This window comes from Indicator indicator, chromosome 3 (genome assembly GCF_027791375.1).
Source record: "Indicator indicator isolate 239-I01 chromosome 3, UM_Iind_1.1, whole genome shotgun sequence".
Classification (NCBI taxonomy): Eukaryota; Metazoa; Chordata; class Aves; order Piciformes; family Indicatoridae; genus Indicator; species Indicator indicator.
Genome location: NC_072012.1, coordinates 475 through 243,875, shown reverse-complemented (window position 1 = coordinate 243,875; position 243,401 = coordinate 475). Strand labels below are relative to the sequence as shown.

Below are 243,401 nucleotides of genomic sequence, written 5' to 3'. Positions count from 1 at the left end.
GGATGATGGAGACACAACAGGGTGGGCAGCAGGGTGAGAGAGGTTGTGCTGCCTGGGCGCACAGATGAAATTAGCAGGGCAGGGTCCCTCCTTCCCACCACAGCTGTGCCAAGGGTGCTGCCTGCTCTCTGGATGAGCCCTGCAGCCCCTCTTGGCTGCCCGGTCCTTGCCCATCCTCATCCCACCCATGGCTGGCCAGGGCAGACTGTGTGCCCCAGCAAGTGTCCAGGGCACTGTCTGTGTGTCCAGCTCTGCTGCCGGTGCTGGGTTCTCATCCCCACACAGGGGCTTCCTCCCGGCCATGGAACTCCCACAGGAAGGGAGAATCCCGGCTCTGACAAGGTGTTTCCTGCCTCCTAGATAGGATGTGGAGGCACATCCTGAGCCCAGCTCCCTGAGCTGTGCGTGCCACCACCCCTGTGATGCTCAGCACCCCACAGCCCCCCAAGGCCATGCTCATGCCACAGAACTCATGATGTTCAGCACCCTGCAGTCTCCCAGATCCATGCACATGCCACAGACCTCTGTGTTGCTTGGCACTCTGTGGCCCTCCAAAGGCATCCTCATGTCATACCCCCCTGTGATGCTCAGCACCCCACCGACCCCAAGGCCATGCGTGTGCAGCCCGTGTGTAACCGTGGGGCCTGGTGGCCAGGGTCTGACCCGGGACGTCCGCATGTCCCGGGCTGACGACAGCAGGACGCGGGGTGTGGAGCTCGACGAAGGCCAGGGGTGTCCCCTTCCTGACAGGAAAGGGGCTGAGCTGGCGGCCCGGGGCTTCCTGCAGGCGCCAGCTCCGCGGACATCGGCAGCGGGAGCAGCCTGAGGAACACACGGGACCGGGACAGGTAACGGCACCAGGCCGGATGGGGGGCTGCACGGCTGACCTCAGCACCCTGGGGCCGGGACTCCCCTGCACTCGGGGGGGCCGTGCCAGCCCCGGCAACGGCACCCCTGTGCCGGCAGTGGGGCCATGTAAGCCATGGGAAGGGTACCTCAGTGCCCACGACGGTGCCGTGCCAGCCTTGGGAAGGGAACCCCGGTGCCCGGCAGAGCTGGCCGGGCTGGGGCAGTTCTGGTTCCTCGCCCTTGGGGTTCGGGGCCGGGCTGGCCCCGGTGCCTGGCGGTGGGCGAAGTGGTGTTTCGTTGGCACCCCGGCCCTGCTGTGGGGGCATCCCGCGGACCTGGCCCGGCCCCGGGACGCGGTGCGGGGCCGTGGGGTGCCTCCCGCGGGAGTACGCCGGGGCTCAGATCTGCCCCCGCCCGCCGCTTCCTCCCGGGGTTGCCGGCAAAGGGGCCGAGCCGCGGCCGGGCGCGTCCCGCGGACCGGGGCGGAGGGAGCCCGGCGGGGTGGAAGCGGCGGGGAGCCGGTGGCGGCTGCGGGGCAGCAGCAACCGCCTCTGAAGTTTGCCTCCGCCCGCCCCTCGCCGCGCTCCCGGTTCCCCGTTGCCATGACAACTCCTTAAACTAACACCCGCTGCCGGCGGCGGGGGACGAGTTCGCGGAGGCTTCGCCGTGCGCGCCGCTCCCCGCCCCGGCCCCGCCGCCCCCGCCCCGCTCCGCTCCCCGCTCCCCGCTCCGCTCCCTGTTCCCCGCTCTGCTCTGCGCCCTCCCGCCGCCGGCGGCCGCCGCTGCCCCGGGCCGCGCCGCGGCTATGGTGGCTCGGGCCCCGCCGCCCGCCGTCCCGCAGGTAACGAGCGGAGCCGGGGCGGGGAGCGGGGCGCCGAGCGGAGCCGGCGCTCAGCGCTGCCTGGGGGTCGCGCTCCGGGTCCGGCGGCTCGGAGGGGCACCAACGGGAGGGCTCCGCTGGAGCCCGTGCCCGGGAGGGTGGGAGGCAGAGGCGGCGGCAGGCGGAGCCGGGCGGGGGGCGTGCAGGGTGGGGGGAGGTTGCATCGGTGTGCTACGGGGGGGCCGCGGTGTGAGTGGGCACAGGGCCGGGGCGTGTCCCGGGGGGTGGTCCCTGTGTGTTTGTGCTGGGGAATTTGGGCCGTGGTTCGCGGCTGGGTGCCCGTCCTGGCGTCTGTGCTTGTGGGGTGGCCTCAGTTACAGCGGGCAGTGGGGTGTCTGGGGAGAGCAGAGACCGTGGGGTGCAGTGGGGTCTCGGTGCATCAGAACAGAAGTCGTTGTTGGAACTGGGTTCCTGTGCTGGGTAGGGGCTGTGAGGTACCTTGGGGTGTGTGGACAGCAGGTAGGGGCTGCAGCTGCCATGGGGTATCTGTTTTGGGGAACGAGGGCTGAGATTTGCAGCGAGCTGAATGTGCCTGGGGGCAGCTGCCATGGTCTGAAGGGACACGTAGGTATTGGGACCGTGGTTGGTGCTGGGGGCTTGTGCTAGGGAGCAGGAGCCCCGATTTTTTGGTAGCTGTGCCAGAGGATGGGGACCACAACACCTGCAGTGTGGTCCAGCGGCGTTTAGGCAGCAGACGGACTTCTGGTGGAGGCATGGCAGTGCTTTGTGACTTCTCTGTTGGTGGTCCTGGTATACCTGAGCAGAACTGGGAGTGTCTGCCCTCGGGGCTGGGCACGTGGTGCCGCAGGAACCGTTTCCCTGTGCTCTGTGCTCTCTGCTAAGTGCAATTTGTGTGGTAAGTCATCTCCAGCCTGTGCTGTCGCAGCTGACAAGCTGCTCCCTGGGCTCAGGGAGTGCTGGACAGGCCTGTTGGGGCTTTGTGTGGTCGTGTTCTCCTGCCTCAGCTTGCTGTTTTGCTTGGCCCTGCTGTCTCAGGGAACTGCTGGAAAAGTGTCTGCCACTTTCCTGCTCTTCCACAACTGGGATAAAGGAGCAGGAAAGTCCAGAGCTGGGTTGGCCAGCACAGGCACCCAGTACCCAGGGGTGCCTGGGATGCTCCTGTGGGTTGAGATGCAGGAAGGAAGCCTCCATGCCCATGGGCAGGGATCCTCAAAGCCTTCAGTGATGGAAGGATTACCTCTGCCAGGCATCTCCGAGATGTGAGGCTGGCTTTGCAAGGGTGCCTGTAGCAAGGCATGGTGGGAAAGTGTCTTACAATGCCTTCTTCTTGCTGTTGTATGCATGTGCCATCTTGGGTTGTAAGGAGAGGAGCTGAGGACTGGGGGCACTGACCTCCACAGAGCTCAGCCTTCTCTCAGTCTTGGGCCCCCAGAGGATGCCTTGGCCCAGGACCGGCCATGGCTCTTGGCTGGTGTCTTCTGGGCTGGGCTGACTAAGTGATGCTTGCTGTGACCCTCCCAGGTGTGGGACAAGATGCAGAAGACCTCAGGCTCTGAGAGCAGGAGCGGAGTTGGGGACTTCAAGGCTGTACCTGAGTACAGTGTGTGGTGTGGGCACTGCCTACATGCATGGCATGAGGCTCACAGATGGGGCTTGGGGCCTGGGGACAGTGTGGAGCAAGGCAAGGTAGGGTCTTTATAAACTTAACTAAAAAGTTCTCTAGTCCCTCTGCCTTGGTGGTGTCATGGGGCAATGGAGGTGAGACCTAATGAGTGTCCATCATCTCCTTATCCACTAAATGTAACTGCATGTCAAAGTCCTCATGCGTTTTGCCCCTGCACAGGAGTCCTCTGGGGAGGTTTTGCTGCCTAAGCTGAACCTGCAAGGGGCAAAAGGGGCTGAGGGCAAAGAGGGGCATGAAGGAGAATGTTTCAGGGTCCTTTTGCAGACAATAGCCAAATCCTTTCCTTGCTGTGCAGCATGCAACACCCAAATAACCACACACCGCCCGGTGCTGTTGGTGTGGTGATCTGAACATGTTGTGTGGTCTGTAGTACCCTGTCCGTGGCACCACTGCCGTGCTCGTGGGGTGCCCACTCCAGCAGACACACGAGCAGAGCTGACAGAATATTCTGCTGAGATTCCCACCAGCTAAAAATTCCTGGCTGCGGCCTCCGCAGAGGCGTGCATGAGTGCCTATGCAAATGGTGAGGCACGTGTGTGCCAGCAGTGTACGGGGCTGGGGGGGCAGCTGGGGAGGGGGCACGGTGGGCAGCCTGGGCTCCCCTGCCCCTCTGAGGCTGGGGCATCCCGTGGGGGGATGGAGCCTGGCATGATGGGGAAGCTGATCCTGCCCTGGAGCAGAGCTCATGGCTGCCGTGGGACTCGGCAGAGGGCTGGTGATGGCATTTGGGGTAGAGCCAGGGCAGAGGCATGGGGATGCGTGTGGTGAGACATGGGAGTGGAGCTGCTGCTGGCAGTGCCCTTGGGCAGAGGAGTCTTCCAGGGTGGGTTGCAGCTGGGGGTCAGTTGGGAAGGCTCCTGGCTCCTGCCCTGCTCTACCTTTGGCCAGGAGGGGCTGGGAAGTGAGCTGGGACACACAGAGGAAATAGAGCTGTGCTGCTGGGGTCCTCACCCAGGCAGCAAGGGGGTCTGTCCTTGCCCTATCATGCTCCTGCCAGCCTGCTGACCCCACTAGCCTGGGAGCTGCTGGCTCTTGGCACTGGGGACAAGAGAGTGGGATCTGCGGGGTGCAGCGGGGACTCAGCAGCCCCGTGGGGCTGGCAGGGCTGTGGGGTGGGAATCCCCCTGCCGAGGCAGGCCTGGAGCAGGGGGGGAGCCATGCAGCTAAAAAGAGCACAAAGAGTAAATTGCCATCCCACTCCCGAAGGCAGCTGAGCTGCTGTCACTGTGACAACGGGCACAGGCTTGGGCTCCTGTGTGCCTGGGCTCTGGCTGCCAGCGTGGGCAGGGGAGGCAAGCTGGCTCTGGGGAAGTCTCTTAAGGGTCAGCCCAAACTTTCAGGGGTGGGGTGTCTGGGCCAGGAGCTGCAGTCAGCCTGCCCACCCCAGTGTGGGGAGCAGAAGCCACCGGGACTTTGGTAACCCGAGAAGCAGGTCAAGCAGGAGGCTCTTGTGGCATGAAATATTGAAAGACCTCTCTGGCAGCAGTGTTGTGCTCTTGCTGGCAGCAGCTCTGGGAGCTGGTGGCTCTGGATGCTGCCTGGACTCAGCTGCAGCTGCACGGGTGACTGGTGGGGACAGGGCCTGGCATGGTGCAGGAGGACCATCAGTGCAAGACCCTCCCTGGGCAGAGCCAGGACCTGTATGGGGTGTGCTCCCCACAAACAGCCTCCCACAGCCTCAGCTTGCCCCGAGCCCTCCCTGGTGGGTCTGGGTAGTGGTGTCCAGCCCAGCCCCTGCCTTTGAGGGGCTGCTTGTTTGGAAGGAGCTGGTTCTCTGGGTTGCTCTTTCATGCCAAGGTGGGTGACTTAGCAGGGAAGCAGAGAGGCCTCGGTGGGCAGAGGTGGGTCTGGTGGTTGGCTGGGTCTTGTTGGCACGGAGAGACTGGAGGGTGCCATGTGGTTCAGGGCTGCACTTCTCCCCAGGACAGGAACCAACGGCTCCTGGGATGTGTCCCCCCTCCCTCTCACTGTGGGGGTCTGCAGGGCTCCCTGCCCCAGGAAAGCCTGGCATTCCAGGATTATTTAAGGAGTGGTTTACACTTCCAGGTCTGGATTCTTCTGCTTTTTATAGACATCCTCAGGAGTGTGCAAAGAATGGCAGGAAGCGTGGTGGCCCCGCAAGCACTCAGCCCTGGATGCTATTGTTCAGCGCAAGCGGAAGCTGGCTGTGGGCTGGGCTGCCTGAGGACCTTTCCCTGCCTGAAGGAGGAACGGTGGAACGTTCCTGGCCTTGGCAGGGAGGGGCTACAGCTCCTGGTGTGCTGCGCATATGGGACATAGCCTGCTGGGGGCTGCAGGCTGAGCCCCTTCCTCAATGGCTCCTGCTCCTCTATAGGGTCACAGGTCCCCAGAGCTATGGCTGGAGCCTGCTGGGTCATGTTGGCCATACCCTAGCTCACCTTTACTGCTCCCCTCCAGCCTCCCTGTGGGGCCAGGTGGGGCAGCAGTGCCTGTCCAAGGCTGTGCCAGGCAGCGCCATGCCATGGTGGCACTTTGGCTGTGGTGTGGCTGGAGCAGTGACTGCACAGAGATGTGCAGCCCTTGGAACCACAGCCCTTGGCCCGGGCTGAGGCAGACTTTGTCTGTGTTTCTTGTCTGGAGCAGCTGGAATGGATTCTTTGATGGTGCTCATGAGAGGGACCGAGCTGCATTGTCCCTTTGTGGGGCCAGAGCTCCACAGGAGGCAGAAAGGGGCAGTGTCCCTTTTGTGTGAACCTTGAGCATGGGCATCTGCCTGCATCCCATCTGCCACATCACAGCCCCGTGGAGGTCTCTCTGTGCAGAGAGACATTTGCACAACCCTCCTGAGATAGAGAGGAGTCTCCAGATGCTTCCCAGCTCCCAGTTCTGTCTTGGGGACAATTTTACTTCCACTAACGTGTCATTTTTGATCATGTCTTGCTTATCAGATTGCTGGGGACCAGCTGCTGCCTGGCTTGGGCAGCAAGTCTGTGGGCCTTGCTCTTATCCCAGAAAGGGAAGCAGCTGAATGGGGAGCAGGGGGGATCTGTACCTTCCCAGTGGAAGAGTCAGCCTCAGACAAATGAGAGGCTGGATTGCCACTCGCAGCAAGAGGAAGAAACAACCCCCCTGGAGCTCCCCTTGCTCGTCTGAACAAGGCCCCTCTGGCTTCACAGACAGCAGGATCCTGGGGGACCATCAGGGCTCAGATCCCAGCAGCATGCGAGCTGCAGTCTAAATACATTGCAGAGCATCTGCATAATTTATTCCTCTGTGAAGAGTTTAATTTATCAGCTCCAATAATAAACTCATAAATCTCCTCGTCCTCTTATCAGGATTGGGAGAAGATGCTCATCTTCTAAGCAGTTAATTTCCCCCCACAGGCTGCTTCCCCTGCAGATCAGGGCCTTTGACATTACTGGATGTACATCTCCTTGGTCAAGGTTCCCCCAGCTCCTCCTCACCTGAGGACAGAAAAGGTGGTGCTCAAGAGACTGAGCTCAGCAGGAACCCAGGAGGTTGTTGTGCTGGCCCAGGAGGTTAGGATGGGATGGAGATGGTGGAAGGAGGCTTTTCTCCTCTTCCTCTTCTTCAGGGTCAGGTTGGGTAGGGCCTTGAGCAGCCTGGTCTAGGGGGAGGTGTCCTTGCCTGTGGCAGGGAGGTGGGAGCCAGATGATCTTGAATGTCCCTTCCAGCCCAAACCATTCTATGGATCTATGAATCCATGAAGGCCAGGAGGAAGAGCCATCCTGCTGGGAGCTGAGCCATCCTGCTGGGAGATGAACCACTCTACAGCTCACAGCCACCCTTTGGGACCATTTGGCTGCCCTGACCCTGCTCTGGCACTGCCACGGGGAGCTGGGCACTGGCTGAGGGGTGATCTGCTGTAGGGGCTGCTCAGCACCACCCCAGATCAGTGCTGCTAGGTAGTGTCCTCAGCCATGGAACCCTCCAGAACTTGCACCATGCTGGGCTGGAGGGATTTGCTGTGGCAGAGAGCTGCCTGTCCCTGTGGCAGGCGATGGGAAGTGTTTCCTTGCTGCAAGAGCCGCAGCACTTCCCACTGCCCTAGTGCTGGGAGATGAAAGGAGCAGAAGTGTCTGCTGCGTTCTGCAGATTGCTCAGGAGGTGACAGCTTTTATCTGTGTCCCTTCTCATTTGCCTCCTTCGAAGCAGCAATCTCTGCCCCTTCCTCTCTCTTATGACAGCTTTTTTATTTTTTCCCCTTTGGTCCTTCTTGCCTCTTGTTTCTCAGTCTTCCTGGGTTTGCTTTCGCCCTGATGCCCAGTCCTGCACGTGCTGGACATGTGGGGCTGTGCCCAGGGGGATGGCTCTGCTGGCACCTCTCCTCCATGTGCTCTGTTGTCACATCTGCTGCCCCAACCCTCCTATGCCCAGGGGATGTCAGTAAAACGCAGCTGGTGCTTGGCTGGCTCAGGACAAGATGTCACCAGGGGCTCACAGCTTGGCTTCCCAGGATAGTGCCATGGCTGTGCCAGCAGCTGGCACAACCTGGGGCCTTGGTGTGTGCCTAGGGAAGGCTCTTGTGCTGCAGATTACTGACTGATGCCATGCAGTGGCCCACAGCATGTGTAGGACAAGAGGAAATGGCCACAGGTTGCCCCAGGGGAGGTTGAGGTTAGCTGTGAGGAACAATTTCTGCCCCTTGAGGGTTGTCTAGGCCTGGCCCAGGCTGCCCAGGGCAGTGTTGAAGTCCCCATCCCTGGAAGAATTTCCAGTCCATGGAGCTGTGGTGCTGAGGGCCATGGTTTAGTGGATCCCTGGCAATGCTGGGTTAAGGGTTGGACTCCATGATCTGAAAGGTCTCTTCCAATCAAAATGATTCCATGATTCTACAGCACAGGGCCAGCAGGCATGGTGGTGTGTGTGGGTTGGTACTGCCAGTGCTAAGGGGGCAGAGTCTCAGTGCACTGTGGTCCCTGCATGCCCCAGCAGGGCACACACAGACACACAGACAGACACACACATGTGCCCTGTGCCAGTTTGCATTGGTCCTTGTTGTGGTTTAACCCCAGCTGGCCACTGAGCCCCATGCAGCCTCTCACCCGTTCCTTCCCACAGTGGGATGGGGAGGAGGAGCAGGATAAAAGGTAAAACTCCTGGGTTGAGATGAGGAAGAGTTTTAACAACTAAAATAAACCAGGATAATAATGACAGCAGTGAAATAAATACAGGGAAAGGAGAGAGAAATAAACCCCAAGGTGAGGGGTGTACCATGAAGGTGCCCACCCTCCACCAACCTGTGCCCAAGCATCTGCCCCTCTGGGCCAGCTGCCTGAGTTTATGTACTGGGCATGGCCTTCTGTGGCCTGGGACGTCCCCTGTGGCTGGTTGGGCTCAGCTCCCATGGCCATGCTCCCTCCCAGCTCCTTGTGTTCCTGCTTGGAGGAATCCTTAACTTGGGATGAGTGCTACTTAGCAACGACTCCAGCATCAGCTGTTTCCAGGTTATCCTCACACCAGAGCCAGCTGTGGAGGGGAATTAACCCCATCCCAGCCAGAACCAGGGCAGCCCACGGGAGCAGCTCTGGTGGCTTTGCTCTCTTCTCATGGGGTCCTGTGAGCTCTTCTCCAGAGAGGAGCAGTTGGGGCCGTGGCAGCCATGCCCGGGGCACTTCGCTAGGGCACTGCTGCGACCTGAGCAGCCTCCTTTGACAGCGGGGGGCACCCAATAGCTGTGAAGTGTCCCAGGCACACGACAAGGGCTGCTACCCCTCTGCCAGTGGAGGCTGGGCCGTGCGTCCTATGGAAGGTTCTCAGAGCCTGGTGGCACCCTCTGCCCACGCAGCACACGGCGAGCTCCTGGCACCAACGGAAGGTGTGCGCTGCCCCCTTCCTCCCCCCTCTCTTCCTCAGCACCCTGCTCTGCTGGCACCAGCTGCAGCACAACAGGCATGCTCCGAGAAACCCCAAGTCATGCATTTTTAATTCCCTACAACACAGCAGCCATCTCAGCTGCTCACCCAGAAAGGAGCCTTAATGAGGAGCAAGCAGAAGGAGCAGAGCGAGCACGTTCCCAGCACACAGGGGAGCAGAGGCATCTGCATGCACTTCTCTCTCCTTCTGAGGCTGGGGCACTTGTCCTGTGTCTTCTGGAGGTCTGGGCCCCTCTTGCTTGTCCCCAACAAGAAGGTTGACCCTGTGGAGGAACTGGCACTTAGCATTGCTGGCACTGCAGCTCCAGTGGTCTCAGGCTGTGACCTGCCTGGGACTCTGCCCAAGAGTAAACAAACTGGGGTGGGAGAGTGCTTGAGAACCTGACCCATGGTGGGAGAGGTGCCTGAGGACCTGATCCAGGGTGGGAGAAGTGCCTGAAGACCTGATCCAGTGTGGGAGAGATGCTCAAGGACCTCTGCCAGTCCTCCAGGTCACCTGGATGATGGGCAGAGCTCCCATGGCTCTCGCTGCGGCAGCATCTGTATGTCCATGGGGCTCAGGTGGGCTCAGATGGGCAGGAGGCTGGGGGTGCAGGGGTGCTGGGCACTCTGCTGTGGTGGGCAGCAGCTGTGGGTGCAAGCTCTGGGTGACTTTGCATCTCTTCCTGGTGTCCCATGGGATGTTTGCTCAAGGGGTGCCCTTGGTCCCAGCCCTGCAGGTTCCACACCTCCCTGCTCTCCTGAGGCTGCCTCTGTGTGGCTAAAGTGTCCCCAGGGACACCGCACTGATGCTGTCCTTGCTCTGCTGTCTGCAGGTTGATGAGGAGAGAGTGCTGTGACCCCGTGCCTGTGACAGTCCTTCCAGGTAAGCACTGTCCTGTCCTTCACTTTGCCTTTGGAATTGCTCTGGGTCTCCTGAGGGGAGAGGGCTCAGGCTGGTGGGGACCCTGCAGCCTTGTCCTGAGTGGGGTTGGCATGTCTGGAGCAGTGGGGATGGGCGCCTGGCTGTGGTGCTCAGGGTTAGCTGTGTAGGGGGCAAAGGACAGATACAGGACTGGTGGTTGGGGGTTGGCAAAGGGTGACAGAACTCCAGCTGGGTGGGACAGGACACGTTCAGGTGGGCTGCAAGTGAGGCAGGAGCAGTTTTGAGTCCAGGAGGAGCAGTTTTGGTAGGTCATTACTCCATGATGTGCTCTGAGGAGGCATCTAGAGGAAAGACCCTGGGGGGCGTACTGGTTGCCCAGCTCTGCCTGGGCCCATCCAGCTGGGATCCAAAGTCTCTGCTGGGACAGGCACCACTGCTGTGGGTGCTTCTTCCAGCCCTGGCTGCTTGGGTGCTGCCCCATGCTCTGGGGGCTTTTGCCTGCCCTGCCTGAAGGCACCTGTGGTGTGTCTCTCCAGGTGTGTTCCCACCTGCACCAGGGCTGGGGTCTGTAAGGGGCTCCAGCTTCTGCCCCTTCCCCCAGGCTGTGACCTGCCAGCCCCATTCACCACAGACATTTGCCATGCCCCTCCCCACTGCAGAGAGGAGCTGAGGAGCGAGGAACCCCTGTGCCAACATCATGGGCACCTGCTGTGGCCACCCCTTCTCCCTGGGCATCAGGCAAGGCTGGGCTGTGGCACACAGCAAGCTGGGGGTGCCAAGCTGCAGGGTGAAGGCTTGGGAGCCAGAGGAGAAACAAAGGACACATCAAAGGCCAAGGCACCAGCAGAGTGGGTGCCACTTCTGGCCTCAGCAGGCTCCTTCCAGGGCCAGCAGCTCCACTCCAGGCCCCCTGGAAGGCCCTGGGTTCACCTTGTAAGCCCTCCTGGCAGCTGGTGGTGCCCAGCGTGTGCCGAGCCGTGTGGGCTGTGCCACGTTTCCGTGCGGGGGCTGGCAGTGTGGCGTGGGCTGGGCTGTGGGGGCTGCCCTGTGTGTTTGTGTCGTGCTGTGCCATGCTGTGTGCTGCCAGGGGTGCTTCCCCACAGGGCTGTGCCAGTTGTCTAGGTGCCGGCTGCCAATGCAGGGCAGGTCCAGCCCAGGAATGTGCTGGGGGGGTGGGGATGCATTGTGGCTGCACTGAGCCACATGGGCATTCTGCCAAGCTTTTCTTCTCCTGCCTCCTGTGCTGGGTGAAGGCAGCCCTGCCTGGGCCCACGGCACAGCCAGGGCCTGCAGGGCACAAATCTGGTGCTGTGGCAGCACTGTCTCGGAGCACACAGGGCAGATCACTCCACGGGAGACCACGCTCCGACCTGGGACTCCTGGCTCTGCAGCACAGCAGCAGATCCCAGTGGGAGGGGGGCCCCTGGAGCTGGGGGCTTTGTTCCCAGCCCTGAAGGGGAAGGAGCACCCCTGGAACATGGAGGTGCTTCTCAGGATCTGTGAGGGTGGATGGGTCAGGAGCCTGGCACAGCCCTGCCCCCATTCGGTGCCCACCATGGCTGCCCACCATGGCAGCTCTGCCCAGGGCTGGCCCCACAGGGCGAGTGGGGGTGCAGGGAGAGCAGGGATGCCAGGATTAGTGTCCTGCCTCAGACAGGCAGATGGAGGCAGGTTATCCTATTAGTCAGGGCTCAGCAGCTGAGCACTCCTCCAGGCTGCCCCAGTAGCGGGTGCTTGGGGCCCCTGCCCTGGCAGGATGTTGTTGTGGGGTGGCAGCCATCCCCGGACTGGCTCTGGATAGCGTCTGCACCTGGGCAGCACCTGGCAGCAGGTCAGACATGTGCCCCTGGCCATGGGCTCAGCACCAGCAGCCCTGGACCCTGCGCTCTGCTGTGGGGGCCTGGAGCTTTGGCAGGGGGGCACCGACAGGGTGGGGGACTGGAGCAGGGCTTGGGGCCACGGGGGGCAAGGGTGACTGGGGGGGTGGCGATGGGGCCTTGCTGGGGATGATGATGAGGTAATGGTGGATCCTGAGAGCAGCAGGGCTACCCAGGCTGCTTTGTCCTAGAAGCACTCAGTTCTAGCTTCTCCTTGTGTCTGCCCCTCCTAAGCTGGCACTGGCAGTGGGCACAGGGCAGCTCTGGAGCTTCTGCAGCTCTTGAGCTGTGCAGGGCACTGAGCTGGGTCAGCCTCGACCCATGTGTCGAGCGAGGGGCTGGGTGCTTAGCTGGTGCCCACTGTGCAGGGACAGGGTGGGGGCTGCTGAGGTGGGGGTGGGAGGTGTGGGAACTTTGCATTTGTTTGTCCTTGGGCTGGTGCCACCTGGCTGGCTGCACCTGCCTGTGGTGTGCCCAGAGACAGAGGGAGCAGATGGGAATTCTGCCAGTCTGGCCATGGTGGGGCAGGCTCCAGGGTCTTGATCCTCCTGGCTGTGTGCCTGTCAGGTGTGCCTGGCCCAGGCATGGTCTTCTCCTGTGCTGATGGGCTCTGTGTGTGTGTGTGTGTGGGGGTGGTTCTGATGCTCTGGCTCCACATGAGGGGAGTTCAGGGACTGGTGGGACAACAGGAGATGCCAGTCCCTGGAGTGCACACCTCCAGGCAGAGGCACCTGTGGTGCACAAGACTCTGGAAGGCTCTGATCCTGGTGGTGGTTTCCAGCTGCTCTGATGGTGCAGTGAGGAGGGGTCTGCCCCTGTGCCCACTGCTCCTGCTGACTGGGGTGGCAGTAGGAAGGAAGGAGGGTGCGAGGCTGGGGACCCCGACCGGGGCGCACAGGGCCTCACACGTGCTCTGGGAGCGTGAAGCTGTGGTTTCCAAGGTGACTGTTAAGTGATGTTCCTATGGCTACACACCACTCCTGCTCTCAGCTGCTGCAGGGGGAGCCCCCCAGCCCCCCCACTGAGCTCTCCTCACTGCAGCCATCCCCTGCCTCCTGCTCTGGGAACACCTTCCCAGGCTGGCAGAAGCTGTGTGGGCAGCTCTTGGTGCTGGGCTGACCCAGGGGCTCTGCTGGGCTCTGCTGGGATGCTCCAGGGGCTCTGCTAGGATGCTCCAGGGGCTCTGCTGGGATGCTCCAGGGGCTCTGCTAGGATGCTCCAGGGGCTCTGCTGGGATGCTCCAGGGGCTCTGCTGGGCTCTGCTGGGCTCTGCTGGGCTCTGCTGGGATGCTCCAGGGGCTCTGCTGGGCTCTGCAGCCCCTGAGGCCTGGATCTCCATGCTGGGACAGACTTGGAGGGTGATGAGGGTCTGAGGATGTCTCCAGAGCTCTGTGTTGGTGGTGCCAGCTCCAGTGAGCTCCCTCCTGGCACACTGGATGCCAGTTGCATGGCAGGGGCAGGGGTCCTGCAAGTTTCTGCACTTCAGTCATCTGAGCCTGTCCCCAGGCTCTGCTCCTCCTCCAAGCAGGGGCACCCTGAGCTGGGGTCCTGTAGGGACAGACTGGGCTGCTGGGTGGCCTATGGGGCTGACGCTGAGAGTGTGCTGCACTGGGAGGGTTGAGGGCAGCGGGAGGAAGGACCATGGGCACCGAGGCTTCACTGGGAGCTGGGGCAGGTGTGGGGGGCTCTGCAGGGCAGGGAGCAGCTCTCATGGAGAGGAGCCTGGGGAGAGCTAAGACATGGGTCAGTTGGAGGGGGAAAGGTGCTGCCTGAAAAGGAGCTCTCCACTCTGGGTTTGTGCTGGAGTGAGCCCAGGCTGGGAGGCTCAAGGGACTGTCCTCACATGGGCAGTGTCCTGGTAGTGCTGACCATGGCTCCAGGAGCATGGAGCCTCCAAAAGGGATGTTCTCCCTGAGGGCAGCCAAGGATGCATACAGCCCAGGGAACGAGGCTGGGATGCTACAGAAACAAACAGCCTCGGATGTGGGTGTTCCCATGTCGGAGCAGAAGCTGGCTGGCTCAGAGGACACTCAAGGGACGCTCAGAGCCATGGTGTTCCCAGGCCAATGTGAGCAGAGGATGCTGCTCCTTACCCCACTGCCTCTCTGTGGGGCTGGCACTGCTCTGCCATCACCTTGGGGAAGCTGACGGCTGGCAGCAGGTTTGCTCCCAGGAGTGGCAAGGTGCAGGACTTGCCCTTTAATCATCTGCTCATGCCCAGTGACCCAGTAACCCTGGGAAACAGGGAGAGGGAGATCGATGGGCAGGAGAATTACCCAGCGGGCGCTGCAGGATGCTGATCAATGGGCACTGCTCCCTCGATGGGCACCCCCACACTCAAGCTGGGGCCACAGCACCCACAGCCCTGCTCTGCCCACCTGGGGCAGCGCTGGAGGCCACAGGTGGTGGTGGCAAAGGCCAAGGCTGAGCTGGCACAGGCCGCTCTGCTCTCCCCATCATGTGTGGCTGGGACAGGGCCACGGCAAACAGCGGGGCCATCTGACCTGCTTGTGCCCAGATAAGAGACGAGGCTCTGGGCAGGGCCCTGCCTGCCAGCCCTGGGGTGGTGGGAAAGTGGCCGGTGGGAGCCTCCCCACACCCTGCGAGGGGCACCAAGCCCAGGGCAGCAGTGTCCCTCCTGCTGCCCGCCCCCCCCGCCCTGCCTGCCACAGAGCCTGCGACCATCGACCGTGCGCCAGCCGCAGCCGCGGCCAGGCCTGGTCAATCAGTGACAGCCAGCCCAGGCCAGAGGACAGCTCTGCTCCCCCATGGGCATCGCCAGCCATGCCAAGGTGGATGTGCCCCAAGGCTCTGAGGTGAGGGCTGCACTCCCTGAAGGGCTGCAGAGGGCTGGGGGGCCGGGCAGGGCTGCTCAGCATCACCCAGGGCTCCCCAGTCCTGGAAGCAGGCTGAGGGCTCCAGGCAGGGCTGCTCAGCATCACCCAGGGCTCCCCAGTCCTAGAGGGACTCAGGAGTGGTGAGGGTCTTGCACAGGAGCTGCAGGTAGGGCCAGGACCAGGATGTGGCCACTGCAGGAACAGAGCTGGAGTGGAAGCTGCTGGAGCACATGTCGGGTCCCATCTCTGAGCAGCAGGCCCTCTGAGGCAGGGCTCTGGGGCTGTGCTAGAAGGGTCCATGCTGGTGCAGGTGGGTGGATGTGTCACCCTGTCCCAGGGCAGCTGCCTCAGCACTGGTGGGGTCAGGGGAGGTCTGGGGCTGTCAGCTTGGTTCTGTCACGGCAGCAGCCTCAGTGGTCAGGGCCCATTTGCAGTGATCCCAGCAGTAACAGCCCCATGTGCTGCTCACTGCACCCACCCCAGCTTGGGTTGTCCCCTTTTACCCTCCCATAACCCCGGGGTGTCAGGGGAGCCCTGGAGTGCAGGGACCTGGCACAGCTCCTGCCCTGCCTGCATGTGGCCATGGGGCAGAGCTGGGGTGGTTTTGCTTCTCCACACATCAGCACGACCCCAGGACCTGTTCCCCACCGAGTGGATGCTGTCACTCCCTGTCACCCCCCCAGGAAAGCTGCGCTTGGGCCAGAGAGCAGCTGCCTGCAGCCCCCTGTGCCATGCCTGAAGCACCAGCTGGGGATGTGGTGAGCCAGATGCTCCCACTCTTCCCAATCTCAGGAGACCCTGTTCCCCAGAGGGCCAGGCCTTTGGGAGTCACAAGTCACTGGTGCCCTGCTTTGGCTGGGCTGGAATCCTGCCAGCAGTTTGGAGGCAGCCTGGGTTGAAGCTGGCAGGGGCAGAAGCTGGAGCAGCTGCCCCGAGCTGGCTGCAGGTCCATCCCATCCCAGCAGCATCTCTGCACATAAAGGGGGAAGGTTACTGGGGCTGGGGCTGCTCCCAAGCCTCTTCCTCCTGCTTCTTCTGCTCTCTTGCTCACTGTTCTGCTCCTGAGGATGCTTTCCTGCTTGCTGTGAGTGCTGTGCAGTTCCTGGGCTGGGCATAGCTCTGTGTGCTTTGTGTTGGCATTAATATTGGTTTGCCTGTTCCATGATATCTGTTCCTAGCTCAGCCCACAGGGCTCCTCTCTGTTCCTGATCTGCTGGGGAGGGGTCCTGGGGTGGCAGAACAAAGTGCTGTGGTTTAGGGCCAAATGTAGGCAGCCAGGCACCAGAGTGGAGGGGCAAAGCTGGGGCAGTGCACCCATGGAGAGGTGAGGAGAGGCTCAGCCAAGGAGAGGTGCCAGCCCTAGGCAGGCTGCCTGCTTGCTGGAGAGACCTGTTTGGAGGTTTCTGTGATTAGGTGTGGGCTTTCCCACCCTGGTGCCCGTGGCTGTGATGCCCTGGGCAGCCAGCAGCCCCCGCAGGGGAAGCTGCAGAAGGTGTGAGGCTCTGCTTTGCCCCCATGCTGAGACTGGTGAGCTCCTCCTTGCTCCGGGGAAAGGCTGTCTTGCTGCCCGGGTGCCAGCTGCTGTTATCCCTGTTTGATTTCCAGTGCTCCCTCGCAGGCTGTTCGCATCCCTGGGGCTGCTGCTGAGACCTCCCTGCCGTGCGTGAAGCCCTGAGAGGGACGAGAGCCCTCCTGAAGGCTGTGGGGCTGTCAGAGCATGCCCCCGGGGGAGGCAGGGGGTGTGCCAGGCAAGGGGAGCCCGGGTGGGGGGCAGGTGAGCAGGCTGCGGGTGGCCGCGCTGCCTACCGCGGGTGAGTAAATCCTTACATAAAGCGAGAGCAGCGCTGCACAGGCTGCAGGCAGCGCTGACGCAGGAGGGTAAACTGGCTCGAAATTAGGCCACTTCTGAAGAACCCACAGCACAGAAGAGGGGCTGAGGAGGTTTCCAGGAAGAGGAGAGAGCTTCAGAGGAGACCTGAGGGAAAGGAGTTTGGTGAAAGGGTTTGCAGAGGTGGCACCTGGGGTGCCAGCAGCCCTGTCCCCACCCTCAGTGTGGAAAGAGCAACCTGCCAGCTCTGGCTCCATGCGGAGCTGAGTTCCTGTGCCAGGCTGCAGGACCTGGTGCCCGTGCTGCCAGCAGCCGTCTCTGGGCTCCCTTTGTCTGCCCCAGCCCATTCCTCACCCTGCCACAGGACTGAGTGGTAGCACCAGGGAAGTGCCAGCCTCCATGCCAGAGGAGGAGTGCCAGCTGGTACCCCTGCGGCCTGGGTTTCTTCTTCCTGCCCCGGGTCTCCTTGTATTCTTCAGATCTTGCCTGTTGCCCCTTGCCAGGTCTCACCACCACAGTGCCAGCAGCACACATATCCCAAGATTCTCTCTGCCATCCCCTCCCTCCAGAGGAAAATTTGGGAGTACAGGCAGTGGTGGCCATGGTTCTGCATTGCCTCTAACCCAGGGGAGGGATCTGGAGCCCCATGGAGAACTCTGTGGGTGCCAGAGCAGTGTAAAGGTGTGGAATAGTCCCCATGGCATGGCTGCTCTTGGCACAGGGATTTGTGAGAGGTGGCAGGGAAGGTGGCTGGGACTCTGTAACAACAGGAATGGTGGAGATCAGGGCAGGGAGTGCTGCTTCTCACAGCATGAGAACTGAAAGTGGCAGAGTTTGCAAACCCTTGTGAGGGCTCCTGCAAAGAGGCCTTGGAACTCCACATGTGCTGCTGCTGTGCTCTGAGTTTCACTGGTGGGTGCTGCTGGTGGCATGTGCAGCATGGTGAGGTGTGCCTTGCTTTGGTGGCAGCTTCTCTGATATGTCCCCGTCCCTGGAAAAGCTCCTTGAAAGGTTTGGCATCTCATATCCATCAGTTTTCATCGTTTTTCCTGGTGTTAGAGTAAGACTCATAGAAAATAGTTTCGGTTGGAAGGGACCTCCCCAAAGCTCATCCAGTCCAACCCCTCCTGCAGTCAGCAGGAACATCCTCCACTAGAGCAGGTTGCTCAGAGCCTTGCCCAGCCTCACCTTGAACATCTCCAGGGAAGGAGCCTCAACCACCTCCTTGGGCAACCTGTTGCAGTGTTCCAGCACTCTCATGCTAAAGAACTTGTTCCTCACATCCAATCTCAGTCTGCTCTGCTCTCATTTCAAACCATTGTCCCTTGTCCTGTCCCTGCAGGCCTTTGCCAACAGTCCCTCTGCAGCCTGCTTGGAGCCCCTTCAACTACTGGCAGGCTGCTCTCAGATCTCCTCAGAGCCTTCTCTTCTCCAGTCTGAACACCCCCAGCTCCCTCAGCCTGTCCTCATGGCAGAGCCGCTCCAGGTCCCTGATCATCTTCCTGTCCCTCCTCTGGCCCTGCTCCATCAGGTCCATGTCCTTGCTGTGCTGAGGGCTCCAGAGCTGGATGTAGCACTGCAGGTGAGGTCTCCCCAGAGCAGAGCAGAGGGGCAGGATCCCCTCTCTCCATCTCTGGCCACACTGCTTTGCATGCAGCCCAGGCTGTCCTTGGCCTTCTGTGCTGCAAGCTCACACTGCTGGCTCCTGTCCAGCTTCTCCCCCACCAGCACCCCCAAGTCCTTTTCTGCAGGGCTGCTCTCAATCTCCTCACCCCCAGCCAGCCTTGATATCTAGGATTGTCCCAACCTAGGTACAGGAACTTGCACTTTGCCTTATTGAACCTCCTGAGCTTCTCCTCAGCCACCTCTGCAGCCTGCCCAGGTCCCTCTGGATCATCCCATCCTTCAGACTCATTAATCACAGCACGCAGCTTGGTGCCATCTGCAGACCTGCTGAGGGTGCCTCAACCTCCCTGTTGATGTATTGGGCTGGGGGTGCCCAGTGCATTGCTCTCACCATTCACCAGTTGTGAATCTTGCACATTATTGGGAATTAATGAGGTACTAGAAGATTGGGAGGGGGGAACAGGAATAATCCTGGCAGTTACCATCTGGAGCATTTAATTGGTCCCTGTAGTGAAGTAAGACAGGGGGAAAAAAATAAAGAAATAAAGTAAATGAAGGGTGGTAGAAGAACAGAACTAGAGGCAGCAGGCACAGGCTCTGATGGGTGCCACTGCCAAGCTGGGCATGGGGATGTTTGCTACTGAGAGGCTATGAGCTGTGACCATCAGGTTAAAACTGCTGCCTGATGCCCAGCTGGCAGCAGCTGTCTGGCACTGGTGGCAGCTTGTTTTGTGCCCAGCCTTCAGCTACTTCCAGGACTGAGCATGGGGCAAGCAGTGCCAGTCTCCTGGTGAGGCTCTGCCCATCCCATGGCAGCTGCTAGCCTCAGGGAGCAAGCCCAGGCCAGGTGCTGGCAGGACCCTTTGGTGGCCTATGTCCCAGCCTTGGCACAGGCACAGCATCTTCCCAGCTTCCTTCAGCCATGCTTTGGCATCAGCTGTTGAGGTGTGGGACCATCATCTCTCAGGGCTGTGTGTGGGTCCTGCCAAGGGTCTGCATGGTCCCTGCCTTGCCCACGCTCCCCGTCCTACCCTACCCTAACCAGCTTCTCTGGACACTGTGCCACTGGACCCTGTCACACTGCTGGTGGCAGGCCCGTGGAGCTCGTGTGGCTGCAGGTTTCTCCTCTTGGCCTTGAGCTGCTTGGTGTGACTCTGCCATGTGCTGGCCATGGCTGCTGGCTCCACATTCTGACTTCACACGCTTCTCTCTGGCCTTTGGCCCAGAGATGTTTCTGCCATCTCCCTTCCTGGCCACTCTTACTCCTTTGTCTTCTGTGCTCCGAGATCTCAGCCACCACCTCCTCCCTGGCTCTTTGTGACTCATGATCATCACAGTCACTTCTTCCCCTTGCCAGCCCCACCTTCTCCCTGGTGTCTCTGACTCAAAGCTGCAGGGCCAGGTGGCCTTGGATCCGTGCCTGGGATCCCTGCATCCCTTACCTGAGATCCGCTTGGCCCCAGCCTGTGCTCCAGAGCTGGAGTTCTGAGGGGCTTGGGGTCTATGTGGGGCCTGGAAGGGCACAGGATTGGGCACTGTGTGCCCAGTGGAGCAGGAGCCTTTCTGGTGCCACCAGACCTGTCTTTCCTTGCCCCAGACATGGCTTTGGCTTCCCTTGCTGCCACACGGAAATGTTTTTCTTATCCAGCTGCCAGGGCACTGTGTCCTCCTGTCCAGGCACAAAGACTTGACCCATGCCAAGGAAAGGAGGAGCTCAGAGCTGGCTGCTCCTGGGCTGATCTCATTGGCATGACCAAGCAATGACTTGCCTTCTGGGGTCAGTCATGGAGCTGCCATACTCCAGGACCTGCTAGAACCCCTCCCCCCTCCCCATGACCCCAGACTTGCCAGTCTGTGGCTGCAGCTGCCTTTGCCTGCTCTGCCACCGCAAGGAGCGGGCAGCAGATGCTGCTCCAGCTGGGAGAGGTGCATGAGGCTGGCCACCTTGGCAGCCTCACCGATGCTCGCCTGGCACGGTCCCGGGCCTGCAGGAAGAGCCATTAGTCATTTCCTGGACAGATCCAGGCCATACTGGGAACCTCTCCAGCTCTGGGGGGTGTAGGGGCTATTTCTGGGTGAGGATTGTGATGAAAGCCTTGGGTCCCAGCCAGGCACAGAGCGGACACAAGCCCAGGCAGAGTCCTGCAGGGACCCCGTGTCCCATCTGCTCTTGGCAAGGTGGTTGCCATCCTGGCCAGTCCTGGAGCATGGGTCTGACCTGCTGGGCAGGGGATGGTCCTCCTGGTTTTAACTGGCCCCGGCAGCAGGGGGCTGGCAGAAATAGCAGCTGTGGCGGTGGCTCTCGTGGCTCCGTGCTGGAGCTCGCTGTAGCTGCTCCTGCCACCACTTCATGTGGGGCTTCTCTGACCCAGAGAGGTCTCAGGGGTGCGAGCACAGGTCACCCATCACCCTGCTCCCAGGGCTTTGGCACAGGGACACTGTTGCATCCTGTTGTCCAGATACCAGCCTGCTAGGAAAGCCCCTGGCAGGCAGCCCCAGCTCCTTGCCCAGCAAGGCTGCTGGAGGTGCTGCTGAGGTCTCTAGCCCTGGGGCCAGTCCAGCTGTTTGCAGGTGTGCAGATGGGTGGTGCCCACCTCTGAGTGGACCTCACAGTGGGCAGCGCTCCAGCACTGGGGGTGTTCAATCTGGGAAAGAGGGGAGACCTTCTGGCTCTACAGCTCCCTGACTGAAGCTAGAGCCAGGTGGGGGTTGGTCTCTTCTCCCAAGGAACAAGGGACAGGACAAGAGGAAATGGCCTCATGTTGCCCCAGGAGAGGTTGAGGTTGGCCATGAGGAACAACTTCTGCCCCTTGAGGGTTGCCCAGGCCTGGCCCTGGCTGCCCAGCGCAGTGTTGGAGTCCCCATCCCTGGAGGGGTTTCAGAGCTGTGGTGCTGAGGGCTATGGTTTGGTGGTGTCCTGCAGTGATGGGGTAAGGATTGGACTCTATGATCTGAAAGGTCTTTCCCAGGCACAATTCTGATTCTAGCTGCAGCATGAACACTCTGCAGGACCAGAACCAAGACCTTTCCCTGTAAATCCCAGAGCCAGGCAGGGTGCTGAGCCCCCTCCAAGTCACATCTGCTGATGTCCAGCCTTCCCCACATGTTCCCCCTGGCAGATGGGGAAGGTGGCAGGCAGGCCCTCCAGATGGAGGGTCATGGTTGCAGATGAGGGAGAGGGCAGCTGGGATGAACTTCAGGCATTGCTGTGGAGAGAAGAGAGGTGACCAAAGGAGCAGAGCAGGTCTGGAGCTGGGACCACCCATCTTCTGCACGTTGGCAGTGTCCAGTCCCTCTGTGGTGGCTCTGGTGGGAGTGCTGTGCCCTGAGTCCTACCTGGGTCACCAGAGGCTCTGGGGTCCCTTCTGGTGGGGGTCACTGCAGTGGGGCCATGCCCTCTGTGGGGGCAGGGAGGGCATGCAGTGGCAGTTGGCCCTTTTAGGGGACACTTGTGTGGATCTCTGCATGGTGTGGGGCTTCTTGGTGTGGTCCCTGACATGGGGCAATCCTCTGCAAGGCCCTCAGCAGGAGGGTTCCTGTGGTTTGGATTCCATGTGGTTTGGAACCCACTAGGGATCCCTCTGTGAGATTCATGCAGGGTTGGTTGGGGGTTCCTGGGTGAAGGCCAAGAGATGGATACCTCTGTGTGGGGCAGTCAGGGGTCCTGTATGAAGGTCCTGGTGGGGTGGCCTGGGTGGAGTGTAGGGGTCCTCCACTGGGTCCCTGCCAGGGTCCCCCACTGGGTCACCAAGTGGACGTTAGGTATCCTCTTCAGGGGTCCCTCTACGGGGTTCCAGCTGGGGTCCTCATCTGCTTCGGGGTTTTGGGGGGAGTCCCACAGGGATGCCCTTATGCAGTGTCGTGGCCCCTTGCCTGCTGGAGGGGGTGTGTGTGAGTTGGGGACCCCGTGGGGTCCCTGTGAGGACGTCCGCGTGCAGTGGGGGGAGGGGAGTGTCCCCTGCCTGCTGGGGCAAGGGTCCCGCAGAGGAGCCCCTATGAAGCGCGGGGGTCCCTTGCCATCTGGGACGGGGGCATTCCCGAAGGGATGCCCGTGTGCAGTGGCGGAGGGTCCTCTGCCGGGGGACCTTCCGAAGCAGGGTTCCCCCGCGGGGTCCGAGCCCGGGTACCCCGCTCACGCCTCTCGTTCCCCCGCAGGGCCCCCGGGCGGGCGGTGAGCGCGGCCCGCCGTGCCGGTGCCGGTGGCGGTGCCGGCCGCCCCGCCGCGCTGCACGGAGCATGCCTCTGAGCCCTGCCGGCAGCAAGCATGAGAGCCCGGAGTCGCCGCCGCCAAAGCCGCCGCCGGAGCGACAGTCCCGCGCCGCCGCCACCGGGGAGCCGGGCGCCGGCCTGCGGGAGGAGACGCGGCTCGACCCGGCCCGGGGCGTCCCCGGGCCCCGCTCCCCCAAGCTGGCGGCCCCGGTGCGCATGGAGGAGCCCGCGCCCGGCGCCATCGTCGTCCGCATCGGCATCCCCGACCTGCAGCAGACGGTGAGTGCCCGACCGGCCGCGCTCCCGGCCCCGATCCCATTCCCGGCGGCAGCGACCCTGGCGCCACCCGGCAAACTTCGCCCCGCCCGGGGGTGCCCATCGCCCCACTGCCCGGCTCCCCGGCGCGCCGCTCCCCGGCACCTTTGGTTCCCCCGACCGCCCCTCTGCCCGGTCCCCCCTGCTCCCCTTCTCCCCGTAGAGCTCGGCGGGGCCGCGGGCCGGGCAGCCCCGGCTGCAGCGCTGCCTTTCCCCGGCTCCGCACCGGCCCGGGACCTGCCTGAGCTCCGAGCCGGCAGCGGCGGGGCTGGCGTGGGGGCGGGCACAGTGCGGGGGGCTCCGGTACCGCTATATTACCGGTTCCAGTATCGCTCCAGCAGCAGCTCCGGCCGCTGCGGGGGCTGTGTGGGCGGCAGGAGCTGATGGCTGCCGCTGGCCGGTGTGCGGGCAGCGGGCAGGGTGTGCGGGCAGCAGGGCTGTGCCCAGCCGGCTCTCGGGGACGTGAGCGCAGCGGGTGCCAGGGGCCAGGCCTGGGCGCAGCGAGGCTGGGCGCAGTGGGGAGCACTGTGCCGGGTGACCGTGTCACAGGTGGGACGTGCAGCAGTCCCTGCTGGGAGACAAGGTGTGACAGATGAGGAGGAGGACGTGGCGGGGACTGAGGGCAGTGAGAGGGGGAAGGAGGTCTCCTGGGAGCCTGCCGTGATGGTTCGTTCGCTGACGGAGGGGTGCCAGCGGCCGAGGCTGGTGGCACCGGGTCAGAGGGCCATGATGCTGGCACGCCGGCAGGCACAGCCCCGCAGCTCGGCTGCCAGGCTGCTGCTCTGCTGTCGAAGAACTGGGCAGGCTCTGAGCAAGCAGTGGCCCTGCGCCGCGGGAGGGCTTTGTGACCTGCTGGGACTGCGACCGAGGGTCTGGGGGACACGGGGGCTGCTTGGTCCCCTCATCTTAGCTCCTCCTTACCCATCCCAGAGCTGATTCACAGCCCCAGGGCTCATCCTGCTTCAGCCCTCACCGTGGATCCTGCTCGGTGATGCAGGGCCCAAGGGCTGTTGGTGGGGCCCTTGATCTGCACAGCACGTGCTGGTGTCCACCTCGCTGTCCCCTGGGCACTGCCCAGCACCTCCCTTCCCTGCCTAGGTTTGGCTTGGGAGGTACATAGGCACTGGAGTTGGTGTGGTGGGATGTTGAAATCCCCATCCCTTCATCCTCCACTGCTGCCAGGGGATGGTCCCAAGCTGGAGTGAAGCATCTCAGCTTTGCCAGAGTGAATGCCCCCAGGCAGGGAGGGAATGGGGCACTCCAGGCAATGCTGAGCACCTTTGCATGCACAAGGCAGGAATTTCCCTCCCACAGCTCCCCTCCCCCAGGGGCAGATGCAGTTGAAGAGTGGAAGTGTTTCTGGTGCCACCTCATTGGCTGGGGGTGGGAGTGAGCCAGCAGAGTAGGAACACTGGGGAGACCCTCAGGCTGCCTGGGACTGGGGTCTTTGCTACCTGGGACAGCCAAGCCAGGAGGGCAGACAGTGCTCGGGTGCTGGCAGGGTGCCATGGGGAGCACTGGGGTGTGGAGAAGCCCTTTGGGTGCTGGAAAGGTGCCATGGGGAGCACTGGGATGTCAGGCAGTCCTTTGGGTACTGGCAGGGTGCCACAGGGAGCACTGGGATGTCAGGCAGTCCTTTGGGTGCTGGCAGGGTGCCACAGGGAGCACTGGGATGTCAGGCAGTCCTTTGGGTGCTGGCAGGGTGCCACAGGGAGCACTGGGATGTCAGGCAGTCCTTTGGGTGCTGGTAGGGTGCCATGGGGAGCACTGGGATGTCAGGCAGTCTTTTGGGTACTGGCAGGGTGCCATGGGGAGCACTGGGATGTCAGGCAGTCCTTTGGGTGCTGCTAGGGTGCCATGGGGGCACTGGGATGTCAGGCAGTTCTTTGGGTGCTGGTAGGGTGCCACAGGGAGCACTGGGATGTCAGGCAGTCCTTTGGGTACTGGCAGGGTGCCATGGGGTGCACTGGGATGTCAGGCAGTCCTTTGGGTGCTGGTAGGGTGCCATGGGGAGCACTGGGATGTCAGGCAGTCCTTTGGGTGCTGGTAGGGTGCCATGGGGAGCACTGGGATGTCAGGCAGTCCTTTGGGTGCTGCTAGGGTGCCATGGGGAGCACTGGGATGTGGAGCAGCCCTTTGGGTGCAGGTAAGAGCACCCCAGCACTGGCAGCCTGCCCATCCCTTTGTGCCTTGCCAGTCTGTTTGGTGAGCACAGGAGCTGGCACTGGTCATGACTGCAGGCCTGGCTGTGTAGGGAGCAGCAGCAGGTCATGGGCCTGGCATGGTCCTACCTGACTAGCCCTGTCCCGACCCAGTGGGCAACATTCCCTGGGCTTCACGGGCTGCAGGTGGAAGCTGGAGGCTGTGCTGTGTGGCACCTGCTCCTCTGGGCAGGGTGACAGCAGCTGTGAGTTCAGTTCCCTGCCCAGCACAGCAGCTCTGGGCAGCAGGACAGGGTGACTGTGGTCTGGATGAGAGGACAAGACACCCTTGCCGTCCCCAGCACACTGCCAGGCTGGTGCCAGGACATTCCTTTCTCCAGTCCAGGCAGTGCTGGCAGAGGGCTGTGACTTTCATGGTGCCAGGTGGGGGCTGACTTACCAAGTAGGAGCTGCCTGGTTTGCAAGCTCCTCTGCTCCAGCTGAGCTTCCTCCCACCCAAGGGAGGCCAGGAGAAATCCAGCTGCTTGACAGCAGCATCCCTGGGAGCTGTGTGGTGTCCTGGACCTTCCCCAGGCCCCTGGGCATCAGCTCCCTGGTCTGGGCAGCGTTTGTTGTTCACACCTTGAGCAAACACCTGTGTGAAAGGTGACATCCAAGCAGATGGGGGCTTGACCAGTGTGAAAGGGGACAAGGGGGAAAGAAGCAATTGGGCAGCTTGCTGCCATGCTCCCAACTCATCTATGAGAGGCTCTGGCAGGTGTTGGAGGGGGTTTGCTGCTTTGGAGAAGTTCACAGGACAGGTGCTCTCGGGCTGAGCATCCTTCTCCTCCCTTCCTTGGGGACATGAGGTCCTTGGTCTCACCCTGCTGAAGAGCAGGGAGGATCCTAGACCTCTGCCCTACTCCAGCTCCTGGCCTGTGTGGGTCCTGCTGCTCCCTTGTCTACACTTTTGGCACTTGTCTACAGAGCCTGGCTCTCCATCCCAGGGCTGCTGTGGCTTGGCAGGGCTGTGACATGCTGTCTGTCAGGGTGGGGACACTTTTCCTGGCATGGTCCCTTGCTGCTCAGGCCTTTTTCTCTGGGCTGGGGTAGGCCCAGGAACTTCAGAAGAGCTGCTGTGGAGCTATTCCCCTGAGCCTGTGTCTGCAGAGGCACCCCTCACAGATGACCCTGCCCCACTTTGGCCTTGCTGGGGGGATGCCCAGCAAGGTGGTGCCCAGGGGCCCACACTGATGGACAGCCAGCATGGTGGATTCTGACTCTGGGTCTGTGTGAGGCTCTTGCTCTAGGCCAGGGTTAGTGTCTGCACCCTGGGAGGGGTCTCATGGGTGGACTGAGGAAGGGGAAGGACAGGGATAGGGCACAGGACCCTGGTGGCACCTTCAGGAGAGGCAGTCGGATGCCTGCCCTGTGATGGGAATGCTCCTCTCCTCCTCTCCTCCCTGGACCTGACCAGGGTTGGGTTACTCTGAGTGATGGGGCACCAGGGGCAATCCAAGAGAGGAGAGGCTTTTTCCCCTGCCTGCTCTAGGGAGAGCACAGCCACGAGGAGAAGGGAGGGGACCCCAGCAGGGCTCGAGGACTCGATGTGCCAGAGGGGGTTTGCTCAGTGAGCTCCAGCCCTTGCTGCCTCTGAAGCTGACCCCAACCCCTCCTGCCATGGGTGCCTCTGGGTCCTGGAAGCTGCAGCACAGGGCTGCTGTTTGCTATGGCAAACTCTGCTCGGGGTGGGGATTGTCCCTTCCGGCACCTTAACCCACGGTGGGGACAAGTGGCCTTTGAGTAACCAGTTAGACTCTATCAGCTGCCAGTGCTTCAGAGCTCAGGACTTCAGCTGGGCAGGGCCCCTTCGTCGGTGTCTCCTGCCAGGGCTGGAGCCTCGGGGGGGTTTTGGGCTGTGAAGCTGCTGGCTCTTCAAGTGGAGTTCCCCAGCTCTCTCGAAGTTGCCTCCAAGCCTCTTTTAGGTTCCTTTGCCACTTTTCATCACAGGGTTTTATTCACCTGAAAGCCTTTGAATTCACTCTTAGTGGTTTCCATTGTTAGGAGCAAGTCTCCACCCCAGGCTGTGACCTTGTCTCTGAAGAGGGGAGCCCTGCAGACACATCAGTGCTGCCCCAGGGCGGGGCCAGGCTTTCAGCTTCAAGGGTCTGAGCAACCTGCAGTGCTCTCAGCTCAGGGCAGTACACCAGTACAAACAGCTTGGGAAGGGAGCCTGGAGCACAGGAGGAGCAGGAGCCATGTCCTGCTCACAGATGCAGAGGTGTGGCAGAAGGATGGGGCTGTGCTTGGGTGGGAAGGGAGCACATCTTGCTTACCAAAAGGACACTCTCTTCTGACAGTGCAGAAGCAGCTGGTGGCACTCCCTGCAGTGCAGATGGAGAGCTGGGGACATGGACAGGCTTCCAGCCTTCCCTCAGAGGACTCCCCCACAGCATGGCAGTGACCCCCTGCTCCCTGACAGCCCCAGGGAGCTATAGGCTTCCCAAAGCCCCATGGAGCAGCCTTGCAGGCCATGGGCTGCCCTGAGCAGGGGCTCTCCAGGGGCTGTCACACTGCTCCTCTGCTGGGGACTGCCTGGGACCCTGGTCAGGAGCCACACCATGGCCTCTGTGCTGCATGGCCCCTTGCAGGTGGCTCCACTGCTGTCCCCTCTTCCGCTCTGCGAGCTCTGTGAGGCAGCTGGGCACCCAAGTGAGATGTCCGGGGAAAGGAAGGTGCCCCAAGATGGGTGCCTCTGGTTGCTTCAGTTGTGGGTCCTTGCCTCTCTCCTCCTCTCTCTTCCTCTCTCCTTCTCTCTCCTCCCGCTCCCTCTTCTCTCTCTCCTTCTCCCTCTCCTCCTCTCTCTCTCCTCCTTTCTTCTCTCTGAGGTGGAGGAAAGCTGTGGCAGGTTATGGTGGTGGCCTGGCAGGATGAGGAAGGACAATTTGTGCTGTTGTGGAGGGAAGGAGTGATCCTGAGAGCAGAGAGAGCCTTTGAGGGGCAGATGCTAGGGTGGGAGGAGAAGACAGCTGTTTGTGTTGGAGGGCACGGAGCTGTGGGAGGGTTGCTTGTGCTGGTGCCCTTCAGGAGCATGTGGGCTGGGGCTGGGCTGCCCAGGGAAGCCAGGAGCATGGGGAACCATCCCTGGCAGGAATATGAGCATGGCTGTGGTGGTGCCAGGAGCATGGGCTCTGCTCCTCCTGGCAGTGCTGAGAGGTTGCTGCTGTCTCTCCTGGCTGTTTGGGGGCAGCCCTGTGGTGACAGCCATGGTGGTCTCAGGCCAGATGTGTCAAGATCAGTTGGTAAGGTGGGCCTGCAGCCCTGGGCAGGATTGGGTCTGCTCTGCAAAGGGGACTGTGCTGAAGCATGTGCCACAGCCAGGGAAGCCTGGGTGATGCTGAAGGACCCACATCCTGCAGAAGGATGTCCTCTGGGATGCAGGCAGTGGGGTCTGGCAGCTTTCTTCTGCTGGCACTGTCCCCTGGGAGAGTTCCTCTTCCATGAAAACCTGTTGGGGACTGGTGAGGAAATGTCCCAGGACCTTGAAAGTGGTAGGACCATCCAACAGCATTTCTGAGGGGCTGTTTGGGGCCAGAAACTCCCTTTGCTGGAGTGGGTGGCGGTGCTCAATTCACCTCTGGCTGCAGAAAGGCTCTGCCCTCATCCCTCTTCTCAGGCACCTGAGACTTCAGGTTAATATTCTGGCTTATCTCCTTCATGCAAATGAAAGAGGAGCCTGAAAACCAGTGCCCAGAGCATTGATTCTGCTGTCAAGCCAAGAGAGGAGATAAATTCTCCTCTTAGAGAAGAAAGAGAGAGAAAGGCAAAGTTCTCCTCAACTTCTGCTTAGCCAGGACTGGTGGTGGGGAGGCTGCCAAATGAGTTGCTGGTGGGTTGGGATTTGATTTGCATTCCCTGTGCAACAAGCTCCTGACCGTAGCTGCAGTCCCCCCCTGCAAGGAGCAGCACTGCTGCATCTCTGCAGCCTGCTGAGGCAGGGATGTGGTGGCTACAAGCCATGGTGGGCCAGCTGCCCACCACAGCTGGCTGCCCACCAGAGCTTTGCCCATGGCCAGAGGGGGTGTGTGATGGGGTCACAGCACAAGGGGGTGAGGAGGGGGCTGCAGCCTGGCTCTGGGGGCTGCGGAGCTGCTGTGTGACAAAAGGACACTGGCTCTGACCAGGGCTTGCAGAGGAGAGATGCTGTGGCTGTTATGTGGCACTGCTGTCCCCTCTGCCAGCAGGGATGGGGATGTGGGAATGCCACAGCCACATCTCCTCTGAGCCAGGGAGTGCCAGAGCCCCTGGCTCCCTCACAATGTGCCCTGTCCTCTGCTGGCTGCCCATGGCACAGGATGGACTTCACAAGGTGCAGTTGGTGTCCTGCACTGGCTGGGTGGCTGCAGATGCTCACCAGCTTGTGTGAGGCAGCTGAGAAGGACCCTGCAGCGTGGTGCTGGTGGGCATGGTGCTGGTGGGCACGATGGCAGAGCTGCCCACAGCCCACTCTGATCTCCTGGGCATGATGCTGTCCCCACACTGTCTGTGTTCTGGAGTTGGGTTCTCCCTGCAGATGCCAGGTGCTGAGTGCCATGGTGCTGGCAGTGGACACCTGGGCAGTGCCCAAGGCAGCAGTGGGTAGGAGAGGGATGAGTGGAGCTTTTGTGGGGAGTTAAAATGCCAGTGAGAAGCTGCTGGCAGCTGTGGTGTCTGAGCTGCTGTCCCCATCCCTGCTGCTGTGGGATGGCCTCAGATGCTGGCAGAACAGGAACAGGTTCCTGGGCTGTGGTGGCAGAGCCCCGAAGCAGCACCATGCTCTGGAGTGCCCTGGCACTCCACAGGACCCCTGACACCGGGGCTGATGTGGGTAACTGTGGGCAGCTCTGCCCTCTGCATGCTGAGTTGTTGTGTTGCAGCACAGGGCCAGGTGTTCCAGACCCCTCCTCACCATCAGCTGCTGCTGCACAGAGCCATGAGAAGCTGCTGTGCTATCCAAGGAGCAGCCAAGATGGGGTCTGGTCAGCAGGGTGGTCTGTGAGCTGTGGTGGGTGATGGGGCAGAGATGCACAGGTGCTGAGCTCAGGCAGGGCAGGGCCAGAGCACCCTGTGCCCAGCCTGGCAGGAAGAGCTGTTCCTCTCCGGGATCTCCTGCTGCAGGACCCAGCACTGCCTGCTGACCCCTGGGTGCTCCTGGCTGTGACCCCTGGGTGCTCCTGCCTGCCCTGCTTGCTTTGCTGTGGTTCCATGGTTCTGTACAGGTCTGGTGAGGAGCAGCTGAGGGAGCTGGGGTTGTTGAGCCTGGAGAAGAGAAGGCTGAGGGGAGACCTTCTGAATCTCAACAGCTCCCTGAAAGGAGACTGGAGACAGGTGGGGTTGGTCTCTTCTGCTAAGAAACAGCAAGAGGACAAGAGGAAATGGCCTCAGGTTGCCGCAGGGGAGGTTGAGGTTGGCCATAAGGAATAATTTGTGCCCCTTGAGGGTTGTCCAGGCCTGGCCCAGGCTGCCCAGGGCAGTGGTGCAGTCCCCATCCCTGGAGGGTTTCAGAGCTGTGGAGCTGTGGTGCTGAGGGCCACTGTTGTGGTGCTGGTGGGGCAGCAGTGGTGCTGGAGCTGGGCTCAGTGTTGGTGGCAGTGAGGTCCAGTGCAGAGCTCCATGTGCCCAATACCAGCCTTGTGCTGACCTTCAGTGCCATGGACCTCCTCCATAGCTCGGAGCTGTTGTGTGCCATGGCTGTGGGGCAGGGGTTGGGTCTGCTTTGACAGCCTGGGCCCTGCAGTGACTCCCAGGAGATCCACTGGAGTCTGAGAACCTGGGACCTCTCCTCCCTCAGCTCTGCTCTGCCTGAGCTGCTGGTGGACACTGGTGCTGGCCCTGGGCAAAGGAAAGTGTGGGGTGATGCACAGCACCCTGAGCCTCTCCTGATGCTGGTGGAACTTCTCCATCTCTCCTCCTGCTCCTGCCTTTGGCCCACAGCTGCTTCTCCTCCAGGAACAGCCATTTCAGCTCGGCTTTGGATGTGCTGCTCTGTGGGAGGGTGCTGGAGACCTGGGATAAAATTATCCCAAACACCCACCAGGTTGATGGGATGGTGATGAGACCATCAGGCAGGCCCAGGCCCCAGCTCAGCTTTGTTTCTGATGCTGATTTGTGGGTCTGTAACATCACAACAAGGTTTGAAAGACAATTCCCAAAGCCTGGGAGCACTTTGGAAGGTCAGCCTCATCCTGGGGAGGGGCAGTGGTGGGAAAAGGTGGGAATGCAGGGATAGAGTCACAGAATGAGTGGGGTTGGAAGGCACCCTCCAAGGTCACCTTGTCCAATGCCCCTGCAGCCACCAGGGACCCCTCCAACCAGATCAGGTTGCTCAGGGCTCCATTAAGGCTGATCTTGAATGTCTCCGGGGCTGGACCCTCGACCATCTCCCTGGGCAGCCTTTCCCAGTGTCTCACCACCCTCATGGTGCAGAACTTCCTCCTGATGTCCAACCTAAATCTGCCCTGCTCCAGTTTCCACTGCCTCTTGTCTTGTCACCACAGGCCCTTCTGAACAGCCCCTCCCCAGCCTTCCTCTATCCCCCTTCAGATATTGGAAGGCCACCAGAAGGTCTCCCCAGTGCCTTCTCTTCTCCAGGCTGAACACCCCCAGCTCCCTCAGCCTGTCCTCATGGCAGAGCTGCTCCAGGTCCCTGATCATCTTCCTGTCCCTCCTCTGGCCCTGCTCCATCAGGTCCACGTCCTTCCTGTGCTGAGGGCTCCAGAGCTGGATGCAGCACTGCAGGTGAGGTCTCCCCAGAGCAGAGCAGAGCAGAGCAGAGCAGAGCAGAGCAGAGCAGAGCAGAGCAGAGGGGCAGGATCCCCTCTCTCCATCTCTGGCCACCCTGCTTTGGATGCAGCCCAGGCTGCCCTTGGCCTAGGAGAGCACAGAAGTCCCCCAACAGCCGTTGGTGTCCTCTGCTGGTATGTGCTGAAGCCCTGTGAGGGTGGGGAGACACTGGGACAGGTTGCCCAGGGAGGTGGTGCAGACCCCATCCCTGGAGACACTGAAGGTCAAACTTGATGTGACTGAGCAACCTGCTCTAGTTGGAGGTGCCCCTGCTGAATGCAGGGGATTTGGACAAGGTGACTTTAGAGGGTCCCTCCCAACCTGATGCAAACTGTGAGTCCATGAGGTGCCTGCCCAAGCCTGGCAGCATCTCACGGGCAGCCTGCCACGGTGGTGGGCAGCGCTGGCTGCCCTCCACATGGCTGGGTGCCACCCTGGGCTGTGATTAGGGAGCAACCAGGCACAAAGGTTTCCATTTGCTTTTCAGTGGGAGCAGGGAAAACTCATTCCAAGGAAGCAAGGCTCATGAAAAATGCATGGGCAAGAGATAAGAGCCTCTTGCAGCTGAGTGGTGCTCAGGAAGCTGCTAACTACCAGAGCTGGAGCTTGTTGAAATGGCTTGGAAAGATCTAGAGGAGCCTGCAAAGTGCAGCTGCTGAGACTTCCTCCCAGAGGTGGCCAAGAGCTTTTGTTCTCCATTGTGAGCTGGAAACCCTTTTGAAGCAGGTTAAAGGCAGCCCCAGAAGCTGCTGTTAGGTTACAATCAGTCCTGCACCATTGGCTTTCACCTCCAGAGCTCCCAACACTGCTGTTTGCCCAGGAGGACATGGGTTCTGTTGGCCTCATGTGTGCATGGGCTTCCTCTGTCATGGGGCATGGAAGCTTTTCTCCTCATCCTCTTCAGGTCAGGTCGAGTGGGGCCTTAAGCAAGCTGGAGGTGTCCCTGCCCATGGCAGGGGGTTGGGACTAGATGATCTTAAAGGTCCCTTCCAACCCAACCCATTCTAGGAATCGTCCATCTGGGGCTGGTGTGGAGTGGTGTGCACAGAGGTGACCACTGGTGGAAATGGTGACTGCCCTTCCTGGCCCCACACAGAGCCAGTGCCCTGGGATGCAGGATGGATCCAAGGATGCTGACAGAGATGGTGCCCAGCTGTGCTCCAGCTGGCACCAGGGATATGTTGTGAAGCCCTGGCAGTGTGGATGGTGCCCACTCGATGCACCCAACCAGGCTGTGTTCTGCTCAGGTCCTCTCTGCTACCACAGAGCAGGGATGGAAGCTCAGAGCTGTGCTCTTGCATTTGCTATTCTCCAGGGGGATTTGTGACTTGAGGAATGGAGAAGGCACCACAAAAAACTATCCCTGAGGGCCCAGGGGGCTGTGGTCCTGTGTTCCTGTGCAATGCTGCTGGTGTGGCTTCCTTCAGGAGCAAGTCTGGAGCACAGGTCTGGGGAAGAGCAGCTGAGGGAGCTGGGGTTGTTGAGCCTAGAGAAAAGGAGGCTGAGGGGAGACCTTCTGGCTCTCTACAGCTCCCTGAAAGGAGGCTGCAGCCAGGTGGGGTTGGTCCCTTCTCCCAAGGAACAAGTGACAAGACAAGAGGACAAGCCCTCAGGTTCTCCCAGAGGAGGTTGAGGTTGGCCATGAGGAACAATTTCTGCCCCTTGAGGGTCATCCAGGCCTGACCCAGGCTGCCCAGGGCAGTGTTAGAGTCCCTGGCGGGTTTCAAAGCTGTGGAGCTGTGGTGCTGAGGGCTATGGTTTGGTGGTGTCCTGGCAGTGCTGAGTTAAGGTTTGGACTTGGTGGTCTTCAAGGTCTCTTGCAACCAAAATGATTCTGTGTTTCTATGGCAGAAAAACAAAAAAAAGAGAAAGTCAGGAGAAGTTTATTGCTGCAAAGGGAAGATCTGGAGGTCAGGAACTCATGGCCAAAAAGCTCTGCTGAGATCTTTGAGCCTTGGCCCAAGCCTCTGCTTTCTGCTGCTGTGAAAATCTGTAGCCCTTAAGCTCTGTATTGGATTTTTTGCCTTGTTTTAGGGGAGGATCCAAACCACTTCTGCAGAAGCTCTGGGCTGGGTTGGGTTCCAAGCTGCACGTTGCTTTTCCAGGGGCACCTGGCCCTGTTCAGCTCTCATGGGTGGTGCTGGGTGAATTAAGCAGCTGCTGGCTCTGCTTCTCGTTCCCATTCTCCATGCAGGAATGTGGCACCCAGCCTGGCACATTCTGAAGTCCCTTTCATAGCTTTCTTTTAGTGTCTGTTTTCAACCTTCTGCTGCCATGGTTTGGATCTGTAGAAGAGGAGGCTGAGACCCTCAGTGTAACAAACTATTTTTTCTTCTCCAGTTACACCAGTCTGAGTACTGGTGCAGAGCTGGTGTGAGCTGAGGAGCTCCTGGACAGCATGTCCACAGCAGCAGGTGGGGTTGGTTCTTGGATGAAGGGACAGACAGATGGTGGCCAATGTCTGCACACCAGTCCTGAGCGTGGCTGCTAGAACACTGCAACAGGTTGCCCAGGGAGGTCGTTGAGGCTCCATCCCTGGAGATATTCCAGGTCAGGCTGCGCAAGGCTCTGAGCCACCTGCTCAAGTGGAGGATGTCCCTGCTGACTGCAGAGGGGGTTGGACTGGATGACCTTTGGAGGTCCCTTCCCATCCAGACCATTCTGTGATTCTGATGCTGTGGTGCTCCTCAGGCACCATGGGGCAGGCTGCAGCTTAGCAATGCCCACAAGAGCAACCTTGAGGAGAAGGACTTGGGGGTGCTTTGGGGTGAAGAGCTGGACATAAGCCAGCACTGTGTCCTCCCAGCCCTAGCTGTGTCCTGGGCTGGTCCCCAGTGTGTGGGCAGCAGGGGCAGGGAGGGGATTCTGCCTCTCTGTTCTGCTGGACACCCCCCTGCAGTGCTGGGGCAGCTCTGGAGTCCTCAGCACAGACAGGGACCTGTTGGAGCAGGGCCAGAGGAGGCCACAGTGATGCTGGAAGGCCTCTGCTGTGAGGCCAGGTGGGACAGTTGGGGTTGTTCATCCTGGAGAAGAGAAGGCTCCAGGGAGACCTTCTGGTGGCCTTTCAGGGCTTAAGGAAAGCTGGGGACAGAGTTTTGAGCAGGGCCTGTTGTGGCAGGAGCAGGGGTGATGGTTTGGGACTCAGAGGGAGCTTCAGAGTGGAGAGAAAGGAGAAATGTTTGCCCCTGAGGGTGGTGAGAGCCTGTGCCAGGCTGCCCAGAGAGGTGGGAGCTGCCCCAAGGATGGCACCACCCCAGGTGAGGTTGTTTGAGGCTCTGACAACCTTAGGTTCTAGTTGCAGATGTTCCTGATGTCTGCAGGCTTGTTGTGGATGAGCTTTGAAGGTACCTTCAACCCACCCATTCTATGGTTCTATGATTCTTTGACTCCAGCCAGAGGGTCCCAATTGGGCACAGCCAGCAGGAGGGGACTCATGGAGCAGCCTCATGGTGCTGGCTCAAGGTGTGTGCCCCTGGAGTGGTCAGTCAAGGCCAATCAACTGAGTGACCTCAAAGACCGCCTTGGGAAGGGTGTTCAAGCTGGGTGAGATGCTAACCCAGCTTCCAGCCATAAATCAGCACAGTGGTTTCCTTCCCTTCAGCTGCTTCTTCTCCTGGGTGAGCAGGTCCAGCAATGAGGAATCATAGAATGGTTTGGGTTGCAGGGGACCTCAAAGATCATCTGGTTCCAACCTCAGCCATGGGCAGGGAGCTGGGTGTAAGCTGCAGAGAGCTCACTTGCCTTTCCCATTCTACCGTGAAGTCTGATTTAGAGAATCTGAAACCGACCACCTCCAAGATCTTGGTGACCATGAAGTCAAGCAACTTGACCAGAGTTCCTTGTTGTGTCACACAGATCCCAGGTGTTAGGGGTTTGGAAGGGATCTCCAGAGATCATGGAGTCCAACCCTCTGCCAGAGCAGGACAAGAGAATCCAGCACAGGTCACAACAGGAATGCATCCAGGTGGTGCTGGAAAGGCTCCAGAGAAGGAGACTCCACAACCTCTCTGGGCAGCCTGTTCCAGTGCTCTGGGACTCTCCCAGTGAAAAAGTTCCTCCTCATGTTGAGGTGGAACCTCCTGTGCTGCAGTTTCCATCCATTGCCCCTTGTCTGTTGCTTGTAGGTGCAAGAAGAGATATTTTCATACAATCCTGGAATGGTCTGGGTTGGAAGAGAGCTCAGAGATCACCTCCTCATCTCCTTCCACCTCCCCACATGGGTCTCAACCAGACTCAGCTGCTCAAGGCCTCATCCAGCCTGGCCTTCAACACCCCCAGGGAGAAGGCAGCCACAGCCTCCCTGGGCAGCCTGTTCCTGAGTCCTGTGCATCTCCCATGAATCCAGGTTGGATTCTGTGTGCCAAAGAAATCCTTTAATGTGCTAAACTCAACCAATTTTAATGCCAGTTTCCATCCTTGTCTCCTCCTCTGCCTTAACTCCAAGTCAGGAGCTGCTCATCCTCTGCTCAGCAAGAAACAGGCAGCTTGCTCCTGTCCAACTATTGGGGGGGAGGGTGCGGGGGGGGGGTGCTGGAGGGGGAGAAATAGGATTTCTGCTTTCCATTACAATTGGGTAAGCAGATGCACACCCTCACCGTGATAGCTGCTTAGGAGGAAGTGCTTTTGGGTGGAAAGTTTGCATGGAAGGGCAAATTAATCCCACAGAAGAGGGAATTGATCCGACTGGGCTGCTCCTCAGGACCACAGCGAAGGGCTCCTGGCACAGAACAGCACCAGGCTTGGCTGGCTGCCCTGGGGGTCTCCTGCCAGCTGATTTGTCATGGCTGGAGCTGGTCATCAGAAGGCCAAGGGCAGCCTGGGCTGCATGCAAAGCAGTGTGGCCAGAGATGGAGAGAGGGGATCCTGCCCCTCTGCTCTGCTCTGGGGAGACCTCACCTGCAGTGCTGCATCCAGCTCTGGAGCCCTCAGCACAGGAAGGACGTGGACCTGATGGAGCAGGGCCAGAGGAGGGACAGGAAAATGATCAGGAGGTTGGAGCAGCTCTACTAGGAGGACAGGCTGAGGGAGCTGGGGGTGTTCAGCCTGGAGAAGAGAAGGCTCTGGGGAGACATAATAGCAGCCTGCCAGTAGCTGAAGGGGCTCCAAGCAGGCTGCAGAGGGACTGTTTGCAAAGGCCTGCAGGGACAGGATGAGGGACAATGGTTTGAAATGAGAGCAGAGCAGATTGAGATTGGATGTGAGGAACAAGTTCTTTCCTATGAGGTTGCTGAAACACTGCAACAGGTTGCCCAGGGAGGTAGTTGAGGCTTCATCCCTGGAGATCTTCAAGGTGAGGCCTCTAGTGGAGGATGTCCCTGCTGACTGCAGGGGGGTTGGACTGGATGACCTTTGGAGGTCCCTTCCAACCCAACCCATTCTCTGATCACTTTGACTCCAATCAATCATTTTGCTTTCTGAGGTGCAGGGAGGTTCCTTCCCAGGATGGGGCAGCTGCAGGTCCCTGAACTCAGCTGCAGAGGAGGGGGCAGCTGGGCTGCCCAGGGGCTGTGCAGTGTCCTCAGGGACCTTGTGTAGGAGGTAATTAATGATCTGCTGTGGGTAGGTGGGGTTTGTTGGTGTGCAGCTGCTCAGGCTTGGTTTAGAGAAAGGCATGGACACGTGGGGACAAGGCTGGCAGCTCAGAGGAGGAAGCCCTGCCATGTGAGGATGGGCTGAGGGAGCTGGGGTTGTTCAGCCTGGAGAACAGAAGGCTCTGGGGAGACTTTATCACCAGGGACCAGGACCTAAAGGGTGGGTACCAGGAGGATGGAAACTGCCTTTTGACAAGGAGTCCCATGGCAAAGACAAGGAGTGATGGGGACAAGTTACTGCTGGGGAGATTCCTGGTGCAATCCTGCAGAAGGGAAGCAGTGGAGTTCCGGACACCAGACAGTTTGAAGACTCAGCCTGGCAGGGTGCAGGGCCAGCTCATTTCAACTCCATTGTCACCTAGAAAGGTTGGGCCAGGGGATCATAGAATCATAGAATGGTCCAGGCTGGAAGGGACCTCCAAAGGTCATCCAGTCCAACCTCCCTGCACTCAGCAGGGACATCAGGCTGCCCAGGGCCTCCTCCAGCATCACCTTGAAGATCTCCAGGAAAGGAGCCTCAACCACCTCCCTGGGAAACCTGTGCCAGTGTTTCACCACCCTCATAGGAAAGAACTTGTTCCTCACATCCAATCTCAATCTGCTCTGCTCTTGTTTGAAGCCATTGTCCCTCATCCTGTCCCTGCAGCCCTTTGCAAACAGTCTCTCTGCAGCCTTCCTGTAGCCCCCTTCAGGTCCTGGCAGGCTGCTCTTAGGTCTGCCTGCAGCCTTCTCTTCTCCAGGCTGAACACCCCCAGCTCCCTCAGCCTGTCCTCATGGCAGAGCCGCTCCAGGTCCCTGATCATCTTCCTGTCCCTCCTCTGGACCCTCTCCATCAGCTCCATGTCGTTCCTGTGTTGAGGGCTCCAGAGCTGCACAGAGTACTCCAGGTGAGGTCTCAGCAAAGCAGAGCAAAGTGGCAGAATCACCTCTCTGGCTCTGCTGGCAATGCTGCTTTGGATGCAGCCCAGGCTGTGATTTGCCTTCTGTGCTGCAAGCTCACCCTGCCTGCTCCTGTCCAGCTTCTCCCCCACCAGCACCCCCAAGTCCTTTTCCTCAGGGCTGCTTTCTATCCCCTCCTCCCCCAGGCTGTATTGACAGTGAGGATTGTTCAGCCCAGGTGCAGAACCCTGCACTTGCTCCTGTTGAGCCTCATGAGGTTCACCTGGGACACCTCTCCAACTTGTTCTGGTCCCTCTGGATCCTTGGGGTCTCTTCCAACCTGGCATTCTGTGACTCTCTGATTTCACAGCCTGGGTGGGCACTGCTCTGCCACAACAAGCAGGGAATTTTGGGCACCAAGGGTGAGCAGCTGCTGGCCTCAAACTCATGCCAAGGCTGGTGGCTGTGGTGCAGACTCCTAGAGCCAGGTCTTCTCCAAGAGGAGGGCAGAAGGACCTCAGCTGTGGCATGGCCCTAAGTGTCCTGCATTTTGTCCCTGGCAGTGGGGTGGCTGCTGAGACTGTTCCTATATGGTAGGGCCTGGCTGGGCTCAGACCCTGGAGCTGGGGATGCAGCTGTGGGTGCTCAAACCTTTCCCTGGGTTAGGGGCTGAGAGAGGACAGGCTGCATCTGGCAGTGGAGGCCAGCGAGTTCTGGGGCACTGCGAGCTGAAGACCAGACACCTGAGCTTGAGGTGTCCAGGACTGCTCAGGAGGAATCTGTGTGGCACAGAATTTCAGCATGGTGAAGTGGGAAGGGACCTCTGGAGCTCATCCAGTCCAACTCCCCTGCTCCAGCAGGGACACCCACAGCAGCTTGCCCAGGGGCACAATGGCCAGGGGGGGTTGGAAGCTCTCCACAGAAGGAGACTCCACAACCTCTCTGGGCAGCCTGCTCCAGGCCTCCAGCACCCTCACACCAAACAAGTTGCTCCTGATTGAACCTCCTGGGTTCCAGGTAGTGCCCCTTGTCCTGTTGCTGGGCACCGGCTTAGGTGATCCCTGGCCCTGTCCTGCCATGCAGGTGGGCACTGCTGTGAGCCCATCTTGCTCTCTGGTTGACTACTTGTTTATAGGATTGCTCTGAGGAGATTGAAGGTGACCCTGACTGATGAGACACACAGACCTTTGTTCTGAGTTTGCAGCCTTCCCTCTGCATGGAGCAGGGCTCCTGGGCCAGGAATCATAGAATCCTGGAATGTCTCATCTTGGAGGGGATCTCAGAGATCATCTGCTCCAACCTCTCAACCAGACTCAGCTGCTCAAGGCCTCATCCAACCTGGTCTTAAACATCTCTAGGGAGGAGGCAGCCACAGCCTCCCTGGGCAGCCTGTTCCAGAGTCTCACCAACCTCATACTCAAGAACTTCTTCCTCAGCTCCAGTCTAACCCTGCTCTGCCTCAGCTTCAAACCATTCCCCCTTGGCCTGTCTCTAGACACCCTTATGAAAAGCTTCTTTCCAGCCTTCCTGCAGGATCTCTTCAGGTACTGGCAGGCAGCTCTAAGGTCCCCCCAGTGTCTTCTCTTCTCCAGGCTGAACACCCCCAGCTCCCTCAGCCTATCCTCACAGCAGAGCTGCTCCAGCCCTTGGATCATCTTTGTGGCCTCCTCTGGACTCTCTCCAACAGCTCTGTGTCCTTCTGATGCTGAGAACAACAGAACTGGAGGAAGGATTGGAGGTGGGGGCTCAGCAGAGCAGAGCCAAGGGACACAATCCCCTCTCCTGCCCTGCTGCCCACACTCCTCTGGCTGCAGCCTAGGATACAATTTGTGGATGAGATCAAAATGCTGCAAACCAGAGGGTCCCTGGCACTGCTGGCACAAGTGCACTAGGCTCCTGCATGGGTAGCCCTGCTGCCAGTGTGCAGGGCAAAGGTGGGAGAGGGAGAAGGTGGGCAGCTGGGGCTGCCCCATAGCTGTGCTCTCCATCAGTGCTAAGCATCACAGGTCACTGTGACGCCCTGCTTGGGGCGTGGTGCTGGCAGAGGGGTGCAGGAGCAGGGCTGAGGTGGAGCTTTCCTAGAGCTCATTTCTGATATCAGGGATGCTCTTCAGCTTCCCCAGAGCTGCTCTCTGCAAGTGGGTCAGTGGCAGCTGCCTCATCCTCACGGTCAGGAGGTGGCCATCACTTAAAGGCAAGTGCCAAAAGCAGCGTGGTGGAGAGCACTGAGGTGAAGGGTCGTGGCTCCTCCTTGGGGGCTGAGACAGCGCTGGCAGAAGGTTTTAAGTGATGGTGAGAGAAGTGAGAGGGAAGAGGTTTCACCCATGGTGATCACATATCTGAGCTGTGCTTTTGCTTCCCTGGCTTCCAGCTGGTCATGCTCAGAAGTGCAGGAAACACGCAGGACCCACATTGTGTCCCTGACCATCACAGAATTGTCAGGGTTGGAAGGGACCTCCAGGATCATCCATCTCCAACCCTCTTGCCATGGGCAGGGACACCTCACACTAGAGCAGGTTGCTCACAGCCACATCCAGCCTGGCTGCAAAAACCTCCAGGGAGGAGGCTTCTACCACCTCCCTGGGCAACCTGTGCCAGTGTCTCACCACCCTCATGGGGAAGAATTTCTTTCTAACATCCAATCTGAATCTTCCCACTTCTTTTTTTTTTCCATTCCCCCCACTCCTATCACTCCCTGCCACCTTAAAAAGTCCCTCCTCAGCTTTCTTGTAGCACCCTTCAGACCCTGGAAGGCCACAGGAAGGTCTCCTGGGAGCCTTCTCTTCTCCAGACTGCACAACTCCAACTCTCTCAGTCTGTCTCCAGAGCAGAGCAGCTCCAGCCCTCTGCTCATCCTCGTGGCCCGTCTCTGGACACCTTCCAGCACCTCCAGATCCTTCCTGGAACAGAGGCTCCAGAACTGGACCCAGAGCTCCAGGTGGGGTCTGAGCAGAGTGGAGCAGAGGGGGAGAATCACCTCCCTCACCTGCTGGCTGTGCTTCACTCTGGGGCCTCCAGCATCCCAGGGGAACTTGCTGATGCTTCTGTCCACCCCTGCCCGATGGTCTTTGTGGCAGGACGTGGTGGACATGGCCTGCATGAGCCTCGGGTCCCTGCAGGGCTGTCTTCTCCTTCACTTCAGCAGTTCTGTGTCCTCTCCTCTGGGTTACTTTGGGTTACTGTGTGTTTTGAGCTTTGTGAGGTGGCTGTAGGACAGGTGGTGGTTCCTGTGGCTTCTCCTTTGCTGGCTGTTCAAGCTTGCTGGAAGAAGGGAAGGTGCCTCATGGAGGGCATGAGGGACTCTGCGGGGGCTTGAGCTGTGTCCTGCTCACAACCTGACTGTGCTCACCAAAGTGGATTTTTTTCCTTGCTGTTGCTTTTTTTCTGCTTAAAAAGAGAAAACCTCTTCTCTTGTGAAGTTTCCACCATCAACCTGTCTGACACTTGCTGGCTCCTATCCCACAGAATCCCATCATGGTGCGGTGGATAAGGGTCCTCTGGAGCTCAGCCAGTCCAAGGTGACCCATCCAGGATGAGTCACAGCAGCTTGCCCAGGATGGTGTCCAGGTGGGTTTGGAATCCCTCCAGAGGAGCTGGCATTCTGGGCAAGAAGGTGGTGGAGGCAGGAAATGCCACCACAGTCCCTGTGGGATGGACCTGGCAGTGCTACTGGTGGTGGGGCTGGGGGCCAGGAGACCCAGCAGCAATGTGGAGCATGGGGAGTGAGATGGATGGAGGAGCACCTCGAGTGAGCAAGGCATGAAGGACATGCTGGACATGTTTTCCTTGGGCTAAGCTGTCAGACAGCTGTCAGAGCTGTCAGAGCTGTCTCTGGTCATTCAGCCCTGTCCCCTCAGTGGTTGCACACCTGTGGTTGCCAGAGCTTTGGTAGCCCCAAGAGTTGACTGTTGGCCCACTGACAACTGGGAGCTGGAGGGTTGGCTTCTGGCCAACACAGGCAACACCAGGTGGGTTTGGCAGATCAGAGAATGGGTTGGGTTGGAAGGGACCTCCAAAGGTCATCCAGTCCAACTTCCCTGTAGTGAGCAGGGGCATCCTCCATTGAGGCAGGTTGCTCAGGGCCTCATGGAGCCTTGAATATCTCTGCTCTGCCCTGGGAAGACCTCACCTGGAATATTGCATCCAGTTCTGGGGAGGGTCAGGGATCTGCTGGAGAGAGTCCAAGGGAGGGCTATGAGGATGCTGAAGGGACTGGAGCACTGCCCTATGAGGAGAGGCTGAGAGCCCTGGGGCTGTTTAGTCTGGAGAGGAGAAGACTGAGAGGGGATTTAATCAATGTCTATCAATATCTGAGGGCTGGGGGTCAAGAGGGAGGGGACAGGCTCTGCTCACTTGTGCCCTGGGAAAGGCCAAGGGGCAATGGATAGAAACTGCAGCACAGGAGGTTCCATCTCAACATGAGGAGGAACTTCTTCACTGGGAGGGTCCCAGAGCCCTGGAGCAGGCTGCCCAGAGAGGTTGTGGAGTCTCCTTCTCTGGAGCCTCTCAAGCCCCATCTGGATGTGTTCCTGTGTGACCTGTGCTGGATTCTCTGGTTCTGCTCTGGCAGGGAGTTGGACTCCATGATCTCTGGAGGTCCCTTCCAACCCCTAACATCTGGGATCTGTGATCCTGTGATCCTATGATCTCCAGGTCAGGAGCATCCTCCTGCCAACCTCACAACTTTACAGAATCCCAGTATCCCAGCATGGTGAGGGTTGGAAGGGACCTCTATGGATCATCCAGTCCAAGCCCCCTGCTAAAGCAGGGCACCCACAGCAGCTTGCCAGGAGCACAATGGCCAGGGGGAGGTGGGGGGTGGAAGCTCTCCGGAGAAGGAGACTCCACAACCTCTCTGGGCAGCCTGCTCCTTGGAGATGTGAGGGTAAGGAGCTGAGGAGCAGCACAGGCTGATGGTGGCACTTGGTTCATTTTTGGATGGAAGAGATGAGGGCCAACCCTTCCTCCCCGTGCTGGGAGGGCAAGGTGGAGAGAAATGGAACCAGAGCTGCTGGTTCTGAGAGCAGAGTGTGGTGCTGCAGAGTGCAGCTTCCCTCCCCAGGGGAGGTGGTTGGTTGTTAAAATCTGGGTTGGTGGAAAGTTCTCTGCTTCAGCCTCATTTTTAAATGCCTGCTTCTCTGTGGATCAGCTCCTGCCCCCCCCCCCCCCAAAAAAAAAAACAAACCCAGAGGCTGCCTGCTGCTGCCTGCAAGCTGCCAAGCTGCTGCTGCTCCTGTGCCCAGCAGTGATGTGCCATGGCTCCTGATGTTGATGGAGGTGCCCAGATGGAAGCAAATGTCCAGAGTTATTCAGCAGCACTTGCCCAGAATGCTGAAACGTGGTGAGAATGTGGTGAGAACAGCACTGGAATTACTGGGAATGTGCTGGTGGCTCACTTATTCACCCAGCCTCTGTGTGCAGGAGGCTGTGTGGTGCCAGCTCCAGAGGTGCCAGCTCCAGAAGTGCCAGCAGAAGATGGAGCAGCTCTACCCATGAGGCTAGAGCCATGGGGTCTCTGGGCTTCCTTACTGCTGGACCAGTTTCCTGATCCCACTCATGGTCTGCATGGGTGGCATCAGGAGAGGGGGGAAAAAGCTGTGCTCACCCCCAGCACAGCCTGGAGAGCCCCTGAGCCCTCACCCCATCCCCAGCAGGGTGGCTGAGCTGTGGTGGCCAGTGAGGGAGTGACAGTGTTGAGGGGGTGACAATGTAATTCCAGGTCTGAAGGTGTTCTCACTTGGGAGTCACCACATGTCCCACAGAAACTGGTTCTGTGGGGACTCTGCTTTGCCCATCTCTCATGATGGCCTTGGGAGGTCCCTTCCAACCCAGACCAACCTATGTCTTGTCCCAGACAGTTTCATGGCAACACGGACTTCTTTTTTTTCTTAGACCTTTGGGCTAAAAGGAGAGGGTTGTGGAGCAGCACTACCCTTCCTTAGATCATGGAATGGTTTGGGTTGGAAGGGACCTCCAAAGGTCATCCTGTCCAACCCTCCTGCAGTCAGCAGGGACATCCTACCTGGAGCCTTCTCTTCTCCAGGCTGAACACCCCCAGCTCCCTCAGCCTGTCCTCATGGCAGAGCTGCTCCAACCCCCTGATCATCTTCATGTCCCTCCTCTGGCCCTGCTCCATCGAGGGCTCCAGAGCTGGATGCAGCACTGCAGGTGAGGTCTCCCCAGAGCAGAGTGGCACAATCACTCCAGTGTCACCAGCACAGGTTTTGGGTGATGAAAACCATGCCAAGCAGGTGCCAAGCAGCAGTACTGAGCCATGGCATCTGCTCTGCTCCCCTGGCCCAGTTGTCCTCAACAGAAGGACAACTTCTGCCAGCCTGCTGATGTTCTGCTACTCCTGCAGTTGCCAGCTGCCGTGGAACAGCCCAGAAGAGCTTTGGGCTTGGGGCTCAGATGTGTTGCTGTCCTGTGCCCTGACATTCACAGGTCAGTGGCATTGTTAAAGGTTGATTAATTAAACAGGCATCCAGCTAATGACCTCCTCCTCCTCCTTGCTTCTGATTGGCTCTTCGCTCTTAGGGGTAAATCGATGGGAATTCAGGGTTGGCGTTTTTTTACCCAGCACTTCACAAAACTGATGCCATCGATTGGAGGAGGCCTGGAGCATGGCGCCAGGGTGTGCTGGGCACCAGGGTGTGCTGGGCATCAGTGTGTGCTGGGTGTAGGCATCAGGGAGTGCTGGGCATTAGGGAGGGCTGGGCATCAGGCTGTGCTGGGGATGGGCATTAGAATGTGCTGGGTGTCAGGATGTGCTGGGGATGGGCATCAGAGTGTGCTGTCATCAGAGTGTGTTAGGGATGGACTTCAGCATGTGCTGGTGGAGCTTGGTGGGGTCTGGATGCTGTGCTGGTGGAGCTTGGTGGGGGTCTGGATGCTGTGCTGGTGGAGCACCTCCTTCTGTGGGATTGCCAGCAAATTGTCATCTTCTGGGCTCTCCCACCTGCTGGTGCCACCAAAGGTAGGAGGATGAAGGCAGATGCAGGAAGATGGACCTGTCCTTGCACCTTATGGGTGTCTGTAGCCATGTGAAGTGATTTGTAAGATGTTTGATCTGGAATCACAGAATGGTTTGGGTTGGGAGGGATCTTTAAGGACCATCTCCTTCCTGCTGCCCTGCCATGGCAGGGACACCTTCAGCTAGACCAAGCTCACCTTGAGTTGGACAGCAACCCCTCCTAGGCATCAAGGCTTTGGTATTGTCTTTCTCTGTCTCTGTCCATGTCCACACTTCTCCTCTTGAAATCCTCCTGGTTCTTCTTGGTGGTGCTGCTGAAAGCTCTGCACCTTCTCCCAAAAGCCTAAGCAGCCTCCTTGAGTTGATGGCCTGGATTTAGCTGGTATGAGACCAACATGAACCTATGGCTAAGGGTTTCCATGGCCTGTGACTGATTTCTCTTGCTGAGGAACCTTTCTCCACCCCAAGAACCACTTGATGGACCATTTTGCAGCCCAGCTTCTTCCTGCAGTCATCTTCAGTTCTTGGCTTTTTCTCCTGTCTGGGTGGCTTAGAATCATAGAATTACAGAATTGTCAGGGTTGGAAGGGACCTCCAGGATCATCCAGTTCCAACCCCCCTGCCATGGGCAGGGACACCTCACACTACAGCAGGTTGCTCACAGCCACATCCAGCCTGGCCTTCAAAACCTCCAGGGATGAGGCTTCCACCACCTCCCTGGGCAACCTCTGCCAGTGTCTCACCACCCTCATGGGGAAGAACTTCTTCCTAACATCCAATCTGAATCTCCCCATTTCTAGTTTTTCTCCATCCCCCCACTCCTATCACTCCCTGGCACCCTAAGAAGTCCCTCCCCAGCTCTCTTGTAGCCCCTTTCAGATCTTGGAAGGCCACAAGAAGGTCTCCTGGGAGCCTTCTCCTCTCCAGACTGCACAACCCCAATTCTCTCAGTCTGTCTCCAGAGCAGAGCAGCTCCAGCCCTCTGCTCATCCTCATGGCCCTTCTCTGGACACCTTCCAGCACCTCCAGATCCTTCCTGGAACAGAGGCTCCAGAACTGGACCCAGAGCTCCAGGTGTGGTCTGAGCAGAGTGGAGCAGAGGGGGAGAATCCCCTCCCTGGCCCTGCTGGCCACACTTCTCTTGCTGCAGCCCAGGCTCTGCTTGGCTCTCTGGGCTGCAAGTGCTCACTGCTGGCTCCTGTTGAGCTTCTCCTCCCCCAGCACCCCCAAGGCCTTTTCTTCAGGGCTGCTCTCCAGCCAGTCCCTGCCCAGCCTATATCAGTGCTTGGGATTGCCCTGACCCAGCTGCAGGACCTTGCACTTGGTCTTGTTGAACCTCCTGAGGTTGCCATGGGCTCAGCTCTGCAGCCTGCCCAGGTGCCTCTGGATGGATCCCTTCCCTCCAGCTGTCAGCTGCGCCACACAGCTTGGTGCTGAGGGTGCACTCAATGCTTCTGTCCCTGTGGCCAACAAAGATGTTGAACAAGCCTGGTCCCAGTGCTGATCCCTGAGGGACTCCACTTGGCCGTGGACCCATTGGCAGCCACCCTTTGGGTGCAGCCCTCAGCCAGTTCTGTATCCACTGAAGACTTCAGAGCTTCCCTCTACGCTTTGTGCTGCTCTAATTGCATCCTGCCTCAGGTCCTTTTGTCTTCTGCAGGAAGCGTGGTGCCCATTTCCATAGAGCCCAGAGGAACCTTGTGGTGTCTGCAGGCAAGGAGCCTGCAGCTGCAAGAGAAGGAAAAATGCAAATTGGGTAAAATCTGGGGGTGAGGTGGCTGCTGAAGGGCCCTCCCAGTGCCATTTACCCAGCTATTAGCTGGGGTTGGTTTGACAACTGGAGACTTCTTCCCGTGGCAGAGTTCCTACCCAGCTGTGGTTGTGCTGTGAGGGTGTTGTGAGGGTTTCTTTGACAACTGGAGACTCCTTCCTCTGGTGAGGTTCTTACCCAGCCACAGTGATGATGGAGGGATTCTGCTCCTCTGCTCTGCTCTGGTGAGACCCCCCTGAAGAACCATGTCCGGGTCTGGAGCCTCCAACACAAGAAGGGCAGGGAACTGTTGGAGAAGGAGCAGAAGGGCCCACAAAGATGATCAGAGGGCTGGAGAACCTCCCCTGTGGGGACAGCCTGGGAGAGTTGGGGCTGTTCAGCCTCGGGAAGAGAAGGTGCTGGGGAAACCTTCTGGTGGCATTTCAGTACCCAAAGGGAGCTCCAGGACAGCTGGGGAGGGACTTTTGACAAGGGCTGGGAGTGCCAGGATGAGGGACAATGGCTTTGAGCTGGGAGAGGGCAGACTGAGACTGGAGATGAGGAAGAAATTCTTGAGAGTGAGGGTTGGGAGACACTGGCACAGGTTGCCCAGGGAGACTGTGGATGCCCTCTCCCTGGAGGTGTTGAAGGCCAGGCTGGGTGAGACCTGGAGCAACCTGGGCTGGTGGGAGGTGTCCCTGCTCATGGTAGGGGGTTGGAACTGGATGAGCTTTGAGGAGCTGAAGCCAGATGATCTTTGAGGAGCTGAAACCAGATGGTCTCTGAGGAGCTGAAACCAGATGGTCTCTGGAGGTCCCTTCCCACCCAAGCACTCTCTGAATGTGTGTTGTGAGGGTGTCCTGCCCGGCCCTGGCTGTGGCTTGCCTGGAGCAGCCAAGCTCTGGGGTGGCTGCTGGGAGGCTGCCAAGGCTCGGGGTGTTGGACCAGCCCTGCCTGCATTGATCAGCAGGGCAGTGGTTAATAAATTCATCACCCTGCTCGTTATGACTCTAATTAAAAGCGGTGAGTGCGGGAGGACAGCTCGGCCAGTACCTCTCTGGGCTCAGCAGTGGGCACTGCCACCGGCCTGGCCACTCACCTGCTGCTGGGGATGCCCCTTTGTGAGGGGCTGGGAGGGCAGCAGAGGCTGGCAGCCCCTTGACCAAAGAGGTTGGCCAAAGAGGTTGGGTGCCAGCACCTGTGGAGTCATCAGGACCAGGAGCCCTGTCCACAACAGCCCTTTAAGTGGGAGCTCTGCAGTGGCTGGGAACAGGGATGTGCCACCCTGAGCCACCATGCCATGGGAGTGGGAGCCCTCTGAGCAGCCCAGTCTTGGGGTGAGCCCCACCAGCATGCAGTGAGGAGAAGGAACAGAGCCAGTGAGCATCGTGAGGTGGTGGAGAAGCTTCAGCAAGGATGGAGCAGCAGGTGAGTGCTGGAGCAAAGGGAGCTGAGGAGGCGAAGCAGCAGGTGAGGAGTGGAGGAGCTACTGGGTAGGAGCCCTGGTGTCCATTCTTCTCCTCACTCAGAGCAGTGGTGATGCCAGAGAGGAGACACCAGCTGTTGGATCCACCTTCAGCAAAAGCCTCAGTGGCAGTGCAGAGATCTGGTGGCCAATACACTTGTGCCTGCTCTGGCAGTTCCCACCCTTCATGGGAAGCAGGAGAAGTTCCCAGCTGGAGCATGAGTGCTGGGGGAGGTGGAACCATTGTGTTTGCATCCCTGAGCTGATGAGATTCTTTAACTGGAGGATGGAGAGGAGAGAGCTGCCTACCTGGGTCTGTCAAGCCTCAAGGCAGCTTGGTGGAGTCACTTCCTGAAGGGGCTGTAGAAGCTCCGTGTGGAGAGCAGAAGAGCTGGATGCACACAAGGGCCAGGCGCAGAGCTTGGCTTGGGCAAGTGTGAGCAAAGGATGGGTTCTGGTCTTCAGGGGAGTTTGGCATGGAGCTGAGGGCAGGAGAGAAGACACCTGAGAGCCTGCAGTTGGTCAGAGCTTTGGAGAGGAGCACAGCAAGCAGGGAGTTGTGGCTGTGGTGGCACCAGGGCAGAGCAGGTGGGAGAAGCTGCAGCTTTGAAGCAGGTTGATGGTAAAGCCCAGCACAGGAGTGGCTGACCTGGGCATGCTGCTGGGCATGCTGCTGGGCTATGCAAGTGGAGGCACCTGGGGGACCAATTTGGAGCCCCCAGCAGTGTGCTGCTGGTGTGTCTCATGGAGATGTCCTACCTGTCACCTTGATCTGAGGGTCTGCAGCAGCTTCCAGGCAGGTGACAACCTGTTTGTCTTCTCCATGCCACTCCTGGTTCTGTCACATTGCTTCTCAGCCTCTTCTTCCCCCAGGCTGAAGAGCTCTGTCTGCCGAGCCAGAGCTTCACACCAGAGCCACCCCAGGCCATTCAGATTTCCTCCATCCTCTGCACCTTCTCCACTCCTGGGATGGACTTTCTGGAAGGGCAGCTGGGACTGGAGGTGGCCTTGAGCAGCAGGGGCTCCCACAGTGACACTTTCTGCCCTCTGGTCCCTGCTGTTCTTTCAGGTACCTGTTGAGCTTAGCTGTGGTGGGGTTGCAGGACCACCAGCCACAGCCAGGCCGGCTTAGAACCTCTCGTTGGTGGCATTGTCTTTGCATGGGGTTGATGCTGCATCCTCAACTGCTTGGCTCTGGGAGGTCCTTCTGCACTCAGCTCTCAGTGTTGCCCCCCCAGGTACCTTGGTTGGTGGCTCACAGTTCTCCTGCCCTTCCAGTCCCTTTGGACTCTGCCTGGTGGTGCCTCACCTCCATGGCACATCCTTTGGATGAGCTGCCTGGGTTGGTGAGATCCTTCCCTCTCCTCCCTGGGCAGCAGAGCACAAGGCTCTCTGCAACAGGTCAAGCCCAGAGAGAGGAGGTTCTGGAGGAGGTGATCAATGGCATGGGTGGAGAAGGTTTGGTTTGATGATGGAAGATGAGGTGCACTGAAGAGAGAGAAGACTGCAAATGGAATGTGGCGAGCCTGGAAAGGGACTTGGGGGTTGATGTAGAAGTTGAGCTCCTTATGGATCGTCAGGATCATAAGGATCCACGTGAATCTGAACTGGACTTTCAGTAACCCCTGAGTTCCCTCATTAACAGCCTCACCCACAGAGGTCTAGGGACTGATCCACAAGGTCTTTGTGGATCAGGTCGTTGGGATGTGTCTGAGGTGGCTGCTTTGCAATGCCCCCAGGTACCCAAACAGAGGCAGGGCTAAATCTGGGACCTCTGCTGGGCCATTCCTTTGCCTGTCTGAAGGCAGTGGCGGGGTTCAGAGTGAAGACCTTGTCAAGGGCCCTAACCCTCGTCAGCTGTGAGCACAGGGGCCAGCAACAAGAGCACAAAGAAGCTCCACTGGGCCAGAGCTGTGGTCTGTGTGACCCAGTGTCCATCTCCAGCAGTGGCCAAAGGACACACTGCTCAGAGCCTGGACCCTTTGCAGGCCACTCCCTGTGCTCCTCACATCCCAACAACTCCTGGTCTAGGCCTTTGCAAACAGCCTTCTTGGAGCCCTCTTCAGGTACTGGCAGGCTGCTCTCAGATCTCCCCAGAGCCTTCTCTTCTCCAGGCTGAACACCCCCAGCTCCCTCAGCCTGTCCTCATGGCAGAGCCGCTCCAGGTCCCTGATCATCTTCCTGTCCCTCCTCTGGCCCTGCTCCATCAGGTCCATGTCCTTGCTGTGCTGAGGGCTCCAGAGCTGGATGCAGCACTGCAGGTGAGGTCTCCCCAGAGCAGAGCAGAGGGGCAGGATCCCCTCTCTCCATCTCTGGCCACACTGCTTTGCATGCAGCCCAGGCTGTCCTTGGCCTTCTGTGCTGCAAGCTCACACTGCTGGCTCCTGTCCAGCTTCTCCCCCACCAGCACCCCCAAGTCCTTTTCTGCAGGGCTGCTCTCAATCTCCTCACCTCCAGCCTGTGTTGATATCTGGGATTGCCCCAACCTAGGTACAGGACCTTGCATTTTGCCTTATTGAACCTCCTGAGCTTCTCCTCAGCCACCTCTGCAGCCTGCCCAGGTCCCTCTGGGTGGCACCATCCCATCCTTCAGACTCACCAACCACAGCACTCAGCTGTGAAGGCAGCCACAGGATGCTGCTCTCCTTGGCTTCTTCCATTCTTTCATCAAAACTGATTTAATTTGCCCCTTTATACTGAGAAGTTCCCTGTGTAGGACCTGTCTAGCCAAGTAGGACTTCTCAGCCTTGGTGCTGTCTGAAGAGAAGATCTTATTCTCCCTTCTCCAGAAGAAGCTTGGCTCTGTGTGGCTCTTTTTTTATCTCCAGTCCTAGGCAGAGCTGAAGCTTGCCAGCTCCTCATTTCCCAGCTGATCCCAGGTTAGAGAGGTGGCAGTGAGGCGTGCAGAGGACCTCCCCAGAGCTCTGCAGGTGACAGTCATCCCTTTAACCTGATCTCTGCAGGTAATAGTCATCTCCTTAACCTGAGCTCTGCAGGTAACAGCCATCCCTTTAACCTGTCTGGGGCTCTCTGGTGGGGTCAGCTTGATTTACAGTTCCAACCCTTCCCCTTTCCCTCTCTGCTGCCTTCTCCGTGGGTGGACCCAGCTGGTGGCTGTGCTCCTCAGCAGCCCTTCCCGTGCAAGGTGGATGCTGACAAAGCTGCTGGAGCTCTCTGTAAGGTGTGTGGCAGGAGGCTCTCCTGAAGCAGTGGCTGGGAGTTAATCAGCAGTGGAATCTCGTTAAACATCCACCTCAAGCTGTGCTGCTGGCAGCAGCAGCAGCTGCTCTGAAGCATTGCCTGTGGGACTAGAGGATGGGTTGTCCCCCATCAGTCCTAGAACCATAGAACAGTTTGGGTTGGAAGAGGCCTCCAAGATGATCCAGTTCCAACCCCACTGCCATGGGCAGGGGCACCTCCTGCCAGAGCAGTTCCCACACAACCTGTCTTTGAACACTTCCAGGTTGCCTCCTCTGTTCCACCCTCCTGGGGAAGAATTTCCTCCTAATGTCTAATCTTAGATGAGGTTCTTCCAGTTTGAAGCCATTGCCCCTTGTCCTCCTCTCCATGCCTTTGTAACAAGTCCCTCTCCAGCTCTCTGGGAGGCCTTTCAGCTACTGGAAGGCAGCTCTAAGGTCTCCCTGGAGCCTTCTTTTCTCCAAGCTGAACAACCCCAGCCCCCTCAGCCTGTCTTTGTAGGAGCTTTCCTCCCAGGTTAGAACTTGTGCTTGCAAGTGAAGGGTTGGACCAGGGGGCTCTTGGGCTCTGTTGAGCAGAAATCACTGGTGGCTTCCTGTCACAGGCAGCAGCTTCTGGAGGTGACACAGGTCAGCAACATCCTTCCAGCCCGGAAAGCCCCCGGAGCTGGAAGCCTTTGTTACCTGCAGCAGGGGCTCCTGCTCTGGGTGCTTTCCTGCTGGCAGCTGAGAGCCTGCCTTTGCTCTTTATCTTGCTTCCTTTTGGTGGAGGCAGCTTTTCCCAGAGTGGTTTGGAGATGGCAGGGCCAGAGCTTTCTTCAGGAGGTGATCTCAGACCACAAAACTCCTGCTTGTGTTGCCAGCACACAAGGTGCTGGTCCCAGTTTGCTGTTTTCCCCAGCACCCAGTGCACTGATTTCTCCTCCACTGAAGCCCCAGGTGGAGGTTGCTCTGCCCTGATCCCTGCAGAGCCCAGCTCCTTATTTGGACCATGGTGATGAAGGGAACCAAGCTGCCCCCATGATGCTCAGCCCAGCCCATGGTCCCTGGCCATGTGTGGAGCTGCTGCTGGCTCCCAGCTTCTGCCCCATGGGGGCTGGTGGGGGTTTTGGGGGGGCTGGTGGGACTGCTCTGGGTGTTTTGGGGCTCTGATCCCTTCTCTTGCTGGTTTGGGCAGGAAGCAGGAGGCTGTGGTGGGATTTCAGATGCCACTGGAGAGTGGTGCCCTCTGCCCTGGGTGGCAGGAAGGGCTGCTGCTGCAGCTGCTGCTGGAGGGGACAGGCTGTGAATGAGGAGCTGGGGAGGAGAGAGGTGCAGCTGGAGAAGGCCCTGCCTGGTCTGGTGAGGACAGCTGGAGCAGTTGCTGGGTCTCTTTGTCCCACACATGGGGTTCCTGCAGCTCCTGGTGTCACTTGGAGCTCTGCAGGACCCCTCTGGGGCTCCCCTGAGCCCTGAGCTTGGACCTGAGGTGTTCCTCTTGTACAGATCTCATGGTGCCTCTGCTCGCCTTTGTCTTTTTTCCCTTTACCTTCTTCCTGTTCCTGTTGTTTCCTGGAGGACAGGGCCACCAGCCCAGCACGTGGTGGAGATCTGGATGTGCTGCCAAGTGGTGAGGGTCACAGCAGCCCTTTCTGCACCACTTTACTCCAGCTCCCAGCACGGGCCCCTCGTGACACTGCTGCTGCAGCTGCAGCAGGAAACCTGCCTGGGTGACCTTCACCTTTGTTTGCTACCTTCCTACAACTGTGCCGTGTGCCCACGTGGCCAAGAAAGTCAACAGCAGAAGCAGAGCAGCAGCCAGCAGGGCCAGGGCAGGGATTGTCCTCCTGCACTGGGCACTGCTGAGGCCACACCTGGAGTCCTGGAGTCAGTTTTGAGTCTCTTACTCCAAGAAGGACATTGAGAGGCTGGGACAGATCCAGAGAAGGGCAACAGAGCTGGGGAAGGGTCTGGAGAACAGGGCTGGGGAGGAGCAGCTGAGGGACCTGAGGTTGTCCACCCTGGAGAAAAGGAGGCTGAGGGGAGACCTTCTGGCTCTCTATAGCTCCCTGAAAGGAGTTGCAGCCAGGTGGGGTGGGTCTCTTCTCCTGAGGAATGAATGATAGGACAAGAGGAAATGGTCTCAGGTTGCCCAGGGGAGGTTCAAGTCGGCCATGAGCAACAATTTGTGCACCTTGAGGGATGTCCAGGCCTGGCCCTGGCTGCACAGGGCAGTGTAGGAGTCCCCATCCCTGGAGGGGTCAGAGCTGTGGAGCTGTGGTGCTGAGGGCCATGGGTTGGTGGTGCCCTGGTGCTGGGGTAAGGCTTGGACTTTGCCCATCAAGGTCTCTGATCCTGTGATCCCTGGCTTGCTGAGGAGCCAGAAAAGAGCTTTCTTGTTTCTAGCACTTTAGCTGATGGCAGCGAGGGCCCTTTCTGAGGACATTTTGGAAGGCTCCACAGGTGCTGGCAGCAGCCCAGCCTTCTGCTGCTGGGTGTGGGCTTCCTGCAGGCTCTCCTCCCCAGTGGCAGTCACGACTCCACAGCATGAGAGATTGTCCAGCACTGTGAATGTCACAGTTCCCAGCCCAGGGCTTTGAGCCTGCAGCATGGAGGGGCTCCTGGGTGTCAGCCCTGCCTGGGCTGTGCCACTACTCCCAGGAGGGTTTGCCTGGTGTGGAGCACAGGCAGAGGACAGCAGCTGTGCCCTCAGACCATGCTGTGCCCCTGCAGCTCCTGAGGAACCTCTGCCCCTTTTCTGCCAGACCCTTTGCTGTGCTGCTGACCCCCTGCTGCAGCTGGTCCTCATGGGAAGAGCTCCAGGACTTTTCCATGGGCAACTCTCATGCTTTGGTTGCTTGCTGACCTCACCCAGCTTTCATCAGACTCCTCCTCTGGCTGTGTGTTGTTGGCTTTGATGACCTGATTGTCATTGTGCTGTGGCAGGATTGTGCTCTTCTGTCCTCATTCAGAGAGGCAACTCCTGGGTTTGCCTTTTGATAGGTTCCTCAGCTGCCTTGGCTTGGCTGGGTTGCTCCATCCTTCCACAGGCACCTCTCAGAGGCTGCTTTTCTTCCTTTCCATACCCACCACACAATTGGCACAACACAGTTTCCAGTGCCATGTTATGAAACCAGGGCTCCCTGCTGCCCACGAGCACGTTGCCTTTTCAAGCTGCTGCTTTCTCAGTGCCTTTCAACCCTACCTCATTTGGTATCCTTCTTGATGAGGAATTTTTGACTCTTTCTTTCTTCAGGGACTGTTGGATCCAAGTTCTTTATTGTCCTATTGTGGGCTGGCTCCTGAATAGATCTTGTCTGGCATCCTGTGCCTTGCTGTGGGCTGAACCTAGAGCTCTGAGCTCCTTTTGCTTCCTGAGGACTGAACCTGGAGCTCTGAGCTCTTTGTTGCTGCAGAAGGAGCCCTGCTGTTTAAAAGCTGAGGAGCTGTTCCCTTCCTTTCAGGAGTTTTTCCCAAGGCTTTGTGCTTGGTGCTGCAGCTGTGGGACAGATGTGCTGCTGCAGTGATGGGACAGATGTGGTACTGCAGCTGTGCAACAGATGTGGTGCTGCAGCTGTGGGCCAGGCCCCAGTACTGCTGTGGTGCTGCAGCTGTGGGCCAGATGTGGTGCTGCAGCTGTGGGGACAGATGTGGTGCTGCAGCTGTGGGCCAAATGTGGTGCTGCAGCTGTGGGGACAGATGTGATGCTGCAGCTGTGGGCCAGATGTGGTTCTGCAGCTGTGGGCCAGATGTGGTGCTGCAGCTGTAGGGACAGATGTGATGATGCATCTGTGGGCCAGCAGCAGTGCTGCAGCTATGGGACAGCTGTGGTGCTGCAGCTGTGGGGCCAGCTGTGGTGCTGCATTTGTGGGGCCAGCGGCGGTGCTGCATTTGTGGGGCCAGCTGTGGTGCTGCATTTGTGGGGCCAGTGGCGGTGCTGCATTTGTGGGGCCAGCGGCAGTGCTGCATTTGTGGGGCCAGCTGTGGTGCTGCATTTGTGGGGCCAGTGGCGGTGCTGCATTTGTGGGGCCAGCGGCAGTGCTGCATTTGTGGGGCCAGCGGCGGTGCTGCATTCGTGGGGCCAGTGGCAGTGCTGCATTTGTGGGGTCTGCTGTGGTGCTGCATTTGTGGGGCCAGTGGCAGTGCTGCATTTGTGGGGCCAGCGGCGGTGCTGCATTCGTGGGGCCAGCTGTGGTGCTGCATTTGTGGGGCCAGTGGCGGTGCTGCATTTGTGGGGCCAGTGGCGGTGCTGCATTTGTGGGGCCAGCGGCAGTGCTGCATTTGTGGGGCCAGCGGCGGTGCTACATTTGTGGGGCCAGCGGCAGTGCTGCATTTGTGGGGCCAGCGGCGGTGCTACATTTGTGGGGCCAGCGGCGGTGCTGCCCATCTCCACCCCAGCTCTGTGTCTCTCCACAGAAGTGTCTGAGGCTGAACCCTGACGTCCCTGTGTGGGTGTCCAAGCAGCGCATCCTCTGCACCCTGAACCACAGCCTGAAGGATGTCCTCAACTATGGCCTCTTCCAGCCAGCCTTCAATGGCCGTGCCGGCAAGTTCCTGGATGAGGAGCGGCTGCTGCGGGAATACCCCCTGAACCCCGACACCCCTGTGCCCTACCTGGAGGTACCTCATGCTGCCCTTTGGCCCCACTTCCTTCCCAGCAGTGCAGCAGCTGTCCCCTGTCCCACTCCTCTTTCCCCCCCAGTTCCTTTTACCCCTTTCCCCCCAGCTCCTTCTCCCCTTTCCCCCTAGTTCCTTCTTCCCTTTCCCCCCGGTTCCTTCTCCCCTTTTCTCCCCAGCTCCTTCTCCCCTTTTCCCCTCTAGTTCCTTCTCCCCTTTCCTTCCCAGCTCCTTCTTCCCCTTTTCCCCCAGCTCCCACTCCCCTTCCCCCCAGTTCCTTCTCCTCTTTCCTCCCCAGCTCCTACTCCCCTTTCCCACCAGTTCCTTCTCCCCTTTCCTCCCCAGCTCCTCCTCCCCTATCCCCCCAGTTCCTTCTCACTTTTCTGCTCTAGTTCCTTCTCTCCCTTTCCCCCCCCAGCTCCTTCTCTCCCTTTCACCCCCAGCTCCTTCTTCCCTTTCCCCTCCCAGCTCCTTCTCCTTTTTCCCCCCAGTCCCTCCCAGCAGAGCAGCAGCAGGACACTGTGTGGGTGTCTGTTTACTCACGAGGAGCTCATTGAGGGGAAGGCTGAGGTGGATGACTCTGAGTTTTCCTTGCTCGTGACTGCCTGAGATCTCCACAAGCACCTGCCTGAGAGCTCCACAAACATCTGCCAGAGCCCTGTGGAACAGTTCCCCTCATTTCTGCCCCTCTGCATCCCAATTCCTTCCTTTCTGGAGGCATGGAGTCTCTTGTGGGAGGTTGCAGCAGTAGAGGGAAGGCTACAGAGGGAAAATCTTCAGGAGAGGTATCCAGGGGAGGCTGAAGGACTTGAGTTTGATGTTTCTGTAGAGACTAGAACACAATCAACAGCTTTGCCAGGAACCAACCATCCCTTCATGGACCTTGTCAGGGCGATGAGGATGAGCTGCTCTGTCTTCTGCTCCAGAAAACTCAGCAGGGTAGAATTATTTCAGGAATCACAGAGTGGGTTGGGTTGGAAGGGACCTTAAAGATCATCCAGTTCCAATCCCCCGCCATAGGCAGGGACACCTCCCACCAGCCCAGGTTGCTCAAGGCCTCATCCAGCCTGGCCTTGAACACCTCTAGGGAGGAGATATCCACAGTCTCCCTGGACAACCTGTTCCAGTGTCTCCCCACCCTCACTGCAAAGAATTTCTTCCTCATCTCCAGCCTCAGTCTCCCCTCTCCCAGCTCAAAGCCATTGTCCCTTGTCCTGGCACTTCCAGCCCTTGTCAAAAGTCCCTTCCCAGCTCTCCTGGAGCCTTCTTCAGGTACTGGAAGGCCACAAGAAGGTCTTTCTGGAGCCTTCTCCAGGCTGAACAAGCACAACTCTCCCAGCCTGTCCCTACAGGGGAGGTTCTGCAGTTCTCTGATCATCTTTGTGGACTCCTCTAGACCCCCTCCAGCAGCTTCATGTCCCTCTTCTATTGGGGGCACCAGAATTGGAGGCAGTGCTGCAGGTGGGGTCTCAGGAGATCAGAGCAGGGTGGCAGAAGCCCCTCCCTTGCCCTGCTGCCCATGCTGCCTTCTTTTCCTATTTCCATTCCCACTGAGCTGTTGTTCTAAGGTGACCGCAGTGCCCTTTTGGGCTCTGCTGTCTGTGCTGGGTCTCCAGTGTCCTGCACGTGGCTGCTGACTGCAGGGATCCTGGGCTATATTTTGCCCACAAAGTCTCTTTAGGGCAGCATTAGACCCTTAAGCTGCATGGAGCTGTGCCAGTGCCACCCTGAGCACCACTGCTTGCTCTAATCTTTAAGTGACAAAGTGGCATCAAGGGCACCCTCAGCAGGCTTGCTGGTCACACCAAGCTGTGTAGTGAGCAGGACTCACTTGAGAGCAGGGATCCATCCAGAAGGATCCTGACAGGCTGGAGAAGAAGTGAGCCAGTGCCAACTGCATGAGGCTCAACAAGGCCAAGTGCAAGGTCCTGCAGCTGGGTCGGATCAAATCCCAGGCACAAATCCAGGCTGGGCACAGAGTGGGTTGAGAGCAGCCCTGAAGAAAGAGGCTTGGGGGTGTTGGTTGCTGAGAAGCTCCCCAGGAGCCAGCAGTGCCCTCATGCAGCCCAGCAACCAGAGGAGTGTGGGCAGCAGGGCAGGAGAGGGGATTCTGCCCCTCCAATCCTGCCTCCAGTTCTGGTGTCCCCAGCATGAGAAGGACACAGAGCTGCTGGAGAGAGTCCAGAGGAGGCCACAAAGATGATCCAAAGGCTGGAGCAGCTCTGCTGTGAGGACAGGCTGAGGGAGCTGGGGGTGTTCAGCCTGGAGAAGAGAAGACTCTGGGGGGACCTTAGAGCTGCCTTCCAGTACCTGAAGGGATCCTGCAGGAAGGCTGCAGAGAGACTTTTCCTGAGGGTGTCTAGAGACAGTACAAGGGGAAATGGTTTGAAACTAAGGCAGAGCAGGGTTAGACTGGAGCTGAGGAAGAAGTTCTTGAGTATGATGGTGGTGAGAACAGGCTGCCCAGGGAGGCTGTGTCTGCCTCCTGCCTGGGGGTGTTGAAGGCCGGGCTGGATGAGGCCTTGAGCAGCTGAGTCTGGTTGAGAGGTGTCCCTGCCCATGGTGGGGAGGTTGGAGCAGATGATCTCTGAGATCCTTTCCAACCTGAGCCATTCCAGGATTCTCATCCTGCCTGGTTTGGAAGAGCAGAGCAGCACTGCTGGGACAAAACCCCCTTGGGGTACCATATGGAATGCTTCAGACAAAGCCACAGGGCAGCAGCCTCCTGCATGGCTCCAGGGTATTGGGTTTGTTTTGCTGCAGCCTGGCACAGCTCTTGCTGAGGTGCCAGCTCCATTCTTCAGAACTTGGTGAGGACAGCAGTTGAGGGCTGGAGAATCCCCTTGGGAAAAGCCCCAAAGCCTGACAGAGCTCCTCTGCTGCCACCTCTTCAGAGAGACATAGAGGGCTTTGTCCATCCCATGTCTGATGTTCTCAGAGGGCTTTGCTGTCCTCTGCTCTGGGGGCTCTGTCCCTCTGCTGTCCTCTGCTTTGGGGGCTCTGTCCCTCTGCTTTCTCTGCTCTGAGGGCTCTGTCCCTCTGCTGTCCTCTGCTCTGGGGACTCTGTCCCTCTGCTGTCCTCTGCTTTGGGGGCTCTGTCCCTCTGCTGTCTCTGCTGTGGGTCTCTGTCCCTCTACTGTCTCTGCTCTGAGGGCTCTGCTGTCTCTGCTCTGGGGGCTCTGCTGTCTCTGCTCTGGGGGCTCTGATGTCTCTGCTCTGGGGGCTCTGTCCCTCTGATGTCTCTGCTGTGGGGGCTCTGTCCCTCTGCTTTCTCTGCTCTGGGGGCTCTGTCTTTCTGCTGTCTCTGCTCTGGGGGCTCTGTCCATCTGCTTTCTCTGCTCTGGGGGCTCTGTCCCTCTGCTTTCTCTGCTCTGGGGGGGTCTGTCCCTCTGCTGTCCTCTGCTTTGGGGGCTCTGTCCCTCTGCTGTCTCTGCTCTGGGGGCTCTGTCCCTCTACTGTCTCTGCTCTGAGGGCTCTGTCCCTCTGCTGTCTCTGCTCTGAGGGCTCTGTTCCTCTGCTGTCCTCTGCTTTGGGGGCTCTGTCCCTCTGCTGTCTCTGCTCTGGGGGCTCTGCTGTCTCTGCTCTGGGGGCTCTGCTGTCTCTGCTCTGGGGGCTCTGTCCCTCTGATGTCTCTGCTGTGGGGGCTCTGTCCCTCTGCTTTCTCTGCTCTGGGGGCTCTGTCTTTCTGCTGTCTCTGCTCTGGGGGCTCTGTCCATCTGCTTTCTCTGCTCTGGGGGCTCTGTCCCTCTGCTTTCTCTGCTCTGGGGGGGTCTGTCCCTCTGCTGTCCTCTGCTTTGGGGGCTCTGTCCCTCTGCTGTCTCTGCTGTGGGTCTCTGTCCCTCTACTGTCTCTGCTCTGAGGGCTCTGTCCCTCTGCTGTCTCTGCTCTGAGGGCTCTGTCCCTCTGCTGTCCTCTGCTTTGGGGGCTCTGTCCCTCTGCTGTCTCTGCTCTGGGGGCTCTGTCCCTCTACTGTCTCTGCTCTGAGGGCTCTGTCCCTCTGCTGTCTCTGCTCTGAGGGCTCTGTTCCTCTGCTGTCCTCTGCTTTGGGGGCTCTGTTCCTCTGCTGTCTCTGCTCTGGGGGCTCTGTCCCTCTACTGTCTCTGCTCTGGGGGCTCTGTCCCTCTACTGTCTCTGCTCTGAGGGCTCTGTCCCTCTGCTGTCTCTGCTCTGAGGGCTCTGTCCCTCTGCTGTCCTCTGCTTCGGGGGCTCTGTCCCTCTGCTGTCTCTGCTCTGGGGGCTCTGTCCCTCTGCTGTCCTCTGCTTCGGGGGCTCTGTCCCTCCGCTTTCTCTGCTCTGGGGGCTCTGCCCATGTGCTGTTTCTGCTGTGGGTCTCTGCCCATGTGCTGTCTCTGCTGTGGGGGCTCTGTCCCATGTGCTGTTTCTGCTCTGGGGGCTCTGCCCATGTGCTGTCTCTGCTCTCCCCTCAGTTCCGTTACAAGAGACGTGTCTACACCCAGGCCCTGCTGGATGACAAGCAGTTTGCCAAGCTCCATACCAAGGTAAGGTAGCTCCCAACTCCTTCCAGAACGTTCAGCACTGGTGGTGACCCATCACAGGTTTTGGGCTCTCCTTGAAGCCTGGGTTTGGTTTGGCTTGGGGGGCAAGCTGAAGGATCCCATCAAGCCATGGCAGGTACCCACACAGGCGTGGTGTTGGTCAAGGACCTGCAGGGTCAGCTTGGCATCGGGTGGTGAGGCAGAGGAGGTGGTGATGGCCTGCTGGGGAGAAGCTCTGTTGTGTGGTGTGGAGGAATCACTGAGTGCCTGCAGAGCACTGTGGTGGCACTGAAGAGCAGACCTCTCCTGCCCCCAGCCAGGGGTTGCTGCCCACCCCTGCCTGCAGCATGGCCTCCTGGCTTTGGCAGGGGTTCACCACGAGTGTTGGCTCAGGGATTGCTTGGTGGCATCCCCATGTGGAGTGGAAAAGTGCTCTTGGTCTGCAGCAGCCTCCACATGTGGTGGGCAGAAGGAGGTCCTCAGTGTCTGGTGGGCAGGAGGAGGTCCTCAGTGTCTGGTGGGCAGGAGCAGGTCCTCAGTGTCTGGTGGGCAAGATCAGCTCCTCAGTGTCTGGTGGGCAGAAGGAGGCCCTCAGTGTCTGGTGGGTAGGAGCAGGTCCTCAGTGTCTGGTGGGCAGGAGCAGCTCCTCAGTGTCTGGTGGGCAGGAGGAGGCCCTCAGTGTCTGGTGGGTAGGAGCAGGTCCTCAGTGTCTGGTGGGCAGGAGGAGGTCCTCAGTGTCTGGTGGGCAGAAGGAGGCCCTCAGTGTCTGGTGGGTAGGAGCAGGTCCTCAGTGTCTGGTGGGCAGGAGGAGGTCCTCAGTGTCTGGTGGGCAGAAGGAGGCCCTCAGGGTCTGGTGGGCAGGAGGAGGTCCTCAGTGTCTGGTGGGCTGGAGGAGGCCCTTAGTGTCTGGTGGGCAGGAGGAGGTCCTCAGTGTCTGGTGGGCAGAAGGAGGCCCTCAGTGTCTGGTGGGTAGGAGCAGGTCCTCAGTGTCTGGTGGGCAGAAGGAGGCCCTCAGTGTCTGGTGGGGAGAAGCAGCTCCTCAATGTCTGGTGAGCAGGAGCAGGTCCTCAGTGTCTGGTGGGCAGGAGGAGGTCCTCAGTGTCTGGTGGGCAGAAGGAGGCCCTCAGTGTCTGGTGGGCAGGAGGAGGTCCTCAGTGTCTGGTGGGCAGGAGCAGCTCCTCAGTGTCTGGTGGGCAGGAGCAGGCCCTCAGTGTCTGGTGGGCAGAAGGAGGCCCTCAGTGTCTGGTGGGCAGGAGGAGGTCCTCAGTTTCTGGTGGGCAGGAGCAGGTCCTCAGTGTCTGGTGGGCAGGAGCAGGCCCTCAGTGTCTGGTGGGCAGAAGGAGGCCCTCAGTGTCTGGTGGGCAGGAGGAGGTCCTCAGTTTCTGGTGGGCAGGAGCAGGTCCTCAGTGTCTGGTGGGCAGGAGCAGCTCCTCAGTGTCTGGTGGGCAGGAGGAGGTCCTCAGTGTCTGGTGGGCAGGAGCAGGTCCTCAGTGTCTGGTGGGCAGGAGCAGCTCCTCAGTGTCTGGTGGGCAGAGAACCAAAATGCTGCTTCTCAGGGTTCAGGTTCGACTCAGGAAGTTAAAAGTCAGGAGGCCTCTGCCTGGTGGCAGAAGAAGCTCCAGGCAGCAGATGTGGAAAGCTCTCAGCATCTCCCTGGCACCAGGAAGTGTGACTCATGGTCCTCATCTGCCTGGGCAGTGAGACAGAGCCTCCTGAAGGAGGGCTGGAGATGTCTGCATGGGGCCAGCTGGGGAGCAGCTCCTGAGGTGTGTAGTAGCCATCAACCAGGGAGTCACAGGATGGGCTGGGCTGGAAGAGACCTTCAAAGTCATCCAGTCCAACCCCCTGCAGCCAGCAGGGACATCCCCAACCACAGCAGGTTGCTCACAGCCCCAAACAACCTCACCTGGGGTGGTGCCATCCTTGGGGCAGCTCCCACCTCTCTGGGCAGCCTGGCACAGGCTCTCACCACCCTCAGGGGCAAACATTTCTCCTTTCTCTCCACTCTGAAGCTCCCTCTGAGTCCCAAACCATCACCCCTGCTCCTGCCACAACAGGCCCTGCTCAAAACTCTGTCCCCAGCTTTCCTTAAGCCCTGAAAGGCCACCAGAAGGTCTCCCTGGAGCCTTCTCTTCTCCAGGCTGAACAACCCCAACTGTCCCACCTGGCCTCACAGCAGAGGCCTTCCAGCATTGCTGTGGCCTCCTCTGGCCTTGCTCCAACAGGTCCCTGTCTGTGCTGAGGACTCCAGAGCTGCCCCAGCACTGCAGGGGGTTGTCCAGCAGAACAGAGGCAGAATCCCCTCCTTTGCCCTGCTGGCCCTGTGCCTTGGTGGTGGTTCAGATGTTGGGCACCTCAGGTCTGGCTGCAGCAGCTTGTCAGGAATGAGCTGAGGTGACCAAACCAGCTGAAGCTGCCCTGAGGGGCTGCAGGCAGATGTCCATGGACTGTCCACATGGGGACTGCTCATCAGTACCTACAGGGGAGGGGCAAGAGGCTGGGGCCAGACTCTGCTCAGTGGTGCCCAGGGACAGGACAAGGGGCACCAAGTGGAACCCAGGAGGTTCCATCAGGAGCAACTTGTTTGGTGTGAGGGTGCTGGAGGCCTGGAGCAGGCTGCCCAGAGAGGTTGTGGAGTCTCCTTCTGTGGAGAGCTTCCAACCCCCCATTGGCATTGTGCCCCTGGGCCAGCTGCTGTGGGTGCCCCTGGTGGAGCAGGGAGGCTGGACTGGATGAGCTCCAGAGGTCCCTTCCCACCCCACCATGCTGAGGTGCTGTGCTCTCAGGCTTGTTTGAATGGTGCTTGTGACATGGAACTGGGGTGCAGGACCCAAAGGGGGATGCACAGTCCCACTCCATCCCCTGCTGTCCCTCTGTAGATGCCTGCTCCTCCCCATGGTGCTGTGCACCACATGGGCATTGATGAGGCCAGGCATGGAATTTCCCTCTAGGGGGAAATCAATGCCTGCCCTTCATTTCCAGATGAAGAACAAAGAAGGTCCAGCTGGCTGAGGTCTCACACCAGATCCCTCAGCAATGCCCCAAAAATAATTTGCCGTGCCCGGGGACTTCACCACTTCATTGTCACCCAAGAGAATGCTTAGAGCTGCTAGAGCAGGGGCCAGGGTGGGAAAGGAGCTGCCACCCTCAAGGGCAGGGACCAGGAGTGGTGACCCTGCCTGGGCTGGTGCCTCCATGTGTCCTGTGGCCACTAGCATGGCTTTCTGGGGCACTGTCACTGCCATTTGGGTCATTCTGAGTGGGGGTACTCATGGGGCATCACCTACTGGGTTGGGTTGACAACATCTGCTGCACAATGCAGGGAGGAGAAGAAGGGAGTTTGGGGAGAGGAAGAGGTGAGTTTGGGGAGAGGAAGAGGTGAGTTTGGGAAGAGGAAGAGATGAGTTTGGGGAGAGGAGAGGTGAGTTTGGGGAGGAGAAGAGGTGAGTTTGGGGAGAGGAAGAGGTGAGTTTGGGGAGATGAAGAGGTGAGTTTGAGGAGGAGAAGAGCTGAGTTTGGGGTGGAGAAGAGGTGAGTTGGACTCCATGATCTCTGGAGGTCCCTTCCAACCCTTAACATCCTGGGATCTGTGATCTTGTGATCCTTGCTCATGGGCTTTGCCCCATGGCTGTGTTGGCTCTGTCCTGGCACCCCTACCTGAGCTGGTGGGGTCTTGAGGGATGTGTGGAGCACCCAGGGATGGATGGGTTGGTGAGGATGAGGAGCAGGGCTGTGTTTGGCACCAAAAGATCAGCCATGGTGGAGCCCTGCTCCTCTTGGCTCTTGCCCCTTATATCTCCAGGGATGGGGCCTCAGCTACCTACCTGGGCAACCTGTTACAGTGTTCCACAAGCCTCATGCTAAAGAGCCTTGACCAGTTGGTTGGAGCTGGTCCTTCAGCCAATGGCTCAGAGCTTCTGCTGTGTCAGGCTCATTCCGGGGTGCCTTTCCTCAACCCCCCAGCCAGCCTGCAGTGAAAGATCTGGACTGGTTGGATGTTCTCACACTGCTGTCCCTTATTGGCAGTTTCCAGAGTCCGGACATTTAATAAAATCAGGAGAGTTGTCCAAAAGTGAAAGAAACTAAAAAGAACCCTCAAGGAACCAACCCACAAAGAACCAGGTGGGCTTAGAGCAGAGGCTTTGGGGCTCCTGGTCCTCCTAGGACAGGAAGGGTTGGTCTTTGATCAAAACTAGAAAGTCACACCAGGAATGAAGGCTCATTAACAGCAGACAGAGTGACCATACAAGTGCCTGAGGAGCTTCATCTGGGCTTTGAAGTATTGGAAGCTCACCAGGCAGGTGGCTGTGAGACATCCTTAGAATGAGTTTAGGACCCACCACAAGATGCCCAGTGTTGGGTCTGCTCAGCTGGGCACCACACCATCCATACCCAATTGATGTGCCCACCCCAGCCTTGAGGGGAAGATTTGGAAAGGGCCATGTGGGTTTGTGGCACACCCTCAGGGGCCCTGGTCTCTGGTGAGTGCTGCCCCATTGTGCTTGCTGGTTGCCTTGGGGTGCCTCCTGCCTGGCCTAGGGGCTCTGGTGGCTTCTTTCTTCATGCTGAGGGGGTTAACCCTGTGTGCTGTGTCTTCTCCTGCCTGTGTCCTGGCTGCAGGCAAACCTGAAGAAGTTCATGGAGTATGTGCAGATGCTAAACGTGGAGAAGGTCTGCAGGATGCTGGAGAAGGGACTGGACCCTAACTTCCATGATCCAGATACTGGAGGTGAGGTTGGTTTCTGATGAGAGGAAGGTGGGTGGCAGAGCAGGGCTGGGGCTGAGAGTGTCCAGAGGACACTATGGCAGTTTGGAGGGGGTGGATGGTCTGGAGGCCTCTGGGGGAAGTGATGTGGTGTCTGAAACCAAAGGTCTGGGACAAGGGAAGGCTGGGGGGGGGTCAAGCTGCATTTCATAGAATGGTCTGGGTTGGAAGGGACCTCCAAAGGTCATCATTTTTCAGTGGGGTGTCCTCTTCTAACCTTGGGTCTCGGAAGCATGAAGGCTCTCAGGAGAAGGTGGTGTTGGGGGTCAGGACACAGACTCTGGGAGCACAGCAGAAGGTGGAGGAGCTGTGGGGCCACCCCACAGTCAGTGGGTTCTGGAAGTGGACTTAGAGGAGAGGCTTTGGGGCTCCTGGTCCTCTGTCTCAGGCTGTCTCTGGGGCTGGAAGGATGCAAATTGCTGCCCAGGAGGCAGTCAGGAGGTCTAAGAAGGATTTTGGAGGGGGTCCAGAAGATAAAATCTTGGCCTCAGGTTCCCTCAATTTTCCTAGTTTTCTTCTTTTCCTTTATTTCTTCCCCTTCTCCCTCTGTGAGCAGAAATCACCCCAGAGAAGTCTGGTGGCTGTTGGGCCGTCAGCAGGGCTCAGGTGGTGAGAAGTGAGTTTCAGATTTCAGCACCCTTCCTGGTGGGGCAGTGAGGACAGACCTCTCCTCTCCTGTCCTCCTCTGAGAGGAGTCACTGCTGCTGTGGTGCTGAAGTGAGGCAGTCTGGTGCAGCCTGTGGCAGGGTTGGTCTTGGTGTGGTGGGCATCTTCCCACCCCTGAGCAGGCTCCCAGGCTGGTGGTTACTTTGTTGTGTCCCTGGTTCTGCTGGGGGGTGGCTTTCAGGTTGGTTGTGAAGCTCTGGGTTCTTCTGCACTTGCCAATTCCACGTGCCCAGAGGCACAATTCAGCACCAAGACCTGGTGGTGGAGTCACCACTGCCATCTCTCACCCTCCATGCCAACCACCTCTGCCAGCTCCTCAGCTGGGTAGATGCCACCTGGGGCAGCCAAAGCCTGGCAGGAAGCCCTTGAGCAGTGCCCAGGAGTGTCTGTGCTGTTTGATTATTGGTGTCACCTCTGTCTGAACCTGCCAGGGTGTCCTGAGGAACAGCTGCTCCCATGAAAAGCCCCTGAGAACATGCAAGCACCAGGGCTGCCCACCCTGCAGCTCAGCTCCAGGTGCCTTTTGGCCTTGCCCAAGACCTTCCAAGCATTTGGAGGGATCTTTCCTTACCAAGAAAGTTCTCTTCTCTCTTCTGGAGCTGCTTCAGCTTCCCAGAGTGAGTTACACTGCAGAGAGCTTCTGGAGAAGATCATAGAATCATAGAATGGTGTGGGAAGGGACCTCAAAAGGTCATCCAGTCCAGCCTTCCTGCAGTCAACAGGGACATTCTCCACTAGAGCAGGTTGCTCAGAGCCTTGTAGAGCAGGTCTCCAGGGATGGGGCCTCAACCACCTTCCTGGGCAACCTGTTCCAGTGTTCCATCACCCTCATGGTGCAGAACTTGTTCCTCACATCCAATCTCAATCTGCTCTTCTCTCATTTCAAACCATTGTCCCTCGTCCTGTCCCTGCAGGCCTTTGCAGACAGTCCCTCTGCAGCCTTCTTGGAGCCCCTTCAGGTACTGGATAATGCTGTGAGAGGTTTGGGTCTGACGGGGTTTTGAACCCAGCTGTTACTCCACAGAGGGGCAGGAGCAGGCTCTTGAGCACTGTGAGACACAGAAGGAGAGAAGGCAGGAGAAGCAGCTGAGCCAAGCAGTCGCTTGGATCTGGTTGGGAAGCAAGGGTGAAAGCAGTGATGAAGATGAGTTGCTGGGTCAGAAGGAGAGTGGACAACCCTCTGCAGGAGTCCTGAATCTTGTGCAAGTCCAGCCCATCATTGCTTGCTTTGATCTCTTTGGTGGCCATGGAGGGGGTGACACAACCCAAGGGGTTTTCTAACCCTACTTCCAGTCAAGACTCTTCCCAGTGCTGCTCTGTGCTGAGAGGACCAAGAACAAGCTCTGAGGTGCTGAGCATTGTTGGGGGGGGCAAAGGAAGGAGATGTCCTTGACCTTCCCAGGATGGGCTGGTGGGAGAATCGACCACCACCCTCTTTGAGTTGCTCTTTTAAGGTGAGCAAAGCCACTTCTCACAGTCTTTCCTCAGTGGCCAAGTGGTGGAGATGCTCAGGTGGTCAAGGTGGAAGGTGTCTAGTGGGAAGTGTCTCTGCCTATGGCAGTGGAGTTGGAACTAGATAGTGTTGAAGGTCTCTACCAACCCAAACCTTTCTAGGAATCTATGAACCTGCTGGTCAGGAGTTGTGGGTCCCTGGATTTAAGTCCAGCTGGAGGTGTCCTACATCCAACCCAACCTCCCACAGGATGCTCCTCACCCTCTGCCTGTGTGTGTTGCCTAAACAAAGCTCAGAGATGTTCTCCAGCTAGTGTCAGTCTTGCCTGGGGCAGGGGGGAGCAGCAGGTCCTTGCCTGTGCTGCCTTGGTTCGTTAATGTCTCTCTACTTAACTTTCTGGTGGCATTTGAAGTGCTGTGCTCCAGCTTCCAGCTGTCTCCTGCTCCTGCTCCAGATTAAGGAGCAAGTTGGTGCTGCCCTGACTCCACATGGAGGAGTTTATCCATGGCAATCCAGGCAACATTCCCTCTTTCTTCCCTTCATTAAAGAAAGGCCAAGCTCCTCCACTCTTTCTTTGAAGGGATTTTCTCCAACCTTCCTCTCATGGAATCACAGAATGGTTTGGGTGGAAGGGACCTCCAAAGCTCACCCAGTCCAAGTCCCTGTAGTCAGCAGGGACATCCTCCACTAGAGCAGGTTGCTCAGAGCCTTGTCCAGCCTCACCTTGAAGATTTCCGGGGATGGGGCCTCAACTACCTCCCTGGGCAACTTGTTCCACCACCCTCATGGTGTCAGGACATGTTGGTGGCTCCTGTGTCCCTGCAGGCAGCAGGCAGCTCCAAAGCTGGTCCCAGAAGCGCAGGATAGGGTCTCAGCAGAGGCAGAAATTGTTTGTGGGTGGTTTTCCCATCTGATCCTGCTCAGCTCAGGGCTGTTGACATTCCACTTGCTGGGCTTTTTGGAAAGCAGCAGGAGGACTTGGGGGCATTTACAAAGAGGTCTTCTACAGCCACGGGCAACAGTGGGAAAGTGCCCCCAGCATGGTGTGAGGAGAGCCAGAAGTTACTGAGGAGAAATGCTGGCTGTGCTTGTGGTGTCCCACCACCTCTTGCTTGCTGCTAGGAGAAGCCTCTGCATGGGCAGCTTGGTCCTCTCCTGTGGTCAGACTCAGTGCTGTCCTTGGAGGGGTTCAAAAACCAAGTAGTGGCAGTTTGGGCCAAGATCTGGTGGTCATGGAGGTCTTGGGTAGAAGGTTGGTCTTGGTGGTCTTGGAGGATTTTCCCAGCCTTTGTGACTGTGTGAAGTTATCCAGGTGACCAAGGGCAGTTCCTTGTTTCACAACCTGCCCAGCTCATGGTCACACAGGATGGATCTGATGATGGTTTTGGCTTTAACACTGCAAGTCAGAGCCAGGAGTTGTGGTCAGATGGTGCAGGTACTGGGTGAAGGTCCTGTGGTTTGTGAAGCCAATCACACCCTGGGCTGCAGCAAGAGAAGTGTGGCCAGCAGGGCCAGGGAGGGGATTCTCCCCCTCTGCTCCACTCTGCTCAGACCACACCTGGAGCTCTGGGTCCAGTTCTGGAGCCTCTGTTCCAGGAAGGATCTGGAGGTGCTGGAAGGTGTCCAGAGAAGGGCCATGAGGATGAGCAGAGGGCTGGAGCTGCTCTGCTCTGGAGACAGACTGAGAGAATTGGGGTTGTGCAGTCTGGAGAGGAGAAGGCTCCCAGGAGACCTTCTTGTGGCGTTCCAGGATCTGAAGGGGCTACAAGAAAGCTGGGGAGGGACTTCTTAGGGTGTCAGGGAGTGATAGGAGTGGGGGGATGGAGCAAAACTAGAAATGGGGAGATTCAGATTAGATGTTAGGAAGAAGTTCTTCCCCATGAGGGTGGTGAGACACTGGCAGAGGTTGCCCAGGGAGGTGGTGGAAGCCTCATCCCTGGAGGTTTTGAAGGCCAGGCTGGATGTGGCTGTGAGCAACCTGCTGTAGTGTGAGGTGTCCCTGCCCATGGCAGGGGGGTTGGAGCTGGCTGATCCTGGAGGTCCCTTCCAACCCTGACAATTCTATGATTCTATGATCCTTGTCCTCCTTGGGTTCAAATCTCATCTTGGCTGCTTTCAACCTGGTTGATCCAAGCAAGCTGGTGGCAGCTGAAGCAGATATACAGCTGGAGGTTGAGGAGACATCATGGGCTGGAACTGAGGTGAAATGTCACCTTGGGAGGGTGAGGTGCTGCTCACAGGTGCTCCTGTGTTGTTGGGCACTACCCTGTGGGTGCTGGTGGTGGTGCTTGGGATGCTGTGCTCCCCCTGAGGAGCAGCCCCTTCTCCACACCTTGCTGTGGGCAGACATGGAATGAGGACTGTGATTTTTCACCCCCTTCTTCTCCTCTTTGTCCATCTGGTGTGGCCAGATGTGTGCTTCATGAGGCTTTAGGTTGGAAAAGAGCTTGAAGCTCGTGGAGTCCAACCATCAACCCAGCACTGCCAGGGCACCACCAACCCATGGCCCTTAGCACCACAGCTCCACAGCTTTGAAACCCCTCCAGGGATGGGGACTCCTACACTGCCCTGGGCAGCCTGGGCCAGGCCTGGTAAAGCCTCAAGGGACAGAAATTGTTCCTCATGGCCAGCCTGAACCTCCCCCCTGGGGCAACCTCAGGCCATTTCCTCTTGTTCCATCACTTGGAGGAGGAGACCAACCCCACTTGGCTCCTTTCAGGGAGCTGTCAAGAGCCAGAAGGTCTCCCCCCAGCCTCCTTCTCTCCAGGCTCAACCACCCCAGGTCCCTCAGCTGCTCCTCACAAGTTCTCCAGACCCTTCTCCTTTTCCTCCAGACCCTTCCCCAGCTCTGTTGCCCTTCTCCGGACACACTCCAGCCCCTCAATGTTCTTGGAGTGAGTGGCTCAAAGCTGAACTCATTGCTGTAGCACAAGACCCAGAGATGGCTCTTCTGCCCTTGGTTGAGCTGCCACCAGGTTCCTCCTGCTGTCTTCTAGAGGACTCCCACGAACACCTCGCAGGCAGCCCCTGTCCTGCTCAGCCCATGGCGACACAGAGCTGGGGGTGGACCTGGGCTTTGGCACAGCATCCTTGGGTGGAACAGGGGGAAGGACCTGGCCTCGCTGGAGGCCAGGCCAGGTGTCCCTTGGTGCCAACCTTGGTTCCCTCAGCTGCTCCTCACAAGTTATCCAGACCCTTCTTTTTCTTCTCCAGACCCTTCTCCTTCTTCTCCAGACCCTTCTCCTTCTTCTCCAGACCCTTCCCCAGCTCTGTTGCCCTTCTCTGGTCCCGCTCCAGCCCCTCCATGTCCTTCTTTAAGGAGTGGCCTGGAGACCAGGCCGGGTGTCCCTTGGCGTTGGTGTTTCACAGCCCTGTCTCCCGGGGTCCCACAGAGTGTCCCCTGACGGCGGCAGCCCAGCTGGAGCTCAGCAGTGAGACGATCAAGGCCCTGCGCAACGGTGGAGCTCACCTGGACTTCCGCACGCGGGAGGGGATGACCGCCCTGCACCGCGCCGTGCGCTGCCGCAACCACACCGCCCTGCTGGTGAGCACGGCACTGCCGCACTGCCCACGGCTTGCCTGCTGCTCACCCCTCCAAGCTCATCCAGGGCCAACCCCTCAAAGGTCATCCAGTGCTGACCCCTCAAAAATCAACCACTGCCAACCCCTCAAAGGTCATCCAGAGCCAACCCTTCAAAGGTCATCCAGTGCTGACCCTCAAAAATCAACCACTGCTGACCCCTCAAAGGTCTTTTAGCGCCAACCCCTCAAAGGTCGTCCACTGCCGACCCCTCAAAGGTCATCCAGGGCCAACCCCTCAAAGGTCTTTTAGCGCCAACCCCTCAAAGGTTGTCCAGTGCTGATCCCTCAAAGGTCTTTTAGTACCAACCCCTCAAAGGTTGTCCACTGCTGACCCCTCAAATGTCTTTTAGTGCCAACCCCTCAAAGGTCATTCAGTGCCAGCCCCTCAAAGGTCATCCAGAGCTGACCCCTCAAAGGTCTTTCAGGGCCTCCTCCTCAAAGGTCATCTAGTGCCATCCCTCCCATCATGGGCAGGGGCATCTTTCACTGGACCAGGTTGCTCCAGGCTGCATCCAGCCTGCGCTTGAACACCTCCAGGTTGGGAAAAACCTTGAAGCTTATGGAGTCCAACCATCAGCCCAGCACTGCCAGGGCACCACCAACCCATGGCCCTCAGCAACACAGCTCCACAGCTTTGAAACCCCTCCAGGGATGGGGACTCCTACACTGCCCTGGGCAGCCTGGGCCAGGCCTGGACAACCCTCAAGGGGCAGAATTTGTTCCTCATGGCCAATCTCAGCCACCCCTGGGGCAACCTCAGGCCAGTTCCTCTTGTCCTATTGTTTGTTCCTTGGGAGCAGAGCCCAACCCCCACCTGGCTGCAGCCTCCTTTCAGGGAGCTGTAGAGAGCCAAAAGTTCTCCCCTCAGCCTCCTTCTCTCCAGACTCTACCACCCCAGCTCCCAGTTGCTCCTCACAAGTTCTCCAGACCCTTCCCCAGCTTGCTTGCCCTTCTCTGAAGCTGCAGGGCGAGGTGGACACTTCTCTTGCAGACCCTGCTGGACCTGGGTGCCTCTCCTGACTACAAGGACAGTCGAGGGCTGACTCCCCTCTACCACAGTGCCATGGTGGGGGGGGACCCCTACTGCTGTGAGCTGCTGCTGCATGACTACGCCCGGCTGGGCTGCGTGGACGAGAACGGCTGGCAGGAGATCCACCAGGTGGGATGGGGTCTGCTCAGGGTGCCCTCTGTCCTCCTGCCACTGGAAGGGATCACTCCATCCCCTTGGGTGCTTTGGGTGGTAGAGACACTGCCCAGCATGGGTGGCCAGCTGGTGGGTGAGCAGCCTGTGGGATTTGACCATGGCTGTGCCAGCTCTGTGCCATCTCAGGGCCGTGCTCAGGCTCTTTGCTTCTGGCCTGAGACCCTCCTCAGATGATGGCTGGCTCGTAGGACAATGCTTTGGGAGCTTGGTCCAATGCCTGAGACATCCTGATTTCCAGTCTCAGGTGGATCTGTCCCTGCTTTCCACATGGACAGGTGGACCTGGCACAGAAGCAATGTGGGCTGTGAGTTAGGGGATCTGAGGTGGCTTTGTGCTTCAGGAGCAAGACCCTTTGGGATAAGGGAGGAGGTGATGTCTCTGCTTAGAGTCCCCTTGGCTTGGGCCATCAGGAGGCCAGGCTGTCTTTAGTTGGTGGGCTCCTGAAGCAGCCAGCTGTCAGCTCCTGCAAGGCAGCTGAGGTGAGGACGAAGAGCAAGAGATGTTCTTCATGACTGTCCTCCTCCCTGCCTCCACCCTCCACTGCTTTGGCAGACCTTGGAGGGCTGCTGGGTCCCAGGTCACCACACCAGCTGACCTAGAGATGTGGAGCTGCTGCCCTTCTCTTTGCTTGCTTATGCTTCAAGGTTTGTAAGGACGGTGAGACAGCCAACAGCCTGCAGGAGGTCCTGGTGCAGCTGCTGCTCAGCCAAGCTTTGCTCTAGAGGCCCAGGTCAGGGAGATGCTGCTGTAGAGAGCAGCAGTACCTCTGGGTGTGCACCTCAAGAGGAGTTTGAGTCCAGCAGAGAGATGTTCTAGGAGGCACCAGCTTCCTGCTGTTCCCTGATTTGTCCTTGTCTCTTTCTTCTCCCTCGTGGTGGTGGGGCCAGGCGTGTCGCTACGGCCACGTCCAGCACCTGGAGCACCTCCTGTTCTATGGAGCTGACATGGCTGCTCAGAATGCCTCAGGAAACACTGCCCTCCACATCTGTGCTCTCTACAACCAGGTGAGTGTGGGGGCAGCTGAGGACCAGCTTTTGGGGGGGGCACCAGCCTGGCTGAGACACAGAGAGCACTGACACTATGAGGAGCACCTCTTCATTGCTCTTGCATCCCAAGCCCAGAGAGGTTCTTCTGGGTTGGATCCTCCTGTGATGAGCTGTTCCTGTCTGTAGGGCCAACCTGGGTTTGGGTTTGGGTTTCTCAGCAGGGAAGTGGCCAGAGAAGGCTCTATGGTTTAATTTGTTCCCATTCCCAAGATGGTTTTGCTGGGTGGAGCCTGCTAGTTGGGCTGCTAGTTGCCACCCTGCTCTGGGCAAGGTGTGTGTGGGGGGGTTGTGGTGCTGCTCTTCTCACCAAGAGCCCTAAATCCTTCCTGCTGACCTCTGAGCTTTGAAGAAGGCCATCAGGGCACCATCCCTGTTCCATTCTCTGTGTGCTCACTCAACCTGAAGTTCAGGAGAGGTGGAGGGTGGTGGAGAAACCCTCTCTGATCTTACAGTCCTGCTGCTCTCTGAGGTGTGGAGGTCAGAGCTGAAAGGTTCCTCCTGCAGGGTTTGTTCCCTCCTAGAGGTTTTTCTGCCTTTTGTGGGTTTGGATTTTCAAGGTGATTGTCAGCCTCTGAGGTGTCCATGCTGTGACACACGGTGACACATACCCACTGTTCTGCCACAGACAGGGGCACCTGGAGCTGATTGGCGGCTTTTGACTGGAGGTTGATGAGGTGGTTAGGAGCCTTCTGCACATCAAGGACTTCCTGCAGCCAGCAGCCTGCTCACTGGGCAGGGAGGGCAGGGAGAGGCAGCCAGGAGCAGAAGGTCTCACAGAGAAGCTGAGCTTGCATCGTTTGGAGGCACCTGGGGAGGTGTGGTGCCCAGAGCTGTGCTCCTGGGCACGGCCATGATGCCAGCTGGCACATGACTGGGTGGACTTGGTCAGCTTGGGGGCTTGCCCTTGCCCAAAGGAGGCTTTCCAAGCATAGTGGCACTGTGTGTTTTGCTGCTTTGTCACCAGCCCGTGCTGGTGCTGACTGCTCTCCTCCTCTTCTCCCTGCTTGGCTGCACAGGAGAGCTGCGCCCGGGTCCTCCTCTTCCGTGGGGCGAGCAAGGAGATCCGCAACTACAACAGTCAGACGGCCTTCCAGGTGAGCCCCCGGGCCTGCCAGCACCTCAGCTAGCCTCTGAAGTCACTGCAATGCCAACTGGGCACATTTGTCCCCAAAAAAGAGCCTGCAGCACCTGCTGTGTCCTCACCGGGACCCAGTCAGTGGAGATGGTGCTGAGCGTGAGGAGCTCCGACTGCTGCTGTGGCTCCAGGAGATGACTACACAGCTGAGGGTCTTGTGGAGCTGTGGGGACTTGAGACCACCTCTCTCACAAGCTGTGCTGCTTGTTGTCTTGGGGGCTAGAAGGACCAGCTGAACATCATTAAAGGTGAGGCCAAGCCACCTGTTAGCTGCTGGTTGGCTGGTTGGAGCTGCTGGAATCACAGAACTGTCAGGGTTGGAAGGGTCCTCAAGGATCAGCCAGCTCCAACCCCCCTGCCATGGGCAGGGACACCTCACACTACAGCAGGTTGCTCACAGCCACATCCAGCCTGGCCTTCAAAATCTCCAGGGATGAGGCTTCCAACACCTCCCTGGGCAACCTGTGCCAGTGTTTCACCACCCTCATGGGGAAGAATTTCTTCCTGACATCCAATCTGAATCTCCCCATTTCTAGTTTTGCTCCATCCCCCCAGTCCTATCACTCCCTGACACCCTAAGAAGTCCCTCCCCAGCTTTCTTGTAGCCCCCTTCAGATACTGGAAGGCCACAGGAAGGTCTCCTGGGAGCCACAGCTGGGAGTCATCTATGTGCCAAAAGCACAGAGAGGAAGTTTCTGCTCCCTTCCCAGGTGGTGTTGGGTGGCTGGTGGTGGTGTGGAGCTCTCCCACCGCCAAGGTGCTGGTGGGACCGTGCTAAGCACAGCAAATGCTGAAGGCTGACTGAGCTCAACCTGTGGTGGGCTTCCACCAACCCACCTCAGCTCAGAACCTTCCTCTAGCTGCTCCATGTTATCTCCTGCCTTGGCTGGTGGGTTGGATGTGGCAAGGTCTGCTTTGCTCAGAGACTGGGACTTGAGGATGGTCCCCACCTGACTGCTCTGGTTTAAGGGATCTCCAGGGAAGGGCTTCTCACAGTTTGCTGCTGCCTCCTTCAGCTGAGCTTTTGGAGTCAAGAAGCTGGAGACATGGGGCAGCCCTTCTGCTGTGGGCATCTACAGGCCATGGGAGGTGGTGGTGGAGACAGAGAAAGGCTTCCTGCTCCTGCAGAGTCTTGGTGGGGTCTTCATGATGGCCAAGCCATCACGGTCTCCCCCTTTTCTTGGAGGGGTGAGGCTAAATGGGCAAATCCAACCCAGGATTTGCTGTCCTGTGGTCAGCTCCCAGCTTTCAAAGGGAAGATCATCTCCCACACCGTGCCTGGGGCTGCTTCAGCGTTGCTGGTAGGTCACTGTCCTCTGCAGTCAGACACTTTCTCACCTGCTCATCTTCTCCGGGCCATGGTGGTGGGTTGCTGCCTTCCCACAAGGGAGTTCCAGTGTGGCAGAGGAGAGCTGAGCCCTTATCCAGCAGGCCTGTGGCTGCTGGACCTTTCATAACCACCTCTGGTGCCAGCCTCCAGTCAGGGCACTGCTGGCAGTCTGAGGGCTGCTGTAATCTCCTAGCCTGGTGTGGGTGACCTGAGGTGACTCCAGGAGGCCCTGAGATGTTCAGAGGGGTCAGGGCTTGTCATCTGCTCAGTCACCTGCCCCGGGGCAATCAGCCTGGGCTGGCTCTGACCTCTTGCTGTGTTGAGTTCCTGCTGCCAAGGGGCTTGACCCCCACTCCTGGAACTCAGGGTGCTGGGCCAGGGCTGCTGGCAGAGGTCTCAGCTGTGTGATTGGTAGCAGGGAGCAGTACCAGAGCAGGGTGCATTTAGGGTGAGAACTTTCCCAGAGCATCTCCCCAGCTTCTGGCAACCTGCATCTCTGTGTTCCTGAGACAGCTTTGTACCTGAGCTGCCTCCAACAGCTCTTGGCTGGCACTTGATGCAATCTTGGAATTGTTTAGGCTGGGAAAGACCTTTCAGACGATGGAGTCCAACTATTAACCCAACACTGCCAAGTGCACTGCTAAACCATGGCCCTCAGCATCACAGCTCCACAGCTCTGAAACCCCTCCAGGGATGGGGACTCCTACGCTGCCTTGGGCAGCCTAGGCCAGGCCTGGACAACACTCAAGAGGCAAAAATTGTTCCTCATGGCCAACCTCAACCTCCCCTGGGGCAACCTGAGGCCAATTCCTCTTGTCTTGTTCCTTGGGAGAAGAGCCCAACCCCCACCTGGCTCTAGCCTCAGTCAGGGAGCTGTAGAGAGCCAGAAGGTCTCCCCTCAGCCTCCTTTTCTCCAGGCTCCACCTCCCTCAGCTGCTCCTTACAAGTTCTCCAGACCCTACTCCTTCTTCTTCAGACCCTTCCCCTGCTTTGTTGCCCTTCTTTGGACCTGTTCCAGCCCCTTCATGTCCTTCTTGGATGGAGGGGTCCAAAGCTGACCCCAGGATTTGAGGTTCAATACTCAGTGTTTGCAGACATCATCCTTCCAAAGCTCCCCAGCCTCATCCAAAGTTCTTCTCACAGCAGGCTAGGAGACCTCATTTCTTAGGCAGCTTCTTGCATGCTCAACATGCTCTGGATGAGAAGAAAGTTTGGGGGGGGTGTGGGGGACACGACTCTTTGGGACCCCAAAGTTGGTGGACAACCTTTCCTGTGCTCTCCTCATCCAGAGCTAGCTGCCCTCTTGGAGAAGAGAGTAGAAAGACAGAGCAGGAGCCTCAGAGGTTGGTTTTGGGGCTCTTCTGCCCATCCCCAGCTCTGTGGAAGTTCTGTGCCTGGTGCTGGCCTCCTGAGGGGTCTGCTCCTGCCCTGATGGCTGCCTGCACTCAAAACATTTCTCTGGGTCTTTGCCACTGAATTTTGAGCCTGTTCCATGGTTCTGGAGAGCAGATTGTTTCTGTCCTCACTTTTCCTGCACTTGGCTCAACCCTTGCCACCTCTGGTTGAAGGAAAGAAGTCAAGAGAGTTGTGGTCAATGGGGGGTCAGTTGGAGGCCTGTGTCTAGTGGGGTCCCTCAGGAGTCTATACTGAGACCAGGACTATTCAATATATTCCTCAAGGACCTGGCTGAGGGCACAGAGAGCACTGTCAGCAAGTTTGCTGAAGACACCAAACTGTGAGGAGTGGCTGACACAGGAGGGCTGTGCTGCCATTCAGCCACACCTGGGCAGGCTGAGAGCTGGGTGGGGAGAAAAGGAATGAAACACAAGAGGGCCAAAGGTAGGGTGTGGCATCTGGGAAAGGGCAGCCCCATGCAGCAGGAGAGGTTGGGGGCTGCCCTCTTGGAGAGCAGCCCTAGGGAAGGGAGCTGGTGGACAGCAGGATGCCTGAGCCAACAAGGCGCCCATGGGCATCCTGCTGTCCTGGGGTGCATTAGAAGGACATTAGAATGTTGTGTCCAATTCTGGGACCCTCAGGTCAAGAAGGACCTCAGGGAACTGCTTGAGAGAGTCCAGCACAGAGCCACATAGGTGCTGCAGGCAGTGGAACATCTCCTGTGAGGCCAGGCTGAGGGAGCTGAGGCTTGGAGCTTGGAACGGAGAAATCTGAGGGCTGCCCTCATGGCTGGGGATAAAGATGTGCAGGGCTGGAGCCAGGCTCTGCTCAGGGATGTCCAAGGACAGGTTAAGGGGCACTGGGAATAAGCTGGAGCAGAGAAGGTGCCACAAGAACAGAAGGGAAAACTTTTTCCCTGTGAGGGTGCAGCAGGTTGCCCAGAGAGGTTGTGGAGTCTCCTTCTGTGGAGGCTTTGCAAACCCACCTGGATGTGTTCCTGTGTGACCTGCCCTGGGTGATCCTGCTCTGTCAGGGGGTTGGACTGGATGATCTCTGGAGGTCCCTTCCAGCCCCTAACATTCTGTGATCCTGTGACTCTGATCTTCAGTTCCCCAGAGCACACAGAGGCTCTCCTGCAAAGAGAGCCTTCCAGCATGACCTGACCATTGCTCTGGATGCCCTCTGGCTTCTCCCACAGCTTTTTGTTGCCTTCTTTTCCTAAAAGTGGCCTTCTCCAGCTGGAGCTCCACTGGTCCCTCCTGGAGTGGTTGCACCAGAGGTGGTGGAGGTGAGGCTGCTAATTGTGGCTCCTGGGCTGCTTTCCCTTTTCCGCCACCTCGTGATTTTGTTGACTCATTTGCAGCTTGTGATTCTCCTGCAAGCTTCAGATCTTCTCCAGCAGGACCACTGCCTGCTGGCTGCCAGACTGCTTCTGCCTGAGGATGTCTCCTCCTGCTTTCTCAAGCCAGCCCTACAGCTGCTGAAGGGGGGCTCAGGGACCTTTCCTGGCCAGGCTTAGAGAGCCTCCATGCATGGAGCTACCTTGGGGCTTGGCCCTGCACTCAGCTCTTCTCCTGGGCAAAGCCCTTTCCTGGTGCCCACACAACACTGTCCCCATTGCACTGTGGGCCTGGTGGGTTCTGCTCTTTGTGCACCTAAGCCCAAAGGCTGGGGCCATTGAGGGGCCTGGAGCAGCTCTGAGGAACAAAGGCTGAGAGCCATGGGGCTGTTGAGCCTGCAGAAGAGCAGCTCCAGAGGGCAGCTGAGCAATGCTCAGCAAGAGCTAAAGGACCTGTGGGGGACAAGAGGCTGGGGCCAGACTCTGCTCAGTGGTGCCCAGGGACAGGACAAGGGGCACCAGCTGGACCCCAGGAGGTTCCATCAGGAGCAACTTGTTTGGCGTCAGGTTGCTGGAGGCCTTGAGCAGGCTGCCAGAGAGGTTGTGGAGTCTCCTTCTGTGGAGACCTTCCAACCCCCCCTGGCCATTGTGCCCCTGGGATTTGGTGTCTCTCTTTCCATGTGGAGTTCCTCTGGTAAGCACTGAGCAGGTTTCTGGCCTCCTGGCTCCCACCCCCTCCTCCTTCAGCCTCCAGTGTGAGCCTGATCTCATCCTGAGTCAGATGCCCCCTCGGCTCCCTCATGCAGGTGATGCTGCTGACTTGGAATCTCCCCTGACCTGCTGTGCTTGGACTCCATGACAGATGTCACCCAAAGGCCTCTGCTCTGCACATGCAGCCCTGCACTTCCCCATCCCTCAGGCTGAGCCTGGTAGCCCCTCAGAAGGTCTGGCAGATCCATCTCTAGTTCTGGACCCCTCTGGACACCCATCTGCACTCTGCTCATGCCCTTGAGACCATCCTTCGGAGCCCCAGCTGCCCAGCTCTTCTCTGAGAGGACAAGCCTGTCCTTCCCTCTCCTGTTCCACCTGCTCTAGGTGGCACCATCCATCATGACCCCCCAGGAAGTATCCTCCCTGCTGTCTCTCTCGTGTCTCAGCTGCTCATGGATCTTGCATTGAGCCCTCAGTGAAAGGTCACCAGGACTCGATGTCTTTCAAGGTATGCTTGTGGCACTGGGAGGAGGTTTCCCTGCAGATGCCAGCATGGCTCTGGCCAAAGCTGACATCCTCCCTTGGCAGAACCTTCTCTCCTGAGCCTTCAGGAGGTGCCACCAGCCCACCTCAGGGCTCTGCAGGGAGCTGCAGCTCATTTTCAGAACCTTTCTGAACCTCATGGCAATTGTCGCCCCCAGGCCACCACACTTCAACCTGCACGGCTGCCCACCACACCACCAGCAGAGAGGAGGCTTACTCCTCAGAGGCTGGAGGCCACATATCTCCTCCTGCTCCTCAAAGTCTTCCTGAGCATCATGGCTCCAAGCTGCCTTCTTAAGGGTTGGTTCTGTTCCCCAGAAGCTGTCAAGGTTCAGAAGCACTCTGGCTGGAGAAGATGACAGCACCATCTGCCCATCTTCAGGCTGCTTTGCTGACATACAGAGAGCCTGGAGGGGATTCACCACCACAGAGATGTGGTGCTGAGGACCATGCTTGGGTGGTGACACCATGGCTGGGTGGTGACACCATGGGTGTGTGCAGAGGGGTTGCGTCTGCTGTGTGACTCCATGGGTGTCTCCAGATGTGTTGAAGTCTCCTGTGTGGTTCCATGGGTGCCTCCAGATGTGCTGAGGTCTCTTGTATGACTCTCATGGGTGTCTCCAGATGTAGTGAGGTCTCCTGTGTGACTCCATGGCTGCCTCCAGCTGTGGTGGTCTCCTGTGTGTCTCCATGGGTGCGTGTCTCCAGCTGTGGTGGTCTCCTGTGTGTCTCCATGGGTGTCTGTCTCCAGCTGTGGTGGTCTCCTGTGTGTCTCCATGGGTGTCTGTCTCCAGCTGTGGTGGTCTCCCGTGCCCAGGTCTCGTGGCTGGTTTGTAGGCAGGGTGGACCCTTGGGGTCCCTCAGCCCTGCAGCTCAGGCTCAGGAGTCCTGCCTGTGGCTCTCCTGGAGCTGCTGGCTCTGTGACGCTGTTGGGGAGTGCCTGACCCCTGTGCCAGCCCCAGAGGCATCTCTGCAGTCTGGTGGTAGCACAGGGAGGCTCCAGCTGGGGTGGCAGCACAGATGGATCTGCCGGCTGGCGGCGCTGGGACTGGCCTGGGGCCGTGCCAGCTTCCCGCAGCCTGCAGCAAAGACAGAGTCTGCTGGGAGCCTGCTGGGAGCCTGCCTGGGCAAGGCAGGGAGCAGCTTGGAAAGGAGTCCAGCCATGAAGCTCTGCTCCCTGATGAAGTGGGAGGGCTGAAGAGGATCCATCCATGGCTGATGAGCTCCTCCTTACTCTGTTCTCCTCTAAGCCCAAGGGCTGGAGCCATCTGAGGGCCCTGGAGCAGCTCTGTGAAGAGCAAAGGCTGAGAGCCCTGGGACTGAGAGCCTGCAGAAGAGCAGCTCCAGAGGACATCTGAGCAATGCTCAGCAAGAGCTAAAGGACCTGTGGGGGCAAGAGGCTGGGGCCAGACTCTGCTCAGTGGTGCCCAGGGACAGGACAAGGGCCAAGGGGCACCAAGTAGGCCCCAGGAGGTTCCACCAGGAGCAACTTGTTTGGTGTGAGGGTGCTGGAGGCCTGGGCAGGCTGCCCAGAGAGGTTGTGGAGTCTCCTTCTGTGGAAAGCTTCCAACCCTCCCCTGGCCATTGTGACCCTGGGCAAGCTGCTGTGGGTGCCCCTGGTGGAGCAGGGGGATTGGACTGGATGAGGTCCAGATGTCCCTTCCCACCTCACCATGCTGAGGTGCTGTGAATCTCCCAACACAGAAGGAAGGTTCCTTTCTTCCAGCCATTGCTGGTGGCTCCTGGCTCAGGAGTGGAAGGTGCATCCTGGGCCCTGGAGAAGGAGAAGGAGGAGAAGGCTTCACTAGTGAGGGTAGTAGGACTGCTTCTGCTGCTGAAGGCTGATAGCAGAGGTGTGGCTGGTGCTGAGTCACCCAGTTAAATTGAGCCCTTCCCCATCAGCTGGTGGTACAATGCACATGGAGCTCCATGCCTGTGGAGCTCCTACTCCTGAGCTGCTCATGGAGGAGGGCAGGGGACCCTTGAGCCAGCTGGAGCTGCTGCTGATGCTCATGGCTTGACCAGAGGCTTGCTGTCTGCTACCTGCTTGAATACGTTCATCCTGAGGAGCAAACATGGGTTAAAGAGAAGGTGTGGAGGGGGGTGGTGGCTCCAGTGTGGACCAGAGGTCCAAAGAGCAGCTGTATCTCAGCTGCTTCCATGCCCTGAGCAGCAGCTCTTTGTTTTCACCCAGGATCTTCTTGGTCCAGCTGCTTCTCCTCTGTAGGTGGTGCTAAGTGAGGGCACCCTCCTGAGAAGCTTCAGCAGGGCCTTGGTGTGCTAGGAGGGGTGGGAAGGGCAGAGGGGGCTGTGGTTCATGGGGACATCAAACACGAGACCCAACCCGTCCAGTCCAGGGCAGCTTTAGCTTCCCAAGGAACAGTGATGGCTTCCATGCCCCTCCTGTGCATCCCACTGTGCTTCTGGCACACCTTAAAGCCTTCTGCACCCCTTGTTTGGTCCTTAAGTTCTCCAAGATCAAAGAATGGTCATGGAAGGGACCTCCAGAGCTCATCCAGTCCAACTCCCTGCAGTCAGCAGGGACATCCTCCACTAGAGCAGGTTGCTCAGAGCCTTGTCCAGCCTCACCTTGAAGGTCTCCAGGGATGGGGCCTCAACCACCTCCCTGGACAACCTGTTCCAGTGTTCCACCACCCTCATGGTGCAGAGCTTGTTCTTGGTGCTGGGCAAAGCTGGTCTGAAGCACTGTGGCCTTGCTGGGGGCAGCTTTGTGAAGGGAAGCAGCTCCTTGGCCAGCTCCTTGCTCTGGAGTGGGCAGGAGTTAGGCTTGTGGAGACCCTTCAGGTGAGCTTGGTGGCTTTGGTTGGCTAAAGGAGGCTTCACTGGAAAGCTTCAGGCTGGAGAACATCTTGGCAGGGCCTGGGAGCCCTAAGATGAGTTGGTGGCTGGCAGCAGCAGCAGGCTGAGGAGAGGGGCAGGGCTCCCTGCCAGCTGCTCCCCGTGCTCTGGTGGCACAGGCCATGGCCACAGCTGTTCCTGTGTCTTCTGCTCCATAGGGGGTGCTGATGGGCTGAGCTGAGGCAGAGCAAGCTGTGGCCCTGCCCTCCTCCATGGCAAGTAGCTGTTGTGTTCCAGGTGGCCCTCACCCGAGCTGCTAAGAGCTCCTCAAGCCTCTGCTCTCCCTTCTCTTTTCAGGTGGCCATCATTGCAGGAAACTTCGAGCTGGCTGAGATCATCAAAACCCACAAAGAGTCTGATGTTGGTGAGTCGCAGCTTGCTGCTCCTTCCCCCTGTTTCACTCCTGGGGTTGTTGTTTGGTTGGGGTTTTTCTCCTGTGGACCCCAAAGCTGTGTCCCTGTGGGGCTTTCAGCTGGTGGTGGGTGGGAGCTGTCCCTTGGGTCTTGGGTTTGGGAGCAGCAGGAGGGATCTGCTGTCCCCTTGGGGCCATCAGAAGCTGTTTGCTCAGCCAGTCTTGGCTCCTGAGATTGCCAGCTGAAGGATCAGCCAAACTTTGAGTCTGGAGGAGCTCTGGGAAGCTCTTTGGTCACACCTCTGCCCTTCTCTCTCTTGGCATCTCTGAGGCTGTTTCATGCTAGAGATCATCTCCTGGTGAGGCTTGGTGCAAGGAGGAGCCATCCCCTGTCTAAGCAGTGACATTGGTTATGGAGCTGCCCCACACTAAGGGGAGAAGCCATCCTCCTGGTCGCTCCTGCTGGAATTTATCTCCTGCTGGTCCCAATTCTGTCAGGGCCATCTGCTGGGAGGCCACCCAGATCCATGAGGCTTCTCCATCTGGCTCTGGGCTGTGGCAGAAGGAGCTGGAGCTGTGTGGAGATGGATCCTCAATCCTGCAGAGCCATCAGGAACTCAGGCTTCAGGATCAGTCTGTTTGAGCTGTTGCCCTCCAAGCCAAGTCCTCAGGCTCCCTGCAGGCCAGAAGTGCCACCAGAGGTTGGGGCATAAGGTCCTTGCTGTCCCTCCACTGGCTCTTCCCTCCTCACCTTCTGGGCTCTTGCTTCCTCTGCTCTCCTGTCCCATGCTCCTCAGGAGGTCCAGACCCTTCAGCCTCCTCCCCTTCAGGCCCCACCAAGCCCTGTGGAGTGGTCACAGGTCCTCAGTCTCCTGCCTTTTGTGTTGCCTCAGCCCTTGCTGGCTGCAGGTGTTCTGGTGGCAACCATCCTGGTTTTGTTCCTCCTGAAGATGTCCCTCACTGGCTGGGTTCACAGGATCACAGATCCCAGATGTGTTAGGGGTTGGAAGGGGCCTCCAGAAATCATGGAGTCCAACCCCCTGCCAGAGCAGGACCAGAGAATCCAGCACAGGTCACACAGGAACACATCCAGATGGGGCTGGAAAGTCTCCAGAGAAGGAGACTCCACAACCTCTCTGGGCAGCCTGTTCCAGTGCTCTGGGACTCTCCCAGTGAAGAAGTTCCTCCTCATGTTGAGGTGGAACCTCCTGTGCTGTAGTATATCCATTGCCCCTTGGCCTTGCCTCTTCATGGAAGGATGGTTTTCCGCCTTCCGGTTGACCTTCTCCATGTGGCATCTCCTCTGTCCTCCTGTGGTGTAGATGTTGCCATGAGCTAGGAGAAGCCATTGCCAAGCTGAGCTTCAGGTCACCCAAGAGCAACACTGGTTGACTTTTTCTTGACCTCATGGGCCAAGAGCTCTCTCTGCAACCAGTGTGAAGGGTTGGTCCTCAGTGTGTTGCCTCCTCAGAAGGTCAGCAGCTGGAAAGGGACTGCTTGTGGAGTTGGAAACAGCCAGCAGGTACTGGTCTGGGCTCTTGGCTGTGTGATGTAGGAACCTGGGCCCCAGGGTGTCCCTCATCACAGCTGCCTTCTGCTGATCCTTGGTGGAAGGTGGAAGATCAGAAGGGGCTTGGGGGAAAGCCTTGACCATTCCTGGCAGTGCTGGCAGGAAACCCACCCTGGTGACTCAAGAGGAAAGGGGCTGTGGGAGCCAGATGACCCCCAAAGGTCCCTTCCAGACTAAACTCTGCTGTGGTGGAAGCTGACTCAGTGGTGGAGCAGCTCAATTGCTCTTATTGAGGCCATGCAAGAAGAAAGGACAGGTTGGGAGGGTGGCTTGTCCATGTGTTGGCCACAGCTCCTCCTGGAAAGTGGGTCAGGTAGGCACAGGAAGAGCAGCAGGGCCAGATGGCATCTACCTGGGGTCAGGGGGAGCCAGCAGTGAACTTCTCAAGCAAGGAGAAATTGCTTTCTGGAAATTATTACAGAGCTGAGAGGTGACCTCTGAGCTAGGAGAGCAGCCTGGGCAGGTTTGGATGGGCAAGGACCATGGTCTGCTCCTTTCTCTGAGCCAGGAGAGCAGCCTGGGCAGGTTTGGATGGGCAAGGACCATGGTCTGCTCCTTTCTCAACAACAGTTGAGGAAATGCTGACACTGAGTTGGGGAGAAAAGGGGCAGTGTTGTGATAGCTCCTGGAAACATCTTCTTGAGTTCCCAATATTAGGGTCTGAGACCTTAATGGGTGGCCCCACCACCAGAACTGTTTGGAGAGGACCTGCTGTGTTGTGGCAGTAGCAAGAAGGGTGGGTAGCAGAAGGATGTTCTCTGCAGGCCATGAGGCTGCACCTGCAGGCTCTTGAAGGTTCTTCTGGGGTTGGAGCTGGCTGTAGCTGTCACACAATGAAGAGCAAGCCCAGGGAGTTGAACCTGAGCTTCTGGCAGGTGAAAGCAAGACAGAAAACTGTTCCAGAAGAACACTTGAGGTGCTTCATCTGCTCTCAGCCCATGGGGCTAGCCAAGGTCTCACTCAGCTTGAAGTAAGATTCCCAGTGTGGGTGCTGGGTGGTCAGAGGTGAGGTGGCTCTTGGTAGCCCACTGAGTTGTAGGACCTCTTTTACAGCCCCCTATGCACAGAGCAATGACCCTTAAGTTCGTTCAGGGACCAAGAGTCACTTTCGTTCATCACAGCCACCAGCGGTGGGGGTTGAAGAAGGTCAGAGTGGAAGGCTGCAGCTCTGGGGAGGGAGGAGATGTTCTTAGAGGTAGAAAATGGACTTGAGCTGCTCCAGCATTTCTTCTTCCTCTTGCTTTATGGTCCTGCAGATGGACAAGACCATGAGTAGCCACTGAACATGAGAAGTGGAAGGGTGAGGACCTGTCAGTGCCACCACAGACCTTTGGTGGCATGTTCTGGTGCTTGTTGGTCACTGCAGCCTCTGCAGTTGCTTGTGTGGGGATGGTTCCTGAAGGGGTAGTGAGGGAAGACCAAGCCTAACCCCTAATCCTAATCCCTAATCCCTAACCCTAAACCCTGACCCTGACCCCTTCCTTAGCAGCAGGAAGTTCTCCTGGAGCATGGCTGCAGAGCTTGGTCTTCAGCTGCTCCCAGCAGACTTGGAGACCTCTCAGTTAAGTGGTAACCTCTTGGGGAAGAACCTGGGACACCTCCTTTAGAAGCTTGAGTTGGTTTGAAGGGAGGTGTGAAGGGGAGAGCCCACTCCAAGGTGGTCCTGAGCTGGGTGTCTGGATGCCAGCACAGCCCCTGGAGGTGGTGCTGGAGCATGAGCTCCAGGAGCTGGTGAGGAAATGGTTGTGTCTGAACATTGGGACGACCTCCTGGCACGTCCCATTGGTGTTGAAGTCTGAAATCCACATGGACATCACATGTGTCACCCCAGCCAGGAGCCTGAGCTGGGCACCACCTGCCTGCTTCCCATCCAAGCATTGGCAGTGGTGCCAACTGCACCTGGGCTTGCTCAGCTGGATCCCACCTCAGCTGCTCCCTGCTCTTCATCATTCCTGTGGCACACAATCACTGAATGGGTTGGAAGGGACCTCCAAAGCTCATCCAGTCCAACCCTCTGCAGTCATCAGGGACATCCTCCACTAGAGCAGGTTGCTCAGAGCCTTGTCCAGCCTCACCTTGAAGATCTCCAGGGATGGGGCTTCAACCACCTCCCAGGGCAACCTGCTCCAGTGTTCCAGCAACCTCCTGGTGCAGAACTTGTTCAAAGGAACCACCAACCTCAGCTCAAAGGAATTGATTCCTGATCAGTCCCTCAGTGACCCCGTGGTGGCTTTGGCTTTTGGGTTGTGTTAGTCTTCTTGGCCCATGTGTCCAGGTCAAAGCCACACCACCATGTCTGCTTGAGATGCTGCAGCCCAGCTCTGCATCAGCACTGCTGCAACACAACCTTCTTCTCCTTCCACTTTGGGTCTCATTGCTATCTACAGCTTCTTAAAAGGAGGTTGGGGTGCAGTGGGGGTTGGGCTGAGGGGGTTCTGCCTGAGATCAGGTGATGAGAGGAGATGACCTCAGATTGTGCCAGGTTGGACATGAGGAGCAATTTCTTGACTGGGACAGGCACTGGAACAGGCTGCCCAAGGAGGTGGTGGTAGAGTCCCCATCCATGAAGGTGTTCAAGAAACCTGTGGCCATGGTACCTGGGGACACGGTTTGATAGCCCTGATGGTGTTAGGTTGCTGGTTGGACTTGATGCCCCCATGGTTGGATGGCCTTGGTGGTGTTGGGTTGCTGGTTGGATTTGATGCCCCCATGGTTTGATGGCCTTGGTGGTGTTGAGTTGCTGGTTGGACTTGATGCCCTCATGGTTGGATGGCCATGGGGGTTTTGGGTTGCTGGTTGGACTTGATGCCCTCATGGTTTGATGGCCATGGTGATGTTGGGTTGCTGGTTGGACTTGGTGCCCTCATGGTTTGATGGCCTTGGTGGTGTTGGGTTGCTGGTTGGACTTGATGCCCTCATGGTTGGATGGCCATTGTGGTGTTGGGTTGCTGGTTGGACTTGGTGCCCTCATGGTTTGATGGCCACGGGGCTGTTGGGTTGCTGGTTGGACTTGATGCCCCCATGGTTGGATGGCCTTGGTGGTGTTGAGTTGCTCGTTGGACTTGATGCCCCCATGGTTGGATGGCCTTGGTGGTGTTGAGTTGCTTGTTGGACTTGATGCCCCCGTGGTTGGATAGCCTTGGTGGTGTTGGGTTGATGGTTGGATGTAGAGAAATGGCCAGAACATAAAAGGCCATGAGATGCACAAGCCAAGCTATACTGACTATAAACAGGCTGACTTGTCCTTGAGAGGCTGATAAGAGAAAGCTTGGCAGAGCAGTAAACAGGAGATGAAGCCAGGTGTTGGATCTGCAAGGCAGAAAAACACTGCCGATACCGTATTCCAATCAGTGTCTAGTAACGGGCGCGTGAGCAATGTATGTTAGCCAATTGCAGGCTAACGTTATCTGCATGGACAGCACATAACACTATAAAGCCTGTGTCTTATAATAATAAATGAGCAATATTCTGAACTCATATTGGGCCTGTGTCTTGACTCTGGCTGAGCCGGACTTTAACTCATATTGAGTCCGTGTCCTGACTCTGGACAATCTCCTACAGCTGGCGCCCGAACCGGGACAAATCAGGATGTCTCTATTAAGGATCTAATTGAATTGCAACAAGAAGACAGGCTATGCCGAGAAGCTGTGGCAGAGTCTGGTAGAGAGACGAGTTGCTATGCGACTATTTCTGACCCTCAACAGGAGTGGCACTGCAAGGCAAAAGCGGCAGTAGCTGGGTGTGAAGTTACGTCTCACCTCCTGTATTGGGACCCAGGAACCCCACGTCGGAAAAAGGTGCGGACGGGGGACAAGGAGATTGGAGTGGGTGGCATCCCAGAGGGAGAGCTGGAATTCAACTGAGCGCACCAGTTGTTGGACCCGCTACAGAAGACCGCTTAACCAAGGATGAGTTGGGAGGCGGCATTCACACTATTGCTTGCTAAGCAAGGTGCTGGCGTGAGCATGAAGCGGCTCAAAGAGCCCTGTCAATGGGCAAAAGAAAAAGGACATTTAAAGGACCCTGAACTCATGTTTAGTATCACAGAGAAGCAGGAGGCAGGTACGGCTGAAGTGCGAACAGGATTAAGAGCAGAAGGCACTCACCCCATCGGAGCCCTGCAGACAAGACAAGACGGACACACAGACGCAGGTTGCTGGACAAGCGGCGACACCACAGTCCAGCCCGCCCGGCCTGGCCCTGGCACGGCCTCGCCGCCAGCCTCTGGTGGCTGGAGTCCAGCCAAGGGCAGGGCAGCACTGACCCACTGCCACTGCCACGGGCAAGGGACCCGGGGGCCCCACCTCAGCTGAGAGAACTGCGCTGCGGCTCGCCCCTGAGGCGTGTGGCCCCGCAGGAGAAGCCCCCCAGCCTGCATCATAGGAATCTGCCTGGCCCGGACCCGTACCTATTAAGGTGAGCCACCAGGAACATAACGGGACAGAATCTAACAAAGGAAATAGGATTTAGTCATTGGAATTTTGGAAATGCTCCTAAAGCACAGAGGTATAAAAGCTATTGACTATGATTTGAAGAGGCTGCTTCTATGGGGCAAGCAATAAGGAATTTCTTTTGCAGCTCCACCTTTAGTGTTGCTGCACAGCAGAAGCTGGCTAATTATTTATGGTATGCCTTAATGAGAGGAAATAAAGAACTCAAGCAAGAGCAAGGTAAAAAAAAGGAGGAGGAATTTAAAATGGAGCTAAAAGAAAAGGGAATTGAGTTGAGTGTGGGGGAGATAACTAAAGCAGTGGATGACATACCAGCAGTCTCCGCGCCCCCGCCCCTAGCTGCCCAGCTGCTCTGTCGGTGCCAGAGGAAAAGGGTGCTGGAGAGTAGAAAATCCTCTTCCTAATGAGCAACTTAAAATCCCTATGAAGTGGAAAAGTCCCCGAGACTTTGTTCAACTGTCATTGATTTTCCCTAACGATCCTCAACAGCAGCAGTAATTTTCCTCCACCACCATGACGAAGAAGGTGAGAAGGAGATCTCACCCCGGGCTGTGAGGTCGCAAAGGACTGTGGGGGGAGGAGAATGTTGACTTCTCCCTCTCTGTGTTCTAACTGTACCCCTCCATCACCATCAAGACTTTGGCAGCTGGTTCATCAGAAAGCTGCTTCGGGGGTGACTTGGCCACGTGCGATTAGCACTCCAGTGCAGATGCATTCCCTTATGAGTGTTTCTGATAACTCTAGTGAGCCCATGACTTTCCCTGTGGAAAAAGCAGCTCCAGGGACTAGTCAGCAGCTTAATCACCAGTTTGGGCTCGAAAGTTGTACAGGACTTGCACACAAGAAAGTAAACTGTTTTGAATACTCTTATAGATATTGTTAAAGAGCAGTGGAGAGGCATGGCTCAGGAGCATAAATGTGAGGCCTTTCAGCTTCAGCAGATGCTCTTTTCAGCAACCAAGCACCACCTTTCTAACTTGACCCAAGATCAGAGCTAAGTTTTGGGACTGTGCTAAGAAGGAAGATAAGATCAGAGAGATTAAAGCAGTGCCGGACACTGAGGTTGCCTTAGAAAAGCAAGTGGGAAACATTGATTGCCAAAGAGTTTTGTGTGCTTTGGGAAATCCTGCTGTGAATGAGGTGCTAACAGCTTGCACCCATAAATATCTAGAGACTTTGGCATGGAAGTTTTTGTAGTTTCTCACCCCAGCCTTTGAATTTTCAAATTGTATGGACATCAGTGCAGAAGTGGAGGAGGCAGAAGGCCCCTGATTGGGCCATTAGGAGCCTCAGAGCAGTGATGCCAGCCTGCCCTTAGGCCTGAACCCAGTAACACCGCGGGAGCAGGGGCAGCATGATGGCAAAGCAACAGCTGCTCGCTATCATAGAATCATAGGATCAGTCAGGGTTGGAAGGGACCATAAGGATCATCTAGTTCCAGTCCCCCTGCCATGGGCAGGGACACCTCACACTACATCAGGCTGGCCAGAGCCTCATCCAGCCTGGCCTTAAACACCTCCAGGGATGGGGCCCCAACCACCTCCCTGGACAACCCATTCCAGTCTCTCATCATCACCCTGCGGCCTCGGTCAACATCGCCATAATCAAGCGGGACTGCAAGTAGCCCCGGAAAAGGTGAATGGATCAGCGCCTTGGAAATATCTTGGGTGGTCTATTAATGACAGCATCATTGTCCCCCAGAAAACTACGTTTAAGACTGAGTTAAAAACTCTTGCTGATATCCAGACCCTTATGGGAGATTTGCAGTGGATCAGATTTAGAGTCACTGAGACCCCTACTCAAAGGCTCTGAAGCAACGAACAGAACAGAGCATTCACCAAGAGGAGCCAGGCTAAGAAGAGGATGAAGAGGAGTTCTTGGGGATGTCACCTCTGCCTTGTGCAAACCTCAAATTTCCAGAAGCAGTAGAGAACAAATCTGCCCCTGCAGACCTGGAGGAAAGCTACCCCACTGCTCCCAAGAGACCCTCAGAGGAGAGCTGGGTTGTCCTCCCTCCGGAGCCAGCCCCAGCAGAGGGGAGCCCCTCTGAGAGCAGTGAAAGCATCTCCTTTGTGACTCAGATTGCAAACTACACCAAAGCCCTCAAAATCTGCTCATCCTTCTGCAACTGCATGGCAGTCAGCAGCATCCTCAGAGCCAGCAGAGCTACAGAGCTCAAAGAGGCGAAGAGCAGAGCGCAGGGCAGGACAGAGACTCTGAAAGAGGAAAGACCAACAGATCTCTTGAGTCTCTGAGCTGAACTCGGATATGGGAAGTACACCCCCTCCAACAATGGCAAGAAAGGTTCCAGCATTGACATCAGTGAGGACTCAGCTGCAGCTGCCCACAGAGGTGAATTGGTGGCAGCAGTGGCTTCAGGCACTTACATGAGAGCATTTCTATCCTGCAAAGGCCACAAGGACTGAGCTGCAACTCAAATATAGCTGTTTTTTCAAACTGTTGCAATTAAAGGAATTCTACAGAGTAAAAAAAAACAAAAAAAATTGCCTTCCCCCCCTCCCTCCTTCCCCCCTGCCCTACCTCCCTCCTTTTCCCCCTCTCCTTCCCCCCTTCCCTCCTCCTTCCTTCTCTCACTCCCTTGTTTTGCAGCTGTTGATCTGCAGAAACCTGTGTTCTAATTTTAAAGTAACAGTGTTAAGTTTTCTTAAGAAAGGTATCTCGCCATTTTATGCAAACTTGATATATATGTATTGTTTTTATCATTATTTCTGATTGTAAGGCATTTGGGAAATTTATTATTTTAGTGTTTCCAATTACTGTGTTTTCACAAAGAGCACTCATATGACAAATTTGGTACTTTGGTAATAAGGTATATTAAGTGTTATAGAAAATGAAGTTTGCTTATAAGTTTTTAGTTATTGTGTTAAAGTATTTTTTCTAATCAAGCATAATACTGTGTAAGTGCTACTGGTTTTATGAGTTTATAGGTTAAGGTCTCTTTTTTTCCTTTTTTCTGGTTCAAACCTCTCTTTTTTTTGAGTCTGCTGGCAAATTTCAAAAAAGAGCTCTATCTATATGGTAAATAAGTTTTCATTTTGAAAAGCGCGCATTATCTTTTTTTTTGTTGTTTTCTTGCACATTACATTGATGGTTTAATTCTCACGTAATTTTTTACGTTTTTAGGACCTTTTTTGATATTAACAGGACATAAGACTTTATTTTAGGAATGTTATAGAGTGTTGTTTTGGTTTTTGTGTTTATAAAGGTTTTAAGATAAGGTTATAAGAATATGAAAAGCAACAAAAAAAAAATCTTTTCCTTTTTTGGTACAGAGGTTTACCCTAGGGAAAACTCAGGGCTAGGAAAGGGATTCATCTTTTCCCACCTACAGGTTTTCCTGATGCCGGCATGGTTAGGCCCAGCGCAAGACTCAAAGGATGGGACAAACAGCAGCGCCAGTGAAGCTGACAATCAGCTGATCACTGAGTCTGACCACAGTGCCTGTTTAACTGAGATCAGAAGCGTTGACCTGAAGCTGACCGCACGAGTGTGCCCCAAGGAAACATCTTATTTGGGACTGAATGCCTCAATGCCTTAATGTCATGTAATTAGAGAATATGTTTATGTGCATTTATATGTTAAGTCACCAAAATGTTATAGTTAAGCAATGTTTAGCCAGGAACAGACAAATGGCCCAGCCTACCTATCTGGTAAAGTTAATTCGTTATTGCAGTTGTGGGCTATCACTCATGTTCTCAGCATTCCCCATTCCCCTACATGGCACACTGAAGCAACTTTTGCAAAACAAAGAGGGGGAATGGCAGGAGATTCTCCAGAGGCCCGGTTAAACAAAGCTATATATGTTTTAAACCTTTTGCAGCTCTCGAATGATCCCCAAGAAACACCAATGATACATCATTTCAATTCTTTGACCACCACCAGTGTAGTGCCATCAGGTGTCAAAGTAAAAGTTTGGGACCCAGAAACAGGTCAATGTTCTGATCCCTGTGAATTAATAACCTGGGGTGGAGGATATGTTTGTGTCTCAACAGGTTTTGGACCACATAGGGTCCCAGCATGGTGGGTTCAACCGGTGCCTTCATCATCCTTTGGATGCTGACTGCAACAGTGGCCTTGCAAATCCCAAAGCAGCTACAACACATCAAATTTAGGAAGACTAGCTTGCTGGGTAGTCAAGCAGGCGAACGCCACTAGTATGGGTGTGCTGAATTTGAAGGATTGTGTTGTATGGATCTGCAAGATCACTCTAAATCTATTCATAAAGAAATTCAGCAATTAATTGCCCACTCTCAAAAGGTAAAACAACACTTCTAGATGCTTGGCTGGGCCTGAGTGTTTGGCTGAAAGGGTTAGTGCAGACTAGACTCTTAATATTAGCAATAGTGTTAATTGGTTTGCTATGCCTTAGTTGTGTTTTGTCGTGTATAAAACGCTTATTATTTCACATTACCAATTAGGCCTGGCTTGTGCAAAAAGGAAACAGGGGAATTGTAGAGAAATGGCCAGAACATAAAAGGCCATGAGATGCACAAGCCAAGCTATACTAACTATAAACAGGCTGACTTGTCCTTGAGAGGCTGATAAGAGAAAGTTTGGCAGAGCAGTAAACAGGAGATGAAGCCAGGTGTTGGAACTGCAAGGCAGAAAAACATTGCCGATACCGTATTCCAATCAGCGTCCAGTAACGGGCGCGTGAGCAATGTATGTTAGCCAATTGCAGGCTAACGTTATCCGCATGGACAACACATAACACTATAAAGCCTGTGTCTTATAATAATAAATGAGCAAGATTCTGAACTCATATTGGGCCTGTGTCTTGACTCTGGCTGAGCAGGACTTTAACTCATATTGAGTCTGTGTCCTGACTCTGGACAATCTCCTACAGTTGGACTTGATGCCCTCATGGTTTGATGGCCTTGGTGGTATTGGGTTGTTGGTTGGACTTGATGCCCTCATGGTTTGATGGCCTTGGTGATGTTGGGTTGCTGGTTGGACTTGATGCCCCAATGGTTGGATGGCCTTGGTGGTGTTGGGTTGATGGTTGGATGTAGAGAAATGGCCAGAACATAAAAGGCCATGAGATGCACAAGCCAAGCTAAACTAACTATAAACAAGCTGACTTGTCCTTGAGAGGCTGATAAGAGAAAGCTTGGCAGAGCGGTAAACAGGAGATGAAGCCGGGTGTTGGAACTGCAAGGCAGAAAAACATTGCCGATACCGTATTCCAATCAGCGTCTAGTAACGGGCGCGTGAGCAATGTATGTTAGGCAATTGCAGGCTAACGTTATCCGCATGGACAGCACATAACACTATAAAGCCTGTGTCTTATAATAATAAATGAGCAATATTCTGAACTCATATTGGGCCTGTGTCTTGACTCTGGCTGAGCCGGACTTTAACTCATATTGAGTCCGTGTCCTGACTCTGGACAATCTCCTACAGTTGGACTTGATGCCCTCATGGTTTGATGGCCTTGGTGGTGTTGGGTTGCTGGTTGGACTTGATGCCCTCATGGTTGGATGGCCTTGGTGGTATTGGGTTGCTGGTTGGACTTGATGCCCTGATGGTTTGATGGCTATGGGGGTGTTGGATTGCTGGTTGGACTTGATGCCCTCATGGCTGGATGGCCATGGTGGTATTGGGTTGCTGATTGGACTTGATGCCCTCATGGTTGGATGGCCATGGGGGTGTTGGGTAGTTTGTTGGACTTGATGCCCTCATGGTTGGATGGCCATGGTGGTGTTGGGTTGCTGGTTGGACTTGATGCCCTCATGGTTGGATGACCATGGTGGTGTTGGGTTGCTGGTTGGACTTGATGCCCTCATGGTTGGATGGCCATTGTGGTGTTAGGTTGCTGGTTGGACTTGATGCCCTCATGGTTGGATGGCCATGGGGGTGTTGCGTTGATGGCTGGACTTGGTGGTGTTTGAGGACTTTTGCAACCAAACCAATTCCATGGTTCTATGACTTTTTCCAGTTCTTTGGAGCTGTGAAGAAGACAGAGATTGGGCATGAGAGAGGTCAGAAAGTGACCTGCTTGCCCACCTCCTCCTTAGGTATTCATCCCAGGTGGGTAAGCTGATGAGTGCAGACAGAAACGAAGGTCTCCTTGGTCCTTCTCTGTGTGAGCTGACACAAGGGTGGTAATTTGGACCATGATGGGGGTTGGACTGGATGACCTTTGGAGGTCCCTTCCAACCCAAACCGTTCTGTGAGGTGTTAGAAGAGGATCTGAGGCTTTGGATGTTGACTCACCAGCTGATGGCTGAGCCACCGAAGCTTCAGGACACTGGGGGGTTCAATCCAAGGATCGCTTATTGCTCACTAAGGAGCTTTCCTGGAGCCAGCCCAAGAGCAGCATTTCCATGTCCCTTCCAGCCTCTAACCTCCTGTGATCCTGTGAGCTCCTTGACCTGCATGTGCCCTCCTTGTCTCACACCTGCTCAAGGAAGCAAACCAAAGCTCCTGGGGAGCAATGGATTCCGAAGGCCACAGTGCCCTATTGTTGTCACAGTGGGATGGAGACAGCCATGCCTGCCCAGCTCCCTGCAACCCTGGGCCTAGGGACCTCTTTCCCAGGACACCAAAATGAGTGAGGGTCACCTTGGTGGACCCACAAATAGCTTCTGCTTGGTTCTTGACTGCATATGGATGGAGCTGACCAGCTTCTGAACCACTGCCTCACTTTCTTTGGAGCTCTTGCTGGTGCTGAGCATTATTTTGGGAGCTGTGGGCTGAGTTTGGATGGAGTTTTTTTGTTCCACAATAACCTCCCAGAGGAGCAGAAGACACTGCAGTTTCCAAGGGTTGGTTGCTGGTTGTGTGATTTCTCCTCTGCTGCTTGAGTTGCTCTTGGTTGGATCCCATTCTTCAGAACACATGGACTGTGTGACCTCCTCCCTGCAGTAGGCAACCTTCCTTAGTGCTTCCCCAGATGGTTCATCTTCCCTCAGGCTATGGTGGAGCCTGGTGAGATGATCCTGTCCTAGCCTAGAGGTCACTCTGTGGACAGCCTTTCTTGTCTCTCATGGCATCATGGGCCAGAAGAGACCTTCAAAGTCATCCAGTCCAACCCCCTGCAGCCAGCAGGGACATCCCCAACCACAACAGGTTGCTCACAGCCCCAAACAACCTCACCTGGGGTGGTGCCAGCCATGGGGCAGCTCCCACCTCTCTGGGCAGCCTGGCACAGGCTCTCACCACCCTCAGGGGCAAACATTTCTCCTTTCTCTCCACTCTGAAGCTCCCTCTGAGTCCCAAACCATCACCCCTGCTCCTGCCACAACAGGCCCTGCTCAAAACTCTGTCCCCAGCTTTCTTAAGCCCTGAAAGGCCACCAGAAGGTCTCCCTGGAGCCTTCTCTTCTCCAGGCTGAACAACCCCAACTGTCCCACCTGGCCTCACAGCAGAGGCCTTCCAGCATTGCTGTGGCCTCCTCTGGCCCTGCTCCGCCACGTCCCTGTCTGTGCTGAGGACTCCAGAGCTGCCCCAGCACTGCAGAGGGCTGTCCAGCAGAACAGAGAGGCAGAATCCCCTCCTTTGCCTTGCTGGCCCTGTGCCTTGGTGGTGGTTCAGGTCTGGCTGCAGCAGCTTGTCAGGATGGGACACCTCCATCTCTCTGGGCAACCTGGGCCAGGCTCTCAACACCCTCAGTGTGCCACATTTTCACTTGTGGTCATCCCAACCCCCTCCACCAGTGACACTTGGCCAAGGTCATCCCACCAGGCCTTGCATCACCTTAATGCCAAGGGTCTCCATTTGGCCCAAGTCATTGCTGGAGCAGGACATTGACTCCTGCTGGACCAAGAGCTGCCTGCCTGGGTGCTATTGGGCACATCCTCACCTGATCTTCTCCATTTGTGGTTCTCTGTTGGGTCTGGGAAAAGGTTCTCTGCTGGCAGGTCAGCAGAACTTCAGTGTCACCACTGGCACCCAAGCTTCTGCTGGCAGCAGATTCTTCTCAGTGAGATTTCACAGGATCCCAGTGTGGTGAGGTGGGAAGGGACCTCTGGAGCTCATCCAGTCCAACCCCCCTGCTCCAGCAGGACCACCCACAGCAGCTTGCCCAGGATCACAATGGCCAGGGGGGGTTGGAAGCTCTCCACAGAAGGAGACTCCACCACCTCTCTGGGCAGCCTGCTCCAGGCCTCCAGCACCCTCACACCAAACAAGTTGCTCCTGATGGAACCTCCTGGGGTCCACTTGGTGCCCCTTGGCCCTTGTCCTGTCCCTGGGCACCAGTGAGCAGAGTCTGGTCCCAGCCTCTTGCCCCCCACAGGTTCTTTAGCTCTTGCTGAGCATTGCTCAGATGTCCTCTGGAGCTGCTCTTCTGCAGGCTCCCAGCCCCAGGGCTCTCAGCCTTTGCTCCTCACAGAGCTGCTCCCATTAGAAGCACTCCACAAAAGCAGAAAAATCCAGCTTCTGGTGGGTGGAAGTCATTGGTGGAAACCATCCCCATCCAGAGCTCTGTGCTGGGAGGAAAAAAAACCAAACACAAACCCAACACACACACACAAAAGCCCAAATTGCAGCTTTTAGAGCTTCCCCCTCCCTGGCTCTGAGGCCAGCAGCACAGCATCGTGCATCCAAAGCAGCAGGGCCAGAGCTGCTGCAGCAAAGTTCAAAAGCAGCCACAGCAGAGCTCTGTGAGCTGCTGGCTACTGCCTCTGATACTCCTTCAAATACTCCTAAGATGTGGAGGAGGCTCTGAAAGGGGCAGGGGAATGAATCTGGGAAAGGCTCAGAGCTCCACAGCACTGCCAAGAGAAGCTCAGAGGCACCAGGGCAGGATGTGGACAACTTCAAATTGGAGAGAATTTGGTTTGCATCAGCCAGGAAGGATGTGCCAGAAATATCTGCTGACATCATCAGGTTGTGGCCAGCAGGACAAGGGAGGTTCTGCTCCCCCTCTGCTCTGCCCTGGTGAGGCCACCTTAGGGAATCTTGGGTTCAGTTCTTGGCTCCCCAGTTCCAGAGAGACTGGGAGCTACTGGAGTGAGTCCAGTGGAGGCTGGGAAGATGCTGCGGGGCCTGGAGCAGCTCTGTAAGGGGCAAAGGCTGAGAGCCCTGGGGCTGAGAGCCTGGAGGAGAACAGCCCCAGAGGGATCAATGCTCAGCAAGAGCTAAAGGACTTGTGGGGGACAAGAGGCTGGGGCCTGGCTCTGCTCAGTGGTGCCCAGGGACAGGACAAGGGGCACCAAGTGGAACCCAGCAGGTTCCATCAGGAACAACTTGTTTGGTGTGAGGGTGCTGGAGGCCTGGAGCAGGCTGCCCAGAGAGGTTGTGGAGTCTCCTTCTGTGGAGAGCTTCCAACCCCCCTGGCCATTGTGCCCCTGGGCCAGCTGCTGTGGGTGCCCCTGGTGGAGTAGGGGGGTTGGACTGGATCCGTTCCAGAGGTCCCTTCCCACCACACCACTCCGTGATTCTAGCAGGTCTGAGCTGGAGCTTCCTTAGAGAGTACCTTTCCAGCATGTTCCCAATCTTTGTAGCCCAGTTCCTGCCAGTGGAGCACCCATCCCTCTCTGGAGCTGAGAGCTTCTGCTCTGCCTCTTCTCCTCCTTTCCCTTTGCTTTTTCATTCCTAGAAAAACAAATTCCCTGGAAGGTCCTGGAGCAGCCTGGCCCCTGCCTGGGGGAGCAGGGAGGGGAGCTGCTCCCAGCCTTCTCCAATTCCTGGGTAATTTTCCACTATTAAAATGGAAATGTGGCCTCTGGGCTGCGAGCTGAAGAGATTTGGAGCTGGAGACATTTGCTCTCCTGCCTTGCTCTCCTCCATGAATATTTAAGGCTGAGCAGCAGCCCTGGATCCCTGCCAGTGCTGATTGTGCCCAGCTTCGTTAGGCTGCGGCTCGCAGCCTGGCACAGGTGCCCCTGAAGCATCTCAGGGAGCTTGAGCTCCAGCCTGCCATCAGACCTGAGCATCAAGGACCATCTCGTGCCCCTGCAGCATCTCAGGGAGTTGGGCTCCATCCTCGCTTGAGGGCTGGGCACCAAGGGTGTCTCCATGAGCAGTCCCTTCAGAGGGCAGGAGGCAAAGCATGGGAGGAAGTGTTTGGTCTGGGCAGTGCTTGCTGCTGCCATGGCAACTGGAGTGATTCATCTGCTGCCAGCAGCCAGCACACTGGGATTGAACTCCTGAGAAGATGCAGAGGACTTCAGAGCTGATTCTTGAGCTCCACCGAGTTGGGTGGGTGCATCCTTATTGCTCTTACTTCTCTCCCTTCCCCACTGGGCACAGTGGCTTTGTGTGGATGGGGAGAGCAACCTTCTCCAGAACTTGAGAAGAGCCTGAGGGGAGACCTTCAAGCTCTCTACACTCCCCTGAAAGGAGCTTGGAGTCAGTTGGAGGTTGGTCTCCTCCCAGGGAACAAGGGACAGAACAAGAGGAACTGGCCTGAGGTTGCCCCAGGAGAGGTTGAGGTTGGCCATGAGGAACAATTTCTGCCCCTTGAGGGTTGTCCAGGCCTGGCCCAGGCTGCCCAGGGCAGTGTAGGAGTCCCCATCCCTGGAGGGGTCTCAAAGCTGTGGAGCTGTGGTGCTGAGGGCTATGGGCTGGTGGTGTCCTGGCAATGCTGGGTTGGTGGTTGGACTCCATGAGCTTCGAGATCCCTTCCAACCACAATGGTTCCATGATTTTCATTGGCTGCCTGGCAGCAGCTTGGAGCTGTCCCTCCTTCTGGCAGCTGGTGGCTGGAGTTCAGGCTCATGGGTTGATGATGATGATGATGATGACCATTCTGAGGCAGGTTGAGGAGCAGCAAGAGGCTGTCCATGCAGCTGGTGGGGAAGGCCAGCCTGTGGTATCCTGGCACACCAGAGCACCTCTGAGCCTCTTGGTAGGGACTTCACCTGCCTAGACCAAGCCAGGGGGGCTCTTCCCATCCCCAACTGGTTTTGCAACAAAGCCCAGCTGGGAAGCAGCTCTTCAGCTCTCCCCTCCGCCCAGCTATGAGATGTCTTCATCTGTGGAGGAGAACCTTGGAATCCTGGTGGAGAAGTTCTCCATGGTGGTGGCACAAAGGATGCCCCAGGGAGAGCAGCAGGAAGGAAATTTGGCTCCATGTCCTTTGACCAGAAGATGACCAAGGGCTCTGGAAAACTGAGGGGGACCTCAGTTTTGGCTGAGTGAAGCTACTCTGCTGTGCTGGAGGAGTCCACAACCAGTGGAGCATGTGGTATCATGGCACCCTTGCTGGCAGAGCTGGCCCACAGGACAGCCAGGCAGTGGTGGGGCTCCTCCGGGGGTTGTTGCTTGTTCTGGAGACCTGGCTGCAGCCACACAGCTGCAGCTTGTGTTGTCCCCTGGAGCCAGGGCCTCTGAAGCACATCCTGCTCAGAATCAAGAGCTCTGCTTGAGCCAACACTTCCAGCCTGAGCAGGAAGGTCTTCTCCATCTCTTGACTCAGAAGAACAGAAGGTTTCCCTTCCTGGTGGTCCCCCAGGAGAGAAAGGAACAGCTTCAGGCTTGGTGGTTCGTTACTCACCTCTCCATAGAAGACACCAATTCAACAGCAGCTTGAAGGGCTCCAGCACCCAGCCAGGCTGTGGCTGGCCTTTGCCTTCATCACTGTCCCATCTGTGAGGTGGCCTCAATCTTCTGTCTGCTACGTTCCTGGGGCCTTTGCTGTCCTTGTGGCTGTGCCAAATGCTGATGCCCTGCTGGACTTGGCCCACCCACAGCACCCTTCCACATCAACCTGCCTCCACTGGCTCCTCTTTTGCTTCAGGGTCAGGCTGTTGGGTTTGCCCAGCCCACAGCTCATGCCATGTGGGGATCTCTCCTGGAGGTCCTCTTCCAGCCTTCTCCACCTGCAGGAGATTCTGTCTCCAGCTCATTGCTGTCCCAGCCAAGGGTTGTGTCTCTCTGAACATTTCAAGCTCCTGTCCAGAAAGAGCCAGGCTGGGGCTGGAGCTGCATGGTAGAGCTTCCATTATGGCTGGGAAGAAGCTCTGGGGCATCTGGGGAGAGCTGTCCTCTACCGCTCATGTCAACAGTGGTTGTGTTCTTCTGATTGCTTTGGAGTCCTCAGCACAGACAGGGACATGGTGGAGCAGGGCCAGAGGAGGCCACAGTGATGCTGGAAGGCCTCTGCTGTGAGGCCAGGTGGGACAGTTGGGGTTGTTCAGCCTGGAGAAGAGAAGGCTCCAGGGAGACCTTCTGGTGGCCTTTCAGGGCTTAAGGAAAGCTGGGGACAGAGTTTTGAGCAGGGCCTGTTGTGGCAGGAGCAGGGGTGATGGTTTGGGACTCAGAGGGAGCTTCAGAGTGGAGAGAAAGGAGAAATGTTTGCCCCTGAGGGTGGTGAGAGCCTGTGCCAGGCTGCCCAGAGAGGTGGGAGCTGCTCCATGGCTGGCACCACCCCAGGTGAGGTTGTTTGGGGCTGTGAGCAACCTGCTATGGTTGGGGATGTCTCTGCTGGCTGCAAGGGGTTGGACTGGATGACTTTGAAGGTCCCTAAAGCCTTCCATGCTCTGCCCCAGGAGCAGTGTTGTTCCCCCATGCCATAACTACGAGAGCTGTCCCCACTCACTCTTGAAGGCCTTGCTGCTGCCTCAGCTTTCTTCTGCTCCCTGGCGACTTGCTGTGTTCCAGGAGCTTACTGAAGATGTTTCTCCAGAGGGATCTTTGCTGAGACCCTGGCTAGGGCCTCTGACCTAGAGCTCCTGTTTTGAAGGTCCTCATCTCTTCCAGCAGTGATTCAGCCTCTCCTGGAGGGTTCCACTAGAAGCAAACCTCCACATAGTTGGTGGGCACCACCTTTTCTGTGCTGTGGTTGGGGATGTCCCTGCTCGCTGCAGGGGGTTGGACTGGATGACTTTGAAGGTCCTTTCCCCCCAAGCCATTCTATGAAGCTCCCAGACACTGAACCCAGGACGCATTTAACCCTGAGGAGCTGCATTTCCTCCACGGCCCAGGGCTTTGCTTCTTCCCACTCCACACCCTGTTGGGGATGGCTTGGATGTGCCCATTGGCAGCACAGAGGTGGTGGACAAGAGGCTGAGGCGCTTGAGCAGGAAGATTCCTCCAGCACGTGTTTGAAAGGCATCAGACAAGAAGCTCCTTGCGTTGCTATGGCAACAGGTAGAGCTCCAGCAGCCTGAAATTCCTGGACTTTGAACCCAAAATATCTCCTGGGAAAATATCTGAGTGTGGCCCAGCAGCACAGCTGGGAAGGAGCTTCAAGATTCTGAGCCAATGATGGCACAGATCTGAGGCCTCACTGTGAACAGTCTACCCAGGAGGGTGGTGGAGTCACCATCCCTGGAGGGGCTCAAGAAACCTGTGGCCATGGGATTTGGGCACAGGGTTTGATGGCCATGGTGGTGTTGGGCTGCTGGTTGGACTTGATGCCCTCATGGTTTGATGGCCATGGGGGTGTTGGGTTGCTGGTTGGACTTGATGCCCTCATGGTTTGATGGCCTTGGTGGTGTTGGGTTGCTGGTTGGACTTGGTGCCCTGATGGTTTGATGGCCATGGTGGTGTTGGGTTGCTGGTTGGACTTGATGCCCTTATGGTTTGATGGCCATGGTGGTGTTGGGTTGCTGGTTGGACTTGCTCATAGAATCATCCTAGGACGGCTCAGGCTGGAAGGGACCTCAGAGATCGTCTTCTCCCACCTCCCCTCCAGGGCAGGATTGCTTCTCACCCAGACTTGGCTGCTCAAGGCCTCAAGCACCCTGGCACCCACAACCTCCCCAGGCAGCAGATGACCTCAGAGGACTTTTCCAGCCAAGACAGTTCTGTGATTCAATGTTGGGCAACATCCTGCTTGAAGGCCTGGCTTCTCCCTTCCTCTGCAACCCATGGTGGTGGCCTCTGGAGCATTTTCATGACTTGTGCTCCTTTGGTCACCATGCCATGGGTGGAGTGACCTTGGAAGGGTGAAGCTGGAGAGTCTCCAATGTGAGTGGGGTGGGAGGTCCCCTGTTAGGATCACACCATGGGCAAGTGTGCTGCTGAGCACAAGCACAGGAGACCTCTGTGTGCTTCACCTGTCTTCTTCATCCATTGGCACCGGTAGTGGGTGGCATGTTGCCAGCTCTGGGCTCCTCAGTGGACATCAGCACCATGTGCCAGGCAAAGCTAAGCAGGTTCATGGTCAGGATGGAAATGCATCCATGAGATCTAAGGAGGTCCTTCCTGACCCAAGGGCTGCAGTGCTGGGCTCCACAGCAGGGCTGCCTTCTCCTATGACTCCGTTTCCACTCTTCCTCCCTCTGCAGAGCTATAGGCAGAGGTAGGAGTTGGTATCTTCAGGTGGCTTCATGGTGTTTATGTCTGCTGCATGCCTCCAAGGGTTAGCTTTGAAGGCCAGCTAGGGTGACAAGTTTGGCATCTTCAGGTGGCTCCAGGAGGTCCATTTCTTCTGCATGCTCCAAAGGATTAGGTTTGAAGGTCAGGTAGGGCAGGGAGCAGCTGGTGGCTCCTTCTGTGCACTCTTGGCTGGGCTTCTCCTGGCACGTGCCAGAAGGGTCTGGAGCACAGGTCTAGTGAGAAGCAGTGAGGGACCTGAGGTTGTCCAGCTTGGAGAGAAGGAGGCTAAGGGGAGACCTTCTGGCTCTCTACAGCTCCCTGAAAGGAGGCTGCAGCCAGGTGGGGATTGGTCTCTTCTCCCAAGGAACAAGGGACAGGACAAGAGAAAATGGCCTCAAGTTGCCCCAGGAGAGGTTGAGGTTGGCCATGAGGAACAACTTGTGCCGCTTGAGGGTTGTCCAGGCCTGGCCCAGGCTGCCCAGGGCAGTGTTGGAGTCCCAATCACTGGAGGGGTTCCAAAACTGTGGAGGTGTGCTGAGGGCCATGGTTTGGTGGTGTCCAGGCAGTGCTGGGTCAAGGCTTGCACTCCATGATCTCATGGTTTAGTGGCTGTGGTGCTGTTGGGTTGCTGGTGTAATGGCCGTGGCAGTGTTAAGTTGACCATTTAATGACCATGGTGGTGTTGACTTGATGGTTGGACTTGATGATCTGATGGTTTAGTGGCCATAGTGGGGTTGGGTTAGTGGTTTAATGACCATGGTGGCAATGGGTTGATGGTTGGACTTGATGTTCTATGGCTTAGTGGGCAAGGTGGTGTTGGCCTGATGGTTCAGTGACCATGGTGGTGTTGGGATGACCATTCAATGACTATGGTGGTGTTGAGTTGATAGTTGGACTTGATGATCTGGAGGTTTAATGACCATGATGGTGTTGGGTTGACCATTCAATGCCCGTGGTGGTATTGGGTGGTGTTGGGTTGATTACTCAATGTCCATGGTGGTATTGGGTTGACCAATCAATGCCCATGGTGGTACTGGGTTGACCACTCAATGTCCATGGTGGTGTTGGGTTGACTATTCAATGCCCATGATGGTGTTGGGTTGACCACTTGCTGCTCATGGTGGTGCTGGGTTGACCATTCAATGCCCATGGTGTTGCTGGGTTGACCATTCAATGCCCATGATGGTGCTGCGTTGACCATTCAATGCCCATGGTGGTGCTGGGTTGACCATTCAATGCCCATGGTGGTGCTGGGGTGACCACTCGCTGCCCATGGTGGTGCTGGGCTGCCCACTGAAGGCTGTTTGGTTGGCAGCTGGCCTCTGCTGAGCTGAGTGCCCTCTGTCCCAGCAGGCGGTGACAGCCTTGCCCCTCTCTTACAGTGCCTTTCCGGGAGACCCCCAGCTACACCAAGCGGCGCCGGCTGCTGGGTGCCAGCCTGGCCTCACCGCGCGTCCTGCAGCGCTCGGCCAGCGACAACAACCTGAAGGTGGACACCAGGGGCTCCTATTCGCCAGTGCCATCCCTGCGCAGCCTGCCCCCGCAGCTGCTGGCACAGATGCAGGAGGCAGCGGGCACCGAGGGCAGCCTGGCCAGCTCGGGCAGTGCCCGCAGTGCCCACAGCCGCTCCCCCTCCCTGCAGCGCGTCCAGGAGGAGAAGGAGGCCGAGATGCCAACCCTGCGCCGGGGCAGCCGCGGCAAGGCCAGGTGAGAGCTTCGGGAGGGGAAGAGGGCCGGGGGCCGGGTGCCCACAGCATGCCCAGTGGGCACCCATGGGGAGATGGGGGATGGGTGGGAAGGGGGAAGGTTGGTGGGACATGGTGAGGTCCTGTATCTCCTCGTCCCTGGGGAGCAGAAGGCTGGTGGAGCACGGTGGGACCCACAGTTATGGGTGTTCTGCCTGTGGTCCTGTGTGGGGGCATTGCTCTGCTGGAGCCACCAGGCCTGGGAGCAGCTGCTGGATACCATCACCAGCCTGCTGGGCAGCACAGGAAGGCCTTCCACGTGCATTGGGTGGTTGTGGTGGCCTGTAGGTGTCAGTGCCATGGGCCATGTTCTCCTGCTGGTCCCTCTCACTTGGTGGCCATATCTAAGAGTGTTGGCTCTGGTGCTGCTCGCTGCTGCCTTTGGCATCTGTTCTGGTCCAGGAGGATGGCTGCTGGAGAGCCTTGGTGGGGCCAAGGGGCCCTTTGGTGACAGCTAGGGTCAGGCTTTGATTTTGAAAGTCCTCTGTTGGAGAGGTGAAACTGAGTCCAGCCATGGCTGGTGGGAAGCAGCATCTGCTCAGGAAGGTCTAAACTGGGACCTCTCACCGTGGGGCCAGAGCTGTGGTTTGGAGGGTGGTGTCCAGAGCTATGTGCAACTACCAAGAGATGGACTTGGACCTTGAAGGACCAGACTGCAGGTTGCAGGTTGTGGTGCTGAGAGACATTGTTGAGTGGTGACCTGGGAGGGTTTGGTTAATGGTTGGACCTGAAGATCCTAAAGGTCTCTTCCAACCAAAGTGATTCCATGATTGATTCCACAGCAGAAGCAGCTCTGAGGCCCTTTGAGGCAACCTGGGCACTGCCAGGCAGCAAGGACAGGGAGCCAAAGGACTTTAGAGGTGTGCTGGAAATGGTCAAGAAGGAGGCTGAAGCCATCTGTGCTTTGGAGAAGTCAGGAGAGGGGAAGGGGACCTTAGGAAGCAGGTAGGGGCTAAGTCCAGCATGGCTTGTTGGAGGGAAAGAGGGCAGTTCTGCCAGGGTCATGGCACAGCAGTGAGGAGCAGGAGATCACACACAGTCTCACAGTATATCAGAGGTTGGAAGGGACCTCAAGAGATCATCAGGTCCAACCCCCCCGCCAGAGCATCATCACTTAGGGTAGGCTGCACAGGAATGCATCCAGGTGGGTTTGGAAAGGCTCCAGAGAAGGAGACTCCACAACCCCCCTGGGCAGCTTGTTCCAGGGCTCTGTCACCCTCACTGGAATGAAGTTTCTCCTCATGTTGAGCTGAAACCTTCTCTGTTCAAGTTTGTCTCCATTGTTCCTTGGTTTATTCCTGTGCACCACCCAAAAGAGCCTAGCCCCCTCCACTTGACCCCCACCCCTCAGCTATTGATAGACACTGATCAGATCCCCTCTCAGCCTTCTCTTCTCCAGACTGAACAGCCCCAGGGCTCTCAGGCTCTCTTCACAGGGGAGATGCTGAAGTCCCCTAAGCATCCTCCTGGCTCTCCCTTGGACTCTCTCCAGCAGGTCTCTGTCTCTCTTCAACTGGGGAGCCCCAAACTGGACACAGGATTTCAGGTGTGGTCTGAGCAGGGCAAAGTAGAGAGGTAGAAGAACCTCCCTAGCCCTGCTGGCCACACTTTTCTTGCTGCACCCCAGGCTGCCATTGGCTCTCTTGGCCACAAGGGCACATTGCTGTCCCATGCAGAACTTGCTGTCCACCAGCACTCCAAGGTCTTTGTGGAGCTGCTTTGCAGCAGGGCAGCCACTAACCTGTCCTGGTGCCTGCTGTTACTCCTCCCCAGATGCAGGACCCTGCACTTGTCCTTATTAAACTCCATGAGGTTTGCCTGCATCCAGCTCTCAGCCTGTCCAGGTCATGTTGGATGGCAGCACAGCCTGAGGGGTGTCAGCCAATTCCCCTCAAGTTTTGTATCATCAGGAGCTTGCTTAGGGCACTCTCAATGCCCTCAGCCAGGTGATTGATAAAGATATTGAACAGACCTGGACCCAGTACTGATCCCTGGGGGACACCACTGGCCACAGGCCTCCAAGCTGTCTCTGTGCCACTGATGACAACCCTCTGAACTCTGGTGTGCAGCCAGTTTGCAGTCCACCTCCCTGACAGCCATCTATGCCACATCTCCTGAGGTTTTCTATGAGGATGTTGTGGGAGACTGTATCAAAAGCTTTACTGAAGTCAAGATCTATGATATCCACTGCTCTGCCCTCATCTACCCATTTGGTGATATGTTCATAGAAGGCTATCAGGTTAGTTAGACAAGATCTCCCCTTGGTAAATCCATGTTGGCTACTCCCGATAACCTTCTTGTCTTCCATGTGGTTAGAGATGACCTCCAGGAGGAGCTGCTCCTTCATCTTTCCAGGGATGGAGGTGAGACTGACTGCTCTGTACTTGCTTGGCTCCTTCTTCTTGCCTGTTTTGAAGACTGGAGTGACATTTGCTTTCTTCCAGTCATCAGGCACCTCTCCTGTTCTCCAGGACTTTTCAAAGATGATGGAGAGAGGTTCAGCAGCAGTATCAGCAGCTCTCTCAGCACTCATGGATGCATCCCATCAGGGCCCATGGATTTGTGTGTCTTGAGATGGTAGAGGAGATCTCTAACCCTGCCCTGACTGACCAGAGGAATGTCCACATCTCTCCAGTTCTGCTCCCTTGCTTCTAGAGACTGAGCTTCCTGAGGGCTGCTCTTAGGAGTAAAGACTGAGGCAAAGGCGGCCTTCAGCAACTCTGCCATCTCTGCATCATCAGTTACTGCATCTCCCCTCTCATTCAGACATGAAATGAACATCCAGCAGGCTCCAAACCAGCATGGAACCGGTTTCCCTCCACCCTGCAAGCTGGCTCAGGAGTTCACCAGCTGGGGACCTGCTGAAGCCAGGAGCACAGTGTGGGTGTGAGAATGGTAGAAGGTGGGGGGAGAGGGGAAAGGACCACCCTGGGTTTCTGTCAGCCAGAGGAGTCTGGCAGGGTTCTCAGGATGACCTGGGCCACCAGCTGGTAAGGCTGGAGGGGGCAGATGGGCAGAGTTGAGCCTGACCCGGCAGGGCAGCTCCTGGAGAGGTGCTGGGGACTTGGCAGCAGTGTGAGGGAGGCTTTGCAGTGTGGAGAAGGACCTGGGAACCCTGATGGACAAGTTCACCATGAGCCAGCAAGATATCCTCTTGGCCAAGAAGGCCAATGGTCTCCTGAGGGCCATGAAGAAGAGTCCAAAGGGATGTGCCCACACTTTGGTGACCAGCATGATGCTGACCCTGATAGTGTTGGGTTGCTGGTTGGACTTGATGCCCTCATGGTTTGATGGTCATGGTGGTGTTGGGTTGCTGGTTGGACGTGATGCCCTCATGGTTGGATGGTGATGGTGGTGTTGGGTTGCTGGTTGGACTTGATGCCCTGATGGTTTGATGGCCATGGTGGTGTTGGGTTGCTGGTTGGACTTGATGCCCCCATGGCTGGATGGCCATGGTGGTGTTGGGTTGCTGGTTGGACTTGATGCCCTCATGGTTTGATGGCCATGGTGGTGTTGGGTAGATGGTTGGACTTGATGCCCTCATGGTTGGATGGCCATGGTGGTGTTGGGTTGCTGGTTGGACTTGATGCCCTCATGGTTTGATGGCCATGGTGGTGTTGGGTAGATGGTTGGACTTGATGCCCTCATGGTTGGATGGCCATGGTGGTGTTGGGTTGCTGGTTGGACTTGATGCCCCCATGGTTGGATGGCCTTGGTGGTGTTGGGTTGCTGGTTGGACTCGATGCCCCCATGGCTGGATGGCCATGGTGGTGTTGGGTTGCTCGTTGGACTTGATGCCCTCATGGTTGGATGGCCATGGTGGTGTTGGGTAGATGGTTGGACTTGATGCCCTCATGGTTGGATGGCCATGGGGGTGTTGGGTTGCTGGTTGGACTTGATGCCCTCATGGTTTGATGGCCATGGTGGTGTTGGGTAGATGGTTGGACTTGATGCCCTCATGGTTGGATGGCCATGGTGGTGTTGGGTTGCTGGTTGGACTTGATGCCCTCATGGTTGGATGGCCATGGTGGTGTTGGGTTGCTGGTTGGACTTGATGCCCCCATGGTTGGATGGCCATGGTGGTGTTGGGTTGCTGGTTGGACTTGATGCCCTCATGGTTGGATGGCCATGGTGGTGTTGGGTAGATGGTTGGACTTGATGCCCCCATGGTTGGATGGCCTTGGTGCTGTTGGGTTGCTGGTTGGACTTGATGCCCTGATGGTTTGATGGCCATGGTGGTGTTGGGTTGATGGTTGGACTGGATGATCTTAGAGGTCTCTTCCAACCCAAGAGCCCTGCTGTGGCTCCTCTCTGGGCTGCTGCTGTCCTGCTCCTTCCCTGCCTGGATTCAAGGATCCTGGTGGGGCAGAGCTGAGTCCTGTGCTCCAGGCTGGAGCTGTGGTGGCTCATCACATTGTGTGATGTGTGACTCACAGCCAAGCTTGTGATAGCCTCCAAACCCACACCACCAGCAGCAGCATTCCCCTTGTGCTGCTGGTGACTCCAGCTTTAGCACTTTGCCTTCACCAGGAGTCACTTCAACCCCAGGCTTCTTCATGGAGCACTTTGCAATCCCCTGGTAGATGTGGCAGGAATCTTCTCCCATCCCTTCTTTGTTTCGCTGACCCCAGCACAGCCGTGGGTTTCTTCCCCGCCTCACTGGGGAGGCATCAGGAGGTCACCTCCTGTCCTCAGTGTGGTGGCCATGGAGGCTGAAGCAGCCAGGAAAAGCTGAGGAGTTTGGCTGCTGCTCCTCACACTGTCCTTGATGAGTCCCTTCTGCCTGTCACCGCCAAGGTGCTTGGACGACAGCAACTTGGTGCTGCCCTCTAGGCAAGTCCAAGCACCTTGGCCTGGGCTTTGGGCCAGTGTCTCCTCCAAGAGGTGAGGTCACCACAATTCAGGAGCTCTTTTTTTTTTTTTTTCCTTAATTTCCTCCCCCCTTTTTTTTTTGGGCCATTTGAACTTTCCCAGTCTCCTGGACACACTCTGTGTAGTACCAACCTGCAAAGATGACCTTGAGGTTTGCTTAGCTTGCTTTAATATCTCCTGAAACCTCCTTCCAGATGTGTGGTCATCCAGGCATGTCCCAGGCTTCTTAATTACTTCCTGCTCCTGGATTCCAGGTAGGATCTCAGCTCTGCCTCTGAAATCTGAGGGCTGATCTCTGCTTTGAAGGTCAGGATGAAGCACTTTGGGCTCCTCACTTTCACCCACTGGCAGTTTTCCCTCTGTGAGAGCATCACTGTCCTGGGGTCTTCTCCCTTCTAGTGGAGTGAGGTCCTCTCCTCTCCTCTACCCTCCCCTTTGTCATGGCCAGGTGTTTGCTTCTCTTGGCTTCTTGTCTTCTTCAACATCTGTCCATGGCAAAGCCTGAGGGACCTGGGGCTGAGAGCCTGCAGAAGAGCAGCCCCAGAGCGCATCTGATCAGTGTTCAGCAAGAACTAAAGGGTGGGGGGCGAGAGGCTGGGGCCAGACTCTGCTCACTGGTGCCCAGGGACAGGCCAAGGGCCAAGGGGCACCAAGTGGAACCCAGGAGGTTGCATCAGGAGCAACTTGTTTGGTGTGAGGGTGCTGGAGGCCTGGAGCAGGCTGCCCAGAGAGGTTGTGGAATCTTCTTCTGTGGAGAGCTTCCAACCCCCCCTGGCCATTGTGATCCTGGGCAAGCTGCTGTGGGTGTCGCTGGTGGAGCAGGGGGGCTTGGACTGGATGAGCTCCAGAGGTCCCTTCCCACCTCACCACGCTGGGATACTGAAATCTGTTCTCCTTTGCTTTTCCCACCATGGGAGCAGGTAACAGTTTGGGTTTACAGGGACCTCTGGAAGCATCTGTCCCACCCTGGGCTGGCCTTTATGAAGCCCCTTCTCCAGAAGGTGTAGAGCCTGGCCTCAAGAGGTGCTCCTGAAATATCCTCGGTCTTTTCCTTGCTCCAAGGAGCTCAGGGTTGTTCCTGCCAAGTCACCACTTCTGTCTCCATGTTTCCAGCCTCTGGAATCACAGGAGCTCCTTTGGCTGCCTTCTGCTCCTTCTCCAGACAGATGAATTGCCATGGAGATCATCCAGGAGCTTTCTGGCCACTCTGGCCTGCTCCCTCCCCAGCAGATCTTTGGATGAAAGACAATCTCTTGTTATCCCCAAGTTCCATCAGTGGGCATGAGCAGGGCTTTGTGGAGGATCAGAAGGCTCTGTGCCAAGGCTGGTGCCTGCCCTGAGCATGCCCCTTGCATGAGGCTGCAGGCAGGACATGTGCTGAGGAGGCCCAGGGATCATCCTCCCTGCCCTGAAATTCCTGCTCCTTTGGTTCTGCCCCTGAGCCCTCTGCTGTGTGCAGCCCTGCTCAGACCTTCTCCACCAGAGCTACCCCCAGCTCCATCAGACCTCCTCAATCACAGAGTTTTTTGGGTTGGAAGAGACCTTTAAGATCATTGAATTCAACTCAACACCCCCATGGCCATCAAACCATGAGGGCATCAAGTCCAACCAGCAACCCAACACCACCATGGCCATCAAACCATGAGGACACCAAGTCCAACCATCAACCCAACACCCCCAGGGCCATCAAACCCTGTCCCCAAGTGCCATGGCCACAGGTTTCTTGAACCCCTGTGGGGATAGGGACTCCACCACCACCTCCCTGGGCAGCTTGTTCCAGTGCCTGACCACTCTTCCAGTCAAGAAATTGTTCCTCATGTCCAACCTGACCCTCCCCTGGCACAATCTGAGGCCATCTCCTCTCATCACCTGATCCTAGGCAGAAGAGCCCAACCCCACCTCACTCCAACCTCCTCTCAGGAAGCTGTAGAGAACAATGGTCTCCCCTCAACCTCCTCTTCTCCATGTCCCTTTCTGTCCCTGCCTTGAAGGTTCTTGGCTTTTCTCCACCTGAACCAATCCTCCTTCTCTTGAAGTGGCTCAGACTTGGTGGTATTACACCTGACCCATCCTGGGGACTTGAATCACAGAATGGTCTGGGTTGGACCCCCAAAGGTCACCCAGTCCAAGCCCCCTGCAGTCAGCAGGGACATCCACCCCTAGAGCAGGTTGCTCATAGCCTTGTGGAGTCTGAGTTCATCTCCACCATCCTTCAGCTCTGCTGGAGGGGAGTTTACTAAAGCAGGTGCCTGGTCCCATGCCTGCTCCTCCTATTACTGCTCCACTGTCCCCAGCTGTCCCCAGCCTTGTCCTGCTGATGCTCAGCCTGGGGGTGATTTATTGGTTGAAAGCCTCAAAGGATTTGTTTTGCTTCCCTTGGCTCTCAGAAGCTTTTGGATCCCTTTCATTTGTTCTACCTGCAGCAGGGATTTGAGTTTGTCCCCTTTGCTCCTTGGTGGCTTCCAGCCTGGCATCAGCTGCTGCTCTACATCCTGCCTGCAGCAGCTCCTCAAAAAGAAACCCAGGCAGGGTCCTGGGTGTGGAGAACCTGAGGGTGGAGGCTCTGGGGGTCACCAGTGGGTGTGGAGGTGTGGAGAACCTGAGGGTGGAGGCTCTGGGGGTCACCAGGCTGCCCGTGGTCCTTCTGTGCTGTTTGAAGTGGTGCCAGTGCCCAGCAGCCTGGCTGTGAGGGTTTGGCCCAGGTTGGCTGTCCTCCATGTCCTGCCATAGTTGGACAACATCCCTCATGACCTGGTTTAAAACAGTGGCCACTGTCCAGCAAGAGAGGAACAGAAGCTAGAGCAGAGGCAGAGCTGCTGGTAGGGCCATGAGACATGGGGTCAGCATCCTGGGACCAGGTTGGCCAGGGAGGTGGTGGAAGCCTCATCCCTGGAGGTTGGATGTGGCTCTGAGCAACCTGCTCTAGTGTGAGGTGTCCCTGCCCATGGCAGGGGGGTTGAACTTGAGGTCCCTTCCAACCCTGACAGTCCTGTGATTCTATGATGGCTTTGCCTGATCCCCCTTTGAAGCTGTCCCTGCTCTGAGCACTCAGCCTCCTATAGCTATCCCCTGGTTGAGCCCAAGGCTTTCCTTCTGGTGTTCTCTCCATGGGCCTGCTGCCAGGTTAACCCTTGGCTTGCTGGAGACCCAGGGGTGGGGTTAACCCCAGGAGAGGAGGGACAATGTTGGCACTGATACAAAGTGGAGGGGCTTCTTTTCTGTGCATCTTGGTAGGGCTGGAAAGTCCAAAAGTGCCCTTGGAGCTGCGAGAGGACTTCTTCCAGTTCCAAGGCTCAGGGGTGGTCTTCTGAGTCCTGCTGGAGTCAGGCTTGGTGTCTTTTATGGAATCAGAATTGTTTGGGCTGGAAGGGACCTCAAGGATCATCCAATTCCAACCCCCCTGCCATGGGCAGGGACACCTCACACTACAGCAGGTTGCTCACAGCCACATCCAGCCTGGCCTTCAAAACCTCCAGGGATGAGGCTTCCACCAGCTCCCTGGGCAACCTGTGCCAGTGTCTCACCACCCTCATGGGGAAGAACTTCTTCCTAACATCCAATCTAAAAGTCTCCACTTCTAGTTTTGCTCCAGTGGTGAGGTTCTGCCCTTGGGTTCTTCTCTTGCTTACTCCTCACCTGCTCAGCTCCTCTTTACCCTTGTTGCCCTTCTGTAGGACTTTCCAAAGTCATCCTTGACTAGACCCTTTTGGTTTCTCCTTACCACAGGTCATGAGCTGGGAGGTCCCTGTGTGCCAGACGTTGCTTGGTGGCAGCTGATCCATCAGCCTGATGGCTTTGGCAGGGTCACAAACTGGCTACATTGGGTCACCCTTAGGTAATGACTCTTAACTAGGGAGCTTACAAGCTCAGGCCATAGCGTGGGGGCATGGCCTGGGGCCAGGTCCCTGCCTGGCTTCTCCTCTGACCGTTCCTAGAGATGGGCTCTTGCTTGGGTGCCCCAGCAGGGGGTTTGCTGCAGGGCTGTGGCATTAGTGGTGGCAGTCTCCGGTGCTCATCCACCTCTCTGCTCTCCAGCTCAGTGTCACCACGCTGCTGGGTGGCCATGAGTGTGTCCCACAGCCAGGCACATCTCCTGGGGAGCCACCAGCCTGTGGCAGTCTGAGGTTCCTCTGACCTCTTTCACCTTACCTAGCCCTGAGTTGTCCTTATGATGCCAAACTTACTGCCCTACCAGTGCCTGCTCCACCTTCCCCAGCTGCTCCATGTTGCCCTCTCCTGCTGGGTCTGTCCTCCATGGAGCTTCCAGTGCATCCCCCAGGTCCATGTTTTGATCTGTTGCTGCTGGCTTGTTTCCTCCAACCCCTCCACAGAGGAACATCTGCAGTGGTTTGGGGTTTTCTCGTTGGCACTTCGGGGTGTGGTTTAATGGCTGTGGTGGTGGTGGGTGGATGGTTGGAGGTGATGATCTCAGATGGCTTTTCCAAGCCAATTCTGTGATGTTGGATCACAGTGGTTGGCTGCTTCTCCATTCTTCTCTGGGCTTACCAGACATTCAAGAGCTGTGACCCTGCAGGGTGGGCAGGAGTAGAGCCATGGTTGTCAGAGGTCCTGTGCTCCTCTTTGTCAGTGGAGACCACCAGACGTCCTTCAGTAGGACTCTGTGAGGTCTGCTGGAGCTTGCAGCCATGCAAAGTGCCCTCAGCTGTTGGTGGGCAGGCACAGAGTAGGCTGTGTGGGGTTGTTCTGCTGCCTGGGAGAGCTCTGGAGTGCCAGCTGGGCTCTGTGGGTCTGTGAAGGGAGACAAAATGCTGAGGGAGCAGCTCTGTGAGGAACAAAGGCTGAGAGCAGCCCCAGAGCGCATCTGATCAGTGTTCAGCAAGAACTAAAGGGTGGGGGGCGAGAGGCTGGGGCCAGACTCTGCTCACTGGTGCCCAGGGACAGGCCAAGGGCCAAGGGGCACCAAGTGGAACCCAGGAGGTTCCATCAGGAGCAACTTGTTTGGTGTGAGGGTGCTGGAGGCCTGGAGCAGGCTGCCCAGAGAGGTTGTGGAGTCTCCTTCTGTGGAGAGCTTCTAACACCCCCTGGCCATTTTGCCCCTGGGCAAGCTGCTGTGGGTGGTCCTGCTGCAGCAGGGGGACTTGGACTGGATGAGCTCCAGAGGTTCCTTCCCACTCCACTATGCTGGGATTCTATTCTGTGTTGTGGAGTCTCCATCCTTGGAGACATCCAAAATCTATCTGGACAGGAGCCTGAGGAGCTAGCTGTAGGTGTCCCTGCTTGATCAGGGGGGTTGGATGGGATGATCTCTGGAGGTCCCCGCCAGCCTGACCTGGTGGGGTTGGTTGTGTGAGCCTGGGGCGGTTTCAGAAGCAGGAAGCTGCTCTTTTCCTGCTGGAGCTGAGCTGGTTCCCACCAGCCATGGTCTATTTCTGGAGCTGACAGCCGCTTGTAGTAACAATTTTGAAGCTCCAGCACAGCAGAAGCATCTCCTCCAGAAGACATATAGGAAGTGCCACCATCTAGGAGCTGGCAGTCAGCTCTAAGTGAGAAGGACCTGGTGGACCTTTGTAACACCTCCTGAGCGGTGGCAAATCTGGCAAATGGGTGGCAAAGCCTCCTTCAGCTGACCATGGAGTGCAGCTCAGGCAGGAGGTCACCACAGCTCTCACCCGAGCTGAGAGCCCCATGGCAGGGCACGTGCTTGCTGCCTCTTCCCGCTCTGCTCTACTTACAGATGTGTTCAGGAAGGTTCCTACACAGACATCATCTCCAGGTCCTCCACAGCTGCAGAGCTGTGTGTGAGAGCACAGGGATGCTCTCAGAGTGAGAGGAGAGGTCCACAGCTCCTGCCATCCATGGAAGCAGCTCCTTAAAAACCCAAAGAGAAGTCAAAGTGGTGGTGCTGGGGTTGGTGCTCACAGACCAGAGGAGTTGAGTGGCCACAGAAGAGCTGCCAGATCCATTGCAGGAGTCCAGGTCACAGCCCATTTTGAAACTAAGACCTTTCCAAATCCTCAAGCAACAAACCAGTCTGATCTTCAGCTCTCCCAGGATCTGCAGTAGAAGCTTTCATAGTGCTGTAGAAGACATCTCAGAGCATCCACTGCCTCCCCTCCAGGGCCAGGCAGGAATGAGGCAAGGCAAAGCTCAAGTCCAAGCATTAACCCAACACTACCAAGCCTGCTGCTGAACCATGTCCTTCAGCACCACATCTCCACAGCTTTGAAACCCCTCCACTGTTCTCCATGCTCCCCAGGAGCCCCCCAGGTGGCCTTCTTGGCCACCAGGGCACCTCGCTGGCTCATGGGCAACTTCCTGTCCCCCAGGACTCCCAGGTCCTTGGAGCTGCTTCCCACCTGTCCTGGTGCAGGGGATTGTTCCTCCCCAGGGACAGTGGAGGGTCCTCTCCACTGACAGAGGACTTCCATGTCCACCAGGAAGGCAGCATCCCTGTGATGCCCAAGGGCAGGACCTCTATGCAGAAGGGAGGGCAGTGCCATGTTCTGTTTGCAGCACCATGGGGAGGGTCTCCATCCCCAAGGAACCTTGGCCATGGTGTCTGCCCTGTAGAGGAGGAGGAGAAGGTGCAGTGAGGTGAGAGCCCTACCCTGGGGCTGCTGAGAAGGTCCTCAGCTGCTTAACAAACACAGTCATGGTGTTGGCTGATGCTCTCCAGGCGTCCTGGCTGCCATCCAGAGACCAGCCCTGCATCCAGCCAAGCAGGGGACCTGCTCCTTCAGCCTTAAGGTGACCCAGGGTGATCAAGGAGGTGAAGAGCACATTGTCAGCTCAGGTGGGGACACACCAGCAGATGCTCTGGACTGCTGGGGAGCATGTACCACACTTTGGGCAATCTTCTCACATTTTCCAGCTGGGAACACCCCCAGAGGGAGAACCCGAGCCTGCAGCCAGCTGCAGGACCCAGGCAGGTTCTCTACTAGGTGGACATTAGCATGAAACATGATTGAACTAATGAACAGCTTTTAATTGAGCCTGCCAAGAGAGCCCTGGATGAGAGTGGTGGGATCTGAGATGGTCACTAACCTTGTTAGGAATGGCTCAGGGAGCTGATGGATGGAGGCTCTGAGCCACTTGGACTCATTAAGTCCCTAAGGATTGATTGAGCGTGGGCAGGATCAATAACAGCAGCTCTGGGCTGGAGGGGAACCCCTGAGGGATGCTTCCCCATGAGAGACCTTGCAGAGGAGCCCTGGAGAGCTGGAGGCTCATGGCTTGGGCTCCATCTCTTGGAGAAAGGAGCAGCTCTTGGTCCAGCAGCAGGGTTTTCAAATGCCACATGAGAGGTAAGGCAAAGTTCTTGCTGAGGAGAGGCAGCAGTGATGGGGCAGAAACCTGCTGCAGTCCCACCAGAGGGGCTGGAGCTGGTCCAGAGTAGGGCAAGGGACTGGAGCACAGGTCTGGGGAGGAGAAGCTGAGGACTTGGAGGTATTGAGCCTGGAGAAAAGGAGGCTGAGGGGAGACCTTCTGGCTCTCTACAGCTCCCTACAAGGAAGATTGGAGCCAGGTTGGGGTTGGTCTCTTCTCCCCAAGAACAAGTGCAAAGGACCTCAAATTGCCCCAGGGGAGGTTGAAGCTGGCCATGAGGAACAATTTCTGCCCTTTGAGGGTTGTCCAGACCTGGCCCAGGCTTCCCAGAGCAGTGGTGGAGTCCCCATCCCTGGAAGGGTCTCAGAGCCGTGGAGATGTGGTGCTCAGTGCCATGGTTTGGTGCCCTGGCAGTGCTGGGATAAGGCTTGGACTTGATGATCTTCAAGGTCTCTTCCAAACAAAACCATCCTGTGACTGATTGTGATCCCACACTCAGGGATGGAGGTGAGGGTTCCATGGTGGCCACTTTGGCTGCACATCAGCAGCAGTTTGTGCCCAGCCTTGGTGCCACAGCATGGTGAGGGTGGGCTCACAATTAGCATCTTGGAGAGGCCAAGTGGCTTGGTGGCATCCAGCTTGTGCTGGGTCTGTGTGGGCAACCATGGCCAGATGTGGTGCTGGATGGGGGGTCCTGGCTCTTGTGCTGCAAAAATGCCACCCTGGCCACTGCTCTCATGTAGGTGCACCCCAGAGTGTGTGTTGCCCACCAGCACAGGCAGGTGGGTGCAGAGCTGGTGTTGGCCAGGATGGCTCCTGGGAGCTGATGGCTCCTGGGAGCTGTTGGCTCCTGCTTCTCCTGCTGGGGCCTCTGGTGACCTGGGCTGGGCTTTAGCGTCTACAGCCATGAGAGTGACCCAGGAGGGATATGGAGATGTGACGGGGCAAGGGCAGATGGCTGCTCCTTGGTCATGGTGGGGCTCCTGAGGGGCTGCAGCTCAGGTCCCATGCTCTGGGCTGAGGCTGGGGTTGCTGGCACATCCTGAGGTGACAGCACTGAGGTGTGGGGACAAGTGGGGACCTCAGGGTCCCCCAGTCCCAGCATGGTGGGGTGGGGAGGGACCTCTGGAGCTCATCCAGGCCAACCCTCCTGCTCCAGCAGGGGCACCCACAGCAGCTTGCCCAGGGTGACTCCTCTGGTCCTCCAGAGGAGACTCCACAGCCTCTCTGGGCTCACCAGCTCCTGACCAGGTGTTGGGCAGCAGGGGACCTTTGGGCCAGGCTGGTGGCTTTGGCCTTGTGTTCTCTATGGTGTGTGGGTCCATCAGCAGCTCTCTGGGGGGTGGTCTCAGGCTGTCCCCCCGGGGGTCACGGCCAGCCTGGGGGACAGGACATGTCTGCCTGTCACAGCACTGCCTCCTGTGTCCCCTGTCTGCATCCTCACACTGGCTGGAGGGGGCATGGCCAGGGGGGACAGGGAGGCTGTGGGTGTGAGCCAAGAGGGGCTGGAGGTGCAGACTGGGAGGGCTCTGGGGCTGCAAACACTGAGCGTGGGGGGGCTGCAAGCATGGAGCTGGGGGGCTGGGGGCTGCAAGCATGGAGCTGGGGGGGGGGGACTGTCAGGCAGTGGTCTGCAGGGCAGAGGTCTGCGAGCATGGCTGGGGAGGGCTGCAACTACTGCTGCGGGTGCTGCAAGCAGGGAGCAGGGGGGGCTCTCAGCAGTGGCCTGTAGGGTGGGGGGCTGCAATCTTGGATCCAGGGGTCTGTGATGCAGGGGGCTGCAGCGCAGGGGGCTGCAAACACTGATGTGGGGCTGTGGGCTGCAAGCCCGGAGCTGGGGGGGGGCTGCAACCGTGGAGCTGTGCCAGGACTGTGGGGCAGGGAGCTGCAAGCACTGAGCTGAAGGGGGACTGCAAGCACAGGGCTGGGGGGGCTGCAGGCACCGAGCTGGGGGTCTGTGGGACTGGGGGCTGCAAGCATGGAGCTGGAGGGCTGTGGGGCTGGGTGTTGCAAGCACGGAGCTGGGGAGGCTGCAGGCATGGAGCTGGGGGGCTGTGGGGCTGGGTGTTGCAAACACGGAGCTGGGGGTGTTGCAAACACGGAGCTGGCGGGGCTGCAAGCACAGATCTAGGGGAGGCTGCAGCAGCGGCAGGAGCTGTGGCAGCCCCGCTCCCCCTTTGTATGTGCGACTGTGATCGGGGCAGGGGGGCTGCGTTCGCGGCGCGCCCAAAGTCGGGGGTCAGAGGGGATCCCCCCCAACCCCGGCCCTGCAGTGCCCCTGTTGTCACCCATCCGCCCGGGAGCGGGATCTGGGCACCCCCGTAGCCCCCCTCTTGGCACTGCCTCCCCAAACGCTGCCGTACCGGGCATATCCCCCCTGCCCCCCCAAACTGTGCGTCCGACCCACATATTTCTCCCGACAAGCTATCCTCCGGGAAACCCCTCCCCAGCTGCCCCCCCCGGCACTGCCCCCTCCGCGATCAATACGCTGCCTCATCGGGCACAGTCCCCCGAAACTATCGGCCCCTCCTTTGGTACTCCCCCCCTAGACCTCCCTTTACCCAGGTGACTCCCCCCGATGGCAGTGTGTGTGTCGTGTTCCCCCCAGCCTGCCCTTGGCACTGCACCTCACCGGGACCCTCTCCCCATTTCCCCTCAGGTACTGCCTACACCCCCCGCCTCCCCCGGAGTCTCTCCGTTTCTGCGCCCCCACACACACTCCAGGACCACTCTCCCCATCTGCCCTCCCGGTACTGCCCCTCTAGGATCCCCCCTTCCCCGTTACCGCTCTCCCTGCCCCTGGGACTGCCCCTCCCAAGAGCCCCCCGCCTCGCCCGGAGTCCCTCCCGGTCCTGCCCCCCTATCTGCCCTCCGCCAGGGGGCGCGCTTGTGCGCGTCTCCACGGCGGGTCGGGGCCGGGGGCGCGGCGGGGGCGCGGCGGGGCCCCGACGCCGTCTCCCCGCCCGCAGGGGGAGGAGCCCGCCGGCGGCGGCGGCTGCCCCGGGCCATGGTGCGCGCAGCAGCGGCGGCGGCGCGGCGCCGGAGGGAGCGGAGCGCGGCGCGGGGCGGGCGGCGCCGCGCCATGGAGCCGGCGGCGGGCGGCGGCCCCCCAGCCGCACCCGGTGCCCGCGCCCGGGCCGCGCCGCGGCGGCCGGGGCTGCGCTGAACCCCGGCGCCGGGCTCCGGGCGGGCCCCCGGACCCCCGGTGCCCCGTCCCCCATCCCGGACCCCCTTTCCCCCACCCGCCCCCTACCCCGCGCCCCTCGCCATGGCGCAGCCCGCGGGCCGCGGCGGGCCGAGCCGTGAGCTGCCGGGCATCAGCACCGTAACCTACGTCTTCGTTTACAGCCCCGGCGGCCCGGCGGGGCCCCCGGGCCCCGGCCCCGAGCCCGCACCGCACGCCGCGCCCGCTCCGCTGCGCGGCCCCAAGCGGAAGCTGTACAGCGCTGTGCCCGGCCGCCGCTTCATCGTGGTCAAGAGCTACGCGCCGCAGGGCGAGGGCGAGATCCAGCTCAACCGCGGCGAGGCCGTCAAGGGTGAGTGGGGGGCCCGGGGGGACACCCACCTGCTGCGGGATGCGGGCTGGGGCGGGTGGCAGCGGGGCGGGATGGCCCGTGTGGGGATGTGGGGTCTGCAGTCTTGCTTTGGGATTCGGGGCTCGTCCGAGGGCTCTTCAGTCTCACCTTAGGGTCTGCAGCCCAGACGTGGGGTCTGCAGCCTTTCTTTGGGGTTTGGAGCATGTTCATGAGGTCTGCAGTCTCACCTTAGGGTTTGCATTCTTGTTCGGTGGTTTGGAGCTTGTCCATGAGGTTTGCAGTCTCACCTTGGGGTGTACCGCCCAGTCGTGGGGTCTGCAGCCTTGTTTTGGGGTGTACAGCCTGGTTGTGGGGTGTACAGCCGGCTGTGGGGTCTGCAGCCTTGCCGTGGGATCTGCAGTCTCCCCTGGGGTGTACAGCCTGGCTGTGGCGTTTGTAGCCTTGCTTTGGGGTTTGCAGCTCATCTGCGGGGTCTGCAGTCTCACTTTGGGGTGTGGAGATTGTCAGTGGGGTCTGTAGCCCAGCTTTGGGGTCTGTAACTCAGCTTTGGGGTTTCCAGCCTTGCTTCGGAGTCCATACCCTGGCTGTGGGATCTCCAGCCTGACTGTGGGTCAGCAGAGCTGTGGGGTCCCCAGCTGGCTCCAGCTCCCTTGGTCAAGGCTGGGTCCCTCAGTCACACCCTGGGGCTATGGGGCCAGGGAGGGGGTGATCAGACCCTGGGGTTGCCCAGTCAGACCCTAGATGTGGAGCTGTGGCTCCTTGGGCGTGGGTCAGAGACTCTGATCTTCTCTTTGGTCCCTGGGTCATCGATCCCACGCAGTGGCATAGGGCTGCGGGTGCCATCATCTGCTGGGACTCTCGGGAGAAATGGATACCTCTTTGATCCTTCATCTGTAGGGCTCCTGGGCACCATGGGCTCCCTGTAGGGCTCCTTGCCAGGCTCCTGTGGGCTACCTGCAGGGCTTGTGGGCACTGTGGGCTACCCACAGGGGTCCTGCGGGACATGAGTAGGGCTACGAGGTGCCAGCCCTGCTCTGGTTGGGTGCTGGTGGCCATGGGAAGATGGGCAAGGATGTGCTTCCTACCCCAAAATCCAGCCAGAGGCATGCAGCAGCCCTGGCAACACTGAGCCCCTGTGGAGAGGAGAGGCTTGGAGGGGTGATGGCATTGCCTTGGTGTTGGGCAGCCTTCTCCAGGGCATGGAGACCCCGTGGTGGGTCGTGCAGGCAGGGCTCAGAAGAGGCTTCCTCTGCCCGCGGGCTGCTCCACAGCTCGGCAGAGGAACTTTCAGGATCTTTTTTCATCTTGGTGCTGCTGCTGCTGCTACTGGTGGCTCAGGCTGGAGCCTCCAAGCTGAGGAGCTGCTTGGATATGGGCTCTGGAGGGGGGAGGCTGAGCTTTTGCTGCTCCTTGCTCTTCTCACAGCCACACCAGACCTTGGAAGCCCTGAGCTGTGGACACCAAAAGGTTGCCTGTGGAGGAGGCAAGCCCCAGCAAACCTTCTGGTGCCCTCACTGGTGTAGGTTTTGTCCCCTGCGTGGAGGAGGTGGAGATAGATGTGAAGTGGCTGTGAGCTGGCTGATAGGCCAGGTGCTGAGGCTTCCTAGAGCTGGAGATGAGGATGTGTGGAGCTGTGGGGGGTGAAGCTGCTCTGGGAGGCTGGAAAGAAGCAAGAGAGGGACAGGGCTGTGGGGTCATAAGGGCTTTGCCCATCCCTTCACCCCATTACCCTTTCTATCCTATCCTTCTATATCTCCTCCAGCGTTTGGATCATGTTAGGTGGTTCTGATGGCAGGGTGGCAGTGGCTTCTCAGAGCTGGAGGTGATCAGTTAGGTTTCTTCACGTGTGGTGGAGAAGGCTCAGGAAGAGTTAAAAGGGAATCACTTCAAGAGATGCTGATGTGTGAGGATGGGGACCATCGGTGGTGCTTGGGTAGGTGGCCCTTGGGCTGGTGTGGAGCGGTGGGGGCTAGAAAGGAAGCAGCAGGCTGAGCAGAGCTGCTGCTCATGGTGCTTTGTCATCTTGGGTGGACTTGTGACTCCCCTGCAAATGGAGGCATATTTGGGTGCTGGAAAGAGCTCTCTCAAGCCCAGCTTGAGGAAGGTCCCTGACTGGAGCTGGGGCTCTTCTGAGGGGGCTGCAGGGTCCTGGAGAATCCACCAGCTAGGTGAGGGAGCTGCCCAGGAGGTGAAGCGTTGGGGGTGGAAGGTGCCCAGCAGGGGAAGGTGGCAGCTGGAGGAAGTGTTGAAGCCTGGTGGGTAGGAGCAGAAGAGCTCTGGGGAGGGTGGGAGCTGAGCTCTGGGGAGGGTGGGGAGCGTTGTCAGAGCCTGCTGGAGGCATCTGCCTGCTGAGATGGGGAGATGTGGAAGGACAAGAGGGACATCTCTGAGGGCTTCACACTGAGGGAGAAACCTCTCCGAAGGTGCAAGTGTGAGGAGCTGTCTACAGGTAGGAACGTGCTTTGGGAAGGGACCTCCATTGGGGGGGATCTCTGGTGAGGAAGCTGTGGTGGGGTTGGTTTTCTGTCCTTCCAGCCCTTCCACATGGGGAAGCTCCTTGCTTTTGGGTGGCTGGGGCTGTGAGTGGTTCCTGTCAGAGAGGAGCAGGGCAGCACATCTGGCAGCTTTCATTTGGAGAGTTCAGAAGAAGATGGAGAAGGGTTTGAGGTGGAGAACCCTGAGCACCTCAGTGTGAGCCAGGCAAGGTCCTGCTTGAAACCTGACTAACTTCTAAAGAAAAGGCTGCCTGTTGAGGGAAGGCTGAAGGTCCTTGGAGGCACACCTAAGGTTCTGTTTGGAGGCCACATCCCTTGGTGAGAGCAAATGGACTCCTGTGAGGGTTGTGCTGAAGCCTGGTGTTCAGCAAGGGTTTTGTTGCTGGATGTGGTGGGGCAAGATGCACTTGAACCTTGCAGTCAGGGGTGGGTTTCCTCAGTCTTTCCAGGAGGAGATGGTTGGGTGTGAGGAGCAGGGTGGGAGTGAAGGTGTCTGAGGTAGCTGTGGCTGTCCTGGGGGCTGTTGGCTGGCAGGAGGACTCCATCAGTGCAGCTTTGTTTGTGAGATGGCTGAGGAGCCTGAGCAGAGGAGAGCCTGCCCTTGATCTGCTCCTACTGATAATGAGATAAGGGAGGGCCAGTGCTCACCAGTGCTGACAGCACAAGGTCACAAGGAGAAGTGGTCCCCAGGCCAGACATGAGGAGAACCCCACTCTGGAAGCTGGGGAGATGTTGGGAATGCTGTGAACACGCTGGTTTGGGAGTCTCCTGTCTCTACACTTGTGGTTAGGAGGAGCTCCTCTGGAGCCTCCATCACCACATGCAGCTGGTGTGGGTCCTTCCTGAGCTTCTCTGCTCCTCAAGGTGTGAAATGAAGAGCAAACTGGAGCTCTGCTGGCCGGGGTTGTGGCCGTGTTGAGTTCCTGCCGAGCAGCCCTGGGTGCTGCTGGAGGCCCTTCAGATGAAGGGGATGAAGTCCACTGTGGCTAAAGTTGTTGCCCAGAGGACAAGGTGGAAGGGTTTACAGCTCTGGTTTGATGATCACCCAGCTGCTTCCTTCTGAACCTTCTTTGTCCAGCCAGGAATGTGAAGGAGAGGCTGGTGCTGCCCAGGTCACTCCAGGCTGTACATCTCTCCTGTGGCTGGATGCAGATGCTTGGTGATGGAGCTGTTGACAACTTGGAAGGTTGAGGCAAAGCTTTCATCTTCATCCCCTGTGCCTGTGGGGATCTAGAGCACACAGAGGTGACAGCCAGCAGCCTCCCCACCAGGCTGCTGCTCCTGCCTTGTTCTCCATCCCACCACTGGAGGAACCAGAAAAGGAGTCTCATGGTCACTGAGTTGAGTCCTTGGCCCTGCAGAGCTTTGCCAGTTCCCTGTGAACTGGTCAGGTTCCACCTGTAGAACCTCTGGTGCTTTCCTCCTGCTGTGCTGGGGGGATGCTGCTCTAGAACCTTCCAGGCTTCATCTCTTGTGGGATGAAGCTCATGGCTGCTTTGGTCATTTGTTGGACACAGCAGGGCTGGGAGACATCAAAGACGCTGTAACCAGGTCCTCCCTGGAGAAGGTTTGAGGCTGCTTCTCCTCTGCTGGGAGATGAAATTGCTGAGTCATGAGGGCTGCCTGCCAACCCTGCTCCAGTGACCACCCAGCAGGGCTCTGCTGGGAGACCAGTGTCCCACCGAGGCTGCAGAGCAACTCCTGATGCTCCATGTCACCATGGTTCCTCCAGCTCAGCTGTCCTGTCCCAGGTGTCCTCTGCATTAGCAGCAAAGCTGGGAGTCATCAAAAGCCTGAGCTCCTGGTGCCTCACTCTGGCTTCTCTTGCAGCCCTTGGGCACCAACTGTTCTTGTTTTCATCTGAGGAGTTCTGAAGGGCTGGGGACTGAAGCGTGGTAGAAACCTGCCTGACTCCAGCATCTGCTGAGAGCAGGGGTGTGGGTGAAGGTTGGACCAGATGAGCCTTGGTGTCCCTTCCAAGCTGGCATTCCTTGAGTACTGCTGTGGTCCTCTGCAGCCCTGAGCTCCTTAGAGGGGATTGGACACCAGTGTGGGTCCCACTGGGCCTTGGAGAACTGGAGGCTCTTGCCCCTGTGCTGGAGAGGAGTGGTGGCAGATGGCTGTGCAGAGCTGTCCCCATCTGCTGTGGTGTGTTCCTGTGCACCTTTGCCCTGGTGAGGCCACCTAGGGAGTCCTGGGTTCAGTGCTGGGCTCCCCAGTTCCAGAGGGACTGGGAGCTACTGGAAAGAGTCCAGTGGAGGCTGGGAAGATGCTGAGAGGCCTGGAGCAGCTCTGTGAAGAACAAAGGCTGAGAGCCCTGGGGCTGAGAGCCTGGAGGAGAACAGCCCCAGAGGGCATCTGAGCAATGCTCAGCAAGAGCTAAAGGAGCAGCTGGGGCCTGGCTCTTGTCAGTGGTTCCCAGGGACAGGCCAAGGGGCATCAAGTGGACCCCAGGAGGTTCCATCAGGAGCAGCTTGTTTGGTGTGAGGGTGCTGGAGGCCTGGAGCAGGCTGCCCAGAGAGGTCCTTCTGTGGAGAGCTTCCAACCCCCCCTAGCCATTGTGCCCCTGGGCAAGCTGCTGTGGGTGCCCCTGCTGGGGCAAGGGGGTTGGACTGGATGAGCTCCAGAGGTCCCTTCCCACCTCACCACACTGGGCTTCTGGGATCTCCTGTGCCATGGCTTTTCCAAAAGTGATTTGCCCTCACTGGAGAACCAAGCAGAAAGCATCTGAGCTTTGTGGCTGTGGTGGTTGGAGGCTGTGGTGGTTGGGGGCTGTGGGAGCTGTGCTGGTTGTCCAGTGGTCACTGTCTGCAGGTTCAGCAATTTTGTGGGGGGACTAAAGAGAGGTTCCTGAGCTAGGAACCTCTTGCGGTTGTCAGGAGCTTTGAAGAATGAGTCATAGCAGAGGAGAAAGACAAGAAGCTGCTCATGAAAGACACAGGAAGATCCATGGTTTCTCCTTCCACAGTGTTCTCCTGAAGGCAGGTGCACACACAGTTGTTCCTCTTCTCTTCTGGTTGTTTCCTTCTCCATCTTCAAACCACTTCAACATTTGCAACCAAATGTGTCACATGTGGTGGGGGGGAGGTGGGCTTCAGGGCCAAGCTGGTGAAGATGTGGCAGCTGAGGGTGAGGAAAGCAGCCAGCTGACAGCTCCTTGAGCTTGGTGCTCCTGCCATGGTGTCACCTGCCATGTTCTGGCCAAACAGGATTGAGGGGTGGCTGTGGGGAGGGTGTGGTAGGAAGAGGTGGTGTAGCTGTGTGGAGCAGGAGATGCTGGGCTAGGAGGGATGTTGTGGGTGCCCAGGGAGCCATGGAGATGGGGGTGATGGGGGCTGTAAGCACATGAGATGGCAGTGGGCTGCAGAGTCAGTGGACATGGTCCTCTCCTGTTTGGTGTGTCTCTGGTCTTGTTTTCATGGAATCCCAGGATGGTTTGGGTGGGAAGGGACCTTTTCAGGTCAGCTTGAACGGTCCAGTCAGCAGGGACATCTGCAACTAGAGCAGCTTCTCCAGCCATGTCTGGAATGGTTCCAGGGATGGGGCTTCCACCAGCTCTCTGAGCAGCTGGGCCAGCTGGAGCTGCATGTCCTGACCTCTCTCACATCCTTGGGAGTGCCCATGCTGTCATGAGCCAACTCATCATGTCCTGGTGTGGAGAAGTGGCCTCTGCTGGGTTATAAATATGTGGCTCTTCACCTTGAAGTGTTCTCCTGCTCAGGTGCTCCAGGGAAGCTCAGGGCTTTTTTTTTCACTCCCATTCTCCACCCCATGCCTGCTTGTCTGTGCTTCAGTCACATTGCTTTGGCCTTCAGCATGGAACCAGAGAGTGGGGTAGGGTTGGAAGGGACCTTAAAGACCATCTAGTTCCATGGGCAGGGACACCTCCTGCTCCAGCAGGTTCATGTGCCCCATTCTTTGCATCTTCTTCAGCAGTTAATGTTTTCTGCCTCTGCTCAGCCTTTCTGCTCTTCCCTAGCCCAGTTTGGTTTCTGGTGCAGATAAATAGGTCTTGGGTGGTGTCCAGGTGGATGATAGAGTCATAGGATGTTTTGGGTTGGAAAGGACCTCCAAAGGTCATCCAGTCCAACCCTCCTGCAGTCAGCAGGGACATCCTCCACTAGAGCAGGTTGCTCAGAGCCTTGTCCAGCATCACCTTGAAGATCTCCAGGGATGGAGCCTCAACCACCTCCCTGGGCAACCTCTTCCAGTGTTCCATCAACCTCATGGTGCAGAACTTGTTCCTCACATCCAATCTCAATCTGCTCTTCTCTCATTTCAAACCATTGTCCCTCATCCTGTCCCTGCAGGCCTTTGCAAACAGTCCCTCTGCAGCCTTCTTGGAGCCCCTTCAGCTACTGGCAGGCTGCTCTTAGATCTCCCTTCTCTTCTCCAGTCTGAACACCCCCAGCTTCCTCAGCCTGTCCTTGTAGCAGAGCTGTTCCAACCCCCTGATCATCTTCCTGTCCCTCCTCTGGCCCTGCTCCATCAGGTCCATGTCCTTGCTGTGCTGAGGGCTACAGAGCTGGATACACTGCAGGTGAGGTCTCCCCAGAGCAGAGGGGCAGGATCCCCTCTCTCCATCTCTGGCCACACTGCTTTGGATGCAGCAGGCCCTTGGCTTTCTGTGCTGCAAGCTCACACTGCTGGCTCCTGTCCAGCTTCTCCCCCACCAGCACCCCCAAGTCCTTTTCTGCAGGGCTGCTCTCAATCTCCTCACCTCCAGCCTGTGTTGATATCTGGGATTGCCCCAATCTAGGTACAGGACCTTGCACTTTGCCTTATTGAACCTCCTGAGCTTCTCCTCAGCCACCTCTGCAGCCTGCCCATGTCCCTCTGGATCATCCCATCCTTCAGAGTCATTAATCACAGCACTCAGCTTGGTGCCATCTGCAGACCTGCTGAGGGTGCCTCAACCTCCCTGTTGATGTCATTGATGGAGATATGGAACAGCAGTGGTCCCAGTGCAGACCCCTGAGGGACACCACCACTTGTCACCCAGCTCCAGCTGGCCCTCTGGATCTCTCATGGCTTTGGTGAGGTGATTGCAGATAAAAAGAAGGTAGAATTCATACCTCCTGCTTTGCTTCCTTCAAGCAAAGTGAACTTCAAGAAGTTCAGCAATATTAAATATTGTCCCCTCCCTGGAGGTGTCCAAGGCCAGGCTGGATGAGACTTCGAGCAGCCTGGGCTGGTGGGAGGTGTCCCTGCCCAAGGCATTGGAATTGGATGATCTTCAAGGTCTCTTCCAACCCAGCCCCTTCTATGGTTGCACTCCCTGGTGCTGGCCATCAGGAAGCTGTGTGGCTCCAGCAGGCCAGTTCTTGGTAGGCAGTGTTGAGCTGGGCCTGAGGTGTCCCCTGGTGGTGGCTGGGGCAGCCCTGGCCCCCAGGTGCTGTTTGGAGGGCAGTGCTGTTGAGCAGGAGCCGTCTTCCCGTCAGGGCTGGTTGCAGGCCTGTGCTGGCTTTGGATTGCAACCACCACAGCACCATGACCTGGAAAGAGAGAGAGGAATGCAGGGGGACTTCAGCTCTGAGCACCCTGCAGGTGTCCAGAGGGCTCCTGGATGTGTGCTGCAGCTGGGCAGCCCTGAGCCCTGGGCCGGGGCTGGCTGTTGGGCTCGGCCTGTCGGCAAGGAGCCAGCGGCGGACCCCTGGGTCCATGAGGTGGGATGGGACGCTGGGCAGGAGAGCAGGGCAGCTCCTCAGAGTCCTGCTGACCTTCTGGAACGCTGTTTGTGGAGTGCCATCAATCAGGGATGAAGAAGGTCAGCTGGGATCTCAGGAGGATGTTGCAATGGGGTAGAGGTGTCAGAACCTACTTGAGCGCGAAGAAGAGATGGAGAATCCCTGAGGACACGTGGAAGGAGCCATCCCTCTCTGGTCATTAAGAGCTGCCACCTCCTGCCATCAGAAGCTCTATTTTTAGACATCCTCAGCTGCAAAGTTGGTCTGGCCTCAGATGTTCTCCCTCAGCTTCAAGCTTCATGGTTGCCACAGAGCATGTCCAGGCTCCGTGGTGTCCTCTGAAAGGAGCAGCACAGGGGATTGCTGGGGGGCGATGCCCTGGGGGTCAGAGCATGGAGCTGACCTAGGACAGCAACCCAAGCTCCCCATGACCAGCTGTGTCCTGCCATCAGGGCCTTGTCTCCAGTGTTGATGTACAGAAGGTCCATGGGCTCCTGGGGGGCATGAAGAAGAGTGTGGCCAGCAGGGCAAGGGAGGTTCTCCTTCCACTCTTCTCTACCCTGGTGAGGCCACAGCTGGAGACAGTTCTTGGCTCCCCAGTTCCAGAGAGACTGGGAGCTACTGGAGAGAGTCCAGTGGAGGCTGGGAAGATGCTGAGGGGCCTGGAGCAGCTCTGTGAGGAGCAAAGGCTGAGAGCCTGGGGCTGAGAGCCTCCAGATGCCAGAGGGCATCTGAGCAATGCTCAGCAAGAGCTAAAGGAGTCTGGAGGGGCAAGAGGCTGGGGCCAGACTCTTGTCAGTGGTGCCCAGGGACAGGCCATGGGCCACGTGGACCCCAGGAGGTTCCATCAGGAGCAACTTGTTTGGTGTGAGGGTGCTGGAGGCCTGGAGCAGGCTGCCCAGAGAGGTTGTGGAGTCTCCTTCTGTGGAGAGCTTCCAACACCCCCTGGCCATTGTGATCCTGGGCAAGCTGCTGTGGGTGGTCCTTGTGGAGCAGGGGGCTTGGACTGGATGTGTTCCAGAGGTCCCTTCCCACCTCACCATGCTGGGCTTCTGGGATTTGAAAACAACTTTGTCCTCCACCCCCTGTATAGCTGCTGGGGATTCAGAGGATGGTGGCTTGCATCAGGCTCCCTTGGCTGTATGTTGGGTGTGGGACCATCCCTTGGCATCTCCTTGGGTGGCTTTGTGCTCACTAGGAGAAGTTGACAGCAAGCCCATAGTGTTGAGGTTCCCTTTCTCTGGTGTTGAGGTTCCCTTTCCAGCTTCTTTTCTGTGGCTGAGTTTCTGACAGGCCCTCAGGGCTTAGGATGAACTTGGGGTTACTGGAGAGCTTTTCCTTCATACCAGGATCAGGCAATTTGTCCTTCTGTTCCTTCTCATGTTGTCTCCCGAGAAGGTCATCCTGAAAGAGATGGGAAGAAGCCAAGCTGCAGCTGGGTTGCTGGAGCCTGGGATGAGCATTACACAATCTCTTGGGACCTGTCAGACGTCCTCCTTTCTATTTTGCTCCTCTTCTCCACCTCAGCCTAGGACAGGATTTTTCTACTGAGGGCTTCCATGTTGCAGGTCAACAGCATGGTTTCTGGTTTGGTGGAGCCCTTCAACTTCAAATGTCCCACCCAAGCCAAAGAACCCATCTGGAGTCAAGGTGTCATTGGGCAGAAAGTGTCTGCTGAAGAGTTTGGAGAGATGAAAACCCAGAAGAGGACAGGAGGGTTAGAGTCAGCAGCAGGAGCCTGGTTTCTGTGCCTGAGCTACTGTGGTCCATGTGCCTCCAACTTCACTCCCCACTCAGGGATGCTGCTGGAGAGGTCCTGCTGCTGAGGAGCAAGCAAATCATGGAATCTGAAAAATGGTTTAGGCTGGAGAAGACCTTCAAGATCAAGTCCAGCCACTGACCCAACATTGCCAGGGCACCAACGACCCATGGCCCTCAGCACCACATCTCCACAGCTTTGAAACCCCTCCAGGGATGGGGACTCCAACACTGCCTTGGGCAGTCTGGGCCAGGCCTGGACAACCCTCAAGGGGCAGAAATCGTTCCTCATGGCCAACCTCAATCTCCCCTGGGGCAACCTGAGGCCAGTTCCTCTTGCCCTGTTCCTTGGGAGAAGAGACCAACCCCCACCTGGCTCTAGCCTCAGCCAGGGAGCTGTAGAGAGCCAGAAGGTCTCCCCTCAGCCTCCTTCTCTCCAGACTCAACACCCCCAGCTCCTCAGCTGCTCCTCACAAGTTCTCCAGACCCTTCCCCAGCTCTGTTGCCCTTCTCTGGACCTGCTCCAGCTCCTCCTTGTCCTTCTGGGAGTGAGGGACTCAAACCTGACCCCAGGATTCCAGGTGTGGCCTAAGCAGTGCCCAGTGCAGGGGGAACAATCCCTGCCCTGCTCCTGCTGGCCACACCATTGCTGGTAGTGCCAGGCTGCTGGTGGCCTGCCTGGCCACCTGGGCACTCAGCTCAGCTGCTTGTGAGCTCTCACCCTGAAGCTTTAAGGGCTTTGGTAGCCTTCAGGTCAAGCTGACTATTTTCTGCCATGGAATCCCAGACTGGTTTGGGTTGGGAGTGCCCTCAAAAGATCATCCAGTTCCAAACCCCTGCCATGCTGCCCCTGCCGGCAGACCAGGTTGCTCAGGGCCTCATGTTCTGGGTTCTTCTTCCTCACCTTCCTGGTGCTGATGGAATTTCTTCTCTCCTTTGTCAAAGAGAAGGGTCCTGAATGGTTCCTGTGTCACCAGTGTGGTGTGTTGGGGGTGCTCAGCACTGGGTAATGTTGACCCCAGTGCCCCTTGAGATGCATCAGAACGAGGTTCTTGACTCTTGTGTGGATCACATACCACTTGAAAGCCCTTGTAGATACCTGGTGTGAGGTGGGATTGTGGCCATCCAAGTGATAGGGTCCCCACTGGGCAGCTGGGATGGTAGGAGGAGAATCCTTATCTGCTTGTTACAGTGGGAGGGAAGGCTTTGTTGACAGGTCAGAAGAGTGAGATCCCATCAGAGCTCTTTCATCTCACAGCTCCTGCTTGCATCTCTTCAGGCAGCTGCTCTCCATGGCCTTATCCTCAGGCCAGCTGCACAGCAGAGAACAGAAGCTTCTCAGCAGGCTTCATGGAGTGCTTTGGGTTGTGAGCATCAAGTAGACAGAGACAACACAGTCCAGAGCTTTATTTCAGTCTTGTTTCCAACAGGTTCTTCTGAACCCTTCTGGCTCCTTCTTCCATCTTTGCCCTTCTCTGGACCTTCTCCAGCCCCTCAATGTCCTTCTTGGAGTGAGGGGCCCAAAACTGACCACAGGATTCCAGGTGTGGCCTCAGCAGTGGCCAGTGCAGGGGGAAAATCGCTGTCCTGTCCACACCATTGCTGGTCCAGGTCAGGTTGGTGGTGGCCTTCTTGGGCCCCTGGGCACACCCCTGGCTCATTTAGATGTTGCTGCTCAAGGTATTCCAGCTCTGGAGGTGAGGTTGGCACCTGAAGGGCTGCAGGATCCTGATGGGTTCCTGGTACATGGAGCTCAGATGTTGCAGCTCAGGAGGTGAGGCTGACACTCTAGCAGCTTGCTCTGAGGTGGAGCTCTGTTGTTGGACTGTCTGAGGCTCCTTCTGCTGGCACAGAAGCTGGTGAGATCATCTTGAGTCTTCAGCTTGGGGGAGAAGCTTGCCAGCAGCAATCTGAAGCCTGACAGCACCAGCTTGCAGCCACGTGTGTGTGGGTTCAACATGGACCCTGGTCTGGCACCTCTGAGATGCTGCTGCCTGGGGCTCTCCAGATGGGAATGGCTGATGGGGCTGAGGAAGTCGTCCTTGATGTGCCTGCTCCTCATCTTTGCACCATCCATGGCCTCAGCTTGGTGTTTGGAGCTTCTTGTCACCTTCCTTTGGTCCCCAGCTGCCTGTCAGAGGCAGCATCTACAAGAAGGTCTTCAGTGTGAGGGTGGTGAGACTCTGGCACAGGCTGCCCAGGGAGGCTGTGGCTGCCTCCTGCCTGTTGAAGGCCAGGCTGGATGAGGCCTTGAACAGCTGAGTCTAGTTGAGAGGTGTCCCTGCCCATGGTGGGGAGGTTGGAGGAGATGACCTTTGAGATCCTGTCCAACCTAAGCTATTCTAGGATCTCCTCCAGGGAGTTTATGGTTGATGGAGTTGGTTGGTGTTGAGTTCATGCAGCCTGCCCATGGACTGGGTGCTGCCTCCAGGGAGCTGTTGGGAAGGGAGGGTTGAGTCTGAGCTGGGTCCTGGGGACAGCTCAGCTCTGATCCAATGTAGGAGCTACATCCAGGTCACAGCTTTTGGATCCCACCCCGGGGAGGCATGGAGGGAGGTCCCAGCAGAGCTCTGGGAGGTTGACAAGGCACTGAATGGGTTGAGCAGGCATTGGAACAGGATGCCCAGGGAGGTGGTGGAGTCACCATCCTTGGAGGGCTTCAGGAAACCTGTGGCCATGGCAGTTGGGAACAGGGTGTAGTGGCCATGGTGGTGTTGGGTTCATGGTTGAACTCAATCTTAGAAGGCTTGTTCCAGCACAAGCAAGTCCATGAGGAGCTGTTTTCTGAGGTGATGCTGAGAAGGATTTCCTGTCCCTTCTCTACATTGCCTCTGGGTCCTGTTGGGTTAAGTTCTGACTGAACCCAGCTCTTCTCCAGCTCATCAGGAGCAGAGGACTCAGAGCTCAAGGTGGCTGAGGTGTTGCATGCTTGCCTCGCGCTCTCTAGCAGTTCATAGGCCTGGAGGACAGGAGGACCTCCTCCACTAAGCTGGGAGTGGGCCAGGGAGAGGTATCTTCAGAGCAGCTTTGGGCACCACAGGTCTGTAGGGAGAGGTTTAGCTTGGGGTGCATCCACAAGGCAAGTCCTTAGGTAAAGGTTTGGGTGTGTGGCTTCTGGCTGCTGATGTCCACCTCTTTTTGGATCTACCTGGGCTTACTGCTTCAGGGCAGGAGCTGCTGGGTGAAGCTGGGTGAAGCTGAGTGCTGGCAGAAAGCAGACCTGCAGTGGTTTGGCTTCTGGCCTTGTCTGGAGGTTGAGACAGCAGCTGGAGATGAGCCAGGGTGGGCCCAGGTGGCCAAGAAAGCCAACAGCAACTTGGGCTGGATCAGCAATGGTGTGGCCAGAAGGAGCAGGGCAGGGATCGTCCCCCCTGCACTGGGCACTGCTTAGGCCACACCTGGAATCCTGGGGTCAGGTTTGGGTCTGTCATTCCCAGAAGGACATTGAGGGGCAGGAGCAGGTCCAGAGAAGGGCAACAGAGCTGGGGAAGGGTCTGGAGAAGAAGGAGAAGGGTCTGGAGAACTTGTGAGGAGCAGCTGAGGAGCTGGGGGTGTTGAGTCTGGAGAGAAGGAGGCTGAGGGGAGACCTTCTGGCTCTCTACAGCTCCCTGAAAGGAGGCTGCAGCCAGGTGGGGGTTGGTCTCTTCTCCCAAGGAACAAGAGACGGGACAAGCTCTCAGCTTTCTGCAGGCTGTGGATCACTCAGTAGACAGCTGTGGGGTGTTCCTACAACTCCCTGTGTCCTCCTTGCTGGTGGGACTCTCTCTGGGTGTTGAAGGGGGTTTGGTAGTCATTGGGTAGACCACCCTTGGAGTAGAGGATGGGTTCATGTCCTGGTGCTGTGGCAGAGCTGGGTCTTCCTGCAAGCCATGAAGGAAATAAGGCTGTAGATGACCTCTAGACAGGAGCTGCTGGGATCTGGGGAGGAGGGGGGAGGGACCATTTTGGTGCCTTTCCTTGGATGCTCCTCAAGGCAGTGAGATCTTCGTGTCAGATGCTCTTAGGTGTGCACCAAGCTGGCAGCTGTCCCTCTGCTCCTGCCAGAATTAGAAAATGCATCATTAATTCAAGGCACCATCTCCTGAGCATCTCCTCAGCTTGACCTCAGCAGTGTCCCAGTTCTTTTTTGGCCGTGGGGGGAACCCAAACCTGTCATTAGGGGAGGAGGATCTGGGTCTGAGCTCACAGGCTGTGGCTGCAGCAGCGTTGGTGTGCACCAGGGTCTCTGTCAATACAGCCTGGGGGTGAGGTGTTAGAAAGCAGCCCTGAGGAATAAAAAGGATCCTTGTAGGCAAACCCAGCTCCACCTGGGGCTTCTTCATCCAGGTCAAGCACTTCATCCAGATGACAAGCTGGACGAGCTGGAGAGGTGTTCCAGATGAACCTCATGAGGCTCAACAAGAGCAAGTGCAGGGTTCTGCACCTGGGCTGAACAATCCTCACTGTCAATACAGCCTGGGGGAGGAGGGGATAGAAAGCAGCCCTGAGGAAAAGGACTTGGGGGTGCTGGTGGGGGAGAAGCTGGACAGGAACAGGCAGGGTGAGCTTGCAGCACAGAAGGCAAACCACAGCCTGGGCTGCATCCAAAGCAGCATTGCCAGCAGAGCCAGAGAGGTGATTCTGCCACTTTGCTCTGCTTTGCTGAGACCTCACCTGGAGTACTCTGTGCAGCTCTGGAGCCCTCAACACAGGAAGGACATGGAGCTGATGGAGAGGGTCCAGAGGAGGGACTTGAAAATGCTCAGGGGGTTGGAGCAGCTCTGCTCTGAGGACAGGCTGAAGGAGCTGGGGGTGTTCAGCCTGGAGAAGAGAAGGCTGCAGGGAGACCTAAGAGCAGCCTGCCAGGACCTGAAGAGGGCTACAGGAAGGCTGCAGAGAGACTGTTTGCAAAGGGCTGCAGGGACAGGACGAGGGACAATGGCTTCAAACTAGAGCAGAGCAGATTGAGATTGGATGTGAGGAACAAGTTCTTTCCTATGAGGGTGATGAAACACTGGAAGAGGTTTCCCAGGGAGGTGGTTGAGGCTCTTTCCCTGGAGATATTGAAGGTGATGCTGGAGGAGGCCCTGGGCAGCCTGATCCAGTTGGGGATGTCCCTGCTGAGTGCAGGGAGGTCAGACTGGATGAGCTTTGGAGGTCCCTTCCAGTCTGGACCATTCTGTCACTCTCCATGCCTCTCTGTGTCTCCATGCCTCTCTGTCTCTCCATGATTCTTGTCTTCTAATGGCTGTGGGGTTGTGTGTGTGTGGACAGCTCTGCAGAGCAGCTCAACCACATGGTTGGGTCCATGCTGCTGTGGTCTTCGGGAGCTTCCTGGTGTAGGTCAAGGTCTTGGACAGCCAGAGGACTGCTTCATGCCCTTGTGCCTTGCCTTCTGTCTTTGGTCTTTCGAACTGTTGCTTCACTTTGCCTTAGTTGGGCAGAGAGGAACGTTGTGAAGCTCAGCCAGGGCAAGTGTGGGGTCCTGCCCCTGGAGAACAGCAACTCCTGCACCAGTTCAGGCAAGGGGTGACCTGCTGGGAGGCAGCTTTGTGGAGGAGGACCTGGCAGTGCTGGGGGACCACAAGTTGCCCACAAGCCAGCAATGTGCCCTTGTGGCCAAGAAGGCCAAGAGTCTGCTGTGGGGGCATGAAGAAGAGTGTGGCCAGCAGGGCAAGGGAGGTTCTGCCCCTCTGCTGTGCCCTGGTGAGGCCAAAGCTGGAGAACTGGGTTCAGTTCTTGGCTCCCCAGGTCCAGAAAGACTGGAGAGAGTCCAGTGGAGGCTGGGAAGATGCTGAGGGGCCTGGAGCAGCTCTGTGAGGAGCAAAGGCTGAGAGCCCTGGGGCTGAGAGCCTCCAGAAGAGCAGCTCCAGAGGGCATCTGAGCAATGCTCAGCAAGAGCTAAAGGAGTCTGGAGGGGCAAGAGGCTGGGGCCAGACTCTTGTCAGTGGTGCCCAGGGACAGGACAAGGGCCAAGGGGCACCAAGTGGAACCCAGGAGGTTCCATCAGGAGCAACTTTTTTGGTGTGAGGGTGCTGGAGGCCTGGAGCAGGCTGCCCAGAGAGGTGGTGGAGTCTCCTTCTGTGGAGAGCTTCCAACCTCCCCTGGCCGTTGTGATCCTGGGCAAGCTGCTGTGGGTGTCGCTGGTGGAGTGGGGAGGGTTGGACTGGATGAGCTCCAGAGGTCCCTTCCCACCCCACCATGCTGGGATTGGGAGATTCTGTGGTGTTCAGCCTGACCTGGGGTCTGAGGTGAGGATTGTGACCTCTCCTGTGCCTCCCCCTGTGTCTGAGCAGCTCTGAATACCCAAGAGCTTGGAGCTGAGCCTGGAGCTCCTTGAGGGCTGCTGGGATGAGCTGCCTGTGTGCAGTCCTGGTGGTGCTTCCAAATCTATGCTGGAGTTGAAGGTGTGTTGAACATCCTGATGGTTTCCACAAGCCCTGTGTGCTGAAGAAGACCCCAGTCCAGGCTGAGCAGGAGGTAGTGTGGGGAGGAGAGCCCAAGTCCTTTTTATCTCCTTCCTGGGCAGCAGGACAGAGGGGACTCTTTGGTTGTATGTGCTGGGGGGTCTCCTTTAGAAGTGGATTTTCTTCTGCTGGCTTGGCCTGGCAGGACCTTGCAGGGTGGTGTTTTGCAAGGCTGTGAAGGGTTGAGGAGCCCACCAGTGGTGTCCTCTGAAGCCATGTGGAGCTCTGGGTTGTGGTAGATCAGACACCTTGAGGCCTACAGCAGGCAGTGCCCTCGGTGAGCTGTGGTGGCAGCTGTGCTCCATTTGTGTTTCTTCTGCATGGCTTTGTCCATCTGTCACATCTTCTCTTTCTCCATCCATGCTCCGCAGCAGACCAGCAGCTTCGCCAACTGGGTAACTATCAACTTCTTGTTCTCTTCCCCTTCCGCTTCTCCTCAACCTTCCTACCTTGCTCCTTGCCATGTCCCCTCTGTAGAAGACCACAAACCTTCTGGGGACCCATCTTTTCTCCTCTTTCCTTCATTTCTCCTCTATAGAAGGCCACAAACCTTCTGGGGACTCTTCCTTTTCCTTCCTTGCCTTCTCCTCTGTATCTTGGATGGGGTTGGAGTGAGGGTAGAAGACAAGATGGGACCTTCCCTTCCCACCCTGCTGGTTTTCCCTCCACAGTCCCTGAGATTTCCTTGGTGTTGGGACTCTTGAGGACCAGCTAAGGAGGTGTGCATGCCTCCTGGGAAGATGCTCCTGTGGTGTTTGGTGGGAGCTGTGGGGAAGCTCTCTGGAGACAGGAGGGTCTCTGAGGGGAGAGGAATGACCAGACCCTGCTTCTGCAGGAGATGCTGGGACCTCACAGACAGTTCTTGGGGTCTTGCTCTTGCTTGGTTGGGTTTTCCATGCCAGGATGCAAGATCTGAGCTGGGTCAGGAGGAACAGGAGCCACACAGCCCTTTCCCAGGCTGGAGACCCAGTCCCATGGTCTGTGAGGATGTGACTGGGGAGCACTGGGTCGAGCAGACCTGACCCCAGAAGTGCTGCGTGCCACCAACACCTCCATCTGCTCCCAACACGACCTTCTTGGAGGAGCTTGGAGTTGAGATCCACCAAAAGCACCACCCCTCAGCAGTGTCTGCAGGGGACAATCACTCCAGGCTGGTGCCCACCCCCTTCCTTCAGCACAGATTGGGGCAGGTGGCTTCAAACCCAGGCCTGGCTCCTGCTGCTGAAGCCAGCTGCTCGATGGGGCAGGAGGAGTAGAGGAAGCTCTAGAGGAAGGTGAAATTGTCCTCCTCCTTGCTATGGAACACTGGTGGGCTCCTGCCATTAGGGTCACAAGGCAGAGTGGGCAGCTGAGGAGGTTGAGCACCTCCTGGGCTTTCCCAGGCTTGCTTCTCCCACCTGTGGCATCTGCTGTGGCCTTGGCATAGGAGGACAACCACAGCTACCCACCCTGGAGAAGGGGCAGGAGGGACACAGAATCCTGGGAACATTGTGGACAGACAGGGAGGTTGTGGATGTCCTCTCCCTGGAGGTGTTCAAGGCCAGACTGGATGAGACCTTGAGCAACCTGGGCTGGTGGGAGGTGTCCCTGCTCATGGCAGGGGGTTGGAACTGGATGATCTTCAAGGTCCCTTCCAACCCAAATCATTCCATGGTTCACTTCAGGGTGGGACACAGCAAGGGCAGCCCAGAAGAGGACAGAGGCACGAAACCAGGAGCAGGGTTGGAGGCATTTTTTCCTCCCTGGGATGAAGTAGAAGCTGTGAGCCCACGGGAGCCACAGGCACTGTGTGTCCTCCAGACATGTCCCTGTAGCTGTGGGGCCAGTGGCACCAAGCCTGACTTCACCCTGGCTTTCCAAACCCTCCCTGGTGGGGGTTGGGTTGCACCTTTCAGAGAGCTGCTGCAAACCCAAGGACTTGGTTTGAGACCCTGGGAAGACATTCTCCAGGTGAACCCCCAGCTGGGCTTCAGCTCAGCTCCAGGCCTGTCTGGAGCTTCTGCTGCAGATGGTTGAGAGACCAAGTGCTTGGCTTTAGGAGATGTCACCCTAAAGAGTTAAGTGCAGGCACAGCAGAGCTTGCTGGAAGCAGAATATGAGCAGCAGAAGCTGGCAGCTCCACCACCCTGATCGATGCTGCTGCAGGCCCTTGCCAGAGCTGCTCTGGAACACTCCTGGCTCTGCTGATGCTGCCTGGGGGCCTTCCTGGGCTTTGCTGACTCACAGCAGGGTTCTGACACAGCCTGGGGAGCACCCAGCACCCGGCTTGGGGTGGGACTGGTTGGCCAGGATGGGAAGAGGAAGCTCAGTGCTCCATGGGGAGCAGCCCAGCTGCCTCATTGAGGGGGATCTGCTTGGCTAGGATGGGAGAAGGAACCACAGTGCTCCATGGGCACCAGCTGCCCAAAACTCCATCCTGGTGGTGGTGATTTGTGGACTCCTCTGCTTGTCTGCTAGCTTCTTGCTCCTCATCCTTGGCTACTTCAGAACCTCTCCCTTAACTTCCATAAAGAGTTTTCTTTGGACTTGTGAAGTGGGGAGCCCTAGAGCTGGGCATGGTCTGGGGTAGGTGGGCATGGTCAGGACTGTGTGTGGTGGCTCTGTCATGGCTTTGCTCATGACCTTACTCAACCTGCAGCAGCCAGAGGACAGAACAGGTCTTCTCCTAAGTTGAATAGAAGGGACAGGCAATGAGCTCAGGCCCAGCAAGAGGAAGACCCTCGTGTGAAGTCTTCATCATCTAATGGTGTGCTGGAGGATGGGTGTTGCCACCAGTTTGGCCCTTGGACCTTCCACTGAAGCCAAAACACCTGTGAAGAACTGGGAGCAGGTGATGAGGGTTTCGGTTGAACATCTCCTCCATGTCCCAGGGAGGAGCTCCAGGCTTGAGCAGTTTTGGTTGGTACCTGCTAGTTTGGGGGAGGGTTGGAGCCAGGTGGGGGTTGGTCTCTTCACTCAAGGAAGAAGCAACAGGATAAGAGGAACTGTCTCAGGTTACTCCAGGAGAGGTTGAGGTTGGCCATGAGGAACAATTTCTGTCTCTTGAGGGTTGTTCAGGCCTGGCCCAGGCTGCCCAGGGCAGTGTTGGAGTCCCAATCCCTGGAGGGGTTTCAGAGCTGTGGTGCTGAGGGCCATGGGTTGGTGGTGCCTTGGTGCTGGGGTAAGGCTTGGACTCCATGAGCTTCAAGGTCTTCTCCAACCAACACCATTCCGTGGTGTCCTGCTCACACCTAGGGGTGCTTGGCCCAAGCAGATTGAGGACAGGATTCCCCTGGGGTGGATCTGGGAGGATCCCCTGTCCTCTGGAGTGGATCTGGGGTTATTCCCTGTCTCTGGAATGGATCTGAGGGTATTCCCTGCCCTCTTGTCCCAGGCCAGGCTCCCTCAGCTGCAGCAGTGGCTCAGGGTTGCAGCTATCAGTCCCTGCCAGTGCCTGCTTCTGAAAGGTTCCTGGAGATGGGGTTGGGAGGAGTCCCACCAGCTGGGACAACCTCCTGGCCTCCTCCTGCTGTCCCTTGAGTGGTTCCACCCCAGCAGAGCAGCCACAGTTCCTCAGTGGGCAGAGGATGCAGGCAGCAGACAGGGGGTTTCCTCAGCTGGGGGACTCCTGCTCCTCCTCCAGGAACCACCACAGCTTGTCTGCATCTTGGCAAGGTGGTGGAGCTCCTCCTGGAGCTCTCCTGTCTTCCAGCCTGATTCTGCTGCTGTGGATGGGAGCTGGCTGAGAGCTCTGCTGCTTGCCCATGCCCCAAAGCTGGGGCAGCTCTTGCTGGCTGCCCTCCCACCAGCCATGGCCAGCCTGGGAGCCCTGCAGCCATCAGTAGGTGTCCTGGAGGTGAGCAGCCTGGGGAGGCACCACCAGCACCTACAGAGTTCCAGAGACCTCCCTGCAGTGCTGGGGCAGCTCTGGAGTCCTCAGCACAGACAGGGACCTGTTGGAGCAAGGCCAGAGGAGGCCACAGCAATGCTGGAAGGCCTCTGCTGTGAGGCCAGGTGGGACAGTTGGGGTTGTTCAGCCTGGAGAAGAGAAGGCTCCAGGGAGACCTTCTGGTGGCCTTTCAGGGCTTAAGGAAAGCTGGGGACAGAGTTTTGAGCAGGGCCTGTTGTGGCAGGAGCAGGGGTGATGGTTTGGGACTCAGAGGGAGCTTCAGAGTGGAGAGAAAGGAGAAATGTTTGCCCCTGAGGGTGGTGAGAGCCTGTGCCAGGCTGCTCAGAGAGGTGGGAGCTGCCCCATGGCTGGCACCACCCCAGGTGAGGTTGTTTGGGGCTGTGAGCAACCTGCTGTGGTTGGGGATGTCCCTGCTGGCTGCAGAGGGTTGGTCTGGATCTCCAAAGGTCTCTTCCCACCCACCCAGCCTGTCCCTCACCTTTCCCTGTCTCACTGCTTGCTGCCATGAATCCCACCAAAGGATGCAGCACCAGGAGACCTCCCAGAGGATCTCCATCAGGTCCAGTCAGCCACCTTGACAGGAGAGGGCATTGAACATGGACAGTCAAGGGGCTTTAGAGCCAGGACATGATGCCAGGCTTGTGGGAAGGCACCAGCTGCACCCAGTAACAGGGGAAGTGTCTGTGGGAGCCTTGGTCAGTGCTGCTGCGACCACTGCAGGGGGTGGGGAGGGGAGGTGGTGGTGAGAGGTGGCACTGGCTGGAGGGGAGATGGTGGTGAGAGGTGGCACAGGCTAGAGGGGAGATGGTGGTGGGCAGGGCTCCTCTCTTTTTGTTCCTTCCTTCGAGCAGATCTCTCTGCCCTGCTTTCATGACAGCTTTGCTGGAGGCTCTGCTCTCTGCAGGCCCTGGAGAGGCCCTGGGCATGAAGGAGGGCATGATGCCTGCCAGAACCATGCCCAGGGTTCTTCCACTTCCTCCTGGGCACAGGAGCAGTCTCCTCCAGCAGTGCTCTTCTGCTGAAGGTTTTCGGACAGGTCCAGCACCCTGAGGCCCCCTCTGGAGATGCCCTGGCAGGGTGAGTTGCAGTGCTGGGGGGCAGACCTGAGGAGGGGAAGTTTGCTGGTCTGGCTGTGCCACCATGGGCAGAACATGGCTCTGAGGCCCTGGGGCATCCCCTGCCCGTGCTGCTGGGTGGGCCTAGGTGGGGCTGATGTCCCCAGGAGGTAGGGATGGGAGGTGGGAAGAGAGCACCTGGGGGACAGCAGAAGACAACCTCCACCATCAGCCTTTGGTTGTGGCCATGGGTCTGGCCACCCTGCTTGAAGCTCCTTGGTGGCACTTTTGGAGTCTCCTCTGCTGGTAGCAGCCCCTGAGGCTGGGCTGGGGCTGCAGAGCTTGGTGAACATTTTTGGGACCTGGTTAATTTCATCTCTTCCCCCAAGCCCTGCTGGCTCTTGATTGGCATCGTTCTGCACAATCACTGCTTAATTATGGCATGATGAGAGCCTGGTGGGGGCCTGAGCAGCCAGGTGATGGCAAGCAGCAGCTGCAGGCTTGGTGTGGAGGAGCTGTGCAGGCTCTGCTCAGCTTGGCTCACAACTGCTCTTGGGTTGATACCACCCCAACCCCCCCTATCCTTCCACCCCCCTGCCCCCCCCAACCCCCCTACCCTGAAGTTCTTTCTGCCTTCAGGCCCCAACCCAGCAGCAAAGCTGCTGGAGGTGAGGAGCAGAGTTGTGGCCTGAGGGAAGCTGCAAGACCCTGAGCCACTTCTGCAGCCCCCACAGGGCTCTCTTGGGCTCCCAGGCAGGTTCAAGGGCACAAGGCTGTGACCAACCTTGTGCTTGGATAGCCTTTTCCCAGCCAGTTCAGGACCAGCTTGCTGAGAGGACCCCTCCCCACCCCGATACCTGCTGCTCTGGGCAGTGCTGCTCCTCACTGGGCCATCTCTGCTAGGTGCCACCAAACCAGGTCCATCTCTGCCTGGTCCCCAGCTCACTGCCTGCTCATGCAGATCTTGTCCCCAGGGTGTGGTGGGCAGGAAATGTGGCATGGACTCACCAACAGACCAGCCTTGGTGGGGGTTCTGCAAGAGGCATGAAGTGGACATCACCAATAGGCCAAGCTTTGCAGGTGGCCTTGAAGAGGCATGAAGTTAACCCAGGGCAGAAATGACCCAGGAGAAGAGGGTGACAGAGCCTTGGAGAGCTGGTGGCCTGTCTTCTGCTGGGACATGTGCTGTGTGGGGCCAAGGGCAGAGTGTCCTGCTCTTGCCACTGCTTGTAGGAGCTGCTGCCCTTCCCTTCTCATGGTGGATCCCATCTGCTCCTGGGGACTTCTGGTGGCCCCAGGCCTTTGAACTGCTTGGAGCTGCCTGTATCTGAGTGTGCCAGATGGTGCAGCCAAGGGTGGTCAGAGCCTTCTCCTTGCCCTGCCAGTTGCCTCTTTGTGCTCCTTCCTCACTTCTTGAGCAGTCAATGAGGTTGGGGTTGGCCAAGGAAGAAGCAATGGGCAGCTTGGGTGCTGCCTATCTGCTGTGGGGAGGAACCTGCCACAGATCAAAGTGGGGCAAACCTGTGCCTGAGGGACCAGGTAAGGAGGCAACTTCTGGATTGCTCTGGGAAAGGAGCAGCCACCTTGAAAGGGACAAGCCATGGCCACCACAGGTTGGGTTTCTCCTCTTCATTCATTTTCTCCTGCTTTTGGAAGCTGTGAAGGAAGAGGGAAGCTTCAAGAGGAGCAGAGGTGGTAGGAACAATCCAAAGAGCTTTGCAGTCCTGGCCACCAGTGCCACCTATCACCTGAAAGGTGATAGGACCTGGAGGCCTGGCAGGTTGGAGAGAGCTGCTTTGTGCTGTGCTGCAGAGAAGCAGCAGGACCAGGTCATGGAGCTGAAGGTTGTAGGGTCGAGCAGCTGACAGTGGACATGTGGAGGTGGCCAAGGAGCATCTGAAAGAGCTGCTGAGGTAGTCCCATGTGGAAGCTCTAAGGGGTTAGAAGTGAATGAGTGGAAGGAGCTCCAGGAAGGCTGTGGGCAGGACAGTGTCTCCTGGAGCTGGCTGAGGTCCACCAGCATCACTGCATCTGGAAATTTTCCACGGGACCTGAAGGATCTCACAGGGGTTTCTCCAAGATTTGCAGTGGACTGTGCAGAAGCTCTGGAGATGGAGAAGAGCTGCAGCTGGCCTGTGGGAAAGCAAGGGCAGGTCACAGAATCCCTGAATCCCATCATGGTGGGGTGGGAAGAGACCTCTGGAGCTCATCTAGTCCAACCCCCCTTGCTCCAGCAGGGCCACCCACAGCAGCTTGCCCAAGATCACAACATCTGGGTGAGTTTGGAAGCTCTCCAGAGAAGGGGACTTGGTAGAATGTGGTGGAAGGTTGATTGAGTAGGAATGACTGTCTTGGATATGAGAGAGGAGAATGGAGCCAAGGGGACTACCCTCAGGAATGGCTGGGAGAAAGTCAAGATGATGTCAGCAGCTGCTGTGGACTTTTGCTCCAGGATCCTACAGCAGCAACTTGAAGGATCCTTGTAGGCAAACCCAGCTCCACCTGGGGCTTCTTCATCCAGGTCATGGAATCCCAGAATCAAGATGAAAAGCTGGACAAGCTGGAGAGGTGTCCCAGATAAACCTCATGAGGCTCAACAGGAGCAAGTGCAGGGTTCTGCACCTGGGCTGAACAATCCTCACTGTCAATACAGCCTGGGGGAGGAGGGGATAGAAAGCAGCCCTGAGGAAAAGGACTTGGGGGTGCTGGTGGGGGAGAAGCTGGACAGGAGCAGGCAGGGTGAGCTTGCAGCACAGGAGGCAAATCCCAGCCTGGGCTGCATCCAAAGCAGCATTGCCAGCAGAGCCAGAGAGGTGATTCTGCCACTTTGCTCTGCTCTGCTGAGACCTCACCTGGAGTACTCTGTGCAGCTCTGGAGCCCTCAACACAGGAAGGACATGGAGCTGATGGAGAGGGTCCAGAGGAGGGACTTGAAAATGCTCAGGGGGTTGGAGCAGCTCTGCTCTGAGGACAGGCTGAAGGAGCTGGGGGTGTTCAGCCTGGAGAAGAGAAGGCTGCAGGGAGACTTAAGAGCAGCCTGCCAGGACCTGAAGAGGGCTACAGGAAGGCTGCAGAGAGACTGTTTGCAAAGGGCTGCAGGGACAGGATGAGGGACAATGGCTTCAAACTAGAGCAGAGCAGATTGAGATTGGATGTGAGGAACAAGTTCTTTCCTATGAGGGTGGAGGAACACTGGAAGAGATTGCCCAGGGAGGTGGTTGAGGCTCCTTCCCTGGAGATGTTCAAGGTGATGCTGGAGGAGGCCCTGGGCAGCCTGATCTAGTTGGGTATGTCCCTGCTGAGTGCAGAGAGGTCAGACTGGATGAGCTTTGGAGGTCCTTTCTGGCCTGGACCATTCTATGATCAAGTGCAACCATTATCCCTCCTCTCCCAAGCCCACACCACCTCAAGCACCACGTCTGCAGAGCTTCCAAACACCTCCAGGCCAGGGCTGGATGGAGCAGAGCCTGGGAGCTGGCAGTGTGACCTCACTTGGCCAGGGTGTGCTCTCCAGAGCTAGCAGCCAGGCTTGCATGCTGCAGAGGTGTCCTGCTCTGCCCTGCTTGGTGCTCTCCTCACACACTGGCAGCATCTCAGAGGCTTCCATGCCTCATTACCATCTTGATAGTTCCTCAAATCACCAGCGACCTTCAGAGCTGCTGCTGGCGTGCATCCCACTGCCAACTCTCCTGGGGTGATTTGTGGACCTCCAGTGTTCCATTTATTTCTCCTGCTGTCAGCCTTCTCCTGCCTGCTCTTCTTGGTGGTGCTCCCCTGTGAGAGAGGAGCTGTCCTCCAGCCTGCTGCTGGAGGACAAGTCCCTGACTTGGGGTTGGACTAGATGACCTTTGAAGGTCACCCAAACCGTTCTGTGACTTTGCAGAAGAGAAAGGAGGTAGTTTTTGGGGAGAGGCTTGGCAGGAGAGGTGCTGGGAGATGGCATTCATGTGGCACCTCAAGGTCTGGGTGACTCAGGCTCATGAGTGCTGGCTTGAGGTGCTGCAGCTTGAAGAGCTCTTTGGCACCATCTGCTCCTCACCCTACCAGCCCCCTGAGGTGCTCTCTGCACCTCCTCTCCTTCTGGAGAAGTTTGTACAGCTAGGAGAGTTTGAATGCGCTGCTTGAGCTTGAGGAACCACCTTACTCACCTCAGCCTTTGCTGGCAGGACCATGCTTCATCAACCCCAGGTCCCTGAGACCTGTGGGGTGGCCCATGGCAAGGTGGAGGAGGCTGAGAGTTGGAGAACATTTGAAGTGGCTGAGCCACAAGTTCTTGGGCATGATGAGATGCAGCAGTGTGTGCTGAGGGAGCTGGCTGCTGGCTTTGCCAGGTCACTTCTCCATCAGCTTGGGCAGGTCATGGTGGGCAGGAGCAGTTCCTGATGACTGGATGAAAACTGTCACTGCTGTCTTCAGGCAGAGCTCCAGGCTGGTCGCTCCCACTTTGATGCCTGGGAAGGTGATGGAGAGGCTGACCCTGGAGACCATTCCCAAACACAGTGAAGGGTTGCGAGCAACCAGCCTGGATTTGGGAAGGGGGAAGATCCTTCTATAGCCAGGAGACCACCTTGTTGGGTGGCCAGGGGGAGGACTTCAGCAAGGTTTTGATGTTGTCTCAGATGTTCCATGGTGGAACGTGGACAACTTCCCATCCCTCCTTTGATTGGAGCAGTTTGCTGCTCCCCTTCCAACTCCCTGCTGAGCTTGGTGCCAGCCAGGCCTGAACCTTGAGGTCCTTCCAGCTCTTCAGAAGCAGTAGGTCCTTCAGAAGGAGCAGTGTGTGATGGAGAGCCAAGCTGAACAGAGCAGGAGGCTCTGGAGAGCTTTTGAGGAGCTTTCCTCCACAAAAGGCTGGCTTGGGAGCTGGCAAGAGAAAAGAAGCAGGAGAGACGGAGGTTGTCCCTTGGGAGGTCTTAGCAGGAGTTTCTGAAGTATGGAGGAGAGCAGCGAGACATGAGGAACCTGCCTTGGATCTGCTCCAGGCTGTGACAACAGCAGGACCTGTGGAGAGCAGCAGTGTTTGCATCTCCCCAAGAGGGGTGGAGAAGAGCCTGAGATGAGTCTTGTGTTTGCCTTCTGTCTCTGCTTGGTTTTGTTTGCCCTTCTCTGGGAGCAGGCAGTGGTGGGATTCCTGCTCCTGGAGGACTTTGCTTTGCCTGCTCTATGCTTGATCAGAGCTTTGGATCCAGCTGTGACCAAGAGATTGACACTGTGGTGGGGCAGGACCCCAGAGAGCTGGGCCTGTTGGGCCAGGACAAGGGGTGATGGGTTTGAGCTCCAAGAGGGGCATCAAGATTCGATAGCAGGGAGATGTTCTTCACACTGGTGGTGAGAGCCTGTGCCAGGCTGCCCAGAGAGGTGGGAGCTGCCCCATGGCTGGCACCATCCCAGGTGAGGTTGTTTGAGGCTGTGAGCAACCTGTTGTGGTTGGGGATGTCCCTGCTGCCTGCAGGGGTTTGGAGTAGGTGACCTTGAAAGGTCCTTTCCCACCCAAACTGAGGTTCTACTGCCCTGTGTGCAACCACAGGTGAGCTGAGCTTTTTGGTTTCTTCCCACCACTGGCACTTGTCTGCCTTGTCCATGAAGGGCAGCTGCCCATCCCAGCCCCACCTGTCCCTCAGGGCCTCCGGTGGACACCCAGGAGCAAGTTCCCCAGCAGGAGTGTGAGGAGGACTGCTTGCCAGGGGCTGCTGGTGCTTTGGATCACAGAAAGCATCAGGTTGGTTGGAAGGGACCCTCCAAGGTCATCTTGTCCAACCCCCCTGCAGTCAGCAAGGACATCTCCAGGCCCCTCAGGGTCCCAAGACAGGAGAAGAACCTATTGCCCTCTTTAACGTGGGAGAGCTGTTTGGCACAGTGGAGGCCACCAGCTGGAGCTGCTCATGCAGTGACCCCACAAGGAGGTCTTAGGAGCAACCCTGGGGTAGTGGAGGCCAAAAGGTAGCACAGAGGTGGCAGGCAGCAGTCTGGTTGGTTGCCCACAGTGGTGCTGCCACCCCATGTGTGGCACAGCAGAGACATCCAGGAGAGAGGAGCCAGGTCCCCGTGGCCACCATGGTCCTTTGTGGGCTCCAGAACAGATGTCTTTAGCTCTGGTGGGAAGGGTCTGCCTGGAGAGGTGACCTGAGAGGGCAGCTCGGGAGCAGGCCTCACCCTTCCACACCAGGTGGTCCAAGCCCATGTTGAGGAGTGGAGGGGTGCTAGAGGCAGGGTCCTCCTGCTGTGGGGAGGATGAGGAGCAGCTTCTGGTGGACACCTAAGGAGCCCTCATGGAACAAATGGGGTTGGTACCAAAGAATGATGGAACTGGTGAGCTTGGAAGAGACCTTTGGGATTAGCTCATCCAAGCAAGAGTTCATCTCTGGGGCAGTTCCTGGTTGTTGGGTGGCAGTGGTGTCATCTGCCTGGGGGTTCATGCATGTGGACCTCAGGAGCTGCTGGGCCAGCCCTGTTCCTCTTGCTGGGTGCATTGCAGCCTAAGGAGAAGGTGACACAGCAGGGGTCCCTGGGGCTGCTGGTGGCCTCATCCACCCCTGCCACCCCATTGCCAAAGGGATCAGCCACAGGAGGTTCCTCAGGTGTCAGCAGGGTGTCCCCATGCTTGCTGGTGGCCTCATCCCTGCCAAAGGGATCAGCCACAGCCTCATCTCTTGTGAGGACCTGATGGGACCCAGCAGCCTGCAAGCCTTTGTGCTGGGTGAGGTCTCAGGGCTTGTCTGCAGACCTTTGGTGGCCACCTCAGGGGAAGCAGCTGTCCAGCTGAGTTTAGGCTGCTGGACAAGTTTAGCAATGGAGATGGAACTTCTGCCACCAAAGCCTCAGGGCTGAGGTGTGATCACAGAGCTGGAGAAGCAGCTGGAGGGAACAGCAGAAGACCAAATGATGCAGGTTTAAAAATAGAGCCCACGTCAGCCTCTCCTTCAGCTGCTGGCCAGGGGCTTGCTGGGAGCTGAGGAATCCAGCTGGGAGTCTCCTCTCTGCCAGGGACTGCTGATGGCTCCTCAAGTTCCAAAGCCAAGTCCCAAGACATCCTGGGGGAACTTCTGGATGGTAGGGGGCTTGTTTGAAGATCTCCTTATCCGGGTGGTGGTGCAGGGTGTTAGGTCAAGGGTTGGACTCCAGGATCCTGGGACACTGCAAGAGGTTACCCAGGGAGGTGGTTGAGGTCCCATCCCTGGAGATATTCAAGGTGAGGCTGGACAAGGCTCTGGGCAGTCTGATCCAGTGGAGGATGTCTCTGCTGACTGCAGGGGGGCTGGACTGGATGACCTTTGTAGGTCCTTTCCAACCCAAACCATTCTCTGATTCTGTAATCTTGGGGGTCTTTGCCAACCAAACCCATCCCATGGCTGCACCTGAGATGGTGACCACAGGCTGCTGGCTCCTTGGTTTGCTTCTCTGAGCTCCAAATGCTGCACCAGAAGGTTCTCCAAGGCATCCACCAAAAGCTTAGCACTGGTGGCTGACCTGCAGCAGTTTTCTCTTGACCTGCAGCATCAGGCCAAGGGACTGCTTCCAACCCATCCAGCCATGACCACTTGTCCCAGGTGGTGACATGGAACTGGGGAAGCTGAGCAGCCTCCTCACGTCCTTGGGGCAGGCTGGGGCTCTGAGTGACCTTGAGGTGGTGGGAGGTGCACAGCAGCCATCTCCTGGGAAGGACAGGGGTGAGAGGGCTCTGCAGAACTGAGGCCACTGCTGGGCTCCCCAGCTCCAGAGAGACTGGGAGCTACTGGAGAGATGCTGAGGGGCCTGGAGCAGCTCTGTGAGGAGCAAAGGCTGAGAGCCTGCAGAAGAGCAGCCCCAGAGGGGATCAATGCTCAGCAAGAGCTGAAGGAGCTTTGGGGGGCAAGAGGCTGCGGCCAGACTCTGCTCAGTGATGCCCAGGGACAGGCCAAGGGCCAAGGGGCACCAAGTGGACCCCAGGAGGTTCCATCAGGAGCATCTTGTTTGGTATGAGGGTGCTGGAGGCCTGGAGCAGGCTGCCCAGAGAGGTTGTGGAGTCTTCTTCTGTGGAGAGCTTCCAAACCCCCCTGGCCATTGTGATCCTGGGCAAGCTGCTGTGGGTGCCCCTGGTGGAGCAGGGGGCTTGGTTAGACTGGGTGAGCTCCAGAGGTCCCTTCCCACCCCAGCATGCTGGGATCCTGTAACACCTGGGCACTCTGGACATACAGATGGGACACCTCCAGAAGGTTTGGTGATGCTTTTCCTGGGAGCAGCAGTTGGGTTCTCTGTGGCCATAGGAAAGGTTCCTGTGGTGACATTTGATGCATTTGTGACTTTTCCAAACCAACCCAGAGCTGTCCTGCAGACCCTGCTGGCATCAGGAGTGGGGGATGCAGTTGTAGGGAAGGAGGAGAGGACAGCTGACACCCAAAGTCCATCTGCTGGCTGTGGTGGCCACCGCAGAGAGCTCAGAGGGGTTTGGAACCTCGGGCTGTGCTGCAGCTCTGCTCTGGAGCCCAGTTCCTTGGTCAGGGGGACAAGACGTGGTTGCTTTGCCTGTGGCTCCTCAGGAGCTGCTGTCCTGCTCCCCTGGCAGCTGTCCTTTCAGCTGGTGGTGACTGAGGAGCTCCAGCTGCTCCTTCCCTGGGTGAATAAGGCTGCTCCTCATGGATTCTGTTACCAGCTCAGATCGTCAGAGCAGGTTGCAGGATCCCCTCTGTGTTCCTCTGAGCTTTGAGGGCTTTGTATGCTGGGAGGTTGTATGGTGGCAGTGAGGTGCTCAAGGTGCCACCGGGAGTGGGGCAGCTCCTGGGCTTTGAGCACAAGCCAGGCAGGACACCCCAGCTCTCAGAGTGTCCCCTGCTGTCACTTTGGCCAATTCCTTCCTTCCCTGCCTCCCTGTAGGGCTGAGGCTTCTCAGTGGCTGTCAGAAGTCGTGGGAGGTGGTGCCACCAAAGCCTCTGGTTGTGTCTGGGCCCCACCATTGTCCACCCTTCTCCCCAAGGCCCCTTTGCCAGCACGTGGCTGTGTGGTGGCCATTGTCCCTCTCTGGATGTGGGTGAAGGAAGCTGTTCACAAAAGCATGGAATGGGTTGGGTGGGAAGAGACCTCAAGAACATCCAGTTCCAAGCCCCTGCCATGGGCAGGGATACCTCCCACCAGCCCAGGTTACTCCAGGCCTCATCCAACCTGGCCTTGAACACCTCAAGGGAGGAGACATCCACAGCCTCCCTGGGCAACCTGTGTCAGTGTGTCCCCCACCTCAGCTGTGAAGAATTTCTCCTTAACCTCTTTCTGAAGGCTTCTTGAAGTGCTTTCTTCCTGCGACCTGCAGCCAGATGTTCTGTGCTCTACCCTTCCATGCCTCCCCTGCATCACCACCCTCTGAGGGTGCTCCTGGGGCTGGAGGCCACTCAGCTCACCTGTCTGTGTGTCTCCTTGCAGTGCTGAGCATCGGTGAAGGCGGCTTCTGGGAAGGCACGGTGAAGGGCAGGACCGGCTGGTTCCCGGCGGAATGCGTCGAGGAGGTGCAGATGAGGCAGTATGACCCACGGCAAGGTGAGCACACACCACACCCCCAGCCCCACCAGCCCCCTGCCCCTCCACAGCTGGGTCTCAGGGGGTTGGGCTGTGCTGCTGGGGGGCTTGGCCAGCAGAGCCATGGGCAGGGTGTGGTGCCCTCATCAGCAGAGGAACCATCAGGAACCATCAGAGGTTCTTCTGCAGGTGACAAGGAGTGATGGAGCAAGAGTGTGGCTTGGCCTGAACCTCCAGGTGGTTGACTTGTGTGTCTTCTAGTCCAGAAGGAAGAGGGAAAGTATTGCTGACTCAACCCTTGGCCTTCTTGACCCCTTCTGGAGCTCCAGCCCCAGCTCACAGGGGTTTGTTCTTCTGCAGGAGCTCCAGCCCCAGCTTAAACGGAGTTGGGGCATGAGCCCCTCCTGCACCCAGGGGCTTCCTTGCAAAACGTTTGGTTACATCAAAGTTGTGTGGACACCAAGCTGGTGGTGGGACCCTGAAACTCCATTTCTTCATGCTCTGAAGTTGTTGGCAGCTCCCCAGCTTGGCTTTGGCTTTTGCCAGCTGCTTCTTCTGCAGCCCAAGCCCAGGCATGGCTCTCAGGTGCACATTTATTGCAGGAGGTGGCTTGGGTTGGGTTAACTTCACGGCCATGGTGTTGCTCTGCCACCTCTTCTCAAGGTCAGACTTCTGAGTTCCACCTGACTGGGATCTTCGCTGGTGGAAGGAGTTGGCCTGACCATGCTTTGGGGGTGAACAAAGCCACCTCAGACCTGGGGATATCTCCAAGCATTGTGTGGCAGATCCTTGACCCAGCCTCTTGTTGGAGCAGTGGAGATGACAGTGACAAGGAGCAGAGCAGCTCAGGAAGCTCCTTGTGGTCTTCATTGAGGTTCAGAGGGAGCAGCTCTCAGGATTGGCATTTTGGAGGCGGCACTGGGATGTTCCTCTGGCCTGCTCTGAGGGAAAAGGCAAGGAACGTGCTTCTTGATCCACCTAAGGAGCCAAGGGCTTCTCTTACGGTGTCTCTGGGTCAGCACTTCCCTCCCAGGCCCTAGTTTGTAGATGCTGCAGCACTTGGTGGCTCTGGTGGAAGGTGTCCTGGTGGCTGTGGTGGAGGAAGGTGTCCTGGTGGCTCTGGAGGAAAATGAGCAGAGGTGGGCATCAGGACATCCCACCTGGTGGACCCAGCCTTGGACATTTCTTCTTTCTCTGAGAAGAGGAAGGTCCTGCTAAGTCTGGAACATAGCCCTCAGTGACTTCTCTGGAGGGAACCCTTTGGTAGTTCCTCCAGTTGCTACCTGCAGGCAGCAGTGGAGCTGGTGGGAAGTGTCACCACTTGTCCCCCTTGTGGCAAGGCCTTCTGGGGAAAGAGGTAGGAGCTTGGTCCACCTTCTGATCCTAGATGAGTAGGAAATGCTTTGAAATTGGCAGAGCAGCTGCTGGGTGCTGCCAGTTCTTGATGAGTCTGACGGACAAATGCCTTGGCCAGGGCCTGTCCCCTCCTCCCTGGCTCTCCTGGTGGAAGAGTAGAGGGTGGAACAAGGGTGTTGAGAAGGAGTGAGCAGCAGTGGTGGTTCTGAGTCGCCCAGTCCCACGCCGTGGGAGGGAGGGAAAGGCTTACCCCGGGGAGGTGGGGGAGTCCCCGTCCCTGGACGTCATTCCAGAACCGTGGCCCTGGCCTCTTGGGGCTGTGGTTTGGTGGCCACGGGGATGTTGAGTTGGTGGTTGGGCTTGGATGATCTCAGAGGGCTTTTTCAGCCCAGACAATCCTGTGGCAGCAGATGTGCCAGCAGCAGGGGCAGCAGAGCCCAGCACTGCCGAGGACCATGAGGTGGTGGTGATCACGCTTGGTCCTCCTGGGCTGAACTTGGCCAAGCGTGGTCCAGGGGCTGGCCTGAGGTTGTCCTTTGGGTCTGTGGCAGGTGGTGGAGCTGCAGCACCTTGTGGCTGCTTTGGGTAGAGGGCACTGTTGTGCTTCACTTGGTGCCAACCTCAGGTGATGCTGCTGTGGAGGTTGCAGAGGAGGAGGAGGATTGGGGAGGGTTTTGGGGAGCTCAACGAAGCACACAGCTCTCCAGCTTCCTGCCATGGATTGATCTTCTGCCTCCTGGAGGTCCTGCCCAGCCCCTGAGGAGGTCAGCTGCTGCTGCTGCTCTTGTGGTACCATCTCATGGCTGTCCCTTGTGTGTCCTGCATGCAAGGGGATGAGGGAGCTGCTCCTCCTCCTTTGTTCTCCTGGGCCAGCATGGAGCCCACCTCAGCTGAGGGGTAGAGAGCTCCATCCTGGAGAGGAGCTGGGGTGGTGCTGGGACCCTGATTGGTGTGGAGAGGAGCCATGGCACAGAGCTGTCCTGCAGCTGAGATGCTGGTGGGGGCTGTGTGGTGCCCATCTGCAGGGGTTGGGTCTGGTTGGCTGTAGGGGTTGAGGTTGGTGATGGTTGCTTTGGACCTATGCTGTGGCCATGGGGGAGAAGGGGAGATGGACAGCAAGAAACAGAGCCAGGCAGCCAGCTGGACTTGTCAGGCTGGGAAGGAGCAGCCCTGGCTGGCCCAGTTCGACCACTGTGTCTGTCCTGAGAAGGCCCTGCCTGGGGGGAAGGACCTCCCAAGGAGCTTCTGCCTTGGTGCAGCAGGTTGGGAGTCACCCCAGCTGAGGCCCAGCCTCGGGAGCATGAGGGAAGGGCTCTCCTGTGCCTTTCCAGCTCCTCAGGGTGGTGTTGCAGAAGGATCACTGAGATGACCACCTGCAAAGGCTGGGGTGGGGAGTGGACCTCTTCCCTCAGCGCTTGGTGACCAGCGTGAAGGTGGCTTTCTGGGAGGACCTTGTGACAGCTGGAACCAGTGCTGCAAACTGCTCTGCTGTGACTTTCTGGCTTGGAGTTCAGTGCCCTCCTTGAGGTTGTAGCCTTGATGGTCCTGAGAAATTACTTCAGCATGGCCAGAGCTGGAACCCTTCCTGGCCTGCTGGCCACCAAGTCACCCTGTGTGACCCACCTGGTGCTCAAAGGTCACCCAGGTGGAAGAGCTTCAGACCAGAGGAGTGAGGGAGCAATGCCCAACATGGGTCTACCATGGCTTCAGCATGGATAGGTCTTGCCTAGCCTGCCTGGTGGCCTGTGCAGGAGGAGAGGCTGCTGGTGGTTGAACACCTTGGCTTTGATCAAAGCCATGAACACCATCTTCTGCTGCAGGGTCCTACCAGCTGTTTGCTTCTGCCTGGAGAAGTGGTAGCAGGAGTAGGTGTGCAGCCCACAGCACCTTCCTTGGTAGCAGGACATGAACCTAGAGGCAGCTGAAGGCCTTGGTCACAAGAGAGCTGCAAGTGGTGGAGTGTTGACTGTGGTGGTGGCCAATCAACTTAATCAACATCACCTTCCAAAGCTCAGCAAACCCCTCAGCTCTTGTGGGCCTGGAGCACCTTCCAGCCTTCCCAGCAAAGCCACCTTTCCCCTCCAGCATGCAAGAGGTGGGGACAGGTCCTCTGGCTGCTTCTGACATGACTTTAGGTGGTTTGATGGCCATGGTGGTCTTAGGCTGATATCTGGACACCAGGATCTTGGAGGTCTTTGCCAACCAAAACAATTTTGTGAGATGCCTGCTCCTGAGGGTGGTGAGAACCTGGCCCAAGTTACCCAAGAGAGGTGGAAGATGTCCCATCCCTGGCACCATCCCAGGTGAAGTTGTTTGGGGGGCTGAGCTGTGGGGATTGGAGATGAGCAGCATGGGGAGGCACCACCAGCACCTGCAGAGCTGAGCTCTGGGCTTGGAGGCTCCAAAGTGCCCCCTGCAGTGCCCATGCCCCAAAGCTGGGGCAGCTCTTGCTGCTACCCTCCCACCAGCCATGGCCAGCCTGGGAGCCCTGCAGCCATCAGTAGGTGTCCTGGAGGTGAGCAGCCTGGGGAGGCACCACCAGCACCTACAGAGTTCCAGAGACCTCCCTGCAGTGCTGGGGCAGCTCTGGAGTCCTCAGCACAGACAGGGACCTGTTGGAGCAGGGCCAGAGGAGGCCACAGTGATGCTGGAAGGCCTCTGCTGTGAGGCCAGGTGGGACAGTTGGGGTTGTTCAGCCTGGAGAAGAGAAGGCTCTAGGGAGACCTGGTAGCCTTTCAGGGCTTAAGGAAAGCTGGGGACAGAGTTTTGAGCAGGGCCTGTTGTGGCAGGAGCAGGGGTGATGGTTTGGGACTCAGAGGGAGCTTCAGAGTGGAGAGAAAGGAGAAATGTTTGCCCCTGAGGGTGGTGAGAGCCTGTGCCAGGCTGCCCAGAGAGGTGGGAGCTGCCCCATGGCTGGCACCACCCCAGGTGAGGTTGTTTGGGGCTGTGAGCAACCTGCTGTGGTTGGGGATGTCCCTGCTGGCTGCAGGGGGTTGGACTGGATGAGCCTGGAAGGTCCCTAAAGCCTTCCATGCTCTGCCCCAAGAGCAGTGTTGTTCCCCCATGCCATAACTACGAGAGCTGTCCCCACTCACTCTTGAAGGCCTTGCTGCTGCCTCAGCTTTCTTCTGCTCCCTGGGGACTTGCTGTGTTCCAGGAGCTTACTGAAGATGTTTCTCCAGAGGGATCTTTGCTGAGACCCTGGCTAGGGCCTCTGACCTAGAGCTCCTGTTTTGAAGGTCCTCATCTCTTTTAGCAGTGGTTCAGCCTCTCCTGGAGGGTTCCACTAGAAGCAAACCTCCACACAGTCGGTGGGCACCATCTTTTCTGTGCTGTGAGGGCAACCAAACCAGAAGTTCTGCTTCTTGGAGGAGTTAGACTCCATCCCTACCTGCCTTCTTCTTCATAGCTGTGCTGGACAAGCCCCAGTGGCAGGAGATCAGAGCAGGAGGTCTGGGGGTTGGTTGTGTTGGGTTTATTCTTTTAGCAAAGTAAAATCTCAGCCAAGGTTTTGTTGAGTCTCTCCTTCATCTGAAAACCTTCTGTAGGGCAAAGTCCACTTAGATGTCCTTCAAGCCTCTGAAGTAAGTGAGCCCTGGAAGGAGAACTTGAGTTGGTGGCAACCAGGGTTTGTTAATCTGAGCTGGTAGCAAGACAAAGAGCAAAGAACAGGAATGAGCAAGGAGGTTCTGCAGATGGCCAGTGATGGGCCACCAGGCTTTCTAGGTGAGCAGAGGCTGTGCTGGAGGAAGCAAGTTGGATAGAGATCTTCCTGCAAGGGCTTGGGCTCATCAGAGATGACCTGGATGGCACTTCTGGAGGTCCTTTTGTGGCTTCATTTCCATAAGCCCCTCCAAGTGAGGTGAGCAGACAGCTCTGACCCATCACTGCCTGGGAGGAGAGCAGGTCCCTTCCATCTGCACCTTCCCAGTGGCAGAGAGAAACTGGAAGGTGCCACCAGCAGCGTGGTGGTGCAGGTAGGACCTCCCTCATAAATCAGGAGGCGTCAAAGCCATCAGCTCCTCGGTGCTTCTTGTGGCACAGGCCAGAGAGCTTCACCAGCTTATGACATCTGAGTGGGGAGGACTTGGTCGGTTGAGAATGGTGCAGCAGAGCTGCCAGAAGCACCTGGAGAAAGGCTGTGTCTGAAGCTCCCAGGATGAGGGTCAGTTGTGGGGGAAGTGTCCTGCTTGGATTGGCCACACCTGGCTGACCAGAGATGTTCCTGGGCTCTTCTACCCTTCTCAGTCAGCAGATCACAGGGAGGTGAGGAGGGAATGGTCCTTCCTCAAGGATCTCCAAGCACCAGCCAGTGCTGGAGGTGATGCTACTTGTGCTGGTTTGGGGCCAGACAGATCGTCTCTTGCCCCGAAAGGGACAAAAGAATGAGACTCACACAAACGGATTGGAGAGTGATGGAAAGTTTAAATGGAAAAGCAATTGGTGAAGCTACAGAGAACTACAAACCACAAAGCATAGTGACAAAGAGTATCCCAAAGCGTACAGAACCCCTCACAGAATTCCCAAAGCTTCCCAATCCTTCCCTTCTTCCCACCTGAGGGTAAACCCAAACCCCCCAGGGCTCTTTCTTCCTCCTCCCGCTGCTAGGCAAGTCTCAGGCTGGCCAGGTCTGAGACTGCCCCCCCCCCCCATTCTCCTCCTGGCATTAGGCCTAGACAGGCCTAAGAGGCCTTGAGGATACTCCCCCGGCATTACCCGATAAGAGAGGACATCTCCTGTGGGAGCAGAGAGGGAAGAAAGAGGAAGAGAATGACTTTGCAGATGGCCTTATAGGGTGCAGGATTTATGGGTAGAAATACGTCGTTTCCTGTGTCCACCCCTGTGGGTGGGCACCCAGGACACCAGAGGTGTATCTCATGCGGCAGTGGCAGGGGGCACCCAGCCTAAACTGCCACACTACTCCAGCAGCTTCACAGTATGGTGGGGTGAGAAGGGACCTCTGGAGCTCATCCAGTCCAACCCCCCTGCTCTACCAGGGGCACCCACAGCAGCTTGCCCAGGGGCACAATGGCCAGGGGAGGTTGGAAGCTCCCCACAGAAGGAGACTCCACAACCTCTCTGGGCAGCCTGCTCCAGGCTTCCAGCACCCTCACACCAAACAAGTTGCTCCTGATGGAACCTCCTGGGTTCCAGTTTGTGCCCCTTGGCCTGTCCCTGGGCATCACTGAGCAGTCTGTCCCCAGCCTTTTGTCCCCCACAGGTCCTTTAGGTCTTGCTGAGCACTGAGGAGATCCCCTCTGGGGCTGCTCTTCTGCAGGCTCTCAGCCTTTGCTCCTCACAGAGCTGCTCCAGGCCCCTCAGCACCTCTGTAGCTCCCTGGGTGGAGGAGCATTGGGCTCCTCTTTGGTCTCAGTCCCTTCATGTCCTCCCCCCAGCCCAGTTCATCATTGCTCCTCCTGCAGTAGCTGCCAATCCCTCCATTGCTGGCACTGAGGCTGTTCCAGCCAGCTTGGCTGCGTGGCACCAAGCCTGCAGAGCCTTTGGTTTTGGCATCTGCTTGGCAGTCTCCTCCAGTCAGGTGCTCCACAGTCTGGCTTGGGACATGTGAGTGAAAGCTGCAGCGGGCAGCAGGGCTCAGGCTGGGGAGCCAGGGGCTGGGGCTGCAGCAGCTGCAGGCCTGGGAAGCTGCTTTGCTTCCCCTTGAGGGTTGTCCAGGCCTGGCCCAGGCTGCCCAGGGCAGTGGTGGAGTCCCCAGCCCTGGAGGGGTTTCAAAGCTGTGGAGATGTGATGCTGAGGGCCATGGTTTGGTGGTGCCCTGGCAGTGCTGGGTCAAGGGTTGGACTTGGTGACCCTAAAGGTCTTTCCCAGGCTGCTTCTCTCCCAGAAGCTGCCCTTCAGCAGGTCCAGGCTGCCTTGGGCAGCCATGGCATTGCTGTGCTCCCACCTGCTGTCCTGGGCAGCCCTGCCTGGCCTTGCCTTTGGAGCCCTGCCCCCAAGCCCTTTGCAGAGCAGCTGGAGCACAGCCTGCCCCTGCCCTCAGCCCCTCCTGCTCTCCAGGCCATGGCTCTGCAGCCTTCCCCAGGCTCATTGCCCTGCTGGTGCTGGGCCCTTTGCTGTGTCCACCTGGCTGGGCCTGTTCCCCCAAGCTGCCCTGCTGGCCTCTTGCTCCTCCTCTAAATGGAGAGCCTCCTCCTCCTCCTCCCTTCCCCAGCTCCTGTCATCTCTCACCTCAGCTCTGCTGGCCTCAGGACAGCTCCAGCAGCTGCTAGATTTAGGAACTGGGGAGGGAAGGAGCCTCTGGACTGTGGACAACCCTCCCTCTCCCTCCCCCCTCTCCCTCCCCCCTCTCGGTCCATCCAAGACCAGCTCTAGACACCCCAGCAGCCTGGTTGTGCTCTTGGGGTAGGGTCTGGTGTCCCCATGACGTGGAGCTGAGACTCCTCTGCTGCTATGGAGGGTGGTTAGAAGCTGCCTCAGGTGCTCCAGGTGGAAGGGTCATCTCCTTTGGCTCCTTGTGGTATGCTGAGGGGTCCTTACCTTTTGCTCCTTGGTGTGGAGAATCCATGCTGGTGGGATTAATGCTTGGCTCTTTGGGACAGCGCTGCCCAGGACCATGATGACAGGGCTGGGTGGAGGACCACCTCAGCAGAAGTTTCACAGGAGGCCCCCAGCCCTCCTTGCACCTCCAGGCTCCAAGAAATCTCCCTCAGGATTCGGTAACGGCGAGGGGAGGTGCAGTGATGAGGTGGCACCGCACACAGCTTGGGTCACCAGGGCTGCCCCTGGCCTGCAGGTGGCTCTCAGCATGATGAAGCCACCATAGGAGGCTGCTGCTCCCCGTCTCTGGTGTCCTGCTCATCCTCCCCGTCTCTGATGTCCTGCTCGTCCTCCACGTCTCTGGTGTCCTGCCCCTCTCCCAACAGGTGTTCTTGCTGGGGGCTGTGGTGCACTGCCTGCTGGTGCTCTGGTGTCACTTGGTGCTGCTGCATGTCCCCTGTGATGGGATCCCACCACTCAGATCACTCCTCCCTTGCAAAGAACCCCTTTGAGCACCCCCCCACACACACACTTGTACACACCTGGACCTCAGTGGTGCTCTGATGATCTCCTGCCTGTACTACAGAGCACCTGCAGATGCAGGACCTGAAATACCTGCAGGGAGAGGCAGGGTGGGGGTGAGAGGATGGGGCCAAGCTCTTCCCAGGAGAGGAGGCAGGAGCAGGACAAACTAGGGCCTGCCTCCAGCAGCTCCAACAGGTTCTGTGTTGGGTGAGTTTGTCTCCTGCCTTTGGTCAAGGTTGATGCTCTTCAGCCCCACCAGCACCTGGCAAAGGATGTGTGACACAGAGGGAGGGTGCTGAGGGTGGAGGGTCCCTGCTGAAGGCTTGGGACAGCCCCCAGGGGGCAAAACTTGTTCCTTGTGGCCAACCTCAATGCGCCCTGGGCCAAGCTGAGGCCATTTCTTCTTGTCATGTTTCTTGGGAGAAGAGACCAACCTCCACCTGGCTTCAGCCTCCTTTCAGGAAGCTGTAGAGAGCCAGAAGGTCTCCCCTCAACCTCCTCAACAATCCCAGGTCCCTCAGCTGCTCACAAGTTCTCCAGATCCTTCTCCTTCTTCTGTAGACCCTTCCCCAGCTTTGTTGCCCTTCTCTGGACCTGCTCCAGCTTCTTAATTTTCTTCTTGGAGTGAGGGGCCCAAACCTGACCCTGGGATTCCAGGTGTGGCCTCAGCAGTGCTGTGCATGCAGACAGCTGTGTCTCTACAGAAGGGGAAGGCTGAGGAGCCTCACCCATGGTCTTTGCTCTCTTCTTCATCCCTCCTTCCCAACTGCCCTCCTTAGGGCTTCCTGAGTGTAAATCAACCCCTCCTGATGCTGCACCTTCAGGAGAAAGCATTGACAAAGTAGAGGAGTCAGCTTCGGTGGTTGGAGTCCATCACCCTGCTGTAGCCATGAGCTGAGTCAATGGAAGCTGCCCAGCTGGGCTGCTGGGAGGACTCCGTGGGGGTCAGGAGATGGATCTGGGGTTGGTGGTTGATGATCTTCCTCCTGCATGGTGAATGGTGTCTGGGAACATCTAGCTGCAATCCTTTAAGGTCTCCATGTCTCCTTGACCTTGGTTGGGTGGCCACTCAGCCATGGGGCAGGCTGCTGGGCTTCAGCAACCCCCAACCCCTGGCAGCTCCTTTGGTGCCAGCTGGCAGGTTCCTGGGCTGCAGGCCCTTCAGCCCCTCAGGGAAGGGTCCTCCAGCTCTCAGCTCCAGATGTGTCTCTCCTTTTGCAGAAACCAGAGAAGACAGAACCAAGCGTCTCTTCCGCCACTATACTGTGGGCTCCTACGACAACTTCACCTCTCACAGGTAGGCTCCAGCTTCTTTGCTTTGGGTGGTCAGGAAGAGCTTCCTTGCCGTGGAGGAAGCATCTCTCTGGCCTGTCAGAGCAGCTTGTGTTGGCCTTTGTGTCATGGGAAGGAAAATTCTGTGCTGATTTTGCTTGAGTCAATGACAGTCCCAGGGCAGGGCAGCCTGGCTCATGTCTTGGGTGAGGAACCAAACGTTCTGGAGAGCTTTTGGAGTGCTCTGGGAGCTGTGGTGCATGCAGATGCAGAGCTGCAGCTTTGCTCTGCAGGGGTGGATGCTGCCCATCAAGGCAAAGATGGCATAGGGACAGCTGCCACCTCAGCCTGGTGGCAGCACTGGGTGTGCCGCCTGGAGGGTCAGCAGGGATGTTCTGGTCTGTGGCAATGGAGCTGACTCACCCAGGCATGGAGACCAAGCTTTGGAGAGACCAAGTTGGTCACACTCCCTAGGGAGTGGGCAGTAAAGAAGGGGGATTGGCACTGGGTTGTGGTGGGGCTTGAGTGCATGTAGCTGCTGTATGTGCTCCTAGGAGCCTGGCATCTAGCAACGAGTCTGGTGGGGCTCAGGAGTGAGCTTTGGGGCTGGTGGGGCTCAGGAGTGAGCTTTGGGGCTGGTGGGGCTCAGGAGTGAGCTTCGGGGCTGGTGGGGCTGTGGCTCAGGAGTGAGCTTCGGGGCTGGTGGGGCTCAGGAGTGAGCTTCGGGGCTGGTGGGGCTCAGGAGTGAGCTTCGGGGCTGGTGGGGCTCAGGAGTGAGCTTCGGGGCTGGTGGGGCTCAGGAGTGAGCTTCGGGGCTGGTGGGGATGGGGACTCCAACACTGCCCTGGGCAGCCTGGGCCAATGATTTACAAGCTGCAGTACTGAAACCTTCTGTGCTCAACAGGGAAGAGCCTCAGGTCACCCCAGGGGAGGTGGAGGTTGGCCATGAGGAACAATTTATGCCCCTTGGGGGTTGTCCAGGCCTGGGCCCGGGGTGAACCTTGTAGAGTAGAGTTGTGGGTTGGACTTGGTGACCCTGAGGGTCTTTTGCAAGCTGAATGTTTCTGTGAGTCTGTGATTCCACGGGATGAGCAGCTCATGTCCTGCGTGGCACAGCTGGAAGGGGCAGGATTGGAGCAGGAGATGACTCAGGATTAGTTTTTGACCGGAATTTAACCCAGGGGGATTAAGCAGAGCAGGGAACAGGGATTAGAGCCTGGGGAGCACAGGGGCCATCTGGATCAGCCTCCCCAGGGGCACAACACTGGAGGAGCTTCTGAGCGAGGCATTGCTGCTCCTGGACCCTGTGACCCAAGCATGTTGGCACAGGGAATCGGAGGACAGTGTAGGACAGGAGGGGTCTCCAGGGGTTCCTGCAGCACAGCAGGGCCCCAGCTAAGACTCAGAGCTTCATGGAATGGGTTGGGTTGGAAGGGACCTTCCAGATCATCCAGTTCCAACCCCCTACCATGGGATACCTCTCACTAGAGCAGGTTGCTCAAGGCCTCATCTGACCTGGCCTTGAATGAGGAGGTTGCTTTGTACATCTGCAAGGTTGGAGGTCCTACAGCCCCCTTGGGCCCAGGTCCCACCCTTTGTTTTCAGGGTGGAAGGGTTTTCTTGTAGGGGCCTTCAGCAACCTGGTCTAATGGGAGGTGGCCTTGCCCAGGGCAGGGCTTGGAACTGGATGATCTGGAAGGTCCCTTCCAACCATTCTAGGATTCTGTGGTCTCATGGTGATGTCTTGGGCTTCAGTTTATGTCCCTTGCTTCTTGTCCCATGTCTGTGCAGCTCCCAGAGTTTTCTCTCTCCTGTACAGTAGCTGCAAGTAGCATGGAGATGTCCACCACCTCAACCTGCTCTAGTTGCAGATGTCCCTGCTGGCCACAGCAGGGGTTGGATTAGGTGACCTCTGAAGGTCCCTTCAGCTCAAACCAGTCTGTGATGGGCAACTTTTCTCTAGGTCCTGTCCAGGGTGTCACTTCTCCTGGCAGCATGGTCAATCCCAACATCTCTGCCTATGCTGGGCACCGGGGTCTCCTGTGGGGCACCTCCTCTGCACTCTGGTGTGCCAAGGCTGTGTGTGCCAAGTCCATGTGGGAACGCCTAGGCAGAGCTGGTTCCTGCTCTTCCAGCCAGCACCAAGGAGTCACTCTGGGTTTCCTCCAGTTGTTTCATGTCTGGGTGCCTCTGAGTCAACCTTACTTTGGTCTTTTCCATCCTGAAGCTGCTTTCTGGGCTGGTCTTGCCCCAGAGGCCCCCAGGGCTGTTGGGGTAGGACTGGTGTCAGCTGGCTGAGCTGGTGGGACCTGCCCAGCTTTGAGTTACCATCCAGGAGACCAGCAGCAGGTGGGGAACTGGACCTTGTACCAGCTACTTCTGGCCTTCTCTCTGCTTGTGACTAAGGAGCAAGCCCAGAAGAAGCAGAGCTCCAGGCAGGGCTCAGCAGCAATATGGGAGAAGGGGAGGGATGTCCTAGCAAGGGCACCGACCCCACCCCTGCCACAGGACTTTGATGCCTGGAGATGGAGAAGGTGGATGGGTCTTGGACACAGACTTGTGCCAGATGGTGGCAGCTGATCTGCAGAGTTCCCAGCCTCTGGTGTGCTGCAGGGAGTGGGGTTTGCAGCTGCAGGCCCATCTGGGTGGGAGAAGGTGACTTGCATTGGGTTGGTGCAACCTTCATCTCCATAGCAGCAGAGGTGGAGGGAGGGGGGGAGATGAGATCTCCTGAGGAGGCATTGCTGTCACATCAGCATGGCCTTCAGAACAGCCTTTGAGAGCCTTTGGGGGAATGGTATCCTCTGGGACCACTTCCCTCTGTCAGAGAGAGCTTTGATGAACTTAGAGGTCTTCTCCAACCTGAATGACTTTCTAGGAACATGAGGTGGTTCTTTATAGAAATCACAGAATTGTTCGGGTTGAAAAAGCCAAGAACCAGCCCAACACCACCATGGTCACTAAACCATGAGGTGATCAAGTCCCACCATCAGCCCAACATTACCATGGTCACTAAACCATGAGGTGATCAAGTCCCACCATCAACCCAACACCACCATGGCCATCAAACCATGTCCCCAAGTGCCATTTCTTGACCCACCTCCTTTGGGGTCCTAGGAGGTCCTGAGGAACCACCTGAGAAGTCCATCCAGCCATCACTGTCCAGGGACAGAGAAGTCAGAGGGGCTTCCACCTGCTTGTTCATGGAGTCCTAGAACCAGTGATGTTGGAGGAGACCCTTGAGAACCTTCTGGGTCCTCTGAGCCCAGCATTGCTGCTGGGATGTCACTGAAGGTGAAATGCTTCAGCAAAGAGCTGGTTGTTGGTGCTTGGATGGATGATGTCCACCAGCCTTGGTCTTTGTCAGGAGATGTGGTCCAAGGGTCCTGTTTTCTGCCAGTGTATTTGCAGGTCAACACAACTATTGAATCCTGGAATGGTTGGGTTGGAGGGCATCTCAAAAGATCATCCAGTTCCAACCCTCCCACTGTGGGCAGGCACAAGAAACAGTGACAAGAAACCAGAACATGAAAGAAGTGACAGCTGGTGGAGCTCCTGGTCACTCAACACCTCCTCTGAGACTGAAGTTCTCCTGCTGTCTCCCCCCGAAAGCCTGGGAGGTGCTCAAGAAACATGTGGCCATGGCACTTTGAGCCATGATTTGGTGGCTGTGGTGGTGGTGGGTTGATGGTTGGGCTTGGATGATCTCAGAGGGCTTCTGCAACCCAAGCAACTCTACCTGCTGCCTGCTGGCTTCCTGGAGCCATGTGGGCTTTTCTCAGCAAGCATCAGCAGGGCAGCAGGTGATGACACATGGTGGAGTATGGGAGGAGATGGGAAAGCAGCAGCAAATGCTTCTAAAAATATCCTTAGACCTCTTGGATAGTGCCTGGCATGCTGTGGGTTGACAGATCTGAGCGAGAAGACTCCATAACAGCTTCAACAACAGTCAGCAAACCTTGGTCCAAGCCTTGGGTGACTCAAAGCATGGTCCAGACCTTGTTCCTCTTCTCATCTGGGGAAATGTTTAAAGGGGGTTAAGCTATTCAGCTCAGGGAGGGGAAAGAGGTGGCTGAGGAAGACCTGCCAGAGCTTTATGGAATGATGGCAAGGAGAAGGTGCAAGGGAACAATGATGATTGCTCACACAAAGGGATGAGGTGGCACTGGGTGGGATCAGCAAGCAGCCAGATGCAAATGAAGCTCAGCAGTTGTCATCCTGCAGGTGATTCAGTGCTGGGATTTGTGAGACTAAGAAACATTGTGAGCTCCTCAGGGGCTCCACAAATGGTCCCAACTGAATGTGACCAGCATGGGGAGGCACCAGAGCTGGGCTCTGGGCTTGGAGGCTCCGAAGCTCCAGCTGCAGTGCTGGGGCAGCTCTGGAGTCCTCAGAACAGACAGGGACCTGTTGGAGCAGGGCCAGAGGAGGCCACAGCAATGCTGGAAGGCCTCTGCTGTGAGGCCAGGTGGGACAGTTGGGGTTGTTCAGCCTGGAGAGGAGAAGGCTCCAGGGAGACCTTCTGGTAGCCTTTCAGGGCTTAAGGAAAGCTGGGGACAGAGTTTTGAGCAGGGCCTGTTGTGGCAGGAGCAGGGGTGATGGTTTGGGACTCAGAGGGAGCTTCAGAGTGGAGAGAAAGGAGAAATGTTTGCCCTTGAGGGTGATGAGAGCCTGTGTCAGGCTGCCCAGAGAGGTGGGAGCTGTCCCATGGCTGGCACCACCCCAGGTGAGGTTGTTTGGGGCTGTGAGCAACCTGCTGTGGTTGGGGATGTCCCTGCTGGCTGCAGGGGGTTGGACTGGATGAGCTTTGAAAGGTTCCTTCAACCCAACCCAGTCTGTGACTTCATGATGTGGACACTTGGGGTCAGGTGTCCTGGCTTTGTCCCCTCCAGCTCTCTGTGCCCCTCAAGCCTGCTCACTGGTGGGGTGAGGAGCAGCAGCTATGAGCTGCTCAGCAAGAGCTGTAACATCCCTGTGCTGTCCCCACCATGTCCAGCACAGCCTCATGCCAGTTCCCCTGGAGAAGATGACCTGTCCCATCCTGCCCCAGCTCCTGGGACCAGCCCAGGTACAGAGGGCACAGGAAGGGTCCAGCATGTGCAGTCAGGAGACCTCAGAGCTGGTGATGATGGTGATGGTGGCAGTGCTGGTCCAGGGGTGACTAGAGCTGGGCACAGCTGCCTATGGCATCCCCAGGATGTCATAAAGGTCCCTTCTGAGTCACCTCATGAGCCAGGTGATGACAGGAGATGCTGGCATGGGAAGTCATCTGTGTGCACCCTGCTCTTAGAGAGGTTCCCGGACTGCTGGTGAGCTGCCAGAGAGCTGGGATGGAGCAATGGACTGGTGAGGACAGTCAGGCAGTTGTGGACCTGGGTGGGGGAGAAGCTGGACAGGAGCCAGCAGTGTGAGCTTGCAGCACAGAAAGCCAAGGGCAGCCTGGGCTGCATGCAAAGCAGTGTGGCCAGAGATGGAGAGTGGGGATCCTGCCCCTCTGCTCTGCTCTAGGGAGACCTCACCTGCAGTGCTGCATCCAGCTCTGGAGCCCTCAGCACAGGAAGGACGTGGACCTGATGGAGCAGGGCCAGAGGAGGGACAGGAAGATGATCAGGGGGTTGGAGCAGCTCTGCCATGAGGACAGCTGAGGGAGCTGGGGATGTTCAGCCTGGAGAAGAGAAGGCTCCAAGGAGACCTTCTGGTGGCCTTTCAGGACCTGAAGGGGACCTAGAGGAAGGCTGGAGAGGGACTGTTCAGAAGGACCTGTGGTAGGACGAGGGTCAACGGTTTGACACAGGAGCAGGGGAGATTTAGGTTGGACATTAGGAGGAACTTCTGCACCATGAGGGTCTTGGAACACTGGAACAGGTTGCCCAGAGATGGAGATAGTTGAGTCTCCATCCCTGGAGATATTCAAAGTGACGCTGGACAAGGCTCTGAGCAACCTGCTCTAGTGGAGGATGTCCCTGCTGATTGCAGGGGCTTGGTCTGGATGAGCTTTGGAGGTCCTTTCAACCCAAACCATTTTATGACTCTATCAAGGTGAGACCCTTCGTCAACCATCTACCAGCTCTTAAGTTCTTCCTCCTGATGGTGAAGCTCAGCTCAGCGCCCAAGATATTGTGTCTGAGGAGAAAATTCTTTTGTCCCATCTGCATCAGTGTGTCTCCATCTGACTTTCTGAGGTCCTTCTGCAGCTCCTCAGGGATCTTCTCATCCTGGTGATGACCCTGGATAATTGAGTGCTAGCAGCAAACTTCCTTAGCTCTCTCCTAGCTGCTCTGGGTCTGTGTTGAGCAGCTCCTGGCACAGAGCCTGGTGGGATGCAGCTCTGACCTCTCCTCTGACCTGCAACCCCACCCATTTGTGGTAATTTGAAACCTCTTAATGAGTTTAACTTAATCTCTTCATCCCATGGCTTCCTCAGGAGACCTTCATGAGAGAACTTGCCAGATGCTTTTGGAAACTTAAGGAGGTTTCAGTGAAGTTCTTCTTGGCAGCTAGCTCAGGGCTCTGCTTCATTGCCCAGTGGTCATCTCCTCTGGCTCCATGGCACTGCAGCCTGTGCTGCTTTGCTGTTGGCCTACTGCATCTCCAGGGCTTGGTGTGGCTTTGAGGGCACCTCATTCTAGAACGGACTTGCTGAAGAGGCTCTTGAGCTTGGCTCATTATGAGCTTCCTGACCTGATCCCTCCAACAGAATTATTAAGGCCTCCAAAACCATCAAGTCCAACCTTCCATCCAACACCTCCATGACCACCAGACCATGTCCCAAAGTGCCACATCTTCTTGGTTTTTGACCCTGTGCCATGACTCCTGTGGTGATCCCCTAGCACCATGTGCTGAAGTAGGACTCCAGCAGGTGCTGCACAGGCCTTGGGTTACTTCAGCTTTTTGAACCCAAACCCACATGAAAGGAGAAGATCCCAGAATCCCAGTGTGGTGGGGTTGGAAGGGACCTCTGGAGATCATCTAGTCCAGCCTCGCCTCACAGCAGAGGGCTTCCAGCCATCCTATCACTGCTGTGGCCTCCACTGGGCCCTGTGCCAGGAGCTGCTCAACCACCCCTGCCAGGACAGGTTTGCCCAGGTGAGGTTGCCCAGGGAGGCTGTGGATGTCCCCTCCCTGGAGGTGCTCAAGGCCAGGCTGGATGAGGCCTTGAGCAACCTGGGCTAGTGGGAGGTGTCCCTGCCCATGGCAGAGGGGTTGGAACTGGGTGATCTTGAAGGTCCCTTCCAACCCAACCCATTCTCTGAATCTCTGATCTTCCTGATTGTCCTCCCTGGGACTCCTTTCTCGTGAGCCTCATCCTCCTGGAAGTGTGAGGTGAGAGCTGGGTGAGCATGGAAGCATTACCTAACTCGGGTGATGTTCTCTATGACACTGCCTTGTAGGTGTCTGAGCTCAGCAGGGCTGGGTGCAGCTGCTGAAGTCACTGGAGCCAGAGGTGCCACTCAGCTGCCAGGAGGTGGGCAGCCCCTGCAGCTCCAGGTGAATCACAGCTCCGTTGACTTCACTCAACATCTTCTTCATTGAGTCTAAAAGGAGCCCCAGAGTCCCTTGCTGCCTTGGAGAAGCTCTTTCCATGCAGCCTCACCTTTAACCATCTGAGTCCCAGGGCTCCTGCAACCTTAGGTGGGGCAGAAGGAGGGTTCCAGGTCTTGGAGAAGGAGAATTCCAGGTCTCAGTTCTCCAGAGGAGGTTTTAGCTTTCCAGAAGGAGGTCTTAGCTCTCCAGAAGGAGGATTCCAGATCTTGAAGAAGCAGAATTCCAGGTCTTGGAGAAGGAAAATTCCAGGTCTCAGTTCTCCAGAAGATCTTAGTACTCCAGAAGGAGATCTTAGCTTTCCAGAAGGAGGATTCCAAGTCTTAGCTCTCCAGAGGGAGGGTGCAGGTCTTAGACAGCTCTCCTGTTCATGTCCTAGAATCACAGCACGGTGGGAAGGGACCTCTGGAGCTCACCTAGTCGAATCCCACTGCTCCCGCAGAGTCACCCACAGCAGATTGCCCAGGATTACAACATCCAGGGCGGGTTTGGAATCTCTCCAGAGAAGGAGACTCCACAACCTCTCAGGGCAGCCTGCTCCAGCACCCTCACAGCCAAGAAGTTGCTCCTTATGGAACCTCCTGGGTTCCAATTGGTACCCCATGCCCCTTGTCCTGTTGCTGGGCACCAATGAGAAGAGCCTGGCCAAATCCTTTTTGGGTTAGGATTGGCACAGGTCATCTGCAGAGGATTGATGGTGAAGGGGACATCCATGCAGATGTGCAATGGTCCAACTCTTGTTCTGCTTGGTAAGCCATGGATCAAACAGAGGATAAGGAATGGTTTTGGTGGGAAGGGACTTTCCAAGTCACAACCATGCTGGCATGGGCAGGGCCACATTCTTCTAGAGCAGGTCGCTCAAAGCTTCATCCAGGTTGGCCTTAAAAAAACCTCCAGGAATGAGACATACTCAAGTGCTTTGCTGCAGGAATCATGGTTTGAGGTTGTCTTGTTCTAGTTGGGGTTGCCAGGCTGTGGATGCAGTTGCCAGACTATGGTTGAGGTTGCATGGCTCTGGTTGAGGCTGCCAGGCTATGGCTGTGGTTGCCAGGCTGTGGCTGGTGTTACTTGGTTCTTGTTGGGGTTGCCAGGTCCTGGTTGGGTTTACCTGGCTGTGGTTTGTATTTCCAGACTGTGGGTGGCATTACAGGAAGTTGTTAAGGTTACGTGGCTCTGGTTGGGGTTGCCAGGCTGTGGTTGGTGTTTACAGTCTGTTGTTAGAGTTGCCAGGCTGTGATTGGGGTTGCCTGGCTGTGCTTGGGGTTTACTGGCTCTGGTTGAGATTGCCAGGCTGTGGTTGGTTAGATTTGCCAGGCTGCGGTTGCGGTTGCCAGGCTCTGCTTGGTGTTGCGTGGCTGTGGCTTGTGTTTCCAAACTGTGGTTGGACTTGCCAGGCTGTCGTAGGATTTGCCAGGCTGTGGTTAGGGCTGCCAGGCTGTGGTTGGGTTTTCCAGGCAGTGGTTGGATTTCCCAGGCTGGTGATGGGGTTGCCAGGCTGTGGTTGGAGTTGCCAGGCTGTGGTTGGAGTTGCCAGGCTGTGGTTGGCGTTGCCAGGCTGTGTTTGGCGTTGCCAGGCTGTGTTTGGCGTTGCCAGGCTGTGGTTGGCGTTGCCAGGCTGTGTTTGGTGTTGCCAGGCTGTGGTTGGCGTTGCCAGGCTTTGATTGGGGTGGCCAGGCTTTGATTGGGGTTGCTAGGTTGTGGTTGGAGTTGCCAGGCTATGGTTGGAGTTGCCAGGCTTTGATTGGGGTTGCCAGGCTTTGATTGGGGTTGCCAGGCTGTGGTTGGGGTTGCCAGGCTGTGGTTGGGGTTGCCAGGCTGTGGTTGGGGTTGCCAGGCTGTGGTTGGGGTTGCCAGGCTGTGGTTGGGTTTCCAGGCTGTGGTTGGGGTTGCCAGGCTGTGGTTGGGTTGCCAGGCTGTGAGTGGAGTTGCCAGGCTGTGGTTGGTGTTGCCAGGCTGTGGTTGGGGTTGCCAGGCTGTGGTTGGAGTTGCCAGGCTGTGGTTGGGGTTGCCAGGCTGTGGTTGGGGTTGCCAGGCTGTGGTTGGAGTTGCCAGGCTGTGGTTGGAGTTGCCAGGCTGTGGTTGGAGTTTCCACGCTGTGGTTGGGGTTGCCAGGCTGTGGTTGGTGTTGCCAGGCTGTGGTTGGGTTGCCAGGCTGTGGTTGGGTTGCCAGGCTGTGGTTGGGTTGCCAGGCTGTGGTTGGATGTTGCCAGGCTGTGGTTGGGGTTGCCAGGCTGTGGTTGGGGTTGCCAGGCTGTGGTGGTGTTGCAGGCTGTGGTTGGGGTTTCCAGGCTGTGGTTGGGGTTTCCAGGCTGTGGTTGGTGTTGCCAGGCTGTGGTTGGGGTTTCCAGGCTGTGGTTGGGGTTGCCAGTTTGTAGTTGGGGTTGCCAGGCTTTGATTGGGGTTGCCAGGCTGTGGTTGGGGTTGCCAGGGCGTGGTTGAGGTTGCCAGGCTGTGGTTGGGTTTGCCAGGCTGTGGTTGGTGTTGTCAGGCTGTGGTTGGTGTTGCGATGCTGTGAATGGATTTGTGACGCTGTGGTTGGTGTTGCCAGGCTGTGGTTGGGGTAGCCAGGCTGTGGTTGGGGTTGCCAGGCTGTGGTTGGAGTTGCCAGGCTGTGGTTGGCGTTACCAGGCTGTGGTTGGGGTTGCCAGGCTGTGGTTGGGGTTGCCAGGCTGTGGTTGGGGTTGCCAGGCTGTGGTTGGAGTTGCCAGGCTGTGGTTGGGGTTGCCAGGCTCTGGTTGGCGTTGCCAGGCTCTGGTTGGGGTTGCCAGGGTCTACTTGGGGTTTGCAGGCTGTGGTTGGAGTTGCCAGGCTGTGGTTGGGTTTGCCAGGCTGTGGATGGATTTCCTAGGCTGTGGTTGGGGTTGCCAGGCTGTGGTTGGGGTTGCCAGGCTGTGGTTGGAGTTGCCAGGCTGTTGTTGGAGTTGCTAGTGTCTGTTTGGTGTTGCCAGTCCGTGGTTGGGGTTGACAGGCTGTGGTTGGGGTTACCAGGCTGTGGTTGGCGTTGCCAGGCTGTGGTTGGGGTTGCCAGGCTGTGGATGGAGTTGCCAGGCTGTGGTTGGAGTTGCCAGGCTGTGGTTGGGGTTGCCAGGCTGTGGTTGGGGTTGCCAGGCTGTGGTTGGATTTGCCAGGGTCTGGTTGGCGTTGCCAGGCTGTGGTTGGGTTTTGCCAGGCTGTGGTTGGGTTTTGCCAGGCTGTGGTTGGGTTTGCCAGGCTGTGGTTGGGTTTGCCAGGTTGTGGTTGGGTTTGCCAGGTTGTGGTTGGGTTTGCCAGGCTGTGGTTGGGTTGCCAGGCTGTGGTTGGGGTTGCCAGGCTGTGGTTGGGGTTGCCAGGCTGTGGTTGGTGTTGCCAGGCTGTGGTTGGGTTGCCAGGCTGTGGTTGTGGTTGCCAGGCTGTGGTTGGGGTTGCCAGGCTGTGGTTGGGGTTGCCAGGCTGTGGTTGGGGTTGCCAGGCTGTGGTTGGATTTGCCAGGCTGCGGTTGGGGTTGCCAGGCTGTGGTTGGGTTGCCAGGCTGTGGTTGGGTTGCCAGGCTGTGATTGGAGTTGCCAGGCTGTGGTTGGGTTGCCAGGCTGTGGTTGGTGTTGCCAGGCTGGTTGGTTGCAGGTGTGGTGGTTGCCAGGCTGTGGTTGGGGTTGCCAGGCTGTGGTTGTTGTTGCCAGGCTGTGGTTGGTGTTGCCAGGCTGTGGTTGGGTTGCCAGGCTGTGGTTGGGGGTGCCAGGCTGTGGTTGGAGTTGCCAGGCTGTGGTTGGAGTTGCCAGGCTGCGGTTGGAGTTTCCAGGCTGCGGTTGGTGTTGCCAGGCTGTGGTTGGTGTTGCCAGGCTGTGGTTGGTGTTGCCAGGCTGTGCTTGGTGTTGCCAGGCTGTGGTTGGTGTTGCCAGGCTGTGGTTGGTGTTGCCAGGCTGTGGTTGGGGTTGCCAGGCTGTGGTTGGGGTTGCCAGGCTGTGGTTGGAGTTGCCAGGCTGTGGTTGGAGTTGCCAGGCTGTGGTTGGTGTTGCCAGGCTGTGGTTGGAGTTGCCAGGCTGTGGTTGGGGTTGCCAGGCTGTGGTTGGTGTTGCCAGGCTGTGGTTGGGGTTGCCAGGCTGTGGTTGGGGTTGCCAGGCTGTGGTTGGGTTGCCAGGCTATGGTTGGTGTTGCCACGCTGTGGTTGGGTTGCCAGGCTGTGGTTGGGGTTGCCAGGCTGTGGTTGGGGTTGCCAGGCTGTGGTTGGGTTGCCAGGCTGTGGTTGGAGTTGCCAGGCTGTGGTTGGGGTTGCCAGGCTGTGGTTGGAGTTGCCAGGCTGTGGTTGGTGTTGCCAGGCTGTGGTTGGTGTTGCCAGGCTGTGGTTGGAGTTGCCAGGCTGTGGTTGGGGTTGCCAGGCTGTGGTTGGGGTTGCCAGGCTGTGGTTGGGGTTGCCAGGCTGTGGTTGGGGTTGCCAGGCTGTGGTTGGAGTTGCCAGGCTGTGATTGGGTTGCCAGACTGTGGTTGGGTTGCCAGGCTGTGGTTGGATTTGCCAGGCTGTGGTTGGGGTTGCCAGGCTGTGGTTGGGTTGCCAGGCTGTGGTTGGGGTTGCCAGGCTGTGGTTGGGTTGCCAGGCTGTGGTTGGTGTTGCCAGGCTGTGGTTGGGGTTGCCAGGCTGTGGTTGGGGTTGCCAGGCTGTGGTTGGGTTGCCAGGCTGTGGTTGGATGTTGCCAGGCTGTGGTTGGGGTTGCCAGGCTGTGGTTGGGGTTGCCAGGCTGTGGTTGGAGATGCCAGGCTGTGGTTGGGGTTGCCAGGCTGTGGTTGGGTTGCCAGGCTGTGGTTGGGTTGCCAGGCTGTGGTTGGGGTTGCCAGGCTGTGGTTGGGGTTGCCAGGCTGTGGTTGGGGTTTCCAGGCTGTGGTTGGAGTTGCCAGGCTGTGGTTGGGATTTCCAGGCTGTGGTTGGAGTTTCCAGGCTGTGGTTGGAGTTTCCAGGCTGTGGTTGGATTTTCCAGGCTGTGGTTGGAGTTTCCAGGCTGTGGTTGGGTTGCCAGGCTGTGTTGGGGTTGCCAGGCTGTGGTTGTTTTGCCAGGCTGTGGTTGGGGTTGCCAGGCTGTGGTTGGGTTGCCAGGCTGTGGTTGGGGTTGCCAGGCTGTGGTTGGAGTTGCCAGGCTGTGGTTGGGTTGCCAGGCTGTGGTTGGTGTTGCCAGGCTGTGGTTGGGGTTGCCAGGCTGTGGTTGGGTTGCCAGGCTGTGGTTGGGTTGCCAGGCTGTGGTTGGTGTTGCCAGGCTGTGGTTGGAGTTGCCAGGCTGTGGTTGGGGTTGCCAGGCTGTGGTTGGAGTTGCCAGGCTGTGGTTGGGGTTGCCAGGCTGTGGTTGGGGTTGCCAGGCTGTGGTTGGAGTTGCCAGGCTGTGGTTGGGGTTGCCAGGCTGTGGTTGTTGTTGCCAGGCTGTGGTTGGGGTGGCCAGGCTGTGGTTGGGGTTGCCAGGCTGTGGTTGGGTTGCCAGGCTGTGGTTGGTGTTGCCAGGCTGTGGTTGGGTTGCCAGGCTGTGGTTGGGGTTGCCAGGCTGTGGTTGGGTTGCCAGGCTGTGGTTGGGTTGCCAGGCTGTGGTTAGAGATGCCAGGCTGTGGTTGGGGTTGCCAGGCTGTGATTGGGGTTGCCAGGCTGTGGTTGGGGTTGCCAGGCTGTGGTTGGAGTTGCCAGGCTGTGGTTGGTGTTGCCAGGCTGTGGTTGGGTTGCCAGACTGTGGTTGGGGTTGCCAGGCTGTGGTTGGGTTTCCAGGCTGTGGTTGGTGTTGCCAGGCTGTGGTTGGTGTTGCCAGGCTGTGGTTGGTGTTGCCAGGCTGTGGAAGGAGGTGCCAGGCTGTGGTTGGGGTTGCCAGGCTGTGGTTGAGGTTGCCAGGCTGTGGTTGGAGTTGCCAGGGTCTGGTTGGTGTTGCCAGGCTGTGGTTGGTGTTGCCAGGCTGTGGTTGGGATTGCCAGGCTGTGGTTGGGGTTGCCAGGCTGTGGTTGGGTTGCCAGGCTGTGGTTGGGGTTGCCAGGCTGTGGTTGGAGTTGCCAGGCTGTGGTTGGGTTGCCAGGCTGTGGTTGGAGTTGCCAGGCTGTGGTTGGGGTTGCCAGGCTGTGGTTGGTGTTGCCAGGCTGTGGTTGGGTTGCCAGGCTGTGGTTGGAGTTGCCAGGCTGTGGTTGGTGTTGCCAGGCTGTGGTTGGGGTTGCCAGGCTGTGGTTGGGGTTGCCAGGCTGTGGTTGGAGTTGCCAGGCTGTGGTTGGGTTGCCAGGCTGTGGTTGGGTTGCCAGGCTGTGGTTGGGTTGCCAGGCTGTGGTTGGGGTTGCCAGGCTATGGTTGGGGTTGCCAGGCTGTGGTTGGGGTTGCCAGGCTTTGATTGGGGTTGCCAGGTTGTGGTTGTATTTGCCAGGCTGTGGTTGGTGTTGCCAGGCTGTGGTTGGTGTTGCCAGGCTGTGGTTGTTGTTGCCAGGCTGTGGTTGGTGTTGCCAGGCTGTGATTGGAGTTGTCAGGCTGTGGTTGGTGTTGCCAGGCTGTCGTTGGTGTTGCCAGGCTGTGGTTGGTGTTGCCAGGCTGTGGTTGGGGTTGCCAGGCTGTGGTTGGTTTGCCAGGCTGTGGTTGGAGTTGCCAGGCTGTGGTTGGAGTTGCCAGGCTGTGGTTGGGGTTGCCAGGCTGTGGTTGGAGTTGCCAGGCTGTGGTTGGGTTGCCAGGCTGTGGTTGGGGTTGCCAGGCTGTGGTTGGGTTGCCAGGCTGTGTTGGGTTGCCAGGCTGTGGTTGGATTTGCCAGGCTGTGGTTGGGGTTGCCAGGCTGTGGTTGGGGTTGCCAGGCTGTGGTTGGAGTTGCCAGGCTGTGGTTGGAGTTGCCAGGCTGTGGTTGGTGTTGCCAGGCTGTGGTTGGGTTGCCAGGCTGTGGTTGGGGTTGCCAGGCTGTGGTTGGGTTGCCAGGCTGTGGTTGGGTTGCCAGGCTGTGGTTGGGTTTCCAGGCTGTGGTTGGAGTTGCCAGGCTGTGGTTGGTTTGCCAGGCTGTGGTTGGGTTGCCAGGCTGTGGTTGGGGTTGCCAGGCTGTGGTTGGGTTGCCAGGCTGTGGTTGGTGTTGCCAGGCTGTGGTTGGGTTGCCAGGCTGTGGTTGGGGTTGCCAGGCTGTGGTTGGAGTTGCCAGGCTGTGGTTGGGTTGCCAGGCTGTGGTTGGAGTTGCTAGGGTCTGGTTGGGGTTGCCAGGCTGTGGTTGGAGTTGCCAGGCTGTGGTTTTTGTTGCCAGGCTGTGGTTGGTGTTTCCAGGCTGTGGTTGGGTTGCCAGGCTGTGGTTGGGTTGCCAGGCTGTGGTTGGGGTTGCCAGGCTGTGGTTGGTGTTGCCAGGCTGTGGTTGGGTTGCCAGGCTGTGGTTGGGTTGCCAGGCTGTGGTTGGATTTGCCAGGCTGTGGTTGGGGTTGCCAGGCTGTGGTTGGGTTGCCAGGCTGTGGTTGGGGTTGCCAGGCTGTGGTTGGAGTTGCCAGGCTGTGGTTGGGTTGCCAGGCTGTGGTTGGAGGTTGCCAGGCTGTGGTTGGTGTTGCCAGGCTGTGGTTGGTGTTGCCAGGCTGTGGTTGGGGTTGCCAGGCTGTGGTTGGGTTGCCAGGCTGTGGTTGGGGTTGCCAGGCTGTGGTTGGAGTTGCCAGGCTGTGGTTGGAGTTGCCAGGCTGTGGTTGGGTTGCCAGGCTGTGGTTGGGGTTGCCAGGCTGTGGTTGGGTTGCCAGGCTGTGGTTGGGGTTGCCAGGCTGTGGTTGGGTTGCCAGGCTGTGGTTGGTGTTGCCAGGCTGTGGTTGGAGTTGCCAGGCTGTGGTTGGGGTTGCCAGGCTGTGGTTGGGTTGCCAGGCTGTGGTTGGGTTTGCCAGGCTGTGGTTGGGGTTGCCAGGCTGTGGTTGGGGTTGCCAGGCTGTGGTTGGGTTGCCAGGCTGTGGTTGGGTTGCCAGGCTGTGGTTGGGTTGCCAGGCTGTGGTTGGAGTTGCCAGGCTGTGGTTGGGTTGCCAGGCTGTGGTTGGGTTGCCTGGCTGTGGTTGGAGTTGCCAGTCTGTGGTTGGGGTTGCCAGGCTGTGGTTGGAGTTGCCAGGCTGTGGTTGGAGTTTCCAGGCTGTGGTTGGTGTTGCCAGGCTGTGGTTGGGTTGCCAGGCTGTGGTTGGTGTTGCCAGGCTGTGGTTGGGGTTGCCAGGCTGTGGTTGGTGTTGCCAGGCTGTGGTTGGGTTGCCAGGCTGTGGTTGGTGTTGCCAGGCTGTGGTTGGAGTTGCCAGGCTGTGGTTGGTGTTGCCAGGCTGTGGTTGGGGTTGCCAGGCTGTGGTTGGGGTTGCCAGGCTGTGGTTGGGGTTGCCAGGCTGTGGTTGGGGTTGCCAGGCTGTGGTTGGGGTTGCCAGGCTGTGGTTGGGTTGCCAGGCTGTGGTTGGGTTGCCAGGCTGTGGTTGGAGTTGCCAGGCTGTGGTTGGTGTTGCCAGGCTGTGGTTGGTGTTGCCAGGCTGTGGTTGGTGTTGCCAGGCTGTGGTTGGTGTTGCCAGGCTGTGGTTGGGATTGCCAGGCTGTGGTTGGGGTTGCCAGGCTGTGGTTGGTGTTGCCAGGCTGTGGTTGGTGTTGTCAGGCTGTGGTTGGGGTTTCCTGGCTGTGGTTGGGGTTGCCAGGCTGTGGTTGGAGTTGCCAGGCTGTGGTTGGAGTTGCCAGGCTGTGGTTGGAGTTTCCACGCTGTGGTTGGGGTTGCCAGGCTGTGGTTGGGTTGCCAGGCTGTGGTTGGGTTGCCAGGCTGTGGTTGGGGTTGCCAGGCTGTGGTTGGGGTTGCCAGGCTGTGGTTGGGGTTGCCAGGCTGTGGTTGGAGTTGCCAGGCTGTGGTTGGTGTTGCCAGGCTGTGGTTGGGGTTGCCAGGCTGTGGTTGGGGTTGCCAGGCTGTGGTTGGGTTGCCAGGCTGTGGTTGGGGTTGCCAGGCTGTGGTTGGAGTTGCCAGGCTGTGGTTGGGTTGCCAGGCTGTGGTTGGTGTTGCCAGGCTGTGGTTGGTGTTGCCAGGCTGTGGTTGGGGTTGCCAGGCTGTGGTTGGGGTTGCCAGGCTGTGGTTGGAGTTGCCAGGCTGTGGTTGGGTTGCCAGGCTGTGGTTGGTTGCAGGCTGGTTGGGTTGCCAGGTGTGGTGGAGTTGCCAGGCTGTGGTTGGTGTTGCCAGGATGTGGTTTGTGTTTCCAGGCTGTGGTTGAGGTTGCCAGGCTGTGGTTGAGGTTGCCAGGCTGTGGTTGGGGTTGCCAGGCTGTCGTTGGGGTTGTCAGGCTGTCGTTGGGGTTGCCAGGCTGTGGTTGGAATTGCCATGCTATGTTTGTGGTTGCCAGGCTGTGGTTGGAGTTGCCAGGCTGTGGTTGGGTTTGCCAGGCTGTGGTAGTGTTGCGAGGCTGTGGTTGAGGTTACCAGGCTGTGGTTGAGGTTGCCAGACTGTGGTTGGATTTGCCTGGCTGTGGTTGGGGTGGCCATGCTGTGGTTGGTGTCACCAGGCTGTGGTTGGTGTCACCAGGCTGTGGTTGGTGTCACCAGGCTGTGGTTGGTGTTGCCAGTCTGTGGATGGAGGTGCCAGGCTGTGGTTGGGGTTGCCAGGCTGTGCTTGGAGTTGCCAGGGTCTGGTTGGGGTTGCCAGGCTGTGGTTGGGGTTGCCAGGCTGTGGTTGGGGGTGCCAGGCTGTGGTTGGGGTTGCCAGGCTGTGGTTGGAGTTGCCAGGCTGTGGTTGGAGTTTCCAGGCTGTGGTTGGGTTGCCAGGCTGTGGTTGGGTTGCCAGGCTGTGGTTGGGGTTGCCAGGCTGTGGTTGGGGTTGCCAGGCTGTGGTTGGGTTGCCAGGCTGTGGTTGGAGTTGCCAGGCTGTGGTTGGGTTTCCAGGCTGTGGTTGGGTTGCCAGGCTGTGGTTGGGGTTTCCAGGCTATGGTTGGTGTTGCCACGCTGTGGTTAGAGATGCCAGGCTATATTTGTGGTTGCCAGGCTGTGATTGGGGTTGCCAGGCTGTGGTTGTGGTTGCCAGGCTGTGGTTGGGGTTGCCAGGCTGTGGTTGGAGTTGCCAGGCTGTGGTTGGAGTTGCCAGGCTGTGGTTGGGTTTCCAGGCTGTGGTTGGGGTTGCCAGGCTGTGGTTGGAGTTGCCAGGCTGTGGTTGGGTTGCCAGGCTGTGGTTGGTGTTGCCAGGCTGTGGTTGGGGTTGCCAGGCTGTGGTTGGGTTGCCAGGCTGTGGTTGGGTTGCCAGGCTGTGGTTGGTGTTGCCAGGCTGTGGTTGGGTTGCCAGGCTGTGGTTGGGGTTGCCAGGCTGTGGTTGGTGTTGCCAGGCTGTGGTTGGGTTGCCAGGCTGTGGTTGGGGTTGCCAGGCTGTGGTTGGAGTTGCCAGGGTCTGGTTGGTGTTGCCAGGCTGTGGTTGGTGTTGCCAGGCTGTGGTTGGGGTTGCCAGGCTGTGGTTGGGGTTGCCAGGCTGTGGTTGGTGTTGCCAGGCTGTGGTTGGAGTTGCCAGGCTGTGGTTGGGTTGCCAGGCTGTGGTTGGGTTGCCAGGCTGTGGTTGGAGTTGCCAGGCTGTGGTTGGTGTTGCCAGGCTGTGGTTGGTGTTGCCAGGCTGTGGTTGGGTTGCCAGGCTGTGGTTGGGGTTGCCAGGCTGTGGTTGGGTTGCCAGGCTGTGGTTGGGGTTGCCAGGCTGTGGTTGGGGTTGCCAGGCTGTGGTTGGGTTGCCAGGCTGTGGTTGGTGTTGCCAGGCTGTGGTTGGGATTGTCAGTCTGTGGTTGTTGTAGCCAGGCTGTGGTTGGCGTTGCCAGGCTGTGGTTGGATTTGCCAGGCTGTGGTTGGCGTTGCCAGGCTCTGGTTGGGGTTGCCAGGGTCTACTTGGGGTTTGCAGGCTGTGGTTGGAGTTGCCAGGCTGTGGTTGGAGTTGCCAGGCTGTGGTTGGGTTGCCAGGCTGTGGTTGGTGTTGCCAGGCTGTGGTTGGGGTTGCCAGGCTGTGGTTGGGTTGCCAGGCTGTGTTGGGGTTGCCAGGCTGTGGTTGGGGTTGCCAGGCTGTGGTTGGGTGTTGCCAGGCTGTGGTTGGTTTGCCAGGCTGTGGTTGGTGTTGCCAGGCTGTGGTTGGGATTGCCAGGCTGTGGTTGGGGTTGCCAGGCTGTGGTTGGTGTTGCCAGGGTCTGGTTGGCGTTACCAGGCTGTGGTTGGGGTTGCCAGGCTGTGGTTGGGTTTGCCAGGCTGTGGTTGGAGTTGCCAGGCTGCGGTTGGAGTTGCCAGGCTGTGGATGGAGTTGCCAGGCTGTGGTTGGGGTTGCCAGGCTGTGGTTGGATTTGCCAGGGTCTGGTTGGCATTGCCAGGCTGTGGTTTGGTGTTGCCAGGCTGTGGTTGGAGTTGCCAGGCTATGGTTGGGTTTGCCAGGCTGTGGATGGATTTGCTAGGCTGTGGTTGGTGTTGCCAGGCTGTGGTTGGGGTTGCCAGGCTGTGGTTGGAGTTGCCAGGCTGTGGTTGGAGTTGCTAGTGTCTGTTTGGTGTTGCCAGTCTGTGGTTGGGGTTGCCAGGCTGTGGTTGGGGTTGCCAGGCTGTGGTTGGCGTTGCCAGGCTGTGGTTGGGGTTGCCAGGCTGTGGATGGAGTTGCCAGGCTGTGGTTGGAGTTGCCAGGGTGTGGTTGGGGTTGCCAGGGTGTGGTTGGGGTTGCCAGGCTGTGGTTGGATTTGCCAGGGTCTGGTTGGCGTTGCCAGGCTGTGGTTGGGTTTGCCAGGCTGTGGTTGGGTTTGCCAGGTTGTGGTTGGGTTTGCCAGGCTGTGGTTGGGTTTGCCAGGCTGTGGTTGGGGTTGCTAGTCTTTGGTTGGGGTTGCCAGGCTGTGGTTGGTGTTGCGAGGCTGTGGATGGATTTCCCAGGCTGTGGTTGGTGTTGCCAGGCTATGGTTGGTGTTGCCAGGCTGTGGTTGGGGTTGCCAGGCTGTGGTTGGGGTTGCCAGGCTGTGGTTGGATTTGCCAGGCTGCGGTTGGGGTTGCCAGGCTGCGGTTGGGGTTGCCAGGCTGCGGTTGGGGTTGCCAGGGTGTTATTGGAGTAGCCAGGCTGTGGTTGGTGTTTCCAGGCTATGGTTGGGTTTGCCAGGCTCTGGTTAGCGTTGCCAGGCTGTGGATGGAGTTGCCAGGCTGTGGTTGGGGTTGCCAGGCTGTAGTTGGTGTTTGCCAGGCTGTGGTTGGTGTTGCCAGGCTATGGTTGGGGTTGCCAGGCTGTGGTTGGGGTTGCCAGGCTGTGGTTGGGGTTGCCAGGCTGTGGATGGAGTTGCCAGGCTGTGATTGGTGTTGCCAGGCTGTGGTTGGAGGTGCCAGGCTGTGGTTGGAGGTGCCAGGCTGTGGTTGGGGTTGCCAGGCTGTGGTTGGTGTTGCCAGTCTGTGGTTGGTGTTGGCAGGCTGTGGTTGGAGGTTGCCAGGCTGTGGTTGGGGTTGCCAGGCTGTGGTTGGAGTTTGCCAGGCTGTGGTTGGGTTGCCAGGCTGTGGTTGGGGTTGCCAGGCTGTGGTTGGGGTTGCCAGGCTGTGGTTGGATTTCCAGGCTGTGGTTGGGTTGCCAGGCTGTGGTTGGGTTTGCCAGGCTGTGGTTGGGGTTGCCAGGCTGTGGTTGGGGTTGCCAGGCTGTGGTTGGAGTTGCCAGGCTGTGGTTGGGGTTGCCAGGCTGTGGTTGGGGTTGCCAGGCTGTGGTTGGAGTTGCCAGGCTGTGGTTGAGGTTGCCAGGCTGTGGTTGGACTTGCTAGGGTCTGGTTGGGGTTGCCAGGCTGTGGATGGAGTTGCCAGACTGAGGTTTTTGTTGCCAGGATGTGGTTTGTGTTTCCAGAATGTGGTTGAGGTTGCCAGGCTGTGGTTGGGGTTGCCAGGCTGTGGTTGGAATTGCCATGCTACGTTTGTGGTTGCCAGGCTGTGGTTGGAGTTGCCAGGCTGTGGTTGGGTTTGCCAGGCTGTGGTAGTGTTGCCAGGCTGTGGTTGAGGTTGCCAGGCTGTGGTTGAGGTTGCCAGGCTGTGGTTGGATTTGCCTGGCTGTGGTTGGGGTGGCCAGGCTGCGGTTTGGGTTGCCTGGCTGTGGTTGGGGATGCTAGGCTGTGGATGGAGTTGCCAAGCTGTGGTTGGTGTTGCCAGGCTGTGGATGGAGGTGCCAGGCTGTGGTTGGGGTTGCCAGGCTGTGGTTTGTGTTTCCAGGCTGTGGTTGGAGTTGCCAGGCTGTGGTTGGGGTTGCCAGGCTGTGGTTGGGGTGCCAGGCTGTGGTTGGGGTTGCCAGGCTGTGGTAGGGTTGCCAGGCTGTGGTTGGAGTTGCCAGGCTGTGGTTGGGGTTTCCACGCTGTGGTTGGGGTTTGCCAGGCTGTGGTTGGAGTTGCCAGGCTGTGGTTGGAGTTGCCAGGCTGTGGTTGGAGTTGCCAGGCTGTGGTTGGAGTTGCCAGGCTGTGGTTGATTTGCCAGGCTGTGGCTGGGTTTCCAGGCTGTGGTTGGTTTGCCAGGCTGTGGTTGGGGTTGCCAGGCTGTGGTTGGGGTTGCCAGGCTGTGGTTGGCGTTGCCAGGCTTTGATTGGGGTTGCCAGGCTGTGGTTGGTGTTGCCAGGCTGTGGTTGGAGTTGCCAGGCTGTGGTTGGAGTTGCCAGGCTGTGGTTGGAGTTCCCAGGCTGTGGTTGGAGTTTCCACGCTGTGGTTGGGGTTGCCACGCTGTGGTTGGAGTTGCCAGGCTATGTTGTGGTTGCCAGGCTGTGGTTGGTGTTGCCAGGCTGTGGTTGGGGTTGCCAGGCTGTGGTAGTGTTGGAGGCTGTGGTTGAGTTGCCAGGCTGTGGTTGGTGTTGCCAGGCTGTGGTTGGAGTTGCCAGGCTGTGGTTGGGTTGCCAGGCTGTGGTTGTGTTGCCAGGCTGTGGTTGGGGTTGCCAGGCTGTGGTTGGGGTTGCCAGGCTGTGGTTGGAGTTGCCAGGCTGTGGTTGGGGTTGCCAGGCTGTGGTTGGTGTTGCCAGGCTGTGGTTGGGGTTGCCAGGCTGTGGTTGGGGTGCCAGGCTGTGGTTGGGTTGCCAGGCTGTGGTTGGGTTGCCAGGCTGTGGTTGGGTTGCCAGGCTGTGGTTGGGGTTGCCAGGCTGTGGTTGGGGTTGCCAGGCTGTGGTTGGTGTTTGCAGGCTGTGGTTGGTGTTGCCATGCTGTGGTTGGGTTGCCAGGCTGTGGTTGGGGTTGCCAGGCTGTGGTTGGGTTTGCCAGGCTGTGGTTGGGTTGCCAGGCTGTGGTTGGGTTGCCAGGCTGTGGTTGGTGTTGCCAGGGTCTGGTTGGTGTTGCCAGGCTGTGGTTGGGGTTGCCAGGCTGTGGTTGGGTTGCCAGGCTGTGGTTGGGTTGCCAGGCTGTGGTTGGGGTTGCCAGGCTGTGGTTGGGTTTGCCAGGCTGTGGTTGGGTTGCCAGGCTGTGGTTGGTGTTGCCAGGCTGTGGTTGGGGTTGCCAGGCTGTGGTTGGGGTTGCCAGGCTGTGGTTGGAGTTGCCAGGCTGTGGTTGGTGTTGCCAGGCTGTGGTTAGAGATGCCAGGCTGTGGTTGGGGTTGCCAGGCTGTGGTTGGTGTTGCCAGGCTGTGGTTGGGGTTGCCAGGCTGTGGTTGGATTTGCCAGGCTGCGGTTGGGGTTGCAGGGCTGCGGTTGGGGTTGCAGGGCTGCGGTTGGGGTTGCCAGGGTGTTATTGGAGTAGCCAGGCTGTGGTTGGTGTTTCCAGGCTGTGGTTGGGTTTGCCAGGCTCTGGTTAGCGTTGCCAGGCTGTGGTTGGAGTTGCCAGGCTGTGGTTGGTGTTGCCAGGCTGTGGTTGGAGTTGCCAGGCTGTGTTGGGTTGCCAGGCTGTGGTTGGTGTTGCCAGGCTGTGGTTGGGTTGCCAGGCTGTGGTTGGGTTTGCCAGGCTGTGGTTGGGGTTGCCAGGCTGTGGTTGGTGTTGCCAGGCTGTGGTTGGGGTTGCCAGGCTGTGGTTGGGGTTGCCAGGCTGTGGTGGAGTTTCCAGGCTGTGGTGGATTTGCAGGCTGTGGTTGGATTTGCCTGGCTGTGGTTGGGGTGGCCAGGCTATGGTTGGGGTTGCCAGGCTGTGGTTGGTGTTGCCAGGCTGTGGTTGGGGTTGCCAGGCTGTGATTGGCGTTTCCAGGCTGTGGTTGGAGTTGCCAGTCTGTGGTTGGTGTTGCCAGTCTGTGGTTGGTGTTGGCAGGCTGTGGTTGGGGTTTCCAGGCTGTGGTTGGGGTTTCCAGGCTGTGGTTGGGGTTTCCAGGCTGTGGTTGGTGTTGCCAGGCTGTGGTTGGGGTTGCCAGGCTGTGGTTGGTGTTGCCAGGCTGTGGTTGGGTTGCCAGGCTGTGGTTGGGTTGCCAGGCTGTGGTTGGGGTTGCCAGGCTGTGGTTGGGTTGCCAGGCTGTGGTTGGGGTTGCCATGCTGTGGTTGGTGTCGCCATGCTGTGGTTGGTGTCACCAGGCTGTGGTTGGGGTCACCAGGCTGTGGTTGGTGTTGCCAGGCTGTGGTTGGTGTTGCCAGGCTGTGGATAGAGGTGCCAGGCTGTGGTTGGGGTGGCCAGGCTATGGTTGGGGTTGCCAGGCTGTGGTTGGGGTTGCCAGGCTGTGGTTGGAGTTGCCAGACTGTGGCTGGTGTTGCCATGCTGTGGTTGGTGTTGCCATGCTGTGGTTGGTGTTGCCAGTCTGTGGTTGGGGTTGCCAGGCTGTGAGTGGAGTTTCCAGGCTGTGGATGGATTTGTGACGCTGTGGTTGGTGTTGCCAGGCTGTGGTTGGGTTGCCAGGCTGCGGTTGGATTTGCCTGTCTGTGGTTGGGGTGGCCAGGCTGTGGTTGGGGTTGCCAGGCTGTGGTTGGGGTTGCCAGGCTGTGGTTGGGGTTGCCAGGCTGTGGTTGTTGTTGCCAGGCTGTGGTTGGGCTTGCCAGGCTGTGAGTGGAGTTTCCAGGCTGTGGATGGATTTGTGATGCTGTGGTTGTTGTTGGCAGGCTGTGGTTGGGGTTGCCAGGCTGTGGTTGGGGTTGCCAGGCTGTGGTTGGGGTTGCCAGGCTGTGGTTGGAGTTGCCAGGCTGTGGTTGTTGTTGCCAGGCTGTGGTTGGCGTTGCTAGGCTGTGCATGGATTTGCCAGGCTGTGGTTGACGTTGCCAGGCTGTGGTTGGAATTGCCAGGCTGTGGTTGGAATTGCCAGGCTGTGGTTGCGGTTGCCAGGCTCTGGTTGAGGTTGCCAGGCTGTGGTTGGAGTTGCCAGGCTGTGGTTGGTGTTGCCAGGCTGTGGTTGGTGTTGCCAGGCTGTGATTGGAGTTGCCAAGGTCTGCTTGGGGTTGCCAGGCTGTTGATGGATTTGCCAGGCTGTGGTCGGTGTTGCCAGGCTGTGGTTGGGGTTGCCAGGGTGTGGTTGGGGTTGCCAGGCTGTGGTTGGGGTTGCCAGGCTGTGGTTGGGGTTGCCAGGCTATGGTTGGGGTTGCCTGGCTTTGATTGGGTTGCCAGGCTGTGGTTGGGTTGCCAGGCTGTGGTTGGGGTTGCCAGGCTGTGGTTGGGTTTCCTGGCTGTGGTTGGGGTTGCCAGGCTGTGGTTGGGTTGCCAGGCTGTGGTTGGTGTTGGCAGGCTGTGGTTGGAGTTTCCAGGCTGTGGTTGGGGTTTCCAGGCTGTGGTTGGGGTTTCCAGGCTGTGGTTGGGGTTTCCAGGCTGTGGTTGGTGTTGCCAGGCTGTGGTTGGGGTTTCCAGGCTGTGGTTGGAGTTTCCAGGCTATGGTTGGGGTTGCCAGGCTGTGGTTGGCGTTGCCAGGCTGTGGTTGGTGTTGCCAGGCTGTGGTTGGGTTGCCAGGCTGTGGTTGGATTTGCCAGGCTGTGGTTGGTGTTGCCAGGCTGTGGTTGGTGTTGCCAGGCTGTGGTTGGGGTTGCCAGGCTGTGGTTGGGGTTGACAGGCTGTGGTTGGAGTTGCCAGGCTGTGGTTGGGTTGCCAGGCTGTGGTTGGAGTTGCCAGGCTGTGGTTGGTGTTGCCAGGCTGTGGTTGGTGTTTGCAGGCTGTGGTTGGGGTTGCCAGGCTGTGGTTGGGGTTGCCAGGCTGTTGTTGCTGTTGCCAGGCTGTGGTTGGGGTTGCCAGGCTATGGTTGGGGTTGCCTGGCTGTGGTTGGGGTTGCCAGGCTGTGGTTGGAGTTGCCAGGCTGTGGTTGGGGTTGCCAGGCTGTGGTTGGGGTTGCCAGGCTGTGGTTGGGGTTGCCAGGCTGTGGTGGTTGCCAGCTGGGTTGTTGCCAGGCTGTGGTTGGTGTTGCCAGGCTGTGGTTGGGTTGCCAGGCTGTGGTTGGGGTTGCCAGGCTGTGGTTGGAGTTGCCATGCTGTGTTGGGTTGCCAGGCTGTGGTTGGAGTTGCCAGGCTGTGGTTGGGTTTGCCAGGCTGTGGTAGTGTTGCAGGCTGTGGTTGGATTCCAGGCTGTGGTTGGGTTGCCAGGCTGTGGTTGGATTTGCCTGGCTGTGGTTGGGGTGGCCAGGCTGTGGTTGGGGTTGCCTGGCTGTGGTTGGGGATGCTAGGCTGTGGTTGGTGTTGCCATGCTGTGGTTGGTGTTGCCAGGCTGTGGATGGAGGTGCCAGGCTGTGGTTGGGGTTGCCAGGCTGTGGTTGAGGTTGCCAGGCTGTGGTTGGGGTTGCCAGGCTGTGGTTTGGGTTGCCAGGCTGTGGTTGGGGTTGCCAGGCTGTGGTTGGAGTTGCCAGGCTGTGCTTGGAGTTGCCAGGCTGTGGTTTGGGTTGCCATGCTGTGGTTGGAGTTTCCAGGCTGTGGTTGGGGTTTCCACGCTGTGGTTGGGGTTTCCTGGCTGTGGTTGGAGTTGCCAGGCTGTGGTTGGAGTTGCCAGGCTGTGGTTGGAGTTTCCAGGCTGTGGTTGCATTTTCCAGGCTGTGGCTGGGCTTTCCAGGCTGTGGCTGGATTTTCCAGGCTATGGTTGGGGTTGCCAGGCTTTGATTGGGGTTGCCAGGCTGTGGTTGTATTTGCCAGGCTTTGATTGGGGTTGCCAGGCTGTGGTTGGTGTTGCCAGGCTGTGGTTGGAGTTGCCAGGCTGTGGTTGGAGTTGCCAGGCTGTGGTTGGAGTTTCCACGCTGTGGTTGGGGTTGCCACGCTGTGGTTGGAGTTGCCAGGCTATGTTTGTGGTTGCCAGGCTGTGGTTGGTGTTGCCGAGCTGTGGTTGGGGTTGCCAGGCTGTGGTAGTGTTGTGAGGCTGTGGTTGAGGTTGCCAGGCTGTGGTTGTTGTTGCCAGGCTGTGGTTGGAGTTGCCAGGCTGTGGTTGGGTTTGCCAGGCTGTGGTTGTTGTTGCCAGGCTGTGGTTGGGGTGGCCAGGCTATGGTTGGGGTTGCCAGGTTGTGGTTGGAGTTGCCAGGCTGTGGTTGTTGTTGCCAGGCTGTGGTTGGTGTTGCCAGGCTGTGGTTGGGGTGGCCATGCTATGGTTGGGGTTGCCAGGCTGTGGTTGGTCATGCCAGGCTGTGGATGGAAGTGCCAGGCTGTGGTTGGGGTGGCCAGGCTATGGTTGGGGTGGTCAGGCTGTGGTTGGGGATGCCAGGCTGTGGATGGAGTTGCCAGACTGTGGTTGGTGTTGCCATGCTGTGGTTTGGGTGGCCAGGCTGTGGTTGGGGTTGCCAGGCTGTGGTTGGGGTTGCCAGGCTGTGGATGGAGTTGCCAGACTGTGGTTGGTGTTGCCATGCTGTGGTTGGTGTTGCCAGGGTCTGGTTTGTGTTGCCAGGCTGTGGTTGGGGTTGCCAGGCTGTGGTTGGGCTTGCCAGGCTGTGGATGGAGGTGCCAGGCTGTGGTTGGGGTTTCCTGGCTGTGGTTGGGTTTGCCAGGCTGTGAGTGGAGTTTCCAGGCTGTGGTTGGTGTTGCCAGGCTGTGGTTGGGGTTTCCTGGCTGTGGTTGGGGTTGCCAGGCTGTGGTTGGAGTTGCCAGGCTGTGGTTGGTGTTGCCAGGCTGTGGTTGGAGTTGCCAGGCTGTGGTTGGGGTTGCCAGGCTGTGGTTGGTGTTGCGAGGCTGTGGTTGGGTTGCCAGGCTGTGGTTGGATTTGCCAGGCTGCGGTTGGGGTTGCAGGCTGTGGTTGGGGTTGCAGGCTGCGGTTGGGGTTGCCAGGTGTGATTGGAGTTGCCAGGCTGTGGTTGGTGTTGCCAGGCTGTGGTTGGGTTTGCCAGGCTCTGGTTGGCGTTGCCAGGCTGTGGTTGGAGTTTCCACGCTGTGGTTGGTGTTCCCACGCTGTGGTTGGAGTTGCCAGGCTATGTTTGTGGTTGCCAGGCTGTGGTTGGTGTTCCCGGGCTGTGGTTGAGGTTGCCAGACTGTGGTTGGATTTGCCTGGCTGTGGTTGGGGTGTCCAGGCTATGGTTGGTGTTGCCAGGCTGTGGTTGGGGTTGCCAGGCTGTGGTTGGGGTTGCCAGGCTGTGAGTGGAGTTTCCAGGCTGTGGATGGATTTGTGACGCTGTGGTTGGTGTTGCCAGGCTGTGGTTGGGGTGGCCAGGCTGTGTTTGGATTTGCCAGGGTCTGGTTGGTGTTGCCAGGCTGTGGTTGGGGTTGCCAGGCTGTGATTGGCGTTTCCAGGCTGTGGTAGGAGTTGCCAGGTTCTGGTTGGTGTTGCCAGGCTGTGGATGGAGTTGCCAGGCTGTGGTTGTGTTTTCCAGGCTGTGGTTGGGGTTTCCAGGCTGTGGTTGGGGTTGCCAGGCTTTGGTTGTATTTGCCAGGCTTTGATTGGGGTTGCCAGGCTGTGGTTGGTGTTGCCAGGCTGTGGTTTATGTTGCCAGGCTGTGGATAGAGGTGCCAGGCTGTGGTTGGGGTTGCCAGGCTATGGTTGGGGTTGCCAGGCTGTGGTTGGGGTGGCCAGGCTGTGGTTGGGGTTGCCAGGCTGTGGTTGGGGTTGCCAGGCTGTGGTTGGGCATGCCAGGCTGTGGATGGAATTGCCAGGCTGTGGTTGGTGTTGCCAGGCTGTGGTTGGTGTTGCCAGGCTGTGGATAGAGGTGCCAGGCTGTGGTTGGGGTGGCCAGGCTATGGTTGGGGTTGCCAGGCTGTGGTTGGGGTTGCCAGGCTGTGGTTGGAGTTGCCAGACTGTGGCTAGTGTTGCCATGCTGTGGTTGGTGTTGCCATGCTGTGGTTGGTGTTGCCAGTCTGTGGTTGGGGTTGCCAGGCTGTGAGTGGAGTTTCCAGGCTGTGGATGGATTTGTGACGCTGTGGTTGGTGTTGCCAGGCTGTGGTTGGGGTGGCCAGGCTGTGGTTGGATTTGCCAGGGTGTGGTTGGATTTGCCAGGCTGTGGTTGGGGTTGCCAGGCTGTGGTTGGGGTTGCCAGGCTGTGGTTGGGGTTGCCAGGCTGTGGTTGTTGTTGCTATGCTGTGGTTGGGGTTGCCAGGCTGTGAGTGGAGTTTCCAGGCTGTGGATGGATTTGTGACGCTGTGGTTGGGGTTGCCAGGCTGTGGTTGGGGTTGCCAGGCTGTGGTTGGGGTTGCTAGGCTGTGGTTGGGGTTGCCAGGCTCTGGTTGGAGTTGCCAGGCTGTGGTTGTTGTTGCCAGGCTGTGGTTGGCGTTGCCTGGATGTGGTTGGTGATGCCAGGCTGTGCTTGGCGTTGCTAGGCTGTGGATGGATTTGCCAGGCTTTGGTTGGTGTTGCCAGGCTGTGATGGTGTTGCCAGGCTGTGGTTGGGGTTGCCAGGCTGTGATTGGAGTTGTCAGGCTGTGGTTGGTGTTGCCAGGCTGTGGTTGGTGTTGCCAGGCTGTGATTGGAGTTGCCAAGGTCTGCTTGGGGTTGCCAGGCTGTTGATGGATTTGCCAGGCTGTGGTCGGTGTTGCCAGGCTGTGGTTGGGGTTGCCAGGGTGTGGTTGGGGTTGCCAGGCTGTGGTTGGTGTTGCCAGGCTGTGGTTGGGGTTGCCAGGCTATGGTTGGGGTTGCCTGGCTTTGATTGGGGTTGCCAGGCTGTGGTTGGGGTTGCCAGGCTGTGGTTGGGGTTTCCTGGCTGTGGTTGGGGTTTCCTGGCTGTGGTTGGGGTTTCCTGGCTGTGGTTGGGGTTGCCAGGCTGTGGTTGGGGTTGCCAGGCTGTGAGTGGATTTTCCAGGCTGTGGTTGGTGTTGCCAGGCTGTGGTTGGTGTTGCCAGGCTGTGGTTGGGGTTGCCAGGCTGTGGTTGTTGTTGCTAGGCTGTGGTTGGGCTTTCCAGGCTGTGGTTGGGGTTGCCAGGCTGTGGTTGTTGTTGCCAGGCTGTGGTTGGCGTTGCCTGGATGTGGTTGGTGATGCCAGGCTGTGGTTGGCGTTGCTAGGCTGTGGATGGATTTGCCAGGCTTTGGTTGGTGTTGCCAGGCTGTGTTTGGTGTTACCAGGCTGTGGTTGGGGTTGCCAGGCTGTGGTTGGTGTTGCCAGGCTGTGATTGGAGTTGCCTAGGTCTGGTTGGGGTTGCCAGGCTGTTGATGGATTTGCCAGGCTGTGGTTGGGGTTGCCAGGCTGTGGTTGGTGTTTGCAGGCTGTGGTTGGGGTTGCCAGGCTGTGGTTGGGGTTGCCAGGCTATGGTTGGGGTTGCCTGGCTTTGATTGGGGTTGCCAGGCTGTGCTTGGTGTTGCCAGGCTGTGCTTGGAGTTGCCAGGCTGTGCTTGGAGTTGCCAGGCTGTGGTTGGGGTTGCCAGGCTATGGTTGGGGTTGCCTGGCTTTGACTGGGGTTTGCCAGGCTGTGGTTGGGTTTGCCAGGCTGTGATTGGAGTTTCCAGGCTGTGGTTGGATTTTCCAGGCTGTGGCTGGGCTTTCCAGGCTGTGGTTGAATTTTCCAGGCTATGGTTGGGGTTGCCAGGCTTTGATTGAGTTTGCCAGGTTGTGGTTGTATTTGCCAGGCTTTGATTTGGGTTGCCAGGCTGTGGTTGGGGTTGCCAGGCTGTGGTTGGGGTTGCCAGGCTGTGGTTGAGGTTGCCAGGCTGTGGTTGGTGTTGCCAGGCTGTGGTTGGTGTTGCCAGGCTGTGGATTGGAGTTGCCAGGCTGTGGCTGGTGTTGCCAGGCTGTGGTTGGAGTTGCCAGGCTGTGGTTGGAGTTGCCAGGCTGTGGTTGGGGTTGCCAGGCTGTGGTTGGGGTTTCCTGGCTGTGGTTGGGGTTGCCAGGCTGTGGTTGGGGTTGCCAGGCTGTGGTTGGGGTTGCCAGGCTGTGAGTGGATTTTCCAGGCTGTGAGTGGATTTTCCAGGCTGTGGTTGGTGTTGCCAGGCTGTGGTTGGTGTTGCCAGGCTGTGGTTGGGGTTGCCAGGCTGTGGTTGGGCTTTCCAGGCTGTGGTTGGGGTTGCCAGGCTGTGGTTGTTGTTGCCAGGCTGTGGTTGGCGTTGCCTGGATGTGGTTGGTGATGCCAGGCTGTGGTTGGCGTTGCTAGGCTGTGGATGGATTTGCCAGGCTGTGGTTGGCGTTGCTAGGCTGTGGATGGATTTGCCAGGCTGTGTTTGGTGTTGCCAGGCTGTGTTTGGTGTTGCCAGGCTGTGATGGTGTTGCCAGGCTGTGGTTGGGGTTGCCAGGCTGTGGTTGGTGTTGCCAGGCTGTGATTGGAGTTGCCTAGGTCTGGTTGGGGTTGCCAGGCTGTGGTTGGTGTTGCCAGGCTGTGGTTGGGGTTGCCAGGCTGTGGTTGGGGTTGCCAGGCTGTGGTTGCTGTTGCCAGGCTGTGGTTGGGGTTGCCAGGCTATGGTTGGGGTTGCCTGGCTTTGATTGGGGTTGCCAGTCTATGCTTGGGGTTGCCAGGCTGTGCTTGGAGTTGCCAGGCTGTGGTTGGGGTTGCCAGGCTATGGTTGGGGTTGCCTGGCTTTGACTGGGGTTTCCAGGCTGTGGTTGGGTTTGCCAGGCTGTGATTGGAGTTTCCAGGCTGTGGTTGGAGTTTCCAGGCTGTGGTTGGATTTTCCAGGCTGTGGCTGGGCTTTCCAGGCTGTGGTTGGATTTTCCAGGCTATGGTTGGGGTTGCCAGGCTTTGATTGAGGTTGCCAGGTTGTGGTTGTATTTGCCAGGCTGTGGTTGGTGTTGCCAGGCTGTGGTTGGTGTTGCCAGGCTGTGGTTGGGGTTGCCAGGCTGTGGTTGAGGTTGCCAGGCTGTGGTTGGTGTTGCCAGGCTGTGGTTGGGGTTGCCAGGCTGTGATTGGGGTTTCCAAGCTGTGGTAGGAGTTGCCAGGTTCTGGTTGGTGTTGCCAGGCTGTGGATGGAGTTGCCAGGCTGTGGTTGGGTTTTCCAGGCTGTGGTTGTAGTTGACAGGCTGTGGTTGGGGTTTCCAAGCTGTGGTAGGAGTTGCCAGGTTGTGGTTGTATTTGCCAGGGTTTGATTGGGATTGCCAGGCTGTGGTAGTGTTGCGAGGCTGTGGTTGAGGTTGCCAGACTGTGGTTGGATTTGCCTGGCTGTGGTTGGGATGGCCAGGCTATGGTTGGGGTTGACAGGCCGTGGTTGGGCATGCCAGGCTGTGGATGGAGTTGCCAGGCTGTGGTTGGTGTTGCCAGGCTGTGGTTTGTGTTGCCAGGCTGTGGATGGAGGTGCCAGGTTGTGGTTGGGGTGGCCAGGCTATGGTTGGGGTTGCAAGGCTGTGGTTGGGGATGCCAGGCTGTGGATGGAGTTGCCAGACTGTGGCTGGTGTTGCCATGCTGTGGTTGGTGTTGCCATGCTGTGGTTGGGGTTGCCAGGCTGCGGTTGGGGTTGCCAGGGCGCGGTTGGGGTTGCCAGGCTGCGGTTGGGGTTGCCAGGCTGTGGTTGGAGTTGCCAGGGTCTAATTGGTGTGGCCAGGCTGTGCTTGGTGTTGCCAGGCTGTTGTTGCTCTTGCCAGGCTGTTGTTGGTGTTGCCAGGCGGTGGTTGGTGTTGCGAGGCTGTGGTTGGGGTTGCCAGGCTTGGTTGGGGTTGCCAGGCTGTGGTTGGAGTTGCCAGGGTCTCTTTGGTGTTGCCAGGCTGTGGTTGGGGTTGCCAGGCTGTGGTTGGAGTTTCCAGGGTGTGGATGGAGTTGCCAGGCTGTGGATGGAGTTGCCAGGCTGTGGATGGTGTTGCCAGGCTGTGGTTCGGGTTTCCAGGCTGTGGTTGTAGTTGCCAGGCTATGGTTGGGGTTGCCAGGCTTTGATTGGGGTTGCCAGGCTGTGGTTGGAATTGCCAGGCTGTGGTTGCGGTTGCCAGGCTGTGGTTGAGGTTGCCAGGCTGTGGTTGGAGTTGCCAGGGTCTGATTTGGGTTACCAGGCTTTGATTGATGTTGCCAGGTTGTGGTTGTATTTGCCAGGCTTTGATTGGTGTTGCCAGGCTGTGGTTGGGGTTGCCAGGCTGTGGTTGATGTTGCCAGGCTGTGGTTGGTGTTGCCAGGCTGTGGTTGGGGTTGCCAGGCTGTGATTGGGGTTTCAAGCTGTGGGAGGAGTTGCCAGGTTCTGGTTGGTGTTGCCAGGCTGTGGATGGAGTTGCCAGGCTGTGGTTGGGTTTTCCAGGCTGTGGTTGGAGTTTCCAGGCTGTGGTTGGGGTTTCCAGGCTGTGGTTGGGGTTGCCAGGTTGTGGTTGTACTTGCCAGGCTTTGATTGGGATTGCCAGGCTGTGGTTGGGGTTGCCAGGCTGTGGTTGAGGTTGCCAGGCTGTGGTTGGTGTTGCCAGGCTGTGGTTGGAGTTGCCACGCTGTGGTTGGAGTTTCCACGCTGTGGTTGGTGTTGCCACGCTGTGGGTGTAGTTGCCAGGCTATGTTTGTTGTTGCCAGGCTGTGGTTGGGTTTGCCGGGCTGTGGTTGGGGTTGCCAGGCTGTGGTAGTGTTGCGAGGCTGTGGATGAGGTTGCCAGACTGTGGTTGGATTTGCCTGGCTGTGGTTGGGGTTGCCAGGCTGTGGTTGGGGTTGCCAGGCTGTGGTTGTTGTTGCTAGGCTGTGGTTGGGCTTTCCAGGCTGTGGTTGGGGGTGCCTGGCTGTGGTTGGGGTTGCCAGGCTGTGGTTGGCGTTGCTAGGCTGTGGATGGATTTGCCAGGCTTTGTTTGGTGTTGCCAGGCTTTGTTTGGTGTTGCCAGGCTGTGGTTGGTGTTGCCAGGCTGTGATGGTGTTGCCAGGCTGTGGTTGGGGTTGCCAGGCTGTGATTGGAGTTGCCAGGCTGTGGTTGGGGTTGCCAGGCTGTGGTTGGTGTTGCCAGGCTGTGATTGGAGTTGCCAAGGTCTGGTTGGGGTTGCCAGGGTGTGGTTGATGTTGCCAGGCTGTGGTTGCTGTTGCCAGGCTGTGGTTGGGGTTGCCAGGCTATGGTTGGGATTGCCTGGCTTTGATTGGGGTTGCCAGGCTGTGCTTGGGGTTGCCAGGCTGTGCTTGAAGTTGCCAGGCTGTGGTTGGGGTTGCCAGGCTATGGTTGGGGTTGCCTGGCTTTGATTGGGGTTGCCAGGCTGTGGTTGGGTTTGCCAGGCTGTGATTGGAGTTTCCAGGCTGTGGTTGGATTTTCCAGGCTGTGGCTGGGCTTTCCAGGCTGTGGTTGGATTTTCCAGGCTATGGTTGGGGTTGCCAGGCTTTGATTGAGGTTGCCAGGTTGTGGTTGTATTTGCCATGCTTTGATTGGGGTTGCCAGGTTGTGGTTGGTGTTGCCAGGTTGTGGTTGGGGTTGCCAGGCTGTGGTTGAGGTTGCCAGGCTGTGGTTGGTGTTGCCAGGCTGTGGTTGTTGTTGCCAGGCTGTGATTGGGCTTTCCAAGCTGTGGTAGGAATTGCCAGGTTCTGGTTGGTGTTGCCAGGTTGTGGATGGAGTTGACACGCTGTGGTTGGAGTTTCCACGCTGTGGTTGGTGTTGCCACGCTGTGGTTGGAGTTGCCAGGCTATGTTTGTGGTTGCCAGGCTGTGGTTGGGTTTGCCGGGCTGTGGTTGGGGTTGCCAGGCTGTGGTAGTGTTGCGAGGCTCTGGTTGAGTTTGCCAGACTGTGGTTGGATTTGCCTGGCTGTGGTTGGAGTGGCCAGGCTATGGTCGGGGTTGACAGGCTGTGGTAGTGTTGCGATGCTGTGGTTGAGGTTGCCAGGCTGTGCTGGTTTGGGGCCAGACAGATCGTCTCTTGCCCCGAAAGGGACAAAAGAATGAGACTCACACAAACGGATTGGAGAGTGATGGAAAGTTTAAATGGAAAAGCAATCGGTGAAGCTACAAAAAAAACTACAAACTACAAAGCATAGTGACAAAGAGTATCCCAAAGCGTACAGAACCCCTCACAGAATTCCCAAAAGCTTCCCAATCCTTCCCTTCTTCCCACCTGAGGGTAAACCCAAACCCCCCAGGGCTCTTTCTTCCCCCTCCCACTGCTAGGCAAGTCTCAGGCTGGCCAGGTCTGAGACTGCCCCCCTCCATTCTCCTCCTGGCGTTAGGCCTAGTCAGGCCTAAGAGGCCTTGAGGATACTCCCCCGGCATTACCCGATAAGAGAGGACATCTCCCGTGGGAGCAGAGAGGGAAGAAAGAGGAAGAGAATGACTTTGCAGATGGCCTTATAGGGTGCAGGACTTATGGGTAGAAATACGTTGTTTCCTGTGTCCACCCCTATGGGTGGGCACCCAGGACACCAGAGGTGCACCTCATGCAGCAGTGGCAGGGGGCACCCAGCCTAAACTGCCACACAGGCTATGGTTGGGCATGCCAGGCTGTGGATGGAGTTGCCAGGCTGTGGTTGAGGTTGCCAGGCTCTGGTTGGATTTGCGAGGGTGTGGTTGGGGTTGCCAGGCTATGGTTGGGGTTGCCTGTCTGTGGTTGGATTTGCCAGGCTATGGTTGGGGTTGCCAGGCTGTGGTTGGGATTGCCAGGCTGTGGTTGGGGTTGCCAGGCTGTGGTTGGTGTTGCCAGGCTGTGGTTGGCGTTGCCAGGCTGTGGTTGGCCTTGCCAGGCTGTGGATGGATTTGCCAGGCTTTGGTTGGTGTTGCCAGGCTGTGTTTGGGGTTGCTAGGCTGTGGTTGGAGTTGCCAGGCTGTGGTTGGGGTTGCCAGGCTGTGATTGGAGTTGCCAGGGTCTGGTTGGGGTTGCCAGGCTGTGGATGGAGTTGCCAGGGTCTCGTTGGGGTTCCCAGGCTGTGGTTGGAGTTGCCAGGCTTTGGTTGGTGTTTCCAGGCTGTGGTTGGCGTTGCCAGGCTATGGTTGGGGTTGCCAGGCTGTGCTTGGAGTTGCCTGTCTGTGGTTGGGGTTGCGAGGCTGTGGTTGGGGTTGCCAGGCTGTGGTTGTTGTTGCGAGGCTGTGGTTGGTGTTGCGAGGCTGTTGTTGGCGTTGCCAGGCTGTGGTTGGATTTGCCAGGGGTTGGTTGGGGTTGCCAGGCTGTGGTTGGGGTTGCCTGGCTTTGATTTGTGTTGGCAGACTCTGGTTGGGGTTGCCAGGGCATGGTTGAGGTTGCCAGGCTGTGGTTGGAGTTGCCAGGCTGTGATTGGTGTTTCCAGGCTGTGGTTGGTGTTGCGAGGCTGTGGTTCGTGTTGTGAGGCTGTTGTTGGCGTTGCCAGGCTGTGGTTGGATTTGCCAGGGGTTGGTTGGGGTTGCCAGGCTGTGGTTGGAGTTGCCAGGCTATGGTTGGAGTTGCCAGGCTGTGGTTGGGTTTGCCAGGCTGCGGTTGGGTTTGCCAGTCTTTGGTTGGGGTCGCCAGTCTTTGGTTGGGGTCGCCAGTCTTTGGTTGGGGTCGCCAGGCTGTGGTTGGGGTCGCCAGGCTGTGGATGGAGTTGCCAGGCTGGGGTTGGTGTTGCCAGTGTGGGATTGGTCTTGCCAGGCTGTGGTTGGTGTTGCCAGGATCTGGTTGGTGTTGCCAGGCTGTGGATGGATTTGCCAGGCTGTGTTTGGTGTTGCCAGGCTGTGGATGGGGTTGCCAGGCTGTGGATGGGGTTGCCAGGCTGTGGTTGGGGTTGCCAGACTGTCGTTGGCGTTTCCAGGCTGTGGTTGGAGGTGCCAGGGTCTGTTTGGTGTTGCCAGTCTCTGGTTGGGGTTGCCAGGCTGTGGTTGGAGTTGCTAGGCTATGGTTGGGGTTGCCACGGTTTGATTGGTGTTGCCAGGTTGTGGTTTTATTTGCGGGCTTTGATTAGGGTTGCCAGGCTGTGGTTGGGTTTGCCAGGATTTGGTTGAGGTTGCCAGGGTGTGGTTGGAGTTGCCAGGGTCTGGTTTGGTTTGCCAGGCTTTGATTGGGGTTGCCAGGCTGTGGTTGGAGTTTCCAGGCTTTGATTGGGGTTGCCAGGCCGTGGTTGGAGTTGCCAGGCTGTGGTTGGGGTTGCCAGGCTTTGGTTGAGGTTGCCAGGCTGTGGTTGGAGTTGCCAGGGTCTGGTTTGGTTTGCCAGGCTTTTATTGGGGTTGCCAGGCCGTGGTTGTTGTTGCCAGGCTGTTGTTTGTGTTTCCAGACTGTGGTTGGAGTTGCCAGGCTTTGTTTGGAGTTCCTAGGCTGTGGTTGGGGTTGCCAGGCTGTGGTTGGGGTTTCCAGGCTGTGATTGGAGTTGCCAGGGTCTGGTTCTGGTTGCCAGGTGGTGGTTGAGGTTGCCAGGCTGTGGTTGGTGTTGCCAGGCTGTGGTTTGGGTTGCCAGGCTGTGGTTTGGGTTGCCAGGCTGTGGTTGGGTTGCCAGGCTGTGGATGGTGTTCCCAGGCTGTGGTTGGTGTTGCCAGGCTGTGGTTGGTGTTGCCATGCTGTGGTTGGGCTTGCTATGTTGTGTTTGGAGTTGCCAGGCTGTGGTTGGGGTTGCCAGGCTGTGGATGGAGTTGCCAGGCGCTGGTTGAGATTGCGAGGCTTTGGTTGGATTTGCAGGCTGTGGTTGGGGTTGCCAGGCTGTGGTTGAGGTTGCCAGGCTGTGGTTGGAGTTGCCCGGCTGTGGTTGGGGTTGTCAGGCTGTGGTTGGGGTTGCCAGGCTGTGGTTGTGGTTACCAGGCTGTGGTTGGAGTTGCCAGGCTGTGGTTGGAGTTGCCAGGCTGTGGTGGTGTTGCCTGTCTGTGGTTGGAGTTGCCAGTCTGGGGTTGGGGTTGCCAGGTTCTGGTTGGATTTGCAGGGTGTGGTTGGAGTTGCCAGGGTGTGGTGGTGTTGCCTGTCTGTGGTTGGAGTTGCCAGTCTGGGGTTGGGGTTGCCAGGTTCTGGTTGGATTTGCAGGGTGTGGTTGGAGTTGCCAGGGTGTGGTGGTGTTGCCTGTCTGTGGTTAGAGTTGCCAGTCTGGGGTTGGGTTTGCCAAGCTGTGGTTGTTGTTACCAGTCTGGGGTTGAGGTTGCCAGGCTGTGGTTGGATTTAGTAGGCTGTTGTTGGGGTTGCCAGGCTGTGATTGGTGTTGCCAGGCTGTGGGTGGATTTGCCAGGCTGTGGTTGGATTTGCCAGGCTGTGGTTGGAGTTGCCATGCTGTGGTTGGGGTTGCCAGGCTGTGGTTGTTATTGCCAGGCTGTGTTTGGAGTTGCCAGGCTGTGGTTGGAGTTGCCAGGCTGTGGTTGGAGTTGCCAGGCTGTGGTTGGTGTTGCAAGGCTGTGGTTGGTGTTGCCAGGCTATTGTTGGGGTAGCCAGGCTGTGGTTGAAATTTGCAGGCTGTGGTGGGGTTGCCAGGCTGTAGTTGAGGTTGCCAGGCTGTGATGGTGTTGTCAGGCTGTGGTTGGAGTTTCCAGGCTGTGGTTGGATTTGCCAGGCTGTGGTTGGAGTTTCCAGGCTGTGGTTGAGGTTGCCAGGCTGTGGTTGAGGTTGCCAGGCTGTGGTTGAGTTTTCCTGGCTGTGTTTGGAGTTGCCAGGCTGTGGTTGATGTTGCCTCGCTGTGGTTGCGGTTGCCAGGCTGTGGTTGGTGTTGGCAGGCTGTGGTTGGGGTTGCCAGGCTGTGGTTGGGGTTGCCAGGCTGTGGTTGTTGTTGCCAGGCTGTGGCTGGGGTTGCCAGGCTGTGGTGGGGGTTGCCAGGCTGTGGTTGGGGTTGCCAAGCTGTGGTTGGGGTTGCCAGGCTGTGGATGGAGTTGCCAGGGTCTGGTTGGGGTTGCCAGGCGGTGGTTGGGGTTGCCAGGCTCTGGTTGGGGTTGCCAGGCTGTGGTTGGAGTTGCCAGGCTGTGGTTTGGGTTGACAGGCTGTGGTTGTTGTTTCCAGGCTGTGGTTGGGCTTGCTACGCTGTGGTTGGAGTTGCCAGGCTGTGGTTGGTGTTGCCAGGCTGTGGATGGAGGTGCCAGACGCTGGTTGAGGTTGCGAGGCTTTTGTTGGATTTGCAGGCTGTGGTTGGGTTTGCCAGGCTGTGATTGGTGTTGCCAGGATGTGGTTGGGATTACCAGGCTGTGGTTGGGGTTACCAGGCTGTGGTTGCAGTTGCCAGGCTGTAGTGGTGTTGCCTGTCTGTTGTTGGAGTTGCCAGTCTGGGGTTGGGGTTGCCAGGTTGTGGTTGCATTTGCAGGCTGTGGTTGGAGTTGCCAGGCTGTGGTGGTGTTGCCTGTCTGTGGTTGGAGTTGCCTGGCTGTGGTTGGGGTTGCCAGTCTGGGGTTGGAGTTGCCAGGCTGTGGTTGGGTTTGCCAAGCTGTGGTTGGGGTTGCCATTCTGGGGGTTGAGGTTGCCAGGCTGTGGTTGGATTTGCCAGGCTGTGGTTGGGGTTGCCAGGCTGTGATTGGTGTTGCCAGGCTGTGGTTGGATTTGCCAGGCTGTGGTTGGATTTTCCAGGCTGCGGTTGGGGTTGCCAGGCTGTGGTTGGGGTTGCCAGGGTGTGGTTGTTATTGCTAGGCTGTGGTTGGTGTTGCCAGGCTATGGTAGGGGTTGCCAGGGTGTGGTTGGAGTTGCCAGGCTATGGTTGGAGTTGCCAGGCTGTGGTTTGGCTATGCAGGCTGTGGTTGAAATTTGCAGGCTGTGGTGGGGTTCCCAGGCTGTGGCTGAAGTTGTCAGGCTGTGGGTGGAGTTTGCAGGCTGTGGTTGGATTTGCCAGGGTGTGGTTGGAGTTTCCAGTCTGTGGTTGGGTTTGCCAGGTTGTCGTTGAGGTTGCCAGGCTGTGGTGGTGTTAAGAGGCTGTCGTTGGGATTGCCAGGCTGTGGTTGGATTTGCCACGGTGTGGTGGTGTTGCCAGGCTGTGGTTGAGGTTGCCAGGCTGTGGTTGAGGTTTCCTTGCTGTGTTTGGAGTTGCCAGGCTGTGGTTGATGTTGCCTCGCTGTGGTTGCAGTTGCCAGGCTGTGGTTGGGGTTTTCCTGACTGTGGTTGGGGTTGCCAGGCTGTGGTTGGGGTTGCCAAGCTGCGGTTTGTGTTTCCAGGCTGTGGTTGGGGTTTCCAGGCTGTGGTTGGGGTTGCTAGGCTTTGGTTAAGGTTGCCAGGGTGTGGTTGGAGTTGCCAGGGTCTGGTTTGGTTTGCCAGGCTTTGATTGGGGTTGCCAGGCCGTGGTTGGAGTTGCCAGGCTTTGATTGTGGTTGCCAGGCTGTGGTTGGAGTTTCCAGGCTTTGTTTGGAGTTCCTAGGCTGTGGTTGGGGTTGCCAGGCTGTGATTGGATTTGCCAGGGTCTGTTTGGGGTTGCCAGGCTGTGGTTGAGGTTGCCAGGCTGTGGTTGGAGTTGCCAGGCTGTGGTTGGAGTTGCCAGGCTGTGGTTTGGGTTGCCAGGCTGTGGTTGGAGTTTCCAGGCTGTGGTTGGGCTTGCTACGCTGTGGTTGGGTTTGCCAGGCTGTGGATGGAGTTGCCAGGCGCTGGTTGAGGTTGCGAGGCTTTGGTTGGATTTGCAGGCTGTGGTTGGGTTTGCCAGGCTGTGATTGGTGTTGCCAGGCTGTGGTTGGGATTACCAGGCTGTGGTTGGGGTTACCAGGCTGTGGTTGGAGTTGCCAGGCTGTGGTGGTGTTGCCTGTCTGTGGCTGGAGTTGCCAGTCTGGGGTTGGGGTTGCCAGGTTGTGGTTGGATTTGCAGGCTGTGGTTGGATTTGCAGGCTGTGGTTGGATTTGCCAGGCTGTGGTTGGGGTTGCCAGGCTGTGATTGGTGTTGCCAGGCTGTGGTTGGATTTGCCAGGCTGTGGTTTGATGTTCCAGGCTGTGGTTGGGGTTGCCATGCTGTGGTTGGGGTTGCCAGGGTGTGGTTGTTATTGCTAGGCTGTGGTTGGGGTTGCCAGGGTGCGGTTGGAGTTGCCAGGCTATGGTTGGGGCTGCCAGGCTGTGGTTGGGGCTGCCAGGCTGTGGTTGGGGCTGCCAGGCTGTGGTTGGGGTTGCCAGGCTGTGGTTGAAATTTGCAGGCTGTGGTGGGGTTCCCAGGCTGTGGTTGAGGTTGTCAGGCTGTGGTGGTGTTTCCAGGCTGTGGGTGGAGTTTGCAGGCTGTGGTTGGATTTGCCAGGCTGTGGTTGGAGTTTCCAGTCTGTGGTTGGGTTTGCCAGGTTGTGGTTGAGGTTGCCAGGCTGTGGTTGAGGTTGCCAGGCTGTGGTGGTGTTACGAGGCTGTCGTTGGGATTGCCAGGCTGTGGTTGGATTTGCCAGGGTGTGGTGGTGTTGCCAGGGTGTGGTTGAGGTTGCCAGGCTGTGGTTGTAGTTGCCAGGCTGTGGTTGGGGTTGCCAGGCTGTGTTTGGAGTTGCCAGGCTGTGGTTGATGTTGCCTCGCTGTGGTTGTAGTTGCCAGGCTGTGGTTGGGGTTTTCCTGGCTGTGTTTGGTGTTGCCAGGCTGTGCTTGAGGTTGCCAGGCTGTGGTTGTTGTTGCCAGGCTGTGGTTGGGGTAGCCAGGCTGTGGTTGGTGTTGCCAGGCTGCGGTTGGGGTTGCCAAGCTGTGGTTGGGGTTGCCAGGCTGTGATTGGGGTTGCCAAGCTGTGGTTGGGGTTGCCAGGCTGTGGTTGGGGTTGCCATGCTGTGGATGGAGTTGCCAGAGTGTGGTTGTTGTTGCCAGGCTGTGGTTGGAATTTCCAGGCTGTGGTTGGGGTGCCAGGCTGTGGATGGAGTTGCCAGGCTGTGGTTGGTGTTGCCAGGCTCTGGTTGACGTTGCCAGACTGTGGATGGATTTTCCAGGGTTTGGTTGGTGTTGCCAGGCTGTGTTTGGTGTTGCCAGGCTGTGGTTGGTGTTGCCAGGCTGTGGTTGTGGTTGCCAGGCTGTGGTTGGAGTTGCCAGGGTCTGGTTGGTGTTGCCAGGCTGTGGTTGGGGTCGCCAGGCTGTGGTTGGGGTTACGAGGCTGTGGTTGGGGTTACCAGGCTATGGTTGGTGTTTCCAGGCTGTGGTTGGGGTTTCCAGGCTGTGGTTGGAGTTGCCAGGCTGTGGTTGGGGTTGCCAGGCTTTGGTTAAGGTTGCCAGGGTGTGGTTGGAGTTGCCAGGGTCTGGTTTGGTTTGCCAGGCTTTGATTGGGGTTGCCAGGCCGTGGTTGGAGTTGCCAGGCTTTGATTGTGGTTGCCAGGTCGTGGTTTTGCCACGCTTTGGTTGTGGTTGCCAGGCTTTGGTTGAGGTTGCCAGGCTGTGGTTGGAGTTGCTAGGGTCTGGTTTGGTTTGCCAGGCTTTGATTGGGGTTGCCAGGTCGTGGTTGTTGTTGTTAGGCTGTGGTTTGTGTTTCCAGACTGTGGTTGGAGTTGCCAGGCTTTGTTTGGAGTTCCTAGGCTGTGGTTGGGTTTGCCAGGCTGTGGTTGGGGTTGCCAGGCTGTGATTGGAGTTGCCAGGGTCTGGTTGGTGTTGCCAGGCGGTGGTTGAGGTTGCCAGGCTCTGGTTGGGGTTGCTAGGCTGTGGTTGGAGTTGCCAGGCTGTGATTGGTGTTGCCAGGCTGTGTTTGGATTTGCCAGGCTGTGGTTGGATTTTCCAGGATGTGGTTGGGGTTGCCATGCTGTGGTTGGGGTTGCCAGGGTGTGGTTGTTATTGCTAGGCTGTGGTTGGGGTTGCCAGGGTCTGGTTGGAGTTGCCAGGCTATGGTTGGAGTTGCCAGGCTGTGCTTGGGGTTGCCAGGCTGTGGTTGAAATTTGCAGGCTGTGGTGGGGTTCCCAGGCTTTGGTTGAGGTTGTCAGGCTGTGGTGGTGTTTCCAGGCTGTGGGTGGAGTTTGCAGGCTGTGGTTGGATTTGCCAGGCTGTGGTTGGAGTTTCCAGTCTGTGGTTGGGTTTGCCAGGTTGTGGTTGAGGTTGCCAGGCTGTGGTTGAGGTTGCCAGGCTGTGGTTGAGGTTGCCAGGCTGTGGTTGAGGTTTCCTTGCTGTGTTTGGAGTTGCCAGGCTGTGGTTGATGTTGCCTCGCTGTGGTTGTAGTTGCCAGGCTGTGGTTGGGGTTTTCCTGGCTGTGTTTGGTGTTGCCAGGCTGTGCTTGAGGTTGCCAGGCTGTGGTTTTTGTTGCCAGGCTGTGGTTGGGGTAGCCAGGCTGTGGTTGGTGTTGCCAGGCTGTGGTTGGGGTTGCCAAGCTGTGGTTGGGGTTGCCAGGCTGTGGTTGGGGTTGCCAAGCTGTGGTTGGGGTTGCCAGGCTGTGGTTGGGGTTGTCATGCTGTGGATGGAATTGCCAGAGTGTGGTTGTTGTTGCCAGGCTGTGGTTGGATTTTCCAGGCTGTGGTTGGGGTGCCAGACTTTGGTTGGTGTTTCCAGGCTGTGGTTGGGGTGCCAGACTTTGGTTGGTGTTTCCAGGCTGTGGTTGGGGTGCCAGACTTTGGTTGGTGTTGCCAGGCTGTGGTTGGTGTTGCCAGGCTGTGGTTGGGGTTGCCAGGCTGTGGTTGGAGTTGCCAGGATCTGGTTGGTGTTGCCAGTCTCTGGTTGGTGTTGCCAGTCTCTGGTTGGGGTCGCCAGGCTGTGGTTGGTGTTTCCAGGCTGTGGTTGGGGTTGCTACGCTGTGGTTGGAGTTGCCAGGCTATGGTTGGGTTTGCCAGGCTGTGGATGGAGTTGTCAGGCGCTGGTTGAGGTTGCGAGGCTTTGGTTGGATTTGCATGCTGTGGTTGGGTTTGCCAGGCTGTGATTGGTGTTGCCAGGCTGAGGTTGGGATTACCAGGCTGTGGTTGGGGTTACCAGGCTGTGGTTGGAGTTGCCAGGCTGTGGTGGTGTTGCCTGTCTGTGGTTGGAGTTGCCAGTGTGGGGTTGGGGTTGCCAGGTTGTGGTTGGATTTGCAGGCTGTGGTTGGATTTGCAGGCTGTGGTTGGAGTTGCCAGGCTGTGGTAGTGTTGCCTGTCTGTGGTTGGTGTTGCCAGTCTGGGGTTGGGTTGCCAGGCTGTGGTTGGGTTTGCCAAGCTGTGGTTGGGGTTGCCATTCTGAGGTTGAGGTTGCCAGGCTGTGGTTGGGGTTGCCAGGCTGTGGTTGGGGTTGCCAGGCTGTGGTTGGGGTTGCCAGGCTGTTATTGGTGTTGCCAGGCTGTGGTTGGATTTGCCAGGCTGTGGTTGGATTTGCCAGGCTGTGGTTGGATTTTCTAGGATGTGGTTGGGGTTGTCATGATGTGGTTGGGGTTGCCAGGCTGTGGTTGGGGTTGCCAGGGTGTGGTTGTTATTGCTAGGCTGTGGTTTGTGTTGCCAGGCTGTGGTTGTTGTTGCCAGTCTGTGTTTGGTCTTGCCAGGCTGTGTTTGGTCTTGCCAGGCTGTGGTTGGTGTTGCCAGGCTGTGGTTGGAGTTGCCAGGCTGTGGTTGGTTTTGCCAGGCTGTGGTTGAGGTTGCCAAGCTGTGGTTGGAGTTGCCAGGCTGTGGTTGGGGTTGCCAGGGCCTGGTTGGGGTTGCCAGGCTGTGGTTGGAGCTGCCAGGGCCTGGTAGGGGTTGCCAGGATGTGGATGGAGTTACCAGGCTGTGGTTGGTGTTTCCAGGCTGTGGTTGGTGTTGCCAGGGTGTGCTTGGGGTTGCCAGGCTTTGATTGGGATTGCCAGGCTTTGATTTGGGTTGCCAGGCTGTGGTTGGAGTTGCCAGGCTGTGGTTGGGGTTGCCAGGCTGTGGTTGGGGTTGCCTGGCTTTGGTTGGGGTTGCCAGGCCGTGTTTGGGGTTGCCAGGCTGTGGTTGGTGTTGCCAGGCTGTGGTTGGTGTTGCCAGGGTGTGGTTGGGGTTGCTAGGCTGTGGATGGAGTTACCAGGCTGTGGTTGGGGTTGCCAGCCTGTGGTTGGTGTTGCCAGGCTGTGGTTGGAGTTGCCAGGGTCTGGTTGGAGTTGCCAGGCTGTGGTGGGTGTTGCCAGGCTGTGGTTGGAGTTGCCAGGGTCTGGTTGGTGTTGCCAGGCTGTGGTTGGGGTCGCCAGGCTGTGGTTGGGGTTACGAGGCTGTGGTTGGGGTTACCAGGCTATGGTTGGTGTTTCCAGGCTGTGGTTGGGGTTTCCAGTCTGTGGTTGGGGTTGCCAGGCTTTGGTTAAGGTTGCCAGTGTGTGGTTGGAGTTGCCAGGGTCTGGTTTGGTTTGCCAGGCTTTGTTTGGGGTTGCCAGGCCGTGGTTGGAGTTGCCAGGCTTTGATTGTGGTTGCCAGGCCGTTGTTGGTTTTGCCAGGCTTTGGTTGTGGTTGCCAGGCTTTGGTTGAGGTTGCCAGGCTGTGGTTGGAGTTGCTAGGGTCTGGTTTGGTTTGCCAGGCTTTGATTGGGGTTGCCAGGTCGTGGTTGTTGTTGTCAGGCTGTGGTTTGTGTTTCCAGACTGTGGTTGGAGTTGCCAGGCTTTGTTTGGAGTTCCTAGGCTGTGGTTGGGGTTGCCAGGCTGTGGTTGGGGTTGCCAGGCTGTGATTGGAGTTGCCAGGGTCTGGTTGGTGTTGCCAGGCGGTGGTTGAGGTTGCCAGGCTCTGGTTGGGGTTGCTAGGCTGTGGTTGGAGTTGCCAGGCTGTGATTGGTGTTGCCAGGCTGTGGTTGGATTTGCCAGGCTGTGGTTGGATTTTCCAGGATGTGGTTGGGGTTGCCATGCTGTGGTTGGGGTTGCCAGGGTGTGGTTGTTATTGCTAGGCTGTGGTTGGGTTTGCCGGGGTGCGGTTGGAGTTGCCAGGCTGTGGTTGGGGTTGCCAGGCTGTGGTTGAAATTTGCAGGCTGTGGTGGGGTTCCCAGGCTTTGGTTGAGGTTGTCAGGCTGTGGTGGTGTTTCCAGGCTGTGGGTGGAGTTTGCAGGCTGTGGTTGGATTTGCCAGGCTGTGGTTGGAGTTTCCAGTCTGTGGTTGGGTTTGCCAGGTTGTGGTTGAGGTTGCCAGGCTGTGGTTGAGGTTGCCAGGCTGTGGTGGTGTTACGAGGCTGTCGTTGGGATTGCCAGGCTGTGGTTGGATTTGCCAGGGTGTGGTTGAGGTTGCCAGGCTGTGGTTGAGTTTGCCAGGCTGTGGTTGAGGTTTCCTTGCTGTGTTTGGAGTTGCCAGGCTGTGGTTGATGTTGCCTCGCTGTGGTTGTAGTTGCCAGGCTGTGGTTGGGGTTTTCCTGGCTGTGTTTGGTGTTGCCAGGCTGTGCTTGAGGTTGCCAGGCTGTGCTTGAGGTTGCCAGGCTGTGGTTGTTGTTGCCAGGCTGTGGTTGGTGTTGCCAGGCTGTGGTTGGTGTTGCCAGGCTGTGGTTGGGGTTGCCAAGCTGTGGTTGGGGTTGCCAGGCTGTGGTTGGGGTTGCCAAGCTGTGGTTGGGGTTGCCAGGCTGTGGTTGGGGTTGTCATGCTGTGGATGGAATTGCCAGAGTGTGGTTGTTGTTGCCAGGCTGTGGTTGGATTTTCCAGGCTGTGGTTGGGGTGCCAGACTTTGGTTGGTGTTTCCAGGCTGTGGTTGGGGTTGCCAGGCTGCGGATGGAGTTGCCAGGATCTGGTTGGTGTTGCCAGTCTCTGGTTGGGGTCGCCAGGCTGTGGTTGGGGTTACCAGTCTGTGGTTGGGGTTACCAGGCTATGGTTGGTGTTTCCAGGCTGTGGTTGGGGTTGCTACGCTGTGGTTGGAGTTGCCAGGCTATGGTTGGGTTTGCCAGGCTGTGGATGGAGTTGCCAGGCGCTGGTTGAGGTTGCGAGGCTTTGGTTGGATTTGCATGCTGTGGTTGGATTTGCAGGCTGTGGTTGGAGTTGCCAGGCTGTGGTAGTGTTGCCTGTCTGTGGTTGGAGTTGCCAGTCTGGGGTTGTGTTGCCAGGCTGTGGTTGGGTTTGCCAAGCTGTGGTTGGGGTTGCCATTCTGAGGTTGAGGTTGCCAGGCTGTGGTTGGATTTGCCAGGCTGTGGTTGGGGTTGCCAGGCTGTTATTGGTGTTGCCAGGCTGTGGTTGGATTTGCCAGGCTGTGGTTGGATTTGCCAGGCTGTGGTTGGATTTTCTAGGATGTGGTTGGGGTTGTCATGCTGTGGTTGGGGTTGCCAGGGTGTGGTTGTTATTGCTAGGCTGTGGTTTGTGTTGCCAGGCTGTGGTTGTTGTTGCCAGTCTGTGTTTGGTCTTGCCAGGCTGTGTTTGGTGTTGCCAGGCTGTGGTTGGTGTTGCCAGGCTGTGGTTGAGGTTGCCAAGCTGTGGTTGGAGTTGCCAGGCTGTGGTTGGGGTTGCCAGGCTGTGGTTGGGGTTGCCAGGGCCTGGTTGGGGTTGCCAGGCTGTGGTTGGAGCTGCCAGGGCCTGGTAGGGGTTGCCAGGGTGTGGATGGAGTTACCAGGCTGTGGTTGGTGTTTCCAGGCTGTGGTTGGTGTTGCCAAGGTGTGCTTGGGGTTGCCAGGCTTTGGTTGGGATTGCCAGGCTTTGATTTGGGTTGCCAGGCTGTGGTTGGAGTTGCCAGGCTGTGGTTGGGGTTGCCTGGCTTTGGTTGGGGTTGCCAGGCTGTGGTTGGGGTTGCCAGGCTGTGGTTGGTGTTGCCAGGGTGTGGTTGGGGTTGCTAGGCTGTGGATGGGGTTGCCAGCCTGTGGTTGGTGTGGCCAGGCTGTGGTTGGAGTTGCCAGGGTCTGGTTGGAGTTGCCAGGCTGTGGTGGGTGTTGCCAGGCTGTGGTTGGAGTTGCCAGGGTCTGGTTGGAGTTGCCAGGCTGTGGTGGGTGTTGCCAGGCTGTGGTTGGAGTTGCCAGACTGTGTTTGGGGTTGCCTGGTTGTGGTTGGAGTTGCCAGGGTCTGGTTGGAGTTGCCAGGCTGTGGTTAGAGTTCCTAGGCTGTGTTTGGTGTTGCCAGGGTGTGATTGGAGTTGCCAGGGTCTGGTTGGATTTTGCCAGGCTGTGGTTGAGTTTGCCAGGCTGTGGTTGGTGTTGCCAGGCTGTGGTTGGAGTTGCCAGGCTGTGGTTGGAGTTGCCAGGCTGTGATTGGTGTTGCCAGGCTGTGGTTGGGGTTTCCAGGCTGTTCTTGGGGTTGCCATGGTCTGGTTGGGGTTGCCACGGTGTGGTTGGAGTTGCCAGGCTGTGGTTGGGGTTGCCAGGCTGTGGTTGGGGTTGCCAGGCTGTGGTTGGAATTGCCAGGCTGTGGTTGGGGTTGCCAGGCGGTGGTTGTGTTTGCCAGGCTGTGGTTGGGGTTGCCAGGCTGTGGTTCGATTTGCCAGGTTGTGGTTTTGGTTGCCAGGCTGTGGATGGAGTTGCCAGGCGCTGGTTGAGGTTGCCAGGCTGTGGTTGGGGTTGCCAGTCTGGGGTTGAGGTTGCCAGGCTGTGGTTGGATTTGCCAGGCTGTGTTTGGGGTTGCCAGGCTGTGATTAGTGTTGCCAGGCTGTGGTTGGGTTTGCCAGGCTATGGTTTCGTTTCCCAGGCTGTGGTTGGGGTTGCCAGGCTCTGGTTGGTGTTGCCAGTGTCTGGTTGGGGTTGCCAGGGTCTGGTTGGTGTTGCCAGGCTCTGGATGGAGTTGCCAGGCTGTGGTTGGAGTTGCCAGGCTATGGTTGGAGTTGCCAGGCTGTGGTTGGAGTTGCTAGGCTGTGGATGGAGTTGCCAGGCTGTGGTTGGTGTTGCCAGGCTGTGGTTGGAGTTGCCAGCCTGTGGTTGGGGTTGCCAGGCTGTGGTTGGAGTTGCCAGCCTGTGGTTGGGGTTGCCAGGCTGTGGTTGGTGTTGCCAGGCTGTGGTTGGAGTTGCTAGGGTGTGGTTGGTGTTGCAACGCTGTGGTTGGAGTTGCCAGGCTGTGATTGGAGTTGCCAGGGTCTGGTTGGGGTTGCCAGGCTGTGGTTGGAGTTGCCAGACTGTGGTTGGAGTTACCAGACTGTGGAGTTGCCAGGCTGTGGTTGGGGTTGCTTCGCTGTGGTTGGGGTTGCCTGTCTGTGGTTGGGTTTGCCAGGCTGTGGTTGGGGTTGCCAGGCTGTGGTTCGATTTGTCAGGTTTTGGTTGGGGTTTCCTGAGTGTGGTTGGAGTTGCCAGGCCGTGGTTGGTGTTTGGAGGCTGTTGTTGTGGTTGCCAGGCTGTGGTTGTAGTTGACAGGCTGTGTTTGGCCTTGCCAGAGTGTGGTTGTTGTTACCAGGCTGTGGTTTTATTTGCTAGCCTGTGGTTCGGATTGCTAGGCTCTAGTTGGTGTGGCCAGGCTGTGGTTCATGTTTCCAGGCTGTAGTTGGGGTTTCCTTGGTCTGTTTAAGGTTGCCAGGCTGTGGTTGGAGTTGCCAGGCTGTGGTTGGAGTTGCCAGGTTGTGGTTGGAGTTGCCAGGCTGTGGTTGGTGTTGCCAGTGTGTGGTTGGTGTTGCCAGTGTGTGGTTGGTGTTGCCAGGCTGTGGTTGGTGTTGCCAGGCTGTGGTTGGGGTTGCCAGGCTGTGGATGATGTTGTCAGTCAGTGGTTGGCGTTGCCAGGCTGTGGTTGGGGTTGCCATGCTGTGGTTGGTGTTGCCAGGCTGTGGTTGAGTTTGCCAGGCTGTGGTTGGGGTTGCCAGGCTGTGGTTGGTGTTGCCAGTCTGTGGTTGGAGTTGCCAGGTTGTAATTGGTGTTGCCAGGCTGTGGTTGGGTTTGCCAGGCTGTGGTTGGAGTTGCCAAGCTTTAATTGGTGTTGCCAGGCTGTGGTTGGGGTTGCCAGGCTGTGGATGATGTTGTCAATCAGTGGTTGAGGTTGCCAGGGTGTGGTTGGGGTTGCCGTGCTCTGGTTGATCTTGCCAGGTTGTGGTTGGTGTTGCCAGGGTCTGGTTGGGCTTGCCATGCTGTGGTTGGGGTTTTCTGGCTGTGCTTGTGGTTGCCAGGTTGTGGTTGGGGTTGCCAGGCTGTGGTTGGATTTGCCAGGCTGTGGTTGGATTTGCCAGGCTGTGGTGTCGTTGCCTGTCTGTGGTTGGAGTTGCCAGGCTGTGGTTGGGGTTGCCTGGCTGTGGTTGGGGTTGCCTGGCTCTGCTTGGGGTTGCGTGGCTGTTTTTGGAGTTGCCAACCTGTGGTTGTTGTTGCCAGGTTGTGGTTGGTGTTTCCTGGCTGTGTTTGGAGTTGCCAGGCTGTGGTTGATGTTGCCTCGCTGTGGTTGCAGTTGCCAGGCTGTGGTTGGGGTTTTCCTGGCTGTGTTTGGTGTTGCCAGGCTGTGGTTGGTGTTGCCTGACTGTGATTGGTGTTGCCAGGTTGTAGTTGGTGTTTCATGGCTGTGTTTGACTTGTGACGTTCTGTCGGTGTGGGCAGCAGGCTTGTGGTGACCTCTTTCTGCCCGTGGATGTGATTGATGTGGGTAGTGGGAGTCTCCTCTGGACAGCGGAGGTTTTGTTGCTCTAGGACTGATGAGGAACCTGGGTACAATCAGCTCTGCTTCTGGGTGCAGGCAACCTGCTGGAGATGTGGCTTGAAGAAATGGCTGAAGGACCTGCTTGGAAGCCTGGTAGAGTTTTGTCTGTGCCTACATCCTTTGGGGCAGGGATGTCCCTGCTGGTGCTGGCACCCAAGCGTTTCATGGCTGAGGCTAACGTGACATAGGAGGGAACCCAAGGATTGCAGGCCTGAGTCTTGTGTCAGTGACCCTGGATCATGTCTGTTGTGTGTCTCCTGGTCACCTGCCCAGGTATCTGAAGCTGTTGTGTGCATGGACTTTGTGATGGCCTTCCCTTGGACTGGAGAGCAAAGGAAGGTTGCTGCCCATCTTGCTAGGACACAGACACTGTGCTGTGGTGTCCATGGCAGGGTCACAGAACACCTACCCAGGGATGCTGGTGCCTCCATCTCTGTAAGGAGTGGCTGAGGGACCTGGGGCTGTTGAGCCTGGAAGAGCAGCTCCAGAGGGGATCTCCTTAGAGTGCTGAGCAACAGCTACAGGACCTCTGGGGGGCAAGAGGCTGGGGCCAGACTCTTCTCAGAGGTGCCCAGGAACAGGACAAGGACCAAGGGGCACTAACTGGAACCCAGGAGGGTGTAAGGGTGCTGGAGGCCTGGAGCAGGCTGCCCAGAGAGGTTGTGGAGTCTTCTTCTCTGGAGAGCTACCAACCCCCCCATGCCATTGTGCCCGTGGGCAAGCTGCTGTGAGTGCCCCTGGTGGAGCAGGGGGGTTGGACTGGATGAGCTCCAGAGGTCCCTTCCCACCCCACCACGCTGGGCTTCAGGGCTAATTGTGGCACTGGCCGACAGTGCTGGGGTGTAGAGGTGTGCCCTCCCGTGGCACTGCCAGCCCAAGTCTGCCGGAAGCTCAGACACCAACCTGTGTTGCCACCACTGTGCAGGCAGAGTGAGCCCATCATGAGACACCTGCTCCCTCCTTCATCCTGCAGGGTGCTCTCAGTGGTGGGATAGGAGGTGCAGCCTGAGCCCCCAGTCCCCACGGGCATGGCCATGGCCACGTGTGCTGGTGGGGCGTGGTGGGAGCTGCCTGCAGTGGTGGCACCGCGCATGTTGAAGCCCCTCATACCGCAGTGTGCCAACCCAGCTGCCGTGTGCCACGGCCACCTCCTCCTCCTCCTCCTTTTGATCCTCCTCCTCCATCTCCTGCTCCTCCTCCTCCACCACCACAGTTCTACCTACTCTTGGCAGCGAGGAGCTGTGCAGGTCTTTGTTCCCCTCGGCTGGGTGCTTCCCACATCCCCACCTCAGTTGGGTTAACTCCATCCTCACTGGATTAACTCCTTCATCCTTGGGTTATCTCCAAGGGGCTAACCCCATTGTGGTGGGATTAAGCCCATCCTTGTTGGGTTATGTCCAAGGGGTTAACCCCATCGTGGTTGGATTAAGCCCATCCTTGATGGATTAACTCCTTCATGGTCAGGTTAACCTCATGTTAATCTTCATCCCTCTGAGGTTAACTCCAAGGTGTTAACTCCCTGGTCCTGGATTAACTCCATCATTGCTAGTTAACTCCATCCTTGCTGGGTTAACTCCATCGTGGTTGGGTTAGCCCCTTCGTTGTTGGATTAACCCCTTCACTGTTGGGTTAACTCCATGGTGGGTTAACTCCATCGTGGTTGGATTAACCCCTTCATCATTGGGTTTACCTCATCATCATTGGGTTAACTCCATGGTGGTTGGTTTAACCCTTTCCTTGTTAGATTAACCTCTTCACTATTGGGTTAACTCCATCATCCTTGGGTTACCTTGACCATCCTTGGTTAGATTAGTCCATTGTGGTTCGATTAACCTCTTCACTACTCATCATTGTTGGGTTAACTCCGTAGTGGTTAGCTTAACCCCTTCATTGTTGGGTTAACCTCATCAGCTTTGGGTTAAATCCATTATGGTTAGCTTAACCCCTTCGCTATTGGCTTAACTCCATCATCGCTGGCTGCACACCACCTTCCCCAGCCTCCCCCCCACACCCCCAAGCTCTGTGTGCTGGCAGCAACCCCTCCCCCGCTCTCTTCTGCTGCCCCCACCCCGGTTCGGGTCCATCCCACGCCGTCCCCCTCGCCGGGTGCTGGGCGTCGGGAGCCCCTTCCCCGCCATGCCGAGGAGGTCCCCTGATTAATTCTGCTCTGATGTCAGCCCTGCAGCTCAGCTGGGAGGGCTCTGCAGGGCTGCGCCTCGGCTGCTGCCGCTGCTCCTCGCTGCCAGAAGCCCCCTCCCAGCCCCCTCCTCCCTCCCCGCACGCCACGCTGGAGCTGCTTCGCTGCAAGGGTCGGTGGTGGCCGCGTCCCTCTGGAGCTGATTCTCCCATCCCGTGTCTCCAGCGCTGGATTGTGCCCCTTCTTCTGGACTGGAGGGCCGGGGAGCAGCCTCCTTAAAGTAGGACAATGCCTGGCACCCCCACCCCTCGCTAGTGCCAGCCCCGTTTCTTAGCAACCATCTGGAGGGGGGCATCTCCAGAGGAGCCCCCAGCACCAGCATCTCAACTCTGCTGCCTGCCTGCTGCCTTCCTGACTGCCAGGACCTCGCCCGTGTGGAGGAGGCTCTTCTGTCCTCCTCCTTCAGCCCTGGGAAGCTGGGGAGCTTCCCCGTGCCCCCTGTACCTGCTGCTGCTGCACTCAGGGCATCATTTAAAGGGGAGCCCCCAGCGGGGTTCTGCCAGCCCCCCTGCATGCCAGTGCAGGTGCCTGAGGAGGGGAGCGGTGGGCAGAAAGGTGGCCCAGGCAGAAGGTCCTTCCTCCACCCACATTCCCCCCCCCCCCAACCAGAGGAGCTTTCATTTTCATCATCTTTTGTGTGATCTCCTGACTCTGGGCAAGGGAAGAGGGGGGGAAGCAGCTGGTGCCCAGCTCCTTGATGAGATGAGACGGTGGATGAGAAGAGGTCTCCTGGTGACTGGGCAGCAAGGCCACCCCCAGTGGGCAGCATGGTGCTGAGCTCTAACCCCAGCATCCTTCTCTTGTGCTCTTTCCTGCCCAGTGACTACATCATCGAGGAGAAGACAGCTGTGCTGCAGAAGAGGGAGCATGAGGGCTTCGGGTTCGTGCTGCGAGGGGCCAAAGGTAAGGGGGCCTCTGGGGGTGGGCTTGGACACAGCTGCTTCTCCTGCTGCCTGCTGCCCAGGACCTCCTTGTCCTGCCTGTGCCCAGCAGCTCTGCTGTAGGGGTCTCCTTGGGGAACTGTCTCTCAGCTCTGCCTGTGTGTGTGGTTCATGGAATGCTGTTGGTGGTAGCTCCTCCTGGGTTGGCTCTGGGGTGGCTCTGGGGTTTGGAGGTGTCTGTCTGGGGACCTTCTTCACCTCTGTGGAGTCTCCTCAGATCCCCTTCTTTGGGGGTCTCCTCAGGACCCTTCCCCTCCTTTGGTGCAGCTCAGGTCTGCTGGTGTGCGTGGTCCACAAAATGCCATCGGTGGCAGATGAGCCTCTCCAGCTCCTCCTGGGGCTTGGAGGTGTCTGTCTCTAGGACCTTCTCATCTCTGCCTTTCTGGGCATGTGAGGAGGAGCTGCTGGGCTCCAGATGCAGCTGTGGGCCTGGAGGGCACTGCCCAGGTCCTCCCTGGCATTTTTATCTCTGTGCCTGAAGAATCTCACCCTGCTCTGGCTGTGCCACCCTGGAGTCCTTCTGCTGCCAGCCCTGCTGGGCTCCACCATGAAGCCAAACCAGGAGCTGTGTCCTGCAGCTCCCACCCTGTCCATGCTCCATGCCCATGCCTGGGGCACAGCCCTCCATTCCCTTGGCACAGCCCTGGAACCCCAGGAACAGCCTTGGAGCCTTTAGCACAGTCTTGGAGCCCCTTGGCACATCCCTGGAACCTTTGGCACAGCCCTGAAACCCTTAGCACAGCCTTGAATCCCCCTGGCACAGCCGTAGAGCCCTGTGCACAGCCCAAACCCAGGCTGGGCTCTTTCCACCCTGCCCTGCCTGCTGCCATGCGTGCCAGGCAACAGACTGGTTTGGGCTTCAGTGGCCACTGCTGTGATTTGGGCATTAGTGGGCATTGCTGGTTTAGGCTTCAGTGGGCAACACTGTTTTGCCCTCCTAAGTTTTGCAGGCTCTGTGTGCCCCTTTCTCTGCTGGGGCTGGAGGAGAGGACCTGGGGTGATGGGGTGAGGGGCTGGAGTGAGGTGGTGAAGGAACTGGGGTGAGGTGGTGAAGGAGCTGTGATGAGATGGTGATGAAGGAGCTGGGGTGAGATGGCGATGAAGGAGGTGGGGTGAGGTGGCGATGAAGGAGCTGGGGTGAGGTGGTGATGAAGGAGCTGGGGTGAGGTGGTGATGAAGGAGCTGGAGTGAGATGGCGATGAAGGAGCTGTGGTGAGGTGGTGAAGGAGCTGGGGTGAGGTGGTGAAGGAGCTGTGGTGAGGTGGTGATGAAGGAACTGGAGTGAGGTGGTGATGAAGGAGCTGGGGTGAGATGGTGAAGGAGCTGGAGTGAGATGGCGATGAAGGAGCTGGGGTGAGGTGGTGAAGGAGCTGGAGTGAGATGGCGATGAAGGAGCTGGGGTGAGGTGGTGAAGGAGCTGGAGTGAGATGGCAATGAAGGAGCTGGGGTGAGGTGGCGATGAAGGAGCTGAAGTGAGATGGCGATGAAGGAGCTGGGGTGAGGTGGTGATGAAGGAGCTGGGGTGAGGTGGTGGTGAAGGAGCTGGGGTGAGGTGGTGATGAAGGAGCTGGGGTGAGATGGCGATGAATGAGCTGGGGTGAGGCGGTGAAGGAGCTGGGGTGAGGCGGTGAAGGAGCTGGGGTGAGGTGGTGATGAAGGAGCTGGGGTGAGGTGGTGATGAAGGAGCTGGGGTGAGATGGTGATGAAGGAGCTGGGGTGAGGCAGTGAAGGAGCTGGGGTGAGGTGGTGATGAAGGAGCTGGGGTGAGGTGGTGATGAAGGAGCTGGGGTGAGATGGCGATGAATGAGCTGGGGTGAGGCGGTGAAGGAGCTGGGGTGAGGCGGTGAAGGAGCTGGAGTGAGGTGGTGAAGGAGCTGGAGTGAGGTGGTGAAGGAGCTGGAGTGAGATGGTGATGAAGGAGCTGGGGTGAGGCGGTGAAGGAGCTGGGGTGAGGTGGTGATGAAGGAGCTGGGGTGAGGCGGTGAAGGAGCTGGGGTGAGGTGGTGATGAAGGAGCTGGGGTGAGATGGTGATGAAGGAGCTGGGGTGAGGTGGTGATGAAGGAGCTGGGGTGAAATGGTGAAGGAGCTGAGGTGAGGCGGCGATGAAGGAGGTGGGGTGAGATGGTGATGAAGGAGCTGGAGTGAGATGGTGATGAAGGAGCTGTGGTGAGGTGGTGAAGGAGCTGGGGTGAGATGGTGAAGGGGCTGCGGTGAGGTGGTGGTGAAGGAGCTGGAGTGAGATGGTAATGAAGGAGCTGGGGTGAGGTGGTGAAGGAGCTGGGGTGAGGTGGTGGTGAAGGAGCTGGGGTGAGGTGGTGATGAAGGAGCTGGGGTGAGATGGCGATGAAGGAGCTGGGGTGAGGCGGTGAAGGAGCTGGGGTGAGGCGGTGAAGGAGCTGGGGTGAGGTGGTGATGAAGGAGCTGGGGTGAGGTGGTGACGAAGGAGCTGGGGTGAGATGGCGATGAATGAGCTGGGGTGAGGCGGTGAAGGAGCTGGGGTGAGGCGGTGAAGGAGCTGGGGTGAGGTGGTGATGAAGGAGCTGGGGTGCGGTGGTGATGAAGGAGCTGGAGTGAGGTGGTGAAGGAGCTGGAGTGAGATGGCGGTGAAGGAGCTGGGGTGAGATGGCGGTGAAGGAGCTGGGGTGAGGTGGTGATGAAGGAGCTGGGGTGAGATGGTGAAGGAGCTGAGGTGAGGCGGCGATGAAGGAGGTGGGGTGAGATGGTGATGAAGAAGCTGGAGTGAGATGGTGATGAAGGAGCTGTGGTGAGGTGGTGAAGGAGCTGGGGTGAGATGGTGAAGGGGCTGCGGTGAGGTGGTGATGAAGGAGCTGGAGTGAGATGGTAATGAAGGAGCTGGGGTGAGGTGGTGAAGGTGCTGCGGTGAGGTGGTGATGAAGGAGCTGGGGTGATATGGTGAAGGGGCTGCGGTGAGGTGGTGATGAAGGAGCTGGGGTGAGATGGCTGGGTTGGAAGAGACCAAGTGTTGGGACAGTAGTGATGGAGTGCTGGTGGCCTCCTCTGTCTGCATATCTCCTGCTTCTGCTGCAACCTTCATTCCATGTCCTGAGGATGAGTTTTCTTCTTCACTGCATCCTCCAGGCCTTGGTGACACCTTATAGATGGTGCAGGTTCTGGAGATAGATGGCCTCCATCCCTCAGAAGATGGTGTCTTGAGTCCTCACATGTCCAATCCATGGAGCTGGTGACAGGGCTGGCCCTCAGGTTGGCTCCAGGCCTGACTGCCAACACCAAAACCAGACCCTTGAAGTACCGTCAGATGGATCTGAGCTCTGAATGTAGGGTTCTCCAGAACCCTATGGTGGGGAGATGTGGGGCAATGCTCCTCAAGTGTGGGGTCACAGCAGAGACGAGCCTGGCAGGAGATGGATGTGTCTGGAGCTGCTGCCGTGACCTGGGTTCCTCATATCAGACCCCTTCTCCTTGCCAGGAAACCAATTAAACTGTTGGAGGTTGTCCTACCACCTTGAGTGATGGCAGGAAGGGGTTGTCCAGGGGCTGCCCAGTCCCTGCCACCAATGTGTTCTTGGTTTGCTGTCTCCATCCCAATGACCTCTCCTTGGCTGCTGAGCTACCTTGCAGCATCTGCAGGCTCCCAGATGGTTTCTCTGAGTCACCTCTGGCAGCTTTTCTTGGTGGCCTGGGTGTCAGATAGCTCTGGAGAACGTTCATTTCCTTGTCACACCAGAAGGTCAATGAGCAGATGGGTGTCCATGGCTGGGTGGACCACGTTTGCAGCTTGAGGTGTGCTTAAGTTCTTACATCCATTGTAGAAATCATGGAATGTTGGACTCCGTGATCTCCAGAGGTCCATGCCTTACTATTCCATGGTTGTCTCTGCCCGGCTGGATCCTCCTCAGAGATCAGGACCTCACTGAACCTGCTCATGTTCCACTCAGGCTGTGGTGGGAGGGCAGCATTGGTGAGTGGTGGTGATGCTCCCGTTTGGGAGGCTTCCGTGGAGACTGTGAGGGTGCTGGAACACTGCAACAGGTTGCCCAGGGAGGTAGCTGAGGCCCCATCCCTGGAGATACTCAAGGTCAGGCTTGAAAAGGCTCTGAGGATATCCCTGCTGACTGCAGGGGGGTTGGACTGGATGAGCTTTGGAGGTGCCTTCCAACCCAACTCATTCTGTGACTCTGTGACCTTACAGCTGGGCATGCAGAGAACCTGAGCCTCCCTTCTCACCTTCAGAGCCTCAGGCCATGCCCAAGGTCTTCCTCACCTCCTCCTGGGGAGCTGCTTAGGCAGCTGAGGGCCACACCTGGGGTTGAACTTGAGGGCTACCAAAAGAGCTTTGCTGGCTGCCGGTGCTGCGAGGAGCTGGGCTTTTGGAGAAGGCTTTGGAGGCGTCAGCTGTTTCCTTGGCATGTCCAGAAATAGGTAGGGGGATGACTTGCTAAGCGTTGGCCACTCGAGCTGCCTCCCAGCACAGGGAGAAGAAGATGTTGGTAGCACATCCAGGATTCACGTTCACACCTCGTGAGCAGGAGCCTGTCTTGCTCTGGTGAAGCTGGCGAGATCCTTCTGCTGCTTGCTGGCGGAGCTGCTGCTTCCTTGGGCCTTGGAGGACAGCTCTTGAAGGGGACATGGTTTGATGATGGGCTGGGAGTGGTGGGGGTCACTTGCCTTGGCCGGTTTGGACATGTCACTGTGCACACTGCTGACAAACCCAACCTTGCTTCCTGCACGTCCCTGCAGGGGCCCTTTGCTGCAGGTCCTGGTGCTCCTCCTGCAGGGTCTCCCGGGGTTCTGATCTGCTTGCCGTGTGTCTCCAGGGCACAGGGTTTGTTCCAGCAGCACCAGGCTCTGGAGAAGACATTTGGTGGTCAAAGTCAGCTCCTGCTCAGAGCTGCTCCTCTGCTCGTGAAGTGTCCTTCTACCACTGGTTATTCTGAATGGAGTCCTGCATAGGCTGAAGGTTCATGTGAGGATAAGCCCCATCCATCTGCAGCTCACCAGCCAAGGTGGCCAGCCTGGCCAGGGTTTGGAGAGGATGTCCATGGTTCCTGGGCTCTGTGTGTTGGCTCAGATGGTCCACACAGCCATGACCTACCTACCACCTTCAGCTGCTCTCCTACGTGGGTGAGAATGGCTCTGCTGGAGGAAGAACAGCAGGAGGCTCTGAGGACCTCTGGGTGCTGCCTTGCAGAACCATCTCCATGCTCTGCTGTTAGATACCCTCCAGAGGAAGTCATGCACAGTGCCACCTTATGCCACCCAAGGTGCCATCTCCAGGAGCCTATATCACCCTGGTCAAGACCACAAGACCTGAACTCCCTGCTTGGATCAAGCACTGGACTGATTTCACCCCAGATCCCAGCATGGTGGGGTGGGAAGGGACCTCTGGAGCTCATCCAGTCCAACCCCCCCTGCTCCAGCAGGGACACCCATAGCAGCTTGCCCAGGGGCACAGTGGCCAGAGGGGGTTGGAAGCTCTCCACAGAAGGAGACTCCACAAGCTCTCTGGGCAGCCTGCTCCAGGCCTCCAGCACCCTCACACCAAACAAGTTGCTCCTGATGGAACCTGCTGGGGTCCAGTTTGTGCCCCTTGGCCCTTGTCCTGTCCCTGGGCACCACTGAGCAGAGTATGGCCTCATCTCTTGATGCAAAGACATCCTGAGGCAAAGCAAAAGCTTGGTGACTTCATCCCCTCCTGGTTACTTCAGTCTCTCCAGAAGCATCTCAGCCAGGGGACATCTTCCACTGAAGCAGCTTGCTCAAAGCCTTTTCCAACCTGGCCAGATCTCCCAGAGGTCCCCTGGAGTCCCCTCTGTGTGCCAGCAGGTGCAGAGGCAGCAGCTCTGTTGGCACAAAAGGAAAGGTAAAGCTCTTCTTGGAGATCCATCACTAGCCCCTGGAAAGCCCCAGCTGAGGGGGACAGCAACCAACACACTGGGATTCCACTGGTGGCTGCAGGTGACTGAAGTCTGGCCAACCTTTGAAGACAAGCTGAGGGCTTTCTGCTTGGTCTCTTTGATGGATCTTGATATTCCTGAACATCTGCAGAGGTCTTCTCTTGAGAAGCAGAGAAGGGAAGCTTGTTCCTTCCTCACATAGCATCACAGAATGGTTTGGGTTGGAAGGGACCTTAAAGATCATCCAGTTCCAACCCCAGCCATGGGTAGAAGGTAGCAGGGGTCCCACAAGCACCTCTCTGCTGTAGGTTGGGTGTCCACCACACAATGTTCCTTTATCCTGGCTGGTCCCAGCTGGAGCTGGGCAATGAGGCTGCTACCTGGGTCCATCAGAGAAAGTCCTTCCTGGGAGGTGGTGTTCTTCTAGGGGCAGGAGCAGGATGGCCAACCAGGAATGCAGCTGCAACCTTCCTAGTGAGGAATGGGGCACTCGACTCATGTAGCTGTCCAGCTGCATGTGGCCTTCTGCTCTTGGGCAAATGGTCTCCTGTAAGAGCAGTATGAGGGAGACCCAGCTCTGGTTGTGGAAAGCAGGAGTCCTGTGTGCAGCAGCTCAGGTGGAGGCTGCACAGAGTTTGCCCAATTTTAGTCAGCAGAGACCAACCCCTGTGCCATCTTCCACCTGGAGAAGCTCATTCAGATGGAGACCCAGGAGGAACAAGTTCTTCACCTCTTGGCATCAGTCCTAGATGAGGTTTCATTTCTTCTGTGGTGCTGGGAGAGGGGAGAGGCTTCAGGGACCTTGTGGGGATGTGAGGACATATCTGGGAGGCTTTGGGGCCATCTCAGGGTCTAAGCTGGTGAGTACTGGGGACATGTGGCATTAGCTCTGGTTCCTACACTGGTGTCAGAGATTCATAGAATGGGTTGGGTTGGAAGGGACCTGGACAGGGACACCTCCCACCAGCCCAGGTTGCTCAAGACCTCATCCAGCCTGGCCTCGAACACCTCCAGGGAGAGGACATCCACAACCTCTCTGGGCAACCTATTCCAGCGTCTTCCCACCTTGTTCCAGCGTCAAGCTGGTGTCATCCTGAGCCCACCTACCGTGCCTTCCCTCATCTCCTGGGGATTGGTGTCCACCTTCTTGCCTATGTTTTCCACCATGCCTCAATGGTTGTCTCCTTGTCTTTGCAGCTGAGACCCCAATTGAGGAGTTCACCCCCACCCCAGCCTTCCCCGCGCTGCAGTACCTGGAGTCAGTGGATGTGGAAGGTGTCGCCTGGAGAGCAGGGCTGCGCACCGGGGACTTTCTGATCGAGGTGAGACCTCCTCCAACAGGGCTTTGGCCTCCTCCAGCAGGGCTTTGGGGAGCTGGGTGATGGTTTGGACTCAAGTGGATCATGTCTTGATGGAAAGGTGGTTGGGAATCAAGTGGATGGTCTCTTGGTGGAAAGGTAGACATTGGGTTGATGTCTTGATGGGAAGGTGGACATTAGGTTGATGTGGGAAGGTGGATGTTAGGTTGATGTCTTGGTGGAAAGGTGGACCTTAGGCTGATGTCTTGGTGGAAAGGTGGACCTTAGGCTGATGTCTTGGTGGAAAGGTTGAGGTTGGACTGAATGTCTGGTGGGAATGAGCCAAGATGTCATCTCCTAGGTCTGGAGAAGAGGCTCTAAGGGAGAGGTCAAAGCATTGGTGAAGACTTCAGCCAAGACTCTCACTCTTGTGAATGGATGTCTCAGTGGTGAAGGGATCCCAGAGAATTGGTTCCACTTGGAGATGTCACCACTATCAGTGGAGGAGGGGACATAAGGTGGATCTTCCTCCTTCCAAGGGAGCAATGGTGGCAGGAGAGGTGGAGTGAGGCCAGATGGACACCAACTGTGTGAAGTGACCACGTGTTAGGTGGGATGGAGTGAGAAAGTCATTGAGGTAGGAAGAGACTTTAAAGATCATCAGGTCCAAGTCTTACCCCAGTACTGCCAGGGCACCACCAACCCATTACCCTCAGCACCACATCTCCATAGCTCTGAAACCCCTCCAGGGATGAGGACTCCATCACTGCCTTGGGCAGCCTGGGCCAGACCTGGGCAACCCTCAAGGGGCACAAATTGTTCCTCATGGCCAACCTCTCCTGAGGCAGCTTGAGGCCATTTCCTCTTGTCCTATCTCTTGTTCTTTGGGAGAAGAGCCCAACCCCCACTTGGCTGCAGCCTCCTTGCAGGGAGCTGTAGAGAGGCAGAAGGTCTCCCCTCAGCCTCCTTCTCTTCAGACTCAACCACTCCAGCTCCCTCAGTTGCTCCTCACAAGTTCTTCATATCCTTCTTCCTCTCCAGACCCTTCCCCAGCTTTGTTGCCCTTCTCTGTACCTGCTCCAGCTCTTCATGTCCTTCTTGGAGTGTGGGGCCCAAAACTGATCCCAGGATTCCAGGTGTGGCCTCAGCAGTGCCAAGTGCAGGGTGACTCTCATCCCTCCGTGCTCCTGGCTTTGAGCATCTCAGTAGGTCTGGGACAATCCCACCACGGTGAGGCTTGGAACTGTCTACTGCAAGGGACCCCCACAGGTCCTTTAGCTCTTGCTGAGCATTGCTCAGATGCCCTCTGGAGCTGCTCTTCTCCAGGCTCTCAGCCTTTACTCCTCACAGAACTCCTCCAGGCCCCTCAGCATCTTCCCAGCCTCCACTGGACTCTCTCCAGTAGCTCCCAGTACCTCTGGAACTGGGGAGCCCAGCACTGAACCCAAGACTCCCTAGGTGGCCTCACCAGGGCAGAGTAGAGGGGCAGGAGTATCCCTGCTCTGGTCAGAATGCTTTTCCTGCCATCCCATAATGAGCTCCACACCCTCAGAGGCTGACCAACCCTCCTTGGTTGACCAGAATATATCTCCCATCAACTTTTCCCATGGTTTCCCAAGCTGACCCTCCTGCTATGGTGGCCCTGGCTGTAGCTGAGCTGGGGAGTCCACTGATTCCCATTAGGTCACTGGGGTTCCTCAGGTCATTGTCCTCTGCTCCATCATGGCATTGGGTCATGTCATCATCCAACAGTGACAACTCCTCACCCCCTCTACAGCCTGCACATGGTCATGGACATTGCCTTCTCACTCCTCCTGCTGGAATTTATCTCCTGCTGGTCCCAGTTCTGTCAGGGCCATCTGCTGGGAGGCCACCAAGATCCATGAGGCTTCTCCATCTGGCTCTGGGCTATGGCAGAAGGAGCTGGAGCTGTGTGGAGATGGATCCTCAGTCCTGCAGAGCCAACAGGAACTCAGGCTTCAGGACCAGTCTGTTTGAGCTGTTGCCCTCCAAGCCAAGTCCTCAGGCTCCCTGCAGGTCAGAAGTGCCACCAGAGGTTGGGGCATCAGGTCCTTGCTGTCCCTCCATTGGCTCTTGCCTCCTCACCTTCTTGGCTCTTGCTTCCTCTGCTCTCCTGTCCCATGCTCCTCAGGAGGTGCAGACCCTTCAGCCTCCTCCCCTTCAGGCCCCACCAAGCCCTGTGGAGTGGTCACAGGTCCTCAGTCTCCTGCCTCTTGTGTTGCCTCAGCCCTTGCTGGCTGCAGGTGTTCTGGTGGCAACCATCCTGGTTTTGTTCCTCCTGAAGATGTCCCTCACTGGCTGGGTTCACAGGATCACAGATCCCAGATGTGTTAGTGGTTGGAAGGGACCTCCAGAGATCATCGAGTCCAACCCCCTGCCAGAGCAGGACCATAGAATCCAGCACAGGTCACACAGGAACACATCCAGATGGGGCTGGAAAGTCTCCAGAGAAGGAGACTCCACAACCTCTCTGGGCAGCCTGTTCCAGTGCTCTGGGAACCTCCCAGTGAAGAAGTTCCTCCTGATGTTGAGGTGCAACCTCCTGTGCTGCAGTTTCTATCCATTGCCCCTTGGCCTTTCCCAGGGCACAAGTGAGCAGAGCCTGTCCCCTCCCTCTTGAGCCCCAGCCCTCAGATATTGATAAACATTGATTAAATTTCCTTTCAGTCTTCTCCTCTCCAGACCAAACAGCCCCAGGGCTCTCAGCCTCTCCTCATAGGGCAGGGCTCCAGTCCCTTCAGCATCCTCATAGCCCTCCCTTGGACTCTCTCCAGCAGATCTCTCTCCCTCCTGAACTGGAGAGCCCAGAACTGGATGCAGTGTTCCAGGTGAGGTCTCAGCAGGGCAAAGTAGAGGGGGAGGAGAACCTCCCTGGATCTGCTGGACACACTCCTCTGAGTGCCCCCCAGGACCCCCTTGGCCTTCTTGGCCCCCAGGGCACATTGCTGTCCCATGCAGAACTTGTTGCCCACCAGCACTCCCAGGTCCTTCTCCTTGGGGCTGCTCTCCAGCAGATCCCCTCCCAACCTGTCCTGCTGCAGTTTATTCTTCCTGCCCAGGTGCAGGACTCTGCACTCATCCTTGTTGAACCTCATTAGGTTCCTCTCTGCCCAGCTCTCAGCCTGCCCAAGTCTCACTGAATGGCCTCACAGCCTTCAGGAGTCTCAGCCAAGCCTCCCAGTTTGGTATCCTCAGCAAACTTGCTGAGCAGACTCTGTCTGTCTGTCTGTCTGTGTCCTCATCAGTGTCATTGATGAAGATGTTGAAAAGCTTCTGCTTGGGTGCTGAACCTGATTGTCCTCACCCACTCCCAGGGAGGACCTTCTGCCTTGAGGAGGATAGAGCCTGTGTGACAAAGGGGTGCAGATGATCAAGTTCAACCATCGACCTTACACCACCATCATGAGGCCCACCACAGATCTCTGCACCTGGGTCTGTACTGTGGAGCAGCCCTGGAAGTTGTAGGACCTGAGCAGAGGTGCCCCATGGATGTTGGTCAGGCTGCCCAGGGAGGTGGTGGAGGCACCATCCCTGGAGGTGTTTCAGAAACCTGTGGTCATGGCACTAGGGACAGGGTTTGATGGCCATGGTGGTCTCAGTAGAGAGGTCAGTGGTGGGATTTATCTCACCTCACTTCAGGCTTTGGTTACCTGGGTGCCTGCACCTGCCTGGCTATCCAGTTGGCCACTTCTTCCTGTGGAGACCACATCAATGTGGAGATGGCCTCTGAGGTCTGGCTCAGGAGGTGACAGATCTGCTGGACTCACTGACCAGCTCTACCCTGATGGCACGAGGAACCCCAGGGTGACATTTCCCACGGTAGGAGCCCAGTTTGTGGACAGCATCTTGTGGCAGATGAGTCTCAGGGCTGTGCTCTCTTGGCAAAAGTCTTCTGTCACACCATAAGTGGTGGAGCCACCAACCATGGAGCAGCTCCTTGGAGCTCTTGGGGTTGAGGATCCTCATAGAGAAGGCTCTGAGTGCTGGTACACCACAGTTGAAGCTGTGGGTGCAGCTGCTGGTGGGTCAGGTTAGGAGATGGCAAAGCCTTGACAACAAAGCAGCACTGACACCTTCTCCAAGTGTGAAGTCAAGGAACACTGTGGTGGCCTTGTGCTCAGAGGCGGGGATCTCTCTGGAGGCTCAGAAGTGATGCTGAGATTGCTGTGGGCTTGGCCTCTCTGAGCTTGGCCTGTTTGCTGTCCTCTGGCATCAGCCACAGGAGAACCTTCCTGGAAACACTTGGTTTTGGAGATCCAGTCTTTGGACATGATTCTGAGTGTGGGATTTCATTGATTCATAGAACCATAGAATGGGTTGCGTTGGAAGGGATCTTCAAGATCATCCAGTCCTAACCCCCTGCCATGGGCAGGGCCAGCTTTCACCGGTCCAGGTAGCTCAAGGCCTCATCCAACCTGGCCCTGAACACTGCCAGGATTGGAGCCTCCCCAGCTCCTCTGTGCAACCTGTTGCAGAGTCTCTCACCCTTCCCTCCTATGTCTTTTCTAAGCCAGCTTCTTCCAGTCTAAACCACCACGTCCTGGCCTGTCACTGGTGCCTCAGGAAGACACCTGGATCATTTCTCCATCTCCGCATCCCATGGGAGCTTCTAACGGATAGACTCCCTCAGCTCTGCTCAATCTCAGCAGGCCTGTGGACCTTCATGCAGGTCCCTAAGCTGTTGCTTCCCCGCTTCTGTCTGCCCATCCTACCCCTTCTGCTGCGCTCCATCCACATCTGGGAGCTGTGTGGATGAACATGGGCACTTTGTCCATGAAGCATGGAGACCCCAGCTGCAATTCAGCCATGGCTGGTGGCATGTTCTCTGAACTTGATTTTGGTGCCACTGTGCTGCCAGGAGATCTTCTTCTGCTTTCTGTCCTCCCTCTGAGAGTCTTTGCCCCAGCTGGGTTTTGGCCTTTTTGATCTTCTCTTGTTGGTGCCTATCCTTGGTTCTCCTGGTAGGTTTTGAGAAGGTTCAGAAGCTTCCCAAGGAAGCCTTCTCCATCCCCAGCCAGCCATGGTGGGTGGCTTCTTCCTCACATCTCAACAACGTTCCTGTGGCACCCATCTCCCCCTTCCCTTTGGCCTTCTCCTCAAGAAGCTGATGTCTGTCCTGGACTTCAGAGCCCAGCTCTGCTGCTCAGTTTTCAAACCTCCTTCCAGAGGCAGCCATCTGACAATTGTCTTGTGACCACCACAGTGACCACCACTTCTTCTCTGTCGGTGAGCCAGAGTGGAGCAGAAGCAGTGTTAGGGTGAGGTGTCACCAGTGGCCTCCTAGGTTCCGTGGCCAGCAGATGTCTGGGCAGGGAGAGGATGAGGGCTTGCAAGACTTCCACCAGTTGTTTATGGGTGACCTCACCCAGCAGCTTGTCTCTGGTTGTGGGGACAGACCCAATGTCCCTGCCCTGTTCTCAGCCTAGATGCAGGGACTGGCAGAAGCCATCTCTGTGCTCCCACACTGCAGCTTCATCACATAGAGACACCTCCTTGGCCTTCCTGGAGACAACTATGGCCACACCTTGGTACAACAGATGCTGTTCCAGGTCTCTGAGCTTGACCACATCGCAGCCCTCTGTCCATGGTTACCTTCCATGCTCTGAGAACATGAGGAGAGCTTCCAAACTCCTGGTCATCTGGACAAGGAAATGTGTGTTCCCCTGTGGACCTTCACTGCACACCTCCTCCATGGCTTTAAGGTTGAAGGAACCTTCCAAGCTGCTCCAGTCCAACCTCCTGCAGGCAGCAGGGACATCCCCAACCAGAGCAGGTTGCTCACAGCCCCAAACAACATCACCTGGGATGGTACCAGGGATGGGACATCTCCCACCTCTCTGGGCAGTCTGGGCCAGGCTCTCACCACCCTCACAGTGAAGAACATCTTGTCTCCACTCTTTGAGTTTCAAACTATCACCCGTTGTCCTATCCCAACAAGTCCTGCTCAAGAACCTGTCCCCAGCTTTCTTCTAGGCCTTTTGCTTTCCTTAAGGAGCCTCTAGCTGGTGATGGATGTGCCAGCCCTTGTGTGTCCATCTCCATCTGGTTCCTACATGGAGCACATGCAGATGGACACCCAGGAGATTATGGACATAGGCAGGAGTTTGTGACCTTCTCCTTGGCCTACAGAGGAACCTGCCCTGGTAGGGGGTCATCAACAGGAGGACATTGCCTCCTGGGGAACATCACAGAGTCCCCAGATCCCAGCATGGTGGGGTGGGAAGGGACCTCTGGAGCTCATCCAGTCCAACCCCCCTGCTCCACCAGGGGCACCCACAGCAGCTTGCCCAGGGGCACAATGGCCAGGGGGGGTTGAAGCTCTCTACAGAAGGAGACTCCACAACCTCTCTGAGCAGCCTGCTCCAGGCCTCCAGCACCCTCACACCAAACAAGCTGCTCCTGATGGAACCTGCTGGGGTCCAGTTTGTGCCCCTTGGCCCTTGTCCTGTCCCTGGGCACCACTGAGCAGAGTCTGGCCCCAGCCTCTTGCCCTCTGCAGGTCCTTTAGCTCTTGCTGAGCACTGAGGAGATCCCCTCTGGGCCTGCTCTCCTCCAGGCTCTCAACTCCAGGGCTCTCAGGCTTTTCTCTTCACAGAGCTGCTCCAGGGCCCTCAGCACCTCTGTAGGTCACCTGGTTACTGTCAGATGATGCCACCCAGGAGCGATGTCATTTGACAGAAGAAAACCAAGAGTTGATGATTCTGGTAGCGTTATGGTGGTATCACAGCAGCTCTGGTGGTCAGGATCTGGCTGTCTCCATTCTGGTCAGGCATTGGAACAGGCTGTCCAGAGAGGAGGTGGAGTCACCATCCCTGGAGGTATTCAAGATACCTGTGGTCATGGCACTTGGGGACAGGGTTTAATGGCCATGGTGGTGTTGGGTTGCTGGTTGGACTTGATGCCCTGATGGTTTGATGGCCATGGTGGTGTTGGGTTGCTGGTTGGACTTGATGCCCTCACGGTTGGATGGCCATAGGGGTGTTGGGTTGCTGGTTGGACTTGGTGCCCTCATGGTTGGATGGCCATGGGGGTGTTAGGTTGCTGGTTGGACTTGGTGCCCTCATGGTTGGATGGCCATGGGAGTGTTGGGTTGCTGGTTGGACTTAGTGCCCTCATGGTTTGATGGCCATGGGGGTATTGGGTTGCTGGTTGGACTTGATGCCCCCATGGTTGGATGGCCATGGTGGTGTTAGGTTGGTGGTTGGATTTGATGCCCTCATGGTTTGATGGCCATGGTGGTGTTAGGTTGGTGGTTGGACTTGATGCCCTCATGGTTGGATGGCCATGGTGATGTTGGGTTGCTGGTTGGACTTGATGCCCTCATGGTTTGATGGCCTTGGTGGTGTTGGGTTGCTGGTTGGACTTGATGCCCTCATGGTTGGATGGCCATAGGGGGGTTGGCTTGCTGGTTGGAACTGGCCATCTTGGATCCATCTGAATCATGTCCATGCTTTTTTGACTCTTTGATGCTGTTCATCAACCCATGAGGGGTATCCTGGGGAGGAGGCATCTCCTGACCCTCAGGGGGTTGAGACCTATGAAGATAATCTTTTCATACTTAACCCAATCTGGGGGTCATTTGAGGACAGGGCACTAAATGAAGGCTCAGAGTTGGGGTGGGATGGGGCAAGATTTTGGGGCAGAACCTGCCCCACCTCAAGAGGATGAGAAGAAGCAGGACACAAGGATAGAGTTAAGATGGTTTGGAGTTGGAGTTGCTGGAGGTTATGTGGGAGGGTGGTCAGAAGAGTTGGAGAAATATCAGACGGCAAATTGAGGAATTTTAGAGCATTAGGGAGGAGAAGAAAAAAGAGAGGAGGAGGTCTGGTGGAGCTCCATTTTCGCTCTGAAAATGCTCAAATTGCATCTTCTGGTGCCAAAAAAAGAGAAAAAGCCACCACAAAACCCCACCCAGGCAGCAAGGTTCTGCTGAAGCTTTGAAACCAATCAGGAGGAGGCTTCCATCTCTGCTTTGAGCTGGGGAACAGAGAGTTTCCCAGCTGTAACCAAGGAGAGAGCCAAAAATAGTCCCCTCAGATGCACAGGCGGTGAGGAACATCTCCCCAGCTTCTACCTCAGCCTCCCAGAGCTGCCAGAAAGCCCTGAAGAGCTCTCAAAGTGGTTGGTGGAAGGTTCTCTGCTGTGGTCTTTCTGAGGGGATGGAAGCTGAGTGGTGGTGGGAATGAAGTTTTTGGTGTGGAGAACATCAACAGAGGCTTGAGAATGAGAATGTGGTGGTTGGCATGGAGTGCTTGAACCATGGAGTGCTGGAACCATGGAATCACACAATGGTGTTGGTTGGAGAAGACCTTGAAGCTCCTGGAGTCCAATCCTTGACCCAGCACTGCCAGGGCACCACCAACCCATGACCCTCAGAGGCACCACATCTCCATGGCTCTGAAACCCCTCCAGGGATGAGGACTCCACCACTGCCCTGGGCAGCCTGGGCCAGACCTGGGCAACCCTCAAGGGGCAGAAGTTGTTCCTCATGGCTAACCTCTCCTGGGGCAACTTGAGGCCATTTCCTCTTGTCCCATCTCTTGTTCCCTGGGAGAAGAGCCCAACCCCCACTTGGCTGCAGCCTCCTTGCAGGGAGCTGTAGAGAGCCAGAAGGTCTCCTCTCAGCCTCCTTTTCTCCAGGCCCAACCACTCCAGCTCCTCAGCTGCTCCTCACAAGTTCTTCATATCCTTCTTCTTCTCCAGACTCTTTCCCAGCTCTGTTGCCCTTCTCTGGACCTGCTCCTGCCCCTCAATGTCCTTCTGGGAATGACAGACCCAAACCTGACCCCAGGATTCCAGGTGTGGCCTCAGCAGTGCCCAGTGCAGGAGGAACAATCCCTTTCCTGCTCCTGCTGGCCACACCATTGCTGATCCAGGCCAGGCTGCTGCTGGCCTTCTTGGCCACCTGGGCACCCCCTGGCTCGTTCTATCTGTCCATGTTTCATGCTGGCCTGACCTCCTCACACAACCCTTCCTCTTCAGCTTGGGCTTGCTGGCTCAGGAGGACCTTTGTGCTCCTGCCATTGGTTCAGGACTGAAGGTACAAAGCTGCTTGAGCCTCTCAGCTCCTCCAGCCAGCAAGTCCCCTCACCCAGCACAACAAGGTGGTCCCCACAGCCACTGTAGCTACCTTCTGGTCCTCCTGGAGCTCTTCAGTGTCCTCCTGGAGCTCTTCAGTGTCCTCTTGGGCCTCCTCAGCACTGCTGCCTCACTGAGCTGCTCAAAAGGTGGTTGGAGAAGTTGGGGATGGCCAGGCCTTGACCTTGACATTTTGATCTGTGTTCTTCTACGTTTTGAAGACCCTTTCCACATGGTTTGATTCTTGGTCCGTTGTCTTCTTCCAGGCCCAAAGGCCATCTCCAAGGGCCTGCCACCCTCAGCAGGCAGTCGTGTCTAAGGACCTGGGTTTGTTCTTTGTTGCTGGATCAAAGCCAGCCAGGTTCCACCACTCCCTGGCAGATCTTTCTCGTCCAACCCTCTCCCCATGTGAGGACCAGCCATGGTCTGGAGCACTTCCTTCGGTGGGAGGTCTCCCAGTTGCAGATCTCCTTGGAGATCCATCTCTGCACCTTCACCTCCTGGCATCTAGACCTGCTCTGAGTATCTCAGGCAGTGCCTCCAGCATTGTGAGGCCACCATGGGTCGTCCATGGGCCTGCTCCTGGAGGTCACCCAGTTTGCTCTGCTCACTCTGGGGCCTTCTCATGTCCAAGAGCTTCTCTTCCTTTGGTGGGAGATGGTTCCCTGCTCCAACCTGTCCTGCTCCTGCTGGAGCTCTGCTGGGTGGCTTGGCTGAGGTCCTATTTCAGGTCAGCAGCAACAAACCACAACCCCCTGTTGCCTCCTGAGCACCTGTGGTGGCCTCACTGGGCAGGTTCTCAGGTGCTGCTTGGTGGGACCAACGTCTGGTGAAAGCCCAGCCTGGGAGATGCCGACAGGCAGCACTGGTCAGCCTGGAGTGACTCAGCACAGCTTGGGGCCTGCAGAAGGGCTGGAGAACTTCAGGCCACATCCTCCAGGAGCGAGCCTGGTCACCAGCTTTGCTCCTTTCTTTCTGTGGGCAAGGGGCCTGGACCTTTCAGCAGCTGCTGGGAAAGCTTCCCTGGAGTGAGCATCCAGCTGCAGCTGGTTGCAGTTGTGGGGTTCTGTCATTCATCTTCTCAGGTGGCCTCAGGAAGGTGGGGGGGGGAGGTGAAGGACTTCCACTGTGCCCTTCCCCCTGCTTGGCAAAGCTGCAAAAATGATGTCTTCAACTGTGTTGTCCATGCAGTGTCCAAGCATGGCCACAGGTTGTGCCACCTGACCTAGCTTGGGCAGGGTTCTCACCAACACTGGGTGTGCCTTGGGGTTGATGTTCTCCTGGCCAAGAGGGTTCCAGAGAGTTGTAGGACCATGGAACCAGCTTTGGGTTGAAGGAACTGTTCAAATCTCATCCAGTCCAAGCCCCTGCAGCCAGCAGGGACATCCCCAACCACAGCAGGTTGCTCACAGCCCCAAACAAACCACTCACCTGGGGTGGTGCCAGCCATGGGGCAGCTCCCACCTCTCTGGGCAGCCTGGCACAGGCTCTCACCACCCTCACAGTGGAGAACATCTTCTTGTCTCCATTCTCAATCTGGGCAGCTTACTTCAGGTCTCTGGCACTGGTAGAGGTGCAGGGGCAGCAAGGGAGGTGGGACAGTGCTGGTGGGACAGTGCTGGTGGAACCCTGCTGGTGGGACAGTGCTGGTGTGGGACACTGCTGATGGGACAGTGCTGGTGGGACAGGGCTGGTGGAACACTGCTGATGGGACAGTGCTGGTGGAACCCTGCTGGTGGGAGAGTGCTGGTGGGACAGTGCTGGTTGGAGAGTGCTGGTGGAACCCTGCTGAAACCCTGCTGGTGGAACCCTGCTGGTGGGACAGTGCTGGTGGGACAGTGCTGGTGGGACAGTGCTGGTGGAACCCTGCTGATGGGACAGTGCTGGTGGGACAGTGCTGGTGGGACACTGCTGGTGGGACAGGGCTGGTGGGACCCCATTTCTGGAGAGTGTTAGAGCCAGGGGTTGAGTTCTGTAGCTATTATAATTGGAGTCCCCACCCCTTGAGGCCTTTGAAAGCCTTCTGGCTCTCTACAGCCCCCTGCAAGGAGGCTGGATCCAGATGGGCTTGGTCTCTTCTCCAAAGGAACAAGGTAGTGGACAAGAGGAAATGGCTTCAAGTTGACCCAGGAGAGGCTGAGCCTGGCCAGGAGGAACAATTTCTGCCTCCTGAGTCTGGCCTGGCGCAGGCTGCCCAGGGCAGTGGTAGATTCCCCATCCCTGGAGGGATTTCAAAGCAGTAGAGATGTGGTGCTGAGGGCCATGGGTTGGTGGTGCTCTGGCAGTGCTGGCTCAAGGGTTGGACTTCATGAGCCTCAAGGTCTCTTCCATGCCAAATGATTCCATGATTCTCTCGTCCGTTATCACTTCTCCCTTGTTTGCCCACCAGCTGTTTCCTCCCTCTAAAAGCAGCCCCACCACAGCTCAGCAGTGTGACCACCTCTGGTTCCCAGTGATGAAGCTCCTGAGTTGTGTCCTCCTCATCCCCAGCCCCCCTCCAGCCCAGCACCCACAGGGGAGGGTCCATCTGTCATTGCTTCATGGAGAACCTCCTGTTGGGTTGCTCCTTGGTGGATCCCCCAAGCACCTGAGGTGGCTTTTTGCATTTTGGCCCAGTGCCTGTGGGCAAATGACAAGAAGGTCATGGTAGAGCTAAAGATGGGGACAGCAATGAGCTTTTGGTGGTCTGTCTTGGTGGCCCAGTAGGAAGGAGAAGGTCCAGCTCTTGTCTGAAGCCCTGGTGTGTGCTGGTCTGCACTGGCCTCTTGAGGTTCCTCAGCTTCTCCAGCAGGTCTGGTTGGACATGTTTCATGGGGGGCTTGGCCAAGATGACCTTTGAGGGTTCCCACCCCTGGCTGTGTGAAGGTTGAGGCTGCTGGTGGATGGCACAGCTGAGCTCTGAGAACCTGCTGGGCTGTAGATCAGATGCAGGAGGTGCAAGGTCACCCCAGGTTGGTGTCTTGACGCCCTCTGGGTGTCTTGGTGCCAGCTGGCCCTCACCTCTGCCCTCTGTGTCCCAGGTGAATGGTGTCAACGTGGTGAAGGTGGGGCACAAGCAGGTGGTGTCCCTGATCCGACAAGGTGGCAACCACCTGGTGATGAAGGTTGTGTCCGTCAGCCGCAAGCCAGAGTCAGAAGAAGTGGTTCGGAAGAAGGGTAGGTGGCACTGGGGGGGAGGGTGGGCGGGGTGGGTGGCATCACCTACACATGCCCATGGGTCTAGAAGCCACCTGGGTCTACCAGGAGGAGCCTGGCATGAGTGGGTGACCCTAAAGCTGCTGAGGAAAGAGGGCACTGTGGTGGGAAGACCTGCCCCGAGGCTGGCATGGAAAGCTCTGCACACAGAGTGCTGGCACGGCTGGGCTGCTCTGGCTGCAGAGTGGCACAGGGGATGGTGGAGGTGGCACTGGGGCAGCTGGGCACAGCCAGTGTCTGCTGGTCCTGTCCATGGCCAGGACACCAGCAACTCTGGTGCCACACTGAAACTGGTTCCTCCTGAGGAGCCCAGCAGCTTCTGGTGCCCATGGAGGTGGTACTGAGAGCAGAGACCTGCCCCTCGTCGCTGACCTGGGATGGGTCACAGAGGGCAAATGCCCCCACTTTGGTGTGCAGGGAGGTTGCATGGTGCAGAACCAGCCCCACCATGGGAGGCAGGGGTGATGGAGAGCAGCCCCTGCTCAGCCTGGGGCTGGCATGGTGGAAAATGTTCCCTGCAGAGATGCAGAGGGCATTAGGATGGAGCTCGGTGCCCACAGCCTGCAGGGGGTGCCAGGGTGGAGGACAGCCCCCCATGATTGGGGGTGCCAAGGGGGACCTCATGGATGGAAGCTGCTGGTGCCATTTGCCACATGTGGGACTTGTCTTTGCTCAGGGAAACCACCACAGGCAGTCATGGGGCCGCCAGAAGGCTCTGGGCCTTCACCCCCTGGTCCCCAGACCCTGAGGGCAGAGCTGAGACCCTCAGCCAGAGGTGGGCCCTGGGGGGAAGGTTGGTGGTGGAACCATGGCAGGGGGCATCCAGCCGTGGGGGGCAGGGGCACATCTGAGAGCAGCCACTTAAGGAGGCAGCAGCTGGCAGCAGAGGGCAGACTGTTCCTGTCTGTGCCCACTCTGGGCTGTCTGTAGGGAGATGCTGTGGGGCAGGAGTGGGGTGCCAGGAGTGGGGTGCTGAGTACTGGTGGTTGGTGCTGGAGCAGGGTGCCAAGAGCAAGGTGCTGGGCACTTGTGGTTGGTTCTGGGCGCTGGAGCAGGGCGCCAGGAGCAAGGTGCTGGGCACTGGTGGTTGGTGCTGGGTGCTGGAGCAGGGTGCCAGGAGCAAGGTGCTGGGCACTGGTGATTGGTGCTGGGTGCTGGAGCAGGGCACCAGGAGCAAGGTGCTGGGCACTAGTGGTTGGTGCTGGGTGCTGGAGCAGGGTGCTAGGAGCAGGGTACTGGTGGGGGGGTGCCAGGTTCTGGATCAGGGTACAGTTAGGGGTGCTAGCTGCTGGATCAGGATGCCAGGAGAAGGGTACTGGTGGGGGGTGCTGGTTGCTGGAGCATGGTGCCAGGAGTAGAGTACTGATGGGGGGGTGCTGGGTTCTGGATCAGGGTGCCAGGAGTGAGGCGTTGGGTACTGGTGGTTGGTGCTGGGTGTTGCAGCAGGGTGCCAGAAGCAAGGTGCTGGGCACTGTAAGGGGTAGTGGGTACTGGTGGGGTAGCGCTGGAGCAAGGTGCCAAGAACAGGGTACTGGTGGGAGGTGCTGGATGCTGGTGGGGGTGCTGGATCAGGGCACTGGTTGGGGTGCTGGGTGCCACTCTGCTGGCACTGCACATGTGCAGAGGGGGAGGGAGACAGCTCAGCCCTGGCAGCCGGAGCTGCAATTTTGTTGTCAGGGCACAAAAGCAGAAGCCGTGGGCAGGGAGGAGGAACAGGGAGTGGTGCTGGCATTGGTGCTAGGATTGGTGCTGAGAGCAGTGCTGGCACCAGTGCCAGGACCAGTGCCAGGACCAGTGCTGGGACCCAACACTGCTGCTGCTGCCCCCTACCCTGCTGCCCCACTGCTGCCCCTCACTGCCCGTGCCCCTTGCCCACCCAGCCGGGCAGATGCTTGGAACTTCCAGTGGTGGCACCAGATCTAAGCCCCCTCTGCTGGAACCCTGGCACGGCAGGAGAGGGCCAGCCCCACCCCCTGTCCCCTCCTCTGGAACTCCACTCACCCTGTTGGCACCGGCACTGGCATTTTTGGGGTGGAATCCGCCCCTGCTGGGTGCCGTGATGCAGGCAGTGCCAGCGCAGCCTGCAGCCCGGAGCTGGCGTTGCCATGGCAATGGCTGAGCGTTGAATCCAGCGCTGGCAGGCGGCGGGTGAGGAGGAGGAGGAGGCACCCAAGTGAAGAGGAATAGCCAGCAACTGCTCCCTGCTCGCTAGGCTCATGGCATGCACCTCCTCTGGGAGCACCCCCGCGGGTCAGCCTGGCTAGGGAGCCCCTTAGGGCAGCACCACAGCCTGGCACAGCACCAGCTCCCGGCACGGCACTGGCTCTTGGCACGGCACCACCTGGTCGTGGCACTGCATCTCCTCCTGGCGTGGCGGCTCACCCCGGTACAGCACCTTAGCCTGGCACAACACCGATCCCGGCTCGGCCTGGTGCCACCTCGTGCCCACCATGTGCCAGGGCTGCCCGGCATGGAGCCGGCTGCCGCCATTGCCTCTGCCTTAGGGGCCGCAGCGGAGGGTGGGTCGCGGGGGGGTTGTTTGGGGACCAGAGCCTGAGCCGAGCCTCGGCTGGTTCCTCCTCTTCCTTTTCCCCACCCTCTGCCCCCATGGCACCCACGGTGGGCAGGCAGCCGGAACCCCGGGGGCGGGCAACCCCCTCGCCTCCGTAAACTCGCCCAGGGCCCACAGCGTCTCCGCTGGGTGTCCAGGGTGGGGCTTTTGGGGGTCTGTTTTTCGGGGGACATGACCCGGACTCTGCCCTGCTGAGGGCCGTGTGTGGCAGCTGCCCGCCGCAGGTGCCTGGTGCCCGCGGGCCGTGCCCAGCTGGACCATGAAGAAGTTTGCCTCCACGCGCAGCCTCAACAAGATCCTGCAGCAGTGCGACTCCTCGTCCCGCGAGTACGAGGAGATCCAGGCCGTGGAGAAGAAGTGGCACCTCCACCTTGCCACCCCGCGAAGGCTGCTGGACAGGAAGGGCAAAACGATGCCATCTCTCTTCCTTGCAGCGCCACCACCCCCCAAGAGAGCCCCCAGCACCACCCTCACCCTGCGCTCTAAGTCCATGACTGCCGAGCTGGAGGAGCTGGGTAAGGGCTTCGGCTGGGCACGGCTGGGAAGGAAGGCTGCTGGGGTATGGTGTGGGCATGGGGCGGCAGAAGCCATGCTCAGCTCTGCCTTCACGCAGGGTGGGCAGGGGAGGGAGCAGCAGAACTTACTCTAGCTCCATCTCCGTGCAGGGGGTGCATGGTGGGGGTGCATGGGGGGCATGTGGGGAGGGGGATGGAGCAGCAGAGCCCATCCTGTGGTGCCCATCTCCAAGGGAAATGCATGGGCAGGGGCACAAGGAAGCTCCTTATGCCAGGCTGCCCATTGTGGTGGTGTGGTGGATGAGACCCTGTTGGCAGAAGGGTGCAGGACCCTCCCCCACAAAAAGGCTTGGGTTGTGCCCCACCCAGGCTCTGTCCCTCCCCAGGCTGCGCCCACCTCACAGATCTCCCCCAGGCTCTTCCCTCCCAGGCTGTACCCCTCTAGACTGTACCACCCTGAGCTGAGCCCCCCAGGGCTGTGCCCACCAAGAGCTGTGGCCTCCATACCCACCTGTGCCTGTGCCCACATCTCCTGCAACCCCCACCCACCCTGCCCACGCCTCCAGCTGCCCTGGCAGCCCCAGCCCTCAGCTCCCAGTGTTGCTTAAAGCCCCCACGCCCACTCCTGCCTGGCATCCACAGATCCTGTGCCCAAGCCCTGCACTCTGCTCAGCTCTGGTGCCCACTGAGCCCAGCCCTTCCCAGCTGTCCTGGTGCCCACTGAACCCAGCCCTTCTCAGCTCTTCTGGTGCCCTCCTTAAGCCCCGTGCCACAGGGCAGCTAAGGTAGGCACTCCCTGGTGGTGGCAGTGCCAAGGTTGGCTGGCAGAGCAGTGGTCCTTAGGACCTGAAATGTGGAGGGACCCTGCTCTGGTGCCACACGAGCTTGACTCTGCCACGATGGGTAGTTCCAGACTGGTGTAGGGTAGGATGTTGGATGTACCATGGGGAACCCACCAAGAGCATGGGCAGAGCGTGGGGCACCCACTCCAGCAGTGCCCAGTGCCAACTTGGGCCAGGCTCCTGCTCTTCTTGTGCTGGTTGTGCTGTGGTGGGGGTGCAGGGCTGGGTTTGGTGGCCACAGCCTCTCGTAGAAGGGCACCTTGAAGATTATCAAAGTCCAACCTCCTGCGTGGGAGGAGAACCCACCAGAGGGGCAGGAAGCCAGGCAGGGACCCACCACCTTCCCTTTCTTTCAGGGCTTTGACTGAAGGTCCAGAACCTGTCCCATTCTGCTCCCTGTCCCCGAGTCATGTCCAACCCCGTGGGGTTCCCTGGGAAGACCTGGACTGTGGGAGGGTCAAGCTCATGGTCAGCCATGGGGCTGAAGGGACAGCTCTGGAGTGTTTAAGGGTTTGTAGCAGCTGCTTGGTGGCTTCTTTTCTGCTGAGCTCACTGCCTTGGTTCCCCCCCTCTCTCCCTGCTTCTCCAGCCCTTGGTGCTGAAACTGAAGGTGTGGTGGCCACCAGCAGCCCTGAGGAGAGGCCTCAGAGCATCCCATTTGTGCCACTCGGGGTTCTTCCCTTTGCAGCCAGCCTGGGGCTGATGTTACACAATGGTGATGGTGTCTCACCAGCTCCTTGCCTCAGAGGACGCCTTCCCCAGCTTCACCTGCCCTCAGCAGCTTGAGCCACACCTCGTGACAGAGGGATGAGCCAACCTGGGACCCCAAGTCCAGCCTTGGGCAGGGGGGTTGCCAAGTGGGGTGTGGGGACCTCTCCACCAGACAGGTGTGAGGAAGGGTCCCTGGGCTGGGGTGAGCAGAACTGGTGGGGCTGGAGGAGAGGGAAGGCACAAAGAGCAGAGCCAGCAGCTCTGCCAGAGGATGCATCAGCACTGAGTCCTCATCTCCAGGAGGCTTTGGCATTCCAGACACTGCCTCTTGTGCCTGGAGAGGGCTGGGGAGCTGCAGCTGTCTCCTGGGAGAGGAACGTGGGGATGTGTCATAGTCCTCACCTTCTCCAGGAACCACCACAGTGGTTGGGCTCTGCTCCACATCCTTGGAGCAGGGAGAAGGCTGAGCCCTGTCCCACCACACGGCCCCAGGGATGTGCTGCTGGTGGCACATCCCCCAGCTCTGCTTGGGTTTGGGGCAGGTCCCACCCAAGCCTCAGTGGTGAGAAGGTTCAGAGCCTCATCTCCTCTCCTGAGGGGACAGTGCTGGTGGGGAAAGGAACATCTCCACCTGCAGCTTCTTAGCAGGACCTTGGTTGGATGGTTCCAGTCCCTTTGTCCTCGCAGCCTGGCCCTGTCCTGCAGCTGTGTTGGCATCTTCTGGCACGTTGGACCAATCCCTTGAGGAGCAGCTTCCCAGCAATCCTCCTGACCATGCTGGAAGCCAAGGAGATGCCTCCTTAGGGGGCATGGAGAGACTAGCAGCTCTTAAAGGAGTTTCCTCCATGGCTGGGGCATTAAAGCCCACCCAGACCTCCTGATCTTCCTTCCCTCTGCTCTCCTGGTCTGAGAAGGAAGAGGAAGGAGGAGGAGGGCTCACCAAGGGCTGGTCCAGTGGTGGGGCTGTGGAGAACCCAGCTTGGTTTGGTCCTTGCTCAGCCATGGGTCCAGGATAGGCTTTGGCCACCCCCAGGGGGATGCATGAGGAGCTGCAGCACCCCAAGAGCCCAGGGAGCGAGGCTGGGCTGGGGGGAGCAGAAGGTGCATGCCACTCATGATGTCTTCTGTTTCTTGATTCCAAGCCTCCATGAGGAGAAGAAAAGGGGGTGAGTGAAACCAAATGTGTCCTGGGGCTCCCCCTTTCCCACCAGCACCCACCCAGGCACTCGAGGAGGTGCACCCCAGCTCCTTGTCCCCTGCTTGTCACAGGGAATGGCTCAGCTGCAGGGAGCTCCCAGGGGCTCCTCCACCCCCCACACCATGTTGTCATTCCTTGGTGTTTGCTCTGCGGGGAAAGGGCCTGGTGTAGGAATGTCCCCATGGGTGGGGTCCTGAGAAGAGGCTCCTCCAGCCCCTGGAGCTCAGCCAAGTGATGTGGCAGCCATGCTCTTTGCCATGTCCAGCACTGCAGGTCCTGCTGCTCCTGGTGGTCCCCAAACCAAGGAAGTCCCTGAGGATGGACCTGGGCTGTGGGCAGGCTTTAGTGGCAGCTCCAAAGGCTTACCCAAGCCATAGAGTCCTAGAGTCACAGGCTGGCTTGGGTTGAAGGGACCTTTAAAGCTCTCCTAGTCCCCCTTTAACTACTAGAAGACCAGGTTGGAAGGACATCAAGGATCATCTGGTCCAACTTTTCTTGGCCAGATTGGCCTGGTCTGAATCTTCAAGGTGTTAATTGTCAGGGAAACCCCAACAGTTGGCTGAGGAGGAGCTGGTTTGGCTTCTGAGTGTCCTGGATTGGGTTAGAGAGGGCCACCTCCCATGGAGGCCACATTGTTGGTGCCCAGGCTGGCTGCAGTGAAGCTGGTTGCAGGAGGGCTCTGTACGTGGTGGTTGTGGAAGGGACATTGCCTGAGGGACTCTACAGAAGCAGGAGGTTCTTGTCAGGGTTGAAAGCTCCTGGATGGAGCAAAGACATCACCCTTGTCCTGGCCCTGCAGTGTGGACTCTTCTGCATTGGTGGTGGTCAGAATAGTTTTGGTTGGAGAAGCCCTTTAAGATCATCCAGTCCAACTGTTGACTGCCAGGGCACCACCAAACCATGTCCCTCAGCAACACATCTCCACAGCTTTGAAGGTCCTCTAGGGGATGAGGACTCAGGGTTGGGGGGGACTCAGGCTCATTCTGAAGATCAAAGTTAGATCTGGGCCAGAATTTGCTCTTTTTCTAATGGAAGGATGAAGGTTCCTCATCATGTGGGACAACCAAGAATGGTCCCTGCCATGGGAGGTGGCAGGACAAACCCTGGAGGTCAGGCAGGCTGGTCCAGGAGTGCTAGAGATGCAGCAGGTGCAGCTCGGGGTGCTGGTGACTGGTTGTGCATTGTGGTGCTTGAGTGGCTCCAGAAACACCTCCAAAACCTTCCTTAGCTGCTGGCTGGGGAAGGAGGAGACACCCCAACAGCCACTTCCCCACTGCACAGAAAGGGTTGGGTTGGAAGGGACCTTAAAGATCATCCAGAATGCCATGGGCAGGCACACAGGGCAGGCACACCTCCCACCAGCCTGGGTCACTCAAGGCCTCATCCAGCCTGGCCTTGAACTCCTCCAGGGAGGTGTTGCTGATGCTCCGCAGGCTGCAGGGACCAGGTGGAGATGGGTGTGCCAAGGGAGCTGCCTGGGCATGGTGCTCCCTGACCTGTTGATTCTCCCTTGGGTTGCAGAGAAGCTGGATGAGATCCTGGCTGCCGCCGAGCCAGCACTGAGGGCGGACATGGTGGAAGCGGACTCCAGGGCAGCCACCGTCAAGCAGCGGCCAACAAGCCGCAGGATGACCCCCGCAGAGATCAGTGTGAGCCAGCGGGCAGCCGGGCACCGTGCCGGGGCTGGGAGCACCGCTGCCAAGGCGGGGGGCACCACTGCCAGGGCTGGGGGCACTGCTGCCAGGGCTGGGGGCACCACAGGAGGCAATGCAGCTGGGGGCACCGCTGTGGGTGATGGCACTGGAGGACAGCAGCATGGCTGTGGGACAAGGGCTGGAGGGACATCAGCATGGCTGTGGGAAAAGGACTGGAGGGACAGCAGCATGGCTGTGGGACAAGGGCTGGAGGGACAGCAGCATGGCTGTGGGACAAGGGCTGGAGGGCTAGGGCTTGACATGGTGCATGGAAGGAGAATGCCTGCAGCAGATGAGGACACGGAGCAGGAGCCTGGGCTGCTGGGTGCATGCTCTCCGGTTTGTTATGGGCACTGGGTGAGGGTCTGGAAGTGGATCTGTAGGTGGTTGTGGAGCTTAGGTCTCCAGTATAGGACAGGGTCTAGCTGATGTTGGAGAGACCTGGAACTCCATGGTAATGTTGGGGTGGAGCTGGAGCTCCAGGATGATGTTGGGGTGGAACTGGAGCTCCTGAGTGATGTTGGGGTGGAACTGGAGCTCCAGGATGATGTTGGGGTGGAACTGGAGCTTCAGGGTGATATTGGGGTGGAACTGGAGCTTCAGGGTGATGTTGGGGTGGGACTGGAGCCCCACCCAGGCTGTAGTGGGCTGAGGTGAAGCTCTGGGTCCTTGCAGCTCCATCTCAGCCATGACTATGCTGGAGGCCATGGATGAGTGAATGCAGGGGCGTTGGGAGGGCCCCTGGGAGGTGCACCTTGTGCAAGCCCCAATGTCCTGCTTTGTCCCCTCTTGCTGCAGTCCCTGTTTGAGCGGCAGGGGATGGCTGCCCACGCCGGGGTGCTGGCCGAGAAGCCTCACGTCTCGCTGCGCAAGGGCATCCCTAGGACCAAGTCTGTAGGTAAGCCAAGTGCTGGGGAAGCCTCTTGTGGAGGTCACTGAAGGTCCCTGTTCAGACCTGGCACTGCCTGCAGCTGAGACCTGCTGAAGGTCGTGGGAGAGGGAGGTCACAGTTGAGTTGGAAGGGACTGGTGGTGGAAGATGTCGAGTGTGGTTCTACTCTGAAGGTTGCTGAGATGTTTGTTCTACTACTGAGATGGGTCCTGCTCTTGAGAAGATTGGGCTGCAGAAGCTGGGGACCTCCTGAAGTCCATCCTCTCATGGTGTCCTTATGGGACAGCCAGGGAGCTTCTCCCACCCCCCACAGTGGCAGGGGAGGGTGGCTGATCTTCTCTTGGCCCAGGCTGGGCTGGGCTGGGCATGCAATGTGCTGAAGGGTGGTGGAGTGGCAGACCAGGAGGTGTTCCAGGGTGACAGCATGGGGCGGGTGACAGCATGGGGCGGGTGACAGCTTGGTAAAGAAGAGGACAGTGGTTGGAAGGGGCTGTGTTGAGGCGTCAAACCCTGTCCCAAAAGGTTTGCAGGGCAGCTTGGTCACAGCCAAGATAAGCCAGTTTGTGCCCAGGTGGCCAAGAAGGCCAGCAGCAGCCTGGCCTGGATCAGCAATGGTGTGGCCAGCAGGAGCAGGGCAGGGATTGTCCCCCCTGCACTGGGCACTGCTTAGGCCACACCTGGAATCCTGGGCTCAGGTCGGGGTCCCTCACTCCCAGAAGGGCATTGAGGGGCAGGAGCAGGTCCAGAGAAGGGCAACAGAGCTGGGAAAGGGTCTGGAGTAGAAGGAGAAAGTTCTGGAGAGCTTGTAAGGAGCAGCTGAGGGAGCAGGGCTTGCTGGGCCTGGAGAAACGGAAGTTGAGGTTCTCTACAACTACTTGAAAGGAGTCTGGAACCAGATAGGCATCAAGGTCTTCTCCAACAAGTTGCTCCTAATGGAACCTCCTGAGTTCCAGTTGGTGCCCCTTGCCCTTGTCCTGTCCCTGGGCACCACTGAACAGAGTCTGGCCCCAGCCTCTTGCCCTCCATAGGTCCTTTAGCTCTTGCTGAGCATTAGATCAGATTAGGGCTGCTCTTCTGCAAGCTCTCAGCCCCAGGGCTCTCAGCCTTTGTTCCTCACAGAGCTGCTCCAGGCCCCTCAGCATCTTTCCAGCCTCCACTGGACTCTCTCCAGTAACTCCCAGTCTCTCTGGAACTGGGGAGCCCAGCACTGGCCTCAGTTCTCCAGCCGTGGCCTCACCAGGGCAGAGCAGAGGGGGAGCAGAACTTCCCTCGACCTGCTGGCCGCACTCTTCTCCATGCCCCCAGGGCACTCTTGGCCTTCTTGGCCACGAGGGCACATGGCTGGCTCACGGGCAACTTGGTGGCCACCATCACTGCCAGGTCCTTGCCAGCAGGTCACCCCTCACCTGCAGTGGTGTATCAGGAATGAATCAGAGCTGATGTGTTTCAGGGAAGAATGACAACAGAGCTGGAGATGTCCTCTCTGGAGCAGGGGGGTGGCTGCAGCATCCAACAGTGAGCCCAGGGGAGGAACTCACACAGCTCCTCCTCCTTGTCCTCCATCCAAGAGTCGGCTGAGTCTGCACACAGGGGAACCATTCTTGTGGAGGAGGACAGCAGCTCCTGGTCTCCACTTTGCTGGCCACAGTAGACAGCAGAAGCAGCTCTTGGATGAGCGTGGTGGAACTCCAGAGCAGCTAAAATAGCAAGCAGGCAAGCAGGAGAAATTGGGTTGCAATCGGGCTTCTTTTAGAAGTCCTCCTGAGCTGTCATTTGCCACCCACAGAGCAGGCTCCTCTACACAGTCAGTTGACTTCATGATCAAAACCACTCCTCACAGCAAGCAAGGAGATGAAAAACCAGCAGAGGTTTGGCTGCTTTGGCTCTTTGGCACACAGAGCTGAGGTGGCTTCCCAGGCACTTGTGACAGAAGAGCAAAGAATTCTATGGCTGCATCTCCCAAGTGTCTGGAGTCAGTGGTGGAGTTAACCCTCTGCTGGCCAATGCAAGGAGTAGAAGGGAAGAACTCTTCCCACCAAGATGTGGAGAGAAGTGTTCTGCAGTGGGGAGGCTGAGAAGATCTGTCAGTTTTCCAGGAGAGCCACCACACCATCTGCTCCAGCCTGAGGAGCAGCAGGCTCTGGGAAGCCTGCAGAGCTCTCATGGTGGCTGCAGGTCTCTTCCCTCAGCAGATCAGAGGTGATGCAGAAGGTGGCTTTGCATGGATGGAGTTGTAGAAGGATTCAGGTTTGGAGAGACCTTGAAGCTCATGGAGTCCAATCCCTTCACCCAGCACTGCCACAGCACCACCATGGCCTCTTGTCCTCCCACCATGGCCTCTTGTCCCCTCACCATGTACCATGGTGAGAAGCTTGGCTTTGTCCTCTTGATAACCTCCTGTAGGTACCAAAAGTCAAGGTTTAGGTCCCCTCAAAAGCTTTATCTTCTTGATAATCTCCAGTGGGTCCCAGAACATTGTTGTTGGGTGCCCCCCA

At 57.8% G+C, this 243,401-nt stretch overlaps 1 protein-coding gene across 1 annotated transcript; it reads left to right on the top strand.

Annotated features, from left to right (window-relative positions):
* Nucleotides 1–14,742: 14,742 nt before the first annotated feature.
* Nucleotides 14,743–240,913, top strand: LOC128980865 (SH3 and multiple ankyrin repeat domains protein 3-like; the record flags this gene model as incomplete). The annotated part of the gene is made up of 21 exons (XM_054399419.1): nt 14,743–14,790; nt 22,421–22,753; nt 56,003–56,206; nt 60,631–60,702; nt 65,320–65,428; nt 70,976–71,127; nt 72,157–72,324; nt 73,257–73,373; nt 74,432–74,509; nt 83,025–83,091; nt 104,715–105,039; nt 120,585–120,772; nt 151,493–151,606; nt 161,186–161,261; nt 212,894–212,976; nt 220,089–220,213; nt 232,309–232,444; nt 235,490–235,570; nt 238,266–238,289; nt 239,843–239,970; nt 240,814–240,913. Coding segments are annotated over exons 1-21 (2,728 nt in total), but the record flags the coding sequence as incomplete, so codon positions are not given.
* Between the last annotated feature and the right edge of the window lie 2,488 nt (nt 240,914–243,401).